This window comes from Desmodus rotundus, chromosome 13, assembly GCF_022682495.2.
Source record: "Desmodus rotundus isolate HL8 chromosome 13, HLdesRot8A.1, whole genome shotgun sequence".
NCBI classification, from domain to species: Eukaryota; Metazoa; Chordata; class Mammalia; order Chiroptera; family Phyllostomidae; genus Desmodus; species Desmodus rotundus.
Genome location: NC_071399.1, coordinates 93,469,421 through 93,757,778, shown reverse-complemented (window position 1 = coordinate 93,757,778; position 288,358 = coordinate 93,469,421). Strand labels below are relative to the sequence as shown.

At 45.0% G+C, this 288,358-nt stretch overlaps 2 protein-coding genes and 1 pseudogene across 9 annotated transcripts; 2 read left to right on the top strand and 1 right to left on the bottom strand.

Annotated features, from left to right (window-relative positions):
* The first annotated feature begins 104,762 nt into the window (after positions 1-104,762).
* TRPC4 (transient receptor potential cation channel subfamily C member 4) lies at positions 104,763-203,398 on the top strand. Its single transcript, XM_024566758.3, has 11 exons — positions 104,763-104,804; positions 124,893-125,313; positions 147,278-147,796; positions 165,220-165,556; positions 180,744-180,883; positions 186,703-187,016; positions 187,923-188,118; positions 191,564-191,758; positions 200,635-200,676; positions 200,804-200,893; positions 202,394-203,398. The coding sequence occupies exons 2-11, from the start codon at positions 124,936-124,938 to the stop codon at positions 203,114-203,116; spliced, it is 2,934 nt and encodes a 977-aa protein (XP_024422526.2). The 5' UTR covers positions 104,763-104,804; positions 124,893-124,935; the 3' UTR covers positions 203,117-203,398.
* On the bottom strand, positions 199,373-199,455 carry LOC112313955 (U4 spliceosomal RNA; annotated as a pseudogene).
* An 18,761-nt stretch (positions 203,399-222,159) lies between the features above and the next one.
* Positions 222,160-253,747, top strand: POSTN (periostin). 8 transcript variants are annotated; one of them, XM_024566795.4, is made up of 23 exons: positions 222,160-222,311; positions 223,573-223,671; positions 226,038-226,102; positions 227,727-227,884; positions 229,982-230,146; positions 230,974-231,120; positions 231,604-231,745; positions 232,834-233,046; positions 233,590-233,724; positions 234,849-234,997; positions 237,660-237,796; positions 238,370-238,500; positions 238,836-238,966; positions 239,073-239,175; positions 239,283-239,350; positions 240,046-240,091; positions 242,976-243,056; positions 245,254-245,343; positions 245,981-246,070; positions 246,702-246,779; positions 247,603-247,686; positions 251,942-251,983; positions 252,973-253,747. In XM_024566795.4, the coding sequence occupies exons 1-23, from the start codon at positions 222,193-222,195 to the stop codon at positions 253,008-253,010; spliced, it is 2,511 nt and encodes an 836-aa protein (XP_024422563.2). In that variant the 5' UTR covers positions 222,160-222,192; the 3' UTR covers positions 253,011-253,747. The 8 variants fall into 8 exon arrangements, with proteins under 8 accessions (XP_024422563.2, XP_024422578.2, XP_045056804.2 ...); XM_024566810.4 differs by lacking the exon at positions 242,976-243,056; XM_045200869.3 differs by lacking the exon at positions 245,254-245,343.
* Positions 253,748-288,358: the final 34,611 nt, after the last annotated feature.

Sequence of the window (288,358 nt, the reverse complement as noted above, 5' to 3'; positions counted from 1 at the left end):
CCACAGAAATACAAAAGGTTGTAACAAAATACTATGAAGAACTACATGCCAACAAATTGGAAAAACTGGAAAAAGTGATAAAATCCTAGAAACATACACTCTTCTAAAACTGAATCAAGAAGAATCAGAAGAGCTGAATAGATTGATTAAATTAATGAAATTGAAGCAGTAAAAAAAAAAACCAACCCACAAACAAAACCCCAAACTCCCAGCAAACAAAAGTCCTGCATTGGATGGCTTCACAGGTGAATTTTACCAAACACTCAAAGAAGAGCTAACACCGATCCTCCTCGAAGTATTTCAAAAAATTCAAGGGAAGGAAAGATGTCCAATCCAAACTCTTTCTATGAGGCCGGCATTCTGATTCCAGACCCAGGTAGACACATTACATAGAAATAAAATTATAGGCCAATATTGCTGACGAAAACTTGGCAAAAAACTTTCAACAAAATATTAGCAAACCAAATTCAGCAATATATTAAAAAAATCATACATTGTGATCAGGGAGATTGATTCCCGTGATGCAAGGATGGTTTAATAGCTGCACATCAATTAAAATGATAAACCACTGAAAGAAAATGGAGGATAAATTATACCAGTTTATCAATAGATGCAGACAAAGCATTTGATAAAATCCAACCCCCACAGAAACTCTCAGCAAAGTTAGAATAAAGGGATCAAACCTTGACGTAATAAAGGCCGTATATGACAAACCCACAGCCAACATCACACTCAACAGGCAAAAACTTAAAGTGTTTCCCTTAAGATTAGAACCAGGCGAGGGGTGTCTGCTCTCATTGTTCGTCTTTAGCACAGCCCTGGAGGCACCAGCCACAGCTGTGAGACAAGGAGAAATAAAGCCATCTGAATCACTAAGAACGAGGTCAAACTGGTATGATTTGCAGATGACATGATCTTGGACATAGAAAACCCTAAGGGTTCCGCTAAAAAAGCCACTGGATCTAATAAATGAATCTGCAAAGCCAGGATACAAAATTTATATTCAGAAATCATTGACCTTTTTACACACCAATAATAAACTATCAGAGAAAAGAAGACATACCCATTTACTATTGAAAAAAAAAAAGGTACCTAGGAATAAATTTCACCAAAACTGTAAAAGGCCCATGCTCAGAGAATCATATGGTGTTGAAGAAGGAAATTAAGGAAGATACAAATAAGTGGAAGCATATACTGTGTTCATGGATTGAAAGAATTAACATCATTAAAATATCCATACCACCCAAAGCAATCTATAGATTCAATGCAATTCCTATGAAAATACCAATGGCATATTTCACAGATCTAGAACAAATATTCCAAAAATTTATATGGAATCAAAAATACCCAGAATAGCTTCAGCAACCTTGAGAAAGAAGAAGAAAGTAGGAGGGTCACCATACCTGACGTCCAAGTATCCTGCAAGGCCACAGCGACCACCACAGCCTGGTGCGGGCATAAGACCAGGGGAGTGGGTCAATGGGGTGGAAGAGAGGGCCCAGAAACAGGCCCACATTTTGATGGTCACCTAATAAGTGACAGAGGAGGCCAGAGCGTACAGGGGAGTAAAGGCAGTCTTTTCAATGAATGGTGTCGGGAAAATTGGACAAATACACGCAAAACAATGAAACTCGACCACCCTTTTTAAGAGAATGCAGTGTCATCCTGTGGGAGCTCTTTTGGTCACTTTCTCAAGCTAATGCTGCAGTGACCTTGCTTTGGCAGCTGTGGAAGCCTGGCTTCAAGTTCAGCCCCACTGTTCTTGCCTCATTCTGCCACAGCTGCCTCTGCCTACATTCCCTGTTGCCACACGGTCGCCGAGCCCTGCTGACTGGCCGCAGACGCCAGGAGAACCTGAGCGTTTCTGAGCTACGATGGAGCCTTTGTCACACACTTTTATCATCATTATTATTTTCTACCTCCCTAATATCTGAAAACCATCTTCGCCCACAAGCCATGTGGAAACAAGCCCCATGCAACATCTGGCCTTCCAGCTGTCACGTGCTGATCCCGACCTAGTTCATCCTTTGCCCCAAATACTTGAACTGATTTAATGGTTATTTGTTTGTGCTACTGTAAACGTATCTTCTATTCTACTGTTTTCACCTCCCGTTGCTTTTTGGGGACATTCACGGCCTGCCTGTCATTCATCTAGATAGAACATACGGTCCTTATTGGAGGAGTTACAGCACTTTATTAACCAGCTTTTTCACCCTGCTGTAAGCTCCTTACTGCGCCTTTCCCCGGTGGCCCCCAAAGCCGTCCACTACTCCCCAAGCTACTCACGTGGGGTTACGTGGGGTGCGCGTCACGGGGCACGTGCCCAGGCCCAAGTGAGTACACGGGAGACTCTCAGCCCAGGAATGGTAACTTTTACAACTGCCCTAAGGGATTCTAAGATCCTTTCTACGTCGAGAGCACTGTTTTCTACAGGGGCGCCCACCCTGCGCCCGCCACTGAAGTGGGACGTGCTCCGCCGCGCGTCCCTGTGACAGCTCCTCACTTGGAATGGCTCCTCTTGGCATTCATCACACCCCCCACATAATTCTGTCCCATTAGTATGGAGTAAGTTATAAATATGCTAAATTGTATCTCTTCTCACCATCTGACTCTCCTTTGCGTGTGATTTTTATGTAGATAGAGTTTTGGGCACATGTGCAGAAATAGGCCTCTTTGCAAATTAGTCTGGTGCGCGCAGCGGCTGGTGCCCCCCCGAGCATGGAAGCCAACCTGCTCTAAAACGACGATGTGGAAGCGAAATCTGTCTGATGCTGGCGACATGGCAGAGCAAGCCAAGCAGAGTCCTTGCCACAGAAACGATGAAGGACTCTGGAAAAAAACAAGTACATCATTTTAAATTGTCGTTCAAGCTTTCAGTAAGAAAACAAACCGGAAGGGTCCCAAAATGAAGAGAAAACAGAGTCACATGGTGAGGTGCGGAAGGGACAGTTGTGGTAGGTGGGCAGGGTCACTGGGCCACCACGAGAAGACCAGAGGCATCGTCTCATTCTGGAAAATTGGAGGCTGCAGCCCCGTGGGGAGGGGGACTGATGCACCCCCCCACCCCCGGATTGTTCAGGGAGAGAACAGTAATGGACTGGGGTGAGAATGAATGCTTTTTCCTCTTGAAAAAGTAACTCTTCATCTATTTGAGGCCAGAGACCACACAACACAGGAAAAGCCAACCTGGGAAATGAACACCAATTGGTCAAGTGCTAGAGCTTCTGACAAAAACAAGGGAGAATAGCAACTATTTTGAAAGAATGTAACAACTCACACTTCACAGATGTTTTACAGGGGAAGAAAGGACCTGTGCCGGATATAAGCAAAGACCATTTAAAAATATTACGAATAAGAGAGGAAACAACATATTGTAATCAAGGGTGACAATTACAAAAAGGACAACGTGTTCCTCAAAAGCTTAAGACGTGAAAACTTCAGTCGCAATATTATAATTGCAGTTAAAATGATTAAAGAGATACAAGTATGAATCCCCTAAGTAAATGATAAAGGATGTCAAAAAAAGAAAGACAAAAAGCATGGAAAACTACAGACATTTAAATGACAATAATTGGGCGGCCATTAGAAAAGTAATCACAACTGCACAGAGAATAAGAAGCTGGGAAAGAAAACAAGTTATCTCTGACAGGACTTTCAGAGAAAAAGAATAGAGACAATAGATATGAAACAATATTGAAAACCTTTTTCTGAACAGGGAAAGACATGGATCTTAAAATTTTAAAACCCTTCACGTTTTAAGAAAAAAAATTAATGCTGTGATGAAGTACATTATAATAAAACTGCAGAAAACTAATGACAAATATGCCCTAAAAGCACCCTGGAGAAGAGAAGAGACTAGCTAGGAAAACGATGATTAGACTGATGCAAGACTTCTTAGTAGCAACGGGAGAAACCAGAAAAACGTTAAATGGTATGTATGCTAATGTTGTGGCAGAGAGCACCTAAACTATCCTTGAAAAGTGAGATGAAAATATAGATAATTTCAAAGAATGAAAGAGATTTAAAAAAAAATCAAATTATATGATTTCCACAAAACACTTACCAAATGTATACTTCAGGAAGAAAGAAGTTAAACCATGTATTTATTTATTTTCTTCATATGTGGTTTATGTATAACAAGACATAGTTTGATTATATGTATTTAAATCTAAATGAGAATTTTATTTTTATTTTTTTAATTTTTATTTTTTATTCAGTTACAATTGTCTGCATTTTCTCCCCATCCCTCCACCCCACCCCAGCTACTCCCACCTCCCTCCCCCACCTCTACCCTCCCCCTTGATTTTGTCCTTGTGTCCCTTATAGTAGCTCCTATAGACCCCTCTCCCCACTGTCCCCTCCCCATTCCCCTCTGGCTATTGTTACATTGTTCTTAACTTCAATGTCTCTGGTTATATTTTGTTTGCTGGAGAGCATTATGCTAAGTGAAATAAGCCAGACGGTGAGGGACAAATACCATATGATCTCACCTCTAACTGGAACATAATCAACGACAACAGAAAGTAAATGAGAATTGTTTTAAAAATAAATAAGGCAGATAACACTGAATACCTTAATAGCTTAATAAATAGTAAAATAGGTTTTAGTCTTAAATGCTGGTTTTATAACCAAACTATTTAATAACTAGTTTAGAATTTTAAACTAATTTAAAACTAACATATAAATTAAATCTTAAAATATATTCCTTTTCATTCTCTAAATTCAACTAGATATTGTCAATGATACATTTGATAAGGGGTTAATATCCAAAATTTATAAAGAATTCATACAACTCAACATTAAAAATATAAACAGTCCAATTAAAAAAATTGGTGAAGGACCTAAAAAGATACTCTCCAAAAAAAAAAAAGATACAGAGGCCAATAGACATATAAGAAGATGCTCAACATAACTAATCATCAGAGAAATGAGAATTAAAACCACATGAGATATCACCGCACACCTGTCAGATTCGGCTGTCATCAAGAAATAAGTCAGCAAATAACAAATGTTGGTGCGGACGTGGAGAAAAGGGAACCCTCGTGCACTGTTAGTGGGAACACAGACTGGTGCAGCCCCGTGGAAAGCAGTGTGAAGGCTCCTCAAAAAATTAAAAATGGAACTTTTTTTTACCCAGTAATTTCGCCTATTGGGATATATCCAAACAAACCCAAAACATGAATTTTAAAGAATATCTGCATCCCCCATGTTCATTGCAGCATTATTTACAATACAAACCAAGCTGTGGGAGCAACCCAAGTGCCCCTCAGCAGATGAGTGGATAAAGAAAGGGTGGAGCATGTACACACACACACACACGCACACACACACACACACACACATACATATATACACACATATACATATACACACATGTACATATACACACATACACACATATACATATATACACACACACACACACATACACACAATGGGATTTACTCGACCACAAAAAATAACGAATTGTACCATTTGCGACAGCATGGATTAATCTAACAGGTATTATGTCAAGTGAACTAAGTCAGTCAGAGAAAGACAAAAACCATTGGATTTCTATGTGGGATCTAAAGAACAATATAAAAGAACAAGCAAAACAGAAATGGACCCACAGGTACGGAGAACAGACTCATGGTTGCCGGAAGGGAGGGAGCTGGGAGACCAGGGAAGACGGGAGAAGGGATTCAGAAGCACGGATCGACAGTTACTGAATAGTCACAGGGATGTAAAACACAGTGTAGGGAATACAGCCAGTAACAGTGTAATAACTGTGCACGGTGCCAGGCAGGTACTGGAAATATCGGGGGGAATGCTTTGTACAGTATGCGATTGTTTAACCACTATGCTGTACCCCTGAAACTGAGACAGAGTAATAGTGGATGTAAACTGTCATTGAAATAAATTTTTTAAATGCAAAAAAATACAGTAAATTTGCTTTAGTAAAAATGTTTCTTTGTATCATATACTCTGACCACATATGTTTCCCCCAGAAATACAGACATAGTAGATGACTTATAAATTACAGAATTTGGTAAACAGGTGTTATAAATAGTTAGAAATGACTGCTATTAGAAATAACATTCATATTTTTATAAATTGCAAATATGTATACTAAATTGTGAAAATGATAAATGTAAAATTTAGATGTATTCATTTTTAAAACTAAATATTTAAAGAGTTTTTATACTTTTATTTTTAAAAGATTTTATTTCTATATGTTTAGGGAGAGGGGAAGGGAAGGAGAAAGAGAGGGAGAGAAACATCAATATGTGGTTGTCTCTGGTGCGCCCCCTACTGGGGACCTGGCCTGAAACCCAGGCATGTGCCCTGACTGGGAATTGAACCAGCAACCCTTTGGTTCACAGCCTGGTGCTCAATCCACTGAGCCACACCAGCCTGGGCCACACCAACCTGAAACTTCAGGCACACCAGCCTGAAGTTTCAAAAACTTCAGCAGTACATAGCTTTATCACATATGACAATAAAATAATGTGGGAGGTGGAAAAAAAGAATTAAAAATTTGATGTTAAAAATGGCATGTGGTCAACAGATTATGAGTTAAGAAGAGCAGAATAAAAGACAGAAGCAGATTGCTGAGTTAATGCCAAGTGACTCAGGAAGGAAAAGAGAGAAGGGCTTTGTAAGCATCTGGTAGATCTTGTGTGATCCAGAGAAGAAAATATACTTTGTGATTAATTCTATCTGGCTAAGTATATTCATTATTTTAAGAGCTATGCAATTCCAAAATGCGGAATATTAATTCTGCATTTGTCTCTGTCTTGCTTGTCTAACTTTAATAACTTAAATGACATGCGGCAGATTCACATTTGGAAGATTTTGAGAGTTCTCACACTACAACCATTCAGGCTGTTAAGCAGAGGGAATCTGGCCACCTCGATTGTTGAAACCATCAGGAAGTTCAGAACAGGAGGCCCTCCCATGAAAACGGTTCCTAAGAAAACAGAGAGAACCCCTGACATTCAGCACTCACAGTCCACTGAGTGGGAAGGTGAACTTCTCTCCGTGGCTCCACAACATGGAAAGGCAGGGTGCCCTACGCTTCCTCCCCAGGCACCAAGTGCAAGTGCAGAGATAATGGCAGCATTGTACAGATTCCTACCTCTGACCTTCACTGACAGTATCTGCTCTTGCCGTTGAGATAGTCCTTTTTTTTTTAATTGCAGAAATTCATTCATTAACTTGTTAAGGGGAGAATGATCCCAAGCTCCTGTGCAGTCTGGGCTGGGAGAACCAGGCCACCGTGACCAGTCTGTCTCTCCGAGTTTTCCTGTTTATCTCCAGGTAAATAAATCCTATTTACAGGAGATTTCTGTGGACCACACAGAAATCCTAGTGTAAGACATTTCTGAAAGTGTCGTAATGCGATTTGATCGAAAGAGGTCGCCCGGGGCCATGGGCACGTGGTGTTTTATTGAGCTGCGCACTTGAAACCTGTATGGTTTTGTGAAAAAGTCACCCCAATAAATTCCGTAGCAAAAGAGCAACAGGGTTCTGGTCCCAGTGTATTCGAAGCCGTCAACATGTGTTTGCTGAATAAAAACATGGGGAAATTATACCACGGTCACAGCATAAGTGAAATGTCCTTCTGTGGAACAAATACGTTCTCAGGACCCGTTTTGCCACCTTAGCATAATTACTGGCTCTTTATGAAGCAGGACTGCGGAGCGAGTGGGCACAGGGAGGCATATTTTGCTATAGGAGGGGGTAGAATAATGGAGTTAGTTTTGTAGGCAGTTAGAAAAGGTCTCCTCCCTTAGTTCTGGGGGCAAAACTCAAAGAATTGATGGCAGCCAAGAAAGAGATGATGTTGTATCATAATTGCAACTCGTTTAGCCTGTTGGTGTCATGGAGTGGGGTGGGGAGGCGGGAGGGCGAATACTTGAAGGGTAACTAGTGCTTTGCTTTTGCTTCATGGGGATAATCTCAAAGGAAAGTTACTGATTAATATGTACTACATCTAATATTGGTGATTCACTCGGTATTAATCATATCTAGAGAAAAATATTTTGTGTCTGAGGGAGCTGGCACATCCATTTGATAGCCAGCAAGTGTTAGTCACGCAAAGGTACCATTAAATATGAGAAATGACAAGTGAAATGGAAGGAAATGAAGCGTTTTATGAACAAAAGCCTGTGACTCATTAGTGAGCTCAAATGAAGGAAGAGAAAGTTTTTTCTTTTTTCCAAAATATATCTGGTAAAATGATCCTACTGTATTTGAACTTTTCCTATATATTTTCTATTTTATAGTGAGATTTAGCTTAAAATGCACCCAGCCAGCACCAAATGTTCTCTGGCATTTTCTGCCACGACTTTCCCAAGCACGGTGACAAAGAGGGTTTCGGACGACTTTGTCACTATTTGTCACACGAGAATATCTTTGTCTTCCTGTGTAATTTGTCTCAAACTCTTTTGGAAAGTCTTCTGTAATTGTTTCTGTGATCTCTCCATTTTCACTCATGATCACACTATTATCTCCTTAGCAGTAAAAGAGGTAAATTTTATACATCTCCATCATTTGTACCTACGCATTGATTCAATTTTCTGATTTTCCCCACTGGATTGCCAAGATACATGTTTACTGCCAAGCCAAGACATTAAAATCAAAAGAACAATCGTTCTCAATATCTTAGCCCTCTGAACAACCCACCACGACCACACCCACACTCTCTGAATCCTCCCTCCAGTATCAAAGAGCTACTCACTCATGCTCCTTTTTGACTTGAGCTTGGGGCCTGGGGATACACAGTTTCTACAGGAAAGAATGTAACAGATGCCTGAAAGCTGGAGCAATGAAAACAAGAGCTTTCTAGAATCTTCACGTCTCTATCCCATGAAGCTACATAATAGGAGAGTTTGGGGTAAAAAGAAGTATGTGGTGAATGGCACTGTGCCTTCTATGCCCATTGCTACTTGGTGAGCATTCTTAGTGACAGTTCAGGCATCGGGAAGCTGTGACCGTAAGTGACCCTGTGCTTTGGAAAGACACTCAGCTAAAACCGGGCAGAGCGGGGATTTGGCCCCATGATTGTGTAGTTGGACTAAGAGCGATTGACTTTCCAAACACACGCGCCTCGCAGATAGAAATGTGAAATTTGTGTTGCAACTGAGATAATAGGATTCGTGCTTTTGGAAGAGAAAGAATTAACAATTAAGCATTTGGGTTTTGTTTTTAGCTATAAATACCACTTATAGATTTTTTCACTGTGTATTTCTTAGCAAAAGGTTATAGAAATTGTAACAGTTATTTGCTTTACTAAACACAGATCCATTTTTAAAAAAAGATTTGCTCTTGGTTTACATTTTAATGAGAATTTATTTTATTCAAAGAAAAATACTGTCGGAAATCCGAATTACAGTTGATCAGTAATTTTCTTTATAGCCTGCCCCAATTTCAGGATTTGGCTTGATGTAGCCATTTTTGCTTTTTTCTTTGCAAACGATCAGAAAGAAACATAGAAAATGCAATTATATCAACACAGCTCTCCTATCTACCTTATAGACTAGTCTATCAGAAGAGCTCAGCCCTGAGGTGGGACGAGGGGTAAAGACCCCATCGCTCCTTACAGCCAGCACACCACAGCTGCTCCTTGATAAACATGTATATTTATCTGAACTCTAGAAAGAGGAAAGCAAGTCGATACAAGAGCTCCTGTCTCGTAGGCAGATATTTTCAAATGTATTATTACATCATCATCTATTGGGCGAGTAAAGAAACTCCAGTGGTAGCAAACATACCTTAGACCCAGGTGTCCGAGCCGGGATCCAGCGCTCGGGTAGAACCAGGCAACTCTGAAGACCTAACTGCAGGTAAACATTTGTTAGACGCTTTCCACGTGGAGCCAGAACCCGCGGGGCTGAAGGACAACGGGATTCGTGTTTTTATCAGGTGGAACAACGGGGCAGTTTGACAGTAATGTAGATAATTTTTAATAGATTGCTGGAATGCCACAACGAAAACACGGGGATCTCTCTCATTGGCGAGTCCTTGTGTGCGTGTCTGTTTCAGCATCCAAGGCCCTCTGTGGGTGTTTGTCACTATCACGGCCGCGCGAACCGTTGCGGGGGTGGGGGGGGCTCTGTAACTCTTCGCCCGAGGCCCCGCAGAGCTTTCTTGCGAGGCTGGCAGTACAAGGACGGTCAGATCTCTTTCCCCCTTATCTGTGTTTATTAGGCATATTGCAGAAAATACAGGTGACGTCATAGTTTATTTTGTTAAAACACAACTGTTTCCATTCCTTAACTTTTATTTACTTTTTATTGTTGACACTACATCACAGATGTCCCTTAGCTTTTAAGTGGTGACGAAAAATCCCGACAGAATGCAGGTGGCAGTGAGGCCAAGCTTTGACGCTGAGCTGCTGCGACTGGACTGGGTGTGACTGTAAGGCCGGAGGGAGGAGCGGGAACCGAGGACAAGGGAAGAAAGATTCATGTGATGCGAATCCAGAGAAGGAATTTATCTGCTGAGATGGACACCCCGTTGCCAACCGAGGACCCCTGTTCACGAATAACGTCAGCCTGAGGAGTCGCGCCAAGAGCTTGGTGGCACGACAGGCCCTCTTAGTCTCTCCCCTTGAAGTCACAACGAGCTGGACAGCTGTCACTCAACAAGAGTCCCCGCTCCACACACAAACGCGCTTGGGAGATGCGCGCGTTGGCGCGTCTGAACGCAGGCGGGTCGGAGCGGACAGGGAAACAGCGACAGGGAAGAAGAGCCGCGGCTGCGCTGACCTGGCCTGCGTGTCACTGTCCCCACAGCCTGGAGCTGCTAGAAAGTAGATCCGACGTCCCTGCACAGGTGGTCAGCACGTGCCGGGGCTAAACAGTGACAGGGGCAGGGGTGGGACACAGAGCGGCGGCAGCGGTGGTCTGGCACATGCCACGACTGGCCAGAGAGCAAAGCTGCGAGGAGGACAAAGCTACTGAGCACAACCCGGCCTCACCCGGGACACCCCAGCGCAGCCCAGCACCTGGGGGGCCTGAGCGCGCGCTGCCAGGCAGCCCCCGGATTTCACCCGCCCAGAACCCCATCATCCCATGCACTCTCTCCGCAGAGAACACAGGGCCTGTCCCAGGCCCGGCGGAGACGGCGAGGTCCAGGTGGCGCAGAGAGACACACTCAGACCCTTGAGTGCTGCCTGCGGGGGGCGGGGGGGGGCAGGGAACCCCGCAAAAGCCCCTCTTGTCGACTTGCTAAGGAGGGAAGTTGCTGAACACTCTTTAAAGAGGCAGATTCCAAACATGCTTAGGCAGAGGGGTCATCCATCAAATACTATGCAGAACCAAGAAAGAAAATGATAAACTCTTCACAAAATAAACTGAAAGACAGGGTCATAGGCAATTTCAATGACAGAGAGTATGAGATGGCAGCTCTGGAAAAACTCATCAGATGAGAGCTCTGATCGGCAGTTTGAGGAACCCAGAAGTCAAACCAATAAACAAAAGGAGCACTTTACCGAAGAGACGGAATTGGTACAAAAGAACCAAACAGAAATTCTGGAGCTGAAGACTCAACAAAGGACAGAAGTAACTAACTAGCGAGCTTAGGAAAGGGAGCTCACCAGGTGGAGGAAAGAATTAGTGATGCCGAAGATGGACGTTTAGAGACAATGCCGATGGAAGAAGAGAGACATTTCACAGCAGAAATAAATGAAATACCCAATAAAAACGATCTGACCCCACGAGGAAGAGCAATATGAAACAATGGGTGCACCAGGCAGAGAAGAGAGGGAGAAGGGCCGGGGAAGCCTGTGCCAACACAGAATTGACAAGGACCTCTGAAACCTCTGGGGGTGAAGGGGGGGAGCCCCTGAATCCTTGAATCCAAAAGCAAAGAGAACACCTAAGTATCTCAATCCAAAAAGACCTTCTCCAAGGCACATCGTATTAAAACTGTAAAAAATTAATGACAAATAATTCCCAGGGCAGCCAGGGAAACGAGGGAAACCTATAAAGGCATCCCCATTAGACTATCTCTGGGTTTTCCTGCAGAAGCCCTACGAGGAGGGAGAGAGTGGGATCAAACACTCAAGCTATTTAAAGAGTGAAAGGACAAGCCAAGCATAATGTATCCAGCCAAGTTATCCTTTAGATGTAGACGAGAAATAAAGATTCTTCTAGACATACAGCAGCTGAGGAAATTTGTCACCATAAGATCTGCATTATAGAAATTACAGAAAGGGGTTGTTATTATACCTGAAACAAAAAGACACACAAAAAAACAACCCACAAAATGATGATACACAGACAGGCAGAAACAAAGAAATTGCAGAATATTATTCAGAATAGGACATACACTTAACTGTTACATAAAGTATAAAGAACAGAAGATACACTTCAAAAAAAGAGAAGATAATAGCTACTAAGATTTGCAAATAAACTCACAGCATTAAAAAGGATAATTTGTAACAAAAACATTAAAGGGGAGGAGGTAAATGTCCAAATTTGCACAGGGAAATGGAGGTAAGATACAGTCAGAAGAAAATGGGCTACTGTACATAGAAAACTTTCTTTTATGTAAACCTAGTGGTAACCACACACACAAAAAAATCTGGAGCTGAGGAACACAGCATAAAAAAGAAGAAACACAGGAAAAAATTGTAGAATACCACCAAACTGAAATAACAAAGAAAAACACAAGGAAAATGAAACAATAAAGACACAGAGCCTCCAGCGAATGAGATAAAACGTGAGCAGTAAGGAAATCCTCGCATAATAATAATCATCACCCTACATGTAAATGGACCGAACTCACCAATTAAAAGACGCAGACTAGCAGATTAGATTAAAAAATAAACCAACTCTACGCTGCATTCAGGAGGCACAGCTCAGCTGCAAGCACAAATATAGACTCGAAGTGAAAGGGTGGAAAATTATAGTTTAAGCAAATGGCATCCAGAGAAAAGCAGATATAGCTATACTTGCGTCTGACATATGAGATTTCAAAATAAAAACGGTAACGAGACGAAGATGAACATTTTACAATGATAAAGGGGGCAATTATGCAGACATAACACACCGATGTCTATGCACCCAATCTGAAGACACCAGAATGTATGAAGCGACTATTAAAAGAGCTCAAAGGAAATACTTACAAAAACACAATTATAGCAGGGAGGCTAAGTACGGCATCGGCAGCAATGAAGAGGTCATCCAAATAGGAGATCAATAAGGACATATTGGCCTTAAGTGACAAGTTAGATCAAATAGAATCAATATTTATAAAACCTCTCCTAACAGAAAACATAATAAAGGCCATGGATGACAACCCCCACCTGACATAGTCAGTGGAGAAAAACTGAAAGCTTTTCCTCCAAGATCAGGAACAGGACAAGCAAGCCCACTCTCAGCACTCCTGTTCACCACGGTGCTGGAAGTCCCCGCCAGAGCCATCCGGCAACAGAAAGAAAGAAAAGGCATCCAGCTTAGCAATGAAGAAGTAAAGCTGTCATTTTCTTTTTGCAGACAACACGACTCTTTATATGGAAAATCTTAAAGGCTCTACTCAAATACTATTAGAAACGAAAACTAAATACAGTAAGGTTGCAGGAAGGAAAATCAATGTATAAAAACCCATTATGTTCCTACACAGTAACAATACAATTTCAGAAAGAGAAATGAAAAAAAGTTCCTTTTGCAATTTCAACAGAAAGAATGAGACACCTACAGATGAACTTAACAAACAATGTGAAGGATATATGCACTTAAAATTACAATGCATTAATAAAAAAATTGAGGAGACCCATAGAAATTGAAAGACATTCCATGTTCATGGGTTGGAAGAATCAACATAGTTAAAAGGGCCACAGGAGCCCTGGCTGGTGTGGCTCAGCCGGTTGGGCATTGTCCTGCAAAGCCAAAGGTCACTGGTTCGATTCCTGGAGGGCATGTGCCTGGGTTGTGGGCCTGCTCCCTGGTTGGGGCACGTGTGAGAGGCAACTGATGGATGTTTCTCTCACACATCGATGTTTCTCTCCCTCTCTTTCTCTCTCCTTCCCCCCCTTTCTCTAAAAATAAGTACATAAATAAAATCTTTAAAAAAATAAAATGGCCTTATTACTCAAAATAACATGCAGATTTAATGCAATCCCCATCAAAATCTTAAAGGCATTAAGAAAATAGAACAAAAAAATCATCATAGTTGTATGGAACCACAAAAGGCCCTAAATAGCAAAAGTAATTAGAGAAGTAAAAAAAAAAGGTGGGGATATCATACTTCCCACCTTTAAATTATTTCACAAAGCGACCATAATCAAAACAGCATGGTAATGTCAGTAAAGAAACCCACAGACCAATGCAACAGAGTCGAGAGCTCAGAAATGACATTTAAATGAACAAATACTTGTTGACAAAGGAACCAAAAACCTACAATGGAGCAAAGAAAATCTCTCCAGTAAATGGCACCGAGAACACTGGAAAGTCACACGAGAAAGGATGGAATCAGACTGCTGTTTGTCACCATACTTGAAAATTAACTCAAAATGGATCAAAGTCCTAAATATAAGACCAGAAACAATAAATTGCACAGAAGAAAACAGAGGTTTTCTTATGGACCTTGGTCTTAGAGAGTATTTCATGGACTGACCTCCAAGGCAAGGGAAGAAAAATATAAAACAAATTAATGAGACTACATCTAATTGAAAAGTTCCTGCACAGCCCAAGAAACCACCAACAAAGCAAAAAGGCAACCAGCCAAGTGGGGAAAGATATTTGTGAACAATGCCTCTGATAAGGGGCTAATAATATCCAAAACATATAAAGAACTCACGAATTCAACACCAAACAGTCCAATTAAAAAATGAGCAAAGGACCTGAACAGATACTTAGCCACGAAGATGTACAAATGACCAGCAGATACATGAAAAGATTTTTATTTTACTGGCTGTTAGGGAGATGCAAATGAAAACCACAATGAGGTACCACCTCACACCTGGTGGAATGGCCGTTGTCCACAAGACAAGCAGTAACAAGTGCTGGAGAGGTTGTGAGAAAAGGAACCCTCATTCACTGCTGGTCAGAATGTGACCTGGTGCAGCCGCTATAGGAACCGTACGGAATTTCCTCAAAAAATTAAGAATAAAGTTACCATATGATCCAGAAATCCCTCTCCTGGTTCCCTACCCGAAAAATTTACTCATAAGGATGGCAATCCCTTCTCCTGACCAAACCCAGACTGGCACAGCCTGTCTCGCACTGGCCCTCACCGTAAAGTCCACGCTTCCCTGGTTACATCATCAGTTATGTATAATTTTGCTCCGTCGATTTTTCTTTGCAAGTAGCACAAGAAAATGATTACTGCTTGTGAGAGACTATTGCAAGTTCTTTCTGGGTAGAATTGCTCCTGGTCTATAAAGCAGGATTTAGGTTTCCTCCCTCCCTGCAATGCTGAATACCGGCTGTCTAAAATGCCCTTGGCAGAGAGCCGCGAGGTGCGTGGCCGTGCACTTTGTGTGGCTCCTTCTTCCTAAGCCCCCGATTTCACGCTGGCTGCAGACAGTCCTTGTATATATTTTGGTTGTTACGGCATCAAGGAAAATCTAATAACATCCGAGACCTGCCTTTTCATATGACCCAAAGCATCAATAAAATCTTAGTCTCCTGAGGTTTGAAAAACAAGGCCTTCCGAGGAAAGAGATGAAGGGAAGAGAAAATCACCCATTACATGGTGTGAAATAAATGGCCGTCGGCATATCACTTGGAGTTCCTGTATACGTAATTCCCAGTCTCCAGTAATTTTTTTGGCAAGATTTAATTTAATTATTTTTAGACAGAGGGGAAGAGAGGGAGAGAAACATCCATGTATGGTTGCCTCCCTCATGTCCCCTACCGGGGACCTGGCCTGCAACCCAGGCATGTGCCCTGACTGGGAATTGAACTGGTGATCCTTTGATTCACAGCCCAACACTCAATCCACTGAGCCACACGAGCTAGGGCTCTCCAGTAATTTTTACATCTGCAGGATTATATAAGGAAAATTAATATTCATAATTATGATTCCAAATCACAGTAAATCTTAAATCATCACCATAAAATTAAATAGTATCCAATAGATTACACTTATTTCGGTATCCAGGCATCTTACTGATGATACTTTATTAATAAGATGGTCCTTAAGAAAACATGTTTTTAAAAATTAACCAACTTTGTATCTGTATCCTGAGAGCAGGGCCAGCCTTTCCCCCCCTGTGAGGCAGCAACGCATTGAGTCAGGGCTGTTACTAATGCCAGTCATCAGACATGGGCTCACACCCCCGGACAAAGAAATAGAAAACGTGCCCTAGTTGGACGAGAGGAAAGAGGCACAGGGTCAGCCACTCAGTGGTGAGTAAAACAGTAAAACACATACTTTATAAAATTCCCATAGTACTCTTCCCGATATACCGCACTGTGTAGGTGTAACAGAGCTGTGTGTGTGCGTGGTGTCCACCGGCAGTCTGAAATAAAAGGTCGTGGCTAACCACATCGCAAGGGAGCATCATCTAAGCAACGAATCCTCAAAGATTCTCCTTAAACTGGTTTCGAATCTCAGACCACAACCCCAGCAGAATTGCAGGCGGCTCCCTGGGCATCTCCCAGAACAACTGTGCACAGTCCTGGCTGGAGGCTGCGGTGGGTCTAAAGCTTGACTTCAGTGAACGGTGTTCCTGCCTTGATTTTGAACTAATTCTTTCATTTTTCCTTGCAGTACTGCAAACTCTGTAGTTCACCCTAATTATGCGAATAGCTTGAATGAGATTTTTTTACCCCCTTTTCCCTCTCCTGGAGGCTTTAATGATCTCGAAAAGAATCCAAACTCAGGCAGCAGGAAGATATTCAAAACCCACACTTCAGCACTCTTTCGCTTTACGTTGGGGTTTTCAGCATAGAAATCATTAGATATGCAATACATCAGCATGCTTAGTGAGATTATGCTGATACGGCCCATTTAATTAAAAAAAGCTTTGTTTAAAGACTGACTTATAAAAAAAGGGTGTATTGGGAGGTTAAATGTGGAGACATCGCTCCCACCACGCGCAATGACAGATTCCCTTTACAGTGGCGGAGCGCCGCCACTGGGGGCGCTGTCCCATTCACAGCGGCCCGGAGAGCCTGCTGCCCCCTCGTCGGCCAAGACACCTGCATCTCCCGGGGAGGGGGTGGGGGGAGGGTGGAGAGAGGGATTTGCAAAGGAGGGCATTTCAAAAGTCCACACTTTGGCTTTTCCTCCCCAGTGGCGGCATGCCACGTTTCTGCAGGAATGATGGAACGAGCTGCTCTTCATTGCTCTGGAAGAAGATGCCACCTGTCAGAGGGGCTGCATGCAGCCCTGCCTGGGTTTTGAAGAGCGATTCCCGTTGAGGTCGTCTCTCCTTCGGGGAAGGTCGGATTGAAAACTTTCTGTTTTGAGGCAATAGATCTGCAGGAGGACGGCATAAAGGATTGACTGGAAGGAACTAAAAAGGGTCGTTTCAGAAAAGAAGTTATACTAAATAATTAAACATGAACATGGTCAGGCAGAACGAACTTTGGAATCTGTCTAATTCTCTCATTGACACATAACGAGCGTGGGGCTCTTGTCGGCTCAACTTCACACATCTCCTTAGTGACAAAGCTCAAAGCTGCAACCCATTTGTCCTAATTCCATGGACATTACTCTTTAAAAAAAAATTCAAATAAGTTCATGTTCCAGCTTTTTATTTTCAAAAATAAAATTGCTACGTGTTACCTATTAAACATACATGAAGAGTTTGCTCCATGTGTCAATTATGTTGAATTTTGGTAGGTTTTAAAATAGCTTTTGTCTAATATATAAACATTGAATGATTATGGTCCATAGGTTAGGAATTCCAAAGAGATAGTCATACTTACCTTCTATCTATCATGTATCAAATACATGCTGAAGTGTATAGGACAGAGAAGATGCATATTCAATAAAAATTAACTTCAAATATATTTAATAATTAAGCATATGCCACAATTTGAAGAAAACATAACTAACACATGAAACCTGACTTTCAGGGACTTATATTTCATTGAAGAATAAAAACATTGAAACAATTAAATGTAACACAAAATCCAATAAAACTAATTTATAAACATACCATTTATGTGCAAGTTGAATTGAAGGTAGAGTTTTTCATAGTATTTACATGGAATCCTAATTATAGTCTTCTAAGCGAACTATTATATAAGAGTTCCAGTTCCATATGATTGCAAAACATATTTCAAATTTTCTCCATATTGGTGTGTGTTAAATGATCTGAAGCTATGACTAATTGTGGAAAACATTGCCAGAAAGTATATAAACTTTCGAACAGCTTTGATTCCCCTGGGACTGATGAATAATCAATGAGTCCATACAAAGATCTAAACAGCCCCTGGGGACTGACAAAGAAGTGCTCTTCCAGCTACTGAAGGTGAAGGGAGGCCAGGGAGAGAAAATTTGGTGTAGGTCCTTGGAATTCTACAGATGTTAATGTTTGGGTCAGGCTTTATCAGGCAAATCTAGAAATCAGCTTGGTCTCCAATGAGTAAAACTAAATGTGAAATGTCCTATGTAGAACAGAATTATTATTATTTTTTGTACTGGACTTTTCTTTTGTGATAAAAACAGCCATTTATTGGAGATTTACTCTTTTCCAGGTAGTGGCACTATCTTAACTAGACATCGTGATAATTCATTGAGATAAGTACTGTTATTATATCCCTATTTTATAGGCGGTCACACAGCTAGCAAATGGCAGAAGTGATATCTACAGAGCAAAAATGTAGGAAAAAACAAATGGGCAATTGCCCGGTTAACTTTTACCTGGAAGACATTCTTAACCACCTAGCTCAGGGATGAGAAATAATACTGTCCTTTAGTTATCTGAATGAGGTGCCTATCTCACTTTCTATATAACAGCTCTATTCCTGAAAGGTATAAAATTCCATTGGCTAAATCCAGTCGTATACCGCATCCTTTATGGTTTGTCACACTTCTAGAAGAGGTCTTAGAGACCACGGTGTCTAATCTGCTCAGTAGTCCTTTGGGTGCACAGAAGAGGAGAGAGGAGATTTGCAAAGATGACTGTAAAGGCAATACTTACAGTGAGCAGCAAAGCCAGGATACAAAAATCCATCTTTTCTTCCGCAGTTGAATGCTGCAGTTTCTCAGTCACAATGTCCGCCCGGTTTGGGGACATGGCGCTGACTCAGGGACACAGTGATGAGAGTCGAGTCACATAGCCATGACCACGAGGGTAAGTACTTTGGAAAATGGGGGCACTTTCTTTTCTGAAAATAATGCTTTTATTAAGAAATCATTCACACACCATACAATCCATGCATAGGAAATAGAGTAGCCAAAGGACATATATGCATGACCTGTGGGCATGGAAAACGGTGTGGGGATTGCCTGAGGGAGCGGCCTGGGGGTGGATGGAATGGGGCCAAGGGGAAAAAACTGGGACAACTCTAATTGCATAATCAATAAAATTTAATTAAAAAAACAAAGAGTGCCGTTCAATAGTTTTTATACATTAACAAAGCTTTTGTACATTAACAAAGATATGCCACCATCACAAAAATAAATTTTAGGAGTATTAGAACTATTTAGAACTCTTTATTTATATTTATTACCCCCAAGAAAACCTCATACCCCTTTGAAGTGGTTCCTCATTTATACTCAACCTTGGCCCCAGCCCTAAAAATGACTAATTGATGCCCTGGATGATGTAACTCAGCGGACTGAGCATTGGCCTGCGAACCAAAGAGTTGCCGATTTGATTCCCAGTCAGGTCACATGCCTGGGTTGTGGGCCAGGTCCCGAGTAGGGGCACGCAAGAGGCAGCCACACATTGATGTTTCTCTCCCTCCCTTTCTCTAAAAGTAAATCAATAAAATCTTGAAAAAAAATTTAAAAATGAGTAATCTACTTCCTGCTTTATATTTGCCTATTCTGGACATTTCATAGAAATGGAATAATATAAGAACAGATTCACGTGAATAAATGAGTAAATAAGGATAACATTTGTACAACTTCCGGCACACAGTGGGGATGAAGGGTGAAGTACTGGATCACCCCTGGGATGTCCGCCTCCCCTCTGGGGAGTCCCTACCTGTGCCACCACGACGTCAGGGTAGCTCTGATGTCGTCCAGATCATCCGCGATGTTCAGACTCCCAGAGCCCTGGTTCATTCCGAACCTAAATCCCACTGGTCTCTAACCCAGGTTTCAGACCCATGTCATTCCCTACCTCCGTTCAAGTGATGTGAACGATATGCTCAGTTTTAGCTTGTGCAGACTGCTATTGGCGCCCTGGTGTTGACAGGCACACGTGTGGGTGCCTATTAGCTTTTTATAAAATGACATTTCCTCTGTAGGCAGAGTAACAAAATTTGAATTTTATGCATGAGAAGATTGATAGCTGGCACCATGATTAATTCCTGCCAGCTTCCTGTTGGTGGTATATGATTCGGAAAAGGCATTTGAAGTTATACTGTAATAAAAGGCTCTATCCTCTTGGTGACTAATTTTGGAAAGTATTAATACTTTAAGCAACTATTAGGAGCTTAATAGTCCTAACACCCAAGGGTAGAGAGCAGCTCATGTGCGCAGCTCACTGAGGAGGCCACGGCACAGAGGGAAGGCTCTGGGTTTCCAAGGACCGGGGCTTGATCCCGCCATGCCTGATAACCACTTGACCTTGGACGGGGCATGTGACGTCTCCACGTCCCAGCCTCACGCTGTGAAATGGGCAGCAACTCTACGAACCTTTCAGGGCTGGTTTGAAGGTCAGTTGAAATGAGAGGTCAAACGTCGCTTGCATGGTTCCGATTTGGCGAAGACGAACGTTAATGAGAGCCCCCTCACCAGTCTTTATGTAGGTTTCTTCCTGCAAAACTGCTCAGTCATACTCAGGGCTTAGTTTAAACCAAAGAGCATGGGAATTGCTCTTTCCGAAATTCCTTAAAGCAGCTGTGTTCCCACTTGACTTTTCTCACTAGAATATATTTGGGTAAAATATTTTAGTCGCAGGCACCCAAAAGAGAAAAGAAAGATCTAAGAAAAAGCTACATCTTTGTCTTAAAAGGCAGGGCCTTTGTGTTAAAGATAATCTATGTTAAAAAGACGATGTAGTTCTGTTTTCTTCTACTGCTCAAATATGTAAAAAAAAAATCACAATTCTAAGTATGCCAGACATGGAAACTATAGTACCTTAGTAAACATTTGGGGATGATTACATTCTAATTTTATATAAGGAGAAAAACACTTTATAAAAGAAGTTATTGGACTCTTACTTTCAATTCAAAACTGTTAACTTTGAATTCGGGTAAAGGACACATGGATGGTGCTCGTGTAGCAGCTGAGAGATCGTAACAACTAAGGTTGAGGTTGACGACTCATCCTGTGTTTCGACAATATGACCTGCAGGTGTGCATCGCACAGGTACGAACCCCCCGGTCTGTCTTAGAGCAGGGTGACTGTGGGATAATGTTACAAGACAATAAAGCATCTCTGTGCAAATATAAATAAAATTGAGAACCATATCAATCTGACTGCCCCTTCATCTTATGTTTTAATGTATATAAGCATCTAAATCAGTATTAATGTGTGTGTTTGACAGCTCACAATTTGTATTACTAGCTGTATATACGTAGTTACATCCATAACATTATTAATACAAAACATAGTGTTTTGGAATTTTCAGTGGACTTCATGTCTCTTTCCAAATAAGTATTCACAGACTTGATCTCATTTTCAGCCTGTTTCGAGCACCCTGCAATGTGTAGAGAACCAAGCAAAGTTTCTTTTTCTTCCCACATTTCTTAGGTTCACTAGTGTCTCTGCCCAGACAGTGGGTTGGGGCGCCCCAGGTGCTGGGGTGCCTGGGCCGTGGCCTCCAGACTTTCTGCAGAGAGAGTGTACAGCTCCATGCGTCCTCGCGCAGGAACGAGGGGAGCTCTGGTGCTGATGGCTGCATCTTGCCGTGCCAGCCAGGCCGCAGCGCGTGGTCTGCGCCCTCCGCTCCCAGGATCGGTAAATTCTCCATTACTTCATTTGCTCTCTTCTTTCACAGCAACTGTACCCGATGCATACCAGTCTCCCAAGTTTGTTTTTTCCCTAAAGACTAAGAATTAAAGCACTTACCTGTCTTATCTCTGATTTTGATGTCTGTGATATCAGTTTAGTAAGCTATACAAATGTCAAGAAGTATTGTTGTGCAAGGTCCGTGTTATTTGGTCCAGAATCGGCTCGTGACTTCATGTACACATGGGCTCTTATTCAGCACAGTACTGGAAGTCCTGGCCTCAGCAATCATACAGGAGGAAGAAATAAAAGGCATCCAAAATGGAAAGGAAGAAGTAACACTATCTTTATTTGCAGATGACATGGTGCTATACATACAGAACCCCAAAGATTCCACTAAGAAATTAGTAGAACTGATAAATGAATTCAACAAAATTATTGAATAACCAGAAATCAGTTGCATTTTTATATGCCAATAATGAACTAACAGAAAGGGAAATTAAGAAAACAATCCCATTCACAATTGCTTCAAAAAGAATAAAGTACCTAGTAATAAACCTACCCAAGGATGTAAAAGACCTGTACTCCAAAAACTCTAAGACACCAAAGAAAGAAATTGAACAAGTTACAAATAAGTGGAAGCACATACTGTGTTCATGGATAGGAAGAATTTATATCATTAAAATGTCCACACTATCCAGAGCAATCTACAGATTCAACACAATTCCTGTCGATTCCAATGGCATATTTCACAGAACTAGGACAAATATTTCAAAAATTTATATGGAGTCACAGAAGGCCCTGCATAGCAACAGCGATCCTGAGAAAGAACAACGTTGGAGGAATCACACTACCTAATATCACACTGTACTACAAGGCCATAGTAATCAAAACAGCCTGGTACTGGCATAAAAACAGACACATAGGTCAATGGAACAGAATAGAGAGGCCAGAAATAAACCCACACCTTTACAGACAATTAATATTTGACAGAGGAAGCAGGCACATATAATGGGCTAAAGATATTTTATTCAATAACTGGTGTCGGGGAAATTGGACAGATACACGCAGAAAAATGAAACTAGACCACCTCCTTACACCACACACGAGAAGTAATTCAAAATGGATCAAAGACTTAAATGTTAGACCTGAAGCCATAAAATCTTGGAAGAAGACATAGGCAGCAAAATCTCAGACATTGCTCATAGCAATTTTTTATCAGATATATGTCTCCAGGCAAGGGAAACAAAAGAAAAAATAAACAAATGGGACTACATCAAACTAAAAAGGTTTTGCACAGCAGGGGAAACCATCAACAAGATAAAAAGACAACCCACAGAACCGGAGAACAATTTTGCTGACACATCTGATAAGGGGTTAGTATCCAAAAGTTAAAAGGACTTATGAAACTCAAGACTAAAAACAAACAAACAACCCAATTAAAAAACGGGCAAAGGACCTGAATAGATACTTCCTCAAAGAGGACATATAGACGGCCAACAGACATATGAAAAGATGCTCAATGTCACTAATCATCAGAGAGATGCAAATTAAAATCACAATAAGATACCACTTCACACCTGTCACAATGTCTGTCATCAATAAATCTATAAACGACAGGTGCTGGTGAGGACGTGGAGAAAAGGGGACCTTCCTGCCCTGTTGGTGGGAAAGCAGTCGGGTGCCACTGCTGTGGAAAGCAATGTGGAGATACCTCAAAAGCTTAGAAATGGATCTGCCTTTTGACCCAGTGATCCCACTTCTGGGAATTTATCTGAAGGAACCCAAAACACTACTTTGAAAGAACATAAGCACTCCTGTGTTCATTGCAGTGTTATTTACAATCGCCAAGATATGGACGCCGCCCAAGTGTCCACCAGTAGATGAGTGGATAAGACAGCTATGGGACATTTACACAATGGAGTACTACGTGGCCATAGGAAAGAAGGAAAGTCTACCCTTTGCAACAGCATGGATGGACCTGGAGAACATTATGCTGAGTGAAATAAGCCAGTCAGAGAAAGATAAATACCGTATGATCTCACGTATGTGGAATCTAAGGAACAAAATAAACTGACAAGTGAAGTAGAAACAGAGGCACGGAAACAAAGTGCATTTTTAAAAGCAGTCAATACTGAATAATCTGTTAATAGTGATGGATTTTATAAAATCCAAGAAATTAGAATTAGTCCTTATTTTTATTCAACAACTTGTTCATTCTATTGTCAGCCATTTTTCTTCATCCATAGATCATAAATAATACCTTTTCTTGCCTATTTCTTGGAATTCCTGAGATGATAAAATAATCCTTAAATAATCCATATAATAATTATATATATAATCCATATATAATATATAATCCATATATATAATCCATATATAATTTTTCTTCATCCATAGATCATAAATAATATATTTTCTTGCTTATTTCTTGGGACTCCTGAGATGATAAAATAATCCATAAATAATTTGGATATAATTTAAATCCAAATATAAATAATCCAAATTAGCAAGGTGCTAATAAGGAATATTCATATGTAAGCAATTAATACATTAAAAAATTAAAAGTAATTCTGTTGTATTGCTTACAGAATTCTGTGGTTTAATCCAGCAGAGGTGTCTATACTATTTTTAACTTTGAAAGTTGAATTTTTAGGGCAGATATTTAGGTGACTTGTAGAATGTGAAACATATTGCTGGTAGAAAAAATGTGAGTGCTGTGGGAAAATAAGATTTGGGGCAGTTAATTTTCTAAGGAACCACGGAACACTCTGAAGTGTCGACCAGTTAGCTGTACAGTACTAAAATAAATCCCTCTTTGTTCTCCAAAATTTTGTCAATAATCACGCAGCTGTGAGCGCACATTCGAAACGAAATCAGCACGTAGGAAGAAAAGAACTTGATGAGGCTCTAATCGCTGAGCATTTAAAAGGCGCCCGTGCTGAGAAGAAAAAGGGACAGAGGAAAAAATAAATCATACTGGGCAGACAATTAGGAACTAGGGCAAGCCAGTGGCTTATTTTGTGAAATAGCACAGAAAGTAATGCTTAAAATATTGTGCCTACAGTTAATTATTGCTGCCCGTCTTTGTGCCCAGGAGATACTATACTGAGTTTGAATTTTGTGGTTTCAGATTAATTGGACTTGTGCCCAAGTCTGACAACTTCCTTTCAGGTCTTCGTCAGGTTGCAGCGCTGGACACAAGCAAGTCCCAGCAAGTGACCGAGACATAATGTAGGATGGTTCCAGGTGTAATTATTAAAATAACAAGCGTTTTTAAGAATACTCTGTTACTTAAATTCTAAGTTAAATAACTGTAAAAATAGTTAAAAATTGGATACAAATTAAAAATTAAATAAATTATCTAAGACAAGAAACTAGAGAGAGGACTTAAACAAAGCTAGGAAACCTGGCAAGAAAAAATTTATAAAGAATTTATTTTGGATGGGGAGAAAATGCAGACAACTGTAATTGAATAACAATAAAAATTTAAAAAAGAATTTATTTTATAAATAGTAGAAGCAAATAGTTGAAATAAAAAGAGAGGAGACAAAGGAAATTAATAATTAAATGGTAGAACAAAATCCAACTTTATTGATAATTCCATTAAATGTTAATAAGATAAACACAAGACACTAAAATCACTAACTATAACAGAAAAAAATGATGAATTGGACTCCATTAAAATTAACAATCTAAGTTTATGAAAAGATATCACAAAAGCTGGAAAAACAAAAGCAGGGTAAGATATTCACTGTTGTGCATCTGGCCCACGTTGTTCCTATCTGCACTATATACAGACCTACAAATCAGTAATAAGAAAGATCAATAGCTGGGTAGAATAATGGATAAGACTACAACCTACCCCTGAAATATCATCATGGCAATAAACATGTGAAATGTGTTTAGAAAATTAAATCATTTGAGTCAAGAAACTAAAAATTAAAAAATAATTGCTACTATCACACACCCATGAGGATGGCTAAAATAAAAAAGACAGGTAATACCAAGAGTTGGCAAAGGTGGACAGCAACCAGCACTCCCAGACACCAGTGGAGAGTGAACCGTCGAGCACTTCTGAGAATCGTCGGACAGAATTTAACTCAGGTGAAGTACGCAGACCCACGGACTCAGCCGCTCTTCTGTGGGTCCAAACATAAACATGTTTGTCAACAGACTGTGCAAGTATGGTTACAGCATTATCTATGAGTCAAAATTCTCAAACAGTGCTACTCATAAAAGTGAATAAATCTCAAAAGCACAATTTTGAATAAAAGAACACAGGTACAGATGAGTATAGCGAATATAATTCTATCAACCAGATTTCGTGAAGAGGAAGGACAGGTTCACAGAGTGATTGCATTGGACAGGTACGTCTACTTCCTGTACCAGGCCTGGTTATTCTCTTTGTTCCTTTATAAAAATCAAGTCGCATGCTTTTGAATTGTGCACTTTTGTTCTGTACATTCCAGTTCAGTGAAAAACATTTAAACAATAAGATTGAAAAAACAACACAAATGGGTTTGACTCATTTGTCACATGTATGTGACCAAGAGAACGGCCAGTTCCACCTCGACAAGTGAGTTACGTGAAGCACACCGTGGAGGACAAAGGCCACTGAGTTCCTATACACTAATGCTGGGGTTTCAGGGAAAATATTAAAAAAAATTTCTTTTGTAACTGCAACAAAAAGGATAAAATACCTGGGAATAATCTTAACAAAGGATGTGAAGAACCTACATATGGGAAGCCACAAAGCATTACTAAAAGAGATTGAAGAACACAATGAAATGGAAAGATATTTTGTGTCCATGGATTGGAAGAATCCACCTAGTTAAAATGACCATATCACCCAAAGCAATATACAAATTTAATGCAATCCCCATAAAATCCCAATGACATTTTTTCAAAGACATAAAACAAAAAAATCATGAGATTTCTGTGGAACCACAAAAGACCCTAAATAACCAAAATAATTCTGAGAAAAAAGAACAAAGCTGGAGGTTATCACACTGACTTCAAATTATACTACAGAGTTATGACAATTAAAATTGCACGCTATCGGCAGAAAAACAGACACACAGACTCACGGAACAGAACCGAGAGCCCAGAAACAAACCCACGTGTAAATGGGCCAAACATTTTTGACAAAGGAGCCAACAACCACACAATGGAGAAAAGAAGCCTCTCTGATAAATGGTGCGAAGAAAACTGGAAAGCCACATGCAGAAGAATGAAACTAGACTACAGCGTATCCCAAAAAATTAACTCCAAATGGATCAAAATCCTAAATATAAGACCTGAAAAAGTAAACAGCATAGGAGAAAACATAGGTACTAAACTTATGGATCTTGGTCTTAGAGAAACTTTTATGAATTTGATCCCAAAAGGAAGAGAAGTAAAGGCAAAAATAAGTGAATAGGACTATATCAAACTAAAAAGCTTCTGCACAGCCAAAGAAACTGTCAACCAAACAAAAAGGCAACCGACTGAATGGGGAAGATGTTTACAAACAACAGATCCAACAAGGGGTTCACATCCAAAACATATAAAGAAGTCGTCCAACGCAACACCAAAGAAACAATCCGATTAAAAAATGGGCAGAAAACCTGAACAGACACTTCTCCTAAGAAGACCTACAAATGATCGATAGATACACGAAAGATGCTCGATGTCACTGGCTGTTAGGGAATGCAAGTTCAAACTACAATGAGATACCACCTCGCACCTGTTAGAGTGGGTGTTATCCATGAGACAAGTAATAACAGAGCCTGGAGAGGTCGTGAAGAGAAAGGAAGCCTCATTCACGGCTGGTGGGAATGTAAGCTGGTGCGGCCACTGTGGAAAACAGGTGGAGGCTTCTCAAAAACTGACAGGTAGAGTTACCATGTGACCCAGCCACCCCTCTTCCGGGTGTCTACCTGAAAAATTTGAAAACGTGTATTTGCCAAGATATTTATGAGCCCGTTTGTTCATTGGAGCGTTCTTCACAGTGGCCAAAACATAGAAAAAGCCAGAGCATGCTTTGACAGACGCGGGATAAGGAAGGTGTGGTCCGCACAGTGGAATACTACCGAGCAAGAAGAACGCGGAGCACTGCCGCCTGTGGCAGCGTGACGGACACTGAGAACACTATGCGAAGCGAAATCAGTCCGACGGATGAAGTGGAGAACCACAGCATTTCTCTCATCTGGGGGACGTAAAACTGGAAGCAACAAGTGAACGAATACGAACAAAAACGCAGAGACACAGACGACAGAGGGGTGGTGCCCGGGAGGTGGGGGTGGAAGGTAGCAAATACCTGGTGACAGAGACGATCTGCCTTTGGGTGGCGGGCGCACAGTGCCATATACAGGCCGTGCATCATAGAACTGCCGCGGGGAACCCATGTAGTCTTATTAACCAGTGTCACCCAATAAGTTAAAAAAAAGGATACTGTGGTATTAATACAGGTCATTCATTCTTAGTAAAATAAATAAATAAACCATGTCCTATCACTGCATAGTTATTTTATATGTCCATGTCTAAAACGGGGCAAGAACTTCATACTTGATACTGAGGTATGTTTGCCTTATATTTGTGTAAACAATCACTTGTCATCCCCCTTCATTGTCCCTTAGGAGGGACAATTCTTTGTTACTGTGGCCGTGAGGAGGCCTGCATTTGTGCGTCTGCAGTGAAACAGTGCTGGTTGTAATGACCAGAACCTCGGCATTACCTGTCAGGGCAGAATGGGCTGTAAAGCAGATGCGTGTAGGCCACGGCACCTGAGATGAGACCCCGGGTGCTCAGGGACTGCGAATAGACCTCATACTTTACAGAGCCATTTTCGGGGATACATGGCCCAGGGATGTGGTTTTATTAGTCACTTTTTGAGAAATAATATTATGCACATTGACTTCATTAGTGTCTATGATTTAATTGAGAGGAACAGAAAGATAAATTACTTTAACGGCCCAAAGAAAGAGGAAGACTCTTAACCTGAGGCACACAGGCAGAAGTGCCCACCTGCAGAGAAATCCCCTGCCCTTCGGTCTCTCTGCCGCCAGAACGGGCGAGAGGGCGTTCTTCAGAAACCGTGACGAAGTGAAGGGCGCAGTTAGGGCTGGAGAAAGCCAGCTCGGCAGTAGACTACAGGCTGAATTAGGGACAGGCTGCTGGGAGTAAAACTAGGAAGCCCAAATTAAAACGAAAACCAATGATGCACTATACTCAGCAAACGTGACCGCGGATGCTGGGAACCAGGCCAAGGGCTGCCGGGCTAACTGGGCGGTGGGTGTCTTCAGTGTCTGATGCTGTTCCCTGTGTGGATTGGGGGTCTACTTGAGTGTTTCTGTTCTTGTTTGAAGTCACACACGAAACCCACTTCAGCACTGGTAACTCCGTCATAGTTGATGGTCCGTCCCGAGAGTCCCAGGCCTCCTCTTTCTAAGGACTAGGCAAGGGTGGGGGAGGGGTCCAGAGAGTTTTCTAGCAATGCCATGTCCCAGATTCAAGACAGGGAGGGGGGAAATAGTTGAAGTTTTAACAAGTTCCATCTGCTGCCGTTCACGGCCAGTCCCTTCTCCTCCCTGTGCCTGTAATGTGGAGTAATCCTTGTCACTGAGAAGAAGGTCACATTACTGAGTTCTCCCAGCCAGCGCTAACTCAGTGGCGTGGCGTGGGGCACAGAGGGGACGCCTGATGCAGGCTGTGTGGAAAGATTATCACAGCGCTCCCCCCAATCCTCTCTTCCTCTCCTTTTGACGAACCGAACTTTCTGGCTCGAAAACATGAGAGAGAGTCTTTTACATTAAAGCTGATATTTGTTGTTGAAAGGCTTAAAACCACATGATTCAGAGGACAAATAGGTGTGAGCTTCAACGTCTGAGCATGTGCAGGAGACAGGTAAGGTGTTCGCCCCACGCCAGGACAACCCACGTTGTTAGGTCGAGCATTTGCATCGGGGACTATTTTTATGGATCAAATGAACAATCATTTCTGAAGAAAATGTAATTTCGGTAGGATTTTGGTGCTCGAGGATCAGAGCCGGACTTTTAGAAGCTGGGGCAGATGACATCCACTCTGCACTTAGCAGGGTTATTCAGCTCATCGTGAAGTTCACAGCGGCGACGCCAACAGCACCTGTGATTTTTACAGGCAGGTGCAGACGAAGGCCTTGCACCAAACAGCCTGCAGGGAAGTGACCTGCTTAATAGGGAAGGGACAACGTTTGTACAGGAAGCGCACCTGCCGGCGAACGTAAGTCAGTCTCCTAGAGTCAGAAGATCTTTAATGGAAGAGGCAGTTCTGCGCTGGCCGGGGGCCACCTCTCCCTAGCAAACGCTGTGTGTTCGTGGGCCAGCCCCTCCCTTCCGCGGGCGGGGTTCACGACGGGAAGATTTACGGGCACACGCTGTTCAGCCCGGACGCTCAGACTCACAAACTTCCTTATTTGCCTGTGGTCTGCACCCGGAGCGGTGAGCCTGATGCAAGGAAGAGACTGCGGCCGTTCGCACTCCGCTTGCTCCTCAAAGGCGGGCTATCTATTGCTCAAAATCCACGCAATAAAACTTCGCAGATCCTGTTCATTGAAAGACTTCATCCACCACCAACTGGGAGGAGAGACAAGAGTGTATATGCCAGTATATGTGTCCAATCAAGTTCTAGTATGCAAAGTATAGAGAATTCTTCAAGTTCATAAATAAATCAAAATGTAACGCGGCTTAATAGAAAAATAGGCCAAACACACGGTGAAGAGACACAAAGGGTTAGTTAGCGTATAAAAAGCTGCAGAAATTCAGTGTTACAATTTAAAAGCTGCAGAAATTCAGGGAGTTACAAAATAAAACAAAAAACGAGAAAGCTGTGTATCCATTCTGGGTTTTGGAGATAAATGTCAAATGATAGAGCCAGGATCTCATGTATTTCTGTGAGAGTGTAAGTCAGCACAACGATTCTGGAAAATAACCTGGCACCCTGTGATGAAGCTACATAGTTGCCCAGCCTGTTCTCAGTAACCCCTCTCGAGGACCTTCACTAAAACATTTGCTCAGGAGCTTTTCAAACTGTTGCCTCTGCTCCAAGAATCGGAAAGACGACAACCTGGCAGGCCAACGGCCCTCTGGCTCTCTAGGTGTCAGCCCTGCTGGGTTTCACAGCCAGGTTAGGGGGGCTCTTCCTGCCGGTGTGGGTCCCCTCGGCCAGGGCTTGGACCCTGTGGCTGTGATATTCACCCCCATCCTGTGGGTCACCGCACAGGGAGCAGGGGGTGGGGTGGGTCCTGACTAGGCTTAGTCTCTACCTCTGCCTCCTGTCTCCATGTGGCTTTTTCTTTATATTTGGAGCCGCTGAGAATCTGTTCTGCGAGTCCTCAGGTGCTTCTCAGAGACGGCTGGCCGTGCTACACGAGGGTGTAGTTTTGGTGCCCAGCATCTGCCCGCTCCTCCACCTGATCTTGAAGCCAGGAGCCCAGCGTCATTTGTCCATGAAATGTCACTCCTTACGACTGTCCCCACAATACACCTGTCTCCGGGTCACCGAGTCACTGCCCTCTAACCCTAGTAAACACATTTTAAAGGTGAAAATTATAATTTTTATAGCCATGCGGATTTTCAGACCATTCGTACAGTCCCATAACAGATTAACGAAAGATCTATTTGATGCGCCCCAATAAGCCTTCACACTGAAAATGAATTTTGTGACCCTGGTGCTCTCCTCCATCATGGAAGCATACCATTTACAAACGGACTTCGTTTTCTTGGGGGCTTCGCTGCCTCGTTCACGGAAGAACTATTTGCTATTTCCAAAATCGTTAGCCAGATGTACCCTAATTACACCATAGCTTTAACTAGTGAAAGAAGATCATTCTGCCAGTTGTAGCTAAAGATTAACCACTCTGCTGAAAGGGAGTAAAAGGTCCCATCTGTGGCTAATGGAGCTGATGTTATTAAAAAGGACAAAGTTCAGCCCCATACAAAGACTTGAATAGCGATCATATTACAAGGCCTCGGCATGAGAATGAGAGTACCTTAGAGACGCAAAGCGGCTTGGGGGAAGGAAATATCTAAACCATGTATCCAAGCAAGAGATTCTGTCTGCAGCATCCCGTAACAGTTAACCCCCTCGTCAGACTTCGTGTGTTGTATGTAGCGTTACATAAACCAAGTGATCGAAGTGAGAAGTGTATCACACTCACCATCTCCGTCAAGCGTGGCCTCGATTTTGGTGCTATTCACTGTAAGGGAAATTCGGCCAAGGCAGGCACGCCCACAGAGGGCCCTGGCATTCTCTCTTTGGAGTCGTTGTGCTGCGTGGCAACTAGTAGTTCCTGACAAACGGTGAAAAGGTTTGTAACTCGTCACGATAAGCGCTGCTCCTGCCCAGCAAGCCAGCTCTGGGTGTAGCCGAGCGTCCCCCAAAGACAGGACGTGTTCTCAGAAACGCGGTTGTGCGCATGTGACAGTCACGCCCACACGCACCTGGAGCTCAACCCTTCGCTCACCTGGGCTGGGAGCCGCAGCTGGTTGCCCCTGGTGCCTGCTGCCACACTGTGTGCTATGGGCGACAGCAACACAGGGGAACTAGGTGTGCGCCTAAGCATTGCAAAGGAGCCATCCAAATATGGAATAAAAGATAAAAAATAGGGCACCTCCATATTTTGACTTTGGAAAACATTTTTTTATTCCATTGACCCTTCCTGGGGTGAAATGAAACTTGTGTACGCTCTCTCGAGACCACCCACTACAGCCTGAGAGGCAGCCCCACAGTCCAGGGACAGGCTGGCTCCGCACGCACACCCCCCCTCAACTTTTCCTACAGTGGCCGCAGCCCTTGCTACCTGCTCAGGTGGCTCCTGTGGACCTGGGTCCTCGTGCAGGGTCTTTGGCCCTCCACAAAGAACGCACAGCACCGTGCCATGAAGGCCACCAAGTGCGATCTGGGGGGTCGGCGCGCCCTCTGAAGGTGTCGTGCTGAGGACAGGTCCCCTGTGCCGATGACAGGCCAGCGGGAGGCTGAGCTCAGGGATGTCACCTGCGCCCTCAGCAGCCAGGTGGTCTGAGTGAGAGGGAATCTGCCACCAACCCCCACGCACATGCTCCCAGCAAAGAACTGGGTGCTCCTGAGCCACCCAGCCTTCTCTTCTGCACAGGAAACTCAGTTCCGTCACAACCCTGGGGACTTCCATCATCTACGTCACCCGTCACCGGCCAGGAGCGACGTCCTGTGATGTATGTGACTATACTTCTCTTCTTGTTTTACTAATTTTCATGTTTCCAGACATGTTCACCTCCTCATTTAAAAAACAAAACATGTCTCAGAAACAGCCAGTAGGCGGCTTGTAAACCCTAGTTACAGGCAAAACACGTAAACAGAATTGCCTGATAAAATTATATTGGAAATAAGACTGGGAGTGTAACAAAACAATCAAGTAACAGATACTAATAATTGGTATTTGATCCTCTAATGCAAGTCAAACACTTAATGCTTAGTACATACTCAAACCAAAGCTAGCGAGCTAAGTAAATAACTAAGTAAAGGTCCTTTGTTGCTGTTCCATTTTTGTGTTTGCAAATAGAAGAGGGAAAGCTGAATTCAGAATTCTGAGGAAGAAAGGTACACTTGAATAAGAGCAATAATTAAAAAGGATATTGCTTAAACATTTTTTTTGCCTTTATTTGGAGCATATTTCTGCAATAAGTGTTTTTTACGTGATAAAATTCATCAAGACTTTGTCTCTCTTCATGAACTTTTAGAGTATCTTACCAAATTTAGATGCTGTGAAACCATACCCTTCATTTTATTCATTCTGGCACAAAACATAAACTTCTCCATTAAAAATAGGTGACCCACCAAGGACTGAAATCACAAGTCGAAATATCCCAAAATGCAATGATAGAATTCAAGAATTTCAGAGTTAACCCTTGTAGATGGTTTGAGCTGTTATCATTTAATTTAGTCTTATCCTTTCTTCTATAATAATAAATTTTGATGTCTTCCTGTTTTAAAGCTTTGTTTTTAGTCATTGTAATTCACTAAATGCATGCAAACTAAAAAGTATTTAAAATAATAAAAAGGATGTTGCTGAACCCAAACTTAGCAAATACGCCTGGAAACACAAGAGAACCGACAAATGGAGTATTTTGTCTGGCCATATAGTGTCTAAACTACAGTCCAAATGTAGGAAGTCTGTGCTGTTATTGTCATGGATTATTTATAGTGCGGTACTGTAATCTCCAAATCACGTCCCGGGACTGACTCTGAAATCCCGCATCCCCCTCTGACGGGGATCCAGACGCATTTCATAAAGGTCAAGTGTGTGTGTCGTGCACGCAATTGACGCGCACTAAGTGAAATATCAATCAGAGGAGAAACGTGTAAGTATTTGTTCAATGTATACACCAAAGTAAACATATTGATTGAAAATAGCTACCTTAAGTTACACACGCTGATCTGAAAACTGTCTATGACGCATTAGAAAAAAGAGTATTTGGATTAATCCAATAAAAGTAGTTGGATGAGAAAGAATGTGTGTGTGTGTGTGTGTGTGTGTGACAGAGGTTTTACTTGAAAGAGTAAGCTAAGATATTTATGTTTCAAGTTTTTATTAAAAAAGTTGTCCCACTTTTGGTTCAAAACTAAACATATATATAGAATAGCCCACAATATATCTCGCCATAAGGATATTAAAATGAATGTATTATGACATACTTTCCTTTAAATGCTAATTGTAAAGATGTTCTGCTAAGTGTGCAGTAAAGGTTTAAACAATGTAATCTATCCTCCGCTAGTTGTACATACTTTAAACTTTGCAATGTTACAGAGCTGATTAATGACACATAAATTATATTTTTCATTGTGTGTACAACTCCACGGATAATTATACTTAATTGCTTTGCGAGAGAATAGGAGGAAGCTGCATGTCTGAGAACAGGAGCTCCTATAGTATAAAATTAGGAATTGAAAAAGGTTTCAAAAATAATTTAAAAAAATATTTGACTCATAAACGTTCCAAATTAGCCAGAAAATTTGGCATTGCTTCTATCCACATTCAATAATAATAAACATCTGCTCTTTACTTTGTTTCTTCCGAATGTTTTCATGTTAGCAAAATAGAATCTGCGTGATGTAAAGAAATTCAATTAAATTTTCCCACGCATCCCTACACCCAGAAAATAACCTAGTGTATGTACTGCACATAATTAATTTTCTTAATTGTTTTATTTTACCATATTTATTTACTTTAGGCCATTCATACTTTGTTGTCTAATATTTTCTAGGTCTTATAGATACTTCAGAGTCAATTTCAGGGTAAATTGAGCCTCTTTTTATTCACGCAAGTGAGAGATGAGCTTCTCCGTTTCCGGAACAGAGCTCTGGTAAACTGCAAAGTGTCCGCTATTTACCTGGAAGGCGCTCACCTGCAACTCACCTTCAGCTTTCGCCGGAAACGTGCACGAGCTACTTTGGGATGGTGTGGTGGGGGTGGGGTCAGCAGGAGGAGGTTCATTGGACCTGTGGACACGGTTTCATGAACACGGAAATACATGCTTGCTTTGACTGATGACCCTGTTCATTCTGACTTAGACACAGTAAGAACTCTCCTCATACAGTTCGTGCTTCCACCCAAACGCCCGGTTAACACAGCAGGTGCATCTTTCCACCTGGAGCCCTCCCATGCAGAATTGAATGCGGCGCTATCTGCCCCATTATCCCGATTGTCTCCATAAAACACATGCCGCCTGCTACCTAGGAAACTCGAGTGTAGGAGGAGCCGCTCTGAGAGAGTGCACATGGATCCCGTTGCCATGGAAACCCATGCCTTTTCCCCTGTAAATGTCCAAAGCAGTTTCTTTATTAGGAACTGGATTAACAGCAGTCTCAAAGGCAAAGCTGCGTGAGGGCGTAGTAGGTTCTTGTCGCTCACATAAACTGAATGGTCAACTGTGAGAGCTCGGTGGAGTGATTCCAGCACGCAGGTTTCAGATGTGAAAGGAAAGTCTTGGGATTATCACATATGTTTTTTTAATCTGACATAATTTAAAGTATTAACAATGCACAATTTTGCTCTTTAATAAAAATAGGCCATAGAAGTACAGAGAATATGCATTTTTCTGAAAAATAAATGGCAGATACTGAAATGAATCTAAACCCGTATGTGTTGAATGCTCACCATTTGACGTGACATGAAGGTATCGTCCCTTGAATGCTTTTGTATGTAAAAATTCTAATTATTTTTCCATGTTGAGACCTCTTTATTTTATTTAGTCACTCTGTTATTATTGTGCTAAAGATCATATATTACCTCTTTTAGCAACATTCTTTTTTATGCCGTTGGGTAATTAAAATACTCTAAAATATAAAATCCTAAGTAGAGAGATTCCACGTTGACTGTAGCGCAGGCAGAAGCTACACTCACCTGCTCTCGGCCCCAAATCAGATTTAGAGTTGAATTATAGAGCAATCTTATTTTTCCTTTTTATTGAATTTATTAGGGTGCCACTGAGGACAAAATTATACTGGCTTCAGGTATACAATTCTGTCACACATCACCTGTACACTGTATGGTGGGTACACCACCCAAGTCATGTCTCTGCCCATCACCATTTACTCCCCTGTACCTTCCTCTACCTCTCTGAACCCCCTGCCCCCTGGCAATCACCACGTTGTGGTCCATGAGCTTTTCTTTTATCTTTTTTTTGCTCAATCCCTCCACCCAGCCCACACAGCAGACAGCTGTCAGCCTACTCTCTATCTATGAGTCTGTCTTTATTTTGCTTGTTAGTTCATTTTGTTCATTAAACTGCAATCAACCTGAATAACCAACTTAAGGAGAATTAAAATATTATAACCAAGGATTTATGGAAGAAGTCACATAGAGACTGGTAAGAAAAGCAAGGATGGGAAAGGGTGGCCCCTGAACCCACGTGTGGCGACAGAGAAGCTGGAGCCATACCTTGGCTGTAAAACTTCCTCCTACCAGGAGCATGGGGTCTCAGCCCCACACATGAATCCCTCACCCAGAGCACGGGAGATGGGAAGAAGAGCCTGCATAGCATCTGGTGGTGAAAGTAATGATTCCGTCTTCCTGGGAGAGACGAGGGTCTGCTGGAGGCCAAGCGGCCACTGTCCTGGTGGAGCCCTTTTATTGTTACTGGGAGTGCCCTGCCTGGTCCTCCAGCTGCTGGCAACAGCACCCCGCAGAGCTTGAGTCCCACAGAACGGTCTGCCGGCTGCACCCAACAGGGACCTTGGGGTGCTCTTCATGTGGAGAAGCTCTGGGCGGAGACTCGGACCGTGACTGTACTGTGCAGCTCTAGAAAGGGGACCACTCTCCCCCACTTCATATACACAGCTGGCACCCCCAACACCCGTCCACTCACTGGGACCACCCTACCGCTCTGTGGCCCCGTAGGCTGAGTTCAGTCCCACACAGGATCAGAGCCTGCATGGGGCGGGACTTCTGGACCGTGTCTCCTGGGGAATCAGACTAATGGAAGCCGAGTTGTGTGGCTCCATCACAGCCACACAACTCCTGTCTCCCCCGTCAGCTCAGCTTGTGCTATTCCTCCAACGGAGCCACACTGGACTGCCTTTCCGGCAGCAGGGGCGCCCCTCTGCAGAGGTCACCCCCGCGGAGAGATCTGAGAGCTGCTTGGCACTGGGAGCCTCAGTGGACGTGGGAGGCCGTTGCTGGAGAAGGGCAGCCAGCGCCCACCCGCTCCTCCAGCTTGCTGGCACGAAGATGCAGCTGCAACAGGGGCGCCCATAACCCTCAAGAAATGTGTCTAGAGCACTGAGCTCAGCCAACCTGAGAGATTGCACCACTGAGCCCAGCAAGACACCTACCCAATATCCAGTGCAGGCAACCTGACAGAGAGGGTCAACACGAAGCAAAGTCACGCACAACCACCTACTCTGAACACTTCGGAGTCTGTATTTCCAGTGTTTTCTCGTATTTTCCACATCTTTTATTTTCACTTATCATCGAAAGCACATAGACACAGGCAACCACGCAGTGGACTCTCAGAGGCAAGGGGGGTGGGCGGTGGGGGCAGGCGGGAAAAGGGGGTAAATGGGGACAGAAGGAAGAAAACTCTGCTTCGGGTGATGGGTGGGTGATGCGTGTGCCGGTGATGTTTCGTGGAGTTGTGCGTGTGCAACCTGTATGGCCTTGTGGGCCAGCGTCGTAGAAAAATACTTAGGACGTGATGTCAAATGAAGAAACCACGTTTGCACAGCTTATAGACACAACATTACGAGGAGAACAGCCCCACCTCGGGCACCCCACCTGGAACCGCTGAGCAGCCTGCTCTTGCTCTTAGCCATTGCCCGCAGAGAAGTGTGGCCACCTGGCTCTGAACCCCCACTATAGGGCACCTCCAGGAAGCTGAGAAAACTGAGGTACTGGACATAGAACACAGAACAAAGGTCGAAGAAGCAAAATTTGTCTTTTTTCAGCGTGTGTGGTGTGGAGAGAATTATTTCATAGACACGTGTGGTGGCTGAGAAGCTGGAGGGTTATCTTTCAGTAACATTCTTTTTTATGCTGTTGGGTAATTAAAATACTCTAAAATATAAAATCCTAAGTAGAGAGATTCCAAGAGAGATTCCAAGATGGGTGTAGCTTCCACCTGGAAGCTACGCTCACCTGCTCTGCACCCTCCAAGCAGCTCCCGAACCCCCCAGTTCAGAATGCGATGCTACTGCATGTGGAGCACCCAAATATTACTGCTTGCAGATTTCTACAGAGGGAATATCTGTGTGGACCATTCAAAACACAGGAGGGTAGGCTCGTGCTTAAGACCTGGGGGAACTATTGTGTGACTTGTTATGATTTCATGCTTTTAAAAATATTTGTATAATTTGTGTGCAGACAAATGCATTTCACTAAGATCTGAGTATCCCAAATACTTTCCTAATGAAGTGGCTGGAAAATAGGGGATTTGGGGATGGCGGCAGAGTTGCAAGGTCTGAAGAAGGTGACAAATCTATCTGAGGCGTGAGTCCTCCATAACCTAACACAGCTTGTAACACACGGGGCCTAAATGGTTTTGCACAGATGCTGCAGGTACGAGGTGTGTATCTGGGACGTGAAGTGCTGCGTTTGTGAAATACTTCTCTCCCCGCCAAGCAAAAGACATACACTCTCGAAGGAAAGCATCTACCAAAAGTTACAGATCAGCTGATAGGACAGGTAAGAGCAAGGCTGACCGAAGACCCGAGGGAAAGATCCTTTTAGAGACAGATTCAACGGCATAAAGCTTCAGATCCTTGTTTCTCAAGTTTGTAGAATTAAGTACTGACATATTGTTACTTAAAAAATTAGTAACTCCCAATGCAAATACGCAGCCCAGTGCTTTCAATCCATGCTAAAAGCAATACCCAAATCACTCCATAATTTTTTAGAGGTTCTAAAACAAGTGGGTAAATACAGTATTTACACCAAGATATATGTGTGGAGAGATTCACCCACCAAAAATACCTAGCTAATAAAGACCATCCAGCAATGCAGCCGTGAGTAACTCTGACGACAGAAAGAACTAACCAGGAATTGCTTCGTTCACCTTGCTTGGCCAAGAGATCTCACAAGCTGGAAGAAATACGTTTATTGTGTAAAGTAGGAGAATCCATTTTAAAAACAACTATAACTCCACACACTTGACAATAATGTTTACAAAGACTCTTGAATCGAAACCACTGGGGAAGCTTCTGTAGGCCTCGTGCCAATTTCCGACAACACAGGAGAACAAGCGGGACTCCCAGGAGGGTCTGCCCCTGACACCGTGCATGGCGGAGAAAACCCTGCGCTGCAGCACAGGCCGATGTCCATGGTGTAAATTCTCCCTCCGCCACCGCGCCTGAGCTCAGCAGGGTATCGGCGAATGGGAAGACAGCCAGGAACCTGCACAGCTGGCTCTGGCCAAGTGCTAAAATCCAGCCCCGTCTCACCACAAAGAATTTGTTCTTGCGGCCCGTCCCGAAGGCGCCAGTAAAAAACAAAGGAAAAAGAAAAAGAAACAAACCGCAGGGAGTACAATCACCCCAGCTGGTTTGCCTCACAGTTTTATGTAAGGATGCTACCCTTCAGCAGTAAAAGGAGGACAAATTGAGCGTCCTTACCTTAATAGGAACTGAGGAGTTTCCCGGACCTTAGTGTTTGCAGGTCTCCGGGAACCCAGGTCCCACACTCGCATGCAGATGGCCCGCGTGAGTCACCCACTCTGCAAACAATCTGAGAGGCAGGATTATTTTAAAAATATATATACATCACTGTTGGGGAAAAAAAATAACAAGAGGAGAGGTGATTAAAGCAGCCGCAGAAAGAGGGCTCTAACTTTTGTCACCTCATCCAAGGGGACACATCCCCGAGGCAGCAGCAGGCCATACCAGGTGGCCTCACAGGCACCTCAGGTCAACATTTTGTTCGAGGTCTGAAACCGTTCCAGATTTCCATCCACCTTCCTTAAATTCAAGAGGACAAGTCAATGATTCTCTAGGAGGAAAAATATCTTACACAATAAAGTGAATTGTCTCTTACTCATTAAATAATAAACAGGAGTGATGCACAAGAATCGAATCTCATGGCCAAGTTCAAATTTTACCAGGGAGTTTGGGGCATACTGGGCAGGGGAAAGGCCTCAAGTAGCAAGAGCTCGAGCTCCACTAGTTTTTCTAGTAATGGGGCCAGGTTCATAAAGATTAAAAATAGGAAATGTCTTGTGATCTTAAAAATTATAGTGATTTTGGGATAAACTTTTCAGAGATGGCAAGATTTAAAGAAAAAAAAAGGAAGAGAGATGTACTTGTGACTCTCTCGTGAAGAAAAGCAGAAACGTATAACACAGTGTGAAGATTTTTCATTTGAAATCTTTTTAAGGAAACGGAAAAGTTTGAATACTTATGCTAATCTGTTTCCAGAATTTACATTGGGTTCACTCCACCGGGGCACTAGCGACACTTTAGACCAGACAGCTCCTTGCTGTCGAGGACTGACTGTCCTGGGCGCTCGGCGGTGTCTCCTGGCATCGCCACCTCCCCCCACTCGGGGTCCACAGGACCCCTCCTCCCGCCCACTCACGACAACTAAAATGCCTCCCAGCTGGCACGTGTCCCCGACGGACACAATGACCCCTGACGGTGAACCTGCCTTGTGTCTGATCGGAAGAGTTTTTGTTCACCTGTGTCTGTTTGGGGGCAACACTGTTTTTATGAGAATGTAACAGATTGATAGCCATTCAGTATCTCTAGGAAGATTTTTTCACACGTTTTGTTATGAGTTGAGCCAGAATCGCACATCACAACAAGCTAACATTCACACAGCACACTCTGTGTGCCGGGCGCTGAACATGGATCCGCTGTCTGGCCCTCACGGTACCCCACCTTGTACACGAAGAGACTGAGGCAGAGATGTCAAACCGCTCAGATCACACGGCTGACAACTGGTGGAGCTAGGAGGGGTTCTGGAACACTCCCTTTCACACAGGATGCCCAGGCAGAAAGTGATATTTTATGCAAACAGAACAAAAAGAAAAAGTTGGGGTAGCAATACCTTCTATCAGAAAAAATGGATGTTCAAACCAAGGCTGTAATAAGAGACAGAGAAGGACACTTCGCAACGGTAAGGGAAATCAACCCGACACAACAATGTAGCCCTCGTAAGTGTTTGTGCGTGCACACTCGGAGCACTGAAATACGCAGAGCAAACACTGACAGGCGAAAAGGCGAGAGCCACAGAAGTACAGTCACAGGAAGGGGCTCTAACCCCCCGCTGACTCCAGTGGACAGATCAGCAAAACACCAATACGGGAACGTCGACCTTGAATGACACAGGAGACCAGGGGGGCTTAATTGATATTTTCAGATCATTTCACACCAAAGCAGCAGAATAGACATTCTTTTCAAGAGCATATGGAACACTTTCTAAGACAGACCATATGTGAAGACTCAAAACAAGCCTCAGTACGTTCGAGAAGACTGAAGTCACACCAAGCATCTCCTCCCACCACAGATAACGAGTGAGTGGCTCCTTACGTTTTCACAAAGCGGACACGTTTGTGGAACCATGTCATCACCAACATCCAGAAAAACCACCGTCTCCACTCCTCAGAGACGCCAGCCTGTCTTGTAAAATGGCCCTCTCTCCAGAGTGAATTACTTTTCTGCTTCTCCGGTTCTGGAACAGGACGGGGAGTTGGTTTTGCCTGGTTTTGAAACGTGCGTGACGGAACCACGCTGATGTGCACAGTCTGTGCCTGCTGCCTGGGGTTACAGAACGCGGCTTTTGCAGTCACTCCCTGCTGCTGAGCGCGGCTGCGGCGGGTGTAGGCTGGTCTGTGGGCCGTATGCTGTATGCTGGTTGTGTCCATCCTACCTTGAAGGGGCACTGGGATTGTCTATAGTTTCTATGAAAGTAAGTGTGAAACTGCTGTAAACATCCCCCTACACGTGTTTTAGTGCACATGCACGTGAATTTCAGGTGCGTACTCAGAAGTGGAATTCTTATATTCAGGAATATGTTTTCGTTTTAATAATCACTGCCAAATGATTTTCTAATGGCCTTGAAAAGTGGGCAAAAATTCTTTAGATAGGGAACACAAAGAAATAAGCATAGGAGTTTAAAAAATGTTCAGTTTAGTTACATTTCAGACATTCTGCCAATCAAAAGATTCTTTAAGGAGAAAGAAAACAAGTCCCAAGTGTTGGAGGAGATACGTCGCGTGTTCCCACGGGCGTTCAGCTCGGCAGTGACAATGAGCTTGATAAACCGGAAGCAGCAGTCTGTCTGCTCCACCAGGCAGCCGCGGTGCTTCACTCCCCAGGGGACCACAGCGCAGTTCTGCCCAGGGGAGTAACACTCGCCTCGCTTCAGGACCAGATTGTTGGGGGGCGGGGCGCAGGAGGAAGGGCTGGTGAGAGGCCTGTCTGTCTAACTAGGTGGGGTTGGGGGGGGGGTAAGCTTATCCAAAGCCCGTGGAAACTTGGGAAGCTGATGGGCCGTTTTGAGAAAGCACCTGGTCTGTCCCAGGCCCAAGCTAACAGATACAGCCCCAGGGGAACAAAGAGGCGCTCGCTCTCTCTCTCTCTCTCTCTCTCTCTGTCTCTCTCCTTCTCTCTCATGATCCAGGTTCTCACGGTACACGCACCTGTTCTCCCCACGGCTCCCGGGAGGGAGGGAGCCCAGATCCCGAGCACGGCCATGGGTGGCAGCTGGAAACACACGCTACGCTGGCCGGGTGTGGGCTGGCCTGGACTTCCATACGGAGCAGACACTCGGGGTGGTGGCCTTCGCCCTGGCCCTGCTGAGCACAAGGCTGGACCTTTTCCTGGTGAGACGGGCGGAGATGGGACACGGGGAAGTCAGGAGGGAACCCCCCTAATTGTACATCGTCAGTGAGCCACATCCCAGAGCCACACCCTCCGCAGGTCTCAGAACTTCTTTCCCTGTAGATGCTGCAGGGGCCCTTCCACTGAGGACAGAACAAGTAGCGCTTCGACTTTGCCATCAACATTAAAGAGACAGTTCCACAGCTGAGTGGGAACAGGGTATCCCATTTCCCATAGCGAACTGCAAATTAAATGAAACTATACTGCACACAGGCCGTAATAGGCAAAATTAAGAAACTAATAATACTAAGTTTTGTGTAAAATGTAAAGCTGTGGAAACTTATAAATTATTAAAACGCTCTCTTTCTGGACTTCTGAAACTTATCAAAAGCTTGCAGCAACCCAGGAACCACTTACTGAAAAAACAAGACAAAAATCAACAAAAACCCTCTGTGCGATCTCAGAAAGAAGGGCGAGCTTTGTGGCATTTCGATTTAGCCTGATCCAGTTTCCTGACTCACCAGGTTATCAGCAGCCTTTAAAATAACAGCCCACATCTCTATAACCAGCACGGAGTAGTTAGGATTGGCCTCACTTGCCAGGAATTACCCCGCGTTGATCTGTCTGGTAAAACTTTGGAAGACCAGCTCAAAAGGCTTGTCTTTATCCTACAGAAGTAGAATTTGCTTAGTGCTAAAGTTTCCCTCTGGGGTGGAAAAGGTGGATGGTCACTTGTCAAAGAAAGAAAAAAATCACAGACAAATGTTTTAATCACTGTTGCCTGGAGCAGTGAGTAGAATTGGGGCCACCAACCATCTGACCTAAAAGGATTAGGAAGGAGGCCTGGAGGAATGAGATTCTTCGGAAACTAAAGGCTTTGAAAAACACTGACACGAGCGCTCTTCAGAAGCTCAGAAGTCGTTCACAGGTGGCCCAGGGCTGTGCATGTGCTTGGGAAGACGGGGAGGCCCTGCACCCTCCCCCCCACGGCTCCCTGGGGAGTCTGCCCAGGCAGGAGAAAGGGGAAGCTGAGGCAGGTGTGCAACCTTCCTGGCCACGTGCTTGGGGCGTGGGGGCAGGCAACACAACAAAGAGCCCTCCCTCACCCTGAAGCTGGAGGTTTTCTGTTTTCAGGCATTTTAAGAAATTTATATCCAATAATTAGTTGACCATGAAGTTAATGAATAGACTGCAGTGGCCAGAAAGGAAAAACAAAACAGACTTGACAAAATTAGTTAAGAAAACTCACCATTTGGATAAACAGCAACAACTGTAACAAGCAGCGTGAGAAAATCCTGCGGAGGGGAGAGCGTGTATTTGCAGAGTTGTCACAGTATAATGAGACTGTTCAACTTCCAAAGAAAATTAGGAAGTACAGCAAAAATGCACCACGGCCCATACACAGGGAAAAGAAGCAATCGACAGAAACTGTGCCCGAGGAAGCCCGATACCGGACTTTCTAAAATACTTTACATAAGCAAAATGCATGTTCAAAGAGCTAAAGGGAACCCACGGCTAAAGAACTAAAGGAAAGGGTGGGACTAATGTATCAAAGTTGGAAATATCAATAAAGATGCGGAAATTATTTGAAAAAGTTAGAAATAGCTGGAAGGTACAATAACTGACAAAAAAATTTACCAGACCTGCTCAGGAGCACATCTGAGCAGGTTGAAGAAAGTGTCCACAATCCTTCAGGTAGGTCGAGTGACGCCATGCAGTCTACCAAACAACACAAAAGAAAAGAAAGAATAGAAATTCAGAAAGCTTAGGAGACCCGTGGCAGCAGGCATGCCCCCCGCACACCCTAGGCGTCCCAGTAGGAGGGACAGAGGTAAAGGCACAGAAGGAATATTTGAAGAAATCATGGTCCAATTCCCTTAGATGTGGTAGGAAGCATTAATCTATACATCCAAGAAGCTCAACAAACTCCAATTAAACCCAAAGAGACCCACATAGGAAACATCATCATCCAATTTTCAAAGTCAAGGAATCGTGAAAGCAGCACGTCAGTAGAGATTCGTTCCAATGAAGGGATGTTCAGTAAGATCATTAGCTGATTCTCATCAGAAACCATGGAGGCCAGCTAGAGCTGGGGTTGCACAGTCCAGGTGCCGAGAAAGCAAACTGTCCAACACTTGTGTTTCTGGCCCTGGCCAGGTAGCCCGGTGGGTTAGAGCATTGTTCCGATAGCCAAGGTCATGAGTATGGTCCCCAGTCAGGGCACATACGAGAAACAACCAACGAGAGCATGAAGAGGTAGAGCAACAAATCAATGTTTCTCTCCCTCTCGCCCTTCCTCTCTCTCTATAAAATCAATCAATGAAACAAACAAACAAAGAAAAAAGAAAAAAACAGTTCTGTGTCTGGTAAAACCTTCAAACATGAAGAAGAAATTAAGATGTTGCTAGCAAACCTATTCTAAAAAATAATAAAGCATGTTTTTGAGGCATAAATGAAAGGACGCCAGGCAGTAACTGGAATTCACACAAACAATGGATACATGTATCAGAAAGATGTCTGTGTGCTTTTAGAAGTGCCACCACTTAACTACACTGCCGGGTCATTGGGAATGAGACTTAAATGCAATATAGTTCAACTTCTATGGCTTTTAAAATACAGTGTGCAGAAGTGAGGGTAACAAATGTGATTTTGACTTTTGGAGTGAGATAAACATGCCTTCAAGGTCGGGCGTTTCTAGCACTTTCTGTCCTAACGCATTATGTACACCTCCTGTTCACTATGTATGTGGACCATGTGTGATTACTTATCATTGATACTTTTAATACGTTATTTAAGATATACAAACTATAAATAAAATATTAATTTGTGAAATAATTATTAATTGTGAAGTAATTAGTCGCTGCTTTTGATTTTAAAGGTAGAAACAATATTCTACATTATAACTATGGGCTGACATCTCATTTAACTTTTTATTTTTTATTGAGAGTGTTGGGACGACACCGGCTCCTAGAAGCACACAGGTTCCAAGTGTGCAACACGACCAAACGTCGTCGGCCCGGTCACACAGGCAGCCCCGTCTGGGCCACACATGTGTAGCCTGCCCCCCAGTCAACCAGGCCGTTGGAACTCAGGTCCACTGTGCTCATTCCTCATTTTGCTCGACTTCTTAGCCGTTTTTGACAGCGTTGAGAACTCCTTTGCCAACATATTTTTAGCCCGTGGTTTCTCACTTCCCCACTGCCCCTGGGATTTCTCTGTCAAGTGCTTTCTTTCTCCACGTCCCCCTCCTCGGCTCGCTGACCCTGCCACGCACTGTCCCCAATCAACTGCACCCAGTCCAGGGGGGATAGAGTCAGAAAAGCATGAATTATAGTCATGAAAACCCCCACATGAGACTGTAATGTATGTAATTTTCCAAAGCGAGTAATCGCTTTGTTATTTAAACAAAGGTGTTTAAATAAACTAAAATGCCTTTTAAATATCTAATAGAAAGTAATATCCACATGAGCAGCAAACGCCTCATCCACTATGTTGTACGTGTATTCCAAGGGATAGTAGGAGCTGTAAAAGTTAGAAGTAAAATTGGTCTCCCTATTATATTTTCAATAGATTAATAACAAACTTATACTTCACATCTTCGAGAGCTGCCGCAGAATTAATTGTTTTGATCTGGTTTGAAACAGCCGGGCTAGTGCCTCACTTCACTGTCAGTCTTTGGCTCTGGCTGCTGTGGGAATGTACCCTCCCGCCCGTGTCCTTGTTGTCTCCGCTAAGCCATGTGCCTTTCAAATGGCTACTATTGTATTTGTGATGCAATTGCTTCAGATTTTATTTTCTACTAAAAATTTTCTTACTTTTCCCCAGGAGAATAATGTATTTCTTATTTGCCTGTGCAAGACCCAAACACAGAGATGGGATATAAATAAGAAAAATCCAGCTTTCTTTTAAGTTGTTGAAAAAAATGCAATGTAACTTTTATTACAAGAAAATAAATTGACAGAGTTTCTTATGACTCTTCTGTTTTGGGAGCTGACAGGGAGTGAGGGACCGTGCTAATAAGTGCACACTTTTAAGCAAATTGTGGGAGAATCTGAGGTCTCTAAATATTTTAGAGTTTTCTCACTACAAGCTTACGATATTTTCACAACTTCACCATTTAAATATTGAATAGACCTTGCACAATTACTTTTTTACCCCTTAAAGATGGTGAACAGTGAGTGTAATTACCAATAGACAATTATCTTTAAGTGAACATTTTCAAGTGTATAATTAGCAGAAAGGGCAATTTCCAATCCATTTGGGTGCACTTAGGTAACTGAATCTTGCTGGAAGGGAGAGATGTATTTTTTTCCTAAAAACAAACACTGAACAGCAGGCACGCCAGTCACTTTTTCAAATGTGTCGCTTGCAATTGTTAATGAAAACTCTGAAAGGAGGCGTTCTCAGAGAAATGGCAAGTTCACAGCAAGAAAATTCCCATTCAAGGCAATCGAACCCCGTGAAGTACAATTTAGATGGGCACCGAAGGTACATGATGGAGTTCTGAAAGAGCACTCCAGACTCAATTTTCATAAAGGAACACAATAGTTTCGTACAAGAAACCAGATCAAAATGCATTTGCCCAAATCACAGATGAGATATCCACCCCCATAAGCATTAGGACAAAATGAGACATAATTAAAATCGATGCCCTCTTCCTGGGGAAAGTACTTTGCATAGCGAGAGATAAAGGAAACAGGCCTTCCAACAGCGTGCTGTTGATGGTTGCTGTAGTAAAGAATTGCTTTAAGCTGCGGGTGACAAAGCCCAGGAACTAGATGGAATTTTATTTTTCTGTCAATTAAATCTGAAGGGGCAAAGCTGAATAGCCAGGGCTGGTAGGGCAACACATGATGATGTTTTTTACTTCTTATCTTGAGCAAATAAATGGCTTTCTGTCTAAAGTCAGCTTGGAGTCCAAGATAGCATTTGGGGATCCAGCCATCTGTATTTGGGAGCAAGAAAATAAGAAGAGGAAGCATAGGAAAGATAGGTCGTTTTGCTCCCCCCACTTTTAACAAGCTCCTCCAGAAATCCCCTCAACACTTCCTTCCTGCATCTCATTTGCCAGGCATATTCTCAGGACCATTACCAGCTCCAAAAAGGCCGGGGAATATCGTCCTTAAGCTGGAACATTCTTTCCCTAAGACAAACAGCATTTTTTTTTTTTTTTGATTGAGAAAAAGCGACTAGGTATTGAATGGTCAAACTTTTACTGATAAGAACAAATTCCATCCAGCAGTCTCGGCCACAATAGGAATGAAGTTTCCTGCAGTTATACCTTAGTGTGTCTTTTCAAAAGTACTTTTCTTAACTGTTGCATGTGTGCCAAGCACTATGCTGGAAGGAAATAGAGAGACGAAGTCCTGAAAGGAATGGGGAACAGAGACAATAACAAAAAAAAAAAAATAGAGAACTACAAGAAAATGTGGGAATGTGTCTGTGATACAGATAAGCACAGGTAGCTGAATTAATTAATTAATTAATTCAGTTCATCATGCCCCAGAATACCTGTAATTGCCCCCAACAGAGTCAGGTGTGACTGTGTGCAGGTGACAGACAGCCCGCACTTGAGAGAGAGCCTCTGCTTTGGTGACCAATCCTAGCATCAAGGTATTGTCTCCCCTTTGCTCCTAGTCTTTATTTTGAATCCTGATTATGTTTCATCTCAAACCCAATCAATTAAAGCAGACTCTCTTAAGACAGAACCAGACATCGGTTTTTTAACACATTTCCCAGGAAATTCTAATTAGCAACCAGGATTGAGAGTCATTTGTCCATTGGCTGCGATTCTCCACCAGGAGCCATTTTCGGCCCATTTCCAAAATTACTGCAGTCATTCTATTCAAATACGGTCATTATAGCAGACCTGACTCGATGCGTCTGGTTTTTATTTAAACATTCTTATAGATGTCAATTTCTTTAAATAAGTAAAGCAATGTTTCTATGTAATTGGCTCACTAATTATTTTAACAAGATTAAGTCACCAAGAAAGCATATCTTGTCAAATCTGTGATACATTTCTTTAGTTTATTTGAGATACATTTTAACAATTCTAATGCCTTCTTTTTTCACTTCCTATGGGATGTGAGCAGTGATGGGGAAATCATCCTGCATTAGCTGGGTGGGCCTAACAGAATCCCAAGGGTCCCCGTTAGTGCAAAGGTGGTCGGTCACAGTTCGAAAGGTGTGGCGTCAGCGAGGCCAGCTAGTGCTGCCTTTGAGCAGCAAGGAGGCTGTGCACGGAGAAATGAGGCCGGCCTCGGAACGGGACCAGGCGAGGCAATGCACAGTCTTCCAAAACCTCCGGAGGGAAACGGCGCCTGCCGTTCAGACCCGAGTCGGACCCCTGACCTCCCGCTCACTAAGAGAATGAGTTGCTGTTGTTTACAGCCACTGAGTGCGTGGTGATTCTTTCCAGCAGCGATGGGAAATCATGCAGCACACGCGTGTGCGTCCCCGGGCGCTGGGAGCCTGGAAGCCGCAGCATCCACTGGGCGTCCAGCGCCGCTCTCCGCTGAAGGGGACCTGAGTTCTGCGGAAAAACAAAGAGCTGACCCTGGAACTGGGCCAGGAAAGACTCAGAAGGCACCTGGAGCATTTTATCGTGTCAGAACATAAAGCAGCGCCCACCCGAACACGTCCGAAGGGGACCACAGTGCGGGGCACGCGACAGAGGCCCGGGAGCCAGTGGAAAGAGCTGCTGGTTACTGACGTGGGGCGATCTGAGAAAGAGAGTATGTAATGAAGTACTGGATTACGGTGCAAACTGTAAAACAAATATCTGTATATGTCTGCATATGATTAAACGACGTGGGGAAGAACGGGCAAAACCCTTGGGCAGAAGAATTCCACATCCTTTGCATGGGAGCTTCATCCCTAAGGGGGTGGAGCCTAGCTCTCCAGGTCTTCAGTGCGGGCACGCGTGGGGGCCTTCTCCCAGGAGCACAGTACAGGAAAGGGAGAGGAGGAGGGGTTGCTTCGCGGGGCGGAGCTCTGTGCTAATATCATCAATGATAAGTCATGTTAATAGGGTGTGATGAAAATCCTCTTCCTCTCTTTTCCTCTTCCAAACTCATTAACTTCAGGCTAACCATGGGAAAAACATTACAAAACTCTTCATTGAGAGACGTGCCACAACCTACCTGACCAGCACACTCCACAAATGTTAAGGCCAGAGAAAACGAGGGACCCCCAACAAGCGTAAGAAAGCGTGATGATTAAATGCAGCATGGGGTCCTGAAACAGAGGAAGCATGGTCGATAAAAACTAAGGAAATAGGAATAAAGTATAAATGTAGCCGAAAATAAGGCATCGATATTGATTCATTAATTGTGACTCATCTATCAGATTTTAACAATAGGGGAAACTGGGTGGGAGGTGTATGGGAACCCTCTGTACTGCCTTGGCAATTTTTGGTAAACGTTTCTAAAACAATAAGCTTATTTAAGCAGATGTGTAATTAGTAAATTCGAAAGTGCAAGAGAAGTAGGACATTCTAGGCCAAGGGGACACCAGTCACAATGTGGCCAGAACCTGGTGTATTTAGGTGACGCGGAGAATTTGTGTGTGAATAGAGGACGGGCTGCTTCCAGTGCAGTGTGAGGCGGTGAGTCTAGGGAGCTGGTTTGTGGCTTGATTTTGAGAAGTGTCCCATGATAAGACAGCGTTCAGGAAACAATGGTGTCAAGGCAGGGTGAGCCTACCAGGAGAAGTGGGAGAGAAGAGGGGACAGAATAACGCATCAGGAATCTTCCGTTGCAGCCTACGAAGGAGTGGGCGGGAGGGGACTCCAGCCACCAGTCGGAGGAGGAAGACCGCCAGGGACGCAGGGACTGGAAATCTGGAAGTGCCGCGTGTTGGGTCTCTATCACCGGTTCGCAGGCAAACAGCTTCCTGTTGCAGAGTCAAGCCGCGGGTTGCCAGTCTGGTTGTGCATCCTCGTCACCTGGGGGCGTCCACGTCGCAGAGTGACAGGCTCTAGTGAAATGGCACCGCTTGGGACGACGGAGGCAGGGCCGGGGACGCCTAACCAGTGCTTTGCTAATGCAGAGTACAAAGCGTGTGGCACCAAGACCTCAGCGTGAGCACCATGGCCTTGTTTATTTCACACGCAGGAGAAATAACAAGAACAATGAAGGTTCAAAGAGTATATAACCCAAATGTCAGCTCTATTTTTAGTGCGCGTTTATGTGAAAACGTTTGGCTAAGCTGGCAACATAACTCAAGAAGATCTAAATTAGTATTATAATGTTTAATCTACAAAACAGTCTAATGCCTGAGCAGGTAAATTATGTTTAATTTGGTTGATGTGAAGTGATAACATGTATATTGAGTGTTTTTATGTACATAGGTCATACTTCACATCTTGAAAATGAATGAAGAGGCTCTATTCATATTGATTTGTATTCTAAGCCACAAATCAGACACAATTTCTTGTTTAAAATAATACCTGTATTTGGATTCAGAATATAGATGCATTTAGAGTGGTTTTTGAAAGCGAATGTTACGCGCTAGCTCACTGGCACTTTGCAAACGTATAACGCTAGGACCTCTGCGATTTTCCACGCATCAGACTCCAGACAGCCATTTCCCTGTGCACAGGTCCCAGCTCGGAAACTCATTGGAAGCTCAGTAATGTACTATAGTTCTGTCTTTTGAGAAAATTACTCTAATGTGAAGGCAGATCTAAGTTGTATTTGAACATGACTTCTTGCTTTTGAAAGTAGAATTATGTCGTGTTTATAATGAGAGAGACTTTCTAAAGGGAATAACATTTAGAAAAATTCTTGGTTTCTATTATTAAAAATTAAGCTCTGTAAGAATCTCATTCAAAAGAGAAAAGCACTTCACTTGCACTGTTAGAAGCAAAGAGCCAGATGGGATGAAGTCGGGAGCTTAGAAATCATCTATTCCAACCCTTTTCTTTTTCTTTCTTTCTTTTTTACTCACCCAAGAATATGTTTATTGACTTTAGAGAGAGAGGAAGGGGAGAGAGAGAAAGACAGACAATGACTGGCTGCCTCCCGCACACACCTTGACTAGGGATAGAAGCTGCAGCCTAGGTCTGTGCCCTGACTGGGAATTGAACCCGCAGCCTTATGGTACATGGGACCAGGCTCAGCTAACTGTGCCACCCGACTGGGGCTCAATTTTTAATTTGCAATATAACACACAAAAGCGTACAGCATGAAAATTCACAGCTTAGTGATTTAGTGAAGGCAAAATACTACATAACCATGAAACAGGTTTAAAAAAATACAGTGTTGCTAGAACCTCCAAAAATCCTCATGAATTTCCCCACTGAAAGATACCATTATCCTGATTTTTATGGTATTTACTTCCTTTTCTTTCTCTGTATTTTTCCATCTATGCAAGCATTCCTAAGTGTATCAGTGTTGTCTTGCCAGTTCTGAGAAATTTTTACAGCTGAAATAACACAGTTTTTGCTTGTTTTTGGCATATTTTGCTCAACAATATGTGAAATTCATGCATGTAGTCAAATGTATCTGTAGCTAGCTCATTTTCATTGATCTACTGGTTTCCATTTCTGAATAGCCGAGTTATTTTTCATTATAAAGTTGATAGATATTTGGATTTATTCCAGTTTGGTGCTGTTACAAATAATGGGGAAAGAAACATATGTGGACATGTCTTACGGCAATATTTGCAGTCCTTGTAACGTATAAATATACACACCTGTGAATAAAATCACTGATCATAAGGTGTGTGCATCTGGGAGGTTTCTAGATGACACCCTTACAAGGAGAGTAAATTGGTGCATTCAACTGAAAGTAAGACACGGTAGCATGAAAATAATTTTAAAGGGAAATGCATACATTACTTCCCTCAACCCTCACACATGCTTTCTTTTGGAAGGAAATATGCAACGTAGTTAGTTATAAACCTGAATTCACCTAGTGTATCTCCTTATACATTGACGTGTTTGGGAATTTAAGGAAAGGTGGGTGGAGCTGACATCAGGGCTGGCAGCAGAACTTGTCCCCATTCTAACGCAGCCGTTCAGAAAGGCCCCGCCCCCTGCCATTTCTACATCGTTCTCGCTGGGGATGATGCTCTGTTGCTTTCACAGAGGATTCAGATGATTGTTTTTAGAGATAACTCCACTTGGCTTGGCGTGGTCTCACCAACATATGTTACATTATCCACGCATCTCAACAAGGAGTACCCCCCACCCCACCCTGCCCTTTCCTCAGCCCTAGCTGCCGTCAGGTTCAGCAGAGCAGTAGGAGCAGAGGAAGAGAAATCCCAAATGTTTAAAATGAAGATTTAGTATGCAGGCTAAATGTTTCATACAGTTAAATTACTTTCCTCTTGCATGCCTCATGAAATGAAGTCCCATTAGTTGAAGCTCAGATGAAAGAAGGTTCTATATCATTCTCTGCTGGGCCGATTAATGTTCTATGCAGTCACACACCATCCATCAACCGCTAAGAGTGCACACAAGTGCTGTGCGTCATGATCTCTATACCAAACACATTTAAACCTCACAATGCCCTTATGAAGTCGAGATTGTTATAATTTTTAATTTGCTGTACAAGGAAACAGAGGCTTCCAGTACTTGTGACTTACCCGAGCCAATGTGAAACCTGTGTGCTCACTCCAGTAGGGGCCTTTGACATTTACTTCACCTTGATTTATTGCAAAATGATTCTCAGTCATAGCTTAGTATTTGTGTCTTTTACCTGCCAGGTATCCCTATTATGCCCATTCTCCTTAGATGGTGTGATCCCTTCTGGGGAAAGTACCCGACCCAGGTCCGGAGTGGGGAGTCACAGTGGCACGAGGATCTATGTGTGTGTGCAGGGTAGGAATGACGTGAGCAGAATACAAAGCAAATCGATAACATAATCAAAGGGTGTTCTGAACTGTCCTCATGCAGGTACATCCCTCCCTTCGATGCTCTTCCCCCTGCGGATGGGCATCCAACCGCACACCGTGAACGCATCTTACTCATTCCCACTGCTGCCTCTGCGGACACATTCCCGATCGCCATCCACTCCCTGACTCCTTCGCTCCCAGCAGCAGAACGAGCAGCCTCTCTGTGCCAGAGTCTCTATGCAAATTGTGGCTTCTGCAAGCACAGTGCCTGGGGAAAGGGTCCCGTAGAGGGTCCGGGGGCCAGGAGGGATCCGCATGGCTGTGCCTTTTATTATCTGTTCATTGTTAGAGCCAAGAATGTCCATGAGGACACAGAAAATATTAGAAGGCAGGTCCTAGGACACAGGACAGAGATTGCCTCCATTAAATATGCCACTCACTCTGGTTTTTGGTGAACGACCTTCACAATTACTATATAAACCTAACGATACTGTATGGGTTAAATTATAGACAAAATTTTGATTTTTTTTTTTGAGAAGAGGCTGGTAGGAAGTTTACTGTTAGTAAAGGTTGGAACAGCAAAACTAGTAACTTTGGCACAGAATTAAATTTTTAGTGAGAATACTGTTGAGGTTTTTTTTTTACACCTAGCGGCTGTAGGGCGGTGCCGTGCAAGGCAGCACACCACACCAGTGGATTGCACCTGGATTTGCAACCAGGTGCACCTGGCGCAGATCCAGGTGCAATCATCAATTTGCACGAGTTCTTGAATGAACTGTTAACCATTCTGAGCCTCAGGTACCTCGCGTTTAAACTGGGCACTCTAAGAACGCAACCTCATTGCATTTGTGAGGTTAGAAAGCAATGCATGAAAGATGCTTAGTAGCATTCGCCATGTGGTAAGAGCTCAAGAAAGTCAGTCTGTGGTCATTAATGTCATACCTGAGGCAGAGAACTGGGCTTGTCCTGTGTAATTGTGCAGAAACACCCGTACCCACTTCCTGCCACGTGGGAAGATACCATTAGCAGATGGCAGGAAGTCTCAGTCAGGAGCCTCCGTGAGCCTCCGAGAGCTTTTGTCCCTTTCACTAGGAATAAAACCACCATGGAGAGAAATGAAAATGCATCAAATGGCCTAGAAGCAACAATAATCCAATAAAAAAAATAAAATGTAAGACTGAGTAGTTTATAATGATCAGTTACTAAATTCAAACTCATGGCATCCAAGGGCCTCAGGAGAAATTCTTCAGATTGAGGAAAGGACCATAAAACTCTGAGAGGGAGAAAGAAGAAAATTAAAGATAAGCAGTCACATAAAGATTTTTCTTTTTTCTTTGCTGCTGCTTTATCTAATCACTTTGAATTGCTGGATTTCCATTCATTTCATTCCCAAGTAAGTCACCCTCAGAAGCTTACTGACTTATTTCTAGTGGTAAGTGCCTAGGGATTTTAAAGTTGTGCAGTCCAGAAAAACTTCCAGTCTTCTCAACGTGACTTCAGTGAGTACTGACTCGGCTCCCCTTTGAATAGTAAACAGAGCTATAAATACAAGGCAATAAACAGGGACATAGGATTTGCAACCGTCTTAAAATGATCCATAATCTGAGGGTGAACTGGAAACCTCACAATGTGTGATTAAAAACAGTGGAATGCATTTGTATTTGCATTTTTTAAACAAAATCAACACGTTTCATCACACCCTACAGTGTCACTCGGACAATGGAGATGCCCACACTAGCAGTGAGGGGTTCCTCCCAAGGTCAGGTTCCTGCCCTTGTCCTCAGAACCCAGGAGATGCCCACGCCAGAGGAGTTTCGGCATAGACTTGAACCTGACTTACAGAGTAAAACAATGGCAGAAAAGCGGTTTGATGTCCGCTGTAAGCCCCCTGCAGAGTTTTCTAGGCCCTAGTCAGATTGGATGCACGCACTGCCGGCATACAGCCGGTTATGCAGCCAGACCCCCCAGCACGGGGCTTGTTGGTGCCCCCACCAAAGGCCAGCGGCACAGTGGCCCATGGATGAGGACGAGCGTCCTCTGAGGGGTGACACAGGGAAATGCCGGCCAGATACGTCCGCTGACATGAACACAAGGCCCTCAGTGAGGGTCCACAGGAAGGCAGGGTGTCCCTGGGGGTCTTGCCTTCCATGCGTGGGACTTGAGCTCCATCGCAGACGCTGGCGGCAGAGAGAAATCTGGGAGGGGCCTCTGCTGGCGTCAGCGGGGGACGGTGTGTGGCGCCAGCCTTTCCCAGGCTCCCAAGCCGCACAGGCGCTCCTGGGGCCCAGGCTGATGGCACACGTTCACGTTGGCCGTGTCAGAGACCCCGAGGTCTTCAGACTGGAAACTCTGCCGACATTGGGTCGTGTGTGTGAAACATGGTCTTTCGGAAACTCTTAAAATATTTCTCAATCAGTGTACTGAAAAATCAGTGTACGTGGCGAAATAAATCAAAAAGCGCTGGATTCACAGGAGCCGACCTCTACCAGACTCGGCGCATGACACGTTCCAGGCTATGAATTTTGATATGGGAGGAAGGTCGGCGGAACTCCTTTTTTGTTATGAAGCAGAATCTCTAGTCAATAAATAACAAGCCAAAAAGAACCAACAAGCACCCACAAGCAAAAATAAAAAAGATTAATTGGCACGTACCATTGGGCGAACGACAAATGGTGAGCCACTTGATCTTTTCCTAAACTGAAAAATAGCGTTCTGCTCAGGAAAAGTGGTAAAATACCTGTGTATTGTAGTTTTTAATGACATGCCAAATATATAACACCAGTAAAGCTGCCGAAGTACTATGTTTTTGAAGTCCTTCCTCTGTAATTATTAGAATAAGATGACTAAAAAATATATAACAATGTTCATGTTTAAAGAGCATGAAATCGTAGGAAGAGCATGAGACACGTAACACCTCACTTATCCAAGAAGTGGCTGTTCGTCTTCCATGAACGAGTCAGTAGCAATCTTCCTTTTCCTGTTTTTCGTTCTGATTAGTGATCACCGGCATAAAATGGAACTACGTGGAGACAAGTCTCCTTTAAGGACATGCCTTTCGTGCAACATCCATCTCATTCCTAAACCTCAAAAAATAATTAGGGAAGATGCTTCCTGCAGTCTTTCAAACCTGCAGCAGGGCGGTGGGTGTGGGGAGAATCGCATTTGCCAACCTGCCGCAAAACTCCATAAAAATTCCTCTGAGCATCTTTCCTTTCCCTTTTCCCCTGAAGCTCCATCCAGCAGAGCCTTGCCCCATGCCCCAGCCTCTGCCTCTGAGTTCTCTGCAGCGACACCCCGCCCTGCCCCTGCCCTTCCCGGTGTCCAGGGCTGGACATTTTCCCAGCAGCTAGGCCATCATCTTTGTCAGGAAGAGGAGTTCATCCCTCTCTTTTGCCTTTTTAAATTCTGTCAGCGCCGTGCCTTGGCCCATTCGGAAGCCCTGAGCTGAGGAACCAAGACAGCACCCAGCTTCTGTAGGCCAAGTTTAGACCCTTTTCCATCTCCTCGCTGCACCTGCAAAGCCCTGGAAGCTGCTCCGAGTAGGTCCTCATCTTCACTGTGCTGCAAACGCTAATGTGTTCCACTTAGTCTGCAGGGGCTCTTCTCGTTTGCACAAGAGGCGGCAGCAGACACGAAATGAAACCAGTCCTAGCGTATTTAGTTCACTCAAAATAGGCCTTGTCCTCCCTGGTAACAAGAAGGCAGACGCCCTTCCCACGGATTTGCACTCTGCAATTAAAACATTCACTGCAGGGAATCTGGAAATACCTATTTTTATGATCATCTAGGACGTGCTTCATGACGAGACAGCCCTGCCCCAGCCGTCAGGGCCGCCTGGGACATCCGCTCGGTTTGGGAACAACTTGGATGTCGTGGTGCAGCATCCAGGCTACATCTCCTTAAACCGCTTTCGTCTCCTCTCTCACGGGCTGTAAAAGGGCTGGAGAAAGTGAAATTGCTTATGTCAAGTCTGACAAGCCCTGAAGTAAAACCACGGGGGATGTGGAAAGGCCAGTGTTCCCCTCGTGTTGCTGTAAGACTCCCTCAGCTGGAGTTCAGCCGTTGTTGATGGCAGCCCGGCTGAGCTGGGCCGCGCGTGGGGCCAGGACGGCACCGCGACTGGGTCCCAGCTGGTCGTGTGCTGAAGGCAGCAGTGGAAGATTCAGGAGTTTGTGATGCATTGTTACCACCCCGGTGACCTGAAACCAGCGACGGTGCTGTGTTTTCCCAATAAAGTTGGAACATGGCCCAAGCCAGGTAGGTCTGCCGCACTCGGAACACCACCGCTGGCTCAGCCCGCAGGAATCTCGGCCTCATGGATCTTCCACCAGGCTCGATTTAACTCACGATAGCAAGCACCAACAGAAAGGACCCACGAGAGGACCAGCGAGATGAGGGAAATTTAAGCTGTTTTTTCCCCATTTTGATATTAATAACTCTTTGTGCCTCTTAATTTGACATTCTTTGGAAACCGAACATTTCTGGAATTTTCTGTTATTCCATTTTAATCTGTGGTCAACAGCTTTGACTGCACACTAACACAACAACCCTTAGACAAAAGAAGAGAAAGCGCCCTGTTCAAATAGTTTCTCCTTTAGTAGAAACCGAAAATAGCTTCCCTTCATATGTTTTATTGTAAATGGAAAACGGTTTGTCGTTCTCCGCACGACCGTGAGCTGTCACAATGATGACGCTGGGTGCTCGTGGGCACACCTGCACTGACACACTCAGACACACTCTGCTCTGCCGACCATGGGTAGCTCTTGAGTCGCTCTGTCATACTCAGAAATGGTCCCACTTGCCATCGGTTTGGATTAGCTGCCCTTCCTTCTCCCTGTCCTTCTCTCTTACCCTCCGAGAGCAAGTGCAGCCACGACTCGGTTAGCACCTGTGTGTTGCGTTAGGGCTGCTCCTGTCGTGGAGGAGGGGATGTCCACACAGAGGAAACGGTGGCGAAGGAAATGAGGGAGAGGATCCAGCCCTCTGCTGCCCGTGGTCGTGCCCAAGTCACCTCCTTGCTAGACACTCCATGTCACCTGATTAAGTTTGTGATGAGAACTGTTGAGCACAGAAGTTGTAGGAAGGGAAAAACATCCTACTCTGGGCCAGAGTTTCAAGAAACATGAGCATAAGGGCTCCTGCTGGCTCATATCTGCGCCTTGAACGTAATGTGGTAGAAAGTAGAGCCGGACAGAATTGCTCGGGGTTCTACTCACTGCCGGGAGTTCATGAACCAGGGGTGCTCAGCTGGTCCCGAAACCTAGGCACTCTCTATGAGGTTCCTGGTAAATCATGCGAACAGTCTTAGATAGAATGGATGCTCAGGCAGCAGATCGGCTCAAGGGATTTGGGGAATTTTTTCTCCAGTTTTTCCAAAAATCGTGCTCTTCCTCACAACGTGTTTAAAGTGTCTCTTTGGCATCGTCTCACAGGCCTGTCATAAATCTCACGAGCAGCTTAGCTTCATTACACATCCTTTTGAAATGCACGCGCGCATGCGACATTAACCAGCTCCATCGCTCACTACCTGTGCATCTTTGCACTCTGCGAAAAGCGCAGGCCCTCCTACAAGGTGAACCTTTGCCACGGCTTCACTGTCTGCCTTTTCAGGGCAGGGGTCACGGACTGATAACCACAGTGCCAAGTGTCTGGTGTGCTTCCTGTGTGTTGGAGGAAGGAAGGAAACAAGAAAGAAAGGGAGAAAAGGAGGGAGGACACAGACCCTATGCCGCTCTTTACAAGAAAAGAAACTGGGTATTGCTTTTGGGTAAGAGTCATGCCCACTCCAACTAGGAAATGTTTTTAAAGTCCTAAGTTCCTCTTGAAGCCCCCCCACCCGCAACCGCATCCCTAGGGCTGGGAATCTCGATGTTGGAAACTCGCTCCAGGTGATTCTAATGCCGGCTGGCTTGAGAACAACCCCTGTCCCGGTCAGTGATCACCTCTTAGGCAGCAGTTTTAACCGGCGCGCCGCAAGAATTTTTAAAGCATGCAGTACCTGACTCCGTAGTCAGGGGCACTCACCTCCTTCCCCTTCGGTTGTCTGATAAAACCCGACAGCCGCCAACACAGCAGGAGCCGTCTGGTGGGAGCGCCCTGTCTTGAGCCCTAAATACACAGGTCATGTCACAGAGTTGCGCTTTATTGGTCAGCTCATGTAAGAAGGTTGCATCTGATTGGTTAATTCTTGGTACCAGAAATCCTCATATGTAAGTATAGACACCTGATTTTTTAAAATGTCACTTTGGAGGAAAAACTTAGGTAAATACTATTTTTAAAGAATCCTCACCCAAGGACATTTTTTTTCATTGATTTTTAGAGAGAGAAGAAGAGAGAGAGGCAGGGAGAGAGAGAAACATCAGCTGGTGGCCTCCCATATGCGCCCTGTGCTCACAACCCCGGCCTGTGTCCTGACGGGAATCCAACCTGCACCTCTGGTTAGAGGACTGTGCTCCAGCCAATGGAGCCACACCGGCCCGGGGAATACTGTGATTACTATTATTGTATGCCAATCAAAATTATACTGTTTTTTTGTCAGATTGTCAAAAAATACATTTTTTAGTGTGCCACAGAATTTTAGTAATTAGTTTATGCGTGCCACGAGATGAAAAATGTTGAAAAGTGCTGGTTTTGAGCATACAGGGTGTGGCAAATGTAGGTGTACAGTTGCGAGCATGCAAAACAGTTTCTTCTTTTATTGTTCCTTATTAATTGTAGTATTATTTTCCACACACACACCCTGTACACATCTCCTAACGGCAGTCGTGGACTTGGCTTGCAAGAGCTCTGTTCTGAGGCCCCTGGATGCACTGGTGGACAAGCAGAGCTGGAGATGTGAAGGAGTTTATATTGTTTTGAGAGACTTTTATTTTATTTTAAAAGATTTTCACTTATTTTTTAGAGAGGGGAAAGGGAGTGGGAAAGAGAGGGAGAGAAACATTGATTAATTGCCTCTCATAACCTGGCATTGAGCCCGAAAACCAGGGCTGTGCTCCGACTGGGAATTGAACCAGTGAACTTTGGTCCACGGGCTGGAGCTCAACCCACTGAGCCACACCACCCAGGCCTTGAGGGACTATTTTAAATAGGGTAGTTGGGGAGGCCACTTAGAGATGACATTTACTACTCAGATGAAACCAATAATGCATAGATCAACCAACAAAATTAAAAATGTCTTCCTCATTCTTGTAGGGTAGAATGGCTTTTAGGAAAGTGTTTTATCAAACGTGCTTTTTAGAAGATATAGTTTTGTGGTTATGACATGTTTATGAAAACTACTTGAACCATTTCATTCCATCCAAAGCAAATTGATTTATTTCAGATAAACGCACACTCAGTGACAAAGGCCACTTCAAAAGCAAAGATTCTCTTTAAAAGCTCATTGAAAAACAAAAAATACAAGTCCCTCGACTTTCAACGACGTTTCTATGACTAAAATTATAGCATAAAAATAGCACAAGCTCTAAAATTATGTTGTATGAAATTATGGATGCACAAGAATCAGTTTCCTCGGTGCGTGTATAATTACACTTTAAATAGAGCAGTGACACGCTGTAATTATAATATTAAAACACTCAGATAATGAAAAGCTAAAGAGGAGTATTCTGAGCTTCTAAAAGATTTTGTAAGTGTCAAAATTTTTTACTGTATTTCAATTGCATCATAAGAAGACATTATTTGTACACTTATGTTCACATCTACCTTTTCAATCTTTTTGACACTGATAAAATTGTTGCCATTGGCCAATCTAATAACATTGAGTTAAAAAATTATTATTTTATGCAATGTCCTCAATGCTTGCTTCCGGTTGGAAAAAAGTTCCTTTTCTTTCACTATTTCTTCTTTTCCCTCAGATTGTCATATTAAAAGAAAACGACAACCGCCCTGGCTGGCGTGGCTCAGTGGATTGGGCACCAGCCTGGGAACCAAAGGGTCTCTGGTTTGATTCCCAGTCAGGGCACATGCCTGGGTTGCAGGCCAGGTCCCCAGTAGGGGGCGCACATGAGGCAACCACACATTGATGTTTCTCTCCCTCTCTTCCTTCCTCCCTTCCCCTCTCTAAAAATAAATAAATAAAATCTTTTTTAAAGAAGAAAATGACAACAGCCAACACAACAATAGCTGTCCAGTGCGAATGCCCAGTCTTGAACAGTAAACATCTAGGTCATGTAATATTTCTTCTTTCTTCCCATTTCAAAGAGTTACCCTTTCATTTTTCCAAAGCCAAGCAGACTGCCCTTTCACTTGGTTCAATTCCTCCCCTCTCCTGCATCCTTTGAGATACTGCTGTATTAAGGGTCTCTCTCTTGCAGTTTTGGTCTTTTATGTTGGGTATCTTCCTTTAAAGTACATAGTATCTTGATTCTCCTGTACATTAGAAGGAAAAGTGCAGTAAGAATGTAACAACTTCAAGGATCCTTTGGCTGTACGTTTACCATCACGTCTCTTTGCATCGTCCATTCAGATTTTGGAAAGACGGGACTTTGTCCCCTGCTCAGTGCCGAGTCTCCCCCGTTCTCAGCTCCTCAGGCAGTAGTGATGGTAGGGTAAGCCCACCTGCGACTTCTGTCAGTGGTCTGTCCGAGTGCTTACCTGTTCGGCGCACCGATGGCAGCATCCCAGCAGCTCGGTCAACGCTGGACTCCACGTCTTCGTCTGTGCAGCTGAGCCCTGCACCCACCCGTTCAGCCACTTTTATGGGAATCAGTGGCGTCTCCCCCCGTGGACCGCACATCTGCGGACAGACGAATGCCAGACACAGAAGACCCGCAAGCTTCTGGAGAAGCAAGTCTCTTGAACAACGAACACAGAAAAGCAGTGGCTGTTCGATGTGCAGGGAGGCAGTGGGACTCCCCGGAGTGCGGTGCAGGGATGTGCGTGGCACTGCGCTCCAAGGGCCGCAGCTGTGCTGGCGGTTGCCGGCCAAAGCTGCGGGGAGAACCAGTCATTGTTGGCAGAAGGTCCGGGAGAACGAAGTCCTGATGGAAGACAAAATCCCTTGACCGTCTGCACACTAAAAATCGACGAGGTTTTTGTTCCCTCGTCACTGGGCACCTACAGTGTGTCTCCCACAGACCTTTTCATCATGCACGCCCTCAGAAGAACAGATTTCTGGTTTTGTTTGGAAAATCGTTCTGAACAATTTATTTCCATGGCAGCTTCTGTGGCTGAGAAGACTTAAGTACACTTGGCAGGTAGCATCCTTCTACGGTCATTTTGGTGTTAGCTGAGTGCAGAGGGCTTTTATAACGATGGAGGAGAGATTTGGGAGGGCTGTGATGATTTCTCCCAGTGTTCAGCGTGCCCTCGGTAATCTCGCTGTTTGTTTTCTTTCTTTCTTCTTTTTTTGTGAAACACAGAGTTTATTCTTGTATTGTTATTAATTAATCAGTGTATTATTTTCCATACAAACAACTGTAAACCTCCTTTGCCCCATCCAGTATATTCTTTTATTCTTTTTTTATCTTTATTTTTAAATTTTTTTTTGTTATTCAGTTACAGTTGTGTGCCTTTTCTCCCTATCCCTCTACCCCACCCCAGCTGAAACCCCCTCCCTCCCCCACCTCCGCCCATCAGCAAACAAGTGGATCCAAAAACTATGGTACATTTACACAATGGAATTCTACGCAGCAGAGAGAAAGAAGGAGCTTATACCCTTTGCAACAGCATGGATGGAACTGGAGAGCATTATGCTAAGTGAAATAAGCCAGACGGTGAGGGACAAATACCATATGATCTCACCTTTAACTGGAACATAAGCAATAGAAGAAAAAAGGAAACAAAATATAACCAGAGACATTGAAGTTAAGAACAATCTAACAATGGGCAGGGGGGAGTGGGGAGGGGACAATGAGGAGAGGGGATTACAGGAGCTGTTTGTTTTCTTCTTGTGGGTGTTTAAATAGCTTTCCTCTGTGTCACCCGTTTCCTTTTTAAACACACCTTCCAGGGAATGGCTAGTTATCAGTAACTGAATGTATCTCAATGGCTAAGATTCTGGTGTTTTCATTAAGGGAGCCTATACATTGTGAGCACATAGTTTCTTTGCGCCCACTGCTCTCGTCTGACTCATTCAGCCCAGGACAGAGTGTGCTGATGGGATTCTGGATCCTCGTGTTTTCGTTTTCCTTTGTCCTTGTTTCTGAGCGAGGGGCGGACCAGCTGTATGCGTTTCAATGCTCACTGCAGCATTCCTTCAGAGTCCGCACGTCTGTCCCTGTGTGCGATTCGAAGCCTGATCTCAAGCCGTGGTTCTGTATTTATGCTTATCCGCCGGTCTTTGATTCAATAAATAGGAAAACCATTACTAGAGGGGAGGGACATGTGGGGAATGGGTGAGGAGGTGAGGGAATTAAGAAGTGCAAATAGGCAGTTACAGAATAGCCATGGGGATGTGAAGTACAGTGTAGGAAAGGAAGTAGCCAAATAATTGATACAGATGACCAATGGTGGGGAAATGCCTGAGGGAGTGGGGGCTGCTGGGTGGAGGGGGCCGCTGGGGAAAAATCAGGACAACTGTAACAGCATAATCAATAAAATATAATTAAAAAATAAGTAAAACATAAAAAGAAGCCCCAGGATCTAAAGAGGTAAGTGTTTTAGCTTGCATACCACCACTCTCCACCCGTCCCCTGCTGCCCCGGGTACTGGGCATGTTCTCTTCTACACTGGGCTTCATCACACCCGGGTGGGGACAGAGCTGCAGGCCGCCCCAGGGCTACATCATCCCAACCTGCAAACAAGGCCTGTTCAGCTCTGCCTGAGGTAGCAGTGGGTGGGCTGTTCCTGTGTCAGTACGGGAAATGGAGAAGAGGTCCGAATAGGCCTGGATGAATTTACATACTGTTCCTATGCCGGACCCAGGGTATTCTTGATTCGCACAGACCACCCTGATCAGCAGTGGTGACTGAGAGCTACGATTGGCAGCCAGAACCACGAGGCTGGGGGTGGGGGTGGGGGTGGGGGGGCGGTTTGCAGAGGTGGATCCGTGTGCTGGCGAGAAAAAACAAACAGGAAAATTATATCTCTGTTGGAATCCCAATTTTAAAATATTATACTATGTTTTTTTCTTGTTATTAAGTAGATCTATACCCTCAGCATTTCATGTAAACGTATTGTTGATGAAATTAAAATTTTTTTACACAAGAACAAAAGACAGAATCACTGATATGTAAAAAACTTGTTTCTAGTCTTAGCATTTTGCTCTAGCACGGCACAGGGCTCTTTGTGGCCTTTTGCTGCAAATAGAGATCCACGGTCCCACGCATAATTTAGAGCATAAAAGACGGAGAAGAAAAGAATTCACCTTTGATGTGTCTGCTCCACGTCTAGTCTTATTATTTCTCCAATCTCATTGAAGTTGGGCCTTTTATTGTCCATTAATATTTCCTCGATTTTTTTCCTGCCTTAGCTACTCTCCAGTTCTCTGATTCTTGCAGGGAATGTTCTCTGTCCCCTGTAGAATCTTGTTCCATTAGGATTCGGATTTACTCTTGGTAAAATGATGTTACCCATCAGGTCCTGCCGCTCCCTGAGGCTCCAGGGCCTCTTTTCTCCTGATGAGAATTCTTTTCCGAGTGTCCACCTGTCTTTTCACAGTCCCTTGGAACAATATCACGTGTCTCTTGGCCCTTTAAATGGAGTTAGCCAGCCAAAGAGAGCACATGAATGTGGGTTCTGAAAGGGCCTAAACCAGGGGGGTCAAACTCATTCTCACGGGGGGCCACATCAGCCTCCCGGTTGCCTTCAAAGGGCTGAAAAAACTTTAGGACTGTGTAAATGTAGCTACTCCTTAACTGTTCAGGAGCTGAAATTACATTTGGCCCTAAACCAAGGATTCACTCTGAACCTCACACTTGCTCATTCCCACTGCCGGGTCTGCTTTTCACTTATCATTTTTTTTTCCTAGCTTCGTCTTTTGGTTATTGATCTCTCTCTCAGTTCCTTGCTCTCACAGTGGCCCCTCATGTTTCTGCTCGTTTGAGTCTTTTTGGGGTCCCCGACTTTGCCCGGTCCTCTCCCTCCCCAGACCCAACTGGAGGACTCATTCAGTTTCTCCGTTTCACATCAGGTCTAGCCCCCGCGGGATCTCAGAGAGGTTTCTTGTCCACAAGGTGTTTTTCCAGCCAGCCAGACTAGCCATGACCTTTCTGTGACTGTCTGGGGCAGGGTCAGTATGAATTCTTGCTGGTGCTCACACATCACCCAAGGAGTTGCGGTTTTCTAGGAGTTCCTGAAGTCACTTAGTGAGAGAACTAATCAGTTCGGTGGCCGGAATCCTATAACAATCACTCACCACATAACGTCCATCGCCATCCTGCAAATCGGCGACAACTTGATATCTCAAGTCCACGTCAGGTGAGTACACTTTGTAAAATCCATGTATAGAAAAGCCCCTTCCTTCTCCCTATGCAAAGTCGTAGATAATTCCCTCCCATTCCAGCACCTCCTCTCTCCATTGTAACTTACCTATTTTTTAATTCACAGCAGAAACTTACATAGGAAAGATGAAGAGAGAGAGCCCTCATACTGGGCCTTCGCCTCGATTTTGAGCTTTTTTTCTCTTAAATATTAACCAGTTTTTTTTTAAATTTCTCATTTTAGAGTCTTACTTAGCATTCGGGACGTAGACAAGTACCCGAGTAGGTTCTCCGTGGACAAAGGCACTTCGGACTCCTTGGTAACGAAGACGGAGCTTTGAGCCACGTGTTTCCGGAATGTTCCTTGTCCGCATAGAAGACGAATGTCAGACTTACATGTATTTCACGAGCGGGCCCTGGTAAAGGAGCTGAGCTCTGTCTAACCATACTCTAATCATAAAAAGAGACTTGAAAACATTCATAAGGAAAGGCAAGTTATTTCTGAAAGTTACTGTCTGTGGGCAAAAATATCACAATTAAAGAGAGCCTTGAAAGGATTAAAAGAGACAAATGGAAAAGGAGGTCACGCTCAGCTGTGGGAGAGCCAGCAGAGGAAAGCTGCCATCTCAAGTAGAGAATAAATGAACCTCACTCCCAACCCAATGGAGCAGAGTCCTCATACACCTGCCCAGCAGGAATGTCACTTCTTCATCCAGCTGTGACCTTCCCAGAGGGAGGGACACAGGGCCCGAGAGGAGGCTGCCTCTCAGACCACTCCACTTGCTTGAGCTCCAGATGGCCACTGCTGGCACGTGAGCCCACAGGAGGAGGAGCACCTGCGACACCTTGTAGCCCCAATAATTGTTAGGAAGCCGGCCCCAGTGTGTTTCAAAGGGCATGGAGGACAAACCCACAGCCAGCATCATTCTCAACAGGCAAAAACTACAAGCGCTTCCCTTACGATCAGGAACAAGACAGGGATGTCTGCTTTCACCTTTCTTATTCAACACGGTACTGGAAGTCCTGGCCTCAGCGATCAGACAAGAAGAAGAAATAAAAGGCAGCCAAATTGGAAAGGAAGAAGTAAAATTCATATTGTTTGCAGACAATGTGATACTGTGTATAGAAAACCCTAAAGATTTCACTAAAAAGTGACCAGAACTAATAGATGAACTCAGTAAAGTAGCATGATTCGAAACTGATATTCAGAAATAAGTTGCATTTTTATATACCAGCAATGAACTATCAGAAAGGAAAACAGAAAACAATACCTTTGCAATTGCATAGAAAAATACCTAGAAATAAATTTAACCAAGGAGGTAAAAGCTCTGAATTCAGAAAATTATGAGACACTGAAGAAGGAAATTGAAATGCAAATAAATAGAAGCATATATTGAGCTCATGGGTAGGAAGAATTAACATTGTTAAAATGTTCATACTACTGAACATTTTAGTAAATATAGATTTACTACAATTCCTGTCAAAATACCAATAGCATATTTCACAGACCTAGAACTAATAATTCAAAAATTCATATTGAATCACAACAAACCCTGAACAGCTTCAGCAATATTGAGAAGGAAGAACAAACTTGGAGGAATCACACTTCCTGATATCAAATTATACTACAAGGCTATTGTAATTAAAACAGCATGATACTGGCATAAACACAGACACAACAGTCATTGGAACAGAATAGGGAGCCCAGTAATAAACCCACGTTCATATGGTCAATGGGTATTTGATAAAGCAGACAAGAACGTACAATGGGGTAAAGACATTTTATTCAATAAATGGTGCTGGGATTTGGACAGACACATGCAAAAAAGTGAAAATAGACCATATTCTTACATCACATATAAGAACAAACTGAAGGTAAAGACTTAAACATAAGACTAGAAACCTGTAACTCCTAGAAGAAAACACAGGCGGTAAAATCTCAGATAATTCTCACAGCAGTACCAGGACAACGGAGACGAAGGAAAACCCAACAAATGGAGCTACATCAAACTAAAAAGTTTTTGTACAGCAAAGGAAACCATCAGTAAGACAAGCAGACAACGAACTGAATGGGAGAACGTATCTGCCAATGATATATCTGATAAGGGAATAATATCCAAAATCTATAAAGAATTCAGACAACTCAATACCAAAAAAAACCCCAACCAATTAAAAAATGGGCAAAGGACCTGAATAGACACTTCATAAAGAGGACACACAGACGCCAATAGACATATGAAAAGATGCTCAGTGTTGCTAATCATCACAGAAATGCAGATTAAAACCCCAGTGACATGGCACCTCACACCTGTCAGAACGGCTGTCATCATTAAACCCACAAACAAGTGCTGGCGAGGACGTGGAGAAAAGGGGACCCTCTCGCACTGTTGGTGGGAATGCAGACTGGGGCAGCCCCTGTGGAAAACCTACGGCGTTTCCTCAAAAGTTTAAAAAATAGAACTGCCTTATGACCCAGCAATTCCACTTTTGGGAATTGATCTGAAAAAACCCCAACACTAAGTCGAAAGAACATATGCACCCCTATGCTCGTTGCAGCACCATTTACAACAGCCAAGATGTGGAAGCAGCCTGAGTGCCCACCAGTAGAGGAGTGGATGAAAAGCTGTGGCACAACAGTGGAATACTACTCAGCCATAAAAAATGATATTTTACCATTTGTGACGGCATGGATAGATCCAGAGTGTATTATGCTAAGGGAAGTAAGTCAGAGAAAGACAAATACTACATGATTTCACTTATATGTGAAATCCAATGAAGAAAACAAAGTAACAAATAAAAACAGACTCATAGCTACAGAGAACAGGCTGCCAGCTGTCAGAGGGGAGGGGGTTTGAGGGGCCGGGTGAAAAAGACGAAGGGATTAAGGAAAAAGGGAGAAGCTCATAGACACAGACAACAGTACGGTGATGACCAGAGGGAAAGGTGGGGGGAGGCAGAAGGGGGAGAAGGGGGATAAATGGTGAGGAAAAGGGACTTGGCTCAGGGTGGTGAGCACACAACGCAATACACAGGTGATAGATCATGGAATTGTACCCCCGAAACCTGTATAATGTTATTAACTGATGTCACCCCAATACAGTCAATAAAAAGCTTTGAAAATACTGCCTGGGGTTGTAGTGAAAATTAAATAAAATAATGTGCTTGGCATAAAAAACAATTGAAACAGACTGATAGTGCAGGGACTGGTGCTTGCCCGGGGGCATGGCTGGGCGGCTGGTGAAGGAGGTGAAAGGTGAAAGGTCTGCAGAGGTCGGCAGTGACAGAGTCATCTCGGTGACGGCAACATGAGTGCAGCCCAGGGAACAGAGTCGGTAATTTTGTGACAACTGTGTGTGGCACGAGGTGGGGACTGGAAATAGCCCGCAGAACTCTGTGTAACGTGAGCGATTGCCTAACCACTAAGCTGTACCCCTGAAACCAATACAAAAATAAAATTTAAAAACCTGCCCTTCCCCAAGGATTCCAGATTGCAAATCCATCTGTTTGGAACTAGTATTAATGTTCTCACCTGGACACCGGGCAGGGCAGATGCCACAGCGGCCAAACGCACAGCTGTGACTCGCTAGTGCAGAAAGGGCCAAGCCCTAATTTTATAGGGGAGTCGGCTGACCCCAAAGTAGGCAAGCGATGCATTCTATGTCACGAGGCTAATCACGCCTTGAAATCCAGGTCTGCAGAGCACGTGGCCCTGCCTCGAGCGCCTGCCAAACTTTTCCCGCGAACAGACTAGCGTAGCAGAGTCGTTTCTGCACCCAAACGCTGCCCTGGCTGACGTCTGAAGGAACGTAAAGGACATTTAAATAATAAAATGCTACGAAAGCCCTCTCAGCAATGCGTCCTGATTTACACTAGAGCAGTGGCCCGCAAAAGACAACCCCCTTCTGCTGCACTTCATTGCTGACTCTGCCAGAGCCTTTCTCCCGCCCTGGGTAAGAGTCTTCACACTGTCCACCTGCACCCAACTGCTGTCGCACGGCGGGGACGTCTGCCGATTCCTGCATCCCTGGTGCCTAACACGAGTGCGTGGGCGTTCGACACGTGTGCGGTGCGTAAATGAATCAGCGGTACCTGCATGCACACCTGAAAGGTCTGAGAAGCGAAGGGAGACAGAGAGAGAGAGAGACTGGTGCCCGACTGGGGATTGAACCTGCAACCTGTGTCCACTGACCCACAGCCTTTTGGTGGATGGACAATGCTCCCATCGACTGAGCCTCGTGGCCAAGGCTGCGGGACTGTTGTATGGTAGAATTTGAGTAAAACGAAAGGATGTAGAGATGTTATGTCTCATCCCACCCCACCACCTACTCAGATGCACGCACACTCACACACACCAATGGGGAAAGAGTCCGCTTTAAATTCCAGCCGTACAGTAACGGTTGTTCTTACTTCCTTCTGGCTGCTTTTCTCGATTATACGACAGATGCGTGCCACTTGTGTTATCAGAACAACCGCCGGTATTCGAGAACGTGACAATTTAAAAGCTGATATTTTTTCTGTAGTATTTGTTTTCCTGTTTGCTAGTCTCCAAATGAAATACTCTTTTCAGTGGAACGAAATGGGAAGGGTTCGCTTTGAGCCAAGAACGCACATATTAAAGTAAATGAAAGCATGCAGTTTGCAAAACCTATTGCCGCTGTTTCAGCAATTCATCTACCTTCCTCTTGCAGCCGGTTTTGTAAAAGAGACTCAAATTAAGTGACCTTTTCTCACGAAACACGTGCAGAGGGGGGTCACAGGTAACGAAGGCATTATGTAAGCCCATTATCTGCAGTAAATCTAAAAAAAGTGCATTCCATCAAGTAGCAATTTTCCCAATCAGCTTCCTATTTTCCTGAGCCGCCACCCTTTGGGTCCTAATCAAGGAGGCGGCTGTGTGGAAAGAGCCGCGTTCCACTGAAACTCAGTGGGTAACGAAGGTACAAGGACCGAATGTGCTTTTAGCTCCCGGTCCCACCGTGTGCCTCCCTGTTCTGCAGGCATTGTCTCCAACTGAATGCAAACTCTTGTCCTTTCCCCCAGAAATAAATGACATTAATGCCCTGTTTTTCTCTTACATGTGAGAAACTTTATACCTCACCCCTGGCTGTGTTTTTTTCAAAATTAAAAATCTACACGGTAAGCTATAGAGATAGACCCCAAATAGCCAAAGCGGTCAGCTTGGAGGGAAACTTGCAGCAAGTATTTGGTGGTGACCAGCGGGTCCCTCAACCTGTGACGGGCACTGTGACGTTCACTGGCCCCTGCTGCACCTGGCTGTTTTAATCTCAGGTGTAAATCAGTGTCTACAGGTGGTCACCCCTCCACGCACCACCCCCCCCCGCCACACACACAATCCTAGTGAAAAATAGACTCTGAGCACTTCCCAAATTTCACCCCTTCCTGATTTGGGAGGGCTTCGTCAAATCGTAGTTAAAGAAGTAGAGCACATGGCTGCATTGGTGAAAGACTCGCTCGGCCACCCTCTATTTCAGATTGAAGGAAAACCGCCTAAGATTTGCTGGAGCCCGTGAAAACCTCTTGGGATTTTTTTTTTGAGAGAGTACGAAGCTATATTAATCTAGGTGTTTGTTGAATGAATATGTAGAGAAAGTCAGAGAAGAGCAGATGGAGACACTAGTCCTAAACTAGAAATAATTATTTTTGTCATTATTTTGAAATTCTTATTAATCCTCAGAAATAAGTGTAATGGGAAATGTCCCCCCGGAAGAAGATCAACTAGGACCAAAATACGCAACGTCTGAGCCCTGGTCTGAAATTGCTGCGCTCCTTGATCTCTCTAGGATAGCGCCAACCGAGAAGGGTGGGCTGAAGGGTAATGACCTGGCCAGAAAGAACAATACCCTGGGCAATAAACTTTGTCCTATAACACCACGCTGCTTATAGCGCTCACTTCAAAGAACATTAAAACGAATGAATTAAGTAAGACTTAAAAAAAACCAAACAGCCCTGACCGGTCTGGCTCAGTTGGTTGGGGGTCATCTGGCAAAGCAAAGGTCGGTGGTGTGAGTCCTGGTCAGGGCATGCGCTGGGGCTGCAGATTTGGTCCTCGTTATGGGAGGCAACTGAACGATGTTTCTCTCCATCTCCTTTTCCCTCCCTTCCCCTTTCTCTAAAAATAAATAAATTAAAAAAAAATTTTTTGTATGTGACTAAGTGCTTTACAAATGTTCATTCTTTCAGTCCTCATCACTCTGTATTACAGGGGAGGAAACCGAGACTGAGAATTCCAGTGTATGTTAGAAACTGGGGTGCTGGGATTCGAAACGAGACCACCCAGCTCCAGAGACGGGTTCCCCAGGTGCGGGCCCACATGCCCCCCCTTGCACAGCCTGGGACGTTGACACAACCTCAGGGAGCCAGCGGTCCCTCCAAGGCGGTGGAAAGCTGACACATGGGATTCTACTACAAGCACATGCTTCTGCCTTATACACTGGGGTCCTGTGGGAAGCTGTATCTTAAAAGAGAGGCACATACGGTGCATTTTACAAGGACTCCCACATTTTGGTGATTCTCCTTCAGGGTCCACCGGTCAACCTCTGAGTCAGCCTCGCAAGCCTGCCCTTGGGCCACGGGTGGACGCTGAGACATGCTACCAGCAAAGCCCCACCGCTGCCCGGGGGCCCAGAGGGACTCAGGATGCCTTTTATGATGTGTTGTTCTCTGTCTTTACAGTTGTTTTTGTAACTTTTTGTAGTGGGATGGTTGAGATATTTGAGGTCAGGCCAAGGGGGCAGAGCTGGAAGACAGCTGCATTTGCCAGCTTCGAAGGTGAGTGACGAGCGGAAGGCCTGGGGGCCTGCACCGTTCCCCCTGGGGATACCAACGGGGACGAGCGTGGCCCGACACTGGGTGCCGCCTCCTTTCAGGTCCCCTCCGTGGTTTTCCTTTCCACCTCTGGGTTTCTGTTAGGTTTCATCATACCTCCCAGGGCTTGCGTCTCAGCTGTGTGTAGAGCCGTCTTAATCCAGAGCTCCTGTGATTTCAGAGAGAATGTACTTCCTATTTACGAGGTAGATTGAAATATTTAGGTACGGGCTTGCTGCAGACCCTGGTCAGGGTTCCAAGTGAGGGGGTTTTACCCCAATCGATGACTTTCCCTCACAGCCAGGCCGGGAAGTGGGTCCTTTGTCACTGTACAAGCAGAGTTGCGGCTCTGATTGCACCCCGAGTGACTGTTAATTTTGTTCAGAAAAAAAACGCCGATTTAAAAATAGCCTCTTTCGTAATTGCGTGCCAACAGAACTGCGGACCTGCATGTTCACAGACGCAGCATCTTCTCCTGTCGCCAGGGTTTTTAAATTCAGCTCTGCTTTATTACCCTCCCCCCGACTAAAGGGTTTCTTTCATTTCAGTAATGTTTCTCTTGCAGCGCCTCATTCATTTCTAAAGGATGAATTACCGTTAATGTTTGTTCCTCTCAAGTACCACTCACAAGAATGTCTAGACTTTTGAATCAGTGATATGTTGTCCACGCTTGTGCTTGTGAAGGGCTGTCAGGCCAATTCTCGAGAATATCCCACCCTTTCAGGTGGTGAAAAATACAGTGTTCTATGACTACAGGTAATGGCGCTTGATAAAGCACAAACACACGAGGAATCAAATACTGTGCCTTCAAACTACGGTTTACAGGCAAGAACGAAAGGTTATCACAGAATTCGATGCTGGGCTTGCAAAACTGGCATTAAGAAGGTGAGGAGACATCATGTCAGGCGTGCTTACGACAGGTTGAAGAGGGAAGTGGGACACCCTATTTAGCTCAGAGCACCTGTATTTCCACCAGGCCCTGAGGGGAGGGTCCTGGGAGTCAGCCACGCAAGCTTTAAACGAAGCACAGCTGCCGCAGAAGTTAAAGAAGCGTAGCTCTTTCTTTCACGTGATTTACCGCCCTTGACTGAACACCACTTACCACAGGCACGGAAAGATCGGGACCGGCCCATGTTGGTTAAGCTGCAGAGCAGCTGTTGAAAATCTTGAAATGCCGTGGTTTCAATAGCCCTGTGCTGAGTATTTTGGTTGACAGGGAGCTCACCTGTGTAGCTCATTATGGCAAATGCTACATTAGCGTTGCATTAAAATAACAGCCATCTATTTGTAGAAACCGTGTCAGGTGTCCCAAGGCCTGGAAGGTGGCCTCGGCCCTCTGGGCTGGACCAAGAAGGGTCGCGATGCCTGAGAGCACACTCCTGGTGTTCTCTGTACTGTGAGTGGCCACACAGAGAGGGGTTGTTCTTCTGCCACCAGTGGCCGATGAAGACTTGACCCCCAGAAAATATTTCCAGATAACCAACGTATATAAGTCTTTAATTCCTGGTGTTGGTTTTAAAATTACATTCATTTTAATTAAAATCTTTCTAAAATACACTCTATAGTTCTAGGATCATCGTGATTACACCCTCACAGCACAGTTTTTTGGAAGGTAGTTGTTTGGGGGAAAGTAAAACTCTTTCAGCCAGATTCTGAGGTCTTTAGTGTATTATAATAATGAAAATAACTCTGAATCACCAAGAAAATGTGCTTACAGGATATGCCACCTTACTAAGAGTCATAGAATATGACGCATGTTAGAAAGACAAATGTGTTTTTTTAAATATATATTTTATTGATTATGCTACTACAGTTGTCCCAACCCCCCTCTTTATTCCCCTCTGCCCTGCACACCCCTCCCACCCGCATTCCCCCTTTAGTTCACGTCCATGGGTTGTACATGTAAGTTCTTTAGCATCTACATTTCCTATACTATTTTTACCCTCCCCCTGTCTATTTTCTACCTACCATTTATGCTACTTATTCTCTGTACCTTCCCCCCTCTCTTCTCCTCCCACTCCCCAACTGATAACCCTCCATGTGATCTCCATTTCTGTGATTCTGTTCCTGTTCCAGTTGTTTGCTTAGTTTGCTTTTGTTTTTGTTTTTTTTCAGGTTCAGTTGTTAATAACTGTGAGTTTGTTGTCATTTTACTGTTCATATTTTTGATCTTCTTTTTCTTAGATAAGTCCCTTTAACATTTCACATAATAAGGGCTTGGTGTTGATGAACTCCTTTAACTTGACATTATCTGAGAAGCACTTTATCTGCCCTTCCATTCTAAATGAAAGCTTTGCTGGATAGAGTCATCTTGGATGTAGGTCCTTGCCTTTCATGACTTGGAATACTTCTTCCCAGCCCTTTCTTGCCTGTAAGGTTTCTTTTGAGAAATCAGCTGACAGTCTTATGGGAACTCCTTTGTAGGTAACTGTCTCCTTTTCTCTTGCTGCTTTTAAAATTCTCTCCTTATATTTAGTCTTGGGTAATGTAATTATGATGTGCCTTGGTGTGTTCCTCCTTGGGTCCAACTGCTTTGGGACTCTCTGAGCTTCCTGGACTTCCTGGAAGTCTATTTCCATTGCCAGATTGGGGAAGTTCTCTTTCACTATTTTTTCAAGTAAGTTTTCAATTTCTTGGTCTTCCTCTTCTCCTTCTGGCAACCCTATGATTCGGTTGTTGGAATGTTTAAAGTTGTCCTGGAGGTTCCTAAGCCTCTCCTCATTTTTTTTGAATTCTTGTTTCTTTATTGTGTTCTGGTTGAATGTTTCTTTCTTCCTTTTGGTCCAAACCATTGATTTGAGTCCATTTCCTTCCCTTTACTGTTGGTTCCCTGTACATTTTCCTTTATTTCACTTTTCATAGCCTTTATTTTTTCCTCGATTTTGTGACCATATTCAACCAATTCTGTGAGCATCCTGATTACCAGTGTTTTGAACTGTGCATCTGATAGGTTGGCTATCTCTTCATCGCTTGGCTGTATTTTTTTCTGGAGCTTTGATCTGTTCTTTTGTCTGGGCCTTTTTTTTTTTTTTTTTGTCTTGGCGCTCCTGTTATGTAGTAAGGGGTGGAGCCTTAGGTGTTCACCAGGGTGGGGTAACCCACGTGGCTGTGTTGTGATGCTGTATGTGGGGGAGGGGACAGAGAGGGAACAGCGCTTGGTCACTCTCAGCTGGCTTTCAGTCACTTCCCCGCTGCCCACAAGCAAATTGGGCCCTTGTGGTGCTGATTCCCAGGTGGGTGGGTTTGTGTACATTCTAGGACCCCATGGGTCTCTCTAACAGACTCTCCTGTGAGGCTGGGAGTTTCTCCTGCCACCTCAACCACCACAGGTTTTCTCAGTCAGAGGTTTGAGGCTTTATTTCCCTGCTGGAGCCCTGGGTTATGGGCCTATCTCATCCCTGGTTGTCCCTCCCAGTTTATCTGCACACAAACATGGGACCCCTGGTCTGCCAGCTGCTGCATCGCTGTGAGTCCTCTCCGCCGGGCTGCCCGTCTCCACCCGTCCTGCTGGTCTGGGTGAGTGTTTCTTCTTTAACTCCTAGGCTGTTGGACTTCCATATAGTTCGATTTTCTGTCAGTTCTGGCTGTTTTTTGTTTTTTAGTTGTTGTTGTCCTTCTTTTGGTTGTGCGAGAGGCACAGTGTGTCTACCTACGCCTCCATCTTGGCCGGAAGTCCGACAAATGTTTTTATTTGTCTTGTAGATTGTTTTCTTTCCTCTACCATTCTGTGCTGGTAGATACTGGGTAACCACTGCCCACCGCTGACTGAGACCAGCACCTAACAGGACCCTCCCCGCAACTGACCTTTAGCGTCTGCACTTCTCTGGGACAGAAAAGCACATGAGTGAGGTTGCAAAGTCATCAGCTGGCCTAAGTCTTTCCTCGGGCGTAAATGATATGAACCACAGGCCATTAACTTTGCCTGTATCTCAGGGGTTTTTCCGTTACTTTTAAGATTTTAGGGGTGTTCCAGGAGGCTGAATTGGAAGGACGCCCATGATAGTGGTGTCTCCCAGTCAGACAGAAAGCTGTTTATGCCACAAAGGAGGCACAGGGTCGGGCAGTAGGAACGGATGCTTGAAAACGCATCTGAAACCACTGATTCTTAGAAGTGGAAATGTTAACATGAGCACAGTTACAAGTGAGTGCACCTGTCAGGATAAAAATCAAAACATTCTTGAGGGGCTAGACCCTTCAGTGGCCAGACCAACTAACCCTCAAATAGAAGCCCCAACCTGCAAATAGACTATACCACGGTTCTCAAAGTGGGCACCCCGTGCCAAAGCATAACATGCACCAAACTAAGCTTGGAGGCGTAAGCGCAGCTCTTTGAGATTCGTGTTTCCCGATACAAGACCAGAGATAAACTTCGAATGGAGTTCTGCGTTCCAAAGCTAAGACCACCTCTAGCCCCGCAACTCACCCTGTTCTAAGCTTCCCTCCCTCCGCCACACTCAACCAATGTTCACTTTACGGAGACCCTACCGCTGACCCCAGCCCCCAAGCCCTCGCAGCGCCCATTTCTAAGTTTCCCTTGTGAGATGCGCTAGGACCTCATCAAGATTGTGAGTTCTGGGCTCTATGATCCAAGGTTGCTCCAGGGAGAGCCTGGAGGGCGTTTGACTCTTCATTCCCTTCCCCATTTATTCCACTCTGTTGGGATAAATACTGGAAAATACGCCATGGACAGGCCCCTGCAGAGTTCAGAAATGACATCCACAAATGGTTTCATTGGTGTAGTGGGAAGATAGCCCAGTACGGGCTCAAGAGAGAATGGAAGATGAGGAATTTGGGGCAGAGACTACGACTATTTTTAAAAATGGTGCCATGAAATGAAGCAGGAAAATAGAGCAGGAGCTGGAGGGGAGGCAATGCATAGCAGGTCAGTAGGACACCAGGAACAGCGGGAAAAAGAGAAAACAATAGTGCAGGGGGGTCGGGGAGAATTTTAGCATCGTGGAACGTGAGAGGTTGAGAGGAAACATCGTCCATTGCCTAAGGATCCGACCGGACGGAGGAGTATGCGCTGTTAACTGAACGCACGGTTTCAAAGGCAAACAGGTGGGTTATTTCTGTGGCAAGATGAGACAGTTTTCCTTGGATTTTTTTTTCTGGCTTGTCAGAAACATTTGTGAGAAAAAAGAAATAGAGGGAAAACAATTAGACACAGTGGAAACACTGGTGTTCAACTTTGGAAGCTTATTTTTAATTTTTATTTTTTAAAGATTTTATTTATTTTTAGACCGAGAGGAAGGGAGGGAGAAAGAGAGAGGGAGAGAAACATCAATGTGTGGTTGCCTCTCAAACACCTCCAACTGGGGACCTGGCCTGCAACCCAGGCGTGTGCCCTGACTGGAAATCGAACCAGCGACCCTTTGGTTCACAGGCCGGCACTCAGTCCACTGAGCCGCACCAGCCAGGGCCAACTTTGGAAGTTTAGACTCAAGGGCGGCCTCTAATACCCAGTAGATGCGTGACCACTTCATCTTTCTCAGTTTTCATTCCTCTCTCCACAGATTGGGAATAATACTCTCTCTCCTAACAACCTGCCACTGTGGCATGCTACCCTGCCTCCCGTAATATTTCCTGCATGTTCTCCTCCTGTACTCGCCACCTGGTGTTCTAGTTGTGTGTGTGCTCATACCCAGCTCTTTTCATGACTCAAGACTTCACATCCTTTGAATGTAAGCTTGGATTATAACCTTCTTAGAATCCTAAGCACTAGCATGTTGGCTCCTAGCTGATATCTAACAGAGATTGATCAATTGATTGCTATCAGCCAAACGTATAAAACACTGTCAGGCGGGTGCCGCTCAGACCCCTTCCGTATAGGAACGCACTCAAGCCTCACCACACACACCGGCTAAGTAACCGGGACGAGCACCTGCGTTTTAGAAGCGAGGAACCCGGTGCAGAGAGCGGGGAGCAGGGATGACAGCTGGGAGTCTGATTCTAGAAGCTGAGCTCCGCCCACCGTCTTGGAAACTCAGTCCCTTTTCATGCTATGGATGAAGAGATTCATGCTGTATGACTTGGGACTTTTCGACAAAATGTGAGTGGGCCTAAGGCAGGCTTCAGTGTGAATGGCGGTGGAAGTGCTGATTTAGCCAGCAGCTCGAAGGGTCCTGGAAGGTAGCACAAGTTTGCTGTAACTCCCACGGTGCACACGGCAGTGTTGATCTCATCTTCCGTGTTCTTAGCGGATGAGAAGTGAGAATTTATAACAATCGGTCCAACTTGCTGAGAATTGGCTGTGTGGCAGGCACCGAGCTAAGTACTTAATATGTATTGTCTTATTTAATTCTCACAAAGGCCTGATGGTATGGATTTTTTCCCGTTTTGGAATGAGGAGAGCTGGTACGTGGTGGAGCATGAATTACAGCGCGGGTGTGCTGAGTCCAAACCCGACAACTTCATTCCAGTGAGCGGGGCCAGAGGGCCCGGGGCTGGCAGGGCCGGTGCAGGGCCAGGGAAAAGACAGAGCGAACCCAGCTAAGTCACGCAGAGTGCTCCTTGTGACTCGGCTGCTTCTCGTCGAAAACAAAAACAGTGACGATGGTGGCCCCACCTTGGGTTGTCACGGTGTGTAAATGAGTTGATAAAACTGAAGTTGGAAATAAATACGAGATGTTCCTGTTGCTGATGCCGTGTATTAGGATGTCCATGTGCGTTGTTTTAATGACTCCTGTTACTCGGTACTGGACGTCAGAGTTCCTGGGAGTCTACATAGTTTGGGAAAGAGAAAACATAGCAAAGCAGCGACCAGAGGCACTTCCAAGTCGGCTGCAAATGAAGCGAAAACCTAACCTGATACTTTCCCCAAAGCTCTCTGAGGCGCACAACTAAACCAAGATTTAAGAATTGGATTGCTCATGTTAAAGAACACATCCTTAAATTATCGTTTTATTACTATTGGTATTTATACATTTTTTATTTCTATATGTTTATATTCATCTCGGTCTCTCATTTTTGCAAAAATCCTAAGGATAAAGAATAAGAGTGTCAAACCCCACGGCTTGTCTTATTTTATAAGAATATGTTATGTTGTTATATCTCAGGCATGTTTATTCTCGTGCTGTTTCATACGTAAAATATTTATGTTTATTATCTTGAAAGTGTTCCTTAGAAGCTTTACTAATACACTGCAGCTTAAGGCTTCGGACAATATTGTAGAGGTGTAAGAGCGAGTTGTCGAAGAGGACGTAAAGTGGGTATAATTGCGGAATGCCAGTGTTTCTTCCCGACAATCTGACAAACCTCAGAAGTGCCACTGAAGTGCCCCAGCCCCTCCCCGGACAGATGTCACAGACTTCCGCGTTCAGCATGTCACTCATTGCCTTTCCTGCACTACTTTAACTGATGCTGACATTCCAGTCACGGATAATTTTTGGGGAAAAAAAACAAAACAGAGAAAAATGATAGTGTTTTCAACTGTAGAAATGAAAATGGGGAATAAGTTATTTTTTTGTTAACACTATTACAGATGTCCCCTTTCCCCTCCTCCCCGTTTGTCTCCCTCCACCAAGTGCCCCCCACACCCACCCCAGGAAATGAATTTTGAGACAATTTTTGTTCGCAGAGGTCAGCAGGCTGTGTCACTCAGGGACCTAGGCTGAGGGCAGCTCCCACGGGGCCTGTGGTTCTGGAATGGCCATGGCAGGAAATGTGAACCACTGCTCACCAGCCCTGGGGGAGTGCTGTGTGGCCCGTCTGCTCTGACTCAGTTGGTGAAAACCACCCAGCAGCAAGGCCAAGCCAGCGTCTGCTGCTCCCGGCTGGAAACGAGGCGGGAGGTGGTGAGCAGCTCCCACGGCTCCCCTTCCAGTGTCGTGACCTGGCCCATGTGGTCTCCAACCCACCCCTCCTCAACGCTGCTGACTCAGATCACTGGCCAGGCCAGTCTGTGGCTTTACCCCTGCTCCAGTTATGGGCCCGTCTGAAAAAAATACTTAGAGTATCATTCATGCATTTGTTAGAGCGGAAGTGTTTGAGGTTGTGATTTAGAATGTGGATTTGGCAATGAACAGGAGTGAGTCTCTCTGTCTTGTGAGCTTGGCACCTGCTGGGGAGGACACAGATGTAGCAAATATTTAGAACGATCGGAGCCTGGACTGTCGCCTGCCACCCTGGTGCTCTCAGTATTTCCACCCCAGCAAACCTGTCATCCCCCTTCCTCGTTTCTAATCACTCCTAAGCAGCTATCAGAGGGAGCACCATGTAAACATTTTTTGTATTAAATCTATAGTTGGGGAAACTAGGAACAAAAACCCAAGGGCTTTCCCACACATAAATTAAAATATTCCTTGTTTTCTTACTTTCCAATTTTAGAATAGGCAATATTTTCAATAAAATCCTTCCAGATAACAGAAGAATTACTGTTCTTGTTGAAATTCTTCCTATTCATTTATGGCTTGTCTGTGGAGGACAAAATTAGATTTGAGGATTATCTGGTTTGTTAGAAGTGAACCCCCAACACAGTTCTTCTGAGTCCTGGACAAAAAACATGTTCAACCTGCATTTTCCAACTTTATCTTCTGTGCCAAGCAAATGAGGCAACCAGAAATGTCTGATTTGTGCTGATGGTCCATACAGCCACTACCTCATTTAATTCGCCAGCTACTGCCGTCAGAGAACATATTTCCATAGAAAGAGATTAAGCAAACCCTCCGGAGACATTTTTTAGTCATTGCCTGGCCGATCTGCCTTCCCAATTAATGTGCTGTTTATAGTGAGTGAAATTGTTCCGTGTTAGCGGTCTGCATCTCCACCCCAGCCTTCCTCTCTGGGTTAGAAATTAGTTCGTCCTTTTCCCCTTCTGTGTGCTCTCTCCCCAGGCCATCCACATGCGGTGCCACATTATGGTATCATGTTGAAAGTGCGCTAATGTTTTATTTGGAAGGGCAAATTAGGCTTCGCGCAAAATAAGAGTAAGAAATAAAAATAAAAAGCAAAAGGCCTGAGGTGTTGCAGAAGTCTCACATCTGATCAGGCAGCTTAGCAAGTCCCAGACTGTCCTGGGTTTCTCACGTTGCGGCCCCTGCCTGCTGCTCCAGCGGCTTCTCGGCCACACTCACAGTGTCCGATCTGCCTCTGCAGGGTTCGACACCTGCCGAGCCCTCGTCTTTCTGACCAGAGCAGGGAAGCCATGAACTGAGAATCCTGGAGAAGCAGACGGCCACAGGCAAACGAAGCTTTGACTGAGAGTCTGAAACGGAGCCTGTCTCGCCCACTCTCATTTCATACAGCAGGTGGACAGGGCGGGCCTGGGCAACCTCAGCGCGGCCGCTACGGAACGTTTCTGAGGGGCCGTGGCACCGTGCCATGCTCGTGACATTTGAAATAAGTTTCAAATGATGGCAGTGGTGAGGGGTTAGGAAGGGTGGGGCGTGGTAGCGAAGAACACCTGGGAATGTAGACCACTCCCGCTGACCTGACTAGTTGGAACTTGGAGTAGGAAGTTCTTGGGCCTCAGGGCCCTGGAGATGGAGCCTGAGCTCAGTCCAAGATCAGGCAGAGAGTGAAGGCCATGACACCTCTGGAAGGGACCGTGTCAGGAATATGACCCTCCCCCGAGCAGAAGGTGGAGTCAGAATCTGGCTCCCCAAAGTCAGAAACAAGCCGCTCTTGGAAACACATGAAACCCAAGAACGGGCCGGCGGCAGGCACACCCCACTTGTGAGCTTGCCTGCGTTCACTCGGAGGGTCACAGCAGCATGTCCCAGCCTTTTTGTCCCTACCTGACTGAAACTTGCCTTCACTCTCACTTGGACTTGTTCTTGAATTCTTTCCTGCGTGAGTCAAGAGCTGGGAGGCCCAGGACCACGCCAGGGCCCGGCCAGCCCCCAGCTGCACCACGGGTCACACTCGGAGCCCTGCTGAACGTCCACCACACTGAATGCCCGCTGCCACTGTAGCCACCTGCCCTGGGACGGTGCCCACCCCTCCACCTGCTGAGGCTGCCAGTGATAGGGAGGACTTCATGTCAACGGCTCGCTCTGCTCACTTCATGCAAGCTCCCTGCTCTGCATGTCACCTGCGTGGGACTCGACTGGCTTATTGGGGAGTCTCCCCTAATACACCTGGCCTGGCGGGAAGACCAAACATGCGTGAGTGACAGCTTTCGGGGCCACGCCCTAGCTCACAACAGAAAGTAACCATGTAGGATGGTCTGAAATGAAAACTTCTTAACTGAAAGCGAGTCGTGGTGGGTAGTCATGTCCTCGGTCAGCCTCTTTCTGGACAAGGATCAGTCTTTGACTTAAATGAGCTTGTCTGGGAAGTTTTCTCCCTTTCTGCCACTTTTTAGTCTCATACTATGATTCCACCCCTTTTTCTGTTGGACATTCTTCCAAGATACTTTTAATGAGTGCCCTATTATTGATGAGCATTTCAGAGATAAAATGGGAATATTTACATCAGGGATCATTTGCCAACTAGTAATTTATCCAAAATATTTTGATTCCCAAATAATTGTGGGTTTATTTTTCTTTACATCTTTACAGTTTGAGAACTACTTCCTTGGGGAACAATGTGGGAAAAAATAGGAGCTGTGTATGTCTCTCCCATTTGCTTGTTCTCATAAGATTGTATGAGTTTGCTCAAGGAGCGAATGCATCAAAGTCACTTTGTTTGTGTGTCTCGTTTTTCTCCAAACCAAAAACTACTTTTATCGATTGGTTTGTACAACCCTCATAAGTCCAAATGCCAAGTCTTATGCCTAAAATATAGGATACAATCTACAGGTATGAGTTATCTGAGCAACCAGATAAATTGGTTTTAGCCTTCCTGATAGTCTTTTGTGATAAGTTTTTATTTTCTCTCTCAGTTAGTTAAGGTTGATGCTCAGTAAACGTTAGAGCACTGTCATGCTTTGTGGAGTGTGGAAAACTTTTTTTCCTTATTTCACACAAATATTTTTGAACTTTGTGTTCATCAATCTCCCTCTGGACTTCTGCATTAGACTGACTGAACACACATTGCTTCTCTTGAGTTGCATGTTTAAAAATTTTTATGGTTTTTTCCCCCATTCTTGTTGAGTGATATCACTGAGAGCCCAGCCGTTAGCTCGTTTTTTTATAGTACCACATTTTAAAAACTGTTTTTTAACATGAGGTTTAGCCTCTCGATCTGACAACTTCCTGCCTTTCTCTCATAAGATGACACATCGCTGCACTTGACGATCACAAACCTAAAAAAAATTTTCTGTGTTTATTTCTCTTCACTTCCAGGAGAAAAATTATCATCAAGCCAAGCTCACAATTAATTAAATGTTCTCCTCTTAGTGAAATGACCTTTCCAACTGATGAGCAAATTTTTTTGTTGGTCTCAAAAAAGCCTGATAGTCTCCTTCTCCAAGTTAATTATAGTCTGCGCCAGGGCAACGTCATTCCAAGTTTCCACTGGGATCGTCCGTCTGCCTACAGATGTGCTACTTAGCGCGCCCAAATCCCTCCCCAGTGAATCTTTGTCCTTCCAGACGAAGCGCTCACGACCCGGAGTCGGACAGCCCGACAGCGGGCATGTTCTCCTTAAGCCCAGCACCCCTGGAAAATCAGCGCTGTGTTGATCCAGGCATATTGTAGAAACGTCTCGGGAAGGAAGAGGGAGAAGAAAAGATCATTTCATTCAAGCCTTCCTCTCTTCTTCATCCCAACTGCTTGTTGCAGAAGCAGCTGTCAGCTCTGGAAATTTCCTGTAAACTCACCTCACCAATTTCCTCTTGTTTAATTAGCACCGGTGTAAACTGATGTTTTTCTTTTCTTCACATTGAAGAGCTGAATTCTGGCCCTGGCCGGTGTGGCTCAGGTTGTTGGAGCGTTGTCTCGTAACGAAAATGTCGTGGGTTTGATCCCTGGTTCGGGCACGTACAAGAAGCAACCCATCACGCTTCTCTCTCACACCGATGTCTTTCTCTCTCCCTTCCTCTTGCTCTAAAAGCAGTAAAGCATGTTCTTGGGTGAGGATTAAAAAAAAAGTTGAAGCTGAACTCTAAGAACAAACAGGCTCTTCTTCACTTCCTCAGAGGGGTGTTCTAAGACCACCCCATCTAAAGTGACCTTGGACCCGCTGTGGGAGACCCCGGTCCCTGGGCCCGTGTGACCTTCCTGGCACTTATCATTTTAAAGAGTAATTTTACACCTGTGTTTACTTGCACATTTCTGTCCATCCCATGGGAAAGGAGGTTCAGCGGAAGGGGGGATTTGATCTGCTTTGTTCAACATGGGACTGGTGCTAGAGTAGTGCTTAATGCAGTTAAATCCTCCTAAGTGTTCCTAGCACGCATCCACGGTCCTCTCCCCACACGGGCCATAGGTCGGAGAGTTTTCCAAATAGCTTTAAAAAATGCCATTCATCTTCTGTCTTGCTAAAATATAAATGATGCAAATGTTCTTTATTATTTCTTTTGCAAAGAAGTACTAGATTCCCACATCCGTTGCCTCCATATTTCCTTCCTTTTGGTTTACATTCTTCATCACTGTCTCTTCCCAGAAACGAGCAAATTTCATTCTCTGATGCTGTTTATATTTAATCTGACTCTGACATGTCCAGGCCTCACTGTTTAATTTAGTGGGGTTTTCCCCCTAAAAGAATAGACTGTTTGCTCGATCAAATACTGATAATGTCAAGCTGTGACTTCCTTCTTGTGTGAGCTCACTGAGCGGTCCCTGGGTATATGGCAGTGACTTAAATGTTACAGTGGAAGCTAAAAGTGGCAGTTTAATGGACTTTTGGGGCTTTGGGCTGGGAGGCCTGTCCCTGGAGATGCAACCGTGTCTCCTGCTCTGAGGAAGGAGTCTGACCAAGGTCGTGTGGAACACGGCCCCGCTTCTATTTTTACCTTTCCGTGTTTTACAACTTTTCCCCATAGGTTTTGCTGATTTCCTTTTAATTGTGTTCCTACATACGTCACCATTTTTGTTCATACAAATGCTCCTGAACTTATGATGGGGTTGTGTCATGATAAAACGCTCACAGGTTGAAAATATCATGAAGTTGAAAATGCATTTAACCCACCTAATCCACCCAGCATCACGGCACAGCCTGGTCCACCCCACGTGTTCTCCGAACACTTACGTGTGCCTGCAGTCTGGCAGACCCCTCGAACACAAAGCCTGTTTTACAGTAGCATGTCGGCTAGCTCGTGTCATTTACTATGCATGCTTCCTTTGTGCCATCGTGAGGCTAATGCACCGTGCACTGAACACGGAAGGTCGAGACCGCCTGTGTCTGAAGTGGTTCTGTCTTTCATCAGGTGCTCCATAGCGATGTGATTTTCCCACGAGTACCATAAATGGCTGTGTATCAATTGTGTAGCTTACTAACTACCCAAGTCCTCTTTTTAAATAGTTCTGAAGAGCTTAATTTTCTGATTGTTTCTTATACAGCTAAAATATGTGGCTTCTTATTTTTGTTCTCTGTGCTTTGCATCGTTTCCTCTGCTGGAACAGCACCCACCACACAGGCTTTCTGCGAGGCCATCTCACCTGGCAGTGGTGGGCGCCAGAGAGCCGTGTGCTGCTGTTATTTTCCCCTTCGCCACCTGCTTCTGTATCATCTCCAGCCGACTGCTGTATCGCCCAGGCCGGCAGCTGTCCTTCCTCCCTTCTCAGGAGTTCCACTTTATTCACAGGAAACCCTCAGTGTCCCCTTAGCATTGTTTACGTGGTGCCTGCTCCGCACCCACCACTGGGATGGACTCTTGGATATGGGACGTAGTGAGCAGAAATGGCCTTTGTGGACCGTGCAGGCTGGCAAGCATGCCCAGAGGTGGGCAGCCACCTGTTAATTAACATCTTCATCAACCACAAGTCTGGCGTTAGCACGCCATGTTCTTGGTTGGATCCTGGACAAATCCACATATTTCTAGACACCTAAGAGATTTCTGTCCTTCCCTCCACAAATCTGCCGCCACAACTTATCACCCAGCAACACCCTGCTTGTTTTTGTGCAGTGGGGGGTGAGGTTACGTAGGTGGCGTTTTGTTTCAGAGAAGGGGTCCGACTTCCAGTGCAGGTCAGGCCCGAACGTCTCCCTGCCTGTGCAGAAGGGGACCCTCTGCTCGCACAGAGATGCAGCAGAAGGGGTGCTGTCCTTTAACTCTTCAATGCCCACGTGGTGTCAGGCACTGTTGGTAGGTGGGCTATGCAGCTTCCGTTGTTGCCCTGATGGACTCCTCATTTGAAAACTAAACACTAGAGTGTCTACACAACCTTAAAATCGAATAACCTCGTAACCCCTTCCCCACAGCCAGTGACTGTATTATTCTGCTTTTCACTTTATTTTTAACCCCATTAGAATATAGTTCAACCTAGATTTTTTTCCTTTTGTTCAAGCACTGCACATAATAAAGAATGGTGGAAAACAATCTTCAGATCCATCACAGTGAGGTACCCCTTATTTCTTAGGAACAGAATGTGACAGCTTTTTACCCAGAATTGGGGGCAGGAGCCAGAAGAGCGATTATAATGGCAGATCCTTGTGCTTGGGGTCCAGCGCTGAGGCCCCCACACGTGTGTGCACAGCAGCCTCCACCCTGAGCTCCGGGGCGCGGTCTGCCCCAGCACATGTTCCAATGCCCCTGTCGCAGGTGGGGTCTTGTTGGGTGAACTTTTTTTCTTTTCTGTATTTCAAGCTCCCACCCAAGTGATGCTGACACGTGGGCCATTGATCTGTATGGAAGAAGCACAGAAGGACAGAAGACGCTCTGGAGTCAGAAGGACGGTGTTGGGCCCTGGGTGCTGCTTGGGGCCCCCACAGCTCCCTGGGTCGTGGAGCCTCGGGTGTCTGCCGTGTCTACAAAGTGGGGGTGGACGTATTGCTACTTGGTTTCAAGTATCATACACAATGTGTGTACGGCGTGTGCAAAGTCTCAAACTCCGGTAACCCCACCGAGCCATTCCCGAGCACGGCACGGCCACGTGCTGGGAAACGCGAGGAAGTGGTGCACTCGTCCCTAATCTGAAACAAGTAAAGGTCTTTTTGTAAAGCGATTTCCTTCATAGTCCAGCACTGGAACGTGAGTTTGTGTAAGTCTGGCTGACTGCCTTTTTCAGCCAGTCGCAGAAGAGAGAGGTTAATTTTTTCCTTACCTTTTTCTCCAGGTATAAAGATCACCGAGCTGGTCATCAGCAACAGTTTCTGTTCTTATGCACACAGTCAGATTGTATTACTAACAGGTAGCGTGACTTTGAAACATTCGCCTCTTCTCTGTGTCTAAGTTTCCTCAGCATGGTTAGTAACAGTTCAATTTTTCTCCTAGAAGTGTGTGTAATTTTTTCTAAGGATTTGGGAGTGAGTACTGGGGGAGAAAATAAGACATAATACCCTCTATAGATAAGAAACTTAAAGTTAAGATAATTTATGTGGTTGTGCCATTAAGTAAAATAAAAATAATAACCATCATCTGCACTCCAGAGAGAATAACACCAAGTAGATGACATAGAAAGAGTAACAAGCCCACACTTACTAGCTATTGATAGAGTTTCAGTTTCAGTTAATAAAACAAGCTACCATCATTATTTCACATTTTATTGTAATTTTTAGGGTACATGTTTTTTCCTATGGAAGCTTGCCTTAACCAGTGTTCTGTTCAACAACTCACTCTAAACTATAGAATATTCATTTGTCATTACCCAATGTGGATATTTTTTGATTCACCATAATTCTATGCAACCAGCTTTCAGAAGTTTCCTGTTTTTCTGATAAAGTTCTCCTCATGCACGTGTCTCACAAATAAGCGGAGTGATGTGAAGTCATTCAGTCAGGAGACCATCTGGAGCAACGGACTCGAGCGATGTGACCTTAGGGTCATGCCAGCCTTCTTCCTCGTTAACCGCATTTTGGTTACATCGTACACACCGATGTGGCACTTCGGTCCCTGCTGGGTGCTGACAAGGAAATGCCAATGAGAGAGAAGACATTTAAACCCAGAGAGACTCTCCAATGGAAGGTGTACCCACTAGAACTTTGTGCCACACATCTCTTCCACTGTTCTTTCCTCCTACCAGACCATCAAATGGGAAAAGCCAAGCAGCCGCTCCTTCAAATGTTACAGAAGATCAGGAAGGATGGCCACGCGGAGGCACAGGCTCCTCCGACGAAATAGCATGGTCACTCAGCACCCTGCTTTATTGCAGCCGTTAAACCATGAACAATAAGGTAACATGACAGGTGAAGTCCTGTCCCTGCCCAACACAGATGTCACTTCCTCTAGGGTCATAAAATAGACTGATGGTTGGTTTATTGTGTACGCCCAGAAACACCTGGCGTACACAATACCCCCCACCTTATTCATTTTGGGTAGTAAGCCCTGATAGAAACAGTTAGTACCACTACAAAAAAAAAGCCCTATTTAAAAAAAAAACAGAAAAAAGTTCTATATTCTACATTAAATATCACAAAATAATGTGGATTAGAATACAAAGGAAAATGAGGGAGCCAGGCTCTATTAAGAGTTCTGAAAGTGGGTCTCCAGCGCTCGTTTTCTTGAAGAGGATAAAGCATTGCAGAGCTGCCCTGGCCGGGGGCTCAGTCAGGTGGAGCTGGTCCCGTGCACCAAAAGGTTGTGGGTTCTGTCCCCGTTGGAGCATTTATGAGAGGCAACTTATCAGTGTTTTTCTCTCTTTCTCTCTGTCTCCCTGTTCTTCTTCTGCTCTCTCTAAAAAAAAATCAATAAACATATCCTTTGTTGTAGATTAAAAAACAAAACAAAACTGCAAAGCCTGAAAAAAACCAAAGTGTTTCAGAAAATGGCATTGTAGGTTTGTTGACTTGAAAGGCTGGGCATGATTAAGGAAAAAGGAAAAGTAGGAAGATTATCCTACGAGGGAAATGTGAAGACAGCTGCTTGGGCAGGAGGGCTTCCCAGGAGTCTTGTTCCCGAGACAGACACCACACCGCACCACGAGCCCCGAGTCACTCGTCCTTTGTCCTCCCTTTGTCCTCTGCCGGGTTCCAGCTCTACTTCAATGTCTGACTGCAAACTGAAAGTCTGGGTAGACTTTCCGGCTCAATGTAGGACAATTAGACATCCCCTCCCTCCTGCTAGTCACATTAGGTTTTCCAGGAATTCCAGGAGACAAAGCTTTGCATTCCCATTTTACTAATGAATGACTGACATGAAGATAGGATACCGTATTTCACGTTTTTGGCCCAAATGTTCAGGAAAAAAACCTTTCATTTTAATTTTTTAGTTCAGTTATTTATTTATTTATATTTAGATACTTGGTTTGTATTATAAAGAAGTTTTAGCATTAATTTTGAACATATTATGGTACAAGAAATTTTACGTAACCAATAATTACAAAACACAAGAACAGATACAAGGTATTTCAGGTACTACCCATATATAATGAGTATCCTTATTTTTCCCTCAAAAATTTGAGCAAAAAAAAAGTGCGCATCGTACATGGCGAATACGGGCACGCCACTCCTCCAGCAGCTCAGGGCTGGGAGCTGTGGGAGCTGATGCCGGAGTGGCCCTCCCTTCCTCACACTCTTTCTCTCACTACCCCTTCCTTCCTGGGTCAGTCGGGACTTCAGTTTTTTAAGTGAGAGGCCCCCCACTTCAAGCCGGTTTCCCAGAAGACAAAAACTCAAATGCACGGAGTCACCTGGAGGACGGGCAGTGCGAAACTGGTCTCTGGTTTGGCTGCTTGTAGCGATACAGTTGCTGTGTGGAGATGCCTCTTGCCATATATTCATTTCCATCTCCCCCCAACTCCCTCTGTCTCTTCTTGGGACGTCACAGAGACCGTTCCTCCTCCTGGCGAGTCAGGGCTTTCTCCACGAGCAGGGGCCGGGGGGTGGGGGAGTGGGGGGGTGGGGGGGTGGGGGGGTGCCCCTTGCAGCAGCTCTTGGCTTAACCGATCTGATCCCAGAAGCTTCACAGGACAGGATCGCTTCCCCTTTCATTACATGTAAATTCTAGGCAGCCAGTTGCCCAGCCTGGGCCAACCGCCCACCCCTGGGACCCATCTCTAAGACCAGGGGAGACGGGTCCCTCTCTGTGCTGATAGTGGTGGGTTTGAGTGAGTGTCTAGAGCTCGCGAAAGGGAACAGTGGCTTTCATCGCAGGAAAACTGTAACTCGAGGGAGCAGAGAGGGACCGTGGCATTTAGCCCTTCACTTTCATTAAATCACCAGAGCCAAAGACAGAAATTATATTTAAAAAATAATTATTAGATATGGTTTCCTAAGCCCAACAAAAGATGTTCTTGCTTTCCATGGGCACAACCAAATTATAGCAATTATCTAGAAAATGCAGTAAAGATGCACCGGGTAACATCCCACTCTAGGAAAAAGCTGTTCTGCTGAAACTCTGAGTGAGAAAACCTTTTTGGCACCAGGTTCCAGCCTGCCCTTTACGTTCCGTAACCAGTCTGGACTGTGAAAGTTACTCCCCGCAGGTGAGAATTCCTTCTGTGGAAAGGGAGCATTTGACTGATTGCAGTAAATGCAAGAGTGAGGGTGGTAGAGGGAGACAGGTATGCCTTTCCACTTAAGAGGTGTTGGTAATGATTCTATTAGCCTTTTCCCCCCCTTATCGCTCTATTCACTCCAGCATTTCCACTCTACCCTCTGTCTTTTTTCTTTTTTGTGGATAATGTTTATGTCCTCACCACGTGTTCATCTCTCTTCTTTTTCCTGCGACATCTGAAGTTATTGAAGATCCCACGTGGGCCCCGGCCGTGTAGCTCAGTTGTTTAGAGCGTTGTCCTGATGCACCAGGATTTCGAGCTCCGTCCCCGGTGCACGGGGCACATGCGAGAAGCAACCAATGAATGCAAAACTGAGTGGAACAGCAAATCCCCACTTCTCTCTCTCTCCTTTCCTCTCTCTCTCTCCAATCAATACATAAAAAATTAAAAGAAGACCTTTTAACAAGCTCTAAATATCAAATGCATCTTCATTTATTTTGGCTAAGAAACAGTTAGTGTTATTATGGATGATTTTGTAGACATGTATTAGAATGTAAATTTAGATTCCAAAAGAAATATGTATAATTATTTGGCTTTTCAGAAGGGGAAAAAATGTATGTTGAAGAACATAGAAAAAATACTGGCTTGTTACATTTAGCTGTTTGATAGCTTTCATGCTAAAAATGGCTCATTTAAAATAAGGAAGAAATCTGGAGCAAATTGATTTTGGAAAACAGTAAAAGTCTGCAAACTGTGAGGAAAGTGGATGGTGTTTTTTTTTCTTATCTGGTAACTTCTGTTCTATTCAGGTTATGCCCCTTTTCGGGTAATCTCATGTGCTTATGAATCCCTACGCCGATAACAAAACTCAGATAAGATTTAGCATCAGTTCTGTAAAGCTAATGCGTCTCTCCTCAAACATTTGTGAATAGTCGGACCGTGGTAGGGGAACGGAAATGACGGCAGTGACTTGCGATGGCCCCAGTGAGCATGAGGCATTCTTCTCGCTTTACTTGCCCCGATTTAAAATAAATCCATGTCGATACGGTCAGGGGAATCCGCCTGGGCGATGGAATGGTTCTCTGTGTCTCGGCAATTTCCACATTGCCCTTCTATTAATTATATTTTGTGATGAGCATTTCATACCAGTGACCAATATAGCCTACTTGTTGCTATTTTTAAAAAAGATTTTATTTGTTTATTTTTAGAAAGAGGGGAAGGGAAGCAGAGAAGGGGAGAAACGTCAATGTGAGAAGCATCAATCAGTTGCCCCTTGGACATGCCCCGACTGGGGACTGAACCCGCAACCCAGGCATGTGCCCGGACTGGGAATCGAACCAGCGACCCTTCGCCCTGTGGGTTGCCGCCCAACTCACGGAGCCACACTGGCCAGGGCTGTTGCTGCTTCTGCTCACATATGTCTATCCACTCATAATTGGCCAGATGCTTTTTCTCTACTCTAGAACATATCTTAGGACATTTTCTAGCTGATATATTTTTAAAATTTAATGTTTTCTATCAGTTTTTTAATGTCTGTGTGGAAATGTGGAGCTGGGATGGAAAGGGACAGATCTGGCTGACTGACTTTCTTCCCAGCACCACGTGTAGGCCCACTGAGTCCTGCTCATGCCTGGCTTTCCCACGGCTTTCTGACGGTGCTCGTTAGATATCAGAAATAGGTTTTGTTTGCCATTGACATTGTTTTCACTTCCCATCTTGAAATTTAATAAGTAATTGGCCTCAATAATAATGACATCAACTGAACTTCTCTATCTTGCAAGAGAGCCAGGTATACAAAAATGTGTTTACCTCAAATAGTGTTCTTTCATAAACAATGTCAAAGAATTTTTAAATAGAAGTATTTATTTGTTGAATCAAGATAGCTGTAATTCTTAAAGCTGAATTTATTTGCTCTTGACCCATTTCTTTGCCTTTGGGGTATAATTTGTGCTAAATGACTAAACAGTGACCTCTCTTTTCCTGGTATTACTTTTCATATACGACACTGTTCTTTGCTAGTTTCTACTTGCAAGAACATTTTAACATTTACTGTGAAAATAAAAAAGGTTTTTATATCTGTATTCCGTAGTCTGACTCATTAACTTTCCATTAGAAATTATTTTGCTTGACTTCTTTGTGTGCGTACATATGCAGGTGTGGATACAAATACATGTGTTTTCGAAGCACTCCTCAAAAATTGGCATTCCAGTGCAGGGAAAGACAATTAGATGCATTATGTATGACATTTTAACAAACTAAGCATCAAATGCATCTTCCTAGTGATTTTTTCTATATGGCAATTTTTGTGAATAGGAGGCTCAGAGCCGAGAGCGTGAGGATTTTAGGTCACTCTGGGGAACGCCCCGGCACAAACAGGAGAAAGATTCTGGAATTTGGTGCAGAGCCAGGGCCACGTGCCCTGTGCAAAGTCATTAAGGATGGAATGACCGCACTGCACAGCTGGGGCACCGGACGCTAATGTCACATTTACATAAGATCGTTCCAGGCCGTCCTGAGAAGGTGCTGCTGCCTCCGCAGCCAGTCCTCCAGACTGGCCACTGAGCCCACTCTTACCTTCCTGCGGCCGGGAGGAATAGGAGGTGCGCTCTCCCCGTCATTTCGCAGCTTTCCAGCCTTCGTCTCAATTCAAACCTTTACTGTAATCACCCGCTCTCCCGGCTGCATCACTCATTCCATGGGTATTGCTGCTCTCTCTCTAGGAGATCCTTGCATACTAATCTTATGCTTCCTTCTTCTTTCTTTCGTTAGCATTAAATAGTAATGCTATGAAAGGCACTCCACCTAAAAAAACCCCAGTTTTTCTCTACATAGACATGTTTTGAAAAAAAAAACCTTGGAAACTAGTTTCCCTGGACATGGTTCATCAACTTGAAATAAAATTTGGAACAGCACAAAGTTCGTGTGCTGTAATAAGAAGTAAAATTAATCCCGTGTTAGATAGATAGGTATGGCGTGATATGATATAGTTCTAGATAGCTCGTGAGGATGTTTTACTTACAAAGATTTTGAAAATTTTCTGAGATTATCATACAAGACACTATTATGTCCAAGTTACACGAGATTCACGCAACCAGGCAAACTTGCTGAGACCCCGTAGGCTGACCGTGTGCGGCGCTATCCAAACTTTGTCCAGGCCTTGACATTCTAGAAATAAGGGCTTGTTTTTATGTATATTTCTCAGTTATCTAACAGGTGCCTACATTCTTTAGAAAATCTACTATTTTCCTGAAATTTAAAATATTTCAACAATGAAAAATATCCAAAGCATGCAGAATCTGTGGGCAGCAGGCAGTCTCTGTCGGGAAGGACAGTGCTGCTCCTTTGGAAGAACATTTCTTTTGGTTCTTCACACACGCACGCCGCCCCCTCCAAGTGGAAACGGCAAAGTCTGGCTTTTAATATATTCAACCAAGCTTATACTTTCTTATGAAAGACAAAGATGCTTCAAAAGAAACAAGCAGAAAACATCAACAGGACATTCTCTTTCTGGAGAAGTGGAGATGCGTTTTTGTATTCTGCTACATCAAAAATGCCTTTCTCAGCAATGAGTGCCCCAGGTCGGCGCCAGGCTGGGATAAGATCCAGCTGGGGGCCTGGGTACAGCAGCTGGCTTTTGAACTTGACTTCAGGAACCTCTGGCATGAAAGTGGCACCACTGATCTGAAACCACCATGACATGGCTGGAGAATAATAAAAAGGAACATACTTCTATTACGTTCTTGAGTTCAGGGAGTTGGACTTACTAGTCAGGAGTAAACTACTTCTAGGGCCTAGGGACCAGATTTTTCTCTCCTTCCTTTTCTCCCTCCCTCCCTTCCTCTCTCCTTCTCTCCCTCTCTTCTGTCCTCTTCTCTCTCTCTCTTCCTTAGAAGCAACTAATAACAACTATATTTCCTTCCAAATGAGAGGCTGGCGCAATCAGAATAACTGAACTAACTCCAGAAAACAGCTAGTTTGGCATTTAACACAGCTGTCAGCACAGCCACCCACACCAGGTCATTTGATTGAATCTGTGTTTGATTTTCGCTTGTATGTCTCCATTACAACTCAGAAAAGAAATAACCCCTCTCACAGTCTTTAAATAGCTCTTCCTATTATGCAGCATTAGGACTGAGAGTTTTCTTACTGACCTCATTTTGATTAATAAGACATAAAGTAACATCTAGCAGATCAGCCTGAACCTCAATCAGTGCGGGCCACGCAGGCCACAGAACTCAGCGGCGAGGAGCTGTCAGTACCGGAGAAGAACAGGACACACGGCCCAGGTGTAGTCATTATTTCTACAAACATGTGCTTGTAATTTCTGTTCCATAACCACGGACGTTAGTCTTGTCTTATTGAGAAGCCTCGCTGTCCTTATTTGTCTGTTTTGCGATGATCGGCAGCGTACACACATGTGTGAGGAAGAAACGACTTTTTCTGCGGTTATGTGACGGGGTTCTTGGGGCAGAAGGTAAACCCCCGAGCGACAGTGTCGCACTCGAGTGCATCACGCGGTCAAGAGAGCAGGGCACCTCGGGTGGGTGGATGCATGTGAACATAGGTCTTCTGTGCAGCTGCTACAGAGTCCAGTAGAGATGTTTCTCAAATGCTTCTACTTCTTATAATGTGACTTTAAATGTACGGGCAAGTAAATTAATAAATATAAGCAGGCCTTTTCAACTTGACATTTTATTTTTTTAAAGATTTTATTGATTTATTTTTACAGAGAGGGGAAGGGAGGGAGAAGGAGAGGGAGAGAAATATCGGTGTGCGAGAGAAGCATGGATCCATTGCCTCTCACACAGGCCCCAACCCGGGACCAGGCCCGCAACACAGGCAAGTGCCCTGACTGGGAATCAAACCGGCGACCTTCTGGTTCACAGGCCGATGCTCAATCCACTGAGCCACACTAGCCAGTGAGCTACATATTTCATATTCTAATTTATCAAAACAACTTTTTAGAACTTATGATGATGAAAAATAGGGTTTCCGTTGTTAGAAAGGCCTCACAGACAGGTGCTCTGATTCTAAAGCACCACGATCTCAGATACAGCCCAACATCTAGTACTCGCCAGGAACCTGAAATAATTTAAAACCTTACATCGTAAAGAGCTCATGAGAGGTAAGATGCCCAACACTCTTACTTCCGAAGACAAATGAATATATGTGTGTTAATAGATCAAAGTGACATTTATTAAAACTTAAGAACTCAGTGCTCTTTCGAGACACACTCTCGCCTGGTTTATTTCCCACCCAGCAGAAGCTGGCTTTCCCAGCGTCATTGGAAGAACAGACAGTCCGGACAATTCAAGACGGAATTGCTCCTGCAGCTCTGAATTTCTTGAATTTGCTGTTTTCTCTGCTTAAATTCACTGACAAACTGGAAACTTCTACATTTTCTGCATGGAAACACTGCAAAAATTGTATCAAAATAAGCCTTAACTTCTTTGAATACACTGTATTTCTATGACCACTTTGGGAAACACCTTTACCCTCTACGAAAAATCATAAAATGAACATATTCCTATATAAAGTAAAAAAACAAAGCAACATGTAACCTGGTAAGTATCTTAAGCAATTTACAATGACCAGTTTACACTAATTTACATTTATGTACATGGATTTCTAAGCCAAATCTATAGAAAGGTGCTCATCTGTTTCCCACTTTAGAACTGAACTGAGTTAAAAAGAAGACCAAAGCCCAAGGTCAGCAGATAAAAGAACGTAAGAATTAAAGAATTAAGTAGAGAACAAAAAGACAAAAGAATTAATTCAACAAAGAGTTGGTTCTTTGAGAAGATTAATAAAACCGACAATCCTCTGGCTAGACTCAATATAAAAAGAAGAGAAAAGACTCAAATAAAATCAGAAATGAAAGAGCAGAAGTTATCACAGATATGCAAAGGATCATACTGGAATACTAGGAAAGACTGGGTGCCACCAAGTTCAATTACTTAGAAGAAGTAGATAAGTTCCTAGAAACCTATAACCTTTCCAGACTGAGTCATGAGGAACTGTAAAATCTAAATAATCCAATCAACCATAAGGAGATTGAAACAATCACCAAAAACCTCCCCAAAAGTGAAAATCCAGGGCCAGATGGCTTCACTAGTGAATTCTACCAAACATTGAAAGAGGAATTGATACCTATGCTTCTTAAAATCTTCCAAAAAATTAAAGAAGAGGCAACACTTCTTAACTCACATTATAAGGCCAACGTTACCCGAATACCAAAACCTGGGAAGGATACACACACACACACACACAGCCTTTCAGAACAATATCTCTGATGAATGCAGACGCAATAACCCTAACCAAAACACCAGCAAACTGAATACAACAATACATGAAAAAGCTAAAGCATTCTGATTAAGTGGGGTTCCTTCCAGGGCTGCATAACTGCACGACATAGGCAATATGACCAATATAATGCACCACATTAACAAAAGAAAGAATAAAAATCATATATGATCATATCAATAGATGCAGGAAAAGCACTTGACAAGCGAAAACATCCATTTATGATTGAAACACTCAATAAAATGGGTGTAAAAGGAAAGTGCTTGAACGTAATAAATGCAACATATGACAAACCCCCACCTAATATCATACTTGATGGCGAAAAACTGAAAGCTTTTCCTCCAAGATCAGGAAGAAGACAAGCAAGCCCATTCTCAGCACTCTTGTTCACCATGGTGCTGGAAGTCCCTGCCAGAGCCATCCGGCAACAGAAAGAAAGCAAAGGCATCCAGCTTAGGAATGAAGAAGTAAAGTGTTACTTTTCACAGGTGACACGATTCTTTACACAGAAAACCCTAAAGACTCCACCAAAAAACTATCAGAAACAATAAACAAGTATAATAAAGTTGCAGGATACAAAAACAACATATAAAAATTCACTGCATTCCTATATATTAACAATGAAATTTCTGAAAATGAAGTAAAAAATTACTTATGTAATTGCAACAAAGAATAAAATACCTAGGAATAAACAAAGGCTGTGAAGGACCTATATACTGAAAATTACAAGACATTATTAGAAGAAATTGAAGAAAACACAAAAATAATGTGTTCATTGATTGGGAGAATCAGCATAGCTACAATGTACATATTACCCAAAGCAATACACAGATTTAATGCAATCTTCATCAAAATACCAATGGCATTTTTTTGAGAAATAAAACACAAAAAATATCAGATTTGTATGGAACCACAGAAAACCCCAAGTAGACAAAGCAACCCTGAGAGAGAATAAAGCCGGAGATACCACCTTTCCTGACTTCAAATTATACCACAGAGCAACAATAATCAAAACAGTGTGGCGTTGGCAGAAAAACAGGCACATAGACCAATGGAACAGGATTAACAGCTCAGAAAAAGATTGACATATATATGGGCAAATAATTTTTGGCAGAGGAGCCAACAACATCCAAAAGAGAAAAGAAAGCCTCTTCAATAAATGGTGCTGGAAGAATCAGAAAGCCACGTGCAAAAAAATAAATATATAAATAAAATAAAACTAGACTGCTATTCGTCATCATATACAAAAATTAACTCAAAATGGATGAAACACTTACATGTAAGATTTGAATCAATAAAATACATGAAAGAAAACATAGGTACTAAACGTATGGGCCCTGGTCTTAGAGAGGATTTCATGAATTTGACATCAAAGGCAAGGGAGGCAAAAGCAAAAATAAGTGAATGGAACTGTATCAAACTAAAAAGCTTCTGCACAGCAAATCAACAAAACAAAAAAACATCCAACCAAATGGGAGACGATATTTGCAACAGGAGCTCATCAAGGGGTTCATATTCAAAATACAGAAAGAACTCACGCAACTCAATGCCAAACGAAGAAGCCGTCCAATTACAACGTGGGCAGAGGGTCTGAGCAGACGTGTCTTCCAAGGAGATTTGCAAACGGTCAGCGGATACGTGGAAAGACTCTCAGTTTCAGGGGCTGCCAGAGAAATGCAAATCAAAACTGCAGTGAGGCACCACCTCACACCTGTGAGAAAGGCTATCGGCAACAAGGAAAGTAGTAACAGGTGTTGGAGAAATGGAGCGAAGAGAGGAACCCTCAGTCTCTGCTGGTGGGAATGTAAACTAGTACTTCCACTGTGGAAAACAGTGTGGAGGCTGCTCAAAAAATTACGAGGAGCGTTACCTTATGGCCCAGCCACCCCTCTTCTGGATAGCTACCCCCCAAAAGTGAAAAAATTATTAGCAAAGATACATGCACCCCTGTGTTCACTGCAGCATTATCCACTGAGGCAAGACGCGGAGACCACCCACGTGTCCTTCCGTGGACGACTGGATAAAGAAGGTGTGGTACTTGTACACAATGGAACACTACTCAGCCATAAGAAATGACGAAATACTGCCATTTGTGCCAACATGGATGGATCTTGAGAATATCACGCTACATGAAATGTCAGATAAAGTCAAGAACTATTTCACTCATGTGGGACGTAAACCTAGAAGCAACCAACTGACAAAGAAGACAAACAAACAAAAACTCAGGGAGACAACGGTGTGGCAGTGACCAGAGCGGGGGGTGGGGGGAGGTAGAAAAGGGCAAAGGGGGCCAAATACATGTTCGCAGAAGGAGATCTGACTGGGGGTGGTGAACACACAGTACAGTATACAGGTGATGGATCATAGAGTCGTACCCCTGAAACCTATATAGTTTTATTAGCCAATGCCACCCCAATAAATAGAGAAAAATGGAAAAGGAATTGAACCTTTTTAAAAACAAATAACATATCTGATATTTTAACAATGAATAAAAATGAGCAAAACCTGCTATAAATATGGTGAGGGACTAATGCTCTTAATATATTAAGACCTATCATGAATCAAGTGGACAAACCCTGTGGGTCTTGGAAAGGTCTATAACTCACCCAAAAATAAAGAAATAGCAAAGCATAAATATACACATGTATTTTAGATTTTTTAATAATACAACTCATTACATTGAGGTACCAATGTAATTTTTTAAAAACAAGAAGTCAGCAAAAATATAAAAAAGAAAAGGGAAAAGCAAGCTATGTGCACCCATGTGAGGAGGGCTCCGCGAAACACCTGTAACTTGTATCACGAGTTGTAAAATAGCCCCGCCCTTTGACGCAGCGGCGCTATCTCCGAGGACGCAATCAGACGTGAAGACAAAAGTGTGTGTACAAAAGCTCTCCACAAAGTCTTACAGTTGGGGATAATCCCATGTGCAAGATGAGAAGGACTTAAGTATTTCAGAGAAACGTTTCTGAAGACAACTTGGTACCTTTGAAAATATTAAAATGTTTTCTAATGCGTGCCGAAAGCTGGGTTGGAAGCTCAGTCCAGGCAGACTGGATCGAAGCCTAGTCACAGGGGATGGCACGTGGGGGGATGGGTGGGGTGCAGCAAGGGCTGCTGCCTACAGTGGAGCTGAGCAGGCTACCAAGCTCCCCGCCCGCCCCCCACCTCAACCCTACCCAACACCTACAGGGAGGGGCCTGGGTGAGTCTTGGTACAGAATAAGGGAAAGTTCTGGTCACACAGGCAGGACACAGGTCACATGGGCCTCCAAGACGATGCTAACCCATTTCCCAAATTTGCCCGGATAAGATAAGGCCCTTCCGGTGTACCTGATGATGACCTCATTGTGTACCAGGCGCTGATCTCCCAGGAAATGCTAACAGTGACGCACGTGCCACATACCTTGCTCTAAGGCTCTACGTCTGAGATATAGCAGCTTCGGAATTCCTCACTCATGACCTAGCTCCTAGGTGTGGGAGTAATACTTAGAAGTCAGTCAAAAGTTGAGTTCCTAAGACAACTGTAATTTCATTTCCATGGTATAGTTTATCCACAAGTGAGCATTAGAGAGAATAGTGTCACTGCCACCATTTCTTGGGTAACCTTGTGTCTTGCAAATTTCAAAACCAGAGCACCTCGTTTTGTCCTTTCTGGTTTTCTGACTCAGATGCTGAACCGAAACTTTCCGTCTGCATGCAGCGTGTATTGTGAGTCACTCTGGCTGCAGTGCGCTGCGTGTTAAGCAGAACGCAGGTTGGTGGAATAATGCCAAATTTGTATTTAAAATTGTAAACAAAAACCAACCTTCCTCCTTCTATCGCTCATGACGGTGGTATATGCAGTTTACTGTGTTTTCACATGTATTTCAAGTAATTTCCCTGTAACCGCTAATCTTTTTAGTAGACGGCATAAGGTTAGCGATCGGTAATCACGTGCCACCTTTGAAATGCGCCTCACAGATCAATGGCGCCGTCTTCTTTCCATGGACACAATCCTCTCAGGCGGCTCCCCGTGCGGCTCCTTTCTGTTCTGTGTTTACTGAAGGTGCACAGGCATATTTCTGATTGGAAAAACAACAAATTAGGGGCATAGACAAAAATGCTTCTCACCAACATCTCTGCCGAGATGGCCTAGAAGAGGCAGGAGGGCGTGAATGACTTGTCACAGGTGCTAAGGTTGCAGAGTGAAGTTCTTAATCGCTGATCTTTGGGTCCGGTCGTCACGGTGCCACTTTCCTTTGAATGTATTTTAAAGTGGATTATAAGATGTAGGCACATCTCAGTATGTGGAGTTCTATTTGGGGGAGTGTGGGGGGGAGGAATGAGCAAAAAGGCAGAAGGACTCACAGACATGGACAACAGTGTGATGACTGAGCATGTTATAAGGGCATGAAAAGGTAATGGAAAATATACAATGAAAAATAAAGACAATCCAACAGAACATGTAGAATGTTGTTTTTCAGAGCAAGACAAAACACGACATGGATAAATGTGAGCTTCACTTTCATTTCTTAGGCAATACAACATTTCAATTACTGATGATTGATGGGAATGTTATGTCATGAAGAAATACAAAAATAGAGTCGAATGGCATGAAATTGATGTTCATATGTGCGGTCCCCCCTCTCTTGTCAGGAAGTGGACTTACATGTGTTACCAAGTTCATTACTATGTCTACAGATAAAAATACATTCTTTCATATTTGAGAAAAGCCACCATTTAACACTAAGAAAATTTGAGAACCGTGGAGAGATGTTAATGTACTTTTTGTGGTGAAGGGTGAAAAGAGATTTGGGGAAGGAATGGAAATCTTTTGCTGTCCTCCCTTTGGTTGTTTTTTGGGGAGAGATCACAGGAACCAGCTTGGCTTCAGTGCACCTCGATATTTTGGAGAAGATGACCTAGAGGTCGTGTGCTCCCAGGCGTTGAGAACCCGGGTCCAGGCTGGACTTGAGATGAACCCGTGAGAAGAGCTGCAGGCTGGAGAGAAAGACAAATTTAGAAATAAGAGAAGTGATTTCAAAGAAAAAGCAGAACGCACATCACCCGGCGATCTCTACTGACATCCTCTTTGTTCCTGTAAATACTCCCCAAACCCTCGGCTCCTGGGAACTAAGGGGGGGTGGGTGGGGGGGAAGATAGCGAGAAGGAAATGCATTAATCTTGCACTTTGGAGGCGGCGTGGGGTGCCGGCCTGCCGCCTCCCTGGACTCCCTCGGGGGACTGTTCCTTGGGAAGGAATCGGTCCTCCTCGCGGCCGGCAGAGCGCCGCTTCCCCGAGGGTGCAGCAACGCCGGGCTGAGGCGCGAGGCAAGGCGCTGCTCATCTGTTGCACCAGCGCCCAGCTGGGGCCGCCGGGCATCGGCTCCGAGGCCAGGGGCGACTCCCAGCCCTCCAGGGCTTTAGGGGCACAAAGGAAATCGAGTGGAAACCGAAGGTTCTTGACCCGGATACTCGCTGGCTAAGATGACGCGTGGAGGCCACTCTCTGTTTTACAATGGACTCGAGTCACAGGGTGTAGAGCGACCGAGCCTCTGGGAGTGACCAGCTGGGAGCCACAGCGTCGCAGGTCCAGCAAGTAAGTTAGTGCCAACTTTGCCAGGAGGTAGCTCCACCTCTCTGCGCTCGAATCTCATTTTCCTGCGCGGACGCCGGAGCCTGGCCGGGAGGAGATCACTTTCACCCTGAAACCTCAGTGTGCGCTGCGAGCATCTCGCGCAGACAGGCAGGCGCGCACCCCTCGAAGCCACCGACTCTCGTCTTCCTAGGCTGGGGCGCGTTTCGGGTTTTATTTCACGTGTGGAAACTTACTGATTTCCCCTGCCTGCTGGAAAGCCCCAGCGGGGTGGGGGTGGGGGTGGAGGGACGCCGAGCCTCCCGGTTTGTTCGCCGAGACCGTCTCTATTGTCGGCTCGCGTGGCAAAGCCGCAGAACCCCGCTCTTGCAGGGGAAGCCTGACACCTGGAGGCCTGGAGAGGGGGTGCGGGAGCCCCGAGGAGCCGGGGTGGGAGACGCTCGGAGAGTTGCGGAGTGGGGGCGAGGTGCCTCTGCGAGTGGGGCGGCCTGCCTCCCGCGAGCTCGTGGCGCGGGGCGGGGGCTGGGACGCAGCCGAGTTCTGGCGCGCACCGCGTCCGACTCCCCGCGGAGCCCGCCCAGGCCGGGAGGTGTGTCTGGCTCGCTCCCCGGACCACTGCGCGGGCTCTGGCCGCTCCCCTGCCGGGCTGCAGGCTGCCGGGTGCTGACCTGGCCCGCCCCACGGGCTGACCTCGAGGGGCGCCGAGGCGACGCGGCGCAGGGAGCCTGGCACCCACCCGCAGCCTTCGCGGGCGCGCGGGTCCCCGCCAGCGCCCCGCAGAGCCGTACGCGGGGCGCGCACCTTCTGAGACCGTCCCTGCCGAGCCGGCTCTGAGCGGACAGAGTCCGACGGCCGCCCGGGACCGCGGGCGGGGTTCCTGCCTCTGGGCTCATCCGCTGTCATCCGTGGGAACGCTAACTTGATCCGGAGGGACCGGTGGGGGCGGGGTGGCGCGTCCTCCGCTCCCCGCCGCCCCTCCCCCGCTCCCCAGCGCCGCGCAAGGAGCATCCTCTCTCCGCCCAGGCGGTGCCCGCGGCTGGGGCCCCAGCTTCCTCGGACGCCGGGCACCTCGGCCCAGACGAAGGCCCCCCGTTGGAATTCGCCCGCGGCGCCGATTCTCGGGGCGACCCTCTTCAGCTCGAAGATCGCAACTTTGCAGGTAAGGCGGTGTCGCCTCCGACAGCTCCCTCTGCCCCGAGCCGCGCCTCGCGTCCTCCCCGGGACCTCGGGGAAGTTTCCCAGGCTGCCTGCGAAGCCGGCTCCCTGGGGACGCGGACCGACGTCCCCGGGGGATCAGCAGTTCCAAAGGCCCCGCTGCGTGGCTTCTCTTCAAGGCTCGCCTGGGTCTGCGAGGCGCCCGGCGGTGGACCGGTGCTGAGCCCGAGTTCGGGGACGCGCCTCAGCCTCTCGCCGCCCCCCGCGCGGGGCTCGGGCTCGGGGCGAACCCCGGTGTGACTTATATGGTAAACAGAGCCGCTGCGGCCGCGCCGCGGGGCCGGGAGCACGGCTGCCTCTCGCCTCTCACGCGTGGGGGGAACGTAGAGATCTCGGTGGCGGCTGGGAGCCTGTCAGCGAGCCCTACCTGGCCACGCCGGGGACCTGCCGGGGGCCTGAGGACGGGTGGCGACCGGTACCCTGTCGACCGATTACGCCCTGCGTCATTTTCCTTCTCTCTCCAGAACCACTCTGCCCGCGCCGCGGGACCCACGCCAGGGATTCCCGGCGCGCTGGGAAACCGAAATCCCGGGCACTGTTTACTACTCGGGCAGGTCGCTGGGACCGGCTGCACAGCGCGTTCCAGCTGGGGGCTCAGCTGCCTGTGGCTGCGGGAGAATGCTGGAAGGGGCCGGAGAGTTTGAGAGAGAGTGGGACGGGGCCCTCTGATCTTGCCTGTGTCCACCAGGTCGTACCCCTGTTCACGTGGCACCTTCGGGGACCCTCCCCGGTTAAATTCCACCCCCACAAAGGCAGCAGGTTGCTTAACTGAGTAAGAGCCCAGCCCAGGGAGCGACAGCAGGCAGGCGCAGGGTTTGCTTGTTTTATTAAAAAGAAATTGAGAGCAGTCTTGTAAAACTGAAAAAAAAAACCAACCCAAACCCAAACCATTCAGGTATCCTTTTTTTTTAAACTATCACATTACACATTCTTTAAGAAAAGGGTTAACTAGAGTTTTTCTCTTTTAAAGGAAAACTTTGATTTAGACAGTGGGAAGGTAAGGGGGTGGATGTTGAAACGTTGCAGTTGGGGTCTCTGGGGTACCCTTTCCTTTAACCTCACATTCGTAATGTTTGTAATACCTCCTTCTATTCACCTGGACAGCAGGCCAGGAATCCCCTTCCCCCCTCTTAAGCATTTCAGGCAAAAAAATAAATAAATAAGAAGAAATCAGTAAGATATAGGTATAACCAGTACTTGAGATATTGGAGTCAAAATTGAGTGAGGTCGTTAAAGACACCCTTCAGAACCCTGTGAGCACAGCAGTCGGCAGTAAGTGGACTTTGTCAAAGTGTCTGGATTAAGGGCGCTCAGCACAGGCGGAAAGAACGCCCAGGCGTGGCTAGTGGCTAAGAGCCCACAGAGCTGGAGGGCCTTCCGACAGAGCTGCCCTGGAGCTCAGCTGCTGGGCTCCGCGCCGGCTGGGGAGTGAGGGGCTCCCAGGCTCCTGCCAGGAAAGGGGCGCCGCAGGAGAGACACTGAGGGCTGGAGGGGGACTGACGGGAAGAGGCACTCCACAGTCACTGAGCGAATGAACAGAGAGACAGGCCCTTCAAATGAGGCAGAGTGGGAAGATTTGTAGTTGCAAATTCAGAAAATTTCTCTCTTGTAAGTAAGAACGTGAACATGGGCATCCTTCGAAGCATAAAGCGTCTAGCTCCACAGGCAGAACAAACTCGTCTCTTTAGTGAAACTGCCAAACGTTAACAGTGCTTCTAAAACCTCTGCTGTTGCGAAGTCGGATGAGTTTCAGTTTACTTGCTTACGTGGCCGTCGTTCTCCAAGATGTGTAGAAGGTGGAATACATTCCATTACTTCTAACCTTTACAATTTTGTAGTTTTTTTGTTGGTGATTTCCCTGTTGTAGTTACTCTCAGAAGGTCAAGATCAAAATGCACAGAGAAAGCCATGAGAAAATTAAAGTTTTCTATTAATTTGATGCCCTCTTGGGCCATTGATATAGTAAGAGACCAAATACCTTGCCATGTGAGATAACCTTAATCAATTTATACTTTACATAAATAGGAAACACCAGAAACATTGCCTTTATTCTTTCTGATTAGGGGAAACTCGAATTTCCTGTTCAGCACACATATTTTAAACTTTTTAAACCCTGTTATTAACACGATGAAATTTCTATGAAAGTAATAGCCCTTAGGATGTGTACCGATTAACCCACCGAATTAAAAACTGCTTTCATAGACATGTTGTTGAAAAAGTCATGTTTTTCTGCTTGCATGTTTAAGTGCCAGCATAGTTGATGGTAATTCAGATTATCAACGTTACATGTAGCAGCTGAAAACTGAAATAATCTGCCTTTTCTAATTAATGCATATCTTGGAACAAAAATAAAGATATGCACACATCTGTACAATATTTAATAATGTAAATATCAGTGCTAGAGAGATGAAGGATTTTGCAAATAAAGATAGATACATTAAAAATACTAAACAATAGCTAGCACTGAATATTTTCTTGTAAAAATGTGTTTCATTTTTTTAAAGCAAGCTGGATGAAGGAAAATACAATAAACTCCTAAATCCCGCCCCCCCCAAGTTATGATTGTCAAACATTATCCATGGGAGGACTCTCAGGTGACCTGTCCTGACTTCCCACAGGGCATTGCCCAGGCCACACCTGACCGGGGTGCCTCGCTGCTTCCATACCAACGGACAGCCCAGCGGGACCACTGGGCTCGCTTTTCAAGTGAGGCGGAGGAGACAGACCCAAATCATAACCTTGTCTTCTCACCGAGTCCTGCCTGGTCACCTCTCTGCACCAAATAAACATTAAAACTACTTAACTCGACACAACTTCAGGTGGACATTTACTTCTGCCCAGTTGTGATTTTACAAAACTGCTTTAGAGCCCTTTCTTCTCCTCCTGTTTTCTATTCCTAACCCTCTCAGCTGCACTGAGACCTCAGTGTTTAAAGAGAGTTGAGAATGTTTTGATCAGGATATATGTATCATGGCGTATCATGGATATGTCACGGATATGCCCGTCTAATCAGCACAGACGTTGGCCTGGTCTCTGGGAACATTACTGTTACCACGTGCCTCTGTGAGGAACGTGCATCTAGGAGAAGATGCCATTCACCCGTGAGAATGAAAACCGAAGACACCTGCACTGCAAGTACATCCACTTAAAACTACACGGTTCTGTGAACTGTTTGGTAGATGAAGTGATCTATTTAAATTTAAAAAAATGTAATGATCCTTCTGAAAGTTCCGTTTTGCTTAACGAGGATATGAGAGAGAATGGTTTCAGTACCTGACCTGCTCTTTCAAACTGTAGGTGATGTCCCATTAATATTAGTGTGCATTTTGTCTCTTTAAAAAAATGTTTTCTGGGACACAGAACAGTGTCACAGAATCACTGAGAGGTAACAGCTGACACATGGGCACCATTTCACACTGGAAGTTAGAAATGGGGGTGAAAACATCAATGTAAAAGGGTGCCTCGGTAGCTTTATCCAGCTCTGCCTTCTTTTAGAGAAATGGCAGCTGCAAGGACGAGAGTCAGAAATGCTTTTGCTATATTCTGATTGTTGTTTGCTATTTTTGAAATATGTTGAAAAAAGTCACCGTAAGTAATTTGCTTGAACAAATACCAGTAAGAGTTAACATTTATTTTAGACAGGAAAACAGGAGCTATTATTAAAAAAAAAAGAAAAGAAAAGGAGGATAAAAGGAGGGGCCAGTATTTGCAGGTACTTAATATATGCCGGGCACTATGCTGGAAACAAAGAAGATTTTTAATGTTTATCTTCACATCCATTAAAACTGAAGTATTATGACCACCTTTTAAATAACCTGAAAAGATTAGATTTCTGAAAATTCACAAAGGTGTTCTGTAGGAGGGTCAGGATTTGAACCCATGTCTCCTTGCGTCTACAGCCAATACTCTGTCCTTAATTTTTGTAGTTTCAAAGATAAAATCAGTAAACTTCTAACAAGATTTGTACATTCGTTGATTCTTAGAGCTATTCATTTCTCTACTGTGTTACCTAATGTAACGTTGGCATGCAAACCCATTACGGACACTGGCATTGGAAACGAGACTGTGTTAACCCTGTAAGTTTTCAGGCAGACCAGGTTGTTCTCAAAATTATTTCGTTCCTTACTCTTGAATATAAATGTAATGCATGCAGAAAGGGAAAAAAAGTTTATTTTCATGGATAAACTCAAGGTCATATATTTTTCTGTAAATAAACATTATTAATTTCTAAGTAAAAATTTCCACTCAATCTTCAATCATATGCAGGCTGTTAATAAAGTATCTTTGATTATAGAAATAGCAGCCACGTCAGGATGTGTCAGGTTAATATTGCCTCTTATCAATGTCATATAAAATTCCCACACAAGTGGTTTTGTCTTAATTTTATCTGAAGTTAATTGCCTATTTATTTTTAACGTCCCTTGGTATCTCATTAAGGTAGCTCTCAGCTATGCATCCCTGAAGACGTCTATTAGCCGATAGCACATTTTAAGGAATTTGGCATGATTTTTTTAAGCCTATACCTGCAGTTAAAACCAGTAGAGAGTGCTTCGGTCCAAAGACCTGTTGATACTGAAGTTGAGTGTAGCGTCTTTCAAAAGAACACCATTACAGACAGGAGCACTGAAGTGGTATTCACTCAATAAATATTGGTTGAATATTAGTAAATGGATAACTGAATGAGTAGATTGATAACACATGAGCAAGCTCTTCGTCTTTGCGATTTCTGGTAAAGCTCCTCTGATTTCTTCCCCTCAAATGTTCTCTGACCCCTAAGCCTACCTCCATGTTACTGTCTGCTTGCAAATTCCCTTCCTGTCTCCAGGTGCTGCAAGTAAAACAAGTAAAACCCTGCTTATATCCTGCCTTGCAGGTGGGTAGAGGTCTGTTTCCCGAACTAGGCAGTAAACCCCCTCAAGAAACCCGGAGGATGCTCCAAAAATGCTCACGTTTCCAACTGAATTAGATCGCCGTAGACATTACTGTTCTGCAATTGAGCATCATTAATTTATTTCACAGTTTTATAGTACCGTGGTTGGCTGAGTTTGAGCATATTTATTTGTATGGCGAAACCAGTTATAACAGCAACATTGCACTTATGTGATATATTGAGTACCGTATTACTCCACACGTTTCAGAAGTAGTAACCCACAGTTCTTCAACGGACACGACGTGCAGTCAGCTAGTCACCCGCACTGCTCGCTCCCAGGGGATCTGTAGAACCAGCGGCTGATGTGCTTCGGTTAAGTGGTGCTGGGCTGGAAGTCTTGAGGGAGAGCCTTTGTTCCATCACATGGTGAGTGGCGTGGGCAGAGTTGAAAGAGGATGGATACCAGTATTTCTCGGGAACACCCACTGGAGTAAAGGAAGTAGAGACTTCTTTGGAGTGACTATATTTGGCAAATCAAGTTGAAAATTGATGTCAAAGATGAGGCAGTACCTGAGGCCCCCTCGTGGGGGGCAGGGGTGCTTTATGTTACGATCTTTTCCTTCGACTTCATCGAGAGTGGAAGTGTTCTGAGTTAAACTTCATGAAAGGTGCGGAGATGCTCTGCCACATGTTAAATGTATGTCACCCCTAGCAGAGCTGTCCCACCTTGTGGTGTCTCTGGGCCACACCGGAAGAAGAAGGATTGTCTTGGGCCACACATTAAATACACTGTGACATGTGATCACAAAAAAAGTCTTAACGTGTTTTACGTAGATTTGCGATTTTGTGTTGGGATGCATTCACAGTCCTGCTGAGCCGCATGCAGCCTGTGGGCCGCAGGTGGGACACACCTGCGTGGAAAAGCAGCACAAGTGTGTGAGCCGGTAGCCTGTGTCTACCTGGGTCATAGTCCACAGCACACGGGACTGTAATTTTCATTTCACAGAATTAGCGTAATTAGTGTTCTGTTTTTGCTTTTTGAGTAGATGAATGGAATAAATGAATGCGCGGAGGAGTGGTCCGCTGTCAGCTGTTACTTTTAACTCCTTTATCTTAACATGCTGCTCTTTCAAGTAACTGGGCATACACCAACAGCTGCCCCCCACAACACACCAACAACAGTCCCCCACAACACACCAATAGCTTCCCCCCACAACACACCAATAGCTGTCCCCCACAACACACCAACAACAGTCCCCCACAACACAGCAACAGCTGCCCCCCACAACACACCAATAGCTGCCCCCCACAACACAGCAACAGCTGCTCCCCACAACACAGCAACAGCTGTTCCCCACAACACACCAATAGCTGCTCCCCACAACACACCAACAGCTGCTCCCCACAACACACCACAGCTGCCCCCCACAACACAGTGAGAGGACAGGCAGAATGCATAGCACACGTGGCTCAGAGAACGGAGAGTTTGTCTTGCTTTATCGATAATCATCCCCTGTTTGTGACGGCATGGGTATCATTTTATGTAAAGAAGGTTTCCTGCTGGCTGCAGCACAGCTGCGCACCCCGAAGGTCACCCCGAAGGTTCAACTTTAACTGAAGCCCTTCTCCGGTACTTGTAGTTGGATAAGCACAATTGGGCCTGTTTAATCTCTTCTAGAGGCTTGCGCATCTGTACGTAGAGTGCTCCGGAAGTAACAGAGAACATCGAAGAGTGGGAACCACTCCTGGGTGGTAAGCGCGTCCGTGGTGCCTACAGATGAATATCAGCAGTCATGAGATATGTAAGCCAAGAGTGTAGAGTAGCCCATAAAAGACAATAAAAGTTATCGGCCAACATTTGCACCTATGGAACGATTAGATATACAATAAATGACTTAGGAGGTCATCTAATTCAAAACTCTGTTTTTAAGCAAGTCTCTCATATCTTACTACATGATTTTTTATCATGTACGCATATACTACATATATACACACACATGTAGGATGCTTTGTTAAAGGCTTATTTAACAGTCACTGGTCTAGATGCTAAGAATGTGGAGAGGCTCATATTTTTCCTTTCTCTTTAAGATCTCAAACAAAGACATCCCATAACCCTCTCACTACGACATTTCAATATCCCACAATATCTTACAGACATTTTACTCCTTTGTCCCCTCTCTTTTCTCATGCAAGTGGAGAACTCACTGAGGAAATAATACAATTGTATTACAATCAATTAGTCTATACACGGACTTAAAAGAAAAAACCCAAAACATTGGGTCGTGTTGGAGGAAATTCAAATGCATCCTTATTGCCTCAAATTATTGTTTCCTGTAAGAGCAGGACTTAGGTTTTCTGACTATTATGTACATATCTATATTCACTTTAAATAACATTATTGCTATTGTTAGTGATGGTGCTTTCATTTCATGCAGATATTACTAACTTACCCTTCAGAGGCAATGTGTTTTAGGAGGTGAGGCATTTTCCAAAGCCTCAATGGATTTATGGTGCTACATTCACAATTTGCTGCCCGCTCTGCCCCCCTCCCCTGCCCCCCGGGACCAGTGAAGCAAATCTAAGAGAAGCAGCCAATTTTGGAGCTGGGGATGCAGTGGCTTGGACCCTCATGCCCTCCCTGCACCTTTGCCTTGGGACATCAAGATATTCTGGGAAGGGTGGACCCCTTCTGCAGGCAGCTGGGGATTCTCCATGTCCACTGTTGGTGCGTGTTAGTCAGCAGTTTGTAGAGCTGAGCATGCATTGGAGACCCAGAAATAGGCCATCGTTCCATGGCATTAAATATTGTGAACAAAAAAGGAACTGAGCTAGCTACATTCATCTTTTAAAATTAATTTTTGGGACCTACATTCCTCGGACTACCTCCTCTGCCAGAATTGTTGCTTTACTGAGAGGTGTTACACGAAATAATTAGAACGGCTATCTCTGAGAACTTTGACAATTAGGAATAAAGACATATTTGTAAAAAAAATTCAAATTTTAGGGTTCTCATTGCTCTGTAAGATATTATGTAGCTTTGTATCTAAAAAAAAAAAAAAGCTGTGTCCTTCTGCATGTGCTGCCTGAGAAGAGAATGCTGGCGGGAGTACGGCTCATTTGCTTATCTGGTTTGTTTCAACCTCGCCCTTATATTTTCATTGGTAATGAGCAGCATGGAGGGCCGGACCGCCGCTTACTTTCATTAGCTCTTCAGCACGTTCTTGGAACAAAGCGAACCGGCAAATGATTTTGCCCTTTCATGAGTGAAAGAGGCTTTAATGAAAAAATATGTCATTATAATAGTAGTTCCATTATAACAGAGTTTTTCCAACATATAAAATACCAACAATTTTAACTTGAAGAATAAAAACTGTTTTGTATTCTGTTGTACGTAGCAGTGAGCCATGAAAACCGGAATTTAAAGCATAACTCTCCAGTATTACTTCAGTGCCTTCTCACCAGTCATCACATGGCTGTAATTGAAACATTGGGTGAAATTAGGTATTGAAAACTTCCCTCTTTCAGAATAATAGTTAATGGTGATAATTTTTGGCAACAAAACCTGCAAAGGGTCTTTTTAATAATATAATATTTTAGCCTCTAATTTTTTAAAAATATAGATACCTATAAAGTAAAAATAGAGGCAGGAGACAAGCGGATTGAGAAGATGTAAACAAGTATTTGAAATGAGGCATTTTGTCTAATCAAGGCAGGTTTGAGATGTAACTTTGGCTCATTTCAGTTGATTTGACAAATGTGGTTTGAAAGATGAGCTACATTATTATAATGCTTTTGGTCTTATGGGTCAAAATGAGATCTCATCTATAAAAATATTCAAGGATTATGTATCAAAATTAATGTGATTCAAGAGAATCTCTCTACTCATCAAGTGAATTGTACTTCTCAGCTTGTAACAGGGTTTAGGATCTGTCAGGATTTGTTGTGATTGTTTTCACCGTAAGGAAGCGGACGTATGAGTAGCTAAAAAGGGTGAGCGGCTGCTCACAGAGTGTCCTGCACCCGTTGGTCCACCTCCAATGGGACGCTCAGTAATATCTCCCGCTGGCATTCCGCCGGCCCTCTGCGTACAGACGGATGCGTCCTGTTGTCTAAACCAGCCCTGGGCTCCCGGCTCTTCCCGCAGGGCCTGGAGCCTGCGACAGGAGTTGCCTCCTGCAAATCCCCATTCCTCGCCACGGCCTCAGCCCGAGCAGGGAGCTTCCACAGGTGCATGGCAGGGCTGGTGCCCATTTATTTTTTCTGAACATTGCTACAATTGTGCTAAGATCCTGTGTTCGTGGTGGAATTTAATTGCAATCTCTATTTTAATATGGCCCATAAAACAACCATTGTGGGTTTCTCTTTAGGTTGGAAATAGAAGTGGGTTTTTCCCCCCCTAACACATTTAAGAAAAATTAAGCCAAGAAGGGCTTAAGGGAAAGACCTTAAGAAAGGAGGTTCCATGTTTTGACATCTCGGTCATGTACTAGGAAGGGAGTGGTGAATGTGCTCTCGTGTGGGAGAAAAAGGACCCCTTGTCCTCTCTGCCCCGGTGCAAGGAAAAAAATCGGTACAGGGATGCTTCTGGGATTTCTGGCCTTATTTTGTGATTGAAAATGAACGAATGCTCACTATAATCATAAGGATAAATATTAAAAATATTCACTACAGATATGATTATTTTCAAATATCTTTTCTGAAACAGTGAAACTCTTAAGATATATTATTGATTAACCATAGCTAACTAGTTTAAAAAGAGTTGAACATTTTAATTTTAAAAACTTTGTTTATTTTTCTAAAATTCTTAGCAGCCTTTCAAAGTGTTTGCCAATTATTTGAAAAACAAATGTAAGACCATCTAAAGCACAGTATCTAACTTTTGAAGTTATTTTTGCCTTTATTTCTTACTTTACAGTAGGTTTAATTAAATTTGAGGGCTAGTATAGTCATCTTTAAAAAATAAAATGTTATGCATGCCCACGCACATGCATTTTGGGGGACAGTGGGCTGAACTGGATAGATTTAATTTTTTGTTTTTTTCAAGAACAATTATATCTGTTTATTTTCTGTTTTAGTTTCTTTTCTCATTTATAATTGCAGACACCACAGTGGCTATGTTTATATGCCTGCGTTCCTGCTAACGCACCCAAGCCTCTGTGGAGAACCACGAGGTAATGTTACTGCTTTTCGTGTCAGTGGATTTTGTTGGTGGCAATGAATTTTCTAAGTTTTTGTTTAATTAAAAGTTTTTATTTTCACCTCCCTTGTCAAGCTCTTTTCATTGGGTAGAATATTTTAGGCTGGACATTATCTTCTTTAGTAAGTAGGCCACTCAATGTACGTCTGCGTTCCATCATTTCTGCGGAGAAGTCAGCGGTCGGTCTAATTGTCTCCCCTTTGGTGCAATGTGGTTTTCTTTGCGGTTGCTCTTCCCTTTTCTTCTAGTCCTTTGTTTTCAGGAGTTTTCCAATCATGTACCTAGGTAATGTCTGTGGATTTCCACTGCTTGACATTTGGAATATTTCTTAAATTTGGCTTGATATCTTTCATCGGTTTTAGAAAATTCTTTGTCATTATCTGTTCACAGTCAGCTTTGCACTTTCTCCCTTAAGGCCTCCACTCCAATTACCATGTTTTTACATTTTCACTCTGTGCCATAGTTCTCTACTATTCTTTTGATGCTTCTTTTAATGTATTTTCCATTCAGTTTCTCTCTCTGGGCTATAACCTGGATACTTTTTATAGCCTTATCTTTCCATTCATGAATCCTCTTTCTTTACCATGTCCTTCTGCTCTTCAACTTATTTCAGTTTTTACTTTTAATTACTGCACTTTTCACTTCAAGGCTTTCAATTTTATTATTTTTTTATAGATTTTAGATTCCCAATAACATTTTCCATTTTTCTGTCTAAATTCTGAACATCCCTGGATATTTAAAGTATGAGGCTGATGCCTTCAATAACAGAGTTATGTGTTGGTCTGTTTCTTCTTAATTTTTTTGGACTATCTCATACTTTTTAATTTAAAGGTGAAAAATGTGTTTTGAAAACTGTAGCACATTTGCCACCCTCTCCCAGAGAGAGGATACACCTTGTCTTTCAGCAGAAGGATAGGATGGGGTGGATGTGTTGACACAGGCACAAGCTGAGCTAACAAGAGGCTGACTTTCCGACTTTGCTCTGTGACTCCCTGGGTGACCCTGCTAATATGTCACCTGTCCCCAAGGTCTGAGAACCGAGGCTGTTTAATAAGACCACTTCTCCTTGCAGGCTCCTGAGTAGTGAATTTTGTCTTAAATGATGAATACTGTGCCCTAATTTTCAGCAGCTTTCTGATAAGTGTCTTACTTGTTTTCCTGCAAAGCTTAAGATTTTAACAGATGTCTCAGGTGAAGAGCTGCTGAAGGTCACTTTGGTCTGTCCTCCTTCTTACTGGGCACGGGGGCCTTGCATTCGGGTTGCCCTGGCCAGTGCTCTGTGGGGGCACACGGTTTGCAGATCAGCTCCTCTCTCCAGTTTTTCTCTCTTTCTCAGAGCCAGGCCCCCTAAGCCCTAGTTAGCCCTGCGACTCTCTTTAGATAGAAGCTTGTTTATGGGATTGTTTGCTTGGATTTGCTCACCTTTTCTGATTGTTACCAAAAGGAGTTTCTGTCCCACACACGCCATTCCACCAAAGCCCAAAACTCAAGTCCTTCTTAGCTTATATTTTGACTGGGACACTGAAACATTGAGGCCAAATTTTTTTTTTAAAAGAAATTACACTTATGTTGCATGGTATAGGCACCTGATTATACCCACAGAGGGATAAATGTAGCAACTGCAAAACAGTTTTGGAATCTTTAACCCGATTTTTTTTTTATTAGCTCATAAGTAACATTATTCTTGGAAATTTACCAAGTCTTTGACATTGGAATCCACATCACCACTTTAAAGCTATTCTGTATTAAGAAGTCAATTCTGAATAGAACCGGATTAATGTGGCGCCAAGCAATTGTAGTTAAGTTCTAACCGACAGTCTTCCGCACTGACCAGCGAGCACACTGTAAGCTGAACCAACGGTAGAGGCGTCGCCATGGGTGGCGGTCTGGCCTCTGTCCTGGAGGCGAGGTGTCTTTCAGGATTGTGGTATTTCTGACTAATTGCCATTTCCCCCATTTAAAGTCCACTGCAAAAGGGTGGGAAAGTGCTGCTTGTGTTACACTATTGCCAAGCCTGCCTGAGGCCGGAGAGATTGTCTCTCCTTTGAGTGGCTCTGCGTGTGTCCGTCACCGAAGTTCTACACTAGATCGTGTAACTGAAGACGTCACCTGAGCCTGCCGGTGAGAGAGACGGTGGCTCTGCCTCGTGGCCCCGTAGGATCACTGGATGTGCTGCTGGCTTCGTGCAATCCAGTCACACTCGTGTGCCCTGATGTGTGCACTCTTTGTCTTTTTAAAAATATACACATGGTAGTTTTTTAATCAATGCAAAAAGGATGCAGAAGTCGGGGGGGCAGCCATCTCCCCGATGCAGACCTGACCGACCCAGCATGTTCTCAGCCCCGCACGGCAAAGGGAGGGCTAGGTGGTCCGGGCCACGGAGTCCCAGTGTTTTCCTGCCGCCCTTTCCGGGTTAGTGTTGGCTGCTGGTGCCCGGAGGCCCTTCTGGGCAGCCTGTGTGAGCTGTCACTGAGGTTTAATCAAAGGACAGTGAGACGTGGGGTGACATTCTGGGCTCGGGGCTGGGGGTCGTGTCCCGGAAGACAGAGCCCAATTCATCTTTCGGGCTGACATTTCTAACCTGTGTTTCTGTCCAAAATCTGATGTCATGGTGTAACCATGGTTCTCAGCACCGCATCTGCTACCATGGAAACAAGCCTGGCCCATGGTCAATAGCAAGCACGCCACCTCCGGGCCCTCGAGGAACCTACCCTAAAGCCAGCTTCCCCCCAGGGGCCCGTTTAGGCTTCCTGCCCCGAGTGAGGCTCACCTCAGCGTTGTTTGGACCGCTTGTCCCTGCTCTGTTTCCCAGTAGTAGTACATGGTGCACAGGAAACAGAGTCCCTACCAGCCGGGACAACAGCGTGGACAAGCTGGAAGGCACGATAGTCCAGCATGTCACTGCACCCCACCCAAGGCCCCCTTCTGTCAGGGACCTGGGCCTCCAAACCGCACGTCCCACCGCCAGCCCGGGATGTCCCTAGCTTTTGTCCAGTGAGGGTTCCAGGCCTTGGCAATGGGCTGTGGCGGCCAAGCTCGGGGGACACCTGGAGGGGGGCAACCACGCTTCCCTGAAAGCTGTGAGGGGCCGTCGGGGGCCTTTAGGGGGACCCTGGACACCCAAGGTAGTCCTCGAGGAAAGAGCAGATGTTGGGGGTACCCCCATCCCAACCCCGAGAGCCGTCCCATTTCTCCTCCAAACACTCAGGCCTAGTTCTTCCCGAAGTGAGTCTCTGTTTCCTTTCCACACACCGTGTCGATCTGCCGGAAGCCATCACGCTGTTCTTCAGTCCCCGGTACTCACAGCCGGGACCCCCTTTTCTCGGACCGCCCTGGGCGGCTTGAAGGCTTGCGTGGACAGCGACATCACCCAGTTTTCAATAAGCTCCTAACTGGATCTGCAGGTCCCCAGAGGGTGGGCTGGGGGCGGAGTCACATTGCCACTGTCTCACTATGTTTCCACTTTACTGCACTATAATTGACAAATAAAATCATAAGTTATTTAACAGGTACCTTGTTGTGATTTGATACATGTGTACACTGTGAAAAGTTAGTTCATATACACACCCGTTACCTCGTATATGTATCATTTTTGATGAGAACATTTACATTCTACTCTTCTAGCAAATTTTTCAAGTTATACAATACAATTTTACCAACTAAATTCATCATGTTATACATCAGATCCTCAGAACTTATACATCCCTTTTTTAACTTTATTGTTGACACTGATACAGATGTCCCCATTGTCGCCCCACCACCTTTGCTCACACCCACCCCGTTCCCTCTGGCCATGGGAACTGTGTCAGGGCACCTGTGGGAATGGCCACCATCAATAAACCAACAAACCACTAGTGCTGGTGGGGACATGGAGAAAGGGGAGCCCTTGGGCACTGTGGGTGGGAATGTGGCTGGTACCGTCACTGTGGAAACCAATGCGGAGTGTCCTCAAAATGGAACTGCCTGTTGACCCACTTCTGGGAATTTATACTAAGAATCAGAAAAACACCAGTTTGAAAGAATATACGCACCCCTATGTTCATTGCAGCGTTATTTAAAATAGTCAAGATCTGGAAGCAGCCCAAGTGCCCAGTAGACGAGTGGATAAACAAGGTGTGGTACCTTTACACGATGGAATACTACTCGGCCATAAGAAAGAAGGAGATCTTGCCGTTTGCAACAGCATGTACAGAGCTGGAGACCTTTATGCTCAGTGCAATGAGCCAGGCAGAGGAAGACAAAGCCCTTACACATCTTAGAGCTGAACGTTTGAGCCCTTCAGCCAACATCTTCCTGTTTCCCCGCCCTCACCCCTCGGCCCCGGCAACCACTGCTGTACTCTCTGTTTCTGTGAGTTCAACTGTTCTTTTAGAACTCACGTAGAAGTGATACCATGTAGTATTTGCCAATGTCTTTCTCTGTCAGATTAATCCCACTTAGCACAAGCCCTGAAGGTCTGTCTGAGTTGGCTCAGATGGCAGAATCTCCTTCCTTCTCGTGGCTAATGTGCTGTTTTCGTGTGTATGCATGTCATCTGATTTAGCCATTCCTTCGTGGGCAGGTACTCAGGTGTCTTCTGCCTGGGCTCTTGGGAGTCACGCTGCAGTGGACATGGGAGTACAGAGTCCTCTTTCCATTTCCTTTAAATGTGTGCCCAGAAGTGGGATCGCTGGGTCACATGATAGCTCTGTTTTTAATAGTTTTAGGAAATGCCTGTATATTTTTAGACAATTCTGCCATCTTTCTAGAATAAATAATTCCATGAAACATTTCTCACCATTAATAACCCTCTTTATTCGAAGCATTGCCTTTCAGAAAAAGGCCCATGGTCTAAAAGAGCTAAAATATTCTTTTCCGGGGGTAGCAGATATCTGGCAATGGGAACAATGAAAAAGTAGAATTCAGTAATTTATGTGTCGCTTTCTGGAGCCAGTCTTTACTTTGCTGATTTGATTTATATCCCCAGCGTCCTCATGGATGCGACCTGTCAACCAAGTTGTCCAGCAAAACAGTGCGCTACAGCTCAAGAAAACACATAGTACTTCCTGCTGGCAAAAATTTTGCTGAAGGCGAGATTTGGGTCTGAAAATTAATTATTGATGCTCTAGCTCATGAAAAGATCATATTTCAGACTCACATGTGATTATTTTTACAGCCTGTTGCAGGAGGGGATATATTCTGGCTGCAGGAATATTCCGGTTTACCGCGTCTGAGAAAAATGCCAGCACACTGCCACACTCTGACCACGGCTGTCATTTGAGTTGTGCGAGACTGCGCCAGTCATTTGGGGGGTGGCGATCAAAAGCCTGAGATTCGATGTCCCCTAGACGCTAGTTGGAATTCGGACCTTCACATTTCTAGCTGGATCACCTTGAATAAATGACTCAGTACCCGTAACCCTCGAGCACAATCCTAATGAATAGTGCAGTTGGTGAGCTATATAAAATAATATATCACAGTGTCAGAAACGTAATAATCCCCCACTAAGTGAAAGGATCATAGCTCGCAATTTATTACCGAGATGTTATGAAGATCGCGTTCCAGTCCACAGCTTATTTCTAAGCTGAGTGATTGTGACTTTCATATGGAAATCATGCTCTCTGCCTCCAACGGATAGAGATGCAGGTTAACCCTGGATGTGCCTGCGTTGTGAGACGTGTCAGTCATGCCCTGGACCCTAACCATGTAATTTAAACTTTAAAGAGAGAGAGCAACAGATGTGATCAAAATGCAGGTTTGGAGGTTAGGAACTATGGCTTCCGCTGTTGTCCTGGGGGGTGGGGTGGGGGGATGCAGAGTGCCAGGCACCCAAGAGAGTCCCTGGGACTTCTCCGCTCCGGCCGGGTAGCAATAGCTCTAACAGCAATACTACTAGTAGTTAATATTCAGTGGGCGTGTGTCATGTGCTCCGTACATTGAGACCTTCCTGCTTGTTACCTTCCTGATTCTCGCACTAGCTATGAGCTCTGTTAGGACTTTAACAGACAGTAGGCAGGAGGACAGTGTCAGACCTACAAGCGTCCCCATCTCAGCTCCGCCGGCTGTCACTTTAGGCGGGGTTTGCATTGAATTTAAGCCTCTGTCTCTTGTCCTGTGAATGGAGAGCATGTGTGACCCTTGTCGTCGTGGCCGAGGCCTTACAGCGAGTGTGTGCGAGTCCGGGATGTGCACCTTAGCGTGGACGTTCTTCACTGCCCCCCGAAGCTCCTCTCTGTGTGAGAACAGAGTCAGAACTAAGACGGGGCCCAGAGAAGTGGGCACCGTCTCCCCTAGGGCTGCGTACTGGTCGTGCGGGGCAAATGGAAGGTGGACAGAGCACCACTGAGTCGTTTTGCTGCTGCTGCTTTTCAAACACATAAGAATTCTAACATTTCACCAACGAGAAGAAAAGGTGACATATCATCCGAGTTATTGTGCTCAACTGACGTGATTTGCATAATTACTAAGTGCAAGACAGTATTTACCCCGTGTGACCCATGACCACTGAGGAAAAAGATTCCTTTTTAAAAAGCTTTCATTTACTTATTTTTAGAGAGGGGAAAGGAGGAAGAAAGAGAGAGAGCAAAACATCCATGTGTGGTTGCCTCTCACACGCCTCCTACTAGGGACCTGGCCTGCAACCCAGGCACGTGCCCTGACTGGGAATTGAACTGGCGACTCTTTGGTTTGCAGGTTGTCACTCATCCACTGAGCCACAGCAGCCATGGAAGGAAAAAAGATATCTTAGGCACTAAGTTTAACTCTGCCACTGTGCCTTTGCAATTCAGTGTCTTAAAATAAATTGGTTAGTGCCCTGGCCACTGTGGCTCAGTTGGTTGGAGCACCGCCCCCTACACCAAAAAGGCTGTGGGCTTGATCCTGGGTCAAGGCACATGCCAGGGTTGCAGGTTGAATCCCCCGAGCTGTAAAAGAAGAAAGGGGACAGATAAGTGAGGGACAACCTTCTTTAGCACCCGTGAGACCTAAGGGACCCGTAGTGAGAGAACTTGTGACCCTTCCAATGACCAAAAGCGTGTACCTTCTTTTGAACATAAGGAAAAATCACATTTTCAAATCAACAATTTACAAAAGTAGATTTATGGCTTTAATTGAAGATCTCAAAATATGATATTTAAGAGGCTTTTTCGGCCCCAGACTAGGTGCTGTTTTCCTACTGTAAAACAGTAGGTCATTCATTCAGAAACAGAACCAATGCAGACGAGAGCGGCAGTGCTCACAACCCGCCATAGAAGGACGGAGGGAGTTTTACATCCTGTTTCCCTTTGGACACCGTGCTGCCTGCTCACCTCCTGGGCTCGCAGAGATGGACTAATCTCCCTCGTGGTTTACAGGTTATGGTGGGTTCGGAACAGAGCCTTTTCCCCCCAGGCTGGTGTGCGGTGGCAGAGGGCGAGGAGCCCAGGTATCTTGCTCTCTGGGAACTTGTAAGGCTTCACATTTTACGTTGCTGATTTGTTTTTCTTAAAAAAGACACTAAAATTATTATGATTATGACTCAGGGATAAGTAGATGGTGTTCTTGATTTTCCAACAAATTAAAACAACATTACTGCTAAATGATGATGATGACAATGATGATTTTGCTGACAGAGCCTGAAAAGGGAGGGTGGCACTTTGGCTCTGGAGCCTAAATAAATCTCTTTATATCCCCAAACACTAAAGCTTTCAGAGTTGAGGTACATCAGCTAGCGAGGTGAACAGAGACCAGGGTAAGAACTTTTTAGTTACGTGAGTATCATTGCAGGTGTCCGAGGATTTGTCCCTTATTTGTGTTGCAAATGGGCATCTCGTTGCAACAGTGTGTCTCAGCTTCACTGGGGTCAGTACAGGTTTGGCGAAGTACCCGTTCACCCAGGGGCCGTGAGGGCTGCAAACCCTGCAGATTTTACCTGATGGCTTCTTTTGTCTTTAATTACACTCAATTTCCTGTTCTCTGGAGTAACGTCAACAGGCCCCGTTTGGGTTTGCGCTAAAGTGGAAGTTAACGTGGGGAGATCGCGCTGTGTCAGACATTGCTGTCAGCAGCTAAAGGGACTTAGTGAGAACTCCAACAAAGAGACAGCAAACATAGAAAAGGACATAGAAACTAAAAAAAGAAGCAGTCAGGAAGGAAGGGTAAAATATCTGAAATGAAGAATACACTAGGAAAAGTCAACAGAAGAAGCAGAGGACTGAATCAGCAATTTAGAAGACAAGGTAGCAGAAAACGCCAATCAGAGAAGCAAAAAGAAAAAAGAATTTTAAAAAGTGAGGATGGTTTAAGGGACACCTGGGACAGCAAGCATGATAACATCTGCCTGTTAGGGGCCCTGGAAGGAGAAGAGAAAGAGCAAGAGATTGTGAACCTACTAGAAGAAATAGTAACTGAAAACTTCCCTCACCTGGTACAGGTAAAAGACCCACAAGTCTGGAAGCACAGAGAGTTCAGAACACGATGAACCCATACAGATGCCCACCAAGTCACAGTATAATTAAGATGGTGAAGATTTGCCCTGGCTGGTGTGGCTCAGTGGATTGACAGCTGGCCTGCAAACCAAAGGGTAACCAGTTCGATTCCCAGTCAGGGCACATGCCTGGGTTGCAGGCCAGGTCCCCAGTAGGGGGCTCGTGAGAGGCAACCACACATTGATGTTTCTCTCCTCTCTTTCTCCCTCCCTTCCCCTCTCTCTGAAAATAAATACATAAAATCTTTAAAAAATAGCAAAGATTAAAGACAAAGAGAGTAGCAAGAGAAAAACAGTTAATTAGTTATAAGGGAGCTTCCAGAAGATGAACAGCTGATATCTCAACAGAAACTTTCCAGGGCAGAAGGGATTGACACCAAACATTCAAAGTGATGAAAAACAAGGACCTTCGACCTAGATGACTCTACTCATGAGGCCATCATTTAAATTTGAAGGAGAAATAAAGAGCTTCCCAGAAAAGAAAAAGCTAAAATAGTTCATTGTCACCAAACCACTATTATAAGAAATGTTAAACCAACTTCTTTAAGAAGAAGAAGAAAAAAAAAGAGATATAAGTATGAATAAAGAATGGCAATAACCACACACCCATCAATAATCACTTTAAATGTAAATGAAGTTAATGCTCCCAGCAAAATGCATAGCGCGGCTGAATGGATAAGAAAGCAAGACCCATATATCTGCTGTCTACAGGAGACCCACTGCAGATTAAAAGTCACGCGGACTGAAGGTGAAGGGATAGGGATAGATGTTTTGTGTCAAAGAAAGAAAAGGCTGAGGTGCAGTACGTATATCAGACAAAATAGACTTTAAAACGAAGGCTGTAATAAGACACAAAGAAGGCCACTCCATAGTGAACTCGGTGAAGGTGTCAATCTAACAAGAAGATACAACTCTTATAAACATTTACTCACAAAGCCGAGGTGCACCAAAATATGCAAAGTAAATATCGTTGAGAACAGAAAGGGAGAGACGGATAGGAATACAGCCATCGTAGGGGACTTCCACATGCCATTTCCATCAACGGGTAGGTGTTCCAGAGAGAAAGTCAACGGGAAAACCGTGGCCGTAAGTGACACGTTAGACCAGATGAATGTAATCAACAGTTTTGAATAGCAGTTCCTGAACCTAGGTATTTGAGAAATCATGATAAAGAATCTGGACATCGACGGGTAAAAACCAGAACTGCTTCATAAGGGAAGTTACTATTGAACTGAGGTAGGGCGTCATGTCGTTCGTTTGCAAAGTAACTTTTTAAAATAACTTGCAAATACTAACCTCTTTTTATTCCTCTTAGATTTGGACTTTGTACCTTGTGTTTGCAGATACCCGAAAAATTATCAAATCCATTTCCTTTGTTGAAAAAAAACGACTTCACTAGGATTACTTAATAATAATGGCATCGTCATTGTTACTGGCGTAATTGTGAGTTGTATGATGCTTAATAATTAAAACGTGTACTAACACCAATCCTTGTGGGGTTTTTGTTTGTTTGCACTTTCAGAGACACACACAAAAAGAAAAAAAGAAAGAGCACGGCATGAGGCATGGCTCAGTTCTACTACAAGAGGAACGCTAACGCCCCCTACCGGGACCGCATCCCTCTGCGGATAGTGCGGGCGGAGTCGGAACTCTCGCCGTCAGAAAAAGCCTACTTAAATGCCGTGGAAAAGGGGGATTATGCCAGTGTCAAGAAGTCCCTAGAGGAAGCGGAAATTTATTTTAAAATCAATATTAACTGCATCGATCCTCTTGGAAGAACGGCTCTCCTAATTGCCATCGAAAACGAGAACTTGGAGCTCATCGAGCTGCTCTTGGGCTTTAACGTCTACGTGGGGGACGCGCTGCTGCACGCCATCAGGAAGGAGGTCGTGGGCGCCGTGGAGCTGCTGTTGAACCACAAGAAGCCCAGCGGAGAAAAACAGGTACGTGCAGAAGTACGGTGTTCCATTCATTTTACCTGCAGAAGGTTTCTATAGATCTTCACATCCCTGGATCAGGGGCGTCCAACCTTGTGTCATCTCTGGGCCACACTGGAAGAAGAAGAGTTGTCTTGGGCCACATGGTAAATACATTGTGACGTGTAATCACAAAAAAAATCTCATCGTGTTTTAAATACATTTACGATTTTGTGTCGGGCTGCATTCACAGCCGTCCTGGGCCGCATGCAGCCCGCGGGCCACAGGTTGGACACCTCTGCAAAGGTTAATAGAAGCATTGAAATCAGAACTGTTGTGATAGGAAACGGTGAAGTGCAAGTTCATGCCCCCCCACACTCCCCGCCACCACCCCTGCCACCTCTAACCGGGTGGATGAGACCGTGAGTGATGACCAAACCAAAGCAGACGGACCCCTGGGCTCCCTTCACACTGGAAACGTTTCTGTGTGATGCGTAGCCCAGCCGGCTGTTTGGGACCTTCTGTGTCTTTGTGGCTGTTTTTCTCTCTCCTGTCACTGGCTAACAGTCTGCAGGGGCAGGCTGAATTCTTTTGATATTTTTCTGTTGAAACTGCTTGCTGGTTTTGAGAGTCTGCGTCTTAACAGCAGAAGTGAATTGTGCCATCGCATTTTGGTGTCGTTCTTTTCAGCCCACTCTTGGGGAGCCTCTGAAATTGAGACTTCAGTGTTTAAAAAGGTCACTAGAAAATAACTGAACTCTGACTGTAAACTTAGTATCGAATTTATTAATGACCAAATTGTAAGCTACATCTTATCATCAGTAGAAAATAAACTAAAATGTCACACAGCATGATTCTTTTTTTTCCCTTCGTAATCTCCCTGTTTTTACCACTAAGGAAGCGAGAAATCATAGGCAGAAATGAGTAGGGAACCTGTTCTTGTCTTTCTAGATCCTTCCCTCTGCTACTGCCTGTGTCTGAATTGTTATTCGATCTCTTTTCCTTCCATGCTGAGCCCCTCACTTCCCTGCACCACGTGTCTCTAATTGCAGAGACATTGAATGTACTGCAGGGGCTCGAAATGTGTCTCTTAAAGAAAAATCGTACTAGATGTGAGTGTCATCACAGCTCTAGCAATTTCTGTCCTCTTCGATGATGCGCAAATCTCTGTCTCTGAAAATGATCCACTCTCAGGAGACATCTTCTTTTTAAGCAGCGATTTCCAACTAGTGTGCCGCACAAGTTTTGAAAACATGCAGTACCTGACCACTTAGTCAGGGGCACTGACCTCTTTTCCCTTAGATTGATTGTCAAATAAAAAAAATGACACCAGCCAACACAACAGGAACCGTCTGATGTGAATGCCCTCGGACCATAAATATGTGGGTCATATGAAATAGTGTTGCGTCTTATTGGTTGTGTCGGGTAAAAAGGTTGCCTCTTATTGGTTAATTCTTGGTAGCAGAAATCCTTACATACAAGTGCAGGCACCTGACTTTTTAAAATGCCACTTAGAAGCAAAATGGGTAAGCAATTACTGTTATTATTTTTTTTAAGTCAGTCAAAATGATACCTGTTTTTTTTGTTAGATCAAGAAAAAAAATATATTTTGGGGTGTGCTGCCAAATTTCAGTAATTAGTTTCCATGTGCCATGAGAGGAAGGGGTTGAAGCCCGCTGATTTAGAGCAAGCTCTGCTGTAGCTGCTGCGGTCTCTCCTTCCCGGGGGGCTTTTATCGGACTCCTCGCTGTTCTTAGGAGAGGGAATCTGTGGCTGGGTGTCTCCTGGAGAACTCGCTGTTTCTCAGAAGCCCGCGTTCTCTGGTCCATCCCGCTGCTTCCCCTCCACTCACCCCTTCCCCTTCCCTGACCCCAGCCTGTGACAGAGCAACGCTCCGCAGTGACAGCACTTCTCTGCTTTGCTTCGCTGGCTTTTCGTTGTTTGGTTCCTATCCTGGTGTCGGTGCGTGACCTTCCTATCACATTGCTAAGCGTTACCAATAGAAAAACGTCCTTGTCGGATCCGTCCTTTCAAAGCTGTATGAACCTGGATGGGGTACACAGGTGACTGTAGTTCTAATGGCGTATGTGACGTCCTACCCCAGGTGCCCACCCCTGAGGGAGTGTGGGGCACATCAGAGTGACCAGGAGTCTGTCTTTCTCTGTGGAAGTTCAGGCGCCACCCCTCAGTCCCCCGGGGGTTTTGAAATTCCTCCCACAGTTACACCCCTGAAGTAACTGCATTTTCTAGCAACAATGGTCTTACATTGTACACCCTCCTATTCTATGTCTCCAGAGGCCACCATAAGACAGATGTGGTGATGAGAGTCTATTTTAGATTGCAATAAGCCTCCCAAACAAAATCGCTATTAAATGTGTTTTTCTCATTCATTACAAAGTAGCCTTCTCGGAGCTAGTGTCTGAGCACACTGGGCCTAGAGCATACATTTCACTGTGTCTTTAGTCGGTGACATCTGTGCCGGCCAGGGTGGTCTGGCGCCTGGAGAAGGCAGCTGTTATCACAGGGATGTTTGTTAGAAGACGTTAAACTTTCGAGCTCAACTCTCGTCTCACAAGTAGGCCCTGGCTCCTTCCAGGCACTTGATCTAAACTGTGATTATTAATAAGAGGCAGTACAGGTTTGAAATCCGCCAAGAGCCTGAAATGTATCCCAGGCCGTGTGTTTCTGGAAGATTTCTCTTGTTTAGGGTGTCTGGCCAAAGATGTTCCTTTTCTATTGGTACATTTGAGAATCTGTCCTCTTCCGTGAAGGCCCTGGCAATGCATAAAAATCATATCCTGTCGTTTGGACTTTGTAATTTTGCAAGAGCAAATCCAACCGACCTACCTCCGAGGCGGTGAGTGTGCGGCTGTCGCAGTACGACAGGTGGACGGTGCACAGCACGCAGAGTTGCCCTTGGCCTTGGAGGGGCCGGCTCCCGAAAGCCCGGCTGCAGGCCTGTGATTTACTTAGGTGACACAGCCCCTGAGCACAGCCGGCGTCTTCCAGAGCAGGCCTCCATAAATCACGGTGCTGCGGCTAGCAGCTCGGCTCCCGACAGGAATTTCTCCTCTCATCAACTGCTCGTTGAAAGCTGTTTTGCCTATTATTATAATTGCCTGATTCTCAGTCTCATGGGTATCCCCTAAGGACCCTGGGACACATTGCCATTGATTTGGGAAGGTCACTAAGCCAAGTGTTGAAACCTGAGAGCAATAATATCCCAGTGGACAAAATACACATACCTCGTCTCAAAATGAGTCGGGAAAGAGGATCTCACAGAAAAACCATACCAGTGTGATTGCTTATTAGACACTTAGAGCTCAGAATGTGACAGATGTAGGTTAGATTATTTTTCTTTTGTAAATCTGTCACATACTGATTTCTTTCTCTGGAAAAAGATTCAGTGTTTGATGGTAGCCTGACGCCACAGGGCTCTGAGGCTTCGGTCGGTTTGTGTTCTCACCTGGCACATTCTCCCGGGGCCAGGCTGGGGGCTGGGCTCTGGGCGGGGGGCGGGGGGGGGGCGGGGGGAGGCATCATCCCATTCTCTGGAGTCTTCAGGTCTAGTTATGGACAGACAGGAAAATATCGCGGGGGTAGAAATAAAGGTGATCTCAACAGGGAAGGTGAGAGGGAAGTACGTTCTCAGGTAATTGCGAATTTAAACAAACTGCATCTGGCGAATACCTTAGCCGGGGGAGGGCCTGCGGGAGCCCAAGGAGAAGGGCCTGAAGAAGAAAGAGGAAGAAGGGCTTACACCTGGGAAAAGGTGATGCCGGTAACTGGCATAGATGCTGTGTGAAAAGGTTCAAGGGACCGGACTGGAAATACTCATGTTTTGATTTAATGAATTTCAATAGGAGGCAATCAGACATTAAGAAATGAGTGGGTCTGGGGTCGATACATAAATGATAGTGAGGACATCGAAGCGCATAAAATCGAGCATCTTCCGATCATTCTGACATTTTCTCTCCTTTCCCTTGTATATTGTTTAAATGTTTGTGATTGGTGGTATCTCGAAAGACTTTCTCAATGGAGAATTTAATGAAGATACTTAGGTTTTGCCTGTTGGGCCTGGAGTCTTAAATATTTCCTTCCATATTTAATGTAGACCCTCAGGTCAAAGTCTTTTTATTTTTACTGTCGAAAGTGGGAAAAAGGAATAATTAATTTGGTTCATGTAGGAGACAGGACGAGAACAGGTGTTTCTGAACACCAAGCAGGAAAAGGAAACCATGTATTTCTACTGGGACTGCTCCCTTGCTGGGCTCATTACTCGGAGAATCTCTGATAATTTTACTGAGCTTTTCTTTAACGTTGTTTGTTCCTTCTGTCTCGGCAGGGGATAACGGAGTGACTGTTTAGCCCTCTTTTTTCCTAGTCCCCTGATTGGCTACTTGACTTACACTTCTTTCTGGCAGACCTTTCCCTTTGAGGTCTTCTGAAGCCAAGTGCAACTCCAGTTTCAGCTGCTTCAGTACATGCTTATCAGAAACAGAACGTTCTCCTCCCTCCTTCACTGAGAGAGTGGCCGTCAGTCCTCGGTGCCATCGGAGCCCCAGGCAGGCTGGTGGAAACACGGATGCTCTGTCCCACCCAGAGAGCCTGTCACAGCAGGTCTGGGGCGGGACCCTGGAGCTCGTATTTCCGACAAGCCACCCGGGAAGCGCTGGCCTGGAGACAGCACACTGAGACCAGCTGCCTTCGAGGACACTGCGAGTTGTGGGACACGCGTGGCTGTGCGGTGCTGGGGCTCCGAGGTCGCAGACACAGCCCCCGAGCTGTCTGGTGTGAGCCATTGCGCCCACGCAGCTGGGCATCATTGCATCACCGGTTAATTATCCTCATTCAGGGTGCGAGGTAGATCGACAATGTAGAAGAGCCTGTAGACCCACACCTTCAGTCTGTGTGTCTGTCTGGAACGTGACGAGGCCACTTATAATTCAGTGGCCCGATAAATACTAAGGAAGAGCGACATCCTTGGCAGCTTTGTGCTGCGAAGGAGCAGAGCTGAGTCGTGGAAATTCCGACTTCTGGCCTGTTTATCGTTTCCTAACAGGACAGTGTCTGAGTTACCCGCAGTCTCGGTGTTTTGGCAGTTAATTAGGATTATGGTATTAATTTACTTGCTTTTTGAAGTCTCCTGGTGGTCAAATTCTGTAAATGTGCTTCATAAAGAAATGGGATAACAGCTCAATATACTATTATTTCTCATTATGCCACAATCTCTCTTTCTATTGACAAACAAATATACTAAGAATATAATATGTGCTGACAAGATAAAGTTAAGCCTTGGCAATGCGCCCGCTACAGTGCATAACTTTTTTGTGTTTTTTTTTGAAAAATACAAGCATTGGCAATAGAAACCAATCTTAGGTCTTTGAGATCTTAGAGAGTTAAGGAGAATTTAATTCAGTTTACTCTTTTTTTTTTTTTTCCAATCTCAGTGCCCATAGGGGATCTGTTTAAAAAATAGTTTCAGTATATTTGCTAATACAATTTGTGGCTCTAGAAACGGCACCTGTTACGTGATCAGACTACCAAAGGGTCTAAGGCAGGAGGCCGGCACCAGCTAGCTAATGCAAATACGCTCCCAACCCAACATGCGCCCTGCTGACTAAAAATGAGGAAGATCATTTAATTGATACAGATGCTAATAAATATAGCTCTGGCTACTGGCAAATAACTGTGTTCTTCAAACAATCTGAAATTTTCAGATTGAATCCAATTACTTTCTGCTCTAAAACTCAGACCCCCGCCCCGCCCCCAAATTTACTTTGAACTCTTGCATTCCTCTGGTTTTTCTCATCAGGCTTCGGAAGAGCAATTTGCCTCCTGTAACCCTGTGGACGGTGGTAGCTCGATGGGGGCTGTTAAATGAGACTGTTGGCGAAGACCGCCTGTGTGCTCCTGGCTTTAGAGCTGCCCCTTGCAGGCTGAAAGTGTTGCCTCTTACTTAGTGGTCAGCCAGCTGGGGTTACCCCTTTCCATTGTTTTTGTTACATCCAGGGTTTTTACAGTAAGTGCACCTAAATGCATGGGTGATCATAATCTTAGGTGCCATAAAAATTGAGAGAGAACAGAGGGGGGGGGGAGGAGGGAGGATTACAGTAAAGCATTAAAGATGTTCGTCCCCCAGAATGAGTATGCGATTGTGAGATATGACTGGATAAATGATCAGTTATGGTTTCTTTCAACTTTTTATATAAACTGTCAATAGGGGAGTGGTTTACAATATTGTCTAAGTCTGCCATTGCTATGAGAAAGCTGAAAATTACCCCCAAATATGATCTTTACAGCGCAGAGTAGTAACCAATGTAAAACACATTTATTAATAAGTTATTTGAATGTGCCGAAATTGAATTGTCTTACTATTTCACAACAGGGAATTTAAAAGCTATTATGACAAAACATAGACTGTATTAGCACAAAAATGGCAGTCATTAGAGATTCTGAATAATTCTGTCCTAAATGGAAAAGTTTTAAAAGATGGACTATGTTGCACCATTTAAATGATAAAGTGGCTTCAGCTAAATGGTCATTCTGACTCATTAAAAAATGCACCATTTAATCTCCTTGGTCACTTTGACATTTCATCCCCTTGCAGGACATTTGGTCCTGTCGCAAATGTCCGCAGAGACGTCTGGTCCACACCAAATGCTCCCCCTTCGTCGGTCTGTCCAGAACACCTGGGGTCCATGCCGACTCATCTGCCTCGCCCCACACGCCATGAGCGGCTGCACTTGGGATGCGAGAAGGGTTACTATTGGTAATACAGCCGCAGCACAATTATTGGACCAATAAAATATTTTGTACGCACTAATTCTGTAACCCTAACATGTAAATTAACTTACAGCTAATACGCTGCGTGAGCCCAGGAATATGCTTTGACGTGGCTGAAGGACCATTTGGCCTGGACCCAACATGCTCGTGGATATTTTGGAAGACAGATTCCAAGGACTTCTGGAGTGGATCAAATGTTCCTTTAGGTGTGGGGGGCAGAACTGAGTGTTCTCTAATCTTTTATTCTTCTTGAAGACCAACAAATTATAGAAAAAATAATAATTCCTCTGAAACATGTTCTCTTGCTCTTTCTTCTCAGCGTACCACACTTACTATGAAATTTTAAAAGTATATCATTAAACATGTTCAGAACCCATAAGAGTAAAAGGTTATTAGTCTCTTCTGAAAATCAAATTTTAAAAAAAAGCAGTAAGACAAAGGCTCTAAGCGTTTAGTCACTTTCATCCCACGGTAAGAAAACACGTGACGAGAACCTGTTCTCTGTTTTTGCAGAGACACTAAGGCATCTAGGCTTTCTTTTTGTCAATCTTCACTTGAGGGTCTGTTCACTGATTTTAGACAGAGAGGAAAGGATGTAGGGAGGGAGGGAGAGGGAAACATCGATGATCAGTTGCCTCCTGTACCACCCCAAGCAGGACCAAACCCACGACCTAGGTGCGTGCCATGCCAGGGATCAAACTGTAACCCACTGGTGTACGGGACGGCGCTTCAACCCGCGGAGCCGCCGGCCAAGGCAACGCATGTAGGTTTGGACTGAAGCACAAGATACGGTGAAGGAGGCTGAAAGAGAGAGAAAGTCGTGGATATAAGTCTTGTTTTGTTCTATAATCTCAGTCTTTTGATCCGTGACTTTGTCATAAATAAGGGTGGATCACAGTCCCTGCTCACCAGGGAGACTCAAGATTAAACGGCTGACAAACTTGAGTGCCTCCCATGAGGAAAGCTTAGTTTGTGGACGTCCCGCCACCTTAGTCCCGTCGGAGTGTTTCACATGTATTAATTTTAATTTAATTAAAAATGCATTGTGCTTTGAAGAGGCTAAATGTTTCTTAAAACAAATGCATTGTGATACATAGTGTTATTTTGAAGAGTGAGTTTATGGTAAAGTAAGAGAGTGAAACTAATCTTTCAAATATGAGCTTTGGTGATAGTCTCTTGGGATGGTCGTATTTATTAAAATCCCCCCACTCCGTTATAAATGTTGGGATTAAATATAAAAACAACATGTTGGTAAACAATAAACCAATTGGACTTCCTTAAATATAATACTTAAATAATCATTAAGAAATACCAATGAGTCATTTTATACTTGTAATTAATAAAACAGGTAAGGTATTGATATAACCGGGAATATTAAAGCATACATATTATAATTAGAATGTCTCATAATGAAGGGAAAGGGGGTGGTGGGAGGTAGCGGAGGGTAAAGGGGGGATAAATGGCGATGGGAGGAAACTTGACTTTGGGTGGTGAACACACAATACAATAGACAGGTGATGCTTTCTAGAATCGTATGCTTGAAACCTATGTAATTTTATTAACCAAGGCCAGCCCAATGAATTAAATAACAGTTTTAGAAAATAAAAAATGCTGTCTTCTTTTAGCTTACTATATTTGCTTATTCTCTGATTAGGGGCAAAATAAGGAAAGTTTTATTGCATCTGAACACAAGAAAATAAGGATTTATGAAGTATAGCATTTTAAATGTTTTCAAAACCAATTTTGCAAACATTTAGACAGAAAGAGCTCTCTCATTGGTCTTTTTGCAATAATTTTCTGGGACTTCCAGTCAAGGTGGAGGTATAGGTAGACACACTGCATCTCCTGGCACAACCACAAAGAGAATTACAGCTAAATCTCAAAACAACACCCAGGCCTGTCAGAAAATCGAACTGTGTAGAAGTCCAAGAACCAAGGATTTAAAAAAGCTACAATCATCCAGATGGGTAGGAAGGAAGGAGAGGCAGAGACAGGGCAGAGAGGCAGCTGCGGTGGTGGAATGGGCGTGGGCTATCCCGCATTCATGCGTGGTGGATAAAAATTGGGAGGGATGCCTTGGAAGCAAGTGATCCCAGCCCCAGGCCAGACTGTACAGCCCAGAAAGATAAATCTCCATAACTTCTGGCTGTAAAAATCAGGGGGGTTGTTGGGATGGCAGAAGAAACTGCAGGATTTTCAGGAAACTTCACTTAAAGGGCCCGCACAATCTTAAAACATATGCACACCCACCCGCTCTGGGATTCAACCCCAGGGCAACAGCTGGAAGGGTGCCAGTCACACGCAGGGACTGGGTGAAGTGACTGGAAGGGGGGCGAGTGCCAGGCAAACCCCCAGAAGCCAGGCAGCGGCACAGTTTCCTCTCTGAGTCCTCTTCCCACACGGAACCACAAAGCTGTGGTGTGGGTTGCCCCACCCTGGGGATTACCTAAGGCTCCACCCCACACAATTTACAGATGCCTTTCACAGGGAGTCAAAGCAGCTCTACCTCATACACAGAAACACACACAGGGAGGCTGCCAAATTGAGGAGACAAAGAAACATGAAATGAAAGATGCCCAAATGAAAGAACAGAACAAAGCCCCAGAAAAAGAACTAAATAAAATGGAGATAGCCAACCTATCAGATGCAGAGTCCAAAACACTGGTGATCAGGATGCCCAGAGAACTTACTGAGTGTGGTCACAGCACAGAAAAGACCCAGGAAGAAAGGAAGTCTACACTAAGTGAAATAAAGAAAAATTGACAGAGAACCAATAGTGAAGGGAAGGAAGCCAGGACAGATTCAAATTAATGATTTGGAACATAAAGAAGGAATAAACATTTAACCAGAATAGAAAGAAGAAACAAGAATTTAAAAAATTGAGGTTAGTATAAGAAGACTCTGGAACATCTCCAAATGTGCCAAAATCTGAATCACAGGGGTGCCAGAAGGGGAAGGGGAAGAGGAAGAGCAAGAAATCAAAAACTTATTTGAAAAATAATGAAAGAAAACTTCCCTAATTTACCAAAGGAAATAGACATACAAGTCCAGGAAGCACAGAGAGTCCCAAACAAGTTGGGCCCAAAGAGGACTACACCAAGACACATCTTAATTAAAATGTCAAAGGTTAAAGATAAAGAGAGAATCTTAAAAGCAGCAAGAGAAAAGCAGAGAGATATCTACAAAGGAGTCCCCATAAGACTTCCAGCTGATTTCTCAAAAGAAACTTTTCAGACAAGAAGGGGCTGGAAAGAAGTATTCAATGTGATGAAAAGCAAGGACCTCCATCCAAGATGACTCTATCCAGCAAAGGCATCATTTAGAATGGAAGGGCAGATAAAGAGCTTCCCACATAAGGTAGAGCTAAAGGAGTTCATCATCCCCAAGCCTTTATTATATGAAATGGTAAAGGGACTTATTTAAGAAAAAGAAGATCAAAACTATGAACATTAAAAAGGCAACAAATTCATAACTATCAACAACTGAATCTAAAAAAAACTAACAAACCAGAACAGGAACAGAATCATAGATATGGAGATCGTTTGGAGGGTTATCAGCTGTGATGGGGAAGGGGGAATAGGGGAAAATGTACAGGGAATAAGAAGCATAAATGGTAGGTAGAAAATAGACAGGGGGATGTTAAGAATAGTATAGGAAATGGAGAAACCAAAGAACTTACATGCATGACCCATGGACATGAACTAAGGGGGGATTGCTGGAGGGAAGGGGGTACTGAGCAGAGGGGAGCAAACAGGGAAAAATTGGGACAACTGTAATAGCATAATCAATAAAATATACTTAAAAATAATTTTCTGGACCAGTTAACTTCTAGATGTGTCAGTGTTCCAAGTTGCTCTTGTCTGAATCATGTATTAGAGCACTTAACATTTCCAAACTGTGAGCTCAAAGCCTACATAGAATGCGTCCTTCTGAGAGAATGTTCACCCCCACCCAGGAGTGGGTGGTTTTGGAGGGTAAGAGGATGTTATAGTTGCCAATTTATCAACAGGACACATAACCGTTTTCCCCTTAAGTGAGATCCTAGTGGGTGAGTGCGGTGGCTTTGACTTTGCCTTATCTCCCCCCCCCAGCCCCCCGTGTGTGTGATCTCATTGTGATCTACTCCTGCTCAGTTTCTGGAGTCTCCAAGGGAAAGCCTGTGCAACACTAGTAGCATCAGATACAAATGTGAAGTTTTAATACAATAATATCGTGCTGAATAAAGTAGAAATTAGAAATAATTATGTAGACATTATTGAGACTTTAAGTGTATTTCCCACTGTCCAAAATATCAAAAAAATCCTTACTGAGCAGTATGCTGAATAATTTTCCTCAAAAACAATACATAATTTGAGAAAAAGAAATAGGTTTGTGTGCTTTGCAAAGTTCTGTTACATTCACCATAGCGTGGCTACAGCTCGAGGGGTAATAAGAAAAACCGTTACCAATAATTGAGCATTACAACTCCCTGAGCATTTTCTTGGGATTCTCTCCATTATCTCATTTAAACCTCATGACAGCCTTTGTGGCAATTGTCTTGTGTTAGCTTGGCCAAACCCAGCGTCCATGAGGAAGGACTCACCTCGCCTTCCTCCCCTCCAGCAGCCCCCGAGGACACTACCCGGGAACTGCAGACTTCGTCGTCACCGAGCTAAAACACAGCTGTAAATCTTTATTTGTCTCAGCAGTCACTCCTACTTTCTAGGGGTTCGGTGGGGAATAAATGCATGAGTACATGAGCAGGGAATACAACACATATTTTTAATTTGATTGTCCAGTATGTATTTTTATATTTATTTCATGGGTCCCTCCCAGTTACTCCTGATGGGAGAGAAGGAGGTGAGAGCCAGGAAATTGAACCACCTGCCCCAGAGAGGGCACAGCTGCGGCCTTGGTGTTCTTGGCCTTTACTGTCCTCTGCCAAACTTCCTGGTTCTTTGGCCATCAGATGCCAAGCAACCTCCATCCTTCAGCACAAGCTGCAAGTTGCCAGTGAACTTGGTCCGGGGGCCGCAGACAGAGGTCTCGGTGTGACTGAGTGCAGGTCCAGCTGCCGCAACGGAAGCCACACGTGAGGCAGGTGCTGGTGAGGAGGAAAGAGGTTTATTCGAGTGCTGGCCACCTGAGGAGAGGGAGGACTCTTGTCCCAGAGCCCACCCCCACCTCTCCGTGGAGGCCGAGGTGTTTTTAAGGAGGGAGAGGGAGGGAAAGCAGAACAAAGAGATCAAGGAGGGGGTGCTGAAAAAGTTCTCTATGTGCAGGTCCGTCCCGATAAGACAGGCGATGGTCCTGTGTCATCCCGGCTGCACGTCATCCCGGCTGCGTGCCGTTCTGGCTCCTCAGGTCAGGGTCAGCACAGCTCCCGGAGCCGGGATGCCTGAATTCAGATCAGAATTGACATCTTCTGAAACTAGTTCTCGGGACCCTTATGCAAACATGCTGTGCATCTACAGGCTACATGTTAGTCAGAGTTGGCATGTACGGAAATACAGAAACTAGGTCAAAGGAAGGTGGGTGGGTCACAGTTCCCCGCTGCTACATCAACATTTCCGGGACTCTGCAGGAGCATCGTGATACTCCTGCAGCCAGAGGCTCCTGGCCAAATCTCAAGTGCTTTAAAATTGCTGATTTAACCCAACTGGTATTTTATGTCCTCCCCTTAGTCTGCAGTTGGCAGAGCGTGGCGGCAGGAAGGACGCACTGCTGACATGTTGAGACGCGGCTAGTGAGAGAGAGAGGAGCCGAGCACATGAATAGGGCACACATCTCGGTGTCTTCCTGTGTTTGAGCCTGACCCCCTGGTTGAGGGACCCAGAGAGAAACTTGGCTCTGAAATTAGGCCTGGCGGCTGACAGCCTGCAGAGACAGGCCCCGCCTCCCCGACTGGAGGAGGTTAGTTTGCGAACAACACGCATCCTTTTCCTCACTTCGGTGCGAGATAAATTATGAAACCCTGATGGAATTAAACGTCCCTCCCCTTTGCCACCACCATCTTCCGTGCCCCTTGGGATACACACACACACACGTATGCACACATATGTGTGTGTCTTTCTGATATATGCATTTGCAAGGGCACAGATGTGACTTATAGTGGAACTTCAATTGTGCTGCCTCTCCACCCCTTCCTGTAAAGTTTGCTCGTTGGCACGGTGCTTCCAGGTCCCGGGCGTATTTGCCTCTCGTTTTTAGGGTATGGACACAGCAGCCCGACTGAGTGTTTTCTTCCTTCCCTCGGTGTACTGTGTGTGTGTGTGTGTGTGTGTGTGAGAGATTTAGGGGAGGAGAGGGGACTACATGCCATATGGATAATAATGTATATACACTCTTCACTCTAGTGCAATCCATATGAAATATTTTTGCTTTACACGTATAACTCATAGCTCTAGGTATAAAAATGTTATCCATGTTAAATTCAATATATATTAGATGTTGCTAATTCACACCTTTCTTGCAGACTTTATCCTAGAGTATCAGAGTTTGTTAATCCCTTATCATCGGGGAGCTTTTGATTCTTCTGTCCTGCCTTGAAATTAGCAGCCTTAGGAACGGATGCTTCAAGTATGCTCCATTCAGTGCTTTTCAGCCTGGATTTAATTCCTGACTCACGGACAGTGTTCATTAAACCCTATTGCGGGTGAATTTTGCATCATCATACCATGCGCAGATTAACCCCAACCTCGGCTGCCTGTTTCGCTCAAGTACTCAGTTAAAAAGCAAAGGACCGGGTGGAAAAGAGGTGAAGAGTTTAAGAAGTGCAAATTGGTCGTTACAACCTAGTCACGGGGTGTGGGGTAATGCATGGGAGCACAGCCGGTGTCGCGAGGACTGTGTGTGGGGGGGTCGGGGACACTGGGAACCATGTGGAACTGTACACCTGAGACCAACACAAAATAACGTCGAAGGTGCACTGTCACTGACAAGTAAGTAAATAAATAAGGACCTGAGGCGAAAAAGGCCAAAAACAAACAACAACAACAAAAGGTTCGCCGTGTAACTCGGGCATCAGAATTCAGTAGCGTTTTCGTTATCTGCCTCCCACACACACTCTGGCCCTGGGGGCTCCTTAGAACCACGAGGAAGGGAAGAAGTTCCGGAAACTTGCGGAAGGTGATGGAGATGATTTCTTCTTGAGCCAGGCTTGGAATTCAATTTTTATCTAAAATCAAAGAGACATATTTGTCCTAAATAGCACTTTAATTCCAGCCGTAAGGACAATATATAAATATAAATAAATGTTGAAGGCTTAGTTTCACGGAATAGAAAATGCTTCCTGGTAGACCAGGGTCAGCCTTGGAATCAGGTCAGCATTTGAGTCCCAGCTCCACCGCAATACTACGTAGGTGACCCATTGGTGACTTTTTCAACTTGAAACAGAGAGCGGTCACGGCCGGCTCTCCCCATTATCATGCGCACTGGAAAAGTGAAATCTTTCATGTGAGGCACTCAGTGTGTTCACATTTATTTCACATGGTTATCATCATCATCATCGCCCTTGGCTTTAGGGCCCTGCTTGATAATTTGATCTATGCCGAAAGATTCGCATTTGCATTGTGCTTCCAAGTTGTTATGATTAGCTTTCAGATATGCCAACGAAGAACAGGAAGCCAACTAGTTGAATTTGGTGGTGAAACCTTGGAGGAAGGGCTTCCTGCTTACCCGCGTCCTGGTTGGGAGGGTTGGGAATCTGTGAGATGTTGGATGGAGCCTGGGAGCTTGACCATTGTTACCCCAGAGAACTCTAAGAGTCCAGAAAGAGCAAATGGCCCAGGCTGATGGGGCTCCGGTGAAGTCTAAATAACTCTAACTTAAGCGGTCATTAACTACCAAATGAGACATAGCTTCACTCTGAATACGGAGAAAGAACAGGAAAGATTCTGATAAAGCAAAGTGATTGAAGATGATCTCATAGAAGAATAAACACATTCCCTTGGGGTATTTTAGGGCTTATGTTTTCAGCAGAGACAGAACATTAAAATTCAACGTTGTCAGAGTAAATGCAGGGTATCTGCTCACCGAACTCACACTGTCTCTTTTAATAGATGAAGTAAAGCAGATCTTTGTTCTGACAGCACTTAAGGAAAAGACTGCCACCTGGTGAATACTTCAGGCCGTTTAAAAAAATTCACGTGTTAGTTTGAAACATCTGGCATGATCTTAAGAATAACGGTCATACACCTTGTATCATTTCTGAGTTGGTTTAGTTTTTGCACTCCTCAATATTAGCAGAGGTTTTGTTAAGGTGCTTTGTAATCACAAGTTTTCATGCAGTTTGCCCATTTGTCCATGATTTTATTAATTGGTACAAGCCCATCATTTATAGGTGACCTAATTCAGATGGAAAGTTACCCCCCAAACCAATAAAAATTTTTGCAACACCATAATCGATACTTCTTTGTATTTCTTCTTAATTGTAGAGCAAAATGACAAAAATGGTATTTTAGGGTTACTGTAGTGCTCATACATTGCATTCATTACCACTCTTACCTAAAAAGCAAGGTCCAGGGGCGAGTCATTTCTCGTAACTTGTGGGAGTCAGGTTTGCTTTCTCCTGGGACTTTGCTCCTTCTGTGTGTTTTATCTGGGGCAGGAAAGAGGAGGGGTTAATCGCCAATGTTTTCTTCTAGCAAAAGGTTGCCCCTCCACCCTCCTGCTGTATACGTTTGACACATTAAAGTCGAGGTTGTGACGTCTCTTGGCGGGTGACTCCAGAACTGAAATGGCTGACGTCGTTCACATTGTACCTAAAGACTCAAGTTCACTGCTGAAGAAGCGAAAGGGAGGACAAAAAAAAGGATTCTTTCCCTTCCCGTGTGCATCCCCTAAACAGCCTGGGTGATATTTCTGTTAGCCAGAATAAAGCCGCCGCTCCTTTAAGGAGGGGTGGGTGCCCCTACTTGGCCCTCGCCCGCAAGCCCTACGGGGATGGTTCGACTCACCCCCATCTTTTCTCATTAGCTTCACGTGTCAATTCCTAGAATGTTTCCAAGGGTTATTTCCGTTGTTGTGATGCAATCTCAGAGAGGCCTAGAAAACAAGTTATTTCAGTAGCATTCCTTCACGTTGGGGCTGTGTTTGTAATTCTGACCGATGAAGTTTCGGTGGCCTCGCCGACCCACTGACCCACAGAGGACATCCTGCGCTATTGATGGATCCTATCGCCATCCTCATCAACTTTAACCTGCTAACTCCTTTTCGTGAAGCTTGTAGTCCCTTTAAGTTGTTCCTTTGTGGGGTGCAAATCGTTTTTCAGTCTGTCGTACGGTGGTGGTAGGCCCACTTTCTTCTCCAGCTTACAAATACCAGTCTGTTCCTTAGGCATAAATGACTCTTTAAACCAAATCATACCTTAGCCTTGTTTCTTTCTACGTAACGCTATGTACATCCTGGGTGTGGAGTGAGTTCGTTGAATGGAAGGTAGATGGGCGAATGTGGCGGATTACAGATTCCTGCTATCACTCGTGAAAATAAATCACAGGAAGAGTGAGCGGGCATGAAAACATCGAACGTTAGAGAGCGCACGAGTCTGATTTACCTCGTTATCAGAGTGTAAACAAGATTAGTAATATCTTCGATACGAAACATCTGGGAATGTGCCCGTATTTTAAGTGTGTGCTCAGTTTCACCGCTCGGCCGTGAGGACGGTACGTGAAGGGCCTCCCGACGTGGTGAAAATCCAAAGGTTCACCCGAAGCGTGCGGACTTCTGTGCAGCAATCACAGTATTTCCATAAGCCTGCAACTGTTTAAAAAGTATAAAGCCCAGTTCGACATTTTATATGAAACACACAGATGTGTACATGTATGTGTACATGTACGTGCACATGTATGTGCACACAAAGATGACACCTGTCTCTGGATGGTGGGGTGCGGGGTACAGTTTTCCGCCTTTTGTACTTGAGACATTTAAAGTGCCCTCAGGCAATGAGGGTACATGGCCTCGGTAACGGGGAGTCAACACCTGTCTGGAAGGTGGCAGCGCTCGTACAAAAGGCAACGGAGGAGGAAGCTACTAAATGTGGGGGCAGACTAGGCTGCAATGTTAAGTTAGAGTTGTTTCTTCGAAAGTCTTTAATTATACCGTGATAGTAATCAATAAAAGAGACATAAAATTTGGAAATAGTATACCTACTCAGTAGGCCAGTTCTTTCAGTATTGAGAAATTAAATCCAAACTTTTTTAGTATTTTTATTTATTTTTATTGTATTTATTGGGGTGGCATTGGTCACTTTAACTTTATGTTCCCATTGTTCACAGAGGAGTTAACACTGTCCTCATAATAATTATCTGTGTCTTCCATTTTAACATCATGCACGGGAAGCGTACCTTCCCCTCCCGTTTACAAAGCATTCCGACTCTGTCACAGCACTTCCTGGATGTGGAGGTCATTTGACATTTGACCGGGGAGCAGACGGGCAGTGCTGTCACCGCCGATGGACTGATGTGCCTGCCGGAGGAAGCCACGCAGGTAGCTGGTGGATGAGCCAGGGTCACCTGTGTCCTCAGCTGGACCTCCGCTCCGTCTCAGGTGACTGAGCCAATCGCAGGCCCAGCGCCAGGCCATTGGGGCGGGCGGCAGGCCAGACGCTCCCACTTGTAGCCCTTCATTCACGTCCTCTCGGCTCCCTCCTTTCACGGGGCCTCGCCCTGCTCGGGACGCTGGGGACCAGCCCGTGCATCCTGAGGATGCACCGTGGATGTGACGTAGCGCCCAGTTAGAATGGTCAGGTCTTGCTCCTGTACTTGCGATGCCCGCATTTTGAGTGCCCTTCAAGCAAAGTGGATTCGGAGGTGGGGATTCATGTCCCTTGTCTCTATGTTCCCGCCACCCAGGCCCCATCTGGTGTGGGGCACACACCCTAGGCTCTATCTCCTACAAGATAGAGTCGCAGGCCACCTGAAAATGACAGCCGTGCTTGATAACATTCTTTAAACTCAACGTAAACTAAGATGCTGGACTCGATGGAGCCATTATTGGAACCTGAAATCACAGGACTTGACATAATTATATTCTCTTTTATTCCTTCATGAAAATCTACATTCATTTAAGTGCGGCACATTCAAACCTAATGAAGAAAATATAAGACAGAAGGAAATGAAGATAAAAGTTGTGACTTTTAACCTTGGAAAGATTTATTTCAAGATTCTCTCTGTCATGATTTAATAGTATGTATTCCTTTGTGTATTCTAAATAAAATCAAAATCAAAAGGATAAAGACCAAAGAATTTATAAAACATGACAAAATTGATAAAAATAATTCCATTTAACAGTGAATGATGATAAATCAACAAATTATGCAGTCTTCTATTATTTTTTACTCCATCAGTATAGGGAAACCAGCAGTCTTTATTTTTGTTGGAATTGAGTCCTTTTGGAAAAGTAATTTGGCAATGTTGAGCAAAAACTAAACCAAAGAAAAAAAGACATTCATATTTAATCACCCCTTCTTTCTTATATTCAAATAGAGGCGATTAAGTAAATTACAGTATAATTTTTAATTAAAATATCCTACAGTCGGCACAATGATAAGACTTAAAATCCCTCAAGGGATAAATAAATACCAAATAACCGAATTCCACACAGATGACATAAATAACACTGTAATTAATCTAAATTATGTGAATACTGAGTCTCTTCCGAGAGCTAGGGGTTTGCATGTGGACAAGACTTGCTGAGCTTAAAAGTCAAGCAGATGTTCAGCCTGTAAAAGCCCTGACCGGCGTGCCATTCTTCCTCCTGGACTCGGGGCCTGTTTTGATGAACTGGTGTTTCGGTCACACTGGGCGATGCGGGGGGAGACGGATGGATGTGACCTTCGAGGGGAATAGAGGCAGCACCTGTGTCTGTTTCGCTCCTTGTCAGATTCCTCGGCCTTGAGGAGTGACCGCCACAAAATCTGTGCTCCCAAGTATTGTTGGATGCGTGGAAGAATAAAAATGAGCTCGTATAGACTATAATTAACCTGAAGAGAAAAACGAACGTGAGTTCTTTATGTAGAACAACAGGGACACTCACTGGGCTGGGGTTTGATCGCTGGGAGAGAGCAGGGTTGAAGGTGAGCATGAACAGGAGCCGCGGCCGTGGGGAGAGAGCGAGAGAGAGCGAGAAAATGATGACCACAGTGAGGAGGACAATTAGCATAATCAGGTAGAGTATGTTTTAGCAAACAGGTGCGGCGCACTTACATTCATCACTACTTCTACTCCCTAGAAGAACCCGATGAAGTAGAGACTATAATTATCTCCCTTTTGCAGACGAGAAAACTGAAGTTTGGGGATGGGGGGAAGGAAGATCGTTTCCAAAGCGGCGCATGCACACTGCCGGCCACAGGACGCACTCATGAAATTCAAGGACTGCGACTTAAAAAGGAGACAGTGATGAACACAGGCGAGTCAAACTAAAAACAGAACCATCGATCAGAATTAGTATTTAATTCTTACAAAATTAACTAAAATCCTGGCCTGTTAGCTACATTCCAACAACAAAAAAGATTTTGCTTAGGTATCATTGAATAGGTTTTCCTTCAATGTAACAGATACAAAGAGAGGTAGTTATTTAGAATAAAAGCGATGTCCACGAACCACACGGCCTGGGAGCCGGGCTGATAACCCTGTGCTTTAGTGAGGAAACCTTGTGTGAGCAGCTGGTGATTTAAAGTTGCTGTTTGTTTGATGTCTCCTGAGGCACTGAAATAGATGTTTCCAGTGCCGTATGCGAGATGCAAATCATACTGAACAGCTGTTATTTGTGTCACCTATTGCCGCACACAGTAGAGAGGACAGGCAGCTTAAATTTTCAGGAACGGGAAGGACATGTCCAAACTTTGACACCTACACTTGCAAAACTGGCCCACCAGGAAATTCTTGTCCCTTTCGGATGAGGCAAGCGCTATAATGGGGATTGTGTCCGTGTGCGAAGACACAGATGAATCTGGCAAAACGGAATGAGACGGTTTTCTGCTCTGTCTCCTGACTACCTTAGGCTTCTCACATAGCACTGGGTCCCTTCCTGTGATTTCATTATTTAAAGATTACAACACGCTTTTACATGTAATCTTCAAAATCCTGGGAGAATTAACCTTGAGAAGCCTTTGGTATATATTTCTCCAGTTCTTATTCCACAGTGAGAAGTATCTTGAATAAGTGTCCACGTTTCAAAATGGGAAAGTGGAAAAGGAGGAAAACGAACAGGCTTTGTCATTTTCACACAAATACCAATGGTTTGGGCAGGGTTTAATGTATGTCTTCTCACTCTTCATGCTGAGCTGTTTCCACACAAGACACAGCCTATTAATTCAGAATTTAATTTTTCAAAAGATTTTATTTACTTATTTTTAAAGAGGGCAATGGAGGGAGAAAGAGAGGGAGAGAAACATCAATGTGTGGTTGCCTCTTGTGCGCCCCCTACTGGGAACCTGCCTTGAAACCCAGGCCTGTGCTGGGAATTCAACTGGCAACCCTTTGGTTCAAGGTCAGCACTCAAGTCCCTTGAGCCACACCGGCCTGGGCTATTATATCAGAATTTGGACTCTGGCATCAAGCTGCATACATTTCTCTGAGACCATGAACAGGCAACGTAGGTGGCACAGGATGCATTCTCCTCACTTGTAAAAAAGGCATAATAATAACACCCACTTGCAAAAACGATTCTGAGGGTTGACTGGGATGAGCCTGTGGGCGACCGAGGCACTTCCGGCTCCTGGCCTGGGCACGTGCCGGTACTTACTGCTTGAGTCACCGTCATCAGGACCGAAGCCTATTGGTATGATTGGCCGTGTCAGTAAGATGAAGTGATTTTTCCCAGATCCTTGTTTGTTGGGTTCAAGTGTGAATCATGTGACTAAAATAAATCTGTCATCCTGATCGTCACAGACAACTCAAGAAATAATGAAGTAGGTGTTGGCCCCACCCTCTCCAAAGGCAGTGTGGTTTCCCTGACAAGCACAAGTTAAGAATCGTGGTTGTTACTCTCTTTTTTGTCAATGGATTGCATATCGTCAGAGAGATCTCTCTTCCTCTTCATCCTCATATAGAGTCCAGCATAAACACACTTCGTGCCGTACTAAGCACACACAGGTTTGGCTATTCCCGCAGCAAGCCTGTGCTCCACTGGAAAGCAGTGCCCTTGAACTTGCCGCCGGTCCCGGCTTCCTCCGCCTGGCTGTTCTCCCCTGGGTCCTGTTGTCGTTTCCTTCACATTTCACCAGCATCCTGCTTTCATGGGACGTGTCATTGTTTTTTCTGCCGTGTGTGCTTGACTTACGTAGCTCTGATTTTCACAGGTGCCACTGTGACTCTTGGCCAGCGGGAAGAAATATCAACCCCCAAACTGCAGAGCAGCATGGGGTAGGGCGAGGTGTACAGGCCCGGCTGCCGAAGGGTGGGCCTGGCTGGGAGAGCGGCCGCCCGCCCACCTGCCTGCTTGCCGGGGCACACGTCTGTAACCCGGGGACAATAAAGAGCGAGGGCGCCCACCACATGCTTACGAGATAGCGCCTGTTCATTGTTTTCATCATTTCCACTCCTAGAGCAAAGGAGGTTATTCGTAAACACACTAGTGACCTGACTCACAAGGGAGCATTTGCTTATTCCTGATAAAACAGTGACATTAGCACCTCCTGTCATCTGGAAACCGTGCTGCAGAGGGACAGACGGAAACAGCAGGTGTGAAGCTAGCACCCTTCCACTCTGCTGCCTCCTTTAACCACTGTTGGCTGCTAGTGGTGCGGAAGATAAAACATAAATTTTTTTAAAAAAAACACTGAAAATTAAGATACTTGGATTACAGAGGAATCCTTGGAATTACTTGGTTTTAAAATGAGTCGGTAACTGTTTCCCAAATGCATTTCTTCACTATTCAGGGAGTGAGGGTCTCTGGGAAAGAAATTCCAAGATTGTCAGACACAAAGTAAGTTGGGAGCAAGAAAGGCTGTAATCAAATAGAGAGTTTCTGTAGCCACTTATTTGAAGATTTCATAAAATGTAATTCAGAGTAAAGAAAGAATAACGAGTCATTATATTGGAAAGGTGTTTTTTTTTTTTCCTGTAATTTCCCCTTGTCTTTTTGGGACAAAGAGCCATATATCTCCTGTGTAAAAGTGGGAAAAGATTCATGGACCTGTTGAGTGTCGCTAGAGCAAGCTGTTTAAACGCCCAGGTGCGAACAAAGGGGGAAATGCTCACCACCTGTGCATTCCTCTTTTTCCTAGGTGCCTCCCATACTCCTTGATAAACAGTTCTCCGAGTTCACCCCGGACATCACACCGATCATTCTGGCAGCCCACACAAATAATTACGAGATAATAAAACTTTTGGTTCAGAAAGGCGTCTCCGTGCCCAGACCCCACGAGGTCCGCTGTAACTGTGTGGAGTGCGTGTCCAGTTCCGACGTGGACAGCCTCCGCCACTCGCGCTCCAGGCTCAACATCTACAAGGCGCTGGCCAGCCCCTCTCTCATCGCGCTGTCCAGCGAGGACCCCTTCCTCACGGCCTTCCAGCTGAGTTGGGAGCTTCAGGAGCTGAGCAAGGTGGAGAACGAGTTCAAGTCAGAGTATGAGGAGCTGTCGCGGCAGTGCAAACAGTTTGCTAAAGACCTCCTGGATCAGACGAGAAGCTCCAGGGAACTAGAGATCATCCTTAATTACCGAGATGACAACAGCCTCATAGAAGAGCAGAGTGGAAATGATCTGGCCAGACTCAAGTTGGCCATAAAGTACCGCCAGAAAGAGGTGAGTGTTGCCAGATTCCACCCATGCTCCGAAATCGGGTGTGAGCATTTCTGTGTAGCTGGAAGTGGATGGTGTTTATTGTCCGATGTGTATTTATTTGTCAGGTTAATAACTATGAAATGCACTGGAAGGTGGTAAGTGGTTTCATTCTTGGGGATAGTTTTGGCGTCGGTCAAAATGAACACATTTACTTTGGCATAAGGAAGAAAACTAATGAATTTTGGAATTTTCAGACTGAGCGCTCTGGGTCTGTCATTTATAAGTCGGGTTACGTTAGAGAGTCCCACAGACCTCTGAGCTCTGGTGTTCTCATCTGCTCAACGGGCTTCATATTGGCAACATTCGATTATACATGTTCTTATACATTAGTGAATCAACAAAGCATTTGATTATACATGTATTTACTCATATAAAAGATGTGCCTCAAATTGTGTGTGTATCTGAGTATTTGCTTTTACTTCTGTTTTTTTGTTCCTTCTGGATAGTTTGAGTTTTCCTCTGGTGTCATTTCCTTTTGACTCGAATCTTTCAGCAACACACTTCTTAGCTTTTTTTAATCTGAAAATGTCTCTAGTTCACCTTTATTCTTGAAGAATGTTTTTGCTAGCTATAGAATTCTGGGTTGATAGTTTTTTCCTTTTCTTTTTCAGCCTTTTAAGATACTGCATCACTCTCTTCTGGATTTTATCATTTCTGATGAAAAGGCAGAAGTAATTTTAATCATCATTTCTCTCTGTGTAATATACCATTTTTTCTCAGACTACTTTTAAGATATTTTTCTTCATTCTTAGATTTTCAGAAATTTGACTATTATGTGTCTTAGCATTTGGTTTTCCTCATTTTTATACTTTTTGGGGTTTTCTGAGCTTCTTGAATCTATAAATTTATTTTCTTCAACAATTTGGGAAAAATTTAGGCTATTATTTTTTCAAATATTTTTTTCTGACTCATTCCTTTCTCTCATGCTCCTGAGACTGCAGTTATACCTCTTGTTCCACAGATATTTGAGGTCCTATTAATTTATTTCAGTTATATTACTTCTTTCTCCAGATAGAATTTTTTTATTGATCTGTCTTCAAGTTGACTTATACTTCCCTCTGCTATTCCCATTATACTGTGAAGTTCATCCAGTATTTTTTTGCAGTCAACCCTTGTTGAATATACTTCCTGCTCTTTCTCATAGTAATATTTTAAATTTTAGATATTTTATTTGTAGTTCTAGATTTTCCATTTGGTTTTTTCTATAGTTTCTATTTCCTTGCTGAGATACCTAATGTTTTTATTTATCATCATATTTTCCTTTGTCTTCTTGAGCATAGTTGTAATAGCTGCTGTAAGTCCTTGTCTGCAGCATTTACCATTTGAATTACCCAGGGGTCAGCCCTCATTGACTGTCTTTTCTTTTGAGAATGGCTCACATTTCTCTGGTTCTTTCTGTATGAAGAGATTTTGCATTATAGCATATTGTAAAAGTGATATTGTAGAGACTCTAGATGGTTACGATCATCTCAAGCATTTTCCTTTTTTAAAGTTCAGGCCAGTTTACTTAAAATCTCAGTTCAGTCCTTCCCTAGACCTGCCTCAGCCGGACCGTCCGCTCTACAGTCGCCGGGTTTCAGATTCCACACAGAATGTGGGAGTCCTGGCCTCCGGCCCCGCCCTTCTGGGGTTCTCTCTCCACTTCCACCAGCTCTGGCGGCCCCAAATGCTGTCACCCGTTTCTGCAGACCAGTTACGTAGATTCTTCAGAGTCTGTACCACCCCCTGTGATAATATAGTAGGGATAGATTGACAGATTAGGTAGGTAGGTAGATACGTAGATAAACTTACTCTCCTGGTCTTTTTTCCCAAGTGTCTTCTCTTTTACACAATCTGTCTGGTTTCATTGTTTCTCATTTTTAAGAATGACATAATTGTTTTTTGTTTTATATCAAGGTGTAGTTGTTCCTTTCAAGACATATGATCTATTTATTCGTCGGCTGTGGCTGCTGTAACCAAGTACCAGGACCGGGTGAAAACGTAAATTCGGGTTCCCTCGGTGCCGAAGGCTAGAACTCTGAGAGCAAAGTGTCAACAGGATTGGTTTGGTTTTTCCTGATACAGTGTCCTCAGCTTGTAGCTGACTGTCCTCTTCCTCGTCCTTCACGTGGTCTGCCCTCTATTCCTAAGTTAACTTTATGACCTCTTCAAAAACACTTACCCACACACACAGTCATAGTTTGAGATACTAGGGCTGAGGACTCTGACATAAGCATCTTGAGAGAACGCAGCTCAGGGCAAACGGTATCTCAGGCAGTGTAGAGCCACACCATGCGGAAAGTCAAGCCGTGACAATTAGGGACCTTGGGCAGGGCCCCTTCTTCCGCTGGACTCTGAGTTAGTCTCAGCCTCCTCTTCAATGCAGGACCCCAGGGACCGTCACCAATAAACTCAGGCTGGCATGCCAGATGACACATGTTTTCCACCCCTGTTCCCGGACATCAGCAGTATCTGTAACATCAAGTGCCAAGGTCAATGTCTAAATTAAGTCCATATTGCTGCCTGAATGCTGTCTACCTCAGTAAATATCAATATCACAAACATGAGCGTATTCTCTCCAGTATGCCTCCTGTCCAATAACCAACTTTTGTTGAATTTATCCTCACACTGTTGCTTGGGTCTCTCCGGCCTCTGAACTGAAGCATCTGCTACTTAACGCCATTGCTCACTGTTCTGTGTTTACAACCACTCTGGCGGCTCCCGACTTCTCTCGGATCGGGGCCCAGACCTTCACTGTGCTCTTCTCGTGCGCAAACCCTCGTCACGCTGTTTTTTATCAACGCTGTCGTGTACGTAGGTGTCATCATGTGTTGTTTTAGTTGCCTGTGTTGCCTCTCGGCCCCCAGTGGAACGTGAACTACGCTAAGACGGGTCTTTTCTGTTCGTTGCAGAATCCGAGACTCCGAAACACAGCGTTGAACTTGGTGGACGGTTCAGCGTATCTGTGGGCTTAGCCTAGACGAGCACGGTGTTTACCTCCCGTCGGTCTCCTCTGGCTGGCGTGATGTTATTGGAAAACAGCAGCTCAAAGTAAAACACAAAAAACACGAACACTTTTTAACAGACTACTAATTACACGTTGAGAAGCCCTTTGAAAAGCATTTATGAGCCTTTATATTAGTGACGCTGCTTTATAGTTCAGGCTTAGGGGCAACATTTTAACTCTGAACTATTTTGGCATTTTTTAATATAATTTTAATGCACCGCTAGTACTTAAAATGTAGATTGACATACTTTCAGTGTGTCAAACAGAAGCAGGGCTCTGCTCTAAAACTATTTTCTACAATCTTCCTCTGTTAGCATTCACTTTCTGGGAAGCACTTCGGAGTAAACCATCTTAAATCTCTGGGTCGTTGCAGTTCACTGATGACAAGTAATTGCCTTTATCAATTGGAAAAATGGTTTCTGAACCTATTTCTTCCTCTTACCGCTCCCTGTAAAATGTTGTGACTATGAACCGTTGCCATGGAAATAAGCTGTCACCTCTTGGGGCAACCTGCGGGGTGATGTTGTACTTTTCCACCCTCCCCATCGGCCCTCACATCAAAGAGTTAATGAACCACACGTGTGTGAATATAAACATGTAGGCATCCCGGGACGTTTTACCATTCTCTCTCACTGAATTCTTCTATATGAACCTCTTCAAAAACCCCACGAAACCACAAAACCCAAGAGAAGCAGCTATGAAGAAAGTAAACTCACAGAGGACAGTTTAAAAATAAATTTTTCCAGCTTCCTAGTTTAAAAATACCCTGCTTGTTGAAACTTGTAATAATTAAAAATAGACTTCAGTGGAGAGATTATGTTTTTTTAAGATCTGTTTATCTGAGACTTTATGTCAAAAATATTTAAGAATCGACGTTTACATTTCATCAGTTATTTCTTACAAGTCCTTAGAGCAAATCACCCCCCGTCCCTCCCGTGTGCACACAGTATTAGCCACTTCCGGAATGGCCGTGGGGTCCAGGGGTCAACTTTGTCCTGGAAAAGAACAACTCGCTGTAGAAGTTTCTCTGTAAAACACTTGGCCGGAAGCTCAGAGCCAGCGCTCGCGGCCTAAACGACCCCTTACTGACGGAGGTCCTTGCTCATGACATGTTGGTGTAAAATAGATGTGAACATTCACATGAATAGTTTTAAGCTTAATTGACCTGTAGCTTTATGATTCACACTTTCATTTAAAATTTAATTTTAATTTAATAATTAGAGGCTTTACTAGGAATTTTTAGTAGTGAGAGAGAGATGTATCTCTACACTCCTGCTTAAGAAGGTCGGTACTTCGTCAAATACATTCACCAGTTTAAAGGTTTTCCAGTTATTTTTCTCCTACACCGGGAAGCACCCAGTCTTTAAGGAACTCGTTAACTTCCCTGGACCCTGAGGTCAAGGTGGCGGTGGCCCAGGCATTACTTGGTCCGAGAGACTCTGAGGGTGTCACAGAAACCGCAGAAGGTACTTTTCCCTGGGGGAAAAATTACAATCTACTTCGACAGTCTTTGTTCTCTGCTTTTGATTTGCAGCTGGAAGAGAAGAGAAGTTACGATGTTCCTCTTGGTCTTTAAAATACACTCGAGAACAAGTTATTTAACTCTAGCAAAACTTTATCCCGTTGAGAGTTTCCTAAGGACACCCAAAAGCTTGCGTGTAGGAAAGTCCACCAGAAGCCTCCTGCATGGCCGTGGCTCCTGAGAAGGAGGGGCCCTGCGGCACATTTGCGAGGCTTCTCCGCGCCCCTCTGCGGGACCTCCGGTGGGTGGGCAGTGGTAGTTCCCCGCCAGCCACTCAGGTCTGGCCACAGTCAAACCTCCATGTACAGTCAGAGGAGAAGGAAGGGAGACACAGTTTGTCACACTGGCAAATTCTGGAGGATGACCTGGATCCCGTGGCACGGGCAGATTTCCCAAGTGTCTTGGGTGAAAAAACCTGCCTCTAACATTATGAACCAGGGAACAATATTTTCTTACAAAGTCAGGTGCGATGCCTGGAGTAAGTGACACATAACTGAACTTAGGAAACCCGCTTCCCATCACAGACTCGCAAGTGAATACAGAAATGTGTGCAGATTGCTCTGAGCTGCTTAGAGCCTCGGGGGAGAGTGCACATTGAGAGGAGGGAGGAGAGGGTGGCGGAAAGGGATGGACTAATGGTATTTTGGCACCTGGTATTATGGTAAGCATTTGTCTTAATGTTACTGATTTAAGGTTTTTAAAACTTATTTATTTTTAGAGAGAGGGGAAGGGAGGGAGGAAGGGAGGGAGAGAAACATCAATAGGAGCTATTGACCCCAGAGCATTGCTTCTGGGCTGGGTCACAGGAGGAATGTATGGGAGCAGGTCTCATTGTCTAGACGGGGACATCTGCCTCCGAGGTGCATCCTTGAATGGAGATGGTGTAACTGGACCGAAACTGGACCGACCGTTCTGAAATCTAATGGACTCCCCCAGTCATCTCTTGCAGACTTATAAGGAAGGGACACATAGGGGGTGAGAGGATGCAAAGCCGTACACTTAGTGGTCCCGGGGGAGGGAGCGGAGGAAGCCGTGTGAAAATCGTTAAATGTAATGGCCTGTCCACTTGTCACCAGTTAAGGACAAGGGCAGACAGGGAAGTAGGTGCAGTCACCTCCTTCTGGAGCAGACAGTGGATTCACAGCCACTGAAACAGCAAAATTACTCTCCTCCACAGTCAGCACTCAGTGACCCGCTTAGAGATTTCTTTAGAAATTTCAAAAGGTATCTATTAGTCTATGATTTGAAAAACTCGCAAGCTGTGTTGTCAGCGACAGCCACCAGCTGTGTGAAGCCACTGAAACGCAGTGGGCCCACGAGGTGTCGAGTGCCTGCCAGCTCTCCAAGGCTTGGCACAGACAAAAAAGATGAGAAATGTGTCTCCAATAAATTTTAAATCACGTATACCTCAAAATTAGGTGGCAGAGTCCTTTGATTAAATGACATCTATGAAAATTAATTTCACCTGTCTGGCCACTTTTTAATATTAAATTTTAATGTTAAATATCAACGCAATGAGCCAAGTGTTTAAGGTGAGACCTGTGTAAAGCAGTACAGGAAGTCACTCCGTTTGAATCTCTTGACAAACCCCCAGTTTCTTTCTGAAGTACGGGTGTTCACAACGCACAGGAAGACGCACATCTGGGATGGTAGGGAAAAAAATGAAAGTGAAATTTGAGTTTATGGACACGGGAGTGGTCTACGTAATCTCAGGGGAAAAATGAACATGTTACAGAATTTAGTCATCTTGGAGCTGGAACCAGGGATTTGTCATTCCCGTAACTAATCGAGGAATTCGAATGGAGCGAAGGGGCGATGTTATTGTCCCCGCAGCGTTTGGGTTGGGCCGCGCCTTTCAGAGTGCTGTGCCGGCTGTGTGAGCTCTTAGAATGCGCTGCGAAGAAGTTCTCTCCCTTGAAGTGTCTGTTACTGTGATCATCCGCTCAATACGCTGTGACCATAATTGATGTAACACATCCTCTCTGCTTGTGAATTTGCACAATGCAACAAAAGAAGGTTTAGAAGTTGAAGGGCAGGAATAGACTTCCAGTGAGGAGCACACAGCTCTTGAGTAAAGACGGGTGGTGCCGCTTCGTCTCTGTCGACTCCCTGTGGAGTTCCAGAACACGGACTTGAGAATTTGTTTATTCACAAGAGCCTGTTTTGTGGTTACTTTGTGAGGAGAGGTTTTGAGTAAAATCTCAGTTCAGTGGAGTATAAAGTCTACCTTCGCTTGGGGTGAGAGAGAATAGCTGCTTGTGTGTTTGAGAGCATCGTACAAACCCTACAAAGTCGCTTCTCACTCCATTACCTTGTAAAAGTATAGTCATAGTCTATCTTTCTCTTCAAAAAATCATTTGCCTCTTTCCTTTACTTTTTCCCCCGCTGTGCACGTGGCAGTCCCCACGTGGAAACCCAGTGTGATGCTGTCTGGTCGCGGGCCTTTGGGGGGCGCTAGGACAGGAGGGCCCCTCAGGAATGGCGTTAGTGCCCCGAGGAGAAGAGACCCCTTCTGCCCTGCGAGGATTCGGGGAAGAGGTGTCTGTCCGAGTCAGAAACGGGGCCTCGGACCTGCGGACGTCTTGAGTGTGGACTTCGCAGCCTCCAGAACCGTAAGAAGTAAGAAGTAAGGGCCTGGTGTTTATACTCCAGGCTGCTGGGGGCATTTGGTTCCAGCAGCCGCATGAATAAGGCGTTTCCTTGCTGATGGAAGCGTCTGTCACTTGCACTTGAAACCTATATGATTTTATTACCCAATGGAACACAGTAAGTTCAACAACAATTTTTTTTAAGAAAATCCATTAACTAATGAAATCCAGAGCCCGACATCCCTGTTGCACAAATGTTTACCTTGCAGATGAGAGACATTCAGGACCCACGAGGAGGGTTAGTCATCAGCCGACTCGTAATGGGCTTAGTACGAGGACGGACACTTAGTAGCATATTTGGGTGGTGCACAATCATCCGGTAGCTACTGTTCTGAGCTGTGTCTTTCTCTGTGATGTAGAAAATGTAATTACCACAGCAAAGCTATAGGATTGACTTCACCGCAGTTAAGAAACAGAAGTGAAGATATCTATGAACTGCGTTTTCTTGTTACTGGGAGTAGAGACATATCCTCTCCAAACCTGAAAAACGTAAATGAACAGCTTCTCTTAAAACTAAAACCAGTAACCAGATAAAAAGGTTTTGTGCATTGTTTGTTTACTTTCTTGTTTGCACTTTGCCTTTTAAAACACATCATAATCAATACTTAGTTGTTGTGACCCCAAGCCTTATATGTATTTTAGACAGGGATCAGTATTCTATCTCAATATTTACACAAACCAGGAGCGTAGAGTCTAATAATCCAACAAGAGTAAGAAATCAATATTAATTTGCAGCAAAATCGAATAGTCTTTTAGCATACACATTGGCCATGCGTATTTGTTGAGAAAATCATTTTCTTCCTCATTCTTAGGACAGAGTGGGGAAGCCGTAAGGCATCTTTACCCCTTCAGTAAGAATGCCTCGCTGTTTGCACTTCTTCCTTTAGCCCTCGGCCAGCTGTTTGGACTTGGCCTCTGCCCCTGCTGCCTCGCTGTGTCAAGGTCAAACAGAAACAGAGGCCTGGTTCTAAAGGTGGTAGATAAAGTGTGTGTCTGATGTTGCTATTCCTGTCTTCTTCGTTCATTCTAAAAATACTTTCAAGAATCTTCTTTGTACCAGCAACTATGCAAAGCATTGTAAAGGCAGAGATAAATAATAGCAAATGGGAGGTATAAATCTCTGTATCCCTCCAAAAGTACGGAGTAGAGATAAACCCATCAGTAAAGAGTTTTTTCTTCTAATTGATGCTGATCCACGTTTATCTAGAGGTGACCGACTGCTGTGACGGGTGTTTCTGTCTGGTCGGGAGCGCTGGCCGGAGGCGAAGGTGGCGTGGTGACTGGGGGGGTGTGGTGGGGAGGGCGCCGTGTGGGAGAGGGCTGCTGGTGCTTGGAACGAGTGCATGAAGGGAGAGGACGTGAGGCTGTGTTTTCTAGTTGCTGCACATACAAAGTTTCCTTCCTCAGTTAGTTAGGAATCCTACAGTGATTACTGACTAGTTACAATGTTATTTTAAGTAGTAACTCTGGACTCTTACACGACAAGGTTACCTGTACTTCCTGCTTATGTGGCATCTCTCCAGTGTGGCTGACAGATCCTTTGCATGTTCTGTAATCTCTTCCCATCTGGGCATTTTGTGCAACATCTGGTTGGCGACGTTTATACCAGAAGGTACTATCGCCTGTTAGATGATGAGTGAATGATGTTCCAAATCCTCAGCTCAGGATGCTCAGACGCCAAACACTTAGCTACATGTTGAGGTCAAGGCTGCGGAAGAGACTCGCCATGTTTCCCTGCCCAGTGCTTTCTGCCCCCGCAGAGTCCTGGGGCGGACCGTCTCCTCTTGGATGCAGCTGCCGTTGGGGGAGGACATTTCATGCTCCTCGGGGACTCGTGACTTGTACAGACGTGACAGAAAATGATTGTGGTGAAAATGAAATTGAGAGAATACGTCAATCCCAAGAAATTTTAATATAAAAGCTTCTCTAACCCTTCGCTAAATGAGCTATTTCCAACATGCTGAGGAGGTAGAGGTTACTTGGTTGCCATTTATTCATGTAGAGAAAGAAGAGGAAATTTCTTTGCTTCTGTTTGGACCTTTAGCTTTTTAATGTTTAACTAACACAATAAATGAAATGATGTACTGGAAATTAGGACTTCCAGTTAACCTTGTTGTTATTAAATTCTGGGGAGAGAGATGAAAATGCCCCCTTCTTGAACACCTATTGTGACTGTTGAGTTACTTTGGGGTTAGGGAGCGAGGTCCCTACAGCAACGCCCAGAATATTATGGTCTTGCTGAATTTAGTAACAGAAAAGTTCAAACTGTCTTCAGCTTTCAACAATGTTTTGGGTAAAGTAAAATTATCCTGACTGAAATATGAGTAAATATTTTGACTATATTTCTCATATGGACGATGTACCAGGAACTGTATGGTGAGTGTTTGGAGGTGGTTGAATAGTTACGCAAAGTTGGCCATAATATGTCTCGATGAGATGAAGCAGGTAGGTTCTGTTTGCTCTCAAATGGACTTTCCACCACGAGAGGAGAATTTAGCAAGAAATTCTTTGTAAACATCCTCATGGCTTTCGTTTACTTCCACTGAAACTCTAGGCACCAAAGAAAGGCATTCCGTATAATTACCGTGATCTTTGTTATGCTAAGATTGTGGCTTCGTTTACTGACAAGTGTGGAAGCCTCCTGTCCAAACCCAAAAATGGAACCCCTGCCGTGGGCTGGAGAGCGCACCTGCTTTGAAGGTTGGGAACAGGATGACTGCTTGCCCTTCCTGCGCTCTGAACGGTGCAGATCAGGGGACGCAGCCCAAAGACCAGAGCCGTGGGAAGCGTCCACGGGGAAAGGCACAGGTCCTTTACTTCTGGCCCCAAACCTCTGTCATCCACCGACTCTCATCATCTCTTCATTTCTTAAATGCAGATGAAAGAGTACGGCGGATCCAGTTCCCTGTAATTTTGTAAGAAGTGCTTCCATCTCATAATCAACCTTCCCAGTTAGATGCAAGCAGCTCTGGTCTTGGTTCTGCCGCTAAGGAGGCAGGGGTGCGGTTTCGATCCCAGGGGAGCTGGGGGCCTGCGTTGCTGGTTTTCTGTGCACAGGACCGCCGGGGTCATGCTGTGGTAGGTTTGGTGGTGTGGGGTGGGCGTGGGGAGGGGGGGGGCAAGAATGGTTACTGGTGCTGGCCTAGAAAACTTAACAGAAACTGAACTCTTTCAAAATGTTCGAATACTAGGCTTATTATAGAATTTGCCTTCGACTTTGTCAGATTATATATGCATAACGAACTCCTAAACATTATGTTCACATCTTCTGATATTTAAAGATAACTAATGAAAAAATTTCTGAGACAATCCCTAATCTCCAAACAGATTGTATTACAGAAATTTATAAATTGATAAAGTGCCGTTTGGGTGTCTTGGAACAGAGCGATCCTAAGTATTGAGAATTCAAGCCAAAACGTGGAAGTTGCTTTAGCCGATCCGCCTGTGTTGTCTGGTGTATTCCACCTGTTCACAACAGCGTAGCGAACAAAACTCTGAGTGTACTTTTAAACTGTTCCAATTTTACGTGAGTAGTGAATAATACTTATCCTCTGTATAGAGCCTGAGAGTGACTTTTAGAACGATGGGTGTTTCCTATGTACGTACTTCAACATCAGTGTTTTCTTGGGTGAGTCCAACATTGGCATTTTCTCCCCAGTTTCGGACATCGTCCATAGTTTTATCAAGGAAACAATCCCTTGAGATCGATTGATCGTTTCTTACGTTCTTCACCAGACTTGCACATCTCTGACTGCACAAAAGAACAAGCTAGAGGGAAGGATGTCTTTGTCCTTCTCCTTCAAAGCGATCTTGCGAGGACTAGACAGTGCTCCGTGTCCTACCTGTCCCTCCCCTCCCCGCCCCCTTTCCTGGATCCCAGCGGGACTGGACTACGTTTCTCTGAGCTGCTTTTCCTTGGCGACCCCTCGAGATACTCTGCCTCGGTGCTCCTGGCATAAAGATGTATTTCCAAGACCAGCTTGGTTTTTAGTAGTTTCTGAGCACTGATGGCTGGTCTGGACCGAGGCAGCTTTCTCCACCCCCACTCAGACAACACAGTGGGAGTCGAGGGACCGGCCGGGACTGTCTCGTGTGACATTAAGACAGAGATTGTCAACCCGTGCGCCACAAGGATCTTTAGGACATGCAACTCCCGGGTATTTAATCAGGGGCACTGACCTCTTTCCCTCAGACTGTCAAGTTAAAAACTGACAACAGCCAACAATAGCCGTCCAGTGTGAATGAATAAAAATTATACCTATTTCTTGTCAGATCAGCAAAAAGTATATTTTTGTTGTGCCACAGAATTTAGTAATTACTTCATGTGCCATGAGATGGAAGAGGCAGGAAATCGCTGCATTAGGAAGAAACAGAAGCAGCTAATTTTGTAATTTCTGGAAATAAGGACAAGAATGTAAAGTGTCCTTCTCATTGCTGATGTTAAAGAGTCAGCAGGGGCTTTTCTGTGGAACTTACAGGAATAATTAGTTCCTGATTGAACGGGCCCCTAGCCTTGAGAGTGTTCAACAGTTAATTCGACTGCGTGAACCCTCAGTGACACGGGATCGAGCGGTGAAGACAGACCCACCGTATTGCATAACTGAAATGCAGGAGAAAAGGGGAATAAGTGTAATTATAAGGTGTGTCCCAAGGACACCGCCCGTACCGAGAAAAAGAACTAGAGGCCCTGGGCGTGCCCGGGAGCATCAGAGGCTGCGTTGCAGGACCAGGAGGGATTCCCTGTGAGAAAATAAGAGGTGGGTGGGTGTAGGCAAAGTCGTCCACAAATGCAAACCGACAACAGTAGGAAAGGCCCCGCCACGGTCAGAACCTGCTGGAAGGTGTGGGTACCTGACGGACAGCTCTGCCGGCTGGGAAAGGAAGGGCCTGGGGAGGGGTCTCAGGGCCTTGGAGGTCTCGCCAGCCACCTGGGCCTTTGCCTGGGGACTGTGAAACAGCGGCACAGACTTTCAAAGCGGAGACACGGTTCGATTTGCATCCAGCAAGGCCCAGCCTCTCAGCTTGTGGTGCACGGGGAGCAAGGCTCCGAGTCTAGCAGCTCGGGCAGAAAGTAGACCTGCTTCCGGGCTTAGGCCTGCGATGGTGACGTCCGATACGATGGTAATGTCTCAGGCCAATGTGAACCGAGAAGGGTACGGCCACGAAATAGAGGTGCACACAAGGTGAGGAGGCCCACGTGATAACATGGGTAGCAGGTCGAAGTACACAAATCAGCCTGGACGTGTTTATGATACCAGCAGGTCTGGGACGTTTTTAAGCAACGTTATTGAGGCACGAGAGGCATACAAGAAACTGGACATATTTGTAGTGAATACTTGGGTAACTTCCCACCATAATTAATAGAGTGCGCGTATCTCCCGCCCCCACAAGCTTCCTCTGCCCTGTAACAGTCTCTCTTTGCGCACGCGCCCCTTCCTGGGCCGCTGATGCTCCGCCTGCCGTCATGGTGGGTCGCTTCGCAGCCTTGGGAGCTCGTGAAAGTGGAATTACGCAGCGGGTGCTCCTTCTCCTCTGCCTGCTTCACTCGCGGTTACTTTGCGATCCCACCGTGTGTCTGCCAGTCATTCCTTCTCTTTTTGTCGCCGAGTAATCTCTCACAGTGTGAACGCACCGCGTTTTGTTTATCCGCTCGCTGTTGGGTGGGCGTTTGAATCGTTCTCGGTTTTGGCTATTGCATCCAACCTGTGATGACCTTTTGTGCAAGTCTTTGAAGGGACATACACCTTCTTTTCTTTTTTTCTGTATTATTATTTATTAATTATCATATCATTTTCCATACAAATAACTGTAAGTGCCTGGGATCAAAATGAGTCCATGTTATGGTAAGTATAGGTTTAATTAAAAAAAAAAACCCTGAAAATTATTTACAAAGTGATTGGCTATTTACATTTTGGTGAGCAATGGACGAGAGTTCAGTTTCTCTAAATTCCCACCAACACTTATCACAGTCCTGTTTGTTCCAGCCGTTCTCATGGGTGTGTCGTGGCATCTGCTTGTGGTTTTGACCTGCACGTCCCCAGTGACAAGGGGTATTGAGCATCTTTCATGGGCTTATTCAGTGTGGGTATCTGTTCAAACCTTGACTCCATTTCTAAAAATTTGAGTTGTTTTCTTGTTCTGGTGTTTGGATAGTTGATATACACATGGTCAGAGAGATTAGGGTTAAACAACAGAGTTTTTTGGATGCCGGGGACTCTCGTTATTTGTATCCGTGTGACTTTCAAACGATTGTTTTCTGATAGAAAAAAAAATATCTGCTGATAATGTAAACTTAGGAATATGGTCAAACCAGGCAAATCTCTAGGTAGTCACAGTTCCTCTTGTGTTGGAGCTTCCTGTCACCGACCCCGTCCCAGGTGTGCTTCCTCAGGTCAGCACCTGCCTGTTTTCCCCGTCCCCCCAGAGTTCTTCCCTCAGGGTTTAGTCCGCAGCCCAATTAAGGTTTCATACCTCTCATTTTTTCCAGCCCCCAAAACTTCATTTTTTAAATTCCATCACATGAAAGCCCTAGTTTAACTAGGTAACAATTGTGTAGATTCTTAATGCCTTGCTTGCCTCAGCAGCTGAATAATTTATGTCAGTTAAAATATACCCTTTTCCAGAAAGCCCTTAGGAAAAAGATTTAATCACAGTAGCAGACTGGTATGGGAGAAGGTTTTGTGTACAGGACCTTCTTTTCTCAGGAAATCTTTAACATGCATCATTTATCATCAGTCCTCATGAGAAAATAGGGAAATAAAAGAATAGAATAGAGAGAGGGAGGGAAATTAAACATGGAGTGGAAGGCAGGACTTTAAACAATTACTTATGGACTTGAAACACATTTAATGCATTTGAAATAGCAATGTTTATGAGACTGTAGAACCCAAACCTGTGTCCCGGGGAGCTACTAGGACACGAGTGATTATGTGGGTCGTGGTTTGAACTAGGTGCCCCCGAAATGAAACATTAAGCTCCTAACCCCAGAAACTCAGAATTCCACCATATTTGGAAACAGGGTCGTGGGTCACCAGATAAAAGTAGTTCAGGTGAGGTCCCCCTGGAGTGGGACAGGCTCATGACCCAGTGTGACCCGTGTCCTTGCCAGACGAGAGAAGGGCGTGTGACGGGAGCCAACTGAGGAGAGAGTGTGACAGCAGAGACAGATGAAATGACGCAGCCGCGAGCCAAGGGGTGTCCGGCCAGAGGTTAGCACAGGTGCGGGGGCTCTACCCACAGTCTGGGAGGGAGCGTGATGCTGCCCACTGCTTGATTTTGGACTTGAAGCCTCCCTAACTGTGAGGTAATAAAGAGATACCAAATCCCTGCTGTTTTCTGCCACCCAGTTCACCGCACTCTGTATGGAGGCCCTCGGACACCAACACAACGAGCAAATGTCTTTCCATGAAAGCTCAGGGGCCAAATGGAGGTGTAGCTTCTACACAAAATCCTTCCATGCTCACAGGCCAGCAGCCCCCGGGGCTAGGGAAAAAACAGGCCGCTCGGGTTTGCATTCCACTGCTGTGGGTTGCAGGTTCGTTCCTCGGAGGGATTCCCGCTGGTGCCGCAGGTCCAGTTTCTCACACACAGGCCCCTGGTGTATCTGCGCATTCCTTATTTTTAAGGCATTTATCACACGGGCTTCGTGACCTGGCCTTACACATTGAGATGCCTGTTAACTCAGGGAGCCATCCTCAGGAGAGGCCCACCAGGATGTGAACAAGCAACCCTGAACTCGTGGCAAGCAGAAATCCTGCCACTGATGAGGAGAGAGGAAGTGACACATCCCTCCTTCTGAAGAACATCATGGGGGTCATTTTAAAAAGAGAGAAAGAGAAAGCGAGAGTGTTGTCCTGATATGTCAAGGTTGTAGGTTCGATCCCTCGTCAGGACACGTCCAAGTATTAACCAATGCATCAGTAAGTGAGACAACAAATCTCTCTCTTTCTCTCTCTCTCTCTCTCTCTCTCGCTCTCTCTCTCAAATCAATTAAAAAAATTTTTTTAAAGAGAGAGAAGGAAGCCCATTACTCAGTAATCCTTGTGAGACATTGAGGCAAGGTGGATGGAGAGAAGGTCCAGCCGCAGGGACAGTTCGATGAGTGAGGAAGGAGAAGGAATGAAAAACAACACCGCAGAATAGTCCCTTTTAACATGCACTTCCTTTCTTATTCTGCTCCGCTCTAAGCCAGTGACAGACGGCAAGCAGGGGGCAAGTGCACGGGGCTGTTTTGTCCCTCGGCTCTGTCGCGTGCTGATGTGTCCAGTGCTCCCCTCTGTTGTGTGCGCTGCTGGGCTGGTGACAGTGTGGGCTGGGCTCTTCCCCAGACATGTAATGCTTCTCACTTCGTCATCGACTAGTTCATTTTGTCGCAACCCCAGTACACAGAGAAGTAACAACCGAGAATTATTTATTTAGCCTCGGAGATGTGTGAGCCGAGAGTCTAAGGAGCTGCTGTCGGGGAAGCAGAGAGTTTAGGGAGCGTGAAAGAAGATGATCTTCTTCCTGACCCTGCAGCAGGAGCCGAACACTTACTGCTTTGTGTGATCTGGCATGTCTGGGACAAATATAACTCTTTCCTCCAATTATTTATGTGTATACATCAGCCAGGTGGAGGAAAGATTCTGCCCGGTGGTATCAGCTGCTGACTTGGAAAAGAACGTACGAAGCAGACCCTGTTTTAGAGGGTCTTCTACAATTTAATGTTCTCAGAAATAAGTGGTCTTGACATTCCTGGAAGAGTAAATACATCCTTTCACCTCGTAGGGGAACTAGTATCCGTCCTCATGTGTCTCTCTGTTCTCTCCCGGGTCTTTGTCCGAATGAAGGCAGCGCAGCGGGGCTTAGTCCTCTCGACCAGGAAGCTCTGGGTGAGTGGGCACCCTTCCTGAACACGCCCCTCCCAGCGCGGAAAGCGTTGGTGGCTCTTCAGGGGAGCCAGCACATTGGGGGGCCGGGGGGGGGGGGCGGTGTCAAAATTAAGATGAAGCTTTCTGTAGTTTGCATCTGCCATTCTCACCTCTATTCGCCTACGACCAACAGTCAAATGGCGGCACCTTAAAAACTATATAATATTCTGCTTTCACATCTGCCTTCATTTTTAAGGAGGCATCTAGGTAGCCACCTAGAAATGATTGGCATTTTTTCCTCTATTTTTCCTGATAGTTTAAAATAATTGTTCATAGGCACCCTGAAGAGGAACATTGGTGAGTAGATGGGGAGTTTCTCCCAGCTGCTGCCCTTTGTAATTTTCAAAGAATTCACAACACCGATTGACTTCTTCCTTCCCACTACCTAATTTGGGTTTTGCTTGTTTGCCAAGTTCAATGGTTTAATGTATGCAATGTTGCTTTTTCACCACCCACCTTATTTCCTTTGCCTTTGTGTTTTCCACTTCCCATTACTGCCCACTCATCATTCCAGCTCAGTTGCCAAACCGATTTTGAATCCAGGCCCAGAAATGATTTAAGAAGTTGGATCCTGCCCCCGCCTCACCAGCACTACCAGATGGAATTTGTCATCTTCCCTTCTGGATTGGTAGACATCCGAAGAGGGGTTGGTGCCCTAGTGATGTGCCTTGAACTCCAATCTGCAAATCTGAATTTGACATACATGTCCAGGGAAAATAGGTGGTTTGGTGACTAGATAGGAGATTCTTTGAACTTGACAGAGCCAGGGGCGTTGTGGGTAAATATAGTCTGTGCAAGACGGAATCTAAAGGGTACCAACCAGTCTTCGTGACCCATCTCAAGCTTGTCAGCCAATGTGTTCTCGGATATGGTTACATCTTAATTACTTTTTAACCTTTTAATAAGGCTGATGAAAACTTAACTAGTTCACTCCTTATTTTATTGCTCTTCCCTTAGCTTGAATTATTATCTTTTGAATGCAAATTTCTTACAGAAATCTTTGAAAATTAATCCCCAACTTTGTGACACTATTTTAATGAAAATTAGGTTACACAATCCGTAAATATTTATAAATGGCCATGGTTACAATACTCAGTAATATGTCGAGAGGGGGAAGTATTACATGTTGCGCGTCAAACCGTAGGTGATCATGCATGTGTATATAGGGACATGTGTGTGCCCACACATCCATGTGAGTGCAAATAGATCTGTAGATGCAATAATCATGCTAAGCGGCGCGGATGGAACGCATAGTCAATTACTGTGAACGGCGGCCTTCCCACCAGCACTGACTCCTCCTCTTCCTCTCCCCCGTTCAGTTTGTAGCCCAGCCCAACTGCCAACAGCTGCTGGCGTCCCGCTGGTACGATGAGTTCCCCGGGTGGAGGAGGAGACACTGGGCCGTGAAGATGCTCACCTGCTTCATCATAGGCCTGCTCTTTCCCGTCTTCTCTGTGTGCTACCTGATCGCTCCGAAGAGCCCCCTGGGACTGTTCATCAGAAAGCCATTCATCAAGTTCATCTGCCACACAGCGTCCTATCTGACGTTTTTGTTTCTGCTGTTGCTGGCCTCTCAGCACATCGACAGGTCAGACTTGAACCGGCAAGGGCCGCCACCAACGGTCGTCGAGTGGATGATATTACCGTGGGTCCTGGGTAAATGTGCTCCCATAGAACATATAAGCGCGTGATACTGCCGGGAAACCGTGTTGCTCAGCAAAGAACACTCCTCAGCGTGTGGGACGCAGGATGTTTCAAACAGCTTCCTTCCCGGGAGCTCCCAGGCCTGGTCCCCAAAGCGAGATAATGATTTCCCAGCTGGGCCAGCCTGCGCCCACAGGCAGTCTAGGAAATGGGACCGGAGGTTTTAGAATTCCGGAGTTTACTGACTTCACGTCCCATGAATGCTTCTCTGGGTGTTTGCTTGTACGTTTATCTTTTAAAGGTGTTCAGCGTGTGCCAGGGGCCGAACAGTAGTAACCACTCTGATTTTCTAATAGATACGCCTTCTGAAAGATAAGTAGAAATGCCTCTGCAGAATTAGTCATTCTGGACAGCAAGTAACGGTAAACATTCTTTACCACTCATCCATTTATCTTTTGAATTACCCAGTAAGTCAGAATAATAGGAAATTTAACAATAGGGCATCCTTCAGTTTCTGTCTATTCACTCATAGACCGCTGGGGAGCTGTCTTTATCAGTGGAGAGAAAATTGGTCATTTTTAAAAAATTAAATTAATTAAATTTATTTTTAAAGGAGGGACTGAGGAGGAGGATTAAAGACAATGGGGTAGCGATGATTTAAACTTTTACTGAGCATGTGCCGGAGACCAAAGCAGTGGTCTGAGTGGACGATGGTATTAATGAGCCTGTTCTGTTTCCTCCCTCCTCCCTCCTGCCTGGTGCAGTCGGTGGTCCCTCCACAGTAGGGATTTAGATTTATAACAACAGGACTGAACACCTTACAGAGAAGAGTGTGGCTTGTACGGGTGTCCCCCTGCCCCCGTTCATTTTACTGATGAGAGACTGAAGCTCGGGGCGCGGGTTTCTGTCAAGGCTTCTCGAACCAGCTGAGACCTTCAGCTAATGCTATGCCCACGAGCTTCCTGTTGTGGAGAGAAAGATTTCTTTTTCTTCCTACTAAACGTACTGACCCTGTGTGTTCAGAGCATGTTTCCTGGACCTACGATACCATGACTTATGAGACATGGTTACTTTTATACCTCCCGTTTGTTTATCCTGCAAAAGGACTTGTACTTGCTCTATGTACTCATATTATGAGTTTTCTCTCCTTCTGAGTGGATAAGTTTTCTGTCTTTAAAACCTACCCTCTCAAGTCAATCCTTCTATCTCCCTAAGAAGCATGGTTTTCCTTGGGAGTTTGTTTTATTTTATATACTTCTCTGTGTTTCAATAATAAGAACTTAGCTTTACAAATCCAAATATCTTGTTTCTGTTACTTTTAATGTCTTTCCTGCTGAAGTTCAACATCTTGTTGAGTATTTAAATTGAAGTCTGTTGAGTTTTATATCCTTGAGTCCATAATGGCTTTTATGTCCCTCCACTGTGGTGTCATCGGGAACTTGTACTGGCCTCCAACAGAACTTTCTGTTTATGTTTTCAGTTAAAAAATGCATTTCCTGATACAGTTGACATTCAACATTATTCTATGTCAGTTTCAGGTGCACAGCATAGGGACTGTAGTCAATAACATTGCAGACGGTTTTGAATTATTTCTCCTTCAGACTTTCTTACACAGGGTGGGGCAAACATAGGTTTACAGCTGTGCGTACGCGAAGTACAGCGTTTATTCTTGTATTACTGTTGGTGAATTACTGTGCTTTTCTGGCTTCCTTTTTAAAAAATGATATTTTATTGATTATGCAATCACAGTTATACCAATTTTTTTCTCTTTACCCCCTCCACCCAGCACTGACCACTCCCTCAGGCAGTCCCCCCACCATTGTTTGGGTCAGTGGGCCATGCGTGTAAGTTCTCTGGCTTCTGTATTTCTCATACTGTACTTACATCCCTGTGGCTATTCTGTAACTACCTACTTGTACTTCTTACTCCCCCCACCTGTTCACCCATCCCCCACAGCCCCTCCCACCTAAAACCCTCTCCGCATCCATGATTCTGTCTCTGTCCTCTTTGTTTGCTTAGTTTGTTCTTTAGATTCAATTGTTGATAGATATGTATTTATTGCCATTTTATTGTTCATAGTTTTGATCTTTTTCTTAAATAAGTCCTTTTAACATTTCATATAATAATGGTTCGGTGATGATATCCCCTTTAGTTTTCTCTTGTCTGGGAAGCTCTTTATCTGCCCTTCCATTCTAAATGATAGCTTTGTTGGGTAGAGTAATCTTGGCTGTAGGTCCCTGCTCTTTATGACTTTGAATATTTCTTGCCAATCCCTTCCAGCCTGCAAAGTTACCTTTGAGAAATCAGCTGACAGTCTTATGGGAACTCCCCTGTAGGCAACAAATTTCTTTTCTCTTGCTGCTTTTAAGATCCTCTCTTTACCTTTAACCTTTGGTATTTTAATTATGAAGTGTCTTGGAATGAGCCTTTCCACATCCGTTTTGTTTGGGACTCTCTGTTCTTCCTGGACTTGCATGTCTATTTCCTTCACCAAATTAGGGAAGTTTTCTTTCATTATTTTTTCAACTAGATTTCCAATTTTTTGCTCTTTCTCTTCTCTTTCTGGCACCCCTATGATGCAAATGCTGGGATGCTTAAACTTGTCCCACAGGCTGCTTACACTGCCCTCATTTTTTTTTGGATTCCTTTTTCTTCTTTGTGTTCTGATGGTTTTTTTTTTTTATGTCCTTATGTTCCAAATCATTGATTTGGTTCTCAGCTTCATCCACCTACTGTTGACTCCCTGTAAATTGTTCTTTATTGCAATTAGTGTATCCTTCGTTTCTGACTGGATCTTTTTTATGCTGTGAGGTCCTCACTAAGTTCCTTGAGCATCCTTATAGCCAGTGTTTTGAACTCTGCATCTGATAGATTGCTTATCTCCATTTTGTTTGGTTCTTTCTCTGGAGTTTTGATCTGTTCTCACCGTGTTGATTTCCATGGGACAACGGTGAGCCTGCCTTTCCCCCACCCTGTGTCGAAGGTTGTTGACCCTTCCTCTTTCCCGTCGAGCGGCCTTAAGAGATCTGGCAGGTGTTTGCTGTCGGAGGAACTTAAGCAAATAAGCAAAGGAACCTGACAGCCTCGCAGGGGAATCCGACTCATGACTTTGCTCATCTTGAGGTAACCAACCGAAAAACTAACCAGAGATAATTTGGTTATAACTCTCACAACAGACAGGTACACAGTAGACAGTCAGACCCCACTATACCTCTCAGACTGGCCGTTTGCCCCTTTAAACTGGAATAAAAAGTGAAGCAGTAGCTCTGTCAAGCATGCGCATGGGCCTGGCAACGGAGCTGTACTTTTTAAGTGTCTGTCAAGAGTCATTAGAAAGACTGAATGATGGAGTGAAAGGACCCTGGGGCCAGACTGGAGACCTCCTTACTTCTACCTTCTGCTGGCCATGACCTTGAGGCTTTATTTAGGGCTCGAGTTTTAACATATACTAACATACAGTGCTAGAGTTCCAAAATGACTAAAATATTCACTTGAGTGTTCCTTTTTTACATAAAATTTACACGTAAACTAAATAGCACGTGTATATGTATCATATGGACTGCGAGAATTTATCTAAATTATAGGAGCAATTTTATCTCAGATGTCATTGGTTTCTGGAGAGAATGTGGAGTAAAGTATGGAAAAAAGAAAACCACTTTTGGATGCTAACTTTTAAGGCCTTCCCCCGAACCGGCTTTTGTTTTCCCACAGACATCGTTTATAACTCCAGGATGACGGTGACATCTACGTCCTGGCGTCTTCCCATCAGAAAAGCGTGCACGTGTGTGACACGTCTAGACGTAGCCTTCTGCTATCAGTTTAGCCTATGCTGTGAATCAGTAACATTTTATGTAGAATAAGTAGGGTAAGATGAAGGCTATTATATTAGTAAGGCAGGAGGTACTTTCTTCCCAACAGAAATGGGGAACAGCCTCTGCAGTGACTTGCCATGTTCTGGGGGCCTGACCCCGCACCGTAATTGTTCAGTGTGTGTGAATCTGGGCAAACCGCGTGTGACAGGAGGGGTGAACTGAGGCAAAGATACATCATAGGAACACATCTAAGCTCTGTTAAAAATAACCTCTAGTGAATTCCTAGGCATAAGCCAAGAATTGCTCATAATATCCAGATTATACATCTTGCCTATAACACATACTTATTTAACAGTTTTTCTCTAACAAAACTTGCCTCTCATTTCCGTATTTATTTTATATTTTTATCTTGTAAAAGGTTGGTATTAACAAATCTGAAAATGTTCACAAGGCCTGCCAAACTGAAAATGTGAAATAGAAAAGGGTGATCACATTTTCATCTAGATTTTATATATGTGTGTATATATGCATATATACACACATATATTCTTCCTTTTGTGACAATTTATTCATCTTTTGCCTAATAGGCATTAAGAGCATATGGCTTCAGGCAGTCACATGCTTTCTGCCTTGCCCCTGAGTGAACTCCCTTCCCAAACGTCCCCCAAAGTTATTCTCGCGGCTGTGAGAAATAAGTCCATAGTTGTCCCCACTCTCTCACTTGGCAGGGCGCTCCCACTTCCTCAGCAAACTAGCTGAAGACACCACAGACACGCACATACCACTGCAGAACATCGTTTATTGATTTAAAGGGGTACTTTAATTTTCAAAAAATTCAGGTAATTTTTACAGTGTGACATGCCTACCTCACTTTCCTGTTTATCTGTAGGGAATAACTTTTAAGGTCACTTTTACAGATACATGAAGACTAAAACATTACAATCTCAAACAACAAGATATTTTTATAGATTTAATGGTTGGTTGTGCACATCCTATTGCTGATCAAGTGACTTTTTTTTTGGAGAGGAAATTACGTCTTTTTGGCCACGGCAACGCAGTAACACCTCTGATGCACCACCAGTCAAATCTACAGCCCGGGAGAGAGTCTTTGGTGCTAGGGTTCAGAAGGCTGGGGGAAGGGGGCAGGGACAGGACTGAAGAGTAGAGGGCAAAGGAGGAGGGGTCAAAGTAGAAGACGGGGGTGGGGGTGGATATCTGAAGTGGTTGTCAGGAGCCGAGAATAACCCTAGAGTAGTAGTCACAGCTGCAGGAGTAGCAACGGAGACGGAGGTGATGATGGTGGAAACGGAGAAGTTAAGCCCTGTGCTAAGTGATGTGATGTGTGATCCCACTGGAACTTCACAGTAACTCCCTCTCCTTTAACCCTAATACATGGTGCTAGTATCTCGTTTCACAGAGAAGGAATAGACGTGGGCAAATGAGATCCCTCGCCCAGGATCAGCGAGTCGACAAGTGGGAGGTACTAGATTCAAACTGCAGGTGGTGTAACCGCAGAGCCTTCGTCCTCCGTAAATACTGCCCAGAAGGGTGCGGAGCAAACCACAAGGAGACAAAGACAGCCCAGGAACTCAGGTCTCCAAACATACATTCAGTTCCTCTTTTCTCTGCCTCTTGGCCAGCATTGATCTTTACCCAGGTCAGATTGGAATGGACCGTGCTTGTGATTGATTAAGGATGTAAGACACATTAAGATGCACACTCGATGTAATTTACTGTTGAATGTAACGTTGGCTAATGTGCCAAACTTATCACGGCCACCCCACCACACCACCATTACCTCCATCACCACCTCCACCACCACCCCGTCTCCAATCTGAACCACGCGCGATACCTGTGGCTCCCTAATGCTGGAAGAAGCCATCTATTCCAGGGAAGAAAGAATGGAGTCCTTTGACTTGACCTCTCCAAGTTTTTTGTTGTTAGTGTGGTTTCCGTAATCACATACTAAGACTTAAAGTTAAATTTCCTTGCTTCCAAAGATGATGTTGATTTTTAAAATTTTCATTGGCATGCAGATGCGTAGGGGCATCCCCAGGAAAGGATAAGATAAATATATTTTCTTTGTAGGCAATTGTTTTAAAAATCCTTAGAGGTTTGTATTTGGTGAAAAATGGGAATTTTCATAATGAAACTATTAATATTCACTCTTCCAACAATATATATTGAGTAGCTACTGCCTCTTGTTGAAGAGGTGCCTTGGGCAAAGATTTAGAGGAAGATTCATTCATTGTTTTCCTATCTTCATAAACAATTATGCCTTAGTTTTTATGGAAATGTTTAAACAGAAATTCTATAAAAAGTATGGCGCTGTGTTGATAGAAACTTAGTTGGTTTCTAAGTTGCTGTATTTTGGTCACAAGCTGTCAGATGACCCAGAATTCTAAGTTCTACGTCCTGCATCTTAATCCAAAACTATCATGATGCCCTTTCTTGACATACTTTGAAAATGCTTACTTCCTTAATTGTACATTCCTACTTTTTTCCTCTAAATGTTCATATGATGATGTCAAAACCATAGTAATTAAGGGTTTTTAGATGTCACATTAAGCATATTTAACTATTCACTGCCCCTGTAAGTCAGTGTTGAGGTATCATCTGCTGAATAAAATAATAATTATTGTGGAGTTTTATAAAAAAGTTTAGATCTTGTATTTTCTCCTCTGTTGACTGAGTCTTAAACCCCAGAGGTCTTAAAACATTAGACTGAGAAACAACGCTGGAAGCCCAATTTTATGTTCATGCGGTGGCTTAGTTATGGAGTCTCAGCTGGAATCTGAACTTGGAATGGTGTTACTTCCTCCGACCCCTCACCCCACTGCCCTGTACCAATGCCCGTCCTCTCCCTGTCTCTTAATGGTTCGTCTAGTGGGCATCAGCAATTCCTGAAGTTCCTCATTATTAAGAAGTTGCCCCAGATCAGATTAAAACTTGAATGTTGTTATAAGTTTAAAGCTCTCCTCATCCCAAAGTCCTGGTGCATAGCTTCAGGGACGCACCATCGTCCATCTTTCTCTCATCCTTCAACCCGACACCGGAGTGGAGGAAAGAGGGGCACAGACTCTATGCTTTCCCCTTTCCTTGGCTGCTGGGAAGAGGGAGGTCAGGAAAACTGCAAAGTCTGCCTTACTCACTGGGACGCTGGTCCCAGCTCTTCCCTTGCTGGTTGTCTGCATCACTGGCTGATGTGAAGTGGCCTGGGTAATAGGTCTCTACCTGCCCACGCTCCCGACGGGTGCATGGGGGCGTGTCTGTTAGGGGCCCCGTGTGCCTCTGCACAGTTCTCTGAGTCCGCTCACCTGACACCTTCCAGCTCCTCCACTCTTGTCACCAGCAATTGGACCCTTCTGGGGGTCCTGTGACCCTGGACAGTCAAGATGGCTCAGTCCCGGCTTCTTCCTGTGACAGGCAGTCACTCCACAAACAATGACAGAACCTCGCCACCCTGAATGGTAGAGGGTTAGGCTGCCGCTCGCTGCCCTGCTGCCAGGCCCCTTTGTTCTGTTGTCCCTGATGAACTTGACCCGAGGAGAGATGGGCGAGATAAGTGCTCAAGCCAACACCCAAGCTGGGATGAGGGGCCAGCCTCTGCTGGTGGCAATTTCCAGCTGTCACAGCGATTTCCGTGGAGTGTCCCTCACTCTTTAGGGAGGTGGTGGTGCTGGGGAGTAGCCACCCTCCCCTCTCCATCCAGGATGCTTTCTGAGCACACGGCTCTCCTATTGCCTCCTCCCAGCTGCTTCCCGGGTGAACCACAGGGCTGGGGCAGGTGGCTGGGGACAGGTGTGGTCTTCGTGCCTCTCAGTCAGCCCTGGAAGACGAGGTGGCTGAGATTCCCTGTGAGCTGTCTTCAGAAAGCGGATGCTGGGGGTTCTCATCTCTATCATTGAGTTTTAAGCATAACGGCGACAAGAGGAGCTGCCCCTAACTTAGTGTGGAATTCCTGCAGCCAGCATTACGTGAAGCTCCACAGAGGACAGCGGCTGCGTTGACATTTCTCCCGGGCAGAGGCGGAACTTGGGTGGCAGACTACGTTTTTGTTCCCTGGTTTGGGGGGAGGACCTACGGCAAGGAGGAATTCCTTCTGTTCTTTTCATTTTCACTGACTTGCCGCCACGGCGTGGAACTGGGTGTTCTGTTACGAGACCTCCCCAGGGGCAGGCCCCTCAGTGAGCTTTTGGGGGGCCAGAACAGGCCCTTGGTTGAAAGGTGCCTCCCCCTTTGTTTGGGATTATTTGCTCCATGTAAGTCCCGACAGCAAGAAGGGACCAGACCAGAGGTCGTTCTGCAGAGCTATGCGTTTCTTGGGGGAGGCCAGGGATGCTCGGCGGGCTCTCTCCGGGCGCCTGCTTCCCCTCATCCTCACGTGGGGCCGGCTCCCCAGGGCAGCCTGCCCCCCGCCACCCCGAATGGTACAACCCCTGTGGGAAAGCTGGGGAAACAGCACAAACTTCCCAACATCCACGTGTATTTTTAAAAGGAAGTTTTCTGACTCATTTGTGCTGTGATCTGTCCTTGGTTGGGACAGATCACAGATGACATGTCTCTGAGAAATCGTGACGTCCTTCTGTAAACCACAGAGAGCCATTTGGAAATGCTCCCATTGTGGGAACAGGACGCACATTTGGTGACAGAAGCTCCCTCCGGTTTTGTTCTCTGCAGACTGTAGTCACTGTGAATAGTTGACTGTCTGGATGCGTTTTTCAGTCAACTGCTGCCACCCCCTAGTTTTCCTAAAGGCTCGTTTCTTCAAATGTGTCATTGCATGCGGCCAGAATAAAGGACGCTTGGTATTTCACGAATGTGCTTAGAGCAAATAGAAACTGTTCGTCCTCAGACAGATATGTGGTGACCGGAGCTCCGGGAAGTGGGCATCTCACCTGTGCTTTGAAAACAGAAGATCCCCAGCGCCATTAGCGGAGTAGCACTGACCACAGTCTTATTTACAGCTCACGTGTTTAAGAAAAATGACGATGTGAGTGCTCCATTTGATCAGAATCTGTTTTTCCCATAGGAAGGTGCCTCCCAAAGGTCAGAAGTAAAGCCATTTGTATGTCGTCAGGAAAGGCAGGTTTAAAGTCTCCTCTTTGAACTTCAGAGGAGCTGTATGTCACATGTCTAGATTGTGAGCTTTTGCTGTTCCGCTCTTGAGAAAACCTCACGGGTCTGTGGTCCCGGCTTCTGGCGGAAGTGTCATGCCTGCCCTTGAACCCGTGGAGTAAGAACGGAGCCCCCTCCGATATGAAGGAGCGGTCGGTTCAAATGCTGCCCTTGGGAAGCTTCCCGGCTGCCTCTCTGCACCTCCTTCCCCGCGCTGCTCACCCTGCCTTTCACTGTCTTTATTCCCCTGCATCATCACCCGCAAAAGTCTTGACGTCCTCTATTTTGGTGACTGTTAACAATCACATTTGGTTAATAATTCCAGTTTGGTAGGAGCAGAAAGAGTGAGACACTTTACCTGTAAAGGAAAATAAACTATCAACCCTCTGGTTTGCTAGACAGGTATTGAAAATATATTTCCTTTTGTGAAACATGCAAATTGGAAAACATCAGAACCACAGATGCAGAGTCGGGGTGACCTTTAGGGGTCAGACGGACCAGGTTTCCACACATCTGGGGAGTTTCCCCGGATGGTGACAGGTGGAAGACGCTCCAGGTGTGGACTGGAGCCCCATGGTGTGATGCAGGCCGGCCTGGGAACAGCTGGGATTGCCTTCCTCACCTTGGGAGACAAGGTTCCCTTCTGTGATTTTCATGTCAAAGTTTCAGCTTCCGCTTTCGGAGGCAGGCCACAGCCAGTCCGTGTCCTCAGCCACGGGGCCGTTTTTCATCTCTCGTGGCAGCTATGGTGATGACTGATTGCAGAACAATTTTGACAATCCAAACAGGAAGAAGCCGTGGCTAGCTATTTATGTCACTGGGGTAGAGGGATCGTTCTTGTTTGGTTCTATATATAGAATTCTGTGTGTATGCAGTCTGAACCTCTCTTCCTTTGAAATGAGATAACGGGAGCCTGGGAAGATGAGACGTCTGGCTGGGAATGCAAAGCTGATCGCTGATGGAGCCGAGCCTGCCACCTCGAGCCCCCGCAGCCCAGTACCTGCCACTGTGCCTTCCCAGGACAGGCAGTTAGGACTCTGTCCAATCGGTGACTACAGGCACACATCTTCCGGTCTCTGGGAACTGGCGAAGCGTCAAGCAAAACAAACTTCGCGGTGAAATCTGAAGAAGGAGAAAATGCCAAGGGTCCGTCCCGCTCCGTCCGCTCCCTGGCCGATGGCACCGGTCACACTGCCACTTTGGGCCTGCTTGTCTTTCGTGGGCCGGGTTCTGAGGCTGCACCCAGGCTTAGCAGCCAAAAGGACGGCAGAAGTGCTGAGCGTTGTCTCCTCGTTGGGTAAATAAATTATAAGTTTATCACAAGCTCGGAACTCCAGGGCCTGCATCGTATTCTATCCAGTTCTGATAGCGTCCTGTCTTCAGAATGGAAGTGGTGGCCACTATCAGCCCCCCCGTGTGAGGGAAGCTTGCGAACGAGATTTGTTTATGAGAGCAACCCCAGAGGGGAAGCTGGGACGTAAGCCCCCAAATCTAAACTACAGCAGACTTTATGATACACACTGTAATGATTCAACTGAACCAGTCTTCATTTGTTACTAACTATAAACCCCGGAAAGTTAATAAACAAAACTTTACTGAAAACACTAAATAGCTATTGTCACTTCCCAACAGTTACTGATAGACCGTCACGTCTAATGTACTTTTCTTTCTTTCAAAGTTTGTGAAATTTTCAAACATACAGAAAATGTAGAGGACATGTCCTTGAATGCGTATATTACCTGTCACCAGTATATTACAATTAATATATTATTTCTTTATTTTTTAAAACAGGGTTTTTTTTTTAAGATTTTATTTATTTTTAGAGAGAGGGGAAGGGAGGGAGAAAGAGAGGGAGAGAAACAGCAGTGTGTGGTTGCTCTTGTGCGCCCCCTACTGGGGACCTGGCCTGCAACCCAGGGATGTGCCCTGACCGGGAATAGAACTGGTGACCCTTTGGTTTTTAGGCCAGCACTCAACCCACTGAGCCACACCAGCCAGGGCTATTTCTCTATTTTTAAACTGTCCCTATTTCTATGTGTCCATCAACGTCAATCGCTCATAAACTTTGCTGCCTTCAAATTAAGAGGTAGCACTGTTTTTTTTAGTGTGCGGATATCTAAGCTGTTGATAAACACTTAGCATCCTGTGAGCATCACCACAGTCAAGACGTGGGGCAGGGGTTGGCAAGCGGTGGCCTGGAGCCACATCTGGCCCTTCGGCGGCTCTTCTAAATTGTTCCACTGTGACAGCCACACCCAGTCACAAGTGGCCAACCCTGAGTTATTGCTCTCAGGCCCTGTGCAGAACAGGTACGATGGTCCTTGCAGATTTTAATAGGTGTGCTTTGCCAAATCAACAAATTTCCCGTCTATGAATGCTTGGCTGCAAGTTGTTAACGATGAATTCATGTTAAATTTTTTCAAACGCATTTACTGCATGTACTGTGACAATCTTTCCATTGTTCAATAATAGGCTGATGCTCTACATTAAACTGATTGATTCTTCAGTGTTGACACCACCTGGCATTCCTAGGGAAGCCAGCACTGGCCGTGACTTACTATCAATTTGCAGATGACTGTAGGTAATTGACTGATGTTTGTTGAGGATTTTTTGGGCATATTCTTCAGGATTATAGGTGCATACTTGAGTTTTTGTATGTTATTTTTGTCTGAATATGAACAGAATAATACCTGCCTCTTAGATGTTTCTTTCTCTTGTGTTTTTGGAAGTGTTCGATTCGCACTGTTATTATTTCTTCCTTAAATGTATGGCAGAACTCACCATGAAGCAGCTGTACCCGAAGCTGTCTTTGTTAGATTTTTAACTATAAATTCACTTTCTTAAACAGGTATAGGACAATTCAGGTTATTCTATGTCCTCTTGAATCACTTTAGAAATTTGTGTCTTTTAGGGAAAATGTCCAATTCATTTCCATTGTGAAATTTGTGAGTACCGAGTTGTTCATTTGACTTACTTGTTATCTTTCCAAAATCTGTGTGATCTGTGTCAATGGCCCTTCTTTCATTTCTGGGATTGGTCAGGATATCTTCTTTGCTTTTCTGTTGCCCATCATTCTAGCTAGAGTTTTATCAATTTCAACTATTTCAAATATGTAGATTTAGTTTTCATTGATTTTTTTTCTCAAGTTTTATGCTTTAAAATTCTTTGATTACTGCTCGTTGTCATTTTTGCTCTTCTGCTTGTTTGGGGCTTACTTCCCCCTTGTTTTCATGGAGATCGCCGATCCGAGCCCCTTGTTCTTTCCTGGAAGAGCATTTAGGCTGGGAGTTCCACTCAGTACCACGTTAGCTGTGTCACAGATGTTTTGGTTGTATTTTTACTTTCAATCAACTCAAAACCCTTTCTAATTATTCTGTAAGTTTCTCTTTAACCAAGAGGTATAAGACGTATGTTAAATAGTTGCAAAGTACGTGGGAATTTTCCAGATATTCATTACTGATCTGTTGTTAGCATGTTGCCATAGAACACACTTCGTAAGGTTCGTAAAGTGTGAGGGTGTGAGGTCCGTTTTACAGCCCGTCGCAGTCTGTCTCCGTACCTGTTCCACACGTCGTCAGACATGTGGGTTCTGCCGCTGCCAGGTGGTTAGTAGCATCACCTACTGCATTTCTGCCTGCTGCTCCCATTGGCTACAGAGAGCAATGAGGTCTCTGGCTGTACCGGTCCCTCCCTTTTTTATTTCCGTTCCCATCTTGCATTGTAAAATCACGTGGTCGCTTGGGTTCATCGTCAGGATTGTCCCATCTTCTCAGTGAGTCGAACTTCTTACCCTTCTGGTACTCCCTCTACACACCTGGTAACATTTCTTCTTCTGAATATACCCGCTCACATTAGCACAGCCCCTTGAGTATTCTTTTGATGAGGATTTCATGGTATTTTTAGTATTTCCTCACATTTAGCCGATTGATGGGTGGTGATGTAGTTGAATTATGCACTTTTATCTCTTAATTATGGTGTTTAGACCATACATTTCATTCAATGTACTCATTGATTAAAGTGGATTTTAAATCCACCCCATGACTATTGTTTTCTCTATTTGCTCCATCTGTTCTTTGTTGCTTTTCTTTTTTCATTTTTCATAATCCATTTTCATGGATTAATTGAGTATTTTTATAACTTCATGTCTATTTACATTAGACATGATTGATACACTCAAATATTTTAAGAGGCTTTCCTACGATTTACAGTATGAATTTTTAGTTTATCGTAGTCTAACTTCAAATATTATTCTGCCTCACGTGTAATATCAGAAACTCCTGATAGTATGTTTCAAATTCCACTCCCTCATCTTCTGTCTGATGCTGTTACATATTTTACATTTACATATGTTGCGTATGTTTTAAACCACAATAAATGGCTACTATTTTTTCTTTAGGCAGTCAGTTATATGTTAGAGGAATTCAATTTAAAAAAATCTTTTACATTTACTTCTATTTTAGCCATTTCTGGATGTGTAGACTTTTATTTCCTTTTAAAAACCTAACTTTCTGTTTAACATCATATCCCTTTTGCCCAAATAATATCCCTTTGCACGGGTCTCATGGCAAGGAGCTCTCTGAGTTTCTGACGGTCTCAGAAGTGTCTCTGGTCCAACTTCATTTGTGAGAACTCTCCATCCGGTGCGGAATTCTGGCTGCTTTTCCTTCTCGGGACGTTGTCGCCGCCACCACCCAGTCTTACAGAGTTTCAGATGCCTCCAACAGCGTCTGATACGCCTCCTTTGGGTGCTGTGCGTCCTTGAGCTGCGTACCACTCCCATCCCGATGCCTGCAGCACTTTTTCTTATCTCTTTAAAAACAATAGGAACACACGTCCTGAGGGTACCGGTTCTACTGGGCAGAGCCCACGGCGAGGGTGCCTGGGAACCGACGAGGGGCTTCTGCCGGACCGTGAGTGCAGGCACTCGGGCCGTGCTCAGGAGCTGAGCGGGCACACACCTCTGTGTGGGGCAGCAGCGTGGCCGGGTGTCTGAGTCCTCCCGGAGTCCTATGCTGAAATCCTAACCCCCAGTGTGCAGCGGTTTGGAGGCAGGGCCATCCGGGTAGGAGGGGGGACGTCCTTGGTCGCTCAGCTCTCTCATGGGTTCGCGGGAAGTCACAATTTGATAGTCCGTCTGACTTTGTCTTGCCTTTGGTGTCAGACAGGTGTGAAGCTCAGGGCCCCCATTTGATTTTCCAGGGTACCATTTCCTTACAAGACTCTTACTGTTTGCTTGTATTAAGGTACTTACAAAATCATATTTATTCTTTTAATATTTCCTGATCTAGATGCTTTGGTATACCCTTCTCATCACTAGGCTCCAAAAACAGAATTATAAAATTTTAATGAGATTATGAAAATAGAAGAGAGATATACAGCGATATTTTATAAGTACATTCTAGAATTTAAAAATAAAACATTTCCTATGGAAAACGTAGCCGTAGTGAAGAAAAGGGCTTCTATTTTCTCCGGATGTGGCTTTTAGAGCCGTTGCTAAATCTCGAATGAAGTGCTATGAATGTGGTCCCCGCGTGCTGGCCATACCTGAGGTCAGACCCCGAAGGTGCTGCTGGCTCACGAACGCAGGCGGAAGAGCCGGGGCCCCTGCACAAAGCCAGGTGTGCACACTAGACACCTGTTTCTGCCTGGGGATGAGGAGTGTCTTTAAGTGTTTGTTTACGAGTGAATGTTATGATAGTTTCCATGAAAAAATATGTAGTTAAGGAGGAGTTACAGTTTGATTCAAAATTACGCATTCGTCTGAATTTCTCAAATACGTCATAAAAGACAGCCCTGCCTGGTCCAAAACCCACTGCTCTGACCCCGTAGGGGAGGTGGCCTCCGGTGTTGCAACGACCGTATTTTGCCGCGTCTAATGCACACGTTTTTGCCCAAATGAGGGAAAAATAAGGATGCGCGTTATCCACGGGTAGTACTTGAAATATCATGTATCTGTTCTTGTGTTTTGTAATTATTTGTTACATAAAATTTCTTGTACCGTAATATGTTCTAACATATATGCCAAAATTCCTTCATGAAACAAAAAAGAAATATCTGAATATAACTAAATTAAAAAATTGAATTAAAAAATTAAAACAAAATCTTTTTTTATCCTGAACGTTTGGGCCAAAAACACGGGTGCGTTATACACAGCAAAATACGGTACGTGGTCTCCCACAGCCCCAAGATGCTGCGTTCTTGAGTGGTGAACCTGTTCTGAGCAACTTGACTGTGAATCACCCTGACAGCGAGGCTTCTTATCGTTGCAGGTTTCATTTGGGGGGAAATCAAGCAGATGTGGGACGGTGGCCTTCAGGATTACGTCCACGACTGGTGGAATCTGATGGACTTCGTGATGAACTCCTTGTATTTGGCGACAATCTCCTTGAAAATCGTGGCGTTCGTGAAGGTAGCTATTGTTTATGTTGCAACAGCCTGAATTCCGATAAATACTGAAATACCTCCCACTGCTACCGATTTCACTAATCTTGCTGCTTAGAGTATTCTTGACCTGTGTGTGATATTCACCATCTACTGACAGATAGGTATAAAATGCATGGTTTAATGAATAATTTAGAATCATAAAACAGATTTAATGAACAGTTTAAAGTCCTCACCCAATTTTCTTATATCTAAATTGAGTGATGCCTCAGAATTATTCACATCAGCTCCTCATGTTTCTCATCCTTTTGCTTTCTAATGAAATTCTACCTCAAACACTTCCAATTCTGGCAAAAAAAATCTATTTTTATGAGTTATAACTAACTGATGAAATTATATAGATCAAAATATTATTCTTCCAAAGCACGGAAATTAGTACTTCAGCTTAAACTGAGGTAGTTTGACAGTATTTTAGCAGAATGTGATTTTTCTCCTTGTCCCATCCAACACGACAGGGGCCTGAAGCCTTGCACACCTGCCGAGCCCCAGAACACGCACGGTGTCAGTCTCATCCCCGGTCACACGACTTACATAAGACGGTTTTGTTCTGCAGGGACAGTCGGGATTACTTCACACGTTGGGGGAGGTTGTTCCGAGCAAAGCACAGTCATCTCCTCCTACCTGCCTTCGTCCCTCTTCTCTCTTTTTAAAAAATGTGTTTCAAAATAATAGTCAATTAGTAAAAAAAAATGAAGAGCATTGAACTCTACGGGAATGATTCATTGCAATTTAGTGATCGGAACTAGAAAATGCCGCCATCCTGGCGAACGAATTCCTTTACCAGAGTTTTCAAACGAGTTTTTCTGTGTGGGGGGCGGGGGGGGTGCGGGGGGGGGGGGCAACTCAAACAGGATCCGCATTGCCCCCTGTTGGAAAGACCGTGGTTTCTAGAATTTGTTCAATTGCAAGGTTTCCCACACTCATCTAAACATTAAGAAAGAGCATTTTCTGCCTCCTTCCTGGACAGCGAGCTATGTTTTAAGAAGGATGACATAATTTGGTAATTTTCTTAGTAGCATTGAGGTCGATGCCCTGGAGGGCCGTGTGGGGACAGCAGAAGGTGCTGTCTGAACCAAGGGGCCGTGGCTCTTGTCGAGGAGGGGGACAGCCTGTTTTAACGCCTCTCTGTGCAATTCCTCATCTCTCCATGAGGGCCCTTAAGTGAGTTCACGTGTGAGCTTGTGTTTGGCATCTCTGCTAAAGCACAGTGTACCTGGTTTCAGTGGCCTCGTGCAGTTAGAAGATTCTGGTATTCTGTGACTCTAGCAGTTTTTCTCACACCTCCAGGTGCCTAAAAATCACCTGGAGAGCGTGAAAAAACACAGATTCCTTTTCTTCACCCCCAGAAATTCTATGTAGGGGTGTTAGGGAGGGGCCCACATGTGTGTTTCTAGCAAACTCACTGGGCGATGCTGGCGTAGCTGGTCTAAGGAGGCCCCTGACGAGCACTGGGCTGCGTAAGCCACTCCACAGCTCAGAGAGGCACGGCGTGGATTCCGAAGGGACTGCTCATGGATTCCTTATATACAAGACTGATACTGAGATACATGTGTATATTGTATATATACTGTACATGTGTATATTGTATACAATACTGTACATTGTATATGCTGAGCTCCCCAGGCAGGGCCTGGACTCAGCCATTCTTACCTTCTGCTGTTCTGTCATTCAATTTTTCATGCTAACTTTAAATAACTTACAACTCACTCTTCCTGGAGAAGGTGGCTTATTTGTGTGCAGAAACAGACTCTGCCCTCAGGAAGGGAAACAGCTGTGACACGCACCAATCAATAAGAATTCGTAGGGCACTGGGCACCCTGGGGTGCCAGCTGTCGATCTGGTTGCTGGGAACGCAAAGCAACTGGACGGAGACAGAGCCTGCGCCTTCCAGCAGCTCACCGCCCGGCACAGGACAGAGAAACGTCTATCAGCCAGGATTCTGCATGTGTGAAGGTCTGCATCCCAGGCTACAGTAGCCTCTGGGAAGGAACTCGACCTGGCTGGAGCCGCCCTGGAATTACACAGGGGACAGAGGGCGTGGGCAGCTGTCACACTCACGAACACGCGTGACCATTTGCAGGAGGAATCGCAGCGTGCCGAATTCTGAGTGTACAAGGGAGGCGATGTCAGTGAGCGATGCTCCAGGAAACGGGAGCAAGCGCAGGGCGGGAAGGACTTTCCACGTCCTGCGGTAGAATTGGGTTTTTCTCCTGTACGTGGAGAGAGGGAGTCACATGCCGAGGAACCCTGAGGTAGAGCCGTGGACATGGGGGAGCCAGGAGAAGAAGGGACAGGAAAGAAGGGAAGACTCGCAGCAGGAGAGATGCATTAACTCTGAAGCAGGTGGACTCAGTCTGATGCTGCTGCCCGGTGAACGGCTCACCTACTGTGGGGCTTAGGCCCCCGACAGGGCACGAGGGGCCAGATACCCACTCTGCCGGAGCAGCGGGTGCACAGGAGGGGGACAAGAGGACGTTGGGTCCCAGAGCTCACACAGCGTGGCTGAGCCCACAACACCTCCCCCCAGCAAAGGAGAGAGGCTCTCACTTCTAAAGGAAACACATTCCCTCTGGGAGGCCCTGCGTCTGCCCTCCTTAGAATGTGAGCAGACGGCTCCAGGGGAGAGCTTTCTAAGCCCCTCAGGAGGTCCCTGTTTTGACGTCCAAGGCCTGTTCACCATCGGGACCTCTGACCCTGGGGCCGGCGGCCTTCCGCTCAGGGACCCTAGTGGGAACGTCCACGTAGCGACGCTCCCTGACAGCCGGCAGAAGTGCTGCACCTGACACAGGCTTCCGTCACTCTCCGGGGGCAGAACCTCGCCTTTCACGATTTGTGAAGTGGAGGACTCTCCTCTCGTGATCTTGGAAATCCTGGCTGAGATCGCCTTGCCCACGCCGTGATGCAGAACCACCTAGAACTGCCGTAGGACCTGGACCGGCCGGCACCTCTCCCGGGCGTGCTCGCTGGACGCCCCCAAGCACGAAACCACGTGGGGTCCAGGTCTGGCCCCAGGCTGAGCACCCGTTTCTGCTCTGCGTTGCGCTGCGCTCGTGTTCACCTTGGAGAGCGTGGCCCTCCCTGGACCACAAACCTTGATGGGAGGGACGCGCGGGCCTTGTGTTCGGTGTGGTGGGAAATCCCGACAGAGGGGTCCCGGCCTGGCGAGTGCCTGCTGGCTCCTTTTTTGTACGTTTCGAGATGCAGTCATAAGTCACATTGGTGAGACAGACAGACAGACAGAAATATAAAATCAGTGGTGGATGGTGGCGGGGGGATATTCTCTCCTTAAACACGTGTGTCTTCCTAGAAGAGTGAGAACAAGAGGCGATTGTCATTCAATTTTTCATGCTAACTTTAAATAACTTACAACTCACTCTTCCTGGAGAAGGTGGCTTATTCGTGTGCAGAAGCAGACTCCGCCCTCAGGAAGGGAAACAGCTGTGACACGCACCCATCAATAAGAATTCGCAGGGCACCTTAGTCTTGGACGAAAAGGTGACAACACGCAGGGACCACGTGCAGAGAATGTGTCTGATGCCACAAACCCTTGCTCTGGTACCGTGACAGTACATTTATAAAATCTTACAGTTTTAATTGTTTGTCTTCAGTCGCTGGCTGGTTTACGCTAGAGCTATATGTGGGGATACCCAAGAACAGTTAGGAGGATTTAAAAATAGAATATAATATCCCTCTGGCTCAAATTCAATGTTTTTTTTCAGTGGTGGTGTTTTTTTTTAATGTTGACTATTGGGGGTTGGACAATAAATTATATGGGTTTTGGGGGCACAATGCTGTCATACACCATCTGTGTGTGCATTGCGTTGTGTGCTCACCCCCCCAAGTCAAGTCCCCTTCCATCACCACTTGTCCCCCTTTACCCTCCTCCACCTCCCCCACCCCCTTCCCCTCTGTAATCGCCACACTGTTGTCTGTGTCTGCGACTTGGTTGGTTGTTTTTTTAGCTTTAATGTCACTGCCATTCTCACCCAGCCTCCCAACCCCCCTCCCCTCTGACAGCTGTTCTCTGTATTTATGAGTCTGTCTCTATTTTGTCTGTTAGTTTATTTGGTTCATTAGATTCCACATATAAGTCAAATCGTATGGTATCTGTCTTTCTCTGACTGGCTCATACCCTCTAGGCCCATCCGTGCTGTCACAAAAGGTGAGATTTCTTCCTTTTTTACAGCCAAGTAGTATTCTGTCGTGTGAATGGACCACAGTGGTTCTTATCCCCTCCTCCACTGATGGGCACCTGGGCTCCTTCCAAAGCTTGACTATTACAGATAACTCTGCGATGAACACAGGGAGCGTGTGTTCGTTTGAATCAGTATCTCAGGGTTCTTTGGATAAATTCCCAGAAGTGGAATTGCTGAGTCATAAGGCCGTTCCATTTTCAGTTTTTTGAGGGAACTGCTCTCTTCAGTAAATCTACAAACAAGTGCTGGCGAGGCTGTGGAGGGAAGGGAGCCTCGTGCACTTCATGGGGAGCCAGGCTGGTGCCACCGCTGTGGCACATGTGGTCACTTTGAATTGTCACTCAGGCAAGAGTCTGCTCATTGAGTGAAATCAGGCGCTTGTGCCGTATTTTTTTCCAGGGAGGTTAAAAATTACTATCAATTAGTTTCAAAGGAATTAACAGCTGCAAAGGTCTTTGGTATACAATGTAATACAAAGAGAAAGGCTGTACTCTGAGGGACTCAGACGGAAGTGAAACGTTTGTTCTGACAGGAAAAACGATGCAATCATCGGGTATGTTTTTACTGGTGTGTCTGAAGAAGAGAATTCAATTTCCAGTTCATTCCTCATACAGATATAATTATGGATTTTTATAATGCAATATTTCAAAGAACATATTCTACCTTTTTTTAAAAAAGAAACAAGTTTACTTCAATACTACAAGGTATAAATTTTTTTTACAAAGAATCAATTTTATTGTGTTCTGAATATAGCTCAATATGAAGATAATTCAAAGCTGACTTTTTTAACTCTTAAAATAATTGCTGGTCAAATGTTAACATAGCAAATAGTTTTCTCAAATCACATTTTATATAATTAAGGAATGTTCAGATAAATATCACATTACACTTTAAACATAAAAAATGAATGGTTAGCGTGGACGGTTTCCATGCGAAGCTCCATCTACGTGTAGGGTACAACGGACACAGGGCTCGAACCCCTAGCGCCCGCATTGCTTGCGACTATTTCCGAGGCGACAGGCCGCTACTTCCACTCATTTACACGTGACTTGTCTCGCACATGCACGCCTCTGGACTAGGCGAGTGTGTTAAGTACGGTAAGTAAAGCCATCGGTTATGGTGATCAAAATGTAGCGCCTTTTGTTTATAATGTAACGTTCTTTGTTCTAATGATAGTGCTGTATTTTCCCAATAGAAAAGCAGATTCCCCCCCCCGTGTCATGCTTTTCTTTCCTTTTTTTAAAAAAATTATTTTATTGTTGTTCAATTCCAGTTGTCTGCATTTTCTCCCCATTTTCTTTCCTTCTCTTGAAATTCCGTCGGAGGGGGCAAGAACAGATGTTATTCGCATGTTAACAAATACTACAGATGACAAGGGCAGATCAGGAAGGCACTTTAACTGAAGTTCATAAATTATGAACGCCTTTAAGAAACTGTTATTTTCGCCTTGCTGCCACTTTCACGAAGGGCGTCATCTCCCTGACTAGAGGTCGTTGTGCTAGACCTGCCTGAAAAAGCACCCTGGCCTGAACTTGACCTACGCATGGGACGGGTTTGTTTCATTTTCCCTCTATGCCTTTATCTTCTCCAGTACAGCGCCCTCAACCCCCGAGACTCCTGGGACATGTGGCACCCCACTCTGGTGGCCGAAGCGTTATTTGCGATCGCAAACATCTTCAGCTCCCTGCGCCTCATCTCCCTGTTCACCGCGAACTCTCACCTGGGGCCCCTGCAGATCTCGCTGGGGAGGATGCTCCTGGACATTCTGAAGTTCCTGTTCATATACTGCCTCGTGCTGCTGGCCTTTGCGAACGGCCTGAATCAGCTGTACTTCTATTACGAAGAAACGAAAGGGTTGAGCTGCAAAGGCATACGGTGTGAAAAGCAGAATAATGCGTTTTCAACGTGAGTAAAGCAAACATTTCTGCCGGTAACATTGTGCAGGATTTAGCGTGTAATACATGAGGAATTTGAAGGATCCGTGACCAGTGGTCGCAAAGAGAGTTATGTTTAATGCAGAACACAGAATCAGCAGGCCTTGGAATGTAAGGCTCCTTCGTTAAAAAGAAAACAAACCCAGTACATTTATTTGAAGTTTTAGTAAAATGAAAGTTTAGATCATTCTTTTAAAATGATCTCACACAGGGAGAGCTATATATACCATTTTTTATTATTAAGTTTGTAGGGGTGACATCGGTGGATAAGATCACGTAGGTTTCACGCGTACATTTCTATGACATGTGATCTGTATGTTGCACCGTGTGCCCGCCGCCCACCATCAGATCATTCTCTGTCACCGTGTATTTGACCCCTTTACCCTTTACTGTCCCCCCCACCCCCGTCCCTCTGGTCACCGCCACACTGTGTGGCCTGTGTCTGTGAGCTTTATTTTGTTTGCTTGTGTTTGTTCACCTGTTGCTTTCAGCTGTGTGTCCCACTGTGAGTGAAGTCACGTGGTTCTTGACGTTTTCTGACTCATTTCGCGTAACGTATGTTCTCAAGGTCCGTCCGTGTTGTCGCAAATGGCAGTGTTTCTTCTTTCTCTGGCCGAGTGGTTCACAGTGTGTATGCACCACAGCGTCTTTGTCCAGTTGTCCACGGAAGGGCCGCCGTGGATCACGCTGCCGTGAACACAGGGCTGCATAAATCTTCGTGAATAAACGTTTTCACGTCTTCCGGGGAGGCACCCGGCACAGGACCTGTGCCTCTAAGTGAATCAAGCATACGGAACAGTGTCCGGTCCTGCTTTCGTATCTGACTGTGCAGGGGCTGTGTTGGCGGAGCTGTGGGTGTCATGTGTCTTTGTTCCAGGCTGTTTGAGACACTGCAGTCCCTGTTTTGGTCGATATTCGGGCTCATCAACTTGTACGTGACCAACGTGAAGGCCCAGCACGAGTTCACGGAGTTCGTGGGCGCCACCATGTTCGGGACCTACAATGTCATCTCTCTGGTTGTCCTGCTCAACATGCTAATAGCCATGATGAACAACTCTTACCAGCTTATTGCCGTGAGTCCAATGCTTTCATTCTAATCCCGTGTTCTCCCCAGAAGGCCGTGCTCCTGGCTGTGTACGCCATCCTATCGTTGTGGGAAATAAGGTTTGCCCTTGGCCATTGATAAGACAGAAGTGCAGTACAAGTGGTGGCTTTGAAGTTTCTAGGCAGGTGTCACCCTCTATTTAGCTACATGCTGATTTAGTGGTATCCCATCACACATGATTATAAAATATGCTGAGTTGATCTTGCCAGGCAGTGCAGGCAGCGGGTGAGGCATGAATCAGGAACGGCACCTCACGCCGCTGCGGTGCCCTCTGGACTTTGCACCGTATGTGCCCCTCGCTCCTGCAGCCCGGACGGAAGCACACTCAGGCCAGCCCGGCAAGATACAAAGGGCAGTCAGTCCCCAGGGGAGTTCGAGGGGAAAAGTCAGCGGATTTTCAGCTGCTTAAATAAAGCCTGGCAAACGCAACGTAGGCATAACCCTGAATTTGGTAGCAGAATATACGACACTATATGTGTTTATTTGAAAGTCTGGAATCCAAACACTTAGTTTAATTATTTATTCATTCATTCCACACATTCTTACGGAGTACTTACTCTGCAGCCTGGTTCTGCTCTAGGAACTAGAACTACAGCAACACCAGGAAGACAAACCCTCTTTCCCCGTGACCTTACCTGCTGGGGGGGTGTCCACAGCCAGTCACAATAGTGCTAAAGTGAATCACACTAGAATGGAATCTGTCTTTAAGTCTTTAATATTTATACCTTAGACAAGCGTCATTTCCGAAGGGTAACTATAGGCTGCTCATTTTCTCCACAAATAACTACGATTATATTGCATCTTGGAATCTACTGCTGAAACTCTGGAGTGTGGTCATTGTTAGTTTGAGATGCAACGTTTGAATTTTACTTAAACCTGTCACAAATGATACATTGTGTAAATAGAAGGAAAATGATTTTATTTACTGGCTCACAGTCTAGCACAGCCCCACTTGGGTCTGTCTGGGTCCTAGGATTTGCATGTGAATAGCTAAGTTCATGGAGCTTCATTTAAGCATCTTACAGATCTGAAAGTTTTTACATAGTCCCTCAGAAGTATTTGCTTCTGAACTTCTGTATTCCTCTTGTTGACACATTTCCACAAGTGGATTCCATCGTCCAGACCCCCCTTGAAGACACTAGGGAGCCTCTAACAATAGAGCTAGAGGCAGAGACACTGTACACACGATTTGGATTCTATAAAACATTAAATGTACCAAGTCCATCAGGAGAACGCGCTTCAAGAACAGTATGCGGTTTTCTTTTCGCTGCTTTGTGGAGTGAGTCTCCACAGGTTACGTCTTACAGAGACGAGAGGAGCTTCAAATCTCTCGTTTATCCCAAACGCCGAAACTACTGGGGAGGAGGCAGCACCCCAGGCTGAGCCGGGGCCCTCCTGGCACCTGCACCAGATGCCTCCTTGGGGCGCTGACGTGCCCACCGGTCCCAGAATATCGGAATTTACCCTGAAGCCTTCCTCCTCTGTCCTGCTAGTCCTAACTGAGCGCTTTAGGGTAGGGCACCAAAAATGAGGGAAGTTTCGTAGTTAAAGGGCAAAGTCACATGCCGGCCACATCGAAAGCCTGCTTCTCGCTCATTTGTTCTTTGGTGAAACATTTACTGTGCACCTAATATACGCCGGACAGACAGATGCTTGGGTTTGGAGACACACGGAACAACGCAGCCGCTGCCCTCAAGAAAAACGTAACGTAGTAGGGGTGAAATAAGTAAATGCTGTTGATATTGAGAAAGGAGAGAGAGCGGTGAAGGCACGGAAGAGGACCAGCCGTGTGAGGGAGAGGGAGGGGCCCGCTGAGGCTGACGGTATTGGGGCAGCTTCCTCCCAGAGCTGACACCTGAGTGGAGGGGTCAGGTAGGAGGTGGTCAGCAGAAGGGGGTTTAGTCACCACCAGCCCAGAACTTTCCACTCCCTGCGTTTCTAACCACGGTAGACGTTCAGGCTCTCAGGACCCCAAACAAGGGATGAAGGGAGCGTCTGCTTTGAGTTACAGTAAAAGAACATAATGAGATCAAGGTAACTCTTGATCTGTGACCACCTGAGAACCAGGAGGAGCAGAAGCTACTCATAGGCCACTACTTTACCTAGGTGACTGCCTTTTATCACCTCAAGTCCCCTTCTCCTTGACTGCAGCAAACAATATATACTTTCAAGTGTTGGCTTTCCAAAGGGGGAGGAGGAGAGAGACAGAAACATCGATTTGTCGTTCCACTCATTCATGCACTCACTGGTTGAGTCTTGTACGTGCCTGGACCAGGAATTGAACCCCAAGCCTTGGCATACTGGGATGACGTTCTAACTACCTGAGCTACCTGGCCAGGGCCTGCACACTTGTTTAGAAAGAAAGAGAAGGAGCGGGAGCTGGAGGAGAGGAACAGGAGGGAAGGTGGGAGGGAAATTAGCCCCTGTGCTTCCACCTGTCCATCAGTCCCTCCGACTGGACACGTTCCAAGCAGCAGTGCAGGCCAGGATATGGTGATCCCTGCTGAATGCACAGCGTGCCCAGTGCCGGGACTCAGCTCTCTGTCGTCCATAGGAGAAATGCATACACAGCCTACGCCTTCCCTGGCGTGCCGCAGTCGAGGAATATGAGAATGATGTGCAGTCTAACATTATCCTTCTCTAAAACCTGAGTTCTGTTAATCATCGCACGGGTTGCAGTGAAGTCCTCCGACTTCTTTCACTGTGTCTGTGCGCCCAGTTGCTGGCACTTCCCTCTTCCCAGATTTTCTGCTTACATCAGCTCATGGCTAATGTAAGAGGGTACCGGCCGCTCGCTCACTGACTGACACACGTGTCCCAGAGTTTTCCCAGGAGATAAACAGAGGGGACCGATGTAACCTCCGGCTTGTGCGGGACCACCAGCCAGACCCCAATCTGGTGCCGTCAGGCCAGGGCGATGCCAAGTTTCAGTGTCGTGTCCGAGCCCCTACTCTGCCTCTGTCAGGGGAGCTTCTCTCTGAGTTGACACCTGTTGCCTGCAGGGGGACAACGGTGATTCCCAGGGAAGTGCAGCAAGTTGGGCTTTTCCTGGGAACAGCGGGAGACTAAGCCGTGAGCACCCATGAAGGTGACACCCAAGGAGGAGGGGGAGACGGGTGGCTCAGGGCTAGTTGGAGGCCAGAGTCTAATGAAGCTGAGCTAGTGCAGCCCCACAGCGCAGGGCAGAAAGCTGCCTCCACCAGGCACGGCCTGTCACCAGGGCCTCTTTACCCCTAGACTTGATTTCAGATGACTGTTTAGATGTGGAGGAGAGGAGGTGACAGTGACAAGGGAACGTGGCTCCTCGCCGGAGGAAGCCATTGTCCAGGGCGTTCAGAGGCCTCTCTCGGGCAGGGGTCAGCGGGGAGTCCCGAGGTGAGGCCTGTCAGCAGCTGCCCTGCTCTTCCCCGCAGGACCACGCGGACATCGAGTGGAAGTTTGCTCGAACAAAGCTCTGGATGAGCTACTTTGAAGAAGGTGGCACCCTGCCCACGCCCTTCAACGTCATCCCGAGCCCCAAGTCCCTCTGGTACCTGGTCAAGTGGCTATGGACACACCTGTGCAAGAAAAAGATGCGAAGGAAGCCCGAGAGCTTCGGAACAATAGGGGTAAGGACCCGGCACGTGCGCCTCCCTGGTTCTCCCAGTGGTGGGTGTAAGTGTGCTTGCATTTCGAGTGGAATATCTGTGCCTTTTTAGCCGTTCTGTTCTTAGTGTTTACTTCCGGTGAACAGCCCCGTATCTACACCTGACCTTTTCACACACCTGTTTTCTACCTTGAGGACCGTCCCTGTTCAATAGGCACATGTCACATAGGCCTCTTCCTGACCCACCGGTTCGTTACTAGATGCACCCTGCGTTGTGGCCGCGGTTATTTGTGGCATTCCTGTCCCGTTGTGTTTCTCTCCGACGGTAATAGGAGGGGTCTGTCTCCATGTCAGCTCGTAGTCGTCGTGCCGAACAGAGAGGTCCCTTCAAGAGCCTGTCAGGCTTGCGAAAATCTTCTCAATTAAGTGACCGGATGAACGTTCGAACTAGCAAGTTCTGGGCCGTGTTCCAGCGCAGGGATTTCAGAGTACGTCTCATTGTCCCGCGTCCTGCTCCCCTCAATCCTACAAAACGCCAAGAAGCCGTGTTTGTAAAAAATGCCAGGACTGCCCCGAGCCATGGCCCTCTCACCCTGCAAGGTTCCGGTTCCTTTGGAAATTTCTCTCACGGTGAAAAGCAAGAGTTCAAGCAATTCCAGCAGAAAATCCGTGGATGGAAGTCTTTGTTCCCCTCAAACGGCTGACATGGGACAAGGGGCTCCTCGTCGGCTCTTCACGTCCTACCCTGATCGTCCCAGTCCTCACAGTGGTGTCATGGGACTTCACGCCCCAGGGTGCGTTGGTCCCTGTGGCCTCCTAAGAGAAACTGCTTTGGGAAGTATTCTAACAGGCCTTTGTGGTAGAATTACCAGGTAATGCCTGTTATTTAGTTAAGAAATTATGCTTTGTTTTTAATTTCATTTCATACAGTCTATGACTGCTAGTTAGGACCTCACTGGGCCTTCTCACTGCTTAACTGCATGGCCCAGGGCAGCGTGTGATCAGCATGAAACGGGACTTCCTGTACCGAAAGCGGCCTCGAGGACGTGTCTGTGATCTCCGTGCCGACTCAGTTCTAAAGAGCGATGGATGGCAGGGGAGCAGGGCCAACGGAGCGGGGTTAGGGGAGGCAGGCGCCCTCTTCCCGCTAAGCGTTACTCAGAGCTGCGGTTCGGGCGCCTCTCTGCTCAGAGACAAAGGTTACGTAGGATGGACAGGGCCTCACGCTGCCGTCCACACGCTGGTGTGTAGGCTCGAGCACGGATCCCAGAAAGACTGAAATGGTTTACTCCAATTGCTTAATGTCTCCTTTTAAAAAAAATAAGTTCCGATTATTTTTTAAAATGTGGTTGTGAAATAAATGTAATTACGTACTTTTAATAGGCAATTAATTATTGCGTGTGTTCTACGTGCCAGTGGCTGAGCCAGGAGCCGGGGCAGGTGACTTCCCAAGGTGTGGTTTTCGTGCTTCTGATGTGGGAAAGGCACATGAGAGGACGTGTAACTGTAATGCATGCTACATAACGTATTTAACATTGTAATACAATTCCACGCTTTGAAAACAGTGCGAGACATATGTTCACCTTGAGATAAACAGGGGCCGGTTCCAAAGAAGCCACACTCCGACTTATTCCTTTCCACGTCAAAATACGCTTGTCCTGGTCCCTTTCTTCTTCTGAAATTCATACGAAATGTATTGAATCCCTAAAAAGATGTTAGTGAATGATACCGTCTTACACTATCTGTCATAGGAGTTTTTTTATTTAAAAAGAGGTTCTGGGCCCCCAAATAAAGGCTACACACAAAAGAAATTCTTCTTTAATATTTTCATTGTAGGCCGTGGCCGTGGGGCCCTTGGGCTTTCGGGTGCCACGACCTGGTAGGAAGCTGGGAGGGTCTGCTCTGAGGGTTTAAGAAATCCGCAAATTCTGCCCCCAGAATCACAGAGAACGGCCCTCAGGATGTGACTTCCAACTCCCTCCCCCACCCCCTGTAGAACCAGCCCACTGTTCATTGGTAGGAATATGTTACCCTCCTGTCTCGGAGGCAAAGAGGGGCTTAACCTTCACTTTTCTGTGAAAGCAAGGACTCCCCCCCTTTCAGAGGGAGAAGGTCAAGTTTAGAAGCCTTGTTTTCTATACATGGCTGGGCTTGAAAACATTTTATTTTTATGTCTCTCTCTCTCTCTAAATTTAAATATTTTGATCCAAGGTGGTGCACAGAAAGATAATTCACAATTAATTGTGATGTCAAGTCATTCCATCTTCCTCAGTCATGTTCCTTCTACTAACCTTTGGATGCTTTTGTGCTCTGGGAGCTTATGACAGACTGAAGGAACTCTGCGGGTCACGTCTGCCTTCTCCAGACTCACCGCGCTCTCGATCCCGCCCGCTCTCGGCCAGCCTGAGGCCCTGGGCAGGTGCCCGCCTGGCAGGCTCCCTGCGGTGGGCTCACTCCTTATCTGGGCTGCGTTTCCAGAACGGAAAGGGTGTAATATGTTAGTTTGCACACTCTTAGTTGAGCTCCATCCACTTATATTTTAGGTGGAAATAAATAATGTATATTAATTGTAAAAATATATCTATAAGATAAGTCAAAAGTGAATTGAGATGATTCTGATATGAATAGAGGAGTTAAAGGAGAAACTAATGTCAGAAATAATTGGTTTTGCTGTGAATTCCCTTCAGTTTGGATAATCTTCCTGGCAGTTATTTGTATAGAGGAGGAGACAAAGAGATCTTCCCATATCCCCTAATAAAAAGGTGACAGTCACTTTGTGAAGCCGAGAGGTGGCTGGGAATATCGTGTTCCACTTCAAAGGGACCTTAGAAATAGTTTAGCTCGGCCACTTCCTTTGAAAGAGAACTTGTTTGCCTTGCCCAGCGCCTCCCGTGATAGAGCAGGGACGCAGCCCGGGCCTTGTCTTCTCTCCAGCGTGCTTTTCCTCGCTCCTCTCGTCCCTGCGACAGCACCTTCCCTGGCGTGTTGGGTTTCCTCAACAGCTTTCGCAGACTCCCTCACTGTTTGCAGTGGCCTCTCACATTCCTGCACCTCAAAGTCCTCGTTTACCAGGCTGGCTAACCTTCCCCCCCGTAGTGGAAGCCCTGGGCCGGAGGAAATTCCATTGTTAGTTTTCTGAGCGACCACAGCACGGCTTTCCACAGTGGCTGCCCCGGTCCGAGTTCCCACCAGCAGTGCACGAGGGTCCCCCTCCCACGTGCTCGCCTGCACCTGTGGTTTGTGGATTTATGGAAGACGGCCATTCTGACAGGTGTGAGGGGTGTCTCATTAGTGATGTGGAGTAACTTTGCATGTGTCTATGGGCCATCTGTATGTCCTTTTTGGAGAAATGTCTATTCAGATCCTCTGCCCACATCTGTTTGTTTCTGGTGTTAACTTGTCTGAGATCTTGACAAATTGGGCTATTAACCCCTCATCTGATGTGTCTTTGGGAATATGTTCCCCCAGTCAGTGATGGTTTCCTTTGCTGTGTAAAAACATTTTAGTTTGATGCAGTCCCATTTGTTCACTTTTCACTTCCCTCCCCCGAGGAGGTAAGGTCAGGAAAAATATTGCTAGGAAAAATGTCCGAGCTTTTGCTGCCTATGTTTTCTTCTAGGATTTTTATGGTTTTGAGTCTTACATTTAGGTCTTTAATCCACTCCGAGTTTATTCTTGCCTGCGGTGTGGAAGGTGGCCTGGTTTGCACTTCTGGCCGCCGGCCGTTCAGACGGGCTGCTCTGTGACTGGGTTGTGCCTCTGGTTTGGGGCTGGAGGAGGTGAGTGTAGCTTCCACCTACTCCACAGCCATCGTGGGTCCCTCTCGACATGAAACGTGTTTAATCTCAACACGGGACACGTTTCATTCCATAGACTGGGTTCCCAAGTGGGATGCTTAAGTTAATAGGATGCTGAGCTAAAAAAAGATTATGACGTTTCAAAAAATCATTAAAAATGATGGTTACTTCTTTAAGTGAACGTTTTCCACTTTATCTTTATGAGGGCCCCCCAGCACCCTCAGCTCTGGGGCTGAGGGGGACTCACGCCGACCGGCGGAGTGGCCACAAAAGGGCTCAGTTAGGGTCCCTGCAGAAGAATTAGAAGTCGTGTGCGGGTTGGTGCTGCCTGTCGCCGCCGCAGGAGCAAATGCGAATAGCGTGGGCCTGCCCGAGGTCATTTCAGGGGTAATTTATCGAGTTGTACTGCGCCCGAGTCTTCGTCACACTCAGCAGGCCCACCAGTCTCTGGCAGGTGGCAGCATCCATCTGCGAGTGGCTCCAGGCCCCACTTACAGCTGAAAGATTTGCTGCCGGGGCCTTTTAGTTACACTTTCTGTCCCAGGTGGGGGTGAGGGGGGATAAATTGTTTCATATTCTTGGTGTCTCAAGAGTGAGATTCTGAAAACTTGCTTTAACAAGGCGACATTCATGTATTTTATTTTGTTTGTTTTTGTATGCTTAGAAAGTGTGCTCACGGAGAGCCACAGGTCACAAAACGGCAGTTTTTACAGAGGGGCCTTGACCTGGAACGGCCCCTCGCCTTTCCCCCTGTTGTTAAAAGGAGAAGAACACAGCAAGCTGCATCCCTTAAGGGACTCTCTGAGCAAAGCAAAGAATAAAAGGCCTAATTCATGGGCTTCCAAGGCGCGCTCAGCAGACCAGAGTGGGAAGGAGAGGAAGAGGCCCTGACAGCTGAGTGCAGGGAACCACTCGGTGAAGAAAGCCCGGCGTCCCAGGTAGTGGGGCCTGTGGAGACCCGAGATAACGGTGCGGAAAATGTCACAGCTGCTTCCCTGGGGCCCTTTCTTTCCCGGTCGCAGAACCCCTTCTGCTCCAAAGCAACCTGACAGTTCTCTTGAAAGGCAGCGGGAGCCCCCAGCGGCAGAGGTTTCTCGCTGGTGGTTGCTGTTTTCCTTGATCATTAGTTCAGTGATCCGAATACTGCTTTCCTGTTGTCCCAGCAAATCCGGAGAAAGCTGCCCACAGAGAGATGTGCTGCCATGGCCCCCAGGTGTGCCCTCGGCTCCTCCGGGAGCCGCCCTGCCGAGCGAGCAAGGTTCTGCACACCGTGCCAGGGCCTGAACTACATTACAGGGAAAACTGCCGACTCCCACGGCACAACTTCCTACAAAACATTCTCCCGAGACACCTGGTTAAGGAAGGAAGGTCCTTCGTTGGCCATGTGGTCCATTTCTTCTGTCTTAAACATAACTGATAACCAATCTGATTTTTTTTAAAGAGCTGCAAAACGCAACCCCACACATTTCTTAGTAGCGCTGCAAATGTGAACTCATTCACGGGAGAAATTACTGCTAACCTAGGCCTGCCACGCTTTAATTCTCCTTAGTTTATTATTTTTCAGTAAAATACAGAACCCCTGACCATTGCCTATTACTGTAGCAATTTAAATTTAACATGGGAATGGCTTGAAAAAATTGAATGACCCTTACCCACTCAGGTGACTGTTAAAGAAGGGTCCTTTATTATGTTGCTTTCATAAAAACGAATCAGTCGGTTCTGTTCTTGGTTACTTCCAGTGATAATTCTGTGCTGTCGTGCCTTCCCGTCTGAGGGTGAGTCCCTGTGAAGCTCAGCTGATCTTTCGCTAACAACAATGTGGCGAACACACTACTACTAACTGTCGATGGTAGTTCTAGTGTATGACGTCAGCGATATCACTACTTGTCAAAAATGATCATCGTGTTTACGGCAAAAAGTACATACTGTGGGTTGAATTGTCTCCCCCAAAAGATGTGTTGAAGCCCTAACCCCCGATCTCAGAATGTGACCCTGTTTGGCAATAGGATCATCGCCAATGTGTTCAGTTAAGGGGGGACCTTCTGGGGTAGAGTCCTTATGGGAACGTGGCCGTGTGAGGACACGGAGACCCAGAGAAAAGGGAGCGCCACGAAGGAAGTCGGAAGCAGAGGCTGGAATTACGCAGCTGCCAGCCCAGAAACACCAAGGACTGACGGCCGCCTGCAGCAGCCAGGGAGGCAGAAGGGAGGACTCCACCGATTCTCAGAGTGCACATCTCTCCGACACCTCTCGATGGGAAACTTCTGGGCTCCAGAAGGACAAGACAATAATTTACGTTGTTGGAAGCCGCCCAGCTGGTAGTGCTGCGGCACGGCAGCCCTAGGAACCAAATACAACACACGGCATGCCATTTTGTGGTCGCTAAGCTTTGTTACAATACACATGGGTCCAGGCTGGTAAGGATGCTCACCCTCGCAGTACGGTGAGCCGGGAGAGGGATGTGTTCAGACGTCTCCTAGTGTCTTCTTGATGGAGAGAGTGAGCTCCAGTCCGGGGCTCTGGAGCCGGCACTGGAGCCGTGAGGACACCGGGCTTTCCAGTCAGTCGCTCAGCTCTGTGGGCCTCGCCTTCCTTGCTTGTAGATGAGCTGGTGAGACGGGGACAGCTTCAGTCCTTCTTATTCTCCTAGGGTGCCGAAGATCAGTTGGCTGACATAATCTTAAAGACTAAAACTTGTTTTGTGGTATAATCATGTAAATTGAAAAATAATTGGCGAGCCAACACAATGAATCTGTACAGCCTTGTCCCGGGCTAAGGCCGTTGAATAGCTCCTAAAAGCTACCCTAGTAAACTTTTTCTATGCTTTTTCTTTCTGCCGGACTATTTTGCTTTGAAAACATTTCCCCATAAAAATAAACCTGGAATTATTTTTGAAAGTGTGATCTTTGATCTCTTTATGTTTGTCTTAAAATTTTAGAATTCGTATATGAGTAAGGTTCTCGTGAGAATACACTGATCTTTTTCACTTCTTACTCCTGATTTTCTGGTTCCGTCATCCTCGTGCTCGGTTTTGCATTAAGGAAATTTAAAGTTAAATTACGACTTCGAACTGCTCTTTGGTGACTTTCATGGGTTTTTTAAAGACCAAAATGGAACGGCGAGATGCTGTAGAACCCTGCGTTAGTAAACCGTGAGGCGTCTAAATCCCACAATAAATTCAGAGTTCCTACCTATTTAAATCGTGGGACACCAGCGTCCTGTACGATACTTGCACTGAGAGAGTTGACGAAGTCGGTGCGCGGCTTCTCCAGCACTTGGGTTCACTCGAAGTGCACTCAAGGAGACCCAAAAGGCGTGTTTTCTGACAGCAGTTGCTTTTTTTGTCTCACATTGTCACCGAGCCATGTTTCAAAGAAGAGTCACATACCTCCATCTGGTGGCCCAGTCATAAAATATTTTTTGCAAGGTTCTAATTTTGTATTGTTTCAAATTTTCCAGCATTTAATGACTACCATAATCATAGTGAAAATGTGTTTCTTAAAGCTGCTGTTAGAGCGAAGGGCACTCAGATAATTAGCGGCCCTCAGGGACTTGAAGCATTGTGTCATCTGTTCCGGAAAGTGTCTCACAATCAGGAGACACACATCCAGTCTCAAGGCCACTAAAAATGCCATTATCTTCCATCTCCTGGGAGAAAAAGTGTCTTAATTGTTTGATTTTTCCTAGTACCATTTCACAGAGATATATGCATAATTCTTCAAAGTTCAATTTTATCAGCCGATGATTAAATATGTAGTAAAGAACAAGATCAAAAGACTTATTTAAACCTAAAATATGTTATTTCTTATGCTTTCTCACAGTTTACCAAATTCATTCCTTTATTTCAGAAATATTTTTCAATTAGCAATAATTATGCCTCAAATAAACCTCATTGGCTATGATACTGCCACTGCACAAAGCTGTTTTTTCAGAAATATTTTTATTTTAAGATATTTTGGCTAGTTTTCTTCTTTAAGAATCAATATTGATATTTATGTAATGTATATAAAATTGGGATTATGGTAGCTTTTCCCCTAATATCTTTAGAATAGTTGTGAAATCTGCAAATTCAAAATGTTGGTGTCATTTATTATTTAACTCAATTTATAATGGACTTTTTCAGTCATTAAGCATTTTCCCTCTGCAATCTTCACCCCAGAGTCACTGCTCTGCGCCCACCCTCTCTCTGCTTCCCAGCCACTCTGATCGCTCCCAGAGGGTGTCCAGGACTCATGTTCATTCCAAAAACAAGAATAACATGAGCAACCCTGGGTTGGAACAGCATCTTTTATTTGTTTTTGTTACATCCAAACACTCAGTTAAAATAGCGGTCTGCCCTTAGTGTCCATCTGATTGAAACCGGGGCCGGGCTGTCTGTTACGAGGCTGCAACCCCGTGCTACACACCACGGTTAAACGCTTCATCTTGCTGTGTTGCTAGTGATGAAGACTTTTGTGTTATTATAATGCTAGCTTTTTAGTCTTATTAAATTTTTATTTTTATTTTTATTTGCTATTTCTTCTGTTCTTTATTTGATATGTCCAATCTGTGTCTCTTAGTATCATTTCAAGTGGTTTGGGGTATATGGGAACTGTAATTACCTAATTCTCCATCACCTCACATTAGAAATGCAACCTTTCCACCATTTTTAAAAAGATTTCATTTATTTATTTTTAGAGAGAGGGGGAGGGAGGGAGAAAGAAAGGGAGAGAAACATCAATGTGTGGTTGACTCTCGTGCACCCCCTACTGGGGACCTGGCCTGCAACCGAGGCGTGTGCCCTGGCTAGGAATCGAACCAGCGACCCTTTGGTTCACAGGCCAGCACTCAGCCTGCTGAGCCACACCAGCCAGAGCTTTTCCCACCATTTTTAACTCATCTCATTTATCGAGTGCTGTACAGGTTATGACCTTGCACTTGGCAGTTTTAGTTCACTCACTCTTTGGATTCATGTGATACACTCTCTAGCCTTTGTCCACTGTCTCCTTTGTACGGACTTTGAAGAAACGAGGGAAAGTATTCTTGATGAACAAATGCATTAGTTTCCAGAATGGTAACCAGATCAATGTAACTGAAAAGCACACATCCTTTTCCTTTTCAGAGGCGAGCAGCTGATAATTTGAGACGACACCACCAGTATCAAGTAAGTTATTCTGATACTGTATCTTGACATGTGCATGGAGGTGAAGGCCAGTCCCCTCTTCCGGACCGACTAAGGAAGAAGCCGTGTCCATGCACTGACCGTCGACCCCCTTGTCTGACACCCCTAGGAGGTGATGAGGAGCCTGGTGAAGCGGTACGTGGCCGCGATGATCCGAGACGCCCGCACGGAGGAAGGCCTGACCGAGGAAAACTTCAAGGTGACGCCGCTAGTCCTGGTCATGGGGCCGTCGCCCAGCGGTGGGGTCCGCAGAGCGTGGAGCCCCGCGCTGCGCAGTTGAGATCAGAGCCGAAACGCAGCTGCGGGTGCCCATGAGACTGTGGGCCTCCTGGTCTTTAAATCACAGTGCTACTCAATTATCAGAAAAGAAAACGGTGACATTTCTTCTCAGAATGCATTGTGTTCAAACGCACTGACCTGGAATGTCCAGAGGGCTTGTTCAGAGGCAGGGGAGACCCTGGCGCCCTGGGTCCTCTGGCTCGTGATCCCAACAGCCCTTGGCCGAGGCTTCTGTTTTTGGAGCTTCAGTCTGATTTCTGATCCTGGACCGTTTAGTAACCAATAGGCTAAAAACAACGGCAGAGACCACCTCTGTGATTTGTGCGGCTCGGGTGGCAGGAAATTTTAGGTTTGACCTTCATTGTAACTTATACACTTAGTGTTTGTCCCTGAGTTTTATTTTTATTCAGTCAGCGGAGGTAGGTGGGATACAGGAAATATATAAATAAATAGAAATATAAGCATATATATAATGTATATTATATACATATACACATATATACTTGTAGTATGTGTGTAAAATACCTCTTATTCTGCCTGAGCTTTAGAGATTATGGAGGAATGGTTAACGTCAATAAGAGCTTATAGGCAAAAACAAAGAAATCACCCTTCAGAGAGGCCTTTAACAGAGAAAGGTAGCAAGTGGGATGGAGAGCAAAGATAAGCGGCCAGGTAGGCAGGGGGTTGGACAAACCGCAAAGCTTAAAGCACACCAAAGGTTGGCTAGTGAGCGCCCAAAATGCCCTTCCCAGGCACAGCATTGAAATTTCAGAGCGAAACGGGGCTTGGTGCTTCGGGGGAGAGCCTGGAGGCCAGGGTCCACCCCAATGACCCCCATCAGGTTGGCACTGAGGAGTCACACGTCCAAAAAGAGAAGAAAAGGGATGCATCTCAGAAAGGCTGTCTGATTGAATGAAGCAGTTTGCTCAGCGTAGTGGTGTCCCAGGTGTGGGGCTGAAATCCACTTCGCAGCTGCCAACTCCAGGGGGGGCGGCTGCACTTTTTGTTGTTGTATGTGGCCCTTTGGACGGCTCAGTGTGCCTGTGTGAAAACTCTTTACCACCAGAGGTGTCCCTGAGAGAGTGTGCGGTGGGGTGAAAGCAGGAGACTATTTGAAGGGGAAGTATTTGAAAGTGTAGCACCCCCCAGCCAAGATACTACACAGTGGTGGAAAAGCAAACGCTTCCGTTTCTTTTCATACCCACCTTAGGGCGCCTCCTTACTGCTGAACTCGAACGGGGCACTCATAGACATCAACCATGACACCGTGCCGGGGAGGAAATGGGAAATTCTAGACAGGACCACAGCAAAGTCGTAGCTCTTAAAAATGCGGAGAACCCATCAGACCCGCGTACTGTACGAAAGGAGCCAGTGATGTTTCCCAATGTCCACTAATGTCATCATTTCCGATTTCGCTTAGGAACTGAAGCAAGACATCTCCAGTTTCCGCTTCGAAGTCCTGGGGCTGCTGAGAGGAAGTAAACTCTCTCCAGTCCAGTCCACTCCGGCCACAAAGGGCTCTTCCTATGCCGCGGACCCAGAGGACAGGAGCGATGAAGGCCCCGGCAAAGACAAGAAGAAGAACTTCAGCCTCTTCGACCTGACCACGCTGATCCACCCGCGCTCCGCAGCCATCGCAGCCGAAAGGCACACCGTGAGCAACGGCTCGGCGCTGGTGGGGCAGGAGCCCCCTCCGCGGGAGAAGCAGAGAAAAATGAACTTCGTGACCGACATCAAACACTTTGGGCTATTCCACAGACGATCCAAACACAGTGCTGTCGAGCAACATGCAAACCAGATCCTATCTGTTTCCGAAGAGGTGGCTCGTCACCAGGCCGAAGGGTCCCTGGAGAGACACAGTCAGCTGGAAGCTCGAGGGCTGGCTTCCCGGGGCGAGCGCAGCATCCCGGGGCTCAGCGAACAGTGCGTCCTGGTGGACCACCGCGAGCGGAACACGGACAGCCTGCCCGTGCAGGTGGGCAAGCGGATCTGCTCCTTCAAGTCGGAGAAGGCGGTGGTGGAGGACACTGTCCCCATTATCCCCAAGGAGAGGCACGCCCGGGAGGAGGACTCCAGCTCAGACTACGATGCCACCCTCTCCGACACTGTCGCCCACGAAGATTATGTGACCACCAGGTTGTGACGCTCGGAGGAGGAGGAGGAGGCGCGTGGCATTCGTATATGTATTTTCCGCAGGGCTCGGAGGTGGGGGCAGGTGTCTCAAAGTAAACTAGCAAAAGTTAAGTTACACTTTATAGCATTTATCAATTGTGGCTTCATAACGTGTAACATGTTCAAATAAGGCAAAAGCTATCAAAACAAAAACAAAACAAAACCCTTGTTTTGTAGCCTGCTTTGGCTTTCACAATTTGTTTGACAATTTTTTTTTGTTAATAAATAAACTCACCTTGTATTCCTGTACTGTTGCAATAACCCACAGGATATTTGTAGCTGTCGTTTTCAAGGAAGACAAATGCAACTCACTTCCTGTGGTAGTGGACTCCTACAGTAGATATTTTTATATGCAAAAATTAATGTAGCTGAAATACTAGTGCTTTTCTTACATTTTTAGGGTCCCTAGAGATGGGTACTCATCGAGGACTTTTCACTGAGCCCTACAGTTTTGCTTTAAAACACAAATATTAGCAAATTATTTCTTAAGAACATATAAATAATTGTAGTGTACAGTTAACGCGAGGAAGCTTCCCGTGGGGTCGCGATCAAACGCTTTCTTAAAATGAGGGCCGGTGTACTTCCGAGTGGTAGTTCGCTCAGGGTCTCCTTTCAGAAAGGAGAGATGTTGGTCCTAATCCATTGGGATGACTGATGACTTTTAGCATTTTGCCAGGAAAATGTTGTGTGTGTGTGTGTGTGTTAATGGCCTTTTTCAGGTTAAATTGCTGATCAGTACAAATATGAGGCCTTCTGGATAGAACTGAGTTTCCCAAAAGTAGCAAAAGTTCTGAATGCCCAAGAAGAATCACAGTCAGTCGCAACGGTTTAAGCACCTTAAACAGAGCAAGGTGACGGACGGCAGGCTCGTGATATCCAGGTGAAAATTAATTCTCACACTCTTACATCTAAGCAAAATTAAATTCTATTTTTAATCAGTGCGATAATGTTGTCAATTCAAAAGACGTTCAAAAACCTGGCAGTTTCCTCTTCTTTCCTCCAGTGACTTACATATTGGGGGCAATTAAAATTTCCTGAAAATAGTGATTAATTCTAGCAGTAGATACAGCAGTGCTAGAGAGAACATTCTTACTGCTTGTTTCTTCTGCCGTCTTCAAGGCAATTTAGCCCGGTTCCCCTCCTTCACCCAGCCACTAGAGGGGAAGTGCTTTCACCTGAGGTACTGGGAATGCTTTGAAGTTTAAATTGTATCCCTTATATCTACTGAAGCCACCGTGGAGATATAGACGTTTCCTCACCACCTGCCATCAGCACTGAATTCAAATCAATAGAAAAAGGCTGCGCTCATTTTACTTAAAAAATTATTAACAGTTCTATGGACCAGACTAATTGCATATGGTTTAGCATTCACGAAAAACCACGTAGTGTTGCAAAGCCCAGCTTCTGCTTATGATGCATCAGAAATAGGGAAGAGCAGCAGTAACGACGCCAGCCAGTTACACGCACACCACTCGGAACGGCGCTGTGCCGCGGCTGCTGTTCTCAGTACCTCCCGTGTGCAGACTAGGGACGGGAGGCCGGGGCTAACCAGGCGGGCGCACACTAAGTGATGGAGCTCAACGTGCCCTCCAGGGCCACGCCCTTGACCGCTGCACCGCACTGCCTCTCCGAACCCAAACAGGCCGAGGAAAACCATGCATGCATGGTGATGTTGGGTGAGTGATCGTCCCATGACTTTTGGGTGATCGTCGCCACTTCTGAAATGTTCTTTTTTGAGAGACCATGAATAAACTCCATCAATCTGTGACCCTTGTTATAAAGGAAAAGGAATGTGCCAAATTAAAGATGTAATGCATTTGATTCTTTAGGCTGAATTATATTCTAGATTTTTAGAAACCTATTTGGTGTGGAATATCAAAACTCAACTTGAAATAGTAGATTTCAGTTTTCAGAGAAGGCATGGGCACCGATACCCTGACCTGGCCTAAATCTGGGCTTGTCCTATGCATTTAATAATGGGCCCAGGAGGTCCCGAGAAAACGAAAACCCTGATAAACCTTCCTGCTCCACACACCCCCCTGTCTCATGGGTTAGGACTCAGAACAAGCCCCGGGCACAGTGAGATAGATGCCGGGACTGTTCTAAGTCAGACACACAGTAGCAGGGGGCCTGGAGGCCTGTTCTCAGTACCTGGTGCGTCTTCCAGTGATTTTGTTGTTGTCGTTGCTTCTGATTTTTTGTTGTGTTCCCAAAAGTAAAGATCGTACACACAAGAATGTAATTTCAAATTTTCTCTCCTCCAGATAACGCCCACAACATTTCCCCCCCAGTGGCTTATTTACGGTCAGGGCTAGGGAGGTGACGCTCCTCAGGGGAACACGGTGGCCGCAGAGGAATTGATCTGGAGCCGGTGACATCGTGTTCCGCGGTGTCCCGGAAAAGAGGGCTTCGAACAGCCCCCAGATGTCACTGACAGGTACACCCATGAAGTTAGACTGAGTGTTGGGTATTGTTCGTACCAGACGTTCTAGCAGTAAGTATCATTCTAAACACAGAGTGAAATCAGGCAGCACTGAGGAAGATGAACAGTAGGGAAAAAATGAGAAGGCATAAAACAACGGCAGGATTGCAACTTAAGGGATGATGTTTTTGAGGTCTTTTAATGGGTGATTTGGGGCTTCTTTTCCACTTCTGTTCAGATTCCTATCGACAGAAAGTCCTGCACACCTTCATTTGCATACTGTTCCCTGTGCTTCAGGCTCTCTCGACCGTGCTGTTGTTCACCTCATTCACTGATTTATTTATTGCCAGGGGTGGGTGGAGGAGTGTCTAGAAAATGCAGTTTAATTTTAATAGCATTGGGTTAAATTCAAAGCACTTCATTCACCTTTGATGTATCTTGAAAAACCCACTTACAGGAAAGAATGCTATACGGTGTACCTCTCCGTTCGTGGCAGATGTGTTCCTGAGAATATCTTTGTAAATAAATGTGTAGTAATTTTAGTAGGGAGACTGTCTGTGTAAAAGCAAAAAAAGAGAGAGAAAAGGTAGTGCATTATTTTGTAAAATGATAAATTATTTTTCAAAGTGATACTCATCCTCAAAATGTTAATTGTTTCATATGTTAGATATTTGTATATCAAATTTTCTTAAAACTAGATATTTTAATTACTGGCTGGCAATTAAAACACTGCAAAATCATTCTCATTTCTTTCCCGTGCCCCGGGTAACAACTTGGCAACATTCGGTACTCAAGCACACAGACCCGAATGAAGGACGCTCTTGGGTAACGGCTGGGATGTAAAGAAAAACAAAATGATGAAGAGTTAAGAGTAGTCAATATCATGTTCTGAAGGAAGCAGTCAAGTTTTCAGCCAAAGCCATGTACAAATGCACTCTTCCAATACCCAATAATCCTGACTAATAAATCTGGGACTTAGTGGAGTGAATGTCCATTTCCATACCTTTGCAAGAGGAAGGGGGAGAGAGAGAGAGCTGTGAGAGAGAATCATCAGTTGGTTGCCTCCCGAATGCATCCTGACTGGGAACTGAACCTGCGGCCTAGGTGTGTGCCCTGACCAGGAATCAACCTGCGACCTTTCAGTGCACTGGATGACGTTCCAACCGAGTCACCAGCCCTTGCATGAAAAGTATTTCTTTTGTTTTGCTTTACTATTCAGTATTTCTTATGTTCTCCAAAAGTCACCTTCCAGTAATCATAGAATTTAGAATTTTAAGATCTCTGGCAGTCTTCTTAAATTCAACCTCAAAAATATTCTTTCACAAAATATTACAATGCATTTTGTTTATATCACATGGCCTTTTTTAAAAACTTAGAGCCATTTAAAATAAGTTCTCCACAAATAACTGGAGAAACGAATCCCGGGGGTGCTCACTGCAGTTACCAAGTGTGCTCGGCTGCTCAGTGGCCGAATTGTTTGTTAAAGAAAAACTATTCATCCGGGTATTTGGATGAGATGTTCGGTCATAAAAGTCTCGGTTAAGGAACTTTTATTTTTTTAGAATTTTGCCCTCCCCTTCAGTAGGAAATATTTATAGTTCAAACTTTCCACAGCTAAAATTCAGAATTAGTATTGTAATATCTTTTTGCCCCTATAAAATGATGTTCACAGATTTTTTAAATACGCTGGTTTCATATTCTCTTCTACAAAACACTGTTGCTCACCTTCATTTCAACCATAGATTTGGTGATAATTATGCACACTGGCAATAATAAAATGTATTAAATAATATTAAGGCTTTTCAGTGGACAAATGATAGAGCTAGAAAGTAGGAAGCTGAACCAGGACTGAGATCACGGGACCAGGCCAGATGTGGCCACGCCGACCCTGAGCTCACGAGGAGCCGTGACACTGTCTCTGCCCGTGAACTTCACCAGAAGCAAACAAAACTGTCCGATTTTCCCAGAGCCGCCCTGCCCAGCACGGCCACCAAGGTCCACAGGTGGCTACTGCGCACCTGAACTGCGGCTCTTGGTGTCAAACACACCTGGATTTCAAAGACTATGTAAGAAAACCCTGTAGAACAGCCCATCTGCTGGTGACTGCCTGTCAAGTGATAACACCTTGGATGCACTGGGTCAAAACATACTCGCTAAATTACTTTCACATTTGTTGTTACTCTTTAATGTAGCTTCTAGAAAACTTAAAAATATGCGTGTGGCTTGCAGGTGTGACTCATACCTCATCTCCCCCGGGTGGCGGTGCGATGGAGCACCCCTCTTTGCTTCACTCGGTTCGTGTAGTTCCGTCATTTCAATTTCATAAGTTAAACTTACGTATCCGACTAGTCAAAAAATACCAGCGCGGTTCAACTAAAATCAGGCATCGCTCCCGATTCCCAGTCTCCTAACGACACCGCTGCTAACAATTTGCTGTTTTTCATGGGTCCCCTTGCCTAAGCAAATGTAAGTAGGTGGGCATACTTAGGTTGCAGATTTTTATCATTTTTATCAAGAAGGGGATTATAATATACCTGTAACTCAGTGACTTGTTTTTCGTATGACGGTACCACGGGAGCCCTTTCTAGAGCCATTTAATATAGAAGAGCCATTGGAATCCATTCAAAGAGATTTCTTTATTCGTTGTTTCACGTATGGAAATGTATGCGCAGGCTGTTTTTAAAACCTCTGTGGAAGAGCTACGTAGGGGGCAAAGCATGAGGCTTTGAGGAGTAATTGAGGAACGAGGTGTTTCTGAAAGGCAGGCACGCTCACTTCTCTCCTCTTGCAGAATGCTGTTCTCCTTGTGATGAACTGCTGATCCCACACTAAGACAGCCACAGTGCGGCCCCGTCCCAGGTACAGGCATCGCTCCTTCAAACACTACGCTCTGCCATTCTGAAGTCCTTGTAGCTATTTGAGACAATATTTCTCCTTCCCCAACATCCGCGAATACTGTTCCCCCAGGCTTGGACCATAATTGGACCAAAGGGATACAAATACACTGAACACGCATATATGGCACTAACTCAAATGGGCATTTCACTGTTATTATATTCAATAAAAAAATATCAAGAGCTGTTCCAACCCAAATGTGTTCACGAGAATCCTCTGCTTGACTATTGGACTTGAAAGCAAGAAGTTCAGTTTCCAGCTTTATTTTATTCTTTATTGGCTCGTTTGTAAAATGAGAAAATAGCAACTTAGCTACTCCCAACCAAGGAGCCCAATTATCATGATTAAATTTCAAAAGTAAGTGGAAAACATTTTGTTCAGTATAAGGAACTCTATGTGCATGATTTTCTTTTCATCCACCAAGATAACACTAAGAAATGACAAAGAATTTAGAGTTAAGCGATGTGTATGTTTCCTCTCTTAAAACTTGGATCAAAGAAACACTGCAAATCACCTCAGCAAGCAGACTGAGCCACAGGCCAAGGTTTCGTGCAACCCAGCCAACGTCCCGATGTGGCAAAGCCAAGGGTGTCTCATTCCGAGTGGGGGTGTCAGCCACAATCTGGACAGATGTCTGAGAAAGAAGGAAAAGCGTGTCAGAGTAGCACATTTTGGCATTTCCCCACCACACGCTGCCCTGGGAAAGGAGGAAGCTTAGCCCGTGGACTTCGAGCTTCCAGATCTGGCGGGAAAAACCGACCCAGCTGAGGAGACAGGTGAATGAAGGTGTGTTAGCTAGGTGCCTCCCATACCATGCCTAAAATTTTACCTTTTAGTACTAGTGAGGTTGCAGTTTTATTCATGAGGCAAACGCCTTGCTCGTATGCAATCATGCGTTGTGGTTGACTGGACAGCTGTAACCATGGAAACAGCAAGAGGGCATCTCGATTCCCAAAAGCAAGCTCCTAGCTTCAGCAGCTTGAGTGCATGAGAGATGGGCCTTTGAAGACCAAAGTTATTCAACCCCCCCAAAAGTAAAAGGATCGCCAATGCCATCCACGTGGCTTTGAGCTGATTCTGAAACTTACAGGAATGAAACAAAATGCAGATGCTAACAGAACCTGTACACACTCTAGTGTTTGATTGTAAAGAGCAACTTAAGCTGGTGATGGGGAGGATGGGAGCCCGAGAAGTATGTGCACGTCTCTGACGTGGGCAGATGAATAATTCGAGGGATTGGCCGTATGGGAGGAAATGACTGAACAACCAGAAAGGTCATGGAAAATCAAGAGCTGTAAGAAGGGAAAGAGTTTCTAGGAGAAAGCGGCTTACGGGACAAGAGCTTCTAGAGGTCAAATAACGTGAAGACAGAATTTCTCTGGGGACGGCAAAAATGAAGAAGGACCGAGTAGGTTACAGCAAGTTAACAGGAGATGCAAGGTTCTGAAAGGCTCCTTGAAGCCTGGAAGAGTGTCGGACTTCCGACTTTCTGTGGTTAGGCCCGTGGGCTCTGGGGAGCGGAGCACGCCCCGCCATGTCCCCGGGGGGAGACCAAGGGTTCTGGAGTGGAAAATGGGCTCGAGTTGTTTTTAAAATGAAAGGTGATTATTTAAAAATTCATTTCTTTACCGTGGAGTGAGTGAAGAAGTAGTTGTTCCAGAGTTTCAAATAGAACGGTGCAGGGAAGAAATCACAAGAGAAAACGAGACCAGGAAGGGCAACATTAAAGTAGGTAGCTATGTGACAAGAATATAAGCCAGGGTGGGTTGGGTGTGTTTATTAATTTTTATTAATAAACTATTATTCCTTACATATATAATCACCATCACGGGTAATTGTTTCCTGACACATTGGAGACTCTGTCAGAGAAGCATTGTATAAGCAAACAAACAAACAAAAACCAGAGGGACTTCTTCCTTTGCTTTCTGCCTGTGCAGAATATAGACTTGTAGAGCCTTGGTATGAGTTTCAAGAAGTCCTCCCTGAAAAGAACGCCAGGAGTGAGCTCTGTGGTGAAAAACAGGCTATGGAATGACCTTCCGAGCATTTTCCATTAAGGATGTATTTGAATTACTGCAGCTTCAGCTTCAGCTCATAAACGCGGAGCACGTTCAACCCACCGTGCCTGCCTTCTCCAACTCTCCCCTCCGCGCTGTGTCATCGACATCTGTCCTCACCCACAGTAATCGCCGGAGATGCTCGCCAAGGTTTCCGCCGTCTGATTATTGGGTGAGTGACGCACAGAACGGCATCCGATGAAAAGTCAAAACTGCAGAAGCCAACACTCCCTTCGTGTGCAGAGAAAAGAAGAAACAATGGCGTTGGTGTAAGTCAAGGAGGAGTCTGCCATCACCACCCGATGTTTCACAAAGGTTTATTGAATAAATTCGATCTGTGAGCAAGCTTAACACATGCCTTTCCTTGCAGTTTTTAAAATGCCACAGTTTAAAGATTTCTGTAATGGAATTTTTGCTCCACAGCTGTTGCCTGACTCGAAACAAAATGAGTATCACAGACCCGCCACACCCCACGCAGAGTGATGGCAGCTGTCGAACAGAGTTGGCTGTTGGATGATCGGAAGAGAACAAACAGGGATGCAAATGCCATCTGTCTCTGTCTCTCGGCTTCTGTCCCTCCTCCCGTCACCAGCTCGAGTCGCTTGTTCTCGGGGTCAATAATGCCTTTGGCTCCCTTGGCTTGACTCCAGTAGAGAAATAGTGGCAGTTGTCACAGTGTTCTCTCTTGTCACACTGGCTATTGCAATGGCGATCTCCTTATTTTCAACTGGAACCAAACGCAGGTCAGGTGCCACCTACCACCCCCTCCCCCGCCCCCGGTCGCAAAGCCAAGACCCAGGAGAGCTGGTGTGAAGGAAGGTGGTTTATGTTCAGGTGTCGGCCACCTGGGAGAGAAGCCGAAGACATCAGGATGACTTCAGAACCCATCACGTAGGCCCTGTTCTAACTCACCTTCACCAAGAGCCAGCCGCCTTAGCAACGAAACGGTCAATCAGGGCCCTTGATGTTCTGAGTTACGAGAATCGAATGAAGTCAGGTTTGGAAGTTCTTAATGGCAAAACAATGTGGCAAACACACGGGCTGAACTCAAGGTACAGATGCCACAGAGACGAGAGAGAGGTTGAAAAAGGCCAGAATATTCTTCTCTCTCTCTCTCTGTCTCTCTCTGTGTCTCCATCCAGACCACACTTGGGGACTAGCATCCGTTCTGCCCCCGCTCGGGACAATCACAAATGAAGAGAGGAAAGAATACGGGGATACCCTCCAGCCCCCATTTGCACGGTCGTTTCCCTGGCGACGGCGGCCCTGGGAGCCAGCACAGCGTGTGGGAACGTCGCTAAGGAGACACATCATCGATTACCTGTGCCCTTCTGCCCGATGGCGGTTTGGGCTGGAGACAAAAACATTTCAGCGTTTTATCTCTATTTCATGCTGAATAATATAAAAATAGCACTTAAGCAAAATAAGTCTTATCTAAGCCACAGGGAATAGATTACTATGGTAACCTGATCCCCAGCGGAAATAGCATCTCTGAGCTTGACAAATTCAGGATTCATTTTCCCTCGATGTGCCACAGGGGCAAGCAGACAGACCTGCAGAGGCCTCGGGCAGCCTCATAGTGAGGGTACGTGCGGGTTAGGTGACTTCAGGGGCACTGTGCGAAGCGGCCCGTTCACTTCACCCGTTCACAAGGAGCACGGCGCTGCCGCGTCTCCGGGGGTGCGGAGGGGAACCTGCCAGGTGCTCCTGAACTTGTGTAAGTCGGGGCCAACTATCTAGGCCTCCTGCAGCCAACAAACAAACAGACAAAGCGAAACAAAGAAACCCTTTCTAGACAAAACACCAAGAAGGGATTTTTAGAACTCAATTTATATTTATTTATAAACAAATGTGAAAAATTATTGTATATCATCCTGATACACTTGAATAATAGGAGGTCTGTCCAGAAGGTCTCCAGCCATGTGATATGAAAGATAAGAGACATTTATTCAAGAAGATACACGATACAAGAAACACTGTACACAGGATAATGACACCTCAGTCCCTTCAAAGCAGGCACTCTGGGACCTCACACAGTTTTCCCAGTCGTCATCAGCTGCCCTGTCGTGTTTCCCTGAATCTCATCAACACTCTGAAATCTCTTCCCTTTCAAAGGGGATTTTAGTTTTTGGAAAAGCCAGAAGTCACAGGGCACCAAATCTGGGCTGTAGGGGGACTGAGTCACCTGGGTGATTTGATGTCTTGCAAAAAAACCCTGCACAAGACGTGATGCATGAGCAGGCGTGTTGTTGTGATGAAGCTGCCAATGACCAGCTGCCCACAGCTGCGGCCTTCTGAACCATGTGAATAGTTTCCATGGAGGAATGTTCAAGCGTAGCACAAAATGGATGCAGATTCATTGCTCTATTCAGTCATTTTGCATGTGACGGCCACACAGTACATGTGCTCACTCAACAGCATCTGCCAACCCCCACTGACTAGTACAGGGAAGTCATCATTATTCACACATGTGCATTCCAGTCCCCTCTCCTTGGCTGCCAGGTGACATTGATGTCACGCAGACCATTCTCGTTACGTTAACAATGGCTGGGCCTTTTCCAGACAGTGTGTGTGTGTGTGTGTGTGTGTGATCTAAATATATACGTTCTTTATCCACCCACAAGGCTATGGAGACTTCCGTTGTCTCCGTGTTTGACTACCGTGAATAGTGGACGAAGCTGCAGTGAACATGGAGCTCCGCTGTCTTTTTGAGATAACGATTTCACTTATTTGGACATATACCTGGTCTGGGATTTTTGCATCACGTGGTAGTTCCATTTTTAACTTTTTCAGGAGCCTCCATCCTGCTTGCTGTCCACAGGGGCTGCACCGGTCTGCTCTCCCCCCAACAGTGCGGGAGGGTTCCCTTTTCTCCACGCCCTCCCCGGCGCTCGCTGTCCCTGGTCTTGTTGGTAAACCATTCTAAGAGCTGCGATGGGATATTTCCTGGTGGTTTTCATTTGCATTTAACTGATGGATAGTGATTTTGAGCTGTTTTATACCTGCCTGTCTTCCTTAGAGGAGTATCTGTTCAAGTTCTTGGCCAATTTTTATTTTATTTTTTATTTTGCCAAAGAACATTGTTGATTTTTGTTCTGAATATTCCAAAATACAAGCCCTAAAATTTTGGATACTTGTCTGGCTGTTTTCAGACTTTCCTTTACAGTGAAGACAGATTTTACACAAAATGGCACTTTTCCCAAGGCTCTCAGAGCTCAGTCTGCCACACGTGCGTTTTTGGACATCTTAGCGCACACTCATGCCAGTTAGAAACCCAACAGTTTCCGATGGCCACATTCTCCATTAAGCGCCTTGTTGACTTTGAGCTAGTAACCAGGAAAATATACACGTGTTCGTCTAGCTTAAACATCTGATGCATTCAAAATAACAATACGCTTATTTTTAATTTCATTTTTAGCATTGTTTGACGTTCTTGATTTCTGTTCTTCCAAATTATTACCCTAATTACAATATTTCTTAATTAATGCGCTAGTAAAACCAAAATAAGTCACTTGGCTACTTTTCAAAGATTTGGGGAGCTGCACAGCTCACTGACACGTGACCACCTGAGTCCCCTGAGACTGTATCAGCAAATAACAAACCCAGTGTGTGGTCGATAAAAATATTTTTGATGATGTTTTAGTAATCAAAGTTCCAACTATTGACTTTGGACTTATCTACGGATTCGGTGTTAAACCTTAACAAATGTGAGCGTTTTATACTTAGGGAAGAAGTTATGTTGGCCATCGTGCAGCTCATTGGGGCTTTTAAGCCCTATCACACGAAATGTCTGGATCAGTGGTTGTCGGCCCTACCTGCCCTTTACACCGACCAGAGGAGATTTAAAAATGTGGGTGGCCTGACCGTCGTCCCAGAAACTAGAACAAATCATTTCCCAGAAAACAAGCAATACGCAGCCGGGACTGAGGACCACCTGTTCAGGTGATTCTGGCGTGAAACACGCCAGCTGGATTTTGTTGTTGTTCTCTCAGTTGTTCGAACAAATGCTTTCGGGTTCTAATTAAGTTAGCATGCAAAGATCCTGACTAGATAAAATATGTAGAACTCAAACCTTTTTTGAGATTAGTTCAAAGTAAATACAGAGATTTGATCAAATGATTTTTAGGATCGTTTTTTTATTCACACAATGTTATAGTCTATTGTATACATGTGGGATCTAAAGAGCAAAACAAATGAACAAACAAAATAAAACAGACTCACAGAGACACAGAATGTAACTGTATGTAACACCTTGTGTGTAACTGTATGTGATAACTGTATGTAACTGTATGTGACACCTTGCATATGGAACTGTATGTAACAACTGTAATAACTATGTAAGTTGCCAGGTGGGAACTTGAAACACCGGGCAGAATGCTCTGTAAAGTGCCTGACTGTCTAACCACTGTGCTGTGCACCTGAAACTGATACAAAATGACACTCAACGTAAAGTGTGGTTGAAAAATAAGTGTAACAAAAATTAATGTCATGCAACCTCACACGGTTGAAAGGTAGGAAGGTAAGATGGATTGAGTTTGGGTTTAGCCTCCAGTGTGGTAATGACCCAATTCATTAAATCTAAAAGAGAAAACGTGTGTGAAGCCTGAGTAGGGAAATGCTGACAGGGCGGGATCTCAGAAGGCGGCTGTTCTTCTGCTTGCCAAAGTCTCCTTCCTTCCCAGTCCTCCAGAGTGGGGGGCCCACCAGATGAAAGGCTTGTTCTTTTCTTTGTTTTTAAGAATTTCGTCTGTTGAAGTGTGCCTTCTCTGAGAAGCAGGAGAACTTTCATCTGCTATCAGCTGCTATTTTTTAAGGTAAAAGTGAGCTTACCTCTTTGTGTTTGATATGAGATTCTGATACGATAAATTAAGAAAAACTCTAAGGAAACTTGTGAAATTCTTAGCATGTCTGTCCCTTCGTGGAGATCATTTTCTCCTCCTTCCTCTTCTTTCATTCCTCTCCGTAGCCTTTGTGTTAGATAAAAATATATATTTACTGTTAAAACTTAAAGGGACAGCAACAAAAGTAGAAAGAGTAAAAATATTAAAGCTTAAACTCTTGAGGGAAAGCGACAGTGATATACGCGTGTAGTGGAATGTTACTCAGCCATGAAGAGAAGCCAGTCCTGTCATTTGCAACAACGTGGACGGACCTTCACTTCACCTGTGCAAAGTGAAGTCAGTCAGGTAGAGAAAGACAAACGTCATGTGACGTCATGTATACGGAATCTGGAAACATCAACGTCACGGCAACAGAGAGCAGACTGGCGGGTGCCGGGACTCGAGGGCAGGGCAGAGGGGCGGGTGTCGGTGCTGGGATAAAATAGGTGGGTTCTGAGATGAGTAAGATCTGGGGGGTTAAGATTCGCATGGAGGCCTCAGTTAATAGTGCGTCCAGGGTTACTGTAAGGAGGTCACGAGAGCGAGGCGGAGGGTGGGCTGACTGACCTTCCTGTGGAAGGTCACACTTTATCACACTTTGTGTCAACCCATTGTCTTGTACGCCTTAAACTCACACAGTGTTCCAGGTGAGTTACATCTAAGTACAGCTGGAAATAAGAAACAGAGAAAGATAGAAGAGAAAAAAGACCTACTGTTTAAACCCAAGTCTACAGAAAGCTGGGTAGCTAATTCAATAACGAGAAAGCAAAATTCATAACAAGGTTAGTTATCAGAGTTAAAGATTTACAATTCATAATTCTCAAAGGGTCAAATCGTAAAGTAGACAGAAGAATCCTAAAAAAATGTGCTCAATATCGGAGCTTCCAAATACATGAACCGAAATGGGAAGAACTGAATGCAGGAGGAAACACATCGGAAGATTTTGCAAAAATCAAGAAGAGGCTGGTCTCCCCCTCGCCCCACCCGACTCCTCGGGTGACCTGTCAGGAGAGGCCCCAGGTCTGCCGTCCGGGATTTCAAACAGGGCAGCCTCTTGGGGAACCTCCCCTCCTCTTGTCCTACCTTTTAAACAGGAACACAGCTGCCCCGCAATGTGCTCGCCTGCTTACCAGACCCTTGGTGAGCCCTCTTCCTACGGGAAGCCCCCCTGGCTGTGAGCACCAGGTAAGCTTGATTCTTATTTATTGGTAACGGCACCGTCATCAGTCTCAACATCCCAATAAATTCCCGAGCGGACAATTACACCGCCCCGGGGGGACCAGGCAGAGCAGTTCTCAACACTCCTTCCCCAATAGTGGTTAGAACTGTAAGTCATCCCCAGTTCACAAGGACGCTGAAGAATTAACACTACCCACCAATTCGATGTCATTGACACTTAACATTATCGATATGGCCCATTTACCAAGACAGACCATATGTGGGGTCGTGAAAAGTCGCAGAATATGACTACCCAACATCCAAAGATCATCCAAAGACCGAAATTACACGTAGTGTGTTCTGTGAGCAGGTAGAATGAGACAGAAATAGACAACAGTAAGACGCAGAAAATACCCAAGGCTGCATAAGACAAGATCAACATACAAAATCAATTTTATTCACATGTGTAGGGGCAACGAACACGTGAGCATGTAAACTGGAAAACTTCTACCATTTGTGGTAGCATCAAACAGCACGAAACCCTCCGTAAAGATGCATCTTCAAAAAACGCTGATCAACTTACACTTTCAGTTGCAACCACTAGAGGTCAGACTTTTAACTGCGGCTCCAATACCAAAGTCTCCCAGTCTGGAGCCCTGCGTCCTGATTTTCACACATTATTTCAAGTTGTTTCTTTTCAAAAAGCTCAACACCTTCCCTGCCCTTGTGGACAGGTGTTTTCTATTGTCTGTAATCCGAGCTGCAGAATTCCAAAGAGCAATGCGATCCAGAAACAAGGGAAGAGAAAGCACAACCAGCGTGGGGATTTTTCTGACAATAAAATAAGCGAGTACCCAGGAGCGGGTCATACTTCCACGTGCAGTATCTGACAGCGACAGGGTAGACGACTCCATCAGCATCTCCAGGTTCACCAGAAGCCCCAAGGCCTAAAAGCCGGTCTGTTCCGACCACCAATGTGTTATCCATGCCGAGGAGGGGTGGGGCCGAGGTGCCGCCCCCTGCAAGTCGCTGAGCGGACTTGTAAGTAGCAACAGTAAACCAGCCAGGGCTGCTCGGAGGCCCCCACGCTGGAGAGGAGCCAGGTAGATGCTCGGCTGACAGCCCCTGCCTACCCTCCCCGCCACCCCTGAGCCCTGCCTCCCTGGACCCCGAAGCTTTACAATTGTTCATATAAAAGACAGTTATCAACCTTTAGTTGTTTGGTTTTGTGTAGACATGTAAAGGGTTTGAGATGATTTCGTATTTGTATTTGAATCAAAATATAATCCCTGTTGCCTGTGCGTCTAGAAGTGTATCCTGTGCTTTCTCCACTAGATGTCTCCAGAGAAATACGAGTCCGAGCTGCTCAGTGGCAGGGCTGCTAATCCACAGCCGGTTTTAAGATTTCCAAAGTACCCCGCTCAGGTAGGGACACACAGTTGCCATGGTTACTCCGGATGAGAGTAAGATCTGTTCTGGACAGCACACCACCCACGTTTATTGAAAAATCCCTCCTGCTTTCCTTCTAACTGAAGGAACACTAAAGAGGCATCACTGAACACTCACTTTCGGGTCAAGTGAGTCACTTCTTTGTCCGACATGATTTCATTATCTCAGCTCTGAGGCCAGTGCCTCTCTGGAAGCACTACAGGAGTAGAGGCAGAACCCTCTAGAAATACATTTGCGAGGGGGGCTCAGAAGGTCACACCCCTTTTAGGCTCTACAGTGGGTCAGCAACCAGCATCTCTGAGCCCCTACGGCACCCTTCGACCTCTTGAAGTCAGTCATTGTTATTTGATTGTATTTTAGCCGTACGAATTTTTACAAAGGGGAAAATTGTGAGATTTAAGTTTTGTTCAATTTGAATTCCTTCTACTGTTGGCTCAGCCCAGCATAACACGACAATTCTAAGAGGACGTTTCCCTCGCTGAAAAGGACCGAAGATCACAGATCTCTGTCAGGACCTCAGTTCCCAGTCCTGCAAACCCAGGAACCAGGCGGGGCTGGGACGGAGGGGCCGGGCCCCCAGGTGCGGCTGCCCCAAGAATGTGCGACCTCAACTTCGAGGCCTTACCCCAGTTCACACGCAGGCCAGTAAGAAAGCCAAGCGGCCCCGTGAAAGGGCGAGATCGCACATCAACAAGCAGAGGCTTTCACATCGGGGCAGATAACCACTCTGGGCCACTCCAAACCGAGGATATTCTGTTCTATGAAACTGAACTTGGCTTGAGTGTCCAGGGTTTTTGAATCCATCGGCTGTGCCCAGTGCTACAGAGCGTAGGGTAAGTCCGACGTCGGCTGCCTGCTGGCTACATCGTACCCCAGGGCCCTCCCAGTCGCTGGAGGTGAGGAGGGAGGCTCACTGACAAGCTCTGTGGGATAATTTGGGAGCAGCCCGCAAATTAGCACCTGTGAAGCTAGACACCCGTGTCTCAGTCTTTTAGACACATAACACTTTCTCCGATCACATAATAACAGTTTCTTCTTCGTTAGTGACTTACATTTCCAGGTGGGACTTTGCAACCCTGAAAGTCCCAAGACTTCAGTGTTTCTGTGCACCACCAAGAAAATGATGTGGCTGACACAGGGGCAGGTCTTTTTGTGAAGGGGAAGCAGGGGGCTCGGTGAGGGGGATGAGAGAGAGCGAGAGAGAGAGGGAGAGAGGGAGGAAGAGAGAGAGGGACGTGATGAGTGTTGTGGAGGGAGAGAACTGTACTCCTCTCAAGATTTTTCATTCTTTTCTCTACAACTTAGACCATTGTTTCCATTCTCTGGAACTTGCCGTTCCCTCCCTCCCCCACCCCACACTCTCAGCTGTGGACTGGATTCAAGGGTGAGCCTCCCTGAAGCTGGGGTTCTGCCTAAGTAGTTGCTTGGGCTTGTTCCCACTGTTAATCACATTTCTGGGCTGGGCTCAGTGTTTGAAGCTGCCGCACTTTAAAAATGTTTTCACATGTACCCTAAAACGTTCCTCCTGTCGGAATATTCTCCAGCCTCTAAATGTGCGGGGAGTTTGCAGGCGCACCCAGGCCTCGTTTTCAGGGCCCCCCTGAGCGGCGTCACTGTCTGGCGTGTGGATGTGGGGTGGGCGCTAGCACTTGTGGACGTCCGTGGGGACTCAGACGAGTTCCAAATGTGATGCTCGTGGATGTAGCGAAGGTGCCCCCGCTTGACACTCTGCAAGGAAAGATGGAGGAAATGCCTGTTTCCTGGGTGCGCGCGTCTCCTGCGGAAGGGACCAGCCCGCCCTCACTGCTCACAGTTTGCTTGAAAAGAATCAATGTGTTTTCAGTGTCTCGCAGGCACCATTAAGAAAGCAGGTGATAGGCAGGGAATCACTGATTCTTCCTCCACTCCCAGGATCACCGCTGAGTTTCGCTGTTGTTACTCTGGCTCTTTTACTTTTAATACATATTATCCACATCTGTATCTCTTTCTCCCTCTACCGCATCACTTGCTCTCCAAGCACATTGGATTTGAGCAGATTTTGCCTTCATTACACCCCAAAGCTTATAAGCAGTTGCCCTGTTTAAAATATAAAAGGGTTGCATACTAGCAGTGAGCATGCCAGCAAAGAGTAAATTATTTATGGTGGATGTTCGTGAGCTTTCTCTATTTTAAGTTTGATTTATTTTTCTGTAATTCCAAAATTCTGTCGGTATGTCTTAACAAAATAAGTAATCTACATTATAATGTCTAACCGGTCTAGAATTGGACTTTTATGTAACTATGTTATCAATAGTGTTCTAACAGATAACTTGCTGCTATTAAGTAGAAATTATTTTCATGAGTTTTTCATCCTATTCAGTAAGCAATTACTAGTCCCCTACTGTGTGCACAGCATAAGAGTAATGGAAATCTACTCTAAAGCATGCCTGCAACATACAGGTGAAGTTAGAATAACTTCATCCATAGAAATATAAAAAATAGGTTAATTCTCTTCTTCCCACAAGGCAAAGAATATAATTTACCTTTAATGACATCTTCTCTTCATCTCTGCCTATTTTTTTTTAATCCCCACCCTAGGACATATTGATTTGTTTTGGAGAGAGAGGAAAAGGAAGAAAGAGCGACGTGAGAGAGAAATATCCATCCATCTATTGCCTCCCATATACGTCCCAATCAGGAGTCGAAACTGCAGCCTAGGTCCGGGCCCTGACCAGGAGTTGAACCCACGACCTTTGTTGTCACTCCAACCACCCGAGCCACTGGCCAGGGCTTCACCTCTCTGTTTGAATTACTGTTTTATTTTCTATGCCTGGTGACCAGACTTTGCAAACTGAAAAGAACCAGCTGAACCACATCTCAGAATGTATGGTTTCATTGCATACTTCCTTAACAAACGAGCAGCAAGTTGAAGAATTATGCATTACCTGTAACAAGCTCAGTGTGACTCTCCTGATAGGTGGAATTCTCCCTGGTCCAGTCCAGCCTCCCCGGCAGCCCTTCCGCTGGGCAGCATGGAGATCTGGTGTATAACTTCTTGATATCACCAGTGGGGAGGCAAAACAGGCGTGCCTTTACGGTGGAAGCCCTTTGCCAGAAGAAATATTTGAATTGCATACACTTCGACTTTAGGATAGTGAGTGACTTGTTTATTCAAGGAGACTCACTGTGGTTATCATTTTAGCTCATGGTTGACTTCTGAAATTCAGATTTCTTTTACCCAAAATGTTCTGAAGATTTGGCCTATCTATCGTGCATACATCGCGAGAACGCACACCCCTCCGCGCGGAATCGCAGAGGGAAAGACTAAGAGCCTGTAGCTACTCCTGATAAAGTCGGAAGAGTAATTCTGGCAATGCCCCGCTTCCTGATGGGTATTTAAATATCCTGTTCCAGTCATGCCAATAACCCCATTTTCCCATGGGGGTACTTCCGTCCAGGGGTTGTCAGAGGGTGTGCTGCCTCCAGATTCCCAGCGTCAGCGTCAGCGGAGGTATGCCATGAATAAACAGTAAAGCCCACACGTTTTCCTTTTCTGCTTTGTTTCAAGAGTTAGGGGAACTTGCCAGAGTGGATTATGTTAACTCCGACTGCTCCTCGGATACTCCTTGATATGCAAAGAAGGAACTGAAGCAGAAGGGATCTCCTCCGTAAGATCGATTGCAAGGAAGTGTTGAACCCATTCAACAGCTGTTTTTAATTAACAGCCTTTGCTCCTTTGTCAGATTTATATCTTCCTTTGTTTCCTGGTGAAACAATCGTAACTTTTCACTTCTGATGTGGGCTGAGTGTGACAAGAGGTGATGAGATCAAACAGTGATGCCATCCAGCACAGGGACATGTACCCCGAAAGAGGGGAGTTGCAGACTATACCTTCCAGCCCCAAGGAAAGTGTGTTTCACCGAAAGGCCCCTCTAAATTTTACTACCGAATAACATTGAAATAGGAACATACAATGAGCTAGGTATTAGCAGTAAAGAGAAGTAGAAATAATCTCGATGTACGTATCTTCTTCCTAACGAGTCAGAAAGAGCTCCATGGGCTCAGCAGCCCCAACCCAGCAGGGTTCAGCTGGCGACTTCTCTGCTCAGATGCTCCCTCCCACGCGGCGGCATGTATATAAACGCGGAGCTCTCCAAAGCCCGCTGCCAGTCCTCTTCGGGGAGGCGCTGCGAGGCAGAGGCTGAACATGACTCCCTTCCTACCCACGCTGGCTCTGCTGCTGCTGCTGCTGGTTAACCCTGCAGACGCCAACGGCCATTATGACAAGATCTTGGCTCACAGCCGCATCAGGGCCCGGGATCATGGGTAAGTGGGGGGTTAAAAAGCTTTCTTTTCTCCCCCTCGCTTGTGGTACGGACAAGTGCACTTATGTTGTTTCTCCTTATGACAAAGTAATAGGAAAAAGGAAGCCCCGAGTATTCTGAGATTCTTATATGTGTTTTGAACTTTAAGAATTCCTCGCAGAATAACTTGTGTATAATTGCTTTCTAGGAAACATTATATTGTTTTAATCTAACGTTTAACAGGGCGTTTCTTTATGGTACAGTTGACTTGTGTTTTTATTTTCTTCCAAAAACAGCTGGGAGGAGGTCTTTCAAAGCAAAGCCTCTGTGGTCAGAGGCTCTCTTTAGGTAAAATGTTGCGATGTCTCACATGACGTTAGGGAAATTGTTACTTCAGTTCTGTATAAAAATTAAGTAACTGGTAATGTAGTTCTCTGACTTGTTTTAAATATTTAAGAAGCTTTTAAATTTTAGATCCAGTAAAAAATGAAAAACAGTTCATAGTTCTTAGGAAAAATCAAACTACAGTTTAGCATTTTAGAAGTTATGCCCTAATTTAGTGTCTTAACCACATTGCTTTTTGAAAGGGATCTTGGCACTTCCTCCTGTGTCTTAGAAGGCTTTTTCGTCACACTCCAAAGCTCCTTGCCTTACAGGGCAAGTAAGACTTCTGTCCCGTTAAGAGGAAAAAACACCTAAAATTCTGGCGGAGGATGTTCTGATCTATTAGTTCCATTCAAAAACTAAATTTTCCTCTGTGCGGCCACGTTATTGAATGTTACCTTCGCTCACTTGTGTGACGGCTCGCTAGAAAATGACAGGTATGACAGTGTCTGCAACTCTACAGACATATCGTGTGGGCCATCGTTCAACGGGTCCCTTCTGCTCTCTGACCTCTCATGGTTCCGGGGGGCCCTGAAGCCTCCCCACCCCAAAATGAGCCCACCTTTAGTTTACAAAGGTGGATGGGTTCCTTATGGTTAGAAGTACGAAGACACACGGAACTGAAGTTACGTTGAACTGGAGGCTGCCTTTACAACCCTGCTAGACGGACTTTCGGAACACTGGCAGCTTGCTCCCAGGGCCTGTCCCTTCTCCCCTCTCGTTTTCTCGGTGACTCCGTGGGACTGGACCAGAAATCGGGCTGGTGCAAGGCTAGACCCACATCTTCGAAAATCAGACCCACACATTAACTTACGTTTCTTTATCCGTCTCACCTGTGAATATTACATAGAACCAGTTGCCGTCCGAAAATAACTCTTTCTTCTCTTCTGTCGTTCAAGCCCCAACGTGTGCGCCCTTCAGCAGATTTTAGGCACCAAAAAGAAATACTTCAGCACCTGCAGGAACTGGTACCAGGGGGCCATCTGCGGGAAGAAAACGTGAGTCTCACCTTCTTCTCCAGGTGCCATCCCTGGGGCACATGCTGCATTTTTCTTGAAAATACTCCCCCAAATTGTGAGGGATTTTTTTTTAAAGAATGGGTCACACACAGGGATGATGCAATTCAGCCTGCATTTCTCCGTGTGCTGGGAACTCTCATTCCTGAACCCAGGTCAGGAGTTCCAAAGGCAGTACGTCACAGGCACATCACGTGACATGGTATAGAAATCAGTGAGGACCATGTCATTTCTTTTGTGACATGGTATAGAAATCAGTGAAGACTATGTCATTTCTTTTTTAAAAATATTTTATTTATTTATTTTTAGATAGAAGGGAAGGGAAGGAGAAAGAGAGGGCGAGAAACATCAGTTGGTTGCCTGTCATGCACCCCAACCAGGGACCTGGCCCACAACCCAGGCCTATGCCTTGACTGGGAATCGAACCAGCGACCTTCCGGTTTGCAGGCTGGCGCTCACTCCACAGAGCCACACCAGCCAGGGCGGACTATGTCATTTCTACTCGCTCTTTATGCCCGAAGAACAAAATGATCTGAAATATCGGGGTTCTGAGGCACAAATCAATGTTTCCCTACAGTCATTTGGAAGTTATCTATGGTTTTCCAACTGACACTGGAGTTTTCACCAGATTTCCAGTTGCAAAGGATTTGAACTTCATCTCTATTTAATTCAGCCATTCTGTTCCAAACCACCAGACTCCCAGGGGTCCACAAAGTCCACCCCAATATTTACTATTTCAAATGTCAAAAAGACAATTACTCTTTAACTTAGTCATAGATTTCACTGATTAACTTAAAATTGGAAACTATGTTTTATTACTCGATAGACATGCTTACTGGTTGACTCTATTAATAAGTATTAGCAGAAAACATAGAACCCTGGGCATAAAAGGGTCCAGAACTGCTCACATGGTCCCAATTCTTCCTTTTGAGATGACGGTGCGGAGTCATAGAGGCAGTCACTTTGGAGATGTCCCCGCCCCCCGGTCAAGAGCACGGTGGCAATGACCCCTTCCTTCCCATTAACTTGGGTGCCGCCCACAGTGCAGACCTCCAGAGAGGAGAGGCCAGGTCCGGGGCGTGGGGCAGGGGAGACCTGCTTAGCAAGTCATTGTTAAACATCGGTTACTCTAAACACGGCGGGAGGGCCCGAGGGTTACCAGACACCTATCCTTAAATTTAAAATACTAACACAAATAGTAAGTATGGAGTCATCTCACCTCTTGGAGTCTCCGTTTCTTTTCCCGGTGAAATGTGGGTTTTATCCTTACAGAGTTTCTGAAGGGAAATTGAATGGATGAACGTGAAATTGCTAAATAGCACACAGTATCAGTTGTCCTTGTATTTTAACTCTTTTAAACAAGTGGATATGTGCAGATGGGGAAAGGAGTGGCGAGCAGATGCCTATTTAAGATACGTAGGATTACTTTTACTTCCAAAGAAGAGTCACGTATGCAAGACCCCCGCGGTGAGCCAGTGCAGGGCCCCGCAGAATGGCGCTAGCCATTCCCACTCATTGGCTTCGTGGAGTTGCAGCTGGTGCTACTTTTTGCCCTGGACGTCTCTCCCATCAGTTTACAGACGTCAGGAGACTTGTGGGGCATTCACATGTTTACAGTCACAGTTACAAGTCAGCAGTGGCAATGAACTTGGCCAGGGTGCACGACAGGCCCCAGCTGGGACCTCCCAGGCTCTGGATTCAAGTGTCTTTCTTCCTTCTGTTCTTGGTTACTGTGAGGCACCTTTGGGAGGCACATTCACTACATAAGAAAGGACCTGTTCTCTGGAATATTTAGGGGAAATCTTTGTTATACTCTCCCTGGAAGTTAAGATGTGTGATGTAATCTTATATTAACCATATTGATACATTAAAGATGCCAAGGCCTGTCCCAAGCATATGCCAAGATTCTTTCTTGCTTTCCATTAAAATTTGTTTTTGTTTTGAAGCCTGGCTTGTTACCAGAAATATAACAATGCCTCCTTTGTTGAGTTATATTAGCATATTTCCCCCCAAGTAGCTTCATTTTTTTCACAAACACATTTACATCTGGGCTCTGGAATAAATGCAGATGCTAGCCGCTACTTAGTTTCAAATAACCAAAGAGTTCAGCAACTCTGACGGGACGAATGCCTGCTTTCCGTCCACTGGTAGGTGCTCAAATTTCCAGGGACACCCGTAGGACTCATTGTACCAGCTGACAGAAATGGCTGTCTTCTGGGTGAACAAGTGCCTTAGAAACTTGGGGGGTGGTAAATAGAATTCTGCAGCACATCCTCTGCACACTGCCTTGCGTGCTCGTCACCCCACGTCAAGTCTCCGTTTTAACATGATTCTCTCCCAACCTGCAGGACCGTGCTGTATGAGTGCTGCCCTGGGTACATGAAAATGGAGGGAATGCGAGGCTGCCCAGCAGGTAAAGACGCAGTCACCGAGTGAGATGGGGAACCTGCCGTGTGTGAGGAGAAGGGGCTGAGGAAGCTTGTGGGGAAGTCAGCTGTGTGTGTGTGTGGCTAGCATCATGATAAGGCTTAGCTGTACCCCCACATCTTCACATTTATGTTAATCACGAATTTATCGTGGCGATAAAGTAACAAAACATGCTTTGCATGCACTGAATTCTGGACAAGGCAACAGACGCTTAAACTAAATTAATTCAACTTTCCTTCAAGAACAGAAATGCCCTCCACCACATCCCTCCCTTTGAACGGGTCCGCCTTTTCTAATCAGACAGCTCTGGTTTTATAACGGCCTTCCTATTGAAGGCTGGTTCCCTAAAACCCTGCCAACTCCAGAAAAAATATCGCTCATCCCCTTTCCTCTCTGAAGTGGCAGCTCTTCTGACTGTCAGCCCCAAGCGTCACACTCTCCTGTGGCCACACTCTCCTCCCACCGAAGCTCCTCTTGTCTGGGGAAGGGGGAAGCCCACCCCACTTCCTCTGGGGTTGCGTAGCCTTTGGCTCTCTTGCCGGCGTGGACCCCAGCCCAGAGAAGCCTCCAGTCCAGTCATCTTTGTCTGGCTGCGATCCCAGACATGGGTTCCTAAGTCACGTGGGTCCACGCAGCTGAGAGGATTCTCAGACAAGGACCTCACTCGGGGGGCTCTGGACTTCTGTTACTATAGTTAGCGATCATGTCATATCCGTAGCTCATAACTGAATATGCAATCAGTTAAAATTGATCACAGGCCTTCTTTACACGAACGATCTCAAGACAGGTCTTTCTCCGAGGTTTGTGTTTCCCACGTAAGCACGGGGCGTGCGCGGGACCCTGCTGCCCTACACAAAACCCGTGAGTGTTGACTCACTTCCCATCCTCTTGGGATCTTTTTAATTCCTGATTTTATAATTTAGTATATCAATGATGCCACCTAGTCTCACTGGAGTCACAAAAGTGATAATCACTTGTCCAGTGCCATTGTACAAACCAGGCTTATTTTCGAATACGATAGAGTTATGGAAACAAGTTGGCTGCACCAGCCTTAAGGTGGACATTCACACATTAATCCTTCTTCTGGAAGCTCAAGAGAACTATTCCAGACATGCTAGATACTTTGACTTATTTTCTTCCTAAAACGATGATTAAAAGAAGCAGATCTACATATGTTTTTCGGGAGCCAAATCTATAAAACTTACATTCCTATACCTAAAACATTATATACTATCTAGGAACTTTAAGGCAACATGACTGAAAATGTTACCTTTGCCATGAAATAATCAGAAATATTTACTGATAATTATAGCTGAGCTATTATTGGGGCTGAAGGGCAGACACCTGAACAGGCTCGATGTTAAACCAGGACGATAATTTAAAATTCATTTTCCTCACAGGCGCACACACAAAGGTATGTAATTTTCAATAGTATTTCATTATTTGAAACTCAACAGGCAACTCTCACGTACAATTGCTGAGTCATAGAGTTTTGTCGCTAGAATGATCAGTTCCGTGTATTGTGGAAGTTTGTGTGAAGTTTACATGACTGTGAAATACAATTGCTGAAATAAAGCCCTAAGCCCGCCCTCCTTCCTCTGCTCTTTCAGTGATGCCCATCGACCATGTTTACGGCACGCTGGGCATCGTGGGGGCCACCACCACGCAGCGCTACTCCGACGTCTCCAAGCTGAGGGAGGAGATCGAAGGGAAAGGGTCCTTCACCTACTTTGCACCAAGTAACGACGCCTGGGACAACTTGGACCCTGTAATTCATCATTCTTATTAATACGATTACTGTAGCTGGTATTGTTACTTTATTTTCATTGCTTGGTTAACTTGGACGTTGGTAGAAGTCTTGTATATTTGTGTGGTACATACACGAAGATACAGAAAAGGGTGAGTTACGGAGGGTAAGGAGTACATCATTTTAATTTATCCATAAATGAAATTACTCCCCAGCGCCTCCATGGCCTAGAAAAGAAAAGGCAAACCAAGAATGGACTGAATGAGCACTTACTTTTATTCGATTTTACCCCTTTCCTCTTTCCTTCTTGGCTCTGAAAAAGTGCATGTAATTTTAATCGACACGTCTAGTAGGAAGGTAGGTTAAGAAGCCTGGTGACACTTGAAATTTATCGTGTTATATTATATAAATATACTTAATTATTATTATTTTAAGTACATGAGGAAATATTGGCTGTTCAGAGATCGACAGTTTATAAGCACATGTATGAATATTTAAATGAAGTATTATAAACAATGCATTTGATTTTCAGATATGTGGTGAATAATCTGATTTAGAACATACCAAATTATGAGTAGGTTTCCAAATCTGGAAAGCTGGTATGGGACTCTATTTCTCCTTTCTAGTTGATACGAGGGTGAGCTGATGGTTGCCACCGGAGTCTGGTAAAACCTGGTAAGACGTAGGCAGACGCTGGCAGACAGTGCGGGGTTGCATCCACAGGGCCGCCAATCGCCCGCGCACAGAGCTCTCGCTCCTGGTTATCTCTGCCCTCACCTCCACCCGCCTTTCCCTGCCTACTCCTCGCCTGCTTTGCTGGAGGGTGGGCCTTAGGGAAGTCTGACCAGGAGTCCACTTGGCTCTTAGACCGCTGATGCCGTCAGCAGTAGCCCCGAAACCTGTGTTTCCTGCACTTGCTGCCCTCGGACCCCCAGGGGAGTATTTCCAGTATCTATCTTCATGCTGCTCCTTGGATACGTCTTTGTGTCTTTAAACAAAACGGTATCTGGAACACACGCCACTGTTTCCCCATTAACAATTGTTTTTCCTGCTGGCTTCCCCCCGTTATTGGCAGTAGGAATGTCAGTGTTCAGACTTGAAGATTATGCGTCATCCCCACCTGCTCTCTCTCCATTTCTTACAAACTACAGTGAGTCACCCACAGCCTGTGTTTCCGACTCTTCCTACCCTCGTTTCTGCCATGCATTGCCACCCCATTAACCTCCCTGAAGCCCGGTCTAATTATTATAACCCCAGGCCACACCATCCTCAGTGGCTTCCCACGGCCTGTTCGATTCACACGTTACTCAGGCTTTAAAGCCGTACACATTGTTGTCGCCCATAGTTTTCTGAACGTCTCTCTCACGCTTATCTGAGAAGCACAAAAGTGTGTGCTAACCCTGTGGGACACCTTGCTCTCCTCCTGCTCATCCTGCTCAGCCGCTGGCCCTGGACCATTGCCCCACCTCTCCCGACCCCACGCCCCTCAGGGGCCTGTCCGCAAACCTCCAAATGCTGGCCTTCCTCCTTTGACCCCTGACCTCATCGTTTCCTCCTCCTGTCCTTGACCTTGCTGCGTCTATGTTCACATGCAGTGTGTGACCGGGATCTTCAGGCAGAAACTTCCCCTTACTTGTCGTTGCGCTTCCCGTAGCTCTGTGTACCCTTTGCCACTGGCTAAGGAAAAAGGCACAGGGTGTTTGAATTCTTAAATTTGCTTTTGAATAGACACAAAATCCTTGTTTAAATTCATATATTGTAAACAAATGAATGCTTTTTTTCCTACTACTCACTATAACTTAAATATCCGATAACTGTATATCCCCTTAAGCCTTTACATTGTATCAAGATTGGCAACTCATCGATATATGTATTTAAAATCTTGTTTTGTCTCTAAAAATGCCCACGCACGCTACCAGCTTCAGGACCCCTAACTGAGGACCTGCACTGAGAAAATCCCTTAATCAATTGAAATGATACAGAACAAGTCATTGCCGGTTTCGTTTGCCCGGCTAGACGATGGGGTGAGAAAGGGAGGAGCGGAGAGACGGTGTGACTGTCAGACCGTTCAGAAGGAGCCACAGCGAAATGAACTTCCGTCGCTTTGATTTTTCCTAGGACATCCGCAGGGGTTTGGAGAGCAACGTGAATGTTGAGTTACTGAACGCTCTACACAGCCACATGGTCAATAAGAGGATGCTGACCAAGGACTTGAAAAACGGCCTGATTGTCCCTTCCATGTACAACAATTTGGGGCTCTTCATTAATCATTACCCTAACGGGGTGAGTTCCGTCAGCAGCGGTGCGTGTCCGAGCAGCGTTGCCCTTAGTTTGTCCGTACTATTTATATCACAGGGCAGGTGCGTTATTGATTCAGCGATTGATCCCTACTGAAGAGTGATTGTGAGGAATCCATGGCGTTGGCAGTAGACACAGGTGCTCTAAGCAGGACATTTAGTAGCGATGTGTTTGAAAAAACAATAACCAGAGAAAAATAATCATTAGGAATTTATCAGAGAATTTATCAAAGAGTAATGAGGGAATGCGAATTCCTTTCTTCAGCCTCTGGCTACTATACTGACGCAGATTCTTGTGTGTTTAATAAGAATCCTTGTGTGAATCTTACAAGTTCGTGGGGCTCCTCCACCAGCCCAATGTCCATGCACAGAAAGGACCACTGATGAGACAGCACTCAGGACGGTATTAGAACAGGATTCATTAGATTGGTGCAGTGATAGTTTTCCTCTCTCAGAACTTATTTTAGGGCTATTGAGACTTTTTATGCAAGTTGTTGCTTTTCATTAGAAAGTTGATTATATCTTTATAAGAGAAAGAAAAGAATACGAGCAATAATTCAAATGAGAAAACGCTTTTGTCTTACGTTTTCCATGTTCAGTGTAACTGTACTTACGTCCCCCACTGGCTCTGTCTTCTCGTTCCTCTCCCCACGTAGCACTGCGTGGGTCCCCATTCCCAGCGTTCGCATTCGGAACGCCCCCGCCTTCGGGGCCACTGCACCGGCACAAATTAAAAGTGGGGAGCGGGCTCGGGGTCTCCGCGGCCGACGGCTAGCTCTGACCCCTGCCCTTTGATTTCCCAAACACTCCTAGGTCGTCACTGTGAACTGTGCGCGCGTCATCCACGGGAACCAGATCGCGACAAACGGCGTGGTGCACGTCATCGACCGCGTGCTCACCCAGATCGGCACCTCCATTCAAGACTTCATCGAGGCCGAGGACGAGCTCTCGTCATTCAGGGTGAGTGTGAGGAGCGACGGGTCATCACGCGTCCTTCTTCTCCTCTGTCCCGATGTGGAAACAATAGAACACTGTGGAGCAAATCTGGCAGAAAGGGGATAGAAAGACTTTCATTTTACAGAGAAGAAATCCCTCCCATGAAACAGTATTTATGTAGATGACACAGACAGGAGGGCTAGTTCTGTGGCTGTCATGTGTATTTAGTGAGTGCGGAATGTGCCCATCTTGGTTGTCATGTGTACGGCAGGATGCTGCTGCCCACAGGGATGATGGCAGAATTGTCCTTTTTACAGACATAGATGGAGGGTGGTTGGAAACGACCTGGTTGGGCGGCCAAAGAGTAGTGCCTGAAAGGTCTAACCAGAGCAAACTGCCCTAGCGCTCTACAGAGGCGGCTGGTCCACCTCAGCCCAGGCGAGGTGCGCTGTCCTCTGCGCGGGGGTCTGTGACGCCCCCACCTCTGAAAGCGCATCTGTGTTCCAGGCGGCCGCCATCACGTCTGACATCCTGGAAGCCCTCGGACGAGAGGGTCACTTCACCCTCTTTGCTCCCACCAATGAGGCTTTTGAGAGACTTCCACGAGGGGTCCTGGAGAGGATCATGGGGGACAAGGTGGCTTCCGAAGGTACGAGAACGGTTTCCCATGTGAGAAGCTTCCCTGAATTTCAAGAGGAAAATCATGCCCATATTATTGGTTTTCATTAGCAAAAACAAGGGCTGTTTCGAGTCGGACCATAAAAATGTTAAAACACAAAGTCCTGGAAAGAATGTGCAGAGTCATTAAATAATTTAAATATTCAAGTAATTAAAATCATAATATTCAAGAGATTACATGTTTGTACTGCTTTCAATGACATAAATAGCCACATTAAAAAGGATTAACAAGTATGAAAAGAAATATTAGATGGCCAGATTTTAATATTGTGTACATATTATGAAATGCTCTGAATTCTAAATTTACACTAAGAGATGTAATTGAGCTGGGAAGATTGCACAGTTCTCTTGGGCCGTTACTGAGATACGACATGGGGCTTCTTCCCAGCCTCCCTGCTTTCTATTAGACTGTACGTTGTGACTGTGTATTTCGCTTACTCAGCCTGTTCCAAAGCACAGTTAACCGATTCGAGAGGAGACGTTTGGAAGGTGCGGATGCAATAGAGCTGAGGCACAGATTTCCTGAAGGAATCCTCTCTCTCTGGCTGCGTCCTAGACGTTGTCTTTAGGGAGTGATTTGTCTGCTTTCAGCCCCTGACAACCCTCTACAAATCAGGTGCAGCTCTTCTGTGAGGAGTGCGAACGTGGGGCGCCGCTGGGGAGTTCTGGAACAGGCAGCTTTACAGGCTTCCTGCATGGAATAATTTTTTTTGTTTGATTTGGCCTTCGCATCAGAAATTACTTTTTATAACAGTGGGAACTTGATCTAACACATTCTTTTTTTCAGTATTACACAAATCATTTCATGCAACTGATCTACTGGGCTGAGCTTTTTCTATTGCATAAATGATGAGAAAACATTCCAAGAACTTGCACAGATTTTAAAAACCTTTGGTTGTTAAAAAAAAAAAAAAAAAAGCAAAAGCCTTTGGTGGATCCTGAGATAAGATGTGTGTATTATGTTTTTAAGGAATACTTGTTGTCGCAGTGACACGGTTTTGAAGGTCCAGGGCCATTGCCCTTGACAGGGACACGTTCTCGTTTTGCTCTGTCCCCCAGCTCTCATGAAGTACCACATCTTAAACACTCTCCAGTGCTCGGAGGCCATCACGGGAGGAGCGGTCTTTGAGACCCTGGAAGGGGACACCATTGAGATCGGGTGCAACGGCGACAGCATAACAGTGAACGGAATCAAAATGGTGAACAAAAAAGACATCGTGACCAACAACGGCGTCATCCATTTGATCGATCAGGTCCTCATTCCCGACGCGGGTGAGTGAGGGTGTCGTACTCTTCGGCTTCCTCTTGTTTATCAACTAGGGCGCCTCCAGAGTAGGGCCACAAGAGATGGGCATGCAGTGTGAGGATCGGCGCGTGGGGCACGAACGCAGAATAAACAGGGAGTGAGCTGGGCGCTCCATGGGTAACCCGTGGGACACCCCGTGTGGGGGACAGTGGTTTTCTAGGGGCTCTAATACCTGATATTCACAAGGTTCCCACAGGGCCAAAGGTTTCTTAACAACACGAGGGAAGATGTAACCAAACAGTCATCTCTGAATAACTGAAAGAGTTATGGGACTCACAAGAGTCGGGTGGAGAGGTGAGCAGTAGAGAATCACCGAAAACGGCACATCAGCAGGCAGAAGGACATTGTCCTCCTGAAACGCTGTGTGCTTATGAATCCCCCAAAAGGGAAACTGTGTTGGTCAGGGCAGCAAAGAGCTTCTAGAAAACAGCCAAGAATTGATGGACAAAGGTCACGATGATGATGATAACCATGACACCTTTTGGGAATTCTGATCGTTTATTTCACAGCCAAACAGGTTCTCGAGCTGGCCGGGAATCAGCAAACCACCTTCACAGACCTCGTGGCCCAGTTGGGCCTGGCATCTTCTCTGCGGCCAGACCGGGAGTACACTCTGCTGGCCCCCGTGAATAACGCGTTTTCCGGTAGGTGCTCCCGGCCCTTCCTGCTCTCCTGCCCCCAATGTGCTCACACCATTTTGCTTCACCGTGATTGTTTGCAACAAGAAATAATAGATATTTTACAAGGTGTTGAGTCATTTTTGTATTGGCTCTCCATACAATGTGTTAGCGTGACGTAACCTCTATTAAAAGGTCCTGCTTTTCAAAACATTTTATTATAACAGGTCCTCATGTACATGGTGTAAAGGTTTGTGACAAGGGATATTCATTTACTCTCTGAATAAAACCATATTACCAGCACACATAGGATCTTAAAAAAATATTTAATTTTCTTATTCAATACCCACATAATACTAGGAATGCACAGGTATATTTTGCATCTCAGAATTTGATAGTAAGATGCTAACTTATTAATCAATAAAAACAAGAGAATATTATACACTTCCATATTTTGACGGTAACTATTATTACACCTGTTTTACCTAGTAGCTGCTCTTCAGGGACAGTGTTTAGCTTAATGTAACCTGCTACGGTTTCCAGAAAAATGATTTTATAGAGACATTTAAATTGTGAGGCATAATTTAATAATCATAAAAACAAATAAATATTGCCTGCTTTACAATTTTCCAAATATCAAACTGTGACATAGAAATTATTAATACAAAATTCAAATCCCTAGAAATATCCTACTCTTTGTAATAATGATGTCCATATGTGTTAACATTTGCCCACCTTTAAGAGGTTGGGTGCTTTGATTTTCTCTTCAGTAATAAAGATAAATTTACAAATGACTCATCAGTAGTCTTTCATGTGATTAATTGACATCAAGTTCTCAGAAAAGTTCTTGGCCAGCATTAGGGTTTAACTCGTACCAATGACCACAGAAAATACGTGGCCCTCATGGACATGAAGCCTGCGGTGTGGACTATGTAGCATCTGTCGTAGTCTCTTGATGGGATGGCTCATGGAGCTTCGATGGGTGCATAAAATCCATTGCCTTGAGCATTTAATTGACTCACATATGATACGAGTGTAGGATCCATAATATCGATAATAAGAATTGACCGTTTTCATGAATTTCTCCTACAGGAGAAACTTGAATGCTTTCTAAATAAAATCATCTTTTCTTCTCAAAAACGTGTTTACAGATGACACTCTGCACATGGACCAGCGCCTTCTGAAATTAATTCTGCAGAATCACATATTGAAAGTGAAAGTTGGCCTTAACGAGCTTTACAACGGACAGAAGCTTGAGACCCTCGGAGGCAAACAGCTCAGAGTCTTCGTGTATCGAACAGTAAGTGAACTAGTAGGACGTAAAATATCTCCACTGGCCTAAATGTCAAATGGCACTTGTCAAAGAATATTGTTACAACAAAGGTTTCCCACAATTTTTTTATGAAGTGTTAATAATTAATACGCATCATGAGATCAGGAAGCTGAGTAACATGTGTGAAGGCAGAAAATTACACAAAATTGCTATGTGTTAATAATTCAGAAAATCTGCATTTGTTTCATTATATATAACTTTGTTATAAAGCATGAATCATTTCAGTTCCAGAAATCACCAAAACTTCTCTACAATAAGCTGCTTCTTATCTGTAATGTAGGTACCGGTGGTATACAAATCAGTTTCAGGCATGCAACACCGTGGTTTGACGTTTCTACCCCTTACCGTGTGGTCCGCACACCAAGGGCAGGAACCGTCCCTCACTGGGCAAACTGCTCACCGAGTTACTGACCGTATTCCCCTTCACGGTTTTCACCCATCCTCCCACCCCGTCCCTTCTGGGAACCACCAGTGTTATCCTTATTTCTATGAGTCGTTTTTGTTTGCTCTGTATTCCACATATAAGTGAAATCCTGTGGTGTTTGTCTTTCTCTGTCTGACATACGTCACTTAGCACAACACCCTCTAGGTCCATCCATGTTGTCACAAATGATAAAATTTCATCATCCCTTTTTATGGCTAATATTCCACTGCAAAAAACAGTCAACATCTCTTTTTACCGATTCACCTACTGATGGACACCCAGGTTGCTTCAATATCTTGGCTGTTATAACTAATGTTGCAATTAACATAGGGATGTGTATATCTTTTCGAATTCGTGTCTTTGTTGTCTTCATATCGATGAGTAAATGCCTAGAAGTAGAATCACTGGGTCGTATGGCAGTCCCATTTTTAATTTCGTGAGGGAGCTCCGTACTGGTTTCCTCAGGGGCTGCAGCCATCTGCACTCCCGCCAACAGTGCACGAGGGCTCCCTTTTCTCTGCACCTTCACCAGCACTTGTTGTTTGTTGACCTTCCTTTTGGTTACTGTATGTATGCGATTTATTTGTTTTCTAAACTAAATTTAGTGGGGAGACATTGGGGAATAAGATCACAGGGGTTGCAAGCGTACACTTCTACGACGCATGATCTGTACCTTGCCCTGTGTGCCCCCCACCCAAAGTTGAGTCTTCTTCTGTCGTCATATGTTTGCCCCCCTTCCCCCGTTACTACCCTCTCACCCCCTTTCCTCTGGTAACCACCACACGGCCGTCTGTGTCTACGAGTTTTGTTTGTCTGTTTTTCTTGTTTGCTCATTTGTTGCTTTCAGTTTTATATCCCACATATGAGTGGAATCCTATGGTTCTTAACGGTATCTGTCTGACTTACTTCGTGTCGCGTGATATTCTCAAGGCCCATCCGTGTTGTCGCAAGTGGCAGTGTTGCATCTTCTCTATGGCTGAGCAGTATTCTGTTGCAGCTACGTATCACTTCTTCCCTACCCAACCGTCTAATGAGGACACGTCGGTGGTCTCCATGCCCCGGCCACCGTGAATAATGCTGCAGTGAGCACAGGGGTGCACGTATCTTTGTGAATAAATGTTTTCGAAATTTGGGGGTAGAGACCCAGAAGAGGGGTTGCTGGGCCGTATGATACCTCCATTCTTAAGTTTTTGAGTTCTTTGATGCCACTGGACTGGTGTGAGGCGGTGTCCCGTTGGGGTTTTGACTGGCATTTGCCTGGTGAGTAGCGATGTTGAACATCTGTCTTATGTCTGTTGGCCATTTGCACGTTGGTTTCTAGAGTTCGTTACAGTTTACAAGGTAAATTTCATAGAGACTCAAATTTGTAGGATGGTCTTTTACTGCAAGATCTCAGTTCAGCAACTAAATCTCTTTCGAATGACTTTCAGGATAAACTTTTACAATCATGTAAAGATCTCTGAACTGTGTAAAACGGTTCTAATGCACTTTATGTGAGGAAAGCATTTTAGGAAATAGTGATTATCACAATCACAGTGGGATTCGTGGTGCTGCTGGGCTTCGGTCCAGGGGTCCCGCGCAGCCCCGGCTAGAACGTCCCACAGAAGGTCCAGTGTCACCTACAACTGAATGGGATGCAGAAGCTCCTCACTCCGGTTCCATGATTCCAAGGCTCACATTTTAATGGGCAGAGAAAATGGGTTCCGCTCTAAATTATACAAATACCTTTATCTGTTTAAAAATACTGTAACTAAATCATTTCATTTCTAATTGATGGGATCCTACAGTAAAGAAAATATAGTAAATATTTCTGAAGACAAGAGAAACTGAAGTCAGGAAACTTCTGGTTAAGGAAGGTCCTGAGAGTTGACTTTCCCTAAGAGCGTTGGGGAAATGGTCGAAAGTGAGGAGGAATGGTAGAAAATGTAAAAATGGAATTCTGGGAACTTTGGTTACTCGCTCACAAAACTACCTGCCTGACACATAGGGTTACCTTGACAAGTGACAGAGAACCTGGTGGAACAGGAAGTATGACATCAGGGTGTGCAAGATCTTAAAAACATCGGAGAGAAGCCGTTTCCTCTGGCTGCAGAGGTCAGCCTTCCTCTTAGAAGGGTCGATCTAGACATTTAATTACGCTACTATTTCCACAGAGGGAATTTCAAACAAGGAAATGGAGAGTTCTGTCTTTCTTTCCTCGGCCAGGCTGTCTGCGTTGAAAACTCCTGCATGGTGAGAGGGAGCAAGCAAGGGAGGAACGGCGCCATCCACATATTCCGGGAGATCATCAAACCCGCCGAGAAGTCCCTACATGACAGGTTAAAGCAAGACAAGCGCTTTAGGTGAGCCCAGGAGTCCCCCCGCCCGCCCGGCGAGTGGGCACAGTTAGTGTCCCAAAAAGCTTTTAGTGTTCGGGACTGCTGAGAAGAGAATTTAGAATAAGAGGTCTAGCAACATGTTTTTAAAACTAAAATATGTTCTCAACGCTATTTTGCTTCCTGGTACACCATCATATAATTCAATGAGTGAAGAAAGCAATCTTATGAACGGAACTGCTCTTTACAAGTTTTTTATAATTAAGTTTTTTAAATGATAATATATACTAACAAAGGCTATTTTGTGGAATAGTAAATGAGAAAATAACATGCTTTTTATTTGCTATGCAGTGTGACCTTATCAAGTTTAGAGGACAAAAACAGAATTTAGGAAATTTAAAAAAGCATTATGAACATTTAAATTATTTCCATATGATAAAACTTTCTTAATAGATAAATGGCATTTGAAACATATGAAAATGGACAATTTTCTCATGCTCTCTGCAATACGGGGATAATTTCCGATTCCACCTATTACGGGGGAGCACACCGTAGCTGAGTCTGAATCTAGCAAAATGAGGGTGTGTCCTTTCCCTTCAGCATCTTCCTCAGCCTTCTGGAAGCTGCAGACTTGAAAGACCTTCTGTCACAGCCTGGGGACTGGACTTTATTTGTCCCAACCAACGACGCCTTCAAGGGGATGACTAATGAAGAGAAGGAAGTTCTGATCCGTGAGTACGAGTGAACCCGGCCTCTCGTGTCTTCCTCCCAGGCCCCAGAAATGCCTCCTTCTTCATGTTCTTATCTGGCCCCAGTTTCCTTTGTTTTCTCTCTGGCTCTCTGGAGGGTCACTCGTTCATGTTCTTAATTAACTGCTTGTTGTCACGCTGCTGAGCTAGGTGTTCACTTAGGTTATTTATTGATGTCGACTTGAGAGGACAGGGACATGAGAAATGATGGTGCTGAGAACGAGTTCGAGACAAATCTTTCTCTCTTCAGTCTTCGAAGCGTCCGCATGTCAAAAAGAGGGACGGTGCGTTATTAAATAAATACTTTCCCCCCCTAGGCAACAAAAATGCTCTTCAAAACATTATCCTTTACCACCTGACTCCCGGAGTGTTCATTGGAAAGGGGTTCGAACCTGGCGTTACGAACATTCTCAAGACCACGCAAGGGAGCAAAATCTACCTGAAAGGAGTGAGTGCCCGGGAGGGGATGCATGCCAGTGCTCGCTCCTCGTCCGCCCATCGCGATGCCCCTTTGCCGTGCAGCTTCTCACCGGCCTTGCCCCCTGTCGTGGCAGGTGAATGACACACTTCTGGTGAATGAACTGAAGTCGAAGGAGTCTGACATCATGACCACAAACGGCGTCATCCACGTTGTGGACAAGCTTCTCTACCCAGCAGGTTGGTGGCCCCTGAGTATGTTCGCAGACTCAGTGTCTTTCTGATAGAAACCTAGCTTCCTTTTTCACACATTCTTGCCAAGGTTTTTTTGATATTCCTCTTCACAGACACACCTATTGGGAATGATCAGCTGCTGGATATACTTAATAAACTGATCAAATACATCCAAATTAAGGTACGAAGCATTACTGGATTTATTTGTAATGTGTTGAACGTACGAGACTAGAAACGTGCACACTGATGATATGCAGACACTAGGCTGGGACTGCTCTCTGCTGGTTGTGCACCACCTGCAAAGAGATGACATAAATGCTTTCTGACTTTATTCAACAAACATCTACTAAACCTACTTGGGGCCACACAGTGTATTAAATGTTATGTGAAATTTGAAGTTGAATCAGATATGGCTCCTTTATCAAAAAAGTTTACAGTCCAGGGGGGCAGATAAGACATGGACATAAAAAAAATACAATTTATCTATCCTCAATCGTCTTTGCTACTGAATATATGAAAAAGACAAAATATTGACTTGTAAAAAGTTGTCAGGAATCACAATAGGTAAAGGCAGAGGGATATTTTGTCTCTTTATTTTTATAGGGTCAAAGGGCCAGAAAACATGTGAGATATTACTTTATAAATCTCTTCAGCTTTGGATGAACTATTCTATAAGTTTTCGGAGGAATAAATACTGTAATTTTTAGACCATCCCTCATAGTGGGAAATCGGAAGCTGATTCACAGGACGACTTCACTTCTGCTCAGTGTAACGAAAGCTTCGCTTTGTTTACTTTAGTAAGAATTAAAGTGAAGCCATGATGTTGCTACTGAACTGCTACATTTCCCGTTTCTAAGTCTAAGCTTTCATTTTCAGTTCGTTCGTGGTAGCACCTTCAAAGAAATCCCCATGACTGTCTACAGTAAGTACACAGTGAATATTTATCTGTCACATGTAAGAGGCAAATTTTTTTTAAAGCAATGTTTTGTATTTACACATGGAGACCATTGATAATCTGGTACGTAGAATTCCAAGCAATGGCAATTTCAACCACACTTGAAACAGGACTTGAGGTCAAAACGAGACCTCTTGGCCTGAGCCAGTCCTAGCTCCACCTCGGCCCTCACCCTGAAGCAAGAGCGGTAAGATACAGGACGGGCAGTAAAGTAGAACAGCGGGCCTGGCAAAGAAGCAGAAACCAGCCCGGCAGACAGAAAAGGGAAGAGATGGCTGAGAGGCACTCCCGAGCTGTCTGAGAGTTCAGACGTGTGGGCACGGAAATAACATCCCCGAAAGATTTCTCCTCACTCCAGCCTCCAGCCCTCATCCCCAAAGGCAGGGCAGGGCACAGTGGGCCAAACACCCCCAGGGTGGATGAGCTGGTGCTTAAAAAACCCTCTCCATCCGAAACTGAACCAAGGAGTGAAAAACTGGCCGGGCGGTAAATGGCAGCTCTCTAGATATGAAGGGTTTTTTCATCCCTGACTCCGCCAGATTATCAAAACCAAACCCCACTAAACAAGGCGAAAGGGTGTTTCATTCACACGGACATAACCTGTACTTCTTTTCAATGTGATGCTCTTCCCTTGTATTTGTTTCTTTCTTTCTTGTAGCTGTCAAAGCAGAAATTCTTTGCATTTGTTTTGACCCTACCGAGAGACGCTCAAACTGTTATAGTAGCTGACGCAAGACTTCAGTTCCCCCATTTATCCTGGGTCGAAATTTATTCCATTTTATATCATGAGCATCTGCCATTTGACTGAGAAACTCTTCCTTCAGATTCACACTAGAAATGGAAACGGAGCAAAGACGCTGTGAGGAGCGAAACCATATGTGTGCTGCTCCCGCTGACTCCCATTGTTAATAACAATATGTGCAAATCCAGTAGCAAGCAGCTCCGCCTTGTTTTACAGACTTGGTTGGAGTAGTTAGGGTTCAGCCTGGATGAATTTCAGTGTGGACGCACACAGCACTGTTAGGGCAAAACCCTAAGAAATCAAAGCTTCCTTATGGGCTCTGTCCACCAGAAATGTAGTGTGTCGTCTTCCTCCACCGAGGGTGTAGCTACAGCTGCCCTGCTTTGCTTTGCTTTTCCTGCTTTTCCAGGGTAAGTTCAGCACTTGCCACCTATGGCCATGCAATGTTTTCTTACACTGAGCCAGCATCTGTCCGTCCTTCCTTCCTTTCCTCGGCTGCAACTGGGTCCTCGCTCACAGACAGCATTACACTTGATGAACTGTGGCAGCCTAGCGAATGTCCCCTCCCTACTCAGGGCCCAGGAGACAGATCCGAGGTTCACGTGATGACGTCGAATGTTTCTCTAATTCCGCCCCGGGACGGGGATGCTGCATTTAGATGCGTTCTTCAAAGAGAGGTAGAGACCAGCAAGACCAACGATTTCATTTTGATGTTTCTTTATTGACTGGTCTATAACATTTCTTTAATGTCCTTGCTATATATTATTCTTGTCCCCCAAACATCATATATTTAAATTGTTTTTTATGGGGGGATTCTCTTTAGCTGCATTGTCAAACACGTAACATTTGCAGTAAAGAGGAATGAAATCACTATTGAATCCCCAGCCCGTGACCTGTCAAAACCACTTCAGTCTTCCGAAAAGCAGGATTGAAACAAAACTAACACCCAGCTAAACACCCTAAACTTCGAATTCCTGAACCTGAAGTAAACACTGAAGATACAAGTAATGAACCCATTCTGATAGTAGCAGTGGATTTGAGCTCTGCCTCTGACCTTCACGGACAGGTGTGTCTGGGGTAAGACCACCTGGGAAATGAGTCCGTGGACATGCAGGTTGGAGGTACCTTAGAGCTCTGTAACTTGAGATTTTCAGATAGAAAATCTGAAATAAGTGAACCCCGGTCACATGTCAAGCTAGAGCCCATCTTAACTCAAATGTTGACACAGCTGAACATCTCGGAAACCTGAGGTGAGTGTGGGGCAGAAGCCCGCATTGTGCTAACACGCCCTCTGACACACCCGTGCAACCTGTCGTGGTGGCACAGGCAGCTTTGGTGCAGCCTGCTCCCTACTGGAGCCATCTGTAAAGGACTCGGAAGTGACAAGGAGCCAGCAGCTCTGCTTATACGGCTCCGTTTCCCTGTGAAAGCCAAGCACAGAGTTGGCTGCTGTCTTAGGGGGGTGGGTGACATACATTCAAAATACATACCTCTAAATTTTAGAAAAAGTTGATGATGCTAAGGCTACAAATTAAAGACCAACTGTAGCTTAAATTATTAATCATATTTGTTGCATAGAGCTCATATCTGGCTGGCTGAGATTTATTTTTATTATTCAGCATACTGAACTATTTTTCATATTTTCCTCTCTAGATTACTGTTATAAAGTGCATGAAAAACATTTTGTCTTCTGATTTTTTTCTACTTGAGAAAGAATTTGACAATGCAATTTGAGATATTATGAATTGCATGACATTAATCATGTTTGTTTGTCTTCTGTTGCTATGCAGCCAATATTTTCAAGAAGTACACAGGAAGGTAAAGAGCTTTAGAGGTGCAGTTTGAAACGCTAGATTTCTAGATAGAATTCCTCACTTAGCCTTTATTTCACTGGAGCAAGTCCGAGTCACTGGACCTCAGAGAGCTCCCCACCCGGACACGAGAAGACACTCCTACATAATGCACCATGAGTGTTTCCCGTATCTGCTGCCTGAACGTGTTACTGTATAAGACACCTCAGTTCCCAGCAAAGACCAAAAAAAAGGGCAATTTTGTTCAGGTTGTTTTTTTATGTAAACATCATTTATGTTCCACTTTCTATACTTTCAGCAACTAAAATTATAACCAAAGTTGTGGAACCAAAAATTAAAGTGATTGAAGGCAGTCTTCAGCCTATTATCAAAACTGAAGGTAAAAATCAATGTTACACATGGTTCCTTTTACTGGGAAAACGCCATGTAATGGACTGATTTCTGTGAATGTATCTACATTCTCTTTGACACTAACATGCTAAGTATTTCCATACCGACGGCATGCTTATGTTATGGAAGAATACGGAATGCAGGTTACCTGGCAGAGTAGCTGGTGCAACTTCTAACACTTTCAGTACATTTGCTTGTTCTGTACCGAGGGCGCCTGGTGGCTTCCGATGAACCTGACTGGCTACTGCGGTGGCAGGGGTACCCAGCTGCTCACTCAAGAAGTCAGTCCCCAGCGTTTTTGCTGTGGTCAGTCTCCTTCAGAGAGGACGCTCTTTTTGTAGCCGTATCTCCCACCACCCACGTGGGTCTCTTGTACTGTTACAAGAAGCTCTTCCAAAGAGTGTGGGCGTTTTTCATCCAACAACTTAACAGGGCGCAGAAGCTGCGTATTGACGAAAGCTTTTCGAGCTCTGACCGCACAGGATATATTTTGAAGTCAGACAAGCAGAGACAGAGAGGGAGTAAGTAGCTGGTGCAATGAGTCCAACCTTCGAAACCGTCTCTGCAGCCCTGAACTTGTGTGTGTGAGCACATACGTGTTCTTACAGACTGGACACACACCGCGTCTAACCCAGCACATCGGGTTAACGTCTCTCCTGCTGTTCCCGACCCGCACGCCACACACGCGCTTTCCTCTCGCCCCCACTGTCTGTGTCAGCCACCCTCACCATCTGTGACTCCGCCCTCTCTTCACGTATCCTCGTCAGAGCTCAGAAGTGTTTACTTCCCCCTGTAAACGCCTTAATCTGGTGACTTGACCCACCGTCCAGCTCTCAGACGCCCCTGGCGTCTCCTTCTGGTTTCTGTTTTTGCGGATTTATTAACTTCTCACTACACCTATCAGACTGCAAGGCACCAATTTGAGATGCTTCTTATTTTTTAAAAAAATGATATTTGACCAAATTCTTGAATGAAGGATAAATCAGCTGATACTCGACTCAGCACATGCTTATTGCTCAGTTCTAGTGCCTGGGACTCTCCTGGAGGCTGGGGGTCCATAGGAACCCCCCCCCTTTTTTTTAATGAAAGACCTTGCCTTCTTAGAGCATAACTATAGAGGATATTTCTGAAATATCAGTTTAGGTTCTTTTAAAGAAATGTTAATTTGGATAATTTATTCACTCACTTCCTGTGCTTAAACTTTTTCGGCAGACTTTCCTTTTGAAATATCAACACCTTAGAAACCCGTCCTTACGTTTTCATGCTCGGCATCCCTTTGCCATGGACCAAAGAGCCTGGTGTGGAGTACTTCTTGTTTGAAAGAATGATATTTTTGTTTTCGTTATTCTAAATTGTCTTAGACTATTTAATTCTGGGTAATTGGCGGTTTCTGAGCAGGCAAATCTCTCAAAGATAAACAAAGCAGTTGCCTTCCGCTGTTGAAGGACGTTGCAGTATGAGTTAAATGTACTGAAGCGTATTTTCTTCTCCCCTGTGAAACAGTCTTGATTAACTCATGTCGTAGTCAGCTTTCTAACATTCAAAATGATTTTCTATGGGAGCGAAATCATTTTGCGAGTCAAATGCAACACGGCTAACGTTCGCATTTGAAGGGCTGTCTATTACCCAGCAAATGCTGTGCATGTGGAAGGTAAGTACTCAAATTCATCTTCCCATAAGACCAGAAATTCAGTATCTTAAACTTAGGCATAAAGCTGGGACTTTTAAATGTTCAATCTTATGCCCTTGGAATTAAAAAGTATAAGATACTGAGTAATTAAAATTAAGTTATAATTTTAATAAGGAAGGAGTAACGGACAATCTCAGAATGGTGAAGAGACCCACACGAACTATTGTTAGAGGAACTCAAATTTGTACCTGCCGTGTGATCGCAGCGTATCTTGTGTGATCATACATCACCACTGGGAACGGATGGCTGGATCTTACGTATCAATTCACATGCTAATGAAGAAGAAAGTAATTTTAGTAGAACACCCAAAGGCTGAGTCACTTTTCCCCATTAACATGCCTACTTTGAGGAAAACGGGGAATGTTTAAACCTGCATTCATAAAGCCTGAGAACGCTTTCCCGTCTGAGTAGCATCCCCGAGGAACCGAACGCCCCGTTCTGGCAAACTGAAAGGACCGCGTTAACCCGTGATTTGTCCCCCACAACCATGTCGCAGGACCCACCATAACCAAGGTGAGCCTTGGCGGGGAGCCCGAGTTCAGGCTGATTAAAGAAGGCGAAGCGGTAACAGAAGTCATCCACGGAGGTGTGTTGTGCAGGTTCCCGAGCTGGAAATGGCATTGGTTTAAATACATCCACCCCCGATGTTTTCCCTTGCCTTTGGTTTTACATGAATTGTGGGGGCACTTTTCTCCATTATGGGTTCTTATGAGCCTGTCCGATCAAACATAGTTTACCTTCAGTGGGTCTGGTTGGAACTCATTTAACCGCTAAGTCACCGGGCCCAAGAAAACTGCCGTTATTTCTGCATATGCGGTGACAACGGTGGAATATAATGATGACAACAATGTCAGCACAGGACATGTCGGACTTAGAAGAAAAAGTGGCCATTAGTGTCAGATTAACAAGGAAGCCACCATTGGGACTGTCACAGGGCTCCATTCCAGCAACGCAGGGCTCCTCCCCAGGTCTCCCGGGCTACTCAGCCCACCGCTGGTCAGGACACAGACGTGACCTGGAGCGTTAGCGCTGGCTGGCCTTGACCTTCCCCCGAGAGTCAGGACACAGTGACTAGCGTTTAGACCTCTGCTGATGGGAGTGTATTACAACTAGATCCTAAATGGTATTGTTTTGAGAGACATTTTCTCGTGAAAACGTCTAGCTGTGGCAGTTTAGCCACCGTAGGGGGTAAATTAAATACATTTTTCTTCCCCTACTTTCAGAGCCAATTATTAAAAAATACACCAAAATCATTGATGGAGTGCCCATGGAAATAACCGAAAAGGAGACGAGGGAAGAGCGGATCATTACAGGTAATCTTTAATTCCCTACGTGGACCCACCAGAATGCCTGGGCTCTAAAGATCAAACCAGGGCGGTTACCGAAGTAACTTTGTTTCTTTTCTGCCAGATATAATAGTATGCTAATCACGTAGTCTGTGCTTTTTCTCTGAGTTGGAAATTCATAGACAACTCTAGAAGCATTTGTTTTTATTATGTGTATCATACACATAGTATATCATATACTACTATGTCCTAGAATCAGAACCATTCCCTCCTTTTATTTTCGGTTAATCTTAAAGTCTGCACATCCCCACACCAACATAGAGGCAAGTTTGTATAAAACAATTCATTTCAGGAAACCTTGGTATCTAGTCCCCCACCAACAAATTAGCCTAAAATTCTGAAGACAGCTGGTCGATAAATATTCGTTGAAACGAGCAATCAGCAACTGTGGCCCATGCCACCTACTTACGCAGTACCGTTGTACTGGCGTGCGGAGTGTCCGCTCCTTTATCCGACGTCCCCGGCTGTTTTCACACCACAGCGACAAAGCCGAATAGTTGCAACACAGGCGTATGGCCTGAGAGGCTCACCGTCTGGCCCTTCACAGAGGAAGTCTGCCCACCCCTGTTTTAGACTTTTTTTTTTGTCTTTTCTTTAGGCCCTGAAATAAAATATACCAGGATCACTGCTGGTGGTGGAGAAACGGAAGAAACTCTGAAGAAATTGTTGCAAGAAGGTGAGCAACCTAAAAAACTGAGAACGTGACTTGCCCTCAGCTCTCGGTGTCAAAGTCTAAATAATCTTTGAGGCCTCGCGCATGTTTCCTACTCTCTGTCATTTCTTTGTTTAAGTTCCACAGCAACATGAGGGAAAAATCTAAGCATACGGAATGAAAGTTAAACGGAAATCATGCTGATTGTCATGTTACGCAGGGTCCAGCACAAACAGCACCCTTCTTCATTACATAGAATCTTTTACTACAAAATCAGAAGCTTGCAATTCTGTAACGTAGCACTACCGCACTCCAGCGCCCCATGTGGCATTTTAAGCGAAACGTGCAAATCGCTGTCCATCTCGTGGGAGATGTTCACGTACCCTCCAACCACACTCAACAGTGTTGCTTCTGCCAGGCTCTGTATTTGTTGTACATTGTTCAACAGCTTTATGAGAAAATGGTTTATCAAAAAACAGCGCTAGCCCTGGCCAGGGGCTCAGCTGGTTGGAGTGTCATCCTGTATGCCAGAAGGTCGCGGGTTCAATCCCTGGCCAGGGAGCAAGTGAGAAGCAGTCGATCAATGTTTCTCGGTCACATCATGTCTGTCTCTCTCTCTCTCTCTCTCCCTCCCTCTCCCTCTCCCCCACCCCCGCCCCCGCCTCCGCTCTCTCTGTCTCTGAAATCAAGAAACATATCCCCAGGTGAGGGTTTTTTAAAAAGCATCAACACGGGGCAAGAACCGGGTCCAGAGTTCATTGTTGGGCAGGTGTGCTACACATCACATCACGTCTCCTGTCTTTTTGTTACATAAACCAATTTCTGCTGTAAATGTGTATCCTCTCAGAGGTCACCAAAGTCACCAAATTCATTGAAGGGGGTGATGGCCACTTATTTGAAGATGAAGAAATCAAAAGACTGCTTCAGGGAGGTTAGTAAAAGGGAAACAACTAACCTGTTAACAGGTCGGGTGACCGAGTTCTTCAGCTTTTTAAAGACTGAGCACTAGCGATTCTTTCTGAAGTTGGCGTCCCGTGTTGTCTTAACAGATGGGTTGGTCCGATGGCGGCTTCATTAATATGTTTAAAGAAATGGTTAGTAATGTGAGCAGTCTTTAAAAAGCATGGCGCCGAGCTTGGGGGGCACTGAATATTTTTTGCTCTGATGCACGTAATTGTAAGGACATTTAAAGTACGTGAAAGGGGAAAACTTTTTAAACTGGTAGTGATTTAAACAAACCCAAATTGACATACTGTTTATATTTTTCCAAAAATGTATTCACTGCCCCCACAACAATAATAAAAGGCATGTTTATGGAATCTTTAAGCTCATAGATCTAGAAAAAAACAGTGCATTTATAATTTTCTGTTCTTGGGAATGAGTATGTGTTTCTTCTAACAGTTTGAGTGATAATCTAGACCTGGAATTGTCAATTATTTTGCATACGAAATTAATATTAAAGTATGGAATGTTCTCTGGAATGTTCTCTGTCTGTGGCATTAAAAGGACCTTCTTTTAAATGCAAAAGAGAAAAAAAAAGAATTCAAAATCTTATGCAAACTCTAAAATGGCCATTACTTAAAGAAACAGCAAATGTTATAAATACAATTTGGATAATTTTTATTTGAATAAATGAATTTCTAGTTTGTTTTATTAATGAGAGAATTATTTAAATGACATGTTCTTAGAGAAACAAGTATTTAAATTACATAGAAGAATTAAATATTCTTCTTTAATATACTATGAATTGAGATACCACCAAGTTTAGTATTTATCCAAAGTGTGGTCCAGATAGTTTTTCTACTTAAAATTTTAAAAACTGTATCATTCTGTCCAAGAAAATATAAATTATTTTCTTGGGACCATAAATTATTTTCTTGTGTAACCACTGTTTCGTTATTCCTTATTTTACACAGAGAAAACTCTTATATAGTGTTTCAACTGTTCATCAGTAGTAACCATAAATAATTTTTATTCAGCCAATGATTGAATGTCCCTCAATGGAAAGATATGTGTCTGAAATCTACAAGATTTCCTTCCGAACCGCAGGGAGGACGTGACCATCCAAAGCTCCATGGAACCAAAGCTTTCCTCCTATAAACTCTGATACAGAAGTCACTCATCCACCTCCAAGTGCTTAGTACTCTGTGAAAAAACGTGAATTTGAGGGAAGAGGTGAAGACATCATGAAGATTAAATTGAATTCTTTTTTTTTCAGTCCTTGCCACATCAAGCAGCTTTGTAGAACAAAAGTAGTGCTTTTTAGAGAATGCCTCGGTTGGTAGCTATACCTGTGCATATTGCTGTAATTTGTTTAAGCCTAAACTTCAGGTAATCGTGTTTTCTTCCCGTGGATAAACTCCCATTCACACGTCCGTGATAAACAATGAACTAAGTCCTTAAGAATCGCTTCAGCCAAGAGAAGAAGAGAAACCTGCTACAAGCTAAGAATATGATCTTCTCATCTTAGTTGCTAGATTCTCCCTGAACTTGTTTCTGTCCACTGCAGGGATTGGTTCTTCGGTTCTCAGTGTCCAGTTTCTCTGTGAATCTACAAAGCATCACATTCCACACTGCCACACCTTGAGTTTTTATCAAAACATTTCCAAGGCGTTTCTGCTTAGCAGTATGGCCAGTGTAGCCACGCGTGCCCAGACGTGGGCCGGACTGTTAGCACTGTCGCAATCCCTGCGAGGTCCTTGTACTATCCCCGAGTCATGTGCCTCCTTGCCTAGATCTCACCAGATGCTGATTTACACAGAGGTTGATGGGCATAAAAACCCCATCATGCAAGGCTGACTTTTCTTCCTTTGAGAGCACAGATAATTGATCTCTATCCCAGCTTTGGTTTTTACCTCCAAGCTTGGAGTTCTCTGTCGGACTGGCTTGTATTGCGGTACCTCCAGTGCCTTTTGATGAACCGAGTGCATCGCTCAGCCATTTAAGTCATGACTGAGGTCCTTGTGGTGCTAACGTTGTAATTTGTCCCTGAAGTGCTTCAGAGCCCTTAGCTAAAACGTGTCCTCACAAAACGCATCAAGATTTTTATTCTCATCTTAGGTAGAACTGCATTTACCAAAACTACTACCAAAGTAATTAAGCACATGGAGAAAGGAACCAGAAAAAGTCACGGAGGTTTGGACAAATCTGCCTGTGTAACTCGTAAAGATTCATGGCATTTTTAGGGAGGAGGGGGCCAGGTTGCAGATCTGACCCCCAGTCTGGGCTCCGACTCAAACTAACTTAAGTAAGCTGATTCCTTTTTGTCCTGGTTTCTTCTTCTGAAAGTTGGAGATAGTCATGTTCCCGACATCTGAAGGAGTTAATAAACGGAAAGGGTTTGGAACAAGGCTCGGCATATGGAAGCTCCCAGTCATGTTAGCTATTATCAGTATTTTGGTCAATTAACACTAACCTGATCAATACAGCAATATTTTACTCCTTATTTTAAATTTCCAAAGTCATAGTCACATAAAAATGAAAATCTTGCCAATAATTGAACTGACACACTTTGCCTGTTTCATGAAACGTGAGGTGGAGAGGGGCCGTCTGTGTGGCTGGCACGTCACCCGTGCTTTGCCTCTCTACCCACGCCCAGAAACAGCCCTCGTTCACTTTGAGGCAGCGGACAGCCCCTGGGAGGAGCTCCGATTTTGTGCGCCCGACCCACATTCTCTTCTAAAGATGTCGGTTTGCCACAGCGAACACTTAGTTTGATATTATCATAGCAAAATAGTAATCAATTAACTAATTAGTTAATTGGACTCATCAGTTGGATGCTGTCCAATGTATAAAAGAAACCCAAGTGATAAGTGCGAGTTTTGGAAAGCAATGTAAGTGCTTCTCTGATCTTGTTTGAAGGTGTACAAGCACTTAGTTGGAATCTAACAAGTCCATTATAAAAGTGGTCTTTCTTATTTAAGGTTGGATCCATCTTGACAATATTTTATAAGCTATATTTTGATACCAAATAAATCTGAAGTTCAGGGAAATATATCAACGGGAGCATATTCTGAAGTTCAGACTCTCCTGTCTCACAGGAGCCTCACCCCAGTATCCAAACTAAGGAGGTTTTTCACTGTTCTGTGTGTTGTTACAGCACTAACGTGGCATTAAATCACACACATCTTCTCTTCTGGGGAAAAAACGACATGCCGGAAATCTGCCACATAGACATAGAATTCTTAAGAAGAAATTTTAAATGTTCCTTTATTACTCGGTGTTGTATAATCAAAATTACTTTTGGTGACAGGTTTATGTCTCTCTTTTTGTGGAATATCAGAGACTTGAAAAACATATATAGTATAAGAATTTTGACTTACTTGTCTAAATTAGATGATTTATTAAAAAAACAGTCAAAATTTGGAGAAAAAATAGAGGCAAGCAGAAAAACAAAGTTGCTGTAGAAACCTCTTAGATCTCAAACGTCCAACAATGAGTGAAAACATGGCTTCAGCCTCCCAGGTGATTGTGCTGATGAATTAAAAGGAGAACAAGGGAATTTGGAAATATTTTGCAATGTTAACAACCCCAAACTGCATCCTTATAGACACTTGAAGTTTTTAAAAATGGAAGTTTTTATTATTTTTAACTAGTTAGTTTTGTCAATGGTCTTATAGGGTTGGAACGCTGTCCGGGGATGTGGTGGCACACTCCTTCCAGGTCGCCTGTTATCATGTTTCTAGAGTGATGGGGCCAGTGCTACCTCGCTGTCCCCGTGCACTGTGAGGAAAGCAGGAGCTGACTTCCAAGGCAAATCACAGAGGCAGAGGTCCGATATTACCACAAATGGGGACAGCCGGGGGTACCTCCGGGAAGACGCTTCTGCTGAACTTTACATAACATGGAGCATCCCCTCATCATAAACACAAGTTTTTACAAAAACGGTGGAAAAAACATCTAATCCTCGCTCTGTGTGAGAATGGCATGTGATCTGGGCCCCAAATGCCGCAACGAGGCAAGGTGCTTTGCAGTGAACATTCGCGGTGAGGTGTGGAAACGAGTTTCTGGTTTGTCCGTCCCCAGTGCAGGAGTCTCCCGGGTATGCAGTGCCCTACTCCAAAAGAAAATCTACACTGTTACGTGCTGTTTCTGTGAAACTTTCTACTTTTCCGCTTAACTGTGGTCTCCTGTCTGATGCTAGCCATGACTTCAAAGTTTTTCTAACTACAACTGTTCACTTTCAGACACACCTGTGAGGAAGGTACAAGCCAACAAAAGAGTCCAAGGTAAATATATTGACTATCGTGCTGTGCATGTGGGGGACGTGTGTTGAAATGTCGAGTAGAGAAGAGCGCTTGACACAGTTTATAGACCTGGTTGTCTGTCAGAGAGAGACGCTAGCCATATGGCGACAAAATATTTTGATGACAAGAAGAAAATGAATTGTTCATGTTCTGCACTACTAGTAAAATCTAAGCATAATAAATATTAAGGAAAAGGCAATTTTACTCATCTAAAGTGCCAGATGCATTAAACCCTTGAAGACTGGAGTCGAGTTAACATGAAAACACATCCTTAAATATCAGAGCCGAGCAAAAGTCAGTAGAGGAGGCGCCGAACACTGAAATGTCGCTGTTTGAGATGGGTCTGCAGTGCGAAGCCTAGACACGGTGCACATATGGGAAGCCGTTAGTATAACTACGTACAAGAGTTTGATATGATGTGTAGATTATATACATGCGCCCATCACCCGTTCACTACAATACTCTTCATAGCTATGTTTGTGTGCATTTTCTAAACTTCTAATTAGATTACCTTACATTCTGATGCATTCCAAAATCAAAGATTCCCCGTGTAGAACTTATAACAAATGACAAATTTGGAATTTCTAAAATAATTACATCCTCATAGTGTAAAGAAGTTGCGAGTCTTAGAAATGCATTATGGGCATATCTGATTGGAAACTAATCCAAAACAGACATTTAAAATTAAGTGATGAATTTTTAATAAAGAAGTTATCAGGAATTTAAATTTTCTAAAGAATCAAAATGATCACTTTAAATGATCATTTTCATATACCTTTAAACAAAGGAGAACCGAGATCTCATCATCATAAATGAAGGTACAATCACTAAGAAGGTATAATCTGAAGTCTGTTACAATAAGAAATATGCTGTTTTGTAGATGAAGTTATGCATAGAATAGCCCTATTATTAAACTCGGAAGATTCATTGCATTTACAATCTGGCGTTCGCCCTCCCTCCTTCCTCCTCAGGGTCTAGAAGACGATCGAGGGAAGGCAATTCTCAGTGAAAATCCAGACCAGGCGACACCGTTTCCACAGCCCTGCCCCCTGACCCCACAGGACGATTACAAGCGAGTGCCACCGTGACTTCAGGAAATGAACCAGCACCCCCGAAAAGCAATCACTGACCAGTGCTGAACACAAACTTAATTTTGTCTGAATGGAGAACAGCAGGGAAATTGTGGGTTAGCCTCCTGTGGGTGGGAACTGAGAGAATTAGAATACATTTCAGGCTTTTAACAGCTTGACATTAAAAGTTCTGGCCAACTTCGGGATCCATCAGAGAAAACCCCACCACCGGCCTCCTCACAATTCAGTCTCCGAGTGCTGGGATGTGTTCCCCTTCAGAAGACGGAGCCTTGAATTTATTGAGTGGGTAGAAAAAAATGCAGGCGGTCAGTCATCCATGGAACGCTAAGTTCTGGAAAAGGGTGCTCAGGTCAAAAAAACAAACACAACTTTTACATCAAAAGGTTTTGCACATTTCTAATGCAATGTGGGTTTACCGGTAAATTATGTTCTTTCTACAACTCATTTTGTACTCTTGGATGTTTGTCGTATGCTTACTGCAATGCCTATTTTTATCTCAAACACTTCCATAGACCATTTTTCAGGCATAAAGGGAATTACTCCAAATTGGGTAATTCGCAAAACTCGAGGTTTAAGTTAATAAGTGGATTGAACATGGGAACAGGACTTTATACCTCTTTTTATATCAAATACTCATTAAAGGAAGTTGAATAAATTTAGTGTTTCTTGAATTTTTAAAAAGACTGTGTTAAAAGAGAATCTTTGTATGGTAAGGCGATTACTAAACATGAACTGGGTGCCTGATGCAGCCCCGGCGCTGCGCGCAGCTGACCAGACCAACAGATGGTCAGTTACCGGCTTCAAAGGGTAGCAGAGACTACTCATCAATAACCCACAATGCACCATGGCCTCTGATTGGCACCACATAAGCACAAACACATCAACTCATTTTTCCTAAGACTGGGCTGGACATTGGGGGGCCACCAGATACTCGGAGCTGAGGCTGGAGCGATATCAGAGTCCACTGCATGGCAACCAAGGGGAGGGAAGATACTGGCTGAGAATGACAAAGGTATCGGATCGATCTACCAGATCGCCACAAGTGGCGTCCCTGCTTGGGCTGGTTGGTCTGAGAGCGTTTAGGAAACAGAATTCACACTGCAGAAACTTGTGATTGTGCCATAAGACTACGCCACGCAGAGGAAGTCAGTCACGGGGAGGCTGTACACCTGAGGGAGGCCCCACGGAAGACACCACCCTGACCACAGTTACCCAGCGTGAGTCAGAGGCTCGGGCTAACGTACCCCCCAAGGGCCTGGAAAACCTTGGAGATAACTGAAAGTATTGGTTCTGCATCTGGTGGAACGATTGGGGTGAAGAAGTAGGACACGGGATTCTGATTGTACTGCTTGATGGGGACGTGTTTGAGAGCCTTGGTGTTCCAGAATGCTTTCTAGTCTGGGACGGTGGTGAGATTTGGGGCCAGTATTTAGGGCCCCAGCCAGGAAATAAAATATTGCACCAACTGTAGACAGTCTCGGGACCCCCACCTCAACCGGATGCGGTGTGGCCATGATCGAACAATCATTCAGAGGAGGTCGACACAAGGGGGTAATGGTAGAAAGTACCGAACTGTCACCAACACAGGCAGTGACCATCCAAACACATAGCATGCCCGTCATGGTCCCCTCGAACCCCACAAGTTCATTGAATAGACAAACAGTAAATGTATTTCTTCATTTAGCCCCCTTCAGGGTTTTCATTGACGATGAGGCCGAGTTGGACTTCGAAAATCGTAATCCAGGACAGTGGGAATGAGGCTGAGAGGTGAGGCCTTTCAAAGACTTCTAACTTACAGGTGCGCTTTTTTTAACCACAGACGAAAAAAGAAATCAGTACGGGCTCGTACACGTGCAAAATCCAGAACGTCTTTCTGGTCAAGTACAGAGCCTTTCAAGTGACATGTGCAAACACATTTTTCTTAAAAAGAGGGATTATTAGTAACACAGAAATAAATTCATAATGCAAAGAATATGAACATACATGAAAACAAAGAATAAAACCACAGAATAAGAATTTGAAATAGATACGTACGTATCAATCCCTCTCACTTTCTACAAATTGAGGAGTCCGTGTGTGCTTCTACACACACTATTTAATCCTTCAAAAATTCTGAAGCGTTTTGTTATCTCTAGTTTTATATGAAAAATAAATGAAGCTCAGTGAGTTCGCATGACTTCCTCTCTTGTCTTGCCCTGTATTCCTAACCCAGGCGACCAGCGCGCCCCCCCGCAGCAGGTGCCCGTCCGCGTGGCAAACACATCGCGTTGCCCCTGCACCGCCTGATCAGAGCCCTTTCCCTCACTGCCCTCTGTGGAAGTAGCTTGTGGCAGGTTTGAGCCCCCAAAGTTTATCCCGTTGCACAAACCCGCGGCACTAACTTTGGGAAATACTGGTCTATCGAGATTTCCGCTGACACCACAAGTCTCCCGTCCACCACTGGTCAGCTTTCTGTCGCTAGAGACACCAGCATGTGCTAGACTATTCTATAAAGTGAACCACACGGCACCCGGGGCCTCGTCTGATTGGCTTTTCCTTGGATTAATTAATATGTAGGAGTCCAATGGCGGGTGTATGATTAGAATTTCGGAAACTCAAATTGTATCACAAAGGAGTTCTACTGGGCATTCCCAACAGAGGAAGTTCCACTTCCTCTTGTCAACACTTGACATGGTCGATGTTTTTAGTTTTAGCTATTCTAATAGTGTGGGGCAATGTCTCATTATGATGTTAAAGCTGCGTTTCCCTAAGCATTTCCATGTGTTTATACGACATGTGTATATCTTCCTTGGTGAAGCATCTGTTCAAATCTTTTGCCAACTTTTAATTGGGTTGACTTAAAAAACTTATTATTATTGAGTTCTGACATGCCTTATGTATTTTGGATAGAAGTGGTTTGCCAGCTCCATAAGCTGTAAACATTTTCTCCAAGTATGTGACTTCATTCTGTTGGTGGTGTTTTTCAAGGTACCAAAGGCAAATTTATCCTATTTTTTCCTTCTATGAATTAAGCTTTTGGTGTCATATCCATGAAATCTCTTGTTAATCAAAGGTCAACAAGTGTTCTAATATGTTTTCTTTTAGAAGCTGTATTGGAGCCGTTTTACATGGAAGTATATGATTCGTTTGGAGTTAATTTTTGTTTAAGATAAAGGTATAAACCAAGGTTTTCCCCCACTATGGACAGTCAGTTATTCCAGCACTGTTTTCTGAAAAGACTATCTTTTGTCTACTAATTTGCTTTGACACCTTTGTCAAAAGTTCATATATTTGTGGTGAATACGGATTCAACATTTTGTTCCCATAATCTTTTGTTCATTACTATTCCTATGATAACCACTTTTTCTACCATAATTTTTCATTTGGATTGCTTACTATATTCTTCGCCTCTCATTGCCCCTAGTCTTGCTTCTCTGTTATCAGAAATCCTTCAGAACTCCAAATACAGCTATGTCTCACCATTGCTTCAGGACATCCCTAAGCTTTCAGGACGGAGGCTGAACCCCTTACATCAGCTGCTCACTCGGGAGGCACCTCCCAAACATCCGCCTCCACGTGTCCCCAGTTCCCCCAACCACGATGTGGCAGTGGTCCTGTGGGAGTCTCTCTCCTTCGCACTTTCGCGCGCGCTCGGGCTGCACGTGGGCTTACACTGGTCTCCGCAGTAACCCCGACGCTCACAGCACACCCATCACACATCCAGCCAACACCTAGCGGCCTTTCAACTCCCCGCTCAGATGCCACCTCTTCTGGCAAGCGCAGCTTCTTCCGTTCGCTGGTTTTCGAGTCTGAAGGCATAAAGCACATTTTACCAGTCGCCACATTCATCCTACCGCATCCCATCGTTGGCTTTCTCATCAGAATGGGGAGAAAAGAGAAGGTCCTGGAAGGCCAGAGCGGAGGTCCAGGGACCTGCATCTCTCAGGACATGGTGCGATGCCTGTGGGTTGTTCTCAACACAGGGCCCAACGAGGAGCTGGCAGGAAACCAGGACCAGTATGGCCGGGAACAGAGGGCTTGCCATTCACAGGCCGTCCCCAGCTGAGTGAGCCTCGGTCCCCGCTACTGACCTGGGTGCTTCCCCACTATCGTTCCTGGGAAGCAAAGGAAAAAATTACTTCATTGTTTTGTTTGTGGGTCTGAAATCATACCTAATTAAAAGGATGCTTTGTTTTTCTTAGCAGAGTATATACTAAGAATTGCAGATGTCAAATTTTGGCACATTTGCAATAAACTTACCAAACAAAAATTTAAAATTCATTACTTGAACCAGATAGACAATTGGAGGAAAATAAAAAGTAACATTTAATGATAACCATATTTTCTGCAAAATAGGCTGCACATTTTTTTTGAAGAAAACTGCTATTCCTTACGGTTTGGCTAACCACTGCAAGTTTTGACGTGGCGTATTTTTTGGTTTTACTATTAAACATTTTAAGAAATGTTTAAAAGCTCTTTGCCCTTTAAAAAATGTGGCAAAATAACAAAAATATCCTTTGGTGCAGTCTTATGTATACATTTTTAAAACAGAGTAGGCCTTCAAAATAGCTATTCTATTCACCTCTGTTTCCCTACTGAAGATATCTGTTCATACCTTTTTTCTTTTTGGTTAATGTATTTTATTGATTATGCTATTACAGTTGTCCTATTCCCCCCGCTTTATTCCCCTCCACCCTGCACACCCCCTCCCACCTGCATTCCCCCTCTTTAGTTCATGTCCATGGGTCATACACATAAGTTCTCTGGCTTCTACATTTCCTATACTATTCTTAACCTCCCCCTGTCTATTTTCTACCTACCATTTATGCTACTTATTCCCTGTACCTTTTCCTCCTCTTTCCTCCTCCCACTCCCCCACTTTATCTGCCCTCCTATTCTAAATGAAAGCTTTGCTGGATAGAGTAATCTTGGATGTAGGTCCTTGCCTTTCAAGACTTGGAATACGTCTTTCCAGCCCCTTCTTGCCTGTAAGATTTCTTTTGAGAAATCAATGGGAACTCCTTTGTAGGTAACTCTCCTTTTCTCTTGCTGCTTTTAAGATTCTCTCTATCTTTAATCTTGGGTAATGAAATTATGATGTATCTTGGTATATGCTTCCTTGGGTCCAACTTCTTTGGGACTCTCGGAGCTTCCTGGACTTCCTAGAAGTCTATTTCCTTTGCCAGATTGGAGAAGTTCTCCTTCATTATTTGTTCAAATAAGTTTTCAAAAAATTTCTTGCTCTTCCTCTTCTCTTTCTGGCACCCCTATGATTCAGATGTTGGAATGTTTAAAGTTGTCCTGGAGGTTCCTAAGCCTCTCCTCAATTCTTTGAATTCTTCTCTCTTCTTTATGTTCTGGTTGAATATTTATTTCTTCCTTCTGGTCCAAACTGTTCATTTAAGTTCCGGTTTCCTTCCTGTCACTGTTGGTTCCCTTTACATTTTCTTTTATTTCACTTTTCATAGCCTTCATTGTTTCCTCTATTTTGTGACCATACCCAACTATTTCCATGATCATCCTGATTACCAGTGTTTTGAACTGTGCATCTGATAGGTTGGCTATCTCTTCATTGTTTAGTTGTATTTTTTCTGGAGCTTTGATCTGTTCTTTTATTTGGGCCGTATTTTTTTATGTTGGGGCACCTGTTACATAGTAAGGGGTGGAGCCTTAGGTATTCACCAGGGCGGGGCAACCCATGTGGCTGCATTGTGATGCTGAATGTGGGGGAGGGTCTGAGAGGGAACAGTGCCCATTGCTCTGCTCTCTGCCGGCTTTTAGCCACTTCCCCCGCTACCCATAAGCAAATTGGGCCCTTCTGGTGATGGTTCCCCAGGTGGGTGATATGTGTACGTTGTAGGGCCCCGTGGGTCTCTCCAGCAGACTCTCCTGTGAGGCTGGGAGTTTCTCCCACCGCCTCAACCCCCACAGGTGTTTTCAGTCAGAGGTTTGAGGCTTTATTTCTGCCCTGGAACCCTGGGTTGCGGGTCTGTCTCGCTCCCCAGTTGTTCCTCCCAGTTTATCTGCACACGAACATGGGACCCCTGGTCTGCCAGCTGCCACCTTGCTGTGAGTTCTCTCCACCCAGCTGCCAGTCTCTGCCCTCCTACTGGTCTGGATAAATGTTTCTTCTTTAACTCATTGGTTGTCATACTTCCATACAGTTTGATGTTCTGTCAGTTCTGGTTATTTTTGGTTTTTAAATTTGTTGTTGTCCTTCTTTGGGTCGTGCGAGGAGGCACGGTGTTTCTACCAATGCCTCCGTCTTGGCCGGCAGTTTGCCTTCCACTTCTGCATCCCTCTGTGATCGCCTCTGCATCCTTGAGCCCATCCGGTTTACTTGCCCGTGCTCCCCTGCCCAGCCTCATACTGTCTAAGCCACCCTGCACCGCACCTCACCGCACCCTCACATCTCATACTCGGCTTTCCCCTGTTCCTCAGCCAGGCCGATGGCTAAACAAGAGAGGAGCTGAGGGACCTAACTTCCGATTCTCCTCGAAACCGCCAGGTCATCCCGGTCCCACTCAAGACTCAGAATTCTCAAGTGCCACGCAGTCGGGTCACACTAGTTCACAAACAACAACAAATAAAGCCATTCCTTCCAAGGATGTGATTTGCCTGTCAAGAAATACAGTCAGTCTACGGTATTTATTTTTTATTATTTCTAGGAGAAATTAGGGAAACACAAATTATTAAAATTAAGTTCAGCAAATATTTTTCCTAAGCAATTTCCTCTAATCATGCCTGCATTTTGAAATATGAGTTTGAGATATGTGGGTTTTGAGGCAGGTTAGTAGGAGATAAGGAAGCTTCTCTGGCAAGTGGAATGAGGAAACTGAGACCAAGAGTGGGTGGAACTCTTGGTGAGACCAAGAGTCGGGCAAGGCTGCGAGATTAACATCCAGCCAATAAATCACAGGACTCTGCCCTCCCTACCCACCCAGCAGATGGTTTCAATCATCAAGGCCAGGGAGGGAGATAAGAAACCCAGGGAAAGCCAGACTGACCCCAGATTAGAGGTGAAACTCACCAGAGAAGAACCCCAAAGCTCACTGTACCATCATTAGAAGGAAAACATGCACCCCAAGTAGAAGGGATGCAGAGGGGGTCTAATACCATGACACCTCCAGAAGGGACCACATGAAGAGCAAAGCACCCCTCCCATCCAGGAAGTGGAGTCAGAACCTGGCACCACTGAGCTTAGAGACAACCCCTCCCCCCCACCAGCAGAAAGTCCCAGGAGCTAACTGACCACACGTGTGGCTCGCTCCTGCGTGGGCCACGTCCCCTCAGACACTACTTTTGCTCCTTTCGCAGCCGGGCTGCCCTGGCCGCTTCCTTTGCCTCCACCTGAATAAGACCTGCTCTCTGGACTCGTGTCTTCGAAGCTTTCCCACAGAGTCAAGAACCTGGAGGTCACAGGCCACGGGCCATGCAAAGGGGCCAGCCTCTGGCGTGGAAGCTGTCAGGTAGCATACTTCCTTTCTTTCTCTTTTTATATGTTTTACGTTCACTTTTCAGCCTTATTTTATCTGCGGCCAGGGTCACTTGGGGCAGACAAAATCTTAATTTGGATAATTCAGGAAAACACAAAGTTTTTTAAACTGTATTATTCAAACACCCAGATTTTTATTTTTTTATTAAGAAAACCTTTTTTTCCTGATTAAAATGTAATGAAATAAATTGATAATTGGAATAATTATATTAAAAAAGTGAAGACCACATCAGTTTTACCTTTCACTGGTACCAGCTGCAAGAGGAAAGTAACCAAAAAGCAGAGGGAGCCGCTGTCACGAGCGCATCTGTCCCTGTTCCCACAACAAGCTCTGTCCCGTCTTTTCAGGGTATGACCTTTCTTTCCCACGTGCAGAGACAGCAGCTAGCCTCTGAAATTACGATCCCTTTGCAGGCCTCTAAAAACCACAGTACTTCTGAACACCCACAAACTTTCGTGAGCCGTTGTTTTAAAAACAATCATGACGCTCTGGGTGCTTCTGTTGGGGACCAGACGGCTGGAGCATCAGGTGGCACCCGCTGCTCGGGCTCCACACTAACCGCTTCCAAGTCCCCGAGGCGGCAAGGCGGCGGGGAGGCCTTTTCCAGCCAAACCCTGAGCACGTCGGAAAGACCACATCGACAGCCACGGATGCTTTGGTAACACACACACACACACACACATGCACAAAACAAAAACTAAAACAAAAAAAACGCAAACAAACAAAAAAGTAAAAAGTCTAAAAACTACATCAGGAAAGCCAGCACCAGTTTGGGGAATGTCCGGCTTAACACAAGGTAAAGACCCAGACCCCGCTAAGAGCTCACGATGCCAAAGTACATCATAAGCTGCTTCAGGATAAAGAAGGCGTCTCTACCATATCCCACCCTAAAGAAAAACAGATGTTGTGAAGGTCTGTGATGTGATTCTGAGTAACTGCCAGAATGAAAAAAACCACAACTGACAGTGACCAGAGCTGGGGAGGGGAGTAACTCGGAAAGAAGGGGAAGGGGCGAGTCAAGGACCACAACAGAGGACCCTTGGGCGGGGACAATGGGGGAGGGTTGACTGTGGGAGACGGGGGTGGAGGGGGCGGGGAGAGCAATGGGGGAAAAGGCGGGACAACTGTAACTGAACAACAATTTAAAAAAAAAGCAAAGAAAGCAAGTTCATCTACCTGCACAGGGTTAAGGGGAAAAGGCGTTGGAGGAAGTTGAGAATAATCAAAGGGGTAATGACAAAGAAAGCTGCCAATCCCTCTCCCATGCTGAAATCTGAGACACTCTCAGATCTGTTTGCCTGTCCTTGGACCTTTTACACTGTAGTTGTCAAGTCGTTGTTGTTTTAATTCCATGTGTAATGTAGGCACGACAGTAATTGTTTTGTATAATGAATGTTCATTTGTTTACCAGCATATGTACTCTGTTATTCTTCATTCCCTTTGGCTCTTTCAGGTTTGTAACTTCCTTATTTCTGCCTGAAAAAAAAAAAAGGATTTCTTTAGCTTTTTCCTTTGGTTCAGGCTGGATGCTGACATACGGTAGTCTCTCAGTCTTTTTCTGAAAATGTTTTACTTAACATTCATTTTTGATAGATATTTGTCAGTGTTTGCAATTATAATTTGGTAATTAGTTTTGTTCAGCAATTAAATATGTCATTATATTATCTTCTGGTTTCCAACATTTCTGTTGAGAAATCAGTAAATTTTGTTTCTTTTCTAGTGATGTGTCTTTTTGTCCCCTGACTGCTTTTAAGATTTTCTCTGTCTTTGGTTTTCAGAAATTTAATTGCTCTATGTACAGGTGTGGTTATCTTTTTAGTCTGTTTTGTGTTCTCTGAGATTTTTGAATATGTATGTCGATATCTTTCATTGTTTTTTTAAAAAATCTCTTGACTGTTAACTTTTTAATATTGTTTCTGTATTATTCTTTCTCTTTTTTACCCAGGAATTCAGTTAAAGGCATACCACATTATTCTAGCATGTCGGACACTTTCGCTCTGTATAGTGGTTTTCACGCTGCAATTCGGGGATGTGCTGTTGGTCTCTTTTTCACTTTTACCTGCTACCTTGTCTTCCACTGCGTCCAATCTGCTGGCAGCCTGCAGCTCATTTATTGGGTTGTTAATTTTAGACAGCACATTTTTTCCCATTGTAGAATATTGGTTTGATTCATTCTACAGATAAGTTTTATGATCCTACTTTATACTTTCATCTACTTTGTCCAATTTTTTCCTCTATTTTCTTGAACTCATGAATCTTAGTTATTTCAAAACATTCTACTGCTAACTACAACCTCTGCCTAACTATGCCTTTGTGATTGGTTATTTTTAATTTTCACTTGTAGTCCTGTTTTTGTAACTCTCTGATTGTCGTAAATGTTTGACGCCAGGCTGAACACCGTGTGCAGCAGAATGTGAGACTCCAGCTGACGTTGTCTGCTACCAGGTTGTTCCCCTTTTCCTCCAAGAGGCAACTGACCTGAGTTGCTGACCATGGCCATGAAATCTGGGAGCAAGCCTGTCCCGAATTCCCTTAAAGACTTAGTTTGACTCTGTCTACTTCTGGGTCAGCTCTGTTGTTCTGGCATCTGTCGTCTTGGCTTTAGATTGGAAACCCAGTGGGTATCCTCTCACCAGTCTTGAAATTCTGCAGAAGATTGAGCTTTGAATATTACGAATTTCCAGCCCATATTTCCAGTTTCTTGTCATTATGGCTTCAAAATCAGGCGAGTGTCTTGAGAAGGGAGGTGGGCAGTGCGATTCAGGCTGGTGTGGCTTCCCAGGCTGGTAAAACTGTCCGAGGTTTCATTACACCTTTTTAGGAGGCTTGTCCCAACTCTGCACTCTCTGCAGAGTCTCAGAGTCAGGAAACAGCCCCTGATAGTGAGTCTCAGTTTTCACTGTAGCTTAGCAGGACCACTAAAATTGCTGATTCAGCTTCCTGCCCACCCCCCCAGGCCACGAGCTTCTGTTAAGAGTTACTATCATGAAAAAAATGCAATTTGAAACCACAATAAGATGTCACCCCACACCGGTCAGAATGGTTGTCATTAATAAATCCACAAACAACCAGTGCTGGGGAGGACGTGGAGAAAAGGCAATGTTCGTGCACTGTTGGTGGGAATGCAGACTGGTGCAGCCACTGTGGAAAGCAGTGCAGAATCACGTCAAAAAATTAAAAGTGGAACTGCCTTTTGACCCATTTCTGGGAATACAGCCTAAGAATCAGATAAACACCAATTTAATAGAATGTGCGCGTCTCTGTGTTCACAGCAGCATTATTTACAATAGCCAAGATCTGGAAGCAGCCCAAGTGCCCATCGGCAGACGAGTGGATAAAAAAGCTGTGGTACATCTACATGCTGGAATACTATGTGGTCGTAAAAAGGAAGGAACTCTTATCTTTTGTGACAGCGTGGGTGGACCTGGAGAGTATTGGGCTAAGTGAAATAAGCCGGTCAGAAAAAGACAAATACCGTATGATCTCACTTAAACGTGGAGTCTAATGAACAGAATAGAAACAGAGGCCTGGATACATGGAACAGACTGAGGCTGTCAGAGGGGAGTAGGGGGAGGTTCTGGATGGAAGAAGGGGGAGCAGTCAGCCGAACAACATACACGAATAACCCACAGACACAGACAACCATGTGGTAAAGGCCAGAGGGAAGGAGGGGAGAGGGTGTGGGGAAGGTGGGTGAAGAGGGGGAAATGGGGTCATCTGTAACAGGGTCAACAGAAATCAAGAAAAAAGTAAGAAAAGTAAGATTAAGCCCAGTCCCTAGCTTTTCCACAAAGCCTTCTGTGAAATATGGTTTGTGGGATTTATCCAGCTTTTCTCGTTTTAACGGGAACGTTTATCTGCTGTGACCTGCTTCTCATCCAAGAGTAAAAATTTTCTCTGTCTGTTTTTTAAGCTGTAAAATTTTGTGGTGATTGGCTCTGATTTGTATGACCAAAACAAGCTAATAAGAATCTGGGATTTTATCTTAGTATTCTAAACACTGAATTAATTCGATCAAAGACATACGCCACTCCAGGCTTCCTGATTCTTACACGTTCATCGTACAAGGATGCCCCCACCTTCTGCTGTTGCTGGTCACTTTTCAGTTTAAACCACGTAATTATCCTGGAAATTACCCCTTGCTATTGTGATTTTTGTCATCAGCTCATAACAGCCAAAAACAGGGACAAAATTGGTTTACTGTGCAATTGTAGGAATCCAGATAGCATGAATAGAGAAAATTAGTAGGTTTGAGAGTTGAAAGTGCTACGGAAGCAAAATTCAATATTCCACGGAATATGGTATAAAATTAAAGCTGCATGAGAAACCGAATGGAAAAGGAAGCCTCAGGGAAGTAGAAAAAGAAGCCTCACAAAAGTGACTGAGCGAGCAGACAGACAGACAACTCGGCACAAGTTTGGAGAATAGGTACAAAGTATAACATAAAAGGTAATTCTTCAGAAACGTTCAGTTAAGTTGAAGGTAATTGGCTATAATCTCCTCGAACCTAGAAAAGATAAAAAAATAATATCATAAACTTGAGGAAGTGCATTTGTTAAAAATATAATCTCTAGTATTTGGTACCAATTGCTCAAAATTAGAATTACGTTAAAATTCAAATAAACACCTGGTTATGATTGTATTTCATTTTAGTGGCCTGTTAAGTTTTTCTGTTTGTTTGGGTTAGGTCACTTATTTTTTTATTGAATCTTCTCTGGGTTATCCAAAAACAACCCAGCAACAGTCCATATAATGTTCGCTAGAAGTAAGACTGACTGTTTTGAAGAGGGCCTCTTACAAAGCAGACTGCCAAGCATCACAACCGATGCCAAAGTTTTCACCCCGGAATAATCCAGACGAGGAGATACGGACCGTGCCCGTGTGCGGTGCAGTATATGTGAGAAGAGTATAAACTAACTGGATGGTTGATTTATTGTCCTTCTCTGTGAGCTCACGAGTGAGTGCTCAAGACACTAATTAACATTTAATGAGAACCGTAAGTGTTAGTAAACAGTAGAGAAGAACCCAATAGAAATGCTTTACGACAGGCATGAGGCCTTAAGTGCCAGCGTGATAAAACCGAAAGGAGACTTCATTAGGAAGCCAGGTTTAAGTATTGGAATCAAGGGTTTTAGGTTTGGTGCAGTACAGAGTATTCTGGGGTTTTTTCAAATATGTTTTTGTAGAGGCCATAAATATACATGGCAAAAAATACAAAGTACAGATGACACATTTTTAAAAAGTAGATCTCTTGCTATCCTTACCCATTCTTTCCAATTCCTTGTGTTATCTTAAAAACATGTACTATACATATATGAGCCTCTCTTTTTCTTTTCTTTCCTTCCTTCCTCTTTCTTTTCTTTCCTTCTTTCTTTCCTTCTTTCTTTTTCTTCCTTCCTTCCTTCCTTCCTTCTTTCTCTAATCTACCTATCATCTATCTACCTATCTACCCACCCACTTACTCTCCTGCCCACCCATCGTGTACCCATTCCATACATCAAAGGGAGCATATTAAAGCTATTTCCTGTGCCAATACTTGTTTTGAAACACTGATATATTTTGAATGTCTGCCCTGTTGGCCTATACAAGGCTCCTTCATGCTTTTTAAAGCCTCCCAAATTCCGTCGAGGTTTTCTTCCGTGACTCAAGCTGGCACTGCAGTTCGTCACTTAATACTAAGTTTTTATTAAAGAAGGATGTAAAAAGATACACTTGTTTACCTATTGGCCAATATCTTAAATCTTCCCAGAACTGACTTCCTTTCACGTTTACCATATATAAAAATCAACATTTTAAAAATTAGCACAATTTACTTTAGTTGTACTTTATAAATTCAAAAGTTTGAGAAACATGATTTCCAATAACGTATGCCTGTCTCCCAGTTTTGAAAATGCTCTGCTCTGAGAAGAATTGGGAGGAATCTTGAGAAATCATTACTGGGTTAAAAGTGACACCCCTGTGGAAGGCCGGTTCCCTAGCTAAGGGCTGTTACAGATTTCACAACCGCTAACTCCGAGAGTCTTCACAAATATCGTCCACATGTGTGCGCGGTCTCACGGGGCTTCGGTTTCTGAGTTGCCCAGTCTGGGAAGCTGTCAAGCACAGATTCCTGAAGAGAGGGCCTCCAGACGACACCGGAACCCTTCCAGGCTGGTCACTCACCGAGATGAAACAGACCGAGCCTCCCATAACTGCACCAGAACAGGGAAACGCCGTCCTGGGGGGAAGCTTGAGTTGCATTCTATTCGAGTCTGTGAACTATGCAATCCACCCAAAGTTTTGCAATTTAAATATTAATTCACTAAAAACATAAGAAAGAAAATCAGTAGCCAAGTCAGTTTATGGTCTTTGCTCATCAGGCCAAAGAAGTGTGAGATAGTTAATTACCAGCATTTGCACTGTGTATTTGAGGGTTACAAAGCACATTCACACACTGGGATTCGATTAAATATTTGGAAGTCTGCACACTCCTCTACCTGTATGAGCAAAGCCACAAAGAGAATCCACAGTCAGTGATGTGTGCAGGTAACGTGACACCTTATGTCCACGGGGGCCTGTGCCCAAGGCTGACATTGGTGCCTTAACGGAAACTGTGAAAAGGCAGTAAATGAAGAGGGTGGAGGGGTGTCTGTTGATGTGGCGGCTTAGCCCAGGGCAGGACTCAGTCTCTGAAAAGCCGCAGAGCCGTTCACTTACCATTTGGGTACATTTGTATATATCCTTTATACTACAATTAAAAAGTTTCAAATGCTGCAAAACCTACAGAGTAATACATGCTCCAAATATGCAAAGAAATTTTTAAAACATCAACCATAACTTTGTCCTACTCTTCAGAGTTAACACTCTTTTTGGTCCATATAGTTTCATTTTCAACTTTTCCCCACTCATGTTATGTAGGTATTTCAATAAAATATGTCATCATAACGTGGCATTTCTTTATAATTATTTTCACTTCATGGCTATAAACATTTGTTTCACTATACCGTGAACAAATGTTTTTTCCTGATAATAATAATACCTCTAAAATAGTATTATTATTTTTCTTTATGTCGACATCATCATTCATTTTCTGCTGTGGCTGTTTTCTTCTTCACAGAAAGCTGAAACGTGTCACAGACGAATTGGCACCGTTACCCACTCTGTTAGTGCCTTTGTGCCCTCAGAAAATTCATTTTCATCTCCATTTTTATTCTGAGCCATCAGAATAATCAGTTCTTCCCAAAATTTGCCTGTCATTAAAGTTAGCTAAACCCTGCAAGGATTATTTCTGTTTTATTTTGTTTTTTTAGATTGAGAGGGGAAGAGAGGGGGAGAGAGAGGGAGAGAAACATCGATCAGTTGCCTCCCGTACACATCCAACCAGGACCAATCCCGCAACTAGTCACGGGCCCTGACTGCGACTCATAGCTTTTTTCACGACCTTCAGGTTTACAGGACAAAGCTCGACCAACTGAGCCATCCCAGCCAGGGTGATTATTTCTGTTTTAAAAGGATCTTATAGTAGAGAAGTCGTTGGTGTCCCAAAAGATTGGAATACTTAGGGTGGATACATAGGTGTTGCTCTCCATTTCTCAGGGCGGTGGGATGGTCCCCAGAGCAAGGACTGGCCTTGATCTCATTTAAGGTAAATTGTGAATCTCTCCCAAGTAGATTGTGCAATCTTTCATGTCAATGAACACAATTTATTAACTTCCTTTGTATCAGAACATGGCAGGTAGCCTACGCTGAACGCATTTTAAAATAATGAATGTGTGGATAGCTAGGTGAGTGCGTGTATTAATGGATTCATAAGTACACACCTCCCTGCTTTCAATACACCTTTGGTCCCTTCTCACTCATAATGTAACAGTAAGGTAAAGACAATAACTTTTTCTCCGTGATGGTGGTTTGGTGTGAACTCAATTCACACTCGAAGTCAGTGTGCCAAACATACCGAAATACTGTATTTCGCCCTTGTGGGAGGTACAGATTTCTACTGCTGTCTCCCCTAAAATGTCGGGCCACCAGCTTCCCGCACCCTTGTTTTGCCTATGTCCCCCACTTGCCCTGGGGTCCTTTGCGGTTAATCTCACCTGCAGGCGGAGAGCACCGTCTTTGTATCAATCTGTATTCACGACGCCCCCCCACCCCATGCTGGCGCAGCAGTTGGACATTCTGGCTCCTGATGAAGTGTGTGTCAGAGGTACCTGCCACGAGCTCGGGTAGATGTGGTTCTAGAATGTACCCCAGCAACGCCCATCCCGCGAGAACCCCGCGTTCCCATTCCCCCCATCCGCAGATGCAGGCCTGTGTCCAGCATGACAGCTGCCCGCACACTGACTCCTGGGGCCGAGCCCGGCTGTTCCAGGTGGGTCGTCACGAGGAGAAGCGGGTGCATCCGCTCTCGAGTGGTGTCTAACTCGGGGAAGGCGGGCTCACGCGGTGGCTCTCCTGCTCGCTGCACTGAAGAAGGATGAGAACACACTCAGTCGCAGCTAAGCTGACACAAGGAAGAGATGCTTGTGAAATGTGGCGGTGGCTGAGGGAACTTTAGAGAAAGTTCTTTTTAAAGGTGATGTCTGTACTGTGGGGCAGAAAATTATAATAATAATAATTGTAGTCATAATGTAATTATAATCACATTCCCTGAATATAAACTATCATTCATACCCCAGTCTGTTTCCATCAGCCATATATATGATTCATGGTTCCAATGTGTCGACATAAGAAAAGGCTAAACCGGTAAGAATTTTTATGAGTTTATTTGAGCCAACCTGACGACAATAGCCAGGAAGCAAAACCTCGCCACACTGAGAAAATGCTCCGGAAAATGGCAGCTTTGCTCCTTATTTTATACTTTAGAATCAAAAGAGAAGACGGAACTGGGTTCCATGAAATCCACGGGTGACCCATCAGAGGTCGGGAGAGAGCAAAGCGGGGAACCTGTGGGCCTGGATGAAAGGTGCAAAGCTAGACAGGAGCTTCTTTGCACGGGTGGGCTGGGGTGCTACCAGCCACAGTGAACAGGGCAGCAGTAACAGTGACGGGATCTGCGGTCCCCCCACCCTTGCCTGTGCCCTGAGGGGTTCGGAAAAGGGAAATCATCCTGACATTCCAGAGCCGTGTTATCAGAGACGCAAAAAGACAACAGACAGGCTCCGGGTAGGTAAATACTGACTCCTGTCAGGGAAGCTTCCAGCCCAGGACCTGACTGCCTGCCCTGACCTGCTGTTAGAGAGTTTTAACTTCGGACCCTCCTGTGTGGCTCTGTTCCATGTCTGAGTTTGTGAGGCCGCCACGCAGCCTCCCCTGGCTGGTCAGGTTTACTATGGGGCCCCCTTTCGTCCCCCCAGATAGACTAATAAGTATGGACACACATTACATCCTTCGAGCCTCTAATTAACTGCTTCAGTGGAAACATTGTTAAGAAGGAGTTTTAGATAACTTTGAGGCAGGAAGCTGGTCAGTGTTGCAACTTAGAATTATTTACACTGAAGGCTAAAGATTGAAGGAAAACTATTTTAAATGATTTTTAATAAATATTTATGTACGTGAGACCCACACTAAAGTAAAGGGCCTGGTTTTAAGATTTATATTTCTGTTATACTCACGGCTCTCTCCTTTCATTAAAGGGGGTTCGATGTTCTTTTTTAAGACTTTGTTCTTCTGAGTTCCGGCTATTTCATGTTACTTTCGTAGAGTGGGACCCCCAGTCTCTCGGCCATGCCAAAGAACTCTTTTTAAAGGAGCCCAGTTTTACACTGTTTCAATTACGTGTCTCAAGTGCCTAGTAGTGTGGGTTTCAGAGTCATGATATTTATTTCTTGTCCCTTTAGCTGGTGATAAAATAATAAATAATAAAACAAATAGAATTAATATAAATCTAGTACATAATTTATGTACAATAAAATATAATTATAGTAATATGTGAAAAAACTAATTTTGAAATTAATACTGTTTTAATTATAAGTGATACTTTTTAAAATTACACTGTTTTTAAAATATAAGGAGATATAGTAAATAACTGAGCAATTATCCTGATGATTTATTTATTTATTGATTATGCTATTACAGTTGTCCCATTTCCCCCCTTCACTCCACTCCATCCTGCCCACCCCCTCCCTCCCACATTCCCCCCCTATAGTTCATGTCCATGGGTCATACATATAAGTTCTTTGGCTTCTACATTTCCTACATGATTCTTACCCTCCCCCTGTCTATTTTCTACTTACCATTTATGCTACTTATTCTCTGTACCTTTACCCCCTCTCTCCCCTCCCACTCCCCTGTTGATAACCCTCCATGTGATCTCCATTTCTGTGGTTCTGTTCCTGTTCTAGTTGTTTGCTTAGTTTGCTTTTGTTTTTGTTTTAGGTGTGGTTGTTAATAACTGTGAGTTTGCTGTCATTTTTATTGTTCCTACTTTTTATCTTCTTTTTCCTAGATAAGTCCCTTTAACATTTCACATAATAAGGGCCTGGTGATGATGAACTCCAGACCACTTGAAACGTTAAACACTCAACTGCTACGGCCAACGGCACTAACGGGAGGCGCTGAGAACGGTTCAGGCTTCGCAGGGCAGCCCTTGGCCTCTTCCCGCAGACCAGCTGCAAGCAGAGCCCAGCGGGGCTGGTTCCCTTCCACCTGACAGGCCTCGGAAGGGGAAGTTTTCCTTCCCATCCAGCCCAGAATCTCCCTTCCTCAGTCTCCCACCGACGCGGAAGTTTGGGGGAAGAAACTTCACCACTTATCCTTCCTTCCCCGAAGCAGTGGGCTCACCAGTGCTGACAGAGCTCAGGTTCGAGGGGAAACCTGCATTGCCCTCCGCGCCCTCCCTGCATCGGATTCGCTGGGGGGGTGGGGGGGGCAGGGCCGCCGCCCCTGCAGTGGGACCAGGGCTTCCCCAGACCCCAGGCAGGACCGGCCACCATGGGGTTCCGTGTCCCCGCGGGGCAAAGCTGCATCCCCCAGCAAGCCCCACCAATGTCAAAGCCAATTTTTATCCCACTCTGACTTCATGTCTGTTTCTCAATCTCCTTGGAACCTGAACAGAAGAGAGATGATTAAGTAGCCTCCTCCAGCCCCACCCCTTGCCACGCAGCCGTCACCAGCGAGTAAGGCCTGAGTCTTGGCCAGAGGGTAACTGTGCCCTGAGATGAACTGGAAGCATTCACTCTCTGATTTTTCTTTAATTATCTGTAATTCCCCTTAACTTTCTTTATAAACAAAGTGATTGTTATTGCTGCTATTAAAAAATAGATTTATGCCTCATTGTTTATTTAAGATTTTATTTATTTATTTTTAGACAGAGGGGAAGGGAGGGAGAAAGAGAGGGAGAGAAACATCAATGTGTGGCTGCTTCTCGTGCTCCCCCTAAGGGGGGACCCAGCCCACAACCCAGGCATGTGCCCTGACTGGGAATCAAACCAGCAACCCCTTGGTTCACAGGCCAGCATTCAATCCACTGAGCCACACCAGCCAGGGCTACGTCTCATTGTTTAATGGCACCTGTGACTCTCCCACACTTTACTCTGTATAATTCTTTGGCTCCTGCCAAGTGGAGCAGGTACCCAAGACACACCTTGTCTGGAAGCTTCTCTTAGAAAACTGCTCATTACAGGCTGGACTGCCCACCCGCTTCCCCCCTCCCTCCCTGCCCGGGGCTCATGCAGGGAGATTTGCCTCCCAGGGCCCCCTGTCCGCACCCCCGCCCCGGGTCGGAGTGTGTGAACACAGGGCAGCAGATCTAAAACATTCCAGTGGAAACCAGAGAGGAGACTGTATCTCAAGGCTCATGGACACTTTGAAACCTTGCGGCGACCCGCACCTTGCCAGCTAGCCCTGCCCGCCCACGTGTAAACACGGCAGGTAGCAAGGGAAACTCACCGCAGCAAGAGATAACGCTTAAGAACCAAAGAGCTATAAATGCACTGCAAAGCAGTGTGCTACCCCATGACCGGGAGCGAATGGAAATCTAAGCCGGCAGGTGAAGCGGCAGCTACGGCCAGGAAGCTCAGCGCAGGTCTGAGAGCAGAAGCTCAAAGCTCAGAGTCTCTCGTCCTTCGGCTGGCAGGGCTAGAGCTGCAGCGAGCCTCCAATCCAGCTTTGCTCCTGGGGTCTGGAGTGAGACCCCCTCCTCCAGAGGGACGGACTGCTCCCAGGACTGGGACGTAAAGCAACCCACCTGCCCGAACGAGAGGCAGCAAAGGCGTCCCAGGGACCGGGACCGGGGCGGGGCCAGCCTACCCACTGGGTCTCCAGGACCATCAAGTCACTTCCCGGTGGGGCGCGAAGCTGGCAACACAAGAATGTGATGTGAGAACACAGAGAGAGAAGAATGAGCACAAAGAAAAGTTGGGGAGGGGCGCACTACTTCCCGTACAGGAGAGGCCTTTGCACACCCAGGTCCCAAACCCGGTGATGAGAAAGCTAACGAGCAAGAAAGCCAGCAAACAGCAACGAGAGCATTCACGCATCTCAGGTGGGAACGGAGGAACTTCAATGAAATGTAGGATCTTCAAGTAGCAAAAGGGTTTTTTAATGTAAGCAATAAGTTATAAAAATAGGCAAAAGTAAAACATAAGCACGCGGATATGTGCAAAACAGATTAAAACACTTAAATAACGCTAGTTACTACAGAGACGGCGCTGGGTGGTGAGTACTGCAAAGAGGTACAAGGGCTGTGGATAAGGATGTTCTCAAATCAGGTCACGGTGATGGTTGCACAAATCTACAAATGTACCCAAAGTTCTTGGTTTTAAGTGAGCAAACCTTCTGGTAAGTTGTAGCTCAATAAAGCTCTAAAGCTAGTTATTAAAAGTCATATTCAACAAAAAAGCGTAACTGTAACACCAAAAGAGGGTTGCCATGGGTCATCAGCTCTGAGATCACACATGTCCTTCCCGTTTCAGCATGTCTGACGTCAGAATGCAGCTTCAGGCCGACGGTGGCCTGGACCACTGGCACCCACGCTGACCACGGGAAGGAGCCGCCCCTGCCTCCTGCCTCTGTTGTGTGCCCCTGTTCACATCTACCTGAGTTACGCTCTTGGTAAGGCACTTATTTCATATAATTTGCATTGAAAATGTTTTCAAACATTGCATTTATCATTGTTTTGTCTTCTTAGCAGCACAGGAACAGCCACAGATAAGCGTGGACATTCATGAGGAGCCATGGACCCCAAGAGCAGAGCAGATTAACACCGAAGGAGGTGGGACTCACCTGGGCACCTTGGCACTTGGCAGAAGGGGACAGAGGTCACTGGAGTTGAAACTGAGGTCTCTAAGTCACTCATGTTTTCACGGCGGTTAGCCAACCAGCCTGGGGTCCTTTAACAACTGTTTTGCTTAAAAATAATATTATAATTTTATTGTTATACTTTCAAAAGTGTCCTTATTTAATATGCAGTTTTTAGCCTCTGTGTTTTCTGATTAATCACACGGTGGTACGCAGCAGTCAGGACGGTGATACTATCGAATATCTGGTCCAAACAAAACCCTAGCTTTTCCATTGTCTATGTCTAGGCGTGAACCAACCATGTTCTGAGAGGTTTTCAAAATCTTATACAAATGTTTCCAGTAATTCTTGCTGGAACAGACTATAAGGAATTTTTTTCTTTTTAATTTGAAGTCACAATTTTTTTTTTTTTTTGCCACCAACCCTCCACCTTCTTAAAATAACACAAAACAAAAAAGAGACACATGACTAACCATATCAAGAAAAGAGGCCAAAATTGTGTTTTGTATGTTGAATTGAAACACATGTAATCTGGGTTTTTTAAATTTATTTTTATAGTTGTTCACGTACAGTTGTTTCCAATTTCACCCCACCACTCCCCTGCCCCACCCATCCCCACCTCCCACCTTGAACCTACCCCCTTTGGCTTTGTCCCTGTGTCCTTTATTTTTTAAATATATTTTATTGATTATGCTATTATAGTTGTCCCATTCCCCCCACCTTTATTCCCCTCCACCCCATTCCCACCAGCATTCCCCCACCTTAGTTCATGTCTATGGGTCCTACATATAGGTTCTTTGGCTTCTCCATTTCCTATACTATTCTTAACCTACCCCCGTCTATTTTCTACTTACCATTTATGCTTCTTATTCCCTGTACCTTTTCCCCTGTTCTCTCCCCTCTCCCTCCCGGCTAATAACCCTCCATGTGATCTCCATTTCTGTGATTCTGTTCCTGTTCTAGTTGTTTACTTAGTTCATTTTTGTTTTTGTTTTTTTAGGTTTGGTTGTTGATAGTTGTGAGTTTGTTGGCATTTTACTGTTCATATTTTTTATCTTTTTCTTAGATAAGTCCTTTTAACATTTCATATAATAACGGCTTGGTGATGATGAACTCCTTTAATTCGACCTTATCTGGGAAGCATTTTATCTGCCCTTCCATTCTAAATGGTAGCTTTGCTGGATACAGTAATCTTGGATGTAGGTCCTTGCCTTTCAAGACTTGGAATACATCTTTCCAGCCCCTTCTTGCCTGTAAGATTTCTTATGAGAAATCAATGGGAACTCCTTTGCAGGTAACTGTCTCCTTTTCTCTTGCTGCTTTTAAGATTCTCTCCTTATCTTTAATCTTGGGTTATGTAATTATGATGTGCCTTGGTGTGTGCTTCCTTGGGTCCAACTTCTTTGGGACTCTCTGAGCTTCCTGGACTTCCTGGAAGTCTATTTCCTTTGCCAGATTGGAGAAGTTCTCCTTCATTATTTGTTCAAATAAGTTTTCAAAAAATTTCTTGCTCTTCCTCTTCTCTTTCTGGCATCTATGATTCAGATGTTGGAATGTTTAAAGTTGTCCCGGAGAGTCCTAAGCCTCTCCTCAATTTTTTGAATTCTTCTCTCTTCTTTATGTTCTGGTTGAATATTTATTTCTTCCTTCTGGTCCAAACTGTTCATTTAAGTTCCGGTTTCCTTCCTGTCGCTGTTGGTTCCCTCTACATTTTCTTTTATTTCACTTTTCATAGCCTTCATTGTTTCCTCTATTTTGTGACCACACTCGACCAATTCTGTGAGCATCCTGATTACCAGTGTTTTGAACTGTGCATCTGATAGGTTGGCTATCTCTTCATTGCTTAGTTGTATTTTTTCTGGAGCTTTGATCTGTTCTTTCATTGGGCCATTTTTTTTGGTCTCCGCATGTCTGTTACATAGTAAGGGGTGGAGCCTTAGGTGTTCACCAGGGCGGGGCAACCCACATGGCTGTGTTGTGACTGACGTTGTACATGGGGGAGGGTCCGAGAGGGAACAATGCTGCTGGCTTAACTCCCACCGGTTTTCAGTCACTTCCCCCACTACCCACAAGCAAATTGGGCCCTTCTGGTGCTGGTTCCTGGGTGGGTGGGTGTGTGTACATTCTAGGACCCTGGGGGTCTCTTCAACAGACTTTCCTGTGAGGCTGGGAGTTTCTCCCGCCTCCTCAACCCCCACAGGTGTTTCCAGTCAGAGGTCTGAGGCTTTATTTCCCCACGCTGGAACCCTGGGTTGCAGGTGTGTCTCACTCCCCAGTGGTTCCTCTCGGCTTATCCTCACGTGAATGAGGGACCCTGGTCCTCCAGCCGCTGCCTTGCTGCGAGTCCTCCCTGCCTGGCTGCCCGTCTCCACCCCTCCTGCTGGTCTGGGTGAGTGTTTCTTTAACTCCTTGGTTGTTGGACTTCCATACTGTTCAATTTTCTGGCAGTTCTGGTTGTTTGTTGTTTTTAAATTGGTTGTTGACCTCCTTTTGGTTGTGCGAGGAGGCACGGTGTGTCTACCTACGCCTCCATCTTGGCCGGGCTAATCTATGTTTATAGCCATTGGAAATCATATTGTATTTTTCATATCAACGTCATAGCAAAAGTTCCAAAATAAAAAAGGAAAATAAGAATATGTGTGGCCAAATAATCAATACACAGAGAGTAAAAATTAGAAATAACGTATCCTTCCAGAGTGTGGGGAAGGGGGCTTTGTCAGGGCTTCCCTTACTAAACGTACCCTGCAGGAAGAAAATAACACAACACAAAATTAAGATACCTTAAATATTTAGTGATGGTTACATTTTTGACTCAGTCCTTGTGCTTATGGATTTTGCTCCTTATAGTCACTGGAAAATCGTGGGACAGAACTTGGAACCTTAAAGGGAGAAGGACTCCCACGTGGGCACAAACCCCGGCGTGGCTCACTCAGCGCTGAGCACAGCCAGCCCCAAGTGTGCACCAGATGAGCCCTGGTGTCTGATGACAGTCCCTGGTCAGCCGGGGCCACGACATATTGGCTCCCGGAGCACTGAACGCGATGAATGTGCTTGTTCCAACCTCTCCGCCCATAAGGAAGAATTTTTGGTCCTCTGTGCCTCCGACAGAGTCTTTGCTCCCAAACGAGGGTCTGGGTTTCTGCTGCCTCGCTCTTCTCGTGATCTGACATCGTGTGACTTATCTTTTCCTACTTCGTAAAAGTGTCTTCCAGGAAACATAGCTTACGCGGGCGGTGGCTGGCCACAGGAGTTTGGCTCCACACACAGTGACTTTGAGGGACTGGGGGAAAGTTAGTAACATGTTCTCCACTGGGCACCTCCCTAACGTGGCCACTGCCGGTGCCACAGAAAATATTACTGTAGTGATGGAAAAGGGAACCTATACTGAGGCCTTTTATGGAAAAGACTGGGAGCAGAGTCCATAGGAGAGGACTGTGCCTATTCTATGGAGCAGAGGAGAAGGAAGCACCTGTTGTTTAAAATCTCGCAATGGTGGGGGAAATGGAGACAACTGTACTTGAAAAACAATTTAAAAAAATAATTTAAAAAAATTAAAGCTATCAATGAACTGAAAAGAGAGACAGAGGTGCAAGGCGCCCTGCTGTGCCGCGCTGGCCAGAACAGGGAGCGCTGGCGCAGCGGGGCGGAGGGAAGAGGTCCTCTCCCAGCTGCAGATGCCACATTCCTTTGTACGGACGGACTTTTATCCTGGTTCTTCAGGAGAGGCACCTGCACACAGGTTCTGGCGTGTTCTTTCCTAAGGTTAGTGGAGGGGTCTCTCTGTGCACCCGTGTGATAACCTGGAGTTGTTGCAGAGATGCGATGACATCACACAGACGAAGGACACGGCAGGGACAGCAGGGGCATGTACAGAACGTGGGTTCGTCTCCTGTCGGGGAACTTGACACCGGAGCCATGAGTTAGGCTTGGGCAGATCCCATTGTTTCTGAAAACCTCAGGTTTCTTTCCTCTTTGTGGTTTCTCTGTGGCGTCTTGAACTTGCCGTGCAGATTTGTAACTTTGTGGGGATTCATGAGGACAAAGGCCACAGCCCAGGAGATCTCAGGGACCGGTGGGAGTTGTGAAACCTTTGGGACAGTAGCAACCTGCTGGCCTATCAGAGAAGGGGGAAGGCCCTTCGCCAGGGCAGCCTGGAAGCAGACGCACCACTCCACCCAAGCCCGGGGACACTGGGGGAGTGGAAGCACAGGTTGGGACTTCCTGGCAGGAACACCAGGGTGGAGAGGACAATGCCTCCGGGCTTTCATATCAGCAGTTCAATATCATTCTAACTCGATCAAAACACCCATCCACTGCAAGGGGAAAAGAACGACATTTGGGGGAAATGCAGATGCTCAAAATATTCTTGTCCCACGCGCCCTTTGGCAGGAAGTCGCTAAGTAATATGTCATGGCATACGAGCGAATGAACCAGGGACGAGGGAGACGTGGAATCAGGAAACGGGAGAAGTCCGGAGAGAGGTAGGACACGCCCCGGGTGATGGTGGAGGAAGACCCAGGATAACAGCCCGAGGTAATAACAGGCGGCTAGCCCGGTGCAGCAGAACGGCAGCCCCCCATGATCTCTCCTCGAAAAGGAAGAAACAGATAGAGTGCCTCTGGGCCTGGGGATGGGCAAGGAGAGTCACACTTCAGTTAGAAAACGTGCCGATTCATTTGGTACAGATAATACTAAGAAGAGCAGCAATTTCACAGAACGTAAACTTTTGTTCAGCAGAAGTAATCGTGATCAACAGTTTAACTGTGAATTACAATTCTGTATTATAACATTAGCAACTATGAATGCCAACCTAATAAAAATTAGAATGAAACTTTCTCTGACAGTGGGAATTAGAAAAAGTACCAACATGAGAGAAGGAGGAAAACTGGGCTATAAAAACTAAATCCTTATGTCCTGTTGTAAAAAATATTATCCAAAGAAACCCAAACACTAATTTGAAAGAGTGCACACACCTGTGTTCATTGTGGAGTTGTTTACAGCAGCCAGACTTTGGAGGCAGCCCAAGTGCCCGTCGCTAGATGAGTGGGTAAAAAAGCAGTGGTACATTTGCACAGTGGAGTAGTACTGGGCTGTTAAAAAGAAGAAAACTTTACCCTTTGTGACAGCACAGATGGACCTAGCACGCACTGTGAACGTTCAACTTTGAGGAGCATTGGTCTAAGTCATTACCTCGGCACCTTCCTCGCTGGGCAGAATGTTTAGTTTTCACTCACCGATATCTGGTCTACCTCCTACGTGCCCGACCGGGACCAAACCCACAACCCAGGCATGTGCCCTGACCTGGAAACAAACTCACGACCTTTCGGCCTACAGAACCACGATCCAACCAACCGAGCCACACCGGCCAGGGCCAGTGAGCCAACTTTTACAGTGTGAGGTCAAGATCAAAATATTTTTCCACCGAACTACAATACTCAATCAATGTATAATTATATTTATGTATAATTGTATCAACTACTAAATGGGGAAGTGTCCACTGAATTAAATTTGTGTTTTTCCCTTAAGAGAGGGAAAAAAAGTCAGGAAAAATATTAACATACCAGAGTGTTCAGGGAGAGTCTAAATTAAAATAAATTGCATTTCTAATGAATTTCAAAAGTACAAGCTATTTTCCCACATCTCTAAGTGATAGATTTTACTGAGTGTGAGAAAGTCCAACCTACTTGGCAGAGCCCAGTGTAAGTTGACTTATCTGAATGGTATTTTGTGCTTCTAATTTGGGAAGGTTCTTGGCTTGACAATTTGTCTGCTTGCAAAAAAGGAAGGAAAACTACAGTAGAAACTGGGTAGGGACAGAGAATCGGCCATCAGTGTCAGATATTTTCACCAAGGACTTTTTTAATGTTGAAAATCTATGCGTACTTAAACATCTACAGGTCACTCTGAATTTTAAACAATGAGATCAGATTCATTCCACAGACACAAAGTGGTTGGATTTGAACGGTTTGGAAGATAATTTAAAATGCCAACCAATAGCGAAGACGCTGTCAGTCGGGGGAGCCTTTCAAACGAGGGGCCCTATGAGCAGTGGTGTGCGAGCAATAAAAACAGTAAACTGAGGGTTTTGAGGACACTTTTACAGCAGAACCAAAATTTGTACTGAAATAGAAAGAACTTTCGTTCTGGAGAAATAAAATTGTGATCTAGAAAACCAGCACCAAATGGTGCACCAAAGTTTACAAGAAAAGGTAAACACCTTCAAATGACAGCACAAATAGGGGCCGAGAAGAGCAGGTAGGACTGACAGGTAGGTGTGCCTGTAGCAAAATAGCACCACTGAGTCAGAACCAAGAATCAAAGACACGACAATTAAGAAACCAGTGCTGAGTTTTGAGGAATGACCTAAGTACACAGATTAAAATATTTATTATATTCTGAGGGAGGAGGACAACGAAAAAGACCTTAAAGTAGGCACACCCTGAAAAGTAGCCTGATGAGGTTAAAACTATACCTTCGCACATCCATGCGGAGACTGAATCTGCAAAACAAGTGAGAACCTAGTAAAGACAAAACTCAAGGCCACTCCAGACAGTTGCTCAGAATCCCAGAAAACAATAGAGAAAGCTCTAGCCCAAACCTAAAGCTCTGAGTACACATGATTTTGGTCACTCTGGCAACGTAAATTTTGTCTAAGGTAGCAATGGAAAATTTTAGTTAAAACAGTCTCTGAAAATAAATCTCCGCTGTATCTTTCTTGAATGAAGTCCAGCCACGTAAGAATGACACGGTTTTGTACAATCTTTCGTCGACTTGTATTTTTTAATTTTATTTTTTACTTAGAGTCAGTATCCTTTTGTAGTAGTTTCGGTGAACGGCATGGACTTTACAATGCATCCCCCTGACGTTTCCAGTGCCCTGAGGTAGTGGTCACCATATTATTGTCCCTGCACTGTGCTTTACATCCCGTGACGACCCCTCAGTCCCTTCGCCTTGTCACCCAGCCCCCAACCCCCTCCCCTCTGGCGAGCATCAGTCTGCTCTCCGCATCTCTACGCCTGTTTCAATTTTGTTTGTTTATTTTGTTTTTTTATATGCCACACACATGTGAAATCATACGGCATTTCCCTGACTGACTTATTCCACTTAGCATTAAACACTCTAGACCGGGGGGGCCACATCAGCCTCATGGTTGCCTTCAAAGGGCCGAAATAATTTTAGGGCTGTATACATGTAACTACTCCTTAACTGTTAAGGAGTTGAAATTACATCCGGCCCTTTGAAGGCAACCCTGAGGCTGATGTGGCCCCCGGTGGAAGTGAGTTTGACAGCCCTGCTCTAGATCCATCCGTGCTGTCACCAATAGTAAGATTTCATTATTTTATGGCCGATTAACATTCCATTGTGTACCGTTACTTCTGTATCCACTCGTCTATTGACGGGCACTTGGGCTGCTCCCATAACTTGGCGATTGTAAATAACATTGCAATGAACACAGGGGTGAATATATTCCTTTGAGTGAGTATTTTGGGGTTTTTTCAGATTTATACCCAGAAGTGGAATCACTGGGTCATAAGGCAGTTCCATTCCTAATTTTTTCAGGACCCCCCCCATACTGCCTCCCACGGTGGCTGCACCAGTCCGCATTCCCACCCACAGTGGACGTGGGTTCCCTTTTCTCCACACCCCCGCCACCACTTGTTTGCTGTTTCATTGGTGATGGCTTGCAAGTGTGGGCGATATCTCATTCTGCTTTTAACAAACATCTCTCTGATGATTAGTGATGCTGAGCATCCTTTCACATGTCTCTTGGCCACCTGTATGGCCTCTTTGGGGAAGTGTCTACTCAGGTCCTCTGCCCACTCTTTAACTGGACTGTCAAGGGTGTGTCTAAGCCCTCGACTGTGACTGTGTTACTGTCACTCGCTCCCTTTGTGTCTGATTTGCTTTATCTGTGTCGGTGCTCCTGCGCCGAGTGCGTACATGTTTACAAGACTTAAATCCTCCCGTTGGGTTGATCCTGGTATCATTATTTAATGCCCTTCTTTGTCTCTTATTATAGCCTTTCTTTGAAAGTCTGTTTGATCTGATAAAGGTATTGCTACCCCAGCTTTTGTCCTCGTTGCCATTTGCATGAAATACCTTCTTCCACCCCCTTACTTTCAGGGGTGCGTGTCTTTCAGTCTGAGGTGGGTCTGCTGGCATTCACAGCCCTTCTGGACAGAGCCTGGGGCTGTGCGTCCCTTTCCTCGCTCATTCTCCATCGCCCAGCAAGGCAAGGCATGTTCATCCAAAGGCTTTTGTCGCAGGTCACCCAGGCCCTGGACGGCTGTCTCTGGACCGCGTGCTGCCACTTAGAGCGGGAGGCTGGTTCAGCCCTGTTGGCGGAGGGCGTTTCACACCCGGCCTTGTGGGAACTCAGTTTGTGGGAAGTGCTCTCCTTCCTCTTGCTTATGCTCTGCCTCTGCCGCCCTGGTCTCACTCTGTCCATTCGCTTTCTGCCGGTGCTGATGTCCAGGGTGGGTCAGGGCTCCTGCGCGAAAGCCGCCGGCGCGCCCGGGTTCCTCCGCAGTGATGCAGCTGCTGAGTGACCGTGTGCCGTTTCTCCCCCTGCACTCTGCCGTCCTCCCGAGCAGAGGACTTGCAATGTGGTACATATTTTTAAATGTTTCAGTAAATGAATGAAAGTGACCTGTAAGCCAGGCGTTGGTTTATATTTCATTTTTAGTTGACAGACACGACCTGTTCATGGGTGACATTACAGAATCCCGGCTTCTGTTGCTCCTAATATATTAAATGATGTCCTGATTCTTGGGCCCAATTGTGGCTAATTTGTTACTTTAATTTATTTACACAAATGACATTTTCCTCTTTTTGAAAAATGTTTTATTTTTAATGTAATTAGGCCCCCATACGTCTCTTGAGTGTAGTATTCAAGTTATGCAGTTTAAAAGTTTTGATAAGTTGATGAATTCCAAGCATATTAAATCTAAAGGGTCATTTCTCCCTTTTAAGGCCCCATAATCAGTGAAAAGAGAGCAGAGGGCAGCTTTAGGGTGTGCAGGAGCCAGCTCGTCACGACTGATGAGAACCAGTTGTTAAAGTTTCAAGAATTTTAAGGGCTGGTTTTAAATATAGGCACAGGTAAAAAATAAATTATATCAACTTAAAATTAGATAAGTTATATTAGAAGCAAAGACAAATACTCAAATTCATCATTTTCTCATTTTTTGCTACATTTTACTATTATCTTTGCTGTTGAGTTTCTTCAGTTTTATTATAACTGTATGTTGGACATACTAAGTAACGTGCTGCTAACCCTGTTTCCCAAGTCATCACTGCTGCCCACTCTCATCTTTGTTCATATGTCAGCACTCATGAGATAAACTTCGCCATATTAACTTTCACTTTTTCAGTCTCTGTGGTTATTCACAAGACCTTAATGTCCCCTCTAGAGACAGGCTAACCCTTCTTTACTTGGTATCAATTCCATCGCCCAGAAGAAACAATAAATGCCGTGAGGCTCTCTGCTGCACAGGCATCTCAAGGATTCAAAATTATGTTGTTACTTTGTAGCACAAAGGACCCCAATATCCTAGTGAACATACCGAGCCTGATAGTTTAAGCCTGTGGGACCTCATGGAAGGAGTGGCACAGCCCAACCCTGCTTTCCTGGCGTCTGATTCTCCTTCCATCTGAGGTGTCCTGGTTAGAATGAGCACAGCACGAGGGAGACCCACAGTGAAGAACTTCTCGTGGGGAGAAGAAAGGGAGTGTGCCTGGCAGAGATGCAATGGGAGCGTGCCCAGGTGGTTCAAAACAGGAAGAGTAAATTGAGCAAATTAGAAACTCCAAAGGGAACAATACAGGGAATCAGGAAAGGAGCATCTATTTTTAATTATACGCACACCTTCAGGCTAAGTCATCAGATTTTGCACAAAAGGAAAGAGCATTGGGTGCATATTCCCCGCCTTCGCCCGCTGAGGCAGGAGCCTGTTAGAGGCACAGGTAAAATAGTTTTTGGGAAAATAATATACTTCTTGGCTCATATGAAAATAAAATACTTCTTCGGTTCATTTTTTTTGTTCTTATCTAAAATGCTGCCCATCCAGCTGGTCTCCTGGGGTCACAGATTTTTTTTCATGTGTCATCTCTCTACAGCAATATTTATGAGCACACGAGTCAGCGCTTCTGGGCTTTTTCATCCCGGTGTTGTTGGATTTTTCTCCCTCCAGCTTCTGCGTGAGCAGCCTGTACGTGGGATATTTGCTTTGCGCGGTGGGGTGCCATAGGCAACAATCTTTGGATCTTGCGATAAATGGAGGGCACTGCCAAGGCCGCATGTCTTCCATCCTTAATTAAATCTCAGTTTACCGTGAACCCCAGCTACGCGTTCAGCGGGGGTGCTAGGCGCTCTCAGATAATGTACATAAGGCAGGGCCTTTCCTCTCAGGCTGATAACAATAACATCCGTGACTGTGTGCAGAAGAGAGTCCTTTATTTAAAGTCGCAGTAGAGCAGGAAGAAAGTCTTTATAGATCTGAAAGTGGACCCCAAACTGTGTGTGTGAATGAAGGTTTCCGTCACTCATTTGAGAAGGAGGAGAGCGATTTAAAAAATGTGGACGTTAGCGATCGGGTCCCATGAGGTTATGCGTCCTCTCTCTGCTCTCTGTGTTAAAATTATGCACAAAAACAAAAAGTAATTTTTCTCAAGTACTTTTGGCTGCCGAGTAGGAACCATGTAGAAGTGCAAGCTGAGAGAGGCTCGCCGTACCCAAGGGAGCGCGAGAGACCAGAGCAGCGCGACGTCGCCAGGCTCTGTCCCGGGAAGAGCTGATGGGGGGTAAACGTGTCTGGGGAACAAGGACTATAGAGAACACTTCTGTGAGGTCAAAGGCGACGACTCTTTTCGTTACAGTGTCCCCAGAGAGGAAAAGGAAAGCAACCTAACTACTCACTTAGCTACATGGAAACACGGATACTCCTTACCGACTGAGCATCCACTAGGAACCAGTGCCCAGCTTCCTGTGGACAGATGGGTAGCCTTGTGTGGAGGCATTGCTACTTTACACAGGAAAGCTGCAAGGTGCTCAGAGTCACATTCAGTAAAAAAGAAGCAGAGTTGTAAACCGGGTCTGACTTGCTGCCCCCTCCCCAGACCTCGCCTCTGAACAGAGGGCGCATTTTGCAGCAAAGGAGGCAGTGAGCTCATCTCATTGGCTTCACTGGTCTCACCTCGAGTCCCATCTCCCAGAAAAAGACGCTTCTTTAAACAGAAAACACCCTCTGAAAACTGAATTATGGCACCAGGGAAAAAGAGGGTTCTCCGAGGTTGGAGTGCCATCCTAGAGAATGCAGCATCCACCTAAAAACACCAGCAAATGTAGAGCGCCAGCTCTCCTTAGCCAGGAGGCACAGGTCTGGGAACCAAGGAGCAACGCCACTTCTCTCTTTTGCCGTGGCCTTCAGATCGGTGACGGGGAGGACCCTGAGCCCAGGAAGAAATGACAGAGCGCATACAGGCGTGTTAGCTCAGTCGCGAACGCTGCGCTGGCCGTTCTGGGCCTCTCCTGTCGCTGTGAATGCCTCCTGGCACGCGGGAAGGATGGGTGTACCAGCTGGGTCCCAGCTCACATGAGAAATTATGTGAGGAACGAAAACAAAAGGCCATCTCTAGAACCCAGGGATCTGTCGGGGTGCCCTCCAGTGCCCCCCAACCAAGGATCACAGCCAGTGAAAATATTGGGCAACACAGTGAAGAGTAGGGTCACCAAGTACTCAAACGCGGCATAATTGAAGTTCTGCCATACAGCCCTGGATTAAAAACCTCAATGGCCAACGTGTCAACAGATATTAGGGGAAGGCGGCTATGGGGGAGGGAGCGTAAGTCTCCATTTAAGCCTCACGAGCAGCTACGGAAGCAGGTCAGAAGCGACTCTGTGCTGTTTACCTGACTGTCCTCCCTTCCTTTCCTTGGCCAAGCCCATGAAGAGCGCTGCTAGCGACCAGCTTTCCAGACTCACAGTGGGAGTGGGAGTACTCTGGAGCACGCGGACGACGTCGCTGGGACAGACGGGCCTTTGCCCCTGAGCAGCCCAGACTAGACAGTCTCCATCCATCTCCTCCCTGGGCTTCTGCTCTCCACGCTGAGGTGGCTCCTTCCGAAGAGGGAAGAGTGTCAGGCAGGGAGACCAGGAGTATCAACTCTGGGGTCATTTCATCGTGTGGAAAAGGGAGGCCCGAGAGCTGGAAGCGCTGCCCTGATACGCAGAGCGCACATGAAATCCCATAAACCAGTGAGGAAAGGACAATGCAAAATAGAGTCTTTCCCAAGGGTGTGAAAAGACAGTTCGCAGAAAAGGAAACTCAGATTATTATTAGCTACACGATTCCTAGCCCGAATGACCATTTGATATTCACCTTGTTTTTATGAGCTCACATTATTAATTGAAGTTATTGTTCTCTTTGCTGTCATACTGGATATTTGTCATCCGTCAGAGAAATCAGAGGGAGCCTGTACGTCAGTTCCAAACCGTAATCTATGCTGTGAAGGCTTAAACTTTCGTCTTTTTAGTTCAGGGATGTCGTGCCCCTGCCTTAGACTGGAGTCTTGTCTTTAATAATAGAAATGATGACGCTATCAATAACTAGGGCCTGCTCTGTGCCGAGGAAAGTTCTGAGAGCTTCACGTACGACAACGAATCGAACCCTCACCACAGTCCCGTGAAGTTCACGGGATAATGACTCCAGCGGACGGAGGCGTCCACTGTGTGGCCAAGGCCGAGGGAGATTTAAACTGAGACGGGCCCCAGGGCGTCCGGTCTTCACTGTGACATTGTGCTGCCGGCTGCGTGCCAGTCACTCCTGGCCTGTGCAGAGTTCCCCCTGCTCTAATCGTCTTTCTCGCTGTGATGTGAGCCGCATAAGCACTCCCTCAGGCACAGGGAAAAATTCAAAGTTGCTGATGAAAAATGTGAGCTGCGGTCTAGTTCGGTGTGAGTACCATGAGGAAAACTGGTGTGTACTCGATGAATATATTTAATTGTAAAAAACAGATAGAGTCATTTAGAGCCGATATTCCCCTCCGTCTTTGAGTTCCCCATATTTGGGAAAGATTTAGAAAGATTTCATGGCAATGGGAGGGGAAATTCCAGGCCGGAATTGGAGCCCGGGCCCAGCCGCCTGCTGAGGGAGGGAGGCTGCAGCTGTGGCTGGAGCAGGCTCTCCCCAGGGATGAGGGATGAGGGATGCAGACCAAAGCCCCGCCTGAGGCTCCGCACCTGTGGGGGCCGCTCCGCCACAGCCGGGACTGGACCGCAGGACTGCAGCGCTTCCTCCCGGACCAGTCAGAGGTCCCAAATGTTCGCGTGCAAACATCGCCTCTCTCTCCCTCCGAGATATTCACAGACTGGACTAAAATGGGCAAAGCAAGAAAAAAATATGAAAAGAGAAAAGAAATACACAGACGACCACTACATTTTAAAGGTATTTGGGAGATGTTTCAGAGGAGATGGAATCACCCTTCAGTAAAATATAAGTTCCTCGAGGGCCTGGTCTGCCTCACTCCTGTCCTGCCCTCCTTGGCTGGGCCTTCCTCTGGCACAAGCACATGCTCCAGAAATATTGGTTGAATAATTTAATTTATTAATTGAAAAATGAACTCATATTGGCAGGCGAGCCCCCATAACATATTTCTGTTTCTTCTCCAGAAACCCTCCCCATTTGGGGCTGAAATTTTCGGGGTTCTGAGACAGGGGACGGTCTGATCTCAGCTGATTAGACGTTTTCAGATTCGCCAGACCGGGGTCTTCTGGCCAAGAATTCCACGCTCTTCTTCTCCAAGGCCAAGGCACTGACTTTCTATTCAGCCATCCCATCTAGGCCTATCTTCCTTTCTTCTTTTCTTTTTATGGAACTTACTGGGGTGACACCGGTCAACACAGTTCTACAGGTTTCCGGTGCACAATTCCACAGCACATCCCGTGTACGCCGTATGGTGTGTTCACCGCCCACATCAAGTCTGCGTCCATCACCTCTTATCCGCCCTCTGCCCTCCTCACCCTGCACCCCCCCCCCCAACAACCACCACGCTGTTGTGCCTTGGGCCTGTTTTCATTAATTCAAGAGCTGTACGGATAGGATGACCCCCCCTCCCCTCCCCTCCCCCACCAACTACTAATTATAGCTCTGAGTTCCCTCTTAGTCACTTCACATAAAAAAGAGTAATCAATCCATGAACACACGCATATGTCTATTTGTTGAAAACGCTGGCTTCTCAGGACAGGGCAAAACTCCTCTCTCCCAGATGCTTCCTTCAGCTCATCCTGTTGGGAAACAGAAAAGCCTTCAGCAGCCCATGCGCATCCTGAGGGGCCGTCCGCCTGCCCATGAGCCCGAGAAATGGAGAACTTTCTGAGACGTCACTGAAAACCCCTGAAAACCAGCACGTAAACACATTGGAACTGGTCCTGTCTCAGCTCCAAAGCACGGATTAAGAGCACGGACTAGTAAACCAAAGCCGTCTGTTAGACCTCTTCTGAAGTGTTGAACGTTCTCCCTGTCCTCTCAGAAGTGTCCCAGGGCCCCTCCAGGGGGACCGGTCCGGCCAAGCCACCA

Excerpts from the sequence above, each read along its gene's own strand:
- TRPC4 (XM_024566758.3), top strand. The coding sequence starts at position 124,936 with ATGGCTCAGTTCTACTACAAGAGGAACGCTAACGCCCCCTACCGGGAC. Across the intron at positions 180,884-186,702 it reads AAATCGTGGCGTTCGTGAAG|TACAGCGCCCTCAACCCCCG; the intron begins GTAGCTATTGTT and ends TATCTTCTCCAG. Across the intron at positions 187,017-187,922 it reads CAGAATAATGCGTTTTCAAC|GCTGTTTGAGACACTGCAGT; the intron begins GTGAGTAAAGCA and ends TCTTTGTTCCAG.
- POSTN (XM_024566795.4), top strand. The coding sequence starts at position 222,193 with ATGACTCCCTTCCTACCCACGCTGGCTCTGCTGCTGCTGCTGCTGGTT. Across the intron at positions 233,725-234,848 it reads CGTGAATAACGCGTTTTCCG|ATGACACTCTGCACATGGAC; the intron begins GTAGGTGCTCCC and ends ACGTGTTTACAG. Across the intron at positions 239,176-239,282 it reads CAAGCTTCTCTACCCAGCAG|ACACACCTATTGGGAATGAT; the intron begins GTTGGTGGCCCC and ends TCCTCTTCACAG.